This window comes from Cucurbita maxima, unplaced genomic scaffold (assembly GCF_002738345.1).
Source record: "Cucurbita maxima cultivar Rimu unplaced genomic scaffold, Cmax_1.0 Cma_Scf00006, whole genome shotgun sequence".
Classification (NCBI taxonomy): Eukaryota; Viridiplantae; Streptophyta; class Magnoliopsida; order Cucurbitales; family Cucurbitaceae; genus Cucurbita; species Cucurbita maxima.
Genome location: NW_019272022.1, coordinates 6,296,006 through 6,560,282, shown reverse-complemented (window position 1 = coordinate 6,560,282; position 264,277 = coordinate 6,296,006). Strand labels below are relative to the sequence as shown.

The 264,277-nt window shown below is 37.4% G+C and overlaps 51 protein-coding genes, 4 long non-coding RNA genes, 3 other non-coding genes and 1 pseudogene across 102 annotated transcripts in view; 24 read left to right on the top strand and 35 right to left on the bottom strand.

Annotated features, from left to right (window-relative positions):
* LOC111481092 (calcium-dependent protein kinase 29-like) overlaps nt 1-773 on the bottom strand; it is a 3,359-nt gene extending 2,586 nt beyond the window's left edge. The window contains exon 1 of the mRNA XM_023126422.1: nt 1-773. This exon is cut by the window's left edge and continues 28 nt beyond it. Within this exon, the coding sequence (XP_022982190.1) occupies nt 1-612 (612 nt within the window). The 5' untranslated portion in view covers nt 613-773.
* Nucleotides 774-1,625: 852 nt separating this feature from the next.
* LOC111481272 (uncharacterized protein At5g48480) lies at nt 1,626-2,921 on the top strand. Its single transcript, XM_023126685.1, has 2 exons — nt 1,626-2,021; nt 2,493-2,921. The coding sequence occupies exons 1-2, from the start codon at nt 1,756-1,758 to the stop codon at nt 2,710-2,712; spliced, it is 486 nt and encodes a 161-aa protein (XP_022982453.1). The 5' UTR covers nt 1,626-1,755; the 3' UTR covers nt 2,713-2,921.
* A 1,834-nt stretch (nt 2,922-4,755) lies between these two features.
* Nucleotides 4,756-8,069, top strand: LOC111481000 (ribonuclease P protein subunit p25-like protein). 5 transcript variants are annotated; one of them, XM_023126260.1, is made up of 10 exons: nt 4,756-4,914; nt 5,178-5,300; nt 6,048-6,128; nt 6,216-6,304; nt 6,464-6,538; nt 6,884-6,945; nt 7,032-7,109; nt 7,319-7,519; nt 7,718-7,811; nt 7,942-8,069. In XM_023126260.1, exons 2-9 carry the CDS (start codon nt 5,178-5,180, stop codon nt 7,798-7,800), a joined length of 792 nt encoding a protein of 263 aa, XP_022982028.1. In that variant the 5' UTR covers nt 4,756-4,914; the 3' UTR covers nt 7,801-7,811; nt 7,942-8,069. The 5 variants fall into 5 exon arrangements, with proteins under 5 accessions (XP_022982028.1, XP_022982024.1, XP_022982025.1 ...); XM_023126256.1 differs by having other exon boundaries at nt 7,718-8,069; XM_023126257.1 differs by having other exon boundaries at nt 4,808-4,914; nt 5,119-5,300; nt 7,718-8,069.
* A 1,154-nt stretch (nt 8,070-9,223) lies between these two features.
* Nucleotides 9,224-19,353, bottom strand: LOC111481304 (probable cinnamyl alcohol dehydrogenase 6). Its single transcript, XM_023126733.1, has 7 exons — nt 19,319-19,353; nt 11,145-11,263; nt 10,931-11,044; nt 10,278-10,505; nt 9,898-10,186; nt 9,632-9,785; nt 9,224-9,527 (listed from the first exon to the last, which is right to left on the bottom strand). Exons 2-7 carry the CDS (start codon nt 11,237-11,239, stop codon nt 9,325-9,327), a joined length of 1,083 nt encoding a protein of 360 aa, XP_022982501.1. The 5' UTR covers nt 11,240-11,263; nt 19,319-19,353; the 3' UTR covers nt 9,224-9,324.
* On the top strand, nt 13,731-18,279 carry LOC111481303 (la-related protein 1B-like). The gene is made up of 6 exons (XM_023126732.1): nt 13,731-14,256; nt 14,343-14,895; nt 14,981-15,116; nt 15,211-15,301; nt 17,348-17,419; nt 17,670-18,279. The coding sequence occupies exons 1-6, from the start codon at nt 13,948-13,950 to the stop codon at nt 17,952-17,954; spliced, it is 1,446 nt and encodes a 481-aa protein (XP_022982500.1). The 5' UTR covers nt 13,731-13,947; the 3' UTR covers nt 17,955-18,279.
* Nucleotides 19,157-23,858, bottom strand: LOC111481302 (protein FREE1-like). The gene is made up of 10 exons (XM_023126731.1): nt 22,763-23,858; nt 21,685-21,771; nt 21,452-21,583; nt 20,772-20,903; nt 20,613-20,678; nt 20,414-20,524; nt 20,163-20,255; nt 20,040-20,070; nt 19,798-19,880; nt 19,157-19,543 (listed from the first exon to the last, which is right to left on the bottom strand). Exons 1-10 carry the CDS (start codon nt 23,726-23,728, stop codon nt 19,466-19,468), a joined length of 1,779 nt encoding a protein of 592 aa, XP_022982499.1. The 5' UTR covers nt 23,729-23,858; the 3' UTR covers nt 19,157-19,465.
* Nucleotides 23,859-24,519: 661 nt separating this feature from the next.
* LOC111481301 (vacuolar protein sorting-associated protein 35B-like) lies at nt 24,520-33,520 on the bottom strand. Its single transcript, XM_023126730.1, has 22 exons — nt 33,298-33,520; nt 33,097-33,193; nt 32,882-33,005; nt 32,487-32,672; nt 32,033-32,120; nt 31,789-31,845; nt 31,620-31,709; nt 31,360-31,482; nt 30,635-30,709; nt 30,500-30,559; nt 29,997-30,113; nt 28,783-29,022; nt 28,637-28,702; nt 28,260-28,349; nt 27,841-27,930; nt 27,437-27,556; nt 26,792-26,860; nt 26,114-26,194; nt 25,792-25,899; nt 25,585-25,688; nt 25,355-25,468; nt 24,520-24,975 (listed from the first exon to the last, which is right to left on the bottom strand). The coding sequence occupies exons 1-22, from the start codon at nt 33,388-33,390 to the stop codon at nt 24,765-24,767; spliced, it is 2,403 nt and encodes an 800-aa protein (XP_022982498.1). The 5' UTR covers nt 33,391-33,520; the 3' UTR covers nt 24,520-24,764.
* Nucleotides 33,521-38,046: 4,526 nt separating this feature from the next.
* Nucleotides 38,047-41,738, top strand: LOC111480959 (receptor protein kinase CLAVATA1-like). Its single transcript, XM_023126198.1, has 2 exons — nt 38,047-40,766; nt 41,143-41,738. The coding sequence occupies exons 1-2, from the start codon at nt 38,204-38,206 to the stop codon at nt 41,493-41,495; spliced, it is 2,916 nt and encodes a 971-aa protein (XP_022981966.1). The 5' UTR covers nt 38,047-38,203; the 3' UTR covers nt 41,496-41,738.
* Nucleotides 41,739-43,097: 1,359 nt separating this feature from the next.
* On the top strand, nt 43,098-48,643 carry LOC111480475. 4 transcript variants are annotated; one of them, XM_023125534.1, is made up of 2 exons: nt 43,098-43,373; nt 44,961-48,643. In XM_023125534.1, the coding sequence occupies exon 2, from the start codon at nt 45,044-45,046 to the stop codon at nt 48,155-48,157; it is 3,114 nt and encodes a 1,037-aa protein (XP_022981302.1). In that variant the 5' UTR covers nt 43,098-43,373; nt 44,961-45,043; the 3' UTR covers nt 48,158-48,643. The 4 variants fall into 4 exon arrangements, with proteins under 4 accessions (XP_022981302.1, XP_022981303.1, XP_022981305.1 ...); XM_023125535.1 differs by having other exon boundaries at nt 44,958-48,643; XM_023125537.1 differs by lacking the exon at nt 43,098-43,373 and adding an exon at nt 43,623-43,835.
* Nucleotides 48,644-49,318: 675 nt separating this feature from the next.
* On the bottom strand, nt 49,319-51,407 carry LOC111480477 (thaumatin-like protein 1). Its single transcript, XM_023125538.1, has 3 exons — nt 51,260-51,407; nt 50,468-51,161; nt 49,319-49,948 (listed from the first exon to the last, which is right to left on the bottom strand). Exons 1-3 carry the CDS (start codon nt 51,315-51,317, stop codon nt 49,771-49,773), a joined length of 930 nt encoding a protein of 309 aa, XP_022981306.1. The 5' UTR covers nt 51,318-51,407; the 3' UTR covers nt 49,319-49,770.
* A 2,873-nt stretch (nt 51,408-54,280) lies between these two features.
* Nucleotides 54,281-55,509, top strand: LOC111480832. Its single transcript, XR_002717931.1, has 2 exons — nt 54,281-55,236; nt 55,317-55,509. It is a non-coding gene; the product is annotated as an uncharacterized LOC111480832 (long non-coding RNA).
* A 1,905-nt stretch (nt 55,510-57,414) lies between these two features.
* On the bottom strand, nt 57,415-57,485 carry LOC111481326. The gene has a single exon (XR_002718040.1). It is a non-coding gene; the product is annotated as a small nucleolar RNA Z105 (small nucleolar RNA).
* A 156-nt stretch (nt 57,486-57,641) lies between these two features.
* On the bottom strand, nt 57,642-57,741 carry LOC111481333. The gene has a single exon (XR_002718047.1). It is a non-coding gene; the product is annotated as a small nucleolar RNA Z161/Z228 (small nucleolar RNA).
* A 371-nt stretch (nt 57,742-58,112) lies between these two features.
* On the top strand, nt 58,113-62,933 carry LOC111480831 (BRISC and BRCA1-A complex member 2-like). Of its 2 annotated transcripts, XM_023126021.1 has the most exons (13): nt 58,113-58,380; nt 58,607-58,697; nt 58,815-59,007; nt 59,104-59,194; nt 59,589-59,624; nt 59,741-59,839; nt 59,906-60,036; nt 60,135-60,183; nt 60,292-60,381; nt 60,509-60,562; nt 61,809-61,874; nt 62,333-62,430; nt 62,519-62,914. In XM_023126021.1, exons 1-13 carry the CDS (start codon nt 58,303-58,305, stop codon nt 62,580-62,582), a joined length of 1,140 nt encoding a protein of 379 aa, XP_022981789.1. In that variant the 5' UTR covers nt 58,113-58,302; the 3' UTR covers nt 62,583-62,914. The 2 variants fall into 2 exon arrangements, with proteins under 2 accessions (XP_022981789.1, XP_022981790.1); XM_023126022.1 differs by lacking the exon at nt 58,607-58,697 and having other exon boundaries at nt 58,297-58,380; nt 58,759-59,007; nt 62,519-62,933.
* Nucleotides 62,934-63,190: 257 nt separating this feature from the next.
* On the bottom strand, nt 63,191-65,934 carry LOC111481191 (protein PXR1-like). Its single transcript, XM_023126556.1, has 4 exons — nt 65,449-65,934; nt 65,057-65,191; nt 64,902-64,972; nt 63,191-63,622 (listed from the first exon to the last, which is right to left on the bottom strand). The coding sequence occupies exons 1-4, from the start codon at nt 65,755-65,757 to the stop codon at nt 63,304-63,306; spliced, it is 834 nt and encodes a 277-aa protein (XP_022982324.1). The 5' UTR covers nt 65,758-65,934; the 3' UTR covers nt 63,191-63,303.
* Nucleotides 65,935-66,732: 798 nt separating this feature from the next.
* On the bottom strand, nt 66,733-70,115 carry LOC111481094. 2 transcript variants are annotated; one of them, XM_023126427.1, is made up of 6 exons: nt 69,748-70,115; nt 69,516-69,627; nt 68,533-68,609; nt 68,306-68,454; nt 67,852-68,272; nt 66,733-67,689 (listed from the first exon to the last, which is right to left on the bottom strand). In XM_023126427.1, the coding sequence occupies exons 1-6, from the start codon at nt 69,949-69,951 to the stop codon at nt 67,582-67,584; spliced, it is 1,071 nt and encodes a 356-aa protein (XP_022982195.1). In that variant the 5' UTR covers nt 69,952-70,115; the 3' UTR covers nt 66,733-67,581. The 2 variants fall into 2 exon arrangements, with proteins under 2 accessions (XP_022982195.1, XP_022982194.1); XM_023126426.1 differs by having other exon boundaries at nt 67,852-68,454.
* Nucleotides 70,116-73,574: 3,459 nt separating this feature from the next.
* Nucleotides 73,575-76,293, top strand: LOC111481008 (putative ER lumen protein-retaining receptor C28H8.4). The gene is made up of 6 exons (XM_023126272.1): nt 73,575-73,919; nt 74,346-74,545; nt 75,334-75,474; nt 75,622-75,702; nt 75,804-75,928; nt 76,020-76,293. Exons 1-6 carry the CDS (start codon nt 73,697-73,699, stop codon nt 76,066-76,068), a joined length of 819 nt encoding a protein of 272 aa, XP_022982040.1. The 5' UTR covers nt 73,575-73,696; the 3' UTR covers nt 76,069-76,293.
* A 1,343-nt stretch (nt 76,294-77,636) lies between these two features.
* LOC111481179 (gibberellin-regulated protein 1-like) lies at nt 77,637-78,507 on the top strand. Its single transcript, XM_023126537.1, has 3 exons — nt 77,637-77,781; nt 77,868-77,919; nt 78,089-78,507. The coding sequence occupies exons 1-3, from the start codon at nt 77,695-77,697 to the stop codon at nt 78,268-78,270; spliced, it is 321 nt and encodes a 106-aa protein (XP_022982305.1). The 5' UTR covers nt 77,637-77,694; the 3' UTR covers nt 78,271-78,507.
* A 2,795-nt stretch (nt 78,508-81,302) lies between these two features.
* On the top strand, nt 81,303-82,582 carry LOC111481264 (WEB family protein At1g75720-like). Its single transcript, XM_023126667.1, has 2 exons — nt 81,303-81,652; nt 81,981-82,582. The coding sequence occupies exons 1-2, from the start codon at nt 81,512-81,514 to the stop codon at nt 82,410-82,412; spliced, it is 573 nt and encodes a 190-aa protein (XP_022982435.1). The 5' UTR covers nt 81,303-81,511; the 3' UTR covers nt 82,413-82,582.
* Nucleotides 82,583-84,163: 1,581 nt separating this feature from the next.
* LOC111481067 lies at nt 84,164-86,332 on the bottom strand. Its single transcript, XM_023126377.1, has 4 exons — nt 86,022-86,332; nt 85,484-85,821; nt 85,265-85,365; nt 84,164-84,965 (listed from the first exon to the last, which is right to left on the bottom strand). The coding sequence occupies exons 1-4, from the start codon at nt 86,190-86,192 to the stop codon at nt 84,313-84,315; spliced, it is 1,263 nt and encodes a 420-aa protein (XP_022982145.1). The 5' UTR covers nt 86,193-86,332; the 3' UTR covers nt 84,164-84,312.
* Nucleotides 86,333-87,847: 1,515 nt separating this feature from the next.
* LOC111480216 (HVA22-like protein i) lies at nt 87,848-91,157 on the bottom strand. The gene is made up of 7 exons (XM_023125133.1): nt 90,829-91,157; nt 89,873-89,913; nt 89,685-89,783; nt 89,544-89,600; nt 89,329-89,392; nt 89,009-89,218; nt 87,848-88,640 (listed from the first exon to the last, which is right to left on the bottom strand). The coding sequence occupies exons 2-7, from the start codon at nt 89,902-89,904 to the stop codon at nt 88,152-88,154; spliced, it is 951 nt and encodes a 316-aa protein (XP_022980901.1). The 5' UTR covers nt 89,905-89,913; nt 90,829-91,157; the 3' UTR covers nt 87,848-88,151.
* A 1,516-nt stretch (nt 91,158-92,673) lies between these two features.
* Nucleotides 92,674-95,959, top strand: LOC111480214 (endoglucanase 10-like). The gene is made up of 6 exons (XM_023125131.1): nt 92,674-93,251; nt 93,505-93,788; nt 93,902-94,339; nt 94,837-94,972; nt 95,103-95,269; nt 95,360-95,959. The coding sequence occupies exons 1-6, from the start codon at nt 93,038-93,040 to the stop codon at nt 95,690-95,692; spliced, it is 1,572 nt and encodes a 523-aa protein (XP_022980899.1). The 5' UTR covers nt 92,674-93,037; the 3' UTR covers nt 95,693-95,959.
* A 748-nt stretch (nt 95,960-96,707) lies between these two features.
* On the bottom strand, nt 96,708-98,169 carry LOC111480218 (cytokinin riboside 5'-monophosphate phosphoribohydrolase LOG3-like). Its single transcript, XM_023125134.1, has 7 exons — nt 98,037-98,169; nt 97,854-97,951; nt 97,732-97,762; nt 97,545-97,644; nt 97,385-97,455; nt 97,144-97,287; nt 96,708-97,024 (listed from the first exon to the last, which is right to left on the bottom strand). The coding sequence occupies exons 1-7, from the start codon at nt 98,160-98,162 to the stop codon at nt 96,977-96,979; spliced, it is 618 nt and encodes a 205-aa protein (XP_022980902.1). The 5' UTR covers nt 98,163-98,169; the 3' UTR covers nt 96,708-96,976.
* Nucleotides 98,170-99,854: 1,685 nt separating this feature from the next.
* Nucleotides 99,855-102,684, top strand: LOC111480215 (ATP sulfurylase 2). The gene is made up of 5 exons (XM_023125132.1): nt 99,855-100,689; nt 101,239-101,644; nt 101,785-102,045; nt 102,127-102,213; nt 102,303-102,684. The coding sequence occupies exons 1-5, from the start codon at nt 100,127-100,129 to the stop codon at nt 102,438-102,440; spliced, it is 1,455 nt and encodes a 484-aa protein (XP_022980900.1). The 5' UTR covers nt 99,855-100,126; the 3' UTR covers nt 102,441-102,684.
* Nucleotides 102,685-104,492: 1,808 nt separating this feature from the next.
* LOC111480219 (auxin-responsive protein SAUR50-like) lies at nt 104,493-105,239 on the top strand. The gene has a single exon (XM_023125135.1). The coding sequence runs from the start codon at nt 104,690-104,692 to the stop codon at nt 105,005-105,007; it is 318 nt and encodes a 105-aa protein (XP_022980903.1). The 5' UTR covers nt 104,493-104,689; the 3' UTR covers nt 105,008-105,239.
* A 3,432-nt stretch (nt 105,240-108,671) lies between these two features.
* On the bottom strand, nt 108,672-114,515 carry LOC111480813 (filament-like plant protein 4). 4 transcript variants are annotated; one of them, XM_023125990.1, is made up of 6 exons: nt 114,210-114,515; nt 112,880-112,984; nt 112,448-112,667; nt 109,906-112,327; nt 109,648-109,705; nt 108,672-109,417 (listed from the first exon to the last, which is right to left on the bottom strand). In XM_023125990.1, the coding sequence occupies exons 2-6, from the start codon at nt 112,976-112,978 to the stop codon at nt 108,986-108,988; spliced, it is 3,231 nt and encodes a 1,076-aa protein (XP_022981758.1). In that variant the 5' UTR covers nt 112,979-112,984; nt 114,210-114,515; the 3' UTR covers nt 108,672-108,985. The 4 variants fall into 4 exon arrangements, with proteins under 4 accessions (XP_022981758.1, XP_022981760.1, XP_022981761.1 ...); XM_023125992.1 differs by lacking the exon at nt 114,210-114,515 and adding an exon at nt 113,592-113,693; XM_023125993.1 differs by lacking the exon at nt 114,210-114,515 and adding an exon at nt 113,453-113,585.
* A 4,962-nt stretch (nt 114,516-119,477) lies between these two features.
* Nucleotides 119,478-120,369, bottom strand: LOC111481278 (auxin-induced protein 6B-like). Its single transcript, XM_023126697.1, has one exon. It carries the CDS (start codon nt 120,306-120,308, stop codon nt 119,856-119,858), a length of 453 nt encoding a protein of 150 aa, XP_022982465.1. The 5' UTR covers nt 120,309-120,369; the 3' UTR covers nt 119,478-119,855.
* A 3,841-nt stretch (nt 120,370-124,210) lies between these two features.
* Nucleotides 124,211-126,691, bottom strand: LOC111481277. Of its 4 annotated transcripts, none has more exons than XM_023126694.1 (7): nt 126,515-126,688; nt 125,909-126,060; nt 125,569-125,678; nt 125,370-125,455; nt 125,051-125,155; nt 124,779-124,957; nt 124,211-124,610 (listed from the first exon to the last, which is right to left on the bottom strand). In XM_023126694.1, exons 1-6 carry the CDS (start codon nt 126,622-126,624, stop codon nt 124,834-124,836), a joined length of 687 nt encoding a protein of 228 aa, XP_022982462.1. In that variant the 5' UTR covers nt 126,625-126,688; the 3' UTR covers nt 124,211-124,610; nt 124,779-124,833. The 4 variants fall into 4 exon arrangements, with proteins under 4 accessions (XP_022982462.1, XP_022982463.1, XP_022982461.1 ...); XM_023126695.1 differs by having other exon boundaries at nt 124,232-124,658; nt 124,779-124,960; nt 125,057-125,155; nt 126,515-126,690; XM_023126693.1 differs by having other exon boundaries at nt 124,232-124,658; nt 126,515-126,687.
* Nucleotides 126,692-128,053: 1,362 nt separating this feature from the next.
* On the top strand, nt 128,054-133,076 carry LOC111481275 (auxin response factor 5-like). Of its 3 annotated transcripts, none has more exons than XM_023126687.1 (14): nt 128,054-128,909; nt 129,001-129,113; nt 129,211-129,309; nt 129,414-129,470; nt 129,563-129,715; nt 129,799-129,883; nt 129,999-130,089; nt 130,177-130,341; nt 130,454-130,576; nt 130,657-130,732; nt 130,803-130,938; nt 131,027-132,297; nt 132,385-132,575; nt 132,665-133,076. In XM_023126687.1, the coding sequence occupies exons 1-14, from the start codon at nt 128,798-128,800 to the stop codon at nt 132,804-132,806; spliced, it is 2,814 nt and encodes a 937-aa protein (XP_022982455.1). In that variant the 5' UTR covers nt 128,054-128,797; the 3' UTR covers nt 132,807-133,076. The 3 variants fall into 3 exon arrangements, with proteins under 3 accessions (XP_022982455.1, XP_022982457.1, XP_022982456.1); XM_023126689.1 differs by having other exon boundaries at nt 128,061-128,909; nt 130,803-130,926; nt 131,030-132,297; XM_023126688.1 differs by having other exon boundaries at nt 128,061-128,909; nt 131,030-132,297.
* Nucleotides 133,077-133,520: 444 nt separating this feature from the next.
* Nucleotides 133,521-135,022, bottom strand: LOC111481280. The gene is made up of 3 exons (XR_002718025.1): nt 134,815-135,022; nt 134,424-134,489; nt 133,521-133,863 (listed from the first exon to the last, which is right to left on the bottom strand). It is a non-coding gene; the product is annotated as an uncharacterized LOC111481280 (long non-coding RNA).
* A 228-nt stretch (nt 135,023-135,250) lies between these two features.
* On the top strand, nt 135,251-140,881 carry LOC111481276. 2 transcript variants are annotated; one of them, XM_023126692.1, is made up of 8 exons: nt 135,251-135,580; nt 137,261-137,487; nt 137,857-138,468; nt 139,259-139,446; nt 139,575-139,813; nt 139,899-140,098; nt 140,279-140,404; nt 140,498-140,881. In XM_023126692.1, exons 2-8 carry the CDS (start codon nt 137,332-137,334, stop codon nt 140,594-140,596), a joined length of 1,620 nt encoding a protein of 539 aa, XP_022982460.1. In that variant the 5' UTR covers nt 135,251-135,580; nt 137,261-137,331; the 3' UTR covers nt 140,597-140,881. The 2 variants fall into 2 exon arrangements, with proteins under 2 accessions (XP_022982460.1, XP_022982458.1); XM_023126690.1 differs by having other exon boundaries at nt 135,254-135,580; nt 137,317-137,487.
* Nucleotides 140,882-141,054: 173 nt separating this feature from the next.
* Nucleotides 141,055-143,228, bottom strand: LOC111481279. The gene is made up of 2 exons (XM_023126698.1): nt 142,790-143,228; nt 141,055-141,351 (listed from the first exon to the last, which is right to left on the bottom strand). The coding sequence occupies exons 1-2, from the start codon at nt 143,144-143,146 to the stop codon at nt 141,325-141,327; spliced, it is 384 nt and encodes a 127-aa protein (XP_022982466.1). The 5' UTR covers nt 143,147-143,228; the 3' UTR covers nt 141,055-141,324.
* Nucleotides 143,229-143,564: 336 nt separating this feature from the next.
* Nucleotides 143,565-147,401, bottom strand: LOC111480916 (protein IQ-DOMAIN 32-like). 3 transcript variants are annotated; one of them, XM_023126151.1, is made up of 7 exons: nt 147,097-147,394; nt 146,415-146,735; nt 146,129-146,329; nt 145,896-145,973; nt 144,527-145,802; nt 144,170-144,457; nt 143,565-143,986 (listed from the first exon to the last, which is right to left on the bottom strand). In XM_023126151.1, exons 1-7 carry the CDS (start codon nt 147,175-147,177, stop codon nt 143,967-143,969), a joined length of 2,265 nt encoding a protein of 754 aa, XP_022981919.1. In that variant the 5' UTR covers nt 147,178-147,394; the 3' UTR covers nt 143,565-143,966. The 3 variants fall into 3 exon arrangements, with proteins under 3 accessions (XP_022981919.1, XP_022981918.1, XP_022981920.1); XM_023126150.1 differs by having other exon boundaries at nt 144,170-145,802; nt 147,097-147,401; XM_023126152.1 differs by lacking the exon at nt 143,565-143,986 and having other exon boundaries at nt 144,363-144,452.
* A 2,427-nt stretch (nt 147,402-149,828) lies between these two features.
* LOC111480919 (protein RCC2 homolog) lies at nt 149,829-154,644 on the bottom strand. The gene is made up of 16 exons (XM_023126155.1): nt 154,446-154,644; nt 154,214-154,275; nt 154,059-154,126; nt 153,846-153,967; nt 153,525-153,630; nt 153,385-153,436; nt 152,662-152,779; nt 152,519-152,549; nt 152,396-152,419; nt 152,106-152,230; nt 151,839-151,920; nt 151,297-151,419; nt 151,155-151,208; nt 150,995-151,064; nt 150,629-150,662; nt 149,829-150,488 (listed from the first exon to the last, which is right to left on the bottom strand). The coding sequence occupies exons 1-16, from the start codon at nt 154,642-154,644 to the stop codon at nt 150,118-150,120; spliced, it is 1,641 nt and encodes a 546-aa protein (XP_022981923.1). The 3' UTR covers nt 149,829-150,117.
* Nucleotides 154,645-155,918: 1,274 nt separating this feature from the next.
* On the bottom strand, nt 155,919-157,838 carry LOC111480917 (aldehyde oxidase GLOX-like). Its single transcript, XM_023126153.1, has one exon. It carries the CDS (start codon nt 157,812-157,814, stop codon nt 156,138-156,140), a length of 1,677 nt encoding a protein of 558 aa, XP_022981921.1. The 5' UTR covers nt 157,815-157,838; the 3' UTR covers nt 155,919-156,137.
* Nucleotides 157,839-160,490: 2,652 nt separating this feature from the next.
* LOC111480918 (aldehyde oxidase GLOX1-like) lies at nt 160,491-162,359 on the bottom strand. The gene has a single exon (XM_023126154.1). The coding sequence runs from the start codon at nt 162,238-162,240 to the stop codon at nt 160,570-160,572; it is 1,671 nt and encodes a 556-aa protein (XP_022981922.1). The 5' UTR covers nt 162,241-162,359; the 3' UTR covers nt 160,491-160,569.
* A 108-nt stretch (nt 162,360-162,467) lies between these two features.
* Nucleotides 162,468-167,512, bottom strand: LOC111480922 (protein DECREASED SIZE EXCLUSION LIMIT 1). Its single transcript, XM_023126157.1, has 13 exons — nt 167,260-167,512; nt 167,087-167,149; nt 166,932-167,003; nt 166,749-166,805; nt 166,241-166,443; nt 166,025-166,071; nt 165,839-165,932; nt 165,434-165,500; nt 164,535-164,617; nt 164,365-164,456; nt 163,696-163,802; nt 163,238-163,301; nt 162,468-162,780 (listed from the first exon to the last, which is right to left on the bottom strand). The coding sequence occupies exons 1-13, from the start codon at nt 167,361-167,363 to the stop codon at nt 162,682-162,684; spliced, it is 1,152 nt and encodes a 383-aa protein (XP_022981925.1). The 5' UTR covers nt 167,364-167,512; the 3' UTR covers nt 162,468-162,681.
* Nucleotides 167,513-168,347: 835 nt separating this feature from the next.
* On the top strand, nt 168,348-171,169 carry LOC111480915 (uncharacterized TPR repeat-containing protein At1g05150-like). Its single transcript, XM_023126149.1, has one exon. The coding sequence runs from the start codon at nt 168,602-168,604 to the stop codon at nt 170,996-170,998; it is 2,397 nt and encodes a 798-aa protein (XP_022981917.1). The 5' UTR covers nt 168,348-168,601; the 3' UTR covers nt 170,999-171,169.
* A 1,737-nt stretch (nt 171,170-172,906) lies between these two features.
* LOC111480921 (protein LTV1 homolog) lies at nt 172,907-177,284 on the bottom strand. The gene is made up of 5 exons (XM_023126156.1): nt 176,724-177,284; nt 176,068-176,475; nt 174,128-174,748; nt 173,791-173,918; nt 172,907-173,316 (listed from the first exon to the last, which is right to left on the bottom strand). The coding sequence occupies exons 1-5, from the start codon at nt 177,183-177,185 to the stop codon at nt 173,313-173,315; spliced, it is 1,623 nt and encodes a 540-aa protein (XP_022981924.1). The 5' UTR covers nt 177,186-177,284; the 3' UTR covers nt 172,907-173,312.
* A 1,876-nt stretch (nt 177,285-179,160) lies between these two features.
* Nucleotides 179,161-180,361, bottom strand: LOC111480878 (B-box zinc finger protein 21-like). Of its 3 annotated transcripts, none has more exons than XM_023126091.1 (3): nt 180,143-180,361; nt 179,683-180,069; nt 179,161-179,589 (listed from the first exon to the last, which is right to left on the bottom strand). In XM_023126091.1, the coding sequence occupies exons 1-3, from the start codon at nt 180,326-180,328 to the stop codon at nt 179,305-179,307; spliced, it is 858 nt and encodes a 285-aa protein (XP_022981859.1). In that variant the 5' UTR covers nt 180,329-180,361; the 3' UTR covers nt 179,161-179,304. The 3 variants fall into 3 exon arrangements, with proteins under 3 accessions (XP_022981859.1, XP_022981860.1, XP_022981861.1); XM_023126092.1 differs by having other exon boundaries at nt 179,161-179,583; XM_023126093.1 differs by having other exon boundaries at nt 179,161-179,534; nt 179,688-180,069.
* Nucleotides 180,362-182,421: 2,060 nt separating this feature from the next.
* Nucleotides 182,422-189,869, bottom strand: LOC111480451. 6 transcript variants are annotated; one of them, XR_002717844.1, is made up of 9 exons: nt 189,464-189,869; nt 187,086-188,825; nt 186,815-186,982; nt 186,668-186,722; nt 185,002-185,150; nt 184,507-184,593; nt 184,210-184,338; nt 183,548-183,967; nt 182,422-183,034 (listed from the first exon to the last, which is right to left on the bottom strand). XR_002717844.1 is itself a non-coding variant. In XM_023125494.1 (8 exons), exons 1-8 carry the CDS (start codon nt 189,530-189,532, stop codon nt 183,866-183,868), a joined length of 2,499 nt encoding a protein of 832 aa, XP_022981262.1. In that variant the 5' UTR covers nt 189,533-189,869; the 3' UTR covers nt 183,082-183,865. The 6 variants fall into 6 exon arrangements, 1 of the variants encoding a protein (XP_022981262.1); XR_002717845.1 differs by having other exon boundaries at nt 183,784-183,967; XR_002717843.1 differs by lacking the exon at nt 182,422-183,034 and adding an exon at nt 183,082-183,471.
* Nucleotides 189,870-190,410: 541 nt separating this feature from the next.
* On the bottom strand, nt 190,411-191,911 carry LOC111480452 (floral homeotic protein DEFICIENS-like). The gene is made up of 7 exons (XM_023125497.1): nt 191,592-191,911; nt 191,459-191,525; nt 191,329-191,390; nt 191,167-191,266; nt 191,052-191,093; nt 190,936-190,980; nt 190,411-190,854 (listed from the first exon to the last, which is right to left on the bottom strand). The coding sequence occupies exons 1-7, from the start codon at nt 191,777-191,779 to the stop codon at nt 190,663-190,665; spliced, it is 696 nt and encodes a 231-aa protein (XP_022981265.1). The 5' UTR covers nt 191,780-191,911; the 3' UTR covers nt 190,411-190,662.
* Nucleotides 191,912-192,404: 493 nt separating this feature from the next.
* Nucleotides 192,405-193,678, bottom strand: LOC111480799 (S-type anion channel SLAH4-like). The gene is made up of 2 exons (XM_023125964.1): nt 193,280-193,678; nt 192,405-193,159 (listed from the first exon to the last, which is right to left on the bottom strand). The coding sequence occupies exons 1-2, from the start codon at nt 193,676-193,678 to the stop codon at nt 192,446-192,448; spliced, it is 1,113 nt and encodes a 370-aa protein (XP_022981732.1). The 3' UTR covers nt 192,405-192,445.
* A 1,110-nt stretch (nt 193,679-194,788) lies between these two features.
* LOC111480884 (protein SHI RELATED SEQUENCE 1-like) lies at nt 194,789-196,204 on the top strand. Of its 2 annotated transcripts, none has more exons than XM_023126105.1 (3): nt 194,789-194,955; nt 195,044-195,625; nt 195,714-196,204. In XM_023126105.1, the coding sequence occupies exons 2-3, from the start codon at nt 195,103-195,105 to the stop codon at nt 196,082-196,084; spliced, it is 894 nt and encodes a 297-aa protein (XP_022981873.1). In that variant the 5' UTR covers nt 194,789-194,955; nt 195,044-195,102; the 3' UTR covers nt 196,085-196,204. The 2 variants fall into 2 exon arrangements, with proteins under 2 accessions (XP_022981873.1, XP_022981874.1); XM_023126106.1 differs by having other exon boundaries at nt 195,033-195,625.
* A 4,090-nt stretch (nt 196,205-200,294) lies between these two features.
* On the top strand, nt 200,295-201,058 carry LOC111480798 (protein WALLS ARE THIN 1-like). The gene is made up of 4 exons (XM_023125963.1): nt 200,295-200,571; nt 200,651-200,713; nt 200,785-200,863; nt 200,990-201,058. The coding sequence occupies exons 1-4, from the start codon at nt 200,342-200,344 to the stop codon at nt 201,056-201,058; spliced, it is 441 nt and encodes a 146-aa protein (XP_022981731.1). The 5' UTR covers nt 200,295-200,341.
* Nucleotides 201,059-202,349: 1,291 nt separating this feature from the next.
* LOC111480905 (dehydration-responsive element-binding protein 2D-like) lies at nt 202,350-203,140 on the bottom strand. The gene has a single exon (XM_023126138.1). The coding sequence runs from the start codon at nt 203,066-203,068 to the stop codon at nt 202,562-202,564; it is 507 nt and encodes a 168-aa protein (XP_022981906.1). The 5' UTR covers nt 203,069-203,140; the 3' UTR covers nt 202,350-202,561.
* A 1,687-nt stretch (nt 203,141-204,827) lies between these two features.
* Nucleotides 204,828-207,674, bottom strand: LOC111480883 (glucose-induced degradation protein 8 homolog). 3 transcript variants are annotated; one of them, XM_023126102.1, is made up of 8 exons: nt 207,467-207,674; nt 206,743-206,884; nt 206,190-206,337; nt 205,988-206,063; nt 205,727-205,838; nt 205,490-205,581; nt 205,186-205,244; nt 204,828-205,138 (listed from the first exon to the last, which is right to left on the bottom strand). In XM_023126102.1, exons 1-7 carry the CDS (start codon nt 207,497-207,499, stop codon nt 205,200-205,202), a joined length of 648 nt encoding a protein of 215 aa, XP_022981870.1. In that variant the 5' UTR covers nt 207,500-207,674; the 3' UTR covers nt 204,828-205,138; nt 205,186-205,199. The 3 variants fall into 3 exon arrangements, with proteins under 3 accessions (XP_022981870.1, XP_022981869.1, XP_022981871.1); XM_023126101.1 differs by having other exon boundaries at nt 204,828-205,244; XM_023126103.1 differs by having other exon boundaries at nt 204,828-205,244; nt 206,739-206,884; nt 207,467-207,631.
* A 1,456-nt stretch (nt 207,675-209,130) lies between these two features.
* LOC111480882 (lon protease 2-like) lies at nt 209,131-210,745 on the bottom strand. The gene is made up of 2 exons (XM_023126100.1): nt 209,479-210,745; nt 209,131-209,257 (listed from the first exon to the last, which is right to left on the bottom strand). Exon 1 carries the CDS (start codon nt 210,424-210,426, stop codon nt 209,560-209,562), a length of 867 nt encoding a protein of 288 aa, XP_022981868.1. The 5' UTR covers nt 210,427-210,745; the 3' UTR covers nt 209,131-209,257; nt 209,479-209,559.
* Nucleotides 210,746-210,973: 228 nt separating this feature from the next.
* On the top strand, nt 210,974-212,079 carry LOC111481260 (thioredoxin H1-like). 2 transcript variants are annotated; one of them, XM_023126663.1, is made up of 4 exons: nt 210,974-211,217; nt 211,307-211,400; nt 211,496-211,618; nt 211,710-212,079. In XM_023126663.1, the coding sequence occupies exons 2-4, from the start codon at nt 211,314-211,316 to the stop codon at nt 211,836-211,838; spliced, it is 339 nt and encodes a 112-aa protein (XP_022982431.1). In that variant the 5' UTR covers nt 210,974-211,217; nt 211,307-211,313; the 3' UTR covers nt 211,839-212,079. The 2 variants fall into 2 exon arrangements, with proteins under 2 accessions (XP_022982431.1, XP_022982430.1); XM_023126662.1 differs by lacking the exon at nt 210,974-211,217 and having other exon boundaries at nt 211,224-211,400.
* Nucleotides 212,080-212,487: 408 nt separating this feature from the next.
* Nucleotides 212,488-218,030, bottom strand: LOC111480851 (beta-galactosidase 5-like). Its single transcript, XM_023126048.1, has 19 exons — nt 217,542-218,030; nt 217,370-217,465; nt 217,179-217,291; nt 216,936-217,002; nt 216,733-216,825; nt 216,458-216,601; nt 216,275-216,363; nt 216,097-216,202; nt 215,914-216,001; nt 215,633-215,751; nt 215,389-215,553; nt 215,102-215,277; nt 214,833-214,942; nt 214,608-214,717; nt 213,930-214,040; nt 213,726-213,839; nt 213,443-213,645; nt 213,044-213,365; nt 212,488-212,951 (listed from the first exon to the last, which is right to left on the bottom strand). Exons 1-19 carry the CDS (start codon nt 217,710-217,712, stop codon nt 212,814-212,816), a joined length of 2,535 nt encoding a protein of 844 aa, XP_022981816.1. The 5' UTR covers nt 217,713-218,030; the 3' UTR covers nt 212,488-212,813.
* Nucleotides 218,031-220,728: 2,698 nt separating this feature from the next.
* LOC111480859 lies at nt 220,729-224,926 on the top strand. Of its 5 annotated transcripts, none has more exons than XR_002717936.1 (5): nt 220,729-221,127; nt 221,640-221,734; nt 221,838-221,955; nt 222,777-222,845; nt 224,737-224,926. It is a non-coding gene; the product is annotated as an uncharacterized LOC111480859 (long non-coding RNA). The 5 variants fall into 5 exon arrangements; XR_002717937.1 differs by lacking the exon at nt 224,737-224,926 and adding an exon at nt 224,435-224,729; XR_002717938.1 differs by lacking the exon at nt 224,737-224,926 and adding an exon at nt 223,541-223,636.
* Nucleotides 224,927-226,111: 1,185 nt separating this feature from the next.
* Nucleotides 226,112-232,964, bottom strand: LOC111480861. Its single transcript, XR_002717940.1, has 3 exons — nt 232,894-232,964; nt 232,758-232,760; nt 226,112-226,122 (listed from the first exon to the last, which is right to left on the bottom strand). It is a non-coding gene; the product is annotated as an uncharacterized LOC111480861 (long non-coding RNA).
* Nucleotides 227,680-228,985, bottom strand: LOC111480858 (bZIP transcription factor 11-like). The gene is made up of 2 exons (XM_023126064.1): nt 228,532-228,985; nt 227,680-228,499 (listed from the first exon to the last, which is right to left on the bottom strand). The coding sequence occupies exon 2, from the start codon at nt 228,453-228,455 to the stop codon at nt 227,913-227,915; it is 543 nt and encodes a 180-aa protein (XP_022981832.1). The 5' UTR covers nt 228,456-228,499; nt 228,532-228,985; the 3' UTR covers nt 227,680-227,912.
* On the top strand, nt 232,898-239,752 carry LOC111480852 (AP-4 complex subunit mu-like). Of its 2 annotated transcripts, XM_023126050.1 has the most exons (14): nt 232,898-233,068; nt 233,355-233,449; nt 234,083-234,286; nt 234,449-234,565; nt 234,652-234,780; nt 235,645-235,771; nt 236,537-236,640; nt 236,718-236,822; nt 236,897-236,991; nt 237,165-237,252; nt 237,912-237,972; nt 238,052-238,125; nt 238,205-238,305; nt 239,316-239,752. In XM_023126050.1, exons 1-13 carry the CDS (start codon nt 233,011-233,013, stop codon nt 238,301-238,303), a joined length of 1,356 nt encoding a protein of 451 aa, XP_022981818.1. In that variant the 5' UTR covers nt 232,898-233,010; the 3' UTR covers nt 238,304-238,305; nt 239,316-239,752. The 2 variants fall into 2 exon arrangements, with proteins under 2 accessions (XP_022981818.1, XP_022981817.1); XM_023126049.1 differs by lacking the exon at nt 239,316-239,752 and having other exon boundaries at nt 232,899-233,068; nt 238,205-238,649.
* On the top strand, nt 236,354-236,476 carry LOC111481334. Its single transcript, XR_002718048.1, has one exon. It is a non-coding gene; the product is annotated as a U6atac minor spliceosomal RNA (small nuclear RNA).
* A 4,786-nt stretch (nt 239,753-244,538) lies between the features above and the next one.
* LOC111480855 (transcription factor bHLH110-like) lies at nt 244,539-247,508 on the top strand. Of its 4 annotated transcripts, none has more exons than XM_023126054.1 (7): nt 244,539-244,920; nt 245,193-245,792; nt 246,004-246,141; nt 246,234-246,299; nt 246,820-246,885; nt 246,974-247,033; nt 247,124-247,508. In XM_023126054.1, the coding sequence occupies exons 1-7, from the start codon at nt 244,768-244,770 to the stop codon at nt 247,274-247,276; spliced, it is 1,236 nt and encodes a 411-aa protein (XP_022981822.1). In that variant the 5' UTR covers nt 244,539-244,767; the 3' UTR covers nt 247,277-247,508. The 4 variants fall into 4 exon arrangements, with proteins under 4 accessions (XP_022981822.1, XP_022981825.1, XP_022981827.1 ...); XM_023126057.1 differs by having other exon boundaries at nt 244,540-244,920; nt 245,199-245,792; XM_023126059.1 differs by having other exon boundaries at nt 244,545-244,919; nt 245,263-245,792.
* Nucleotides 247,509-248,416: 908 nt separating this feature from the next.
* On the top strand, nt 248,417-251,894 carry LOC111480857 (bifunctional nuclease 1-like). Of its 4 annotated transcripts, none has more exons than XM_023126062.1 (12): nt 248,418-248,562; nt 248,688-248,825; nt 249,043-249,351; nt 249,481-249,651; nt 249,888-249,937; nt 250,043-250,099; nt 250,191-250,256; nt 250,336-250,410; nt 250,628-250,746; nt 250,871-250,962; nt 251,235-251,290; nt 251,621-251,894. In XM_023126062.1, exons 3-11 carry the CDS (start codon nt 249,051-249,053, stop codon nt 251,285-251,287), a joined length of 984 nt encoding a protein of 327 aa, XP_022981830.1. In that variant the 5' UTR covers nt 248,418-248,562; nt 248,688-248,825; nt 249,043-249,050; the 3' UTR covers nt 251,288-251,290; nt 251,621-251,894. The 4 variants fall into 4 exon arrangements, with proteins under 4 accessions (XP_022981831.1, XP_022981830.1, XP_022981828.1 ...); XM_023126060.1 differs by having other exon boundaries at nt 248,418-248,576; XM_023126061.1 differs by having other exon boundaries at nt 248,418-248,576; nt 248,655-248,825.
* An 808-nt stretch (nt 251,895-252,702) lies between these two features.
* Nucleotides 252,703-254,800, bottom strand: LOC111480797 (annotated as a pseudogene).
* Nucleotides 254,801-258,722: 3,922 nt separating this feature from the next.
* On the bottom strand, nt 258,723-263,323 carry LOC111480854 (inositol-pentakisphosphate 2-kinase-like). Of its 3 annotated transcripts, none has more exons than XM_023126052.1 (9): nt 263,063-263,323; nt 262,850-262,971; nt 262,276-262,485; nt 261,854-262,001; nt 261,059-261,096; nt 260,835-260,945; nt 259,984-260,583; nt 259,324-259,523; nt 258,723-259,111 (listed from the first exon to the last, which is right to left on the bottom strand). In XM_023126052.1, exons 2-8 carry the CDS (start codon nt 262,949-262,951, stop codon nt 259,380-259,382), a joined length of 1,353 nt encoding a protein of 450 aa, XP_022981820.1. In that variant the 5' UTR covers nt 262,952-262,971; nt 263,063-263,323; the 3' UTR covers nt 258,723-259,111; nt 259,324-259,379. The 3 variants fall into 3 exon arrangements, with proteins under 3 accessions (XP_022981820.1, XP_022981821.1, XP_022981819.1); XM_023126053.1 differs by having other exon boundaries at nt 258,847-259,133; nt 262,846-262,971; XM_023126051.1 differs by having other exon boundaries at nt 258,847-259,133.
* Between the last annotated feature and the right edge of the window lie 954 nt (nt 263,324-264,277).

The window sequence follows — 264,277 nt, the reverse complement described above, 5'->3', positions numbered from 1 at the left end:
ATCCGTAGCCTTAATGGGCGAATCGTCGTCTTCACTGACCATGAGGAAGTTCTCAGGCTTCAAATCTCTGTGCATAACCCCCATAAAATGACACGCATGAACCACATTCAATATCTGTTTACAAATGGACGCCGCTTCCCTCTCCGAGTAACTGTCTTTCTTGATGATCCGATCGAAAAGCTCTCCGCCGGAACACAGCTCCATGATGAGATGCAAATTTTCCTCATCTTCATACGCGCCCTTGAACTCCACGATGTTGGGCTGGCCAGTCAAATGCTGAAGAATCAAGATCTCCCTTCTCACATCCTCTATATCATCGGGATTCACCATTTTCCTTCTGGAAATCGACTTGCAAGCATATTTGCGCCCAGTGGCCCGCTCGGTGCAGAGATAAGTAGTCCCGAACTGGCCTCGACCGAGCTCCTTGTGGAGGTCGTAGATTGTGGTTATGTTGATGTAGGGGCGGCCGGTGATGGGTCCAATCTGCGACGGCGGAACGGACTTGTAAGAGGGAATTGATTGCGGCTTTTGAGGGCTTTGGGGTGTCGAGTCGGAGCCGTAGTTGAAGGAGGCGATTGGAATGTCGCGGATTCTGGTGAACCAGAGGCCCATGGCGGAAAGGGAAGAAAGAAATGCAGAAATCTTTTGGTTGTTGTTGATGTTCTTCTGGGTATGAAGATTTTATGAACGGAGGTTGGAAGCGAGCAAAATGATTATTACCTTCTTTGCCGCCGTGGGTTCTTTATTCTGTGCTTTGCTTTGGCCTCTGGGTTGCTCTTCAGCATCATTCCGTCTGTAGTGTAATCTATATTTGTTTAATTTAATAGTTGCTTATGGCCGCAGGACAAGTATCCCAATGGCATGCCCGTTGCCCGTTCCATTTGAAGTCTTGTTCACTAAAATCATATATTTAAAGGTTAAAATGTCAAATAAATGTGGAGATATAACTAGTTATATGCTATTGTTTGGTGCAATTCTTCCCATCATTTTCAGAAGTGTTTCCTCCTCACGTATTCTAAACATTTTCTTACAAAGTGTGATTCGCCGGTAACATTTAAATTTCTCAAGATTGACTTGTTAGCTTGGTTAGAACAAGTGTCTTAGTGGAAAACGAACCCAATTTAAAAAAAAAAATGACTTGCGGCCCAACAATCTGGAGACCATCGTATTGGGCCTTTAAGAACGCAGGTTGGCATGGGCCTTCTAGACCATTGAAGCTGGGCCATGGAATATAAATGGGCTTCAATTCCGTATAACTTCGACCCCAAATTTTGGATTTATTCGAATTATTTTCATTTTGTTATTTTCAAAAATTAATTTAATAATCTGACCTGATAAAAATAAAATAGATTAAGTACATGTAATTATCTTAAATATAATGGATAAAAGTAAAGCTGCTTAAAGAAGGAATGAAATATATATTATATTTTCTCCTAAAAAATATATGTACAGAGATGAAAACAAGTTCTTACAACGATTTGTACAGCGGTCATATCAAGAGCAGTAGGACAGGGGTACAAATCGTAAATTACATGAAATAAAGGGACTTTTTGAAACGAAACTCCTCGATTTTGCCCATTCCATCCAGTTCCCGCTTTAACTTTTTTTTCCTCTATAAATGCAGCGTCTCAGTAACCGATTGTAGTCCCTCACGCCATTACTGTCTTCTCTTTTTGTTTTCTCTCTCAGGGTTTTCTTCCATTCCTCTTCCTTCATTCTTTGGCTGTTTCTCTTGTTCTTCAATCTTCCGTTTCAATGGCGCAATCCGAGTCTCAGAATGGAGGAGGAGCTGAGAAGACCTTGAGTTTCAAGGCTCTTAAGCCGCAGCTTCTCGTGGAGGTGCCGAAGGCCGCTGATGCTGTCGTGTTTTACAAGGCTGCATTCGGCGCGGAAGAGGTTAGTCGTACTGTGCATCCGAAACGCAAGGCTGAGCAAGAAGCTCCAGCTATCCTTTCCGCCGAGCTCAGCCTTTCTAACTTCTCGTTCCTCGTCTCTGATGTTCCTGACGCTTCTGCTCCTGAGTGAGTCTCTCTCGTTTTCTCCCGCCTTCTTTCTCTGTTCGTTTATGCTTTTCTTTGATAGAACTGATCAACCAGTCTGTATTGCATTTGTTTGTTGTTTTTGTTTGCTTTCCCCACTTCTGAGTTGTGTTTTTTTTTTTTTTTTTTTTTTTTTTTTTTTTTTTTTTTTTTTTTTTTTTTTTTTTTTTTTTTTTTTTTTTTTTTTTTTTTTTTTTTTTTTTTTTTTGTCTACTCTTCAATGGTCCCTTTGAAAGATCTGCTCAAGCTCATTGAGCTCTGTTTTTTCCTCGAGTTTATCTGATGCTTAAGCGACATTTCATACGTTTGCTTCGGTATCTGTATGTCTCTTATTCTGCGTCATCTAGCAGCTTGTTCGTCGTTTTCTTTGCATGGCGTCTCGTTCGATTCTGTGATATTCCGATCCTTGCATACCTATCGTTTATGATTTTTTTTCTTTAATTGTGTTTTCAGCGAAAAATTATTAGAATCAAGAGTTGTGCTGTTCTTGGAAACGGAGGATATTACAGCCGCTGTATCCAAGGCCGTGAGTGCTGGAGCTGTTGAAGAGTCTGAGATTTCAGAAGGCGATGGCTCATACGTCGGCCGTCGCGTTGCTAAGCTGAAGGATCCATTCGGATTCAACTGGTTCATCGCTACACCAGCGAAAGAAAGCGCTGTCGTGGAAGCCTAACTTTCTGCGTCTTGCCTAACTTAACCCGCAGTTTTTTCTTTCGATCTCGCAACATTGCTTGTAGGCTCTTAGAATTCGCGAGGCTTTTTAGTTAGGATGTTTTGAATACGTAGCTAAAGACTGTTGCCTTTCTGTTTGGCATTCTGTGAACGCTTGTGGACGTTTTGGTTATGCTTTTCTTAGTGGCAGGCTTCCCCTTGTTTTTGACAGTTCCTTCTCTAAGCATTTAGCCGCTACACATTTCATTTCACTTATTTTGCTTGCAATTTTCGAATAGCAAACTTTGCGGCCTAACCGAGTCTGCGAATTGTGCCTTTTAATGGATAATGTCGTTAATCCGAGCATGCTTTTTGTTTACACATTCTTCAAGAATGTTTATATTTTTAAAATTAAAATGCTCCATTCTGTGTCAGGAACGAACGGAGGATTTCAAATTGCATCCCGCTTGAAGTTACTTTCTGCTGTTCACAGTAATTGGTGATTGATGAGGTTGAAATCGCACACTTGTCCTTGCGGCAGTTTCTTTTGTGGTCCAACAAAAAGGGGCTAGTACGGGATCCTTGACTTATCGTAATCCGCTGCACTGCGTGCCTGAGATTTTCAGTGGCTTCTCCTACGGAAGGCTATGGACTGATGGTCACTCACTGGAGGCCATTGTTTTATAGCCCACTATTCGTCTACTGTGCAATGTTTGGTGAATGGTTTTTATGATAATTTAATTTTGCCGTATTTCTTTTTAGGTTGTGAAATTATTCATGTGATTTGGATTTGTTCTTTGTTCTTTGTTTCAATTTCACAAATTCCATGTCGGTTTCATCCATTTGGATTCACTTTTTATTTATTTCTTCCCAGTTTTATATTAAAATGTTCGAAGGAAAAAACATTTTATAATTTTAATCCAATTACGGCCTTAAACTAATAAGATACCAAATTTTAGTTGTCTTCATTATTGGCACCCTCGGCTCGGTATTCAGGCCTTGATGGGCGTGCTTTGCTTTCTTGGAATTCATGGGCCTTATTTAGGTTTAGGGGGCTAGCCTGTGGGCCGAAGGTAGGAATTGGCCCATGAATGGGAACTTTTAAAATCGAAATCAGATTAAAACTTAGTCTATATTTTAATTTACTTTTGTAGCCCTACGAGAAAATTCAATTGATTTCAAAGGTTCTTTCTATAAACAAAAGCAAAAAAATTCAAATATTTAGATTTTTTTTTTTTTTGAAAAAATATAGTTCTTTTTTCTTAAAAAAAATATATTTGATTTTTCCATAGACTATTTTGTTTTTCTAACCATTCTGTAGACTTTTAGCATAGCCTCAATCCCATGCCTAAGAAACACGCCTCAAATGATTAGAGGGTCGAGCCTATGAATGTGGCTAACTTTTTAGTTTTTTAGTCTATCGATTATTTTTCTAACTTTACTCAGATTATTCAGTTAAATATTCATCGCACTTACTTTTTGTAGGTCTTATGTGATAACATGATCGAATCGACCAAATTCACACGTGACAAAAACAATAGATTAAATTAACTTAATAGTTATACCCTAATATCCAAATGGTTTAAAAATAAAAATAAAAAACGTCCTATGGATAAGGAGAAGAGTACAAATATTTGCTTTATGGTTATTAATATTATATATTCCCCAGTTTCATTATGTAAATTCAAATAAATAAATAAAAATAGAACAAATTATGAAATTTAGTTAAAATTTAGCTATCACATGTAGCAGCTCAATAACTATTCAATGCATAATTAAATTACAGATTTTAATTTCTATCTAACAAATTTAATATCTATAAGTGAATTTGAATAAATTAATTGATTAAAACATTATTTTAATTTAAAATAGGGTGAACTCAAAAATTCAAAATTCAAAAGTTTATTATAAATTTTAATTATTATTTCAATTGTCATTATGGTAACTCAATTAATATAAATTATGAACTTGACGAAAGACGAGGTTTGAAATTTATTATATATTTAAATAAATATTTTGGAAAATAAAAAGGAATATTAGAAGAGAAAATCAGCGAGAACTTGATAGGACCGGGTGAAGTAGTCGGTTAGGGTAGTTTTCGCAATAGTGCCGCTACTATATAAAGGGCGAAACACCAGTGCTGGCGATTTAGGGCGTAACAGAAGAAACAAGCCGTAGAAGAGGGCTCTCGTTTGTGGAGCGGATAATCCTACTTTCAATCGCTGTAAGTCCTCAGATCGAACCTCATAGCTTCAAGTATGCTTCATTTTGCTTGTTTTTGGAGACGACTGTCATCGCACTCTGCACTCTCTCTTTCGTTTTCTGTATTTTACTTCTCTTTCTGGTTCGTAGCTTTTCATTCTATACTCTAGGATGTTTCGATGCTGTTCAATGTTCGTCTCTTTGTTTGTTTTGTGGGTTGGAGCAGTGGGAGATTACTGATTTTGTTTGCATCTGTAAAATCGGATAACTGTCTTGGCTGCGCAGATGGATCGGTACCACAGAGTTGAGAAGCCAAGGGCTGAGACTCCAATTGACGAGAATGAGATTCGGATTACAAGCCAGGGAAGGATGCGCAACTATATCACATATGCCATGACCCTACTTCAGGTTTCTCTCCATATGTTTGGCTTAATTGCTGGGGTTAATTGTCTGTCTAAATCTCTTAATACGTGCTTTGAGTTTTTTTTACTGTAAAATGTCGTCTTACCATGGAATTAACATATTGTGGGTTCTGCATATAATTCGTAGTGTTAATAATAATAAATTGTGTTGGCATCATCAACGAGCTGTTTTGGCACAAAGAAGTGTCATCTTATTTTCACTGTCTTATGTGCAAAATTATGAGTCTCTGTAGTATATGCCCTCCCCTTCTCTCATTGATTGGCGCTAGCTAGTGGAACAAATTGGAAAGTTCATTGTCACGAATCATGCGATATGGCTATTAGTTTTATCAAAATTCATAGTGCTTTCATTTTATGTATAGCTCTAGGAGTTGCTGACCTAAAATATCAAATTCTGTGTTTCTAATCAGTAGTGTTGTTGGTTATCTTTTGCACGATTCAATGGCAGTAGGTCTTTTAGGCATTTAGGTCATAAATCTTTAATTGCTGTTCTGTTTTTTTTAATGCTTGGGTAGACATAATAAAGGATAAATTGCAAATTTTTGTTGTATTTGTACTACGTGCAAGTCAATTTTATTTTCTGAAGAGAGAATGAGACTATGGCATACTCCTTGTTTTAAAGGAAATGCATGGTATTATGTGTATTATATTACATTTATTGATGATAAGAATTTTCATTAATTTGACATTTGACCCATTGCATATATCATACCCTTTTCCGTATATTTTGCAGGAAAAGGGTTCCAATGAAATTGTTTTCAAGGCTATGGGAAGGGCTATAAACAAGACTGTGACCATCGTGGAACTAATCAAGGTTTGCTGTAATAGTTTGAGTTGCTGATGCTGAACCACTTGATACTTTTGAGATTGGGCCTGATAGTGTTTCTGTTGATAAATGCAGAGGCGAATTGTAGGTCTTCATCAGAATACCTCAATTGGCTCCACAGACATCACTGATACATGGGAGCCCTTGGAGGAAGGCCTTCTTCCGTAAGATAATTTTAAACACTAGTCATGCGAAGATTATTCAAACTAGCCTCTTACTTTATAATACCATATTCATTATTTCAATGACATGAGTCTTTCAACATGTGGAAAATTTTCTTGCTTTGAGCTTTGTTTCATAGAGTTATTTGATTGTTGTTACAGATTGGAAACAACAAGGCATGTCTCGATGATTGTGATAACACTTTCAAAGAAAGAATTAAATACATCTTCTGTGGGGTGAGTCCTTACTTGCTATTAAGGTGTCTCATTTTAAATAAATTTGAGACTGTTGAACTTATATGAAGATATTCTCATTTTATTTATTATCTGAAAGTCTATGGCATTAAACATGAACAAGACCTTAAGTTCAATTTCTCTCACAGATTCATTTATTATAATTTGTCAGATATGCAGGGTTTTGCTTACGTAGGGTCTGTGGATTGAATGATTATTACTAATAATTTAAAAATTTTCTGAAGACTTTATTTAAGATTCTTCAGATTTGTTAGTCTTCTACATCTCATAATTGTTAAATGCTTTTCGACAAATAAACAATTTTCTCACACGTAACTATTACCTCAGGTACCAGCCTCCGCTTCCTGCTGAGCTGGTGAAAACATATGTGGAGTACGACTACGAGGGAGGTACTGACATGTCTTATCATATTATTATTTTTTATTATTGGATTATTGTATTGCATATTTGACACCGTTGTTTTTGTATACTGCAGAAGGTTCACCTCATGATCTGGGTCCAGGACGAGGTAGAGAACGGGGCCGTAATGGCAGAGGAAGAGCCCGGGGTAGAGGTGTGTAGCATTTGATTTCATTTCAGTCTTTCTTTAGCCCTTTGTCATGTTATTGTGTATGGAAGATAATGGGTTTTATGGTTAGTGACAGACTTGCAGTGCCAAATATAGGAATTGGAATTTTGTTATTCATTCAGTTTCTTGCATGAAGGAGAGTGAATATGCCCCCGTAACAGTTTGTTTTTATTGTTAAATTGTACTTGTTTTAGGACCCCCAGGCAATGGCTATGTGACAAATGAATATGATGATGGAGATTGGGACCGTAATAGGGGCGGAAATGTAAGAGGGAGGGGTCGAGGGAGGAGTGGTGGTAATTTCCGTGGCCGTGGAAGAGGAGGATACAACGGTCCTCAGTATGATTTACAGCAAGATGGAGGATACAACCAAGACTTACCAGCTCAAGGCCGTGGTATTTTCTTATTTCCTTCTTTCAGTATGGCTTATATTTAATTGATCTTTGATTGGGCTATTTAGCTGGGATATGCAGGTTTTGGTCAATACTTTTTGTATTGAATTAAAGCCGCGAAGGGTTTTAATTCAGCCTTATATTTCAACTATTGCCTTTCTTTTGAGCTTGTGTTCACTTTGGAATTGTTTACATTTTCAGGGCGTGGACGTGGAAGGGGGGGTTTTCGTGGAAGGGGCCGTGGTTTCAGGACTAGTGGAGGACCGATCCAAGCTGCCGCATGAAGTGGTTAAAGGTTAAAATCTTAATTATATGCAATATTATCATTAGGATCCTCTCTTCCTTTAGTTGCTAGTTGCAAGGGACGACCATATTAACAGAGTAGGGATTTGACTTCTTTTATTTTTGCCCTTTGGAGGTGGTAGTTAGATGGAAGAAGTGTTTGAAAGAGCCGCCATGTGAGGGTGGCGACTCGTTTTCTTGTAGACTTAGGTGAGCGGCTGCTTTGACGTTTGTATTTTAGTATTTTTTAAAAAAGAAACTCTTGGCCACATTTTGAGTTCTCTATTACAGTTTCTTTTTTCACCTCTGGTTCCCTCTGATAATATTCTAACCGTTCGCTGTTTTTCAATGCATTTCGAAGTCTACTCTGTTTTTTTAATAGAAGAAATGTTAGGACCACTGGTGGACCAGTGCATTTTGTTTGGCCTATTATCGTGATATTGATTAGAATGGATTGCAAAAGTGTGTTGATAATATTCGAAAGTCGAATGCTCCACCTAAACCTAACCCTTCTATTTAATAAATATTATGATAATATGAGGTGTCACAATAACTCTCTTATGGCAACCGCTGGATATACATAAAAAAAAAAATAATAATAATAAAAAGAAGAAATTGTATGATTTTTAATGATTACGGGATGCAAGTCTAAACTTTTCGTGACGTTGTAAGAAAAGTAATTAGACAAGAAAACAAGCTTACAATAAATGACCATCTTAATTATTGTAGTGCAACAATATATTAAAACACCATCATTATTTAAAACACAAAGCTCACAACATTTTATCTCACTTTCAGTTTGGCTAATAATAAATTTTCAAACCTAACACACTTTTTTATTTTGATTTTGAGATTTGAATTTAGTTTTTTATTTGATTCTTCATATTTTTCTTCAATTTTGAAATTGATTTTTTAAATATGAAATTGGTTTCTATTTAATTTGATTTTAAAAAAATGCACATAATTAAAGTCTAGTTTGCTTATATTAATTATCACGCTATTATTCAACTAAATCAATTAAAGATTAGTGTGTTTAATTTTATACCTTGCGAATTCGAATTCAAATTTCAAATACACGGTAGAGTATAAACCCACTTTCCTCATCCTCATAAATACAGATGGAGATTCATAACTAAAAAAAAAAGTATGAATAGTCATTTTCTAAATGTTTTTTTCTTTCTAAAAATACTGTAACATTAAAATCGTCTAACCCCATCACCATTATATTATCTTATTATATTATTTAAGATGTTTTAAGTTGAACTACCAAACATTCTCAAATGGAAGAACCAGAACCAATCGCCAAACAACTTTTCCCCTCCTACCAATTCCGAACTTATACAATCTTGACAAATCTTGACAAAATAAAATAAATTTATTCATTAAAAGTGGAATAATTTAAACATTCAAAAACCACATAATATATGTATAGATAAGAAGCAGTTGGATCCACCATTCCCAACTATCAATTATATAATCGTGCAATAAGCGGTCATAAACTTACATTATTCAATAAGTTGTGTATATTACAACTTAGTATTATTTTGGGCAATGTCAATGACGAATCGATATCGAACATCGTTCTTAGTGAGACGTTCCATAGCATGGTTGATGTCGTCGGGCTTTACCACCTCAATATCACTAGTGATGTTGTACTTCCCACACAAATCCATCATTTCCTGAGTTTCTTGTATTCCACCTATAATGCTTCCTTTCACAGTCCTTTTTCCTATCAAGTTCAAAGTTCAAGGAATATTTAGTAGACGTAATCAACAAGTTGTATGAATATTTTTGAGCTAAAATTTGTGTTGTGCGTTTAGGGGTTTGGAATACCAAAGATTAAAGGGAAGGAGGGCAGTTGAATGGGCTTGTCTGGGGCCCCCACAATGGACAATGTCCCATTCACTTTTAGCAGTTCCAAGATTGGTCCAATACAATGCTCTGCCGACACAGTGTCCAATACAAAATCCAACGTCCTCCTGTGCCTCTGCAACCCAACAAAAGAGTAAATAAGCCTACGGTTGTTCTTACCACATTTGAATTCACTTTTGATAATTATTTGATGGGGAATTTTTTTTTTTCTGCATATTGTAAGTCACCTGCATTTGTTGAGGATCTTTACTGACTATGAACTCGTCGGCGCCAAGGCGTTCTTTAGCTTCTTTCTCCTTGGAAGCGGAGGTGCTGATGACAGTCACATGGTGGCCAAACGCCTTCCCAAATTTGACAGCTATGTGGCCAAGCCCACCAAGACCCACCACTCCCACCTTCTTCCTCGGTGAGTGGATCAGATCCATGTCTTTCATGGGCGTGAACACTGTAATCCCAGCGCACAGCAACGGCGCCGCAGCGTCCATCGGCAGGCTCTCCGGGATGTGCACCACGTACCTATATACATGTTTTCCTTCTCATTCAGATATTTTCACAAACACCTCGCAGATTTTGGCCATATGTGAAAAAAAAAAAAAAAAAAACTCACCTCTGATCTGAAACAAACATTTTGGAGTATCCGCCATAAGTTATGCTCCCATCCCAGAAGATTCCATTGTATGTAAACTGCAATTTTTCACAGTAATTCTCTTGTGAATCTTGGCAGAACTCACAGCTCAAACACGAAGCGGCTATACATCCCACTCCTACTCTATCCCCTATTTTGAACTTCTTCACGTTGCTTCCCACCTTCGAAATCACACCTGTCATTTCGTGCCTGAAGAATAAGAACAGAGAGATCAGAATTTAAGTTAGTTTCATTTCTTTAAGATTTTGAATTACCATTCAACTCAAAAGCTTGATGTATATGTTATGGTTAGTTTAAGATTTTAAAGTTGTTATCTAATGTTTCAAACATATATATAAAGCTTGTTGGATGAAGAAATGAAATTACTTATAATTAGATACATAATTTTAAATCTTAAACTAATGGCTTAGCATAAATTTAATGGATTGTTATATGATTGCAACTTCAAAGTAGCAGACAAGGTGTTTGAGCAAATGACAGATGAGAGGATATATTGATTCGGTGAATGTAATCGTTTTTAATTCATTTAATTCATTGCATGGATGCAATTTCAAAGAAGTAGACAAAGTGTATGAGAAAATGTCCGAGAAGAGAAACAGAGGCTGTTACAGTACCCGGGAACTACAGGATACATGGTGATGCCCCACTCGTTTTTGGCATAGTGAAGATCGGTATGGCATATTCCACAGTACAAAATATCTATCGTCACATCGTCTGGACCATTCTCCCTGCAGAAATCAGTGGCGGTTACCGTCATCCCTTCCGATCAGTTCGCCGGAAAAAACAAAAACCGAGATAAGAAAAAGGAGAAGGCTCTGTGTTACGCACCTGCGTTTGAAAGTGTACGGTGTGAGCTTGCCGGAAGAATCGTGAGCTGCCCAACCGGAGACCGTCTGTGTGTGATTCGGCGTCGTTTGCGCCATGACAGTGAACGAGAGAGAGAGAGAAAATTGTTATGTGGACGATGATGAAGAGTAAGGCGAAGAGCACAAGTTCCTTCATTTTATAGGCGTCCAATGAGATGAAGAACCGGTAAATTTGTTAGAAATTAAGTGTGAAACTTACCTTAATTTTAAATAAATAATGCTCTATTTTCTCTTTCTTGTCTCATTGTTTACTTACCATGACATTAAAATATCCATAAATATAAACACACAATATCCAAATTATAAAACACAAAAATATTTTGAATTAAATTAGAAGTTTACATCTTTAGTTTGAAATATTTTGTAAAAATAAATAAATAAATAAATATGTTTTCTAATAAGTGAATATTTTTATTATTAATATAATATCTAGTAAACTAATTTTAAAATTATAAAGAAGTGAAGGTATAGACGTGCATTAAAGAATATAATAATATGAACCTAAAAATGGTGGAGCTTCCTAATTTTTTTTGTTAGGTTGAAATATTTCTCAAATATTTGTGGTATCGATGTTGACTAAAGACTTACTTCACATGTCAAGGTCTGAGCAAATTTCAAGATATCCTTTTCTTTAATAAAATTCAAATATATATTACATTATATATATAATAAATGAACTAAAATACTCTCCTCCTCTAATTTTTATGAAATAATAATGGAAGCTGGAACCAAAATTTCTTTACGGGAATTAATTATGTCGAATTCAATAATATATATATATATATATATATTTGATCTTGTAATCTTTTTAAACTAATTCATTCTATAATTACAAGATTAGTAAATAAGACTATTGGGGGCATTTTAGTCATTTCATATCTAACAAAAATATCCCCAGTAAATTGCTGTGCATTTACCAGAAATTGAGAGGCAACGGATGCAAAGGTCAATTCACGTGTTCTTGACAAAATATGAATGGACCGGAATTTTCTAACAGATTTCGTTCGTTATTTCACTAAATATTAAAAAAAAAAAAAAACGACATTTTGAATGGTGTTTTGGTGTTTTTTAAAATATTATATATTCAAATTTTCTATAACTCAAAACTAATATTTGGATTTTAATAGTGGGCCTATGACCCGAACGAATCTTCTTAATTTTGAATGGTTTTCAACATCTGTCTTCGATTATTAATAAATAATAAATTGGTTTCATTCATTTCAAACATTCTACCAAACAAAACATTTAAATATTATATGTATTTTTATTTTTTAAGTGGATAACCCTTGAGAAATAGTGGCAATATCAATATTTACAACAAAATTTTTAATGAAAAAAATATATAAATTTATAAAACACATGCATTAAATTTTGTTACCCCATTCAAGATTTGTTTGAAGATTTACTTTTTATATTTTATATAAGTTATGATAATATAATACGATTAACTAATCACCTATTGTCTTGTCTAATTGGTTTCATCTACGATAATAGCTCCGAGTTAAGGTGGAATAGTCATTTGTTGGGTGCAGTCGTCCCATGTGAGCAAGAATTGATCTCACCAGTCAGCCAGTCTCTGTCGTCGTTGCAACCAGGAAGCAGACTTGAAATTGTGGAAAATATTATTAATTTCTTTAATATTTTGTAATATAATAGTCTTTAAAAAAAATAATTATAAAATATAAATTTGAGAATTATGTTATGAATGTTGAAGATTATGGTTAATGTTAAAATTTAGATAATATTTTAAAATTTGAAATATGATTTATTTATAATCTAAAATTTTAAATAATAATATTTTTAAATATATGATTAATGATTTAATTTATAAAATAATAAAAAATAACAAAAATAAAAAAAAATAAATTTAATTAAGTTAAAAAAAATAAAATAGGAAATAGGTACAAAAAGTATTTAAAATATAATTTGACCACATTTAAAATTTATGATAAATATCTAATTATATAAGTTAAAATATTTTTAGTATTATCTCATAAAATTATATATAATAAATTAATATTTTGGATCCACCAATAAATCGAATCTCGTACTTGAAAGTTTGTGAATCTAATAAATATGATTAAACTTTAAACAATTTAACCTGACTCAATCTTTTACGACTAGATTAATAAATTATAAAATATTTTGAAATTTTAAATTTAAATATAAATTATAACGTTAAAATATAGACACAATTTTTTCTTCACCTCATTGAAAATCATGTTATTAAAAAAACAATAAATAATTTTTTTATAATTATATATATATAGAGAGAGAAAAACTGTTATATCATAAAGTATTATTGATATGATAAAATATAATATAGAATTAAAAATTAAATAAATACAAATTTAAAATTTTATTTATGTAAAACAACATTGATATGTATATTGCTAATTTTTGTTGGGACAGGAATAGTTGTTACTCGAACATTGTAATAATATAATTAATTAAGAAAATGCAGAATATTTGTAATTGATGATAATACAATTAAATTTCAGTTAAAAAACTATTTTGTTATTTCGTTGGTTTTAACAAAAATCTGAAAATATAAATATAATAGGTTGAGCGAATTGGGAGACGGGAGAGCAGAGCCGACGCGTGATTTGATCGGGCTAGATCTATTCAAACCCTAATTTTATTGTTTTGTTTTTGTTGGGTTGAAATCATGTTTTTCGAATTGATTTTTCAATTGATCATCTGTTCAAGTTGTTCTTCTCATCAATCTCGGTTCGTTCCGATCTAGCGGTAGGTTTTGGATCGGAATGGCGACGGTTAATCACCGTTCGCCTAGTCCAACTAGTTTCAAGGGCGATAATACCTACGAGTTCCCGCCGAAGAATCATCTGTGTGCTTGGGCTGCAGTCGTCCGAGGCGAGCCGGAATTGATCTCTCAGTCTCCTTTATCTTCGTCATCATCTTTCTCTACAGTTTCTGCTCCAGAAACACCAGAAACCCCAGCTCCTGCTCCGACGTCTGATTTCTTTGCATCTTCTGAAGAGGGTGGTCCTGTAATGGGGGCAGACTCTTGGCCCGATCTTGCAGAGTCCGCGAAGGCTTCTCCTAAATTAGCAGTTGATTCTCCTTCTAAGTCTGTTTTTAGAAGTATCAGTCCTCCCTTCTTGTGCATGATGTAGTTTATCTTGTGTTTTTTGAGCAGGGACCTACCATTGTACCCCCTCAGCGGCAAGCTACAAATAATGCCAAATCGGACCCCAGTCTGAAACATCCAGTTGTTGCTCGACAAAGATCCTCGAGGCGGTCTGGAGGTGGTGGCAGCTCAATGGGAGGGCCTGCACGAGGCTTTTATCGCCCTCCACCGCCACCGCCACCACCTTTTCCTGTGTTTCAAATTCCATGTAGTATGATGCCGGCAATTCCTGATCCTTCTCATGGAGAACCATTATTCAGGAGCAATAATCGGCATCCACGGGCTATTGCAGGCTTTGTTCCTCAGACAAATTTTGTTTCTGATTACCCAAACTTCTTTCCTAGGGGGAATTTAGCTCTCCATCCTCGTGGTAATGGTCACTACCAAAACAATCGTGGGGGAAAGCAGCGTGATCAAGATCGCGGAGTATATTCTAATGCTCGAGATGCTCACTTTCGGCAGCACAGGCCCCCTACTAGAGGCTTGATGCCCCCTACGCCACCTTACACTGCTCAGTTTCCCCAGCCTGTTTTACCTTATGGGAATCCGATGCATCCTCCTGGTGGGTGTTTTTCTAAGGACTAATGATGACAGTAGGTCTATAATTTTCCAATCTGAATGTTAATTTTCATCCTTGTTTTGATCAGAGTTTGTCTATGTCCCTACATGGCCCTTAGAGACTTACAGAGGAATGCCTTTCATGCTACCGCCTTCAGTGTACTATTCTGCTGTTGATCCCACTCTATCTGCATCACTAGTTAAGCAGATTGAATATTATTTCTGGTAATGTGGTTTCCCATGCGATCCATTTGGTTCTGTGTCTCATTTTTCATCATTAATGATTATAACTGTACATTCATGTCCACGCTGTTTGCAGTGACACGAATTTGATAATGGATGGATATCTAAGGTGCCGGATGGATGATCAAGGCTGGGTTCCAATTTCTCTGATAGCCAGTTTTTCTAGGGTAAGTTCTGATAATAATTCGCCAGTTCTTTATGAAAATAAAGAAAGTTAAATATATAGGTTTTAGAGCGGTCGTGAATTTTATTCATAAATAAATTGCTTATTGGGAAGTGCATGAATTTATTTTTATCATATAGCGTGTTCCATCTAATGTTAGTTTATTTCTAACTTTTTACTATATGAGAAACAAAAGAAAAGAGCTCCCTCAAGTGAGTCATATTTCAGACAATCTTCTTTTAGAACTATCCTTTGTCTTTTTCTCGGCAAAGTAGCACTATTCTTCATTTGATCCAATCCTTGAGGATAACTGTTAAAATCGTGATCGGGTTGAAGTCTTTTAGCCCCTCTTGTGAAGCAAGTTGGCTGTTCACCTCACATTCTTTACTCTCCATACTTAAAACCAAATTGCCTTTTAATCCAAATTTTTTATTAACTCAAGAGTTATCCACTCGACAAAAGGACCCTACTTTTCCTTCACATGATGATGGTTCCGATGCTAAATCCAATGTTAGTAGGAACATTGTGCAATCGATTACAAAACTTAACTAGGAGGACGTTGTTCTTGAAGATTCTTGTTTTGAAGCTTTTGGTTCATTATTTCGGAAAGGTGACTGATACTTTTCTTCAATATCTGCTAAATTCACTTTTTTTACTGAAACTTGTGGGTTTGAGATGCGTGAAATTCCCCACTGATTCAAGAAAGGAACTATATTCACTTAGCTCTCATCCTCAACAATTCTTGGTGTTGTAGATTAAAATGAAGACAATTTTTTTTAGTTGGTTACTTGAAGACAACTCGAACAAAATATATTTTGAAGACAACTCAAACAAACCATCCTTCCTTTAATTGGTTTAAAATACCACAGTTTTTTTAACCAGTTGATTACATAGTTTGGGTAGTTTGGGAATGAAAATCTCAAGATGGGTATGTTGCTAGTTGGACTAATCTTTTCGGAGTTTTGAGGCTTTTAGTTGGTTTAAAATACCAGTCTTTTTAACTAGTTGATTTCATAGTTTGAGTAGTTTGGGAATGAAAATCTTAAGATGGGTATGTTGCTAGTTGGACTATAATTTTACCGGAGTTTTGAGGCTTTTAGTTGTCTTAGTTCTTCTTGTATACTCGTACATAATTTCTCATATTTATATATTATTTTTTTCTAAATATTGAAGTCTATATTTGATTTATACTTGATGTCATATGTATTTGTATAGGTCAATATTAACATGTATCCATAATGTTTTCGTCGCACTCATGGCCTTTTTCTTTACCTGGAGCCAACATTTCCTTACTAGTTATGTCATTCAAACAGACTTATCAACAACAAGAGTATGTTAAAGGAAGACTACCTTTTTGCTAGAGAGGTGTTTTGTGTTAAAATTTGGTTTCTCGATCTTGTTTGTGCTCAAATGAGTGAAAACAAAGAGATTGTTGTACTAAAATTTTGTCATTGATCATCATGATGTCTTATCCTCCCTCTCAAATCTCTACCTTTGTTCATTTTTTTCTGGGTGGAGTGCGGACATTTGGTTGTGACCAAGGTTTTATTTGAGCAAATCTGTAGTGTTGGGTTGCATGGCCAATTTGTATATCCCTTGAAGCTGTTAATCACTTTATCTTTTTCCCTACAAATTTTTTATTTCTCTCCCATCTTCGTAGACATAATTTTCTTATATTTTAAGGGGAAAAAAGGTTTCATTACTACTTTTAATGTACTCTGCTAATTAAAGTGTTTTTCCTCGTCCAGTTGTGTATGTATGCTGGTTGTCACTTGTCTATGCATAAATGAGTTTCTATATGGGTAGTATGTGTTTTCTGCTTAAGTTAATTTTGAATGTTTATTTTAATAATACTGGTTTTGTTATGATAATTTTTTCCCCGACTAGTTTTCTTGCATCTTGTTCGACTAAAGCAATAGCTTGTAAATGACTTGTTATTGAAACCAGTGTTATTAAAATAAACATTTAAATGTTTGCTTTACTTTAAAATTACTACCTATGAATGAAAACACTACTGTGGTTGATTGTTGCATTACTTTTGCTTTTGCAGGTAAAGAATTTGACGACCAATATTCAATGGATAATAGAATCCTTGAGAACGTCGACTGTATTGGAAGTGCAGGTTTGTTTTCCAGATCGATTAAACCTATCCAATAATACCACCATCCAACGAATTCTTCGGTTCAGTTGTGAAGTACAATATTACTTGTCTGATGACTGACCCGAATGTGAAATCTATAGTAGTAATCCCATCTTTTGTGAAATTACTGGTTTGTGGGTATAGATATATACCTTTATAGGAAGCAGGAGAGGAGCTGAGTTTCGCTCAAGTTGTCCTGCTGGCCTAATTCTTCTGCCTGATGTTGTTGCAGGATAATAGGATCAGAAAGCGAAATGAGTGGAAGAAATGGATAATAAATTCCAATCAGCTTAGAACTGATTTGACCTCTTCTACTCCAAGTGGATCAGATCATGATAGTCTGGCAACTTCTTTTCAAGGAGTCAGATTGGATGAAGGTATAAACCAAAGTACGCCAAGCGACACCGATCCTCGTAATACCAAGAGTACTACCAAGATACAATCTTCTTCTGAGTCAGCTGATTCTTCACAACTTACTAATGGGGAGGTGAATCAGGATGTTCAGACTGATATCTGATTAATTTTTTCTCCCGGAGGTTTTAGCACTTGCTTATTAGGATCATATACGTCTACTTACATGGTTTTGGCAGTTTAAAAGAGGCTAGTTTTTGGGGGTACGAAGAGTATTTATTTATTATTCCAAATATAAGAAAAGAAGTATAGGTTGGAAGCTCTAATCTTTGAGGTTATCATTTAGTTTTCTGGTGCTTTCTGAGTGACATTAGTGACTCTAGTACATAACATTCATTGAACTAGTTCCTGAATCATCAGTGACCATTTTTTGGAGGGAATGTCCCTTGAATTTTAATGCTTGCAAATTTTGGTTGATTTTGCTTACGATATCTGCGATGTGTTCTTCTCTAGCTTGTATTGTAGAATCAAACCTTTTTTGTTATGTTTGTTCTCCTGTGTTGTTTTGTATTTGTTTGATTATATTCATGGTCAGAATAATTGAATTGTTTTACATGATGGATTTTTTTAGGCTTATCATTAGGATGTGTATTCTCTGATTGTGACAGATGACCTTTGTCTGATATATGATATTTGAAATCAGTGTTTTATTTCATGAAAGTTTTTATTCTTAATCCAAACAAGATTAAGAACCTAATGAAAAATTGACACTTCGATGTAGTCTTTTCATTCAAGGTTGATTGCTTTAACGTACAGTTTGATCACTTCTAAGAGCTTTTCAATCTCATTGACTATTGAGAGAGTTTCACCTCAAAAATTTTATGCAATAGTTGTGTCGTCTCGTTTTTTCTGAATTTTACTCTAACAAATGCATTGTAGTTATTGAGTAATCTAGAGTGATCGTGTTCATATTGAGTAATCGTTTTTTTTGAATTTTGCTCTAACAAACGCATTGTAGTTATTGAGTAATCTAGAGTGATCGTGTTCATATTGAGTCATCTAGAGCGATCTCTAATTGAGTAGTCTAGGGTGATCATGTTCATATTGGTTCTGATCTAGTGGCTCTTTTAACTTTTCAAGAATAAGCTCTCAAATTCAGTGAAAAAACTAACCAACCAGTTCGATTAAGTTTGCAAATTCTACATGCCACTTGCAGTATTCAATGACCTCGTGGTTATCGTTCATCATAATCCCTAATTATCTATTAAATATTAAAATATCCTTGAATAATATGAAGCATTGAACCAATCAAGTTAATTATAGACATCTTTTAGATGCGAAATCAAAGGCTCATTGTACATTCTAGAGTGAAGCGGGAAAGTGGGATTTCATATCATCATAGCAAACCATAATTTCTTTGTACATCAAATAGAACAGTGTTCCAAGAGGACTACTAGACAAACAACTCCATTTACAAAACAATCAATACGGAATCACAACTGACATCAAGTTATTAAAGCTCAAGGCCTTGAGAGAGAGAGAGAGAGTCAGCGATGAACATGTTGAAGTGAAAAAAAAAAAAAAAAACCTCAATTATTTGGAGGTGTAAACAGAGAAAATATCATGATGAACAACAAGTCATTCCATGAAGCCACATTCCTAAAAAAAACGCTGGAGTCAGTGAGCGCTCACAAGGAACGGATGCTGGCAAACCCCACACTCGATCGTCTCAGAACCCGAGCTTGGAACCTGGACCTGCAATATTCATATATTACATACATCAACCCAAAAATTTAACTCCTCTCAAGTTCCGGTGTGTTGTCATTATTATACTTCATAAGATGCTTCACATCAATAATTTCCTTACACAGATACATTTGTTTTTATAAGACGCCTTAAAGGAATGTCTTGGCAATCAGAATGTCCAAGACAATTAAATTACTTAATTGGTAATCATAAACAAAAAAAGAAAAAAAAAAATGATGATGATGATGATCCAAGGATCAAACCTGTAAATGAACAGTACAAGTAGGACATGCAACTTCCTTCATCCGTTTCCCAGATCCGTCAGATTTGGATGCTGTGGCATTCCCTGAAAGTGACAGAAACATCAATATGCTACTATCCTAAATAAGAATATGAATATTCCACAATAACGACCCTAAAATTTGAAGCGCTCGCATCCAAAGTGGATGGAGGTTGCAAAACCAGATGCTTCAATCGGTGTATTAATAGAGGAACAAGAAATTACCTGATGACCAACCGTTTCTCTCCATTTCATCCTACAATATCAGAAAAAATAAAATTAAAATTAGACTGAATCTCTCACAAGCCTTGAGCACGATATGCAGAGAGGCAAGTTACAGAACATTACCTTAAGTTTTTTGGCAAGATCCTCATGACTATGCAATCCTGCAGGCTTACTAGCCAGTTCCTTGGCATTAGTGAGCCTATGAGTCACTTCTGCCTGCAGACATAGAAGAAAAGACATGTTAATTGATCGCAGGTTAATGCAATACATAAACACAGCATTGGAGACACGTTCCATACCACAGCATCTACCCTAAGATTAAAAAAAAAAAAGGAATAATAATGTCAAATAAATCGAAGTTATACATAACATACCATGCATCTGTCACAGACACGAACTGGAGGAGAATTCTCTTCAGCCGTCAGAGCTGTTCTACCTTGCGTGCATTTATCGCAGAAAATGTCTCCACAATTTCTGCAGTGATGCTGAGAAAAAGGTTGAAACAATGAGATTCGTAAAAAAAGAAAAAAATCTTATGAACCGCGTTCCATTATTTATAGAAAACAAATTTACCCTTCGTACAAAAGCCCCAAAGTCTGTTCCACAGGCTGTACATTTTGTGACTGCTTCATCAGGTACCTAAAACGGAAAAAGAAAAATTGCAAATGCATAAATCCCCGGACAATCTTGCAATCAACAAGCTGACAATTAATGATAACTTCGTCAAGATACCCAATGGTCTTTCTCCTCGTTGCCTGGCTTCATCAGAGTCACCCAATCAACCAACCCTTTCTTCTTCTCTGCAGACTGCTCAGGCGCCTTAAAAGATTCAGAAGGCCTACTTCTTCCACCCATTTCCTTGAACTGTGATTTTGAAAGAAAGAACAAACCAATAAAAGAATCATATTAAGTTAACTACCAACATAAAAAATAACTGGGGAAGAACGTACAGAAAAGAGTTCCCAATCTCCATAAAAAAGTGTCAACATTATCATGCATGGAGTATCTAAGATAGGTACTGATCAGTGTGTATCGATGGAATGTGTACACTTACGGGCATTAAACATAAACTAATTTGTGTCCTGAAATTTGTGTAGAATGAAAGGACCTTAAACATAAACTAGAACACTCATCGACCACAACATAATAAGTAATAACTACTCGCAACTAGATTTATACAACAGAGGGGTATGACAAAGTCGGTTCTTTACTGTGCAATAATGTCTTGAAATCACAAATGGCATAGTTAGCAGGGGTAGGAATTCTAAAGACAATGCTTCTAATGTAAATGATCAAGTGTTTATTTTGAAATAACAAGGGGGTTAAAAAACACAAATGAAGGAAAACAATAAATAAACTTCAAATCATTTTCTGCACTTAAAAACCAGAGGGAAATGGGAAAGGATTATTGCCTGTACAGTTGCAGCAGTCACCGTGTCCAGAAGTGTGTTGGTAGTGTACTTGTTTGACTGCAATCTAATACGCCGTGGCTCAATATCCACAGAGCTCTTCGACCAGAAAACCAGGGTAGATGAATCATATACCTTGAAAAATATATATAAAAAATCCATATGGTAAGTCCATGGCTGATAAATCCAAGGGAACAACAACAACAAAAAAATAAGAATCCATTATCCCAACTTACTTCACATCTAGTGATGGTCTCAAGAGGATATATCCTTAATGTACGACTAGAATTTGGATCAAGCATACGAATACCATCCAGACCAACCTGGAAATGATTACAAAAAAGAGTAAATAACCGAGGCCAACTTTGTGCTCAAACAACTTATAACAATTACATTAGTCGAAGCAAAGAAAACATATACAGATAAAAAAATAATAATAATGAGAAGGTAAAACAATGACTAAAAAACTCCAACGGGTAAGCATAAAAAACCAAGTGAACAGGATTTAGATTAGAGTTACAATAATTGAATAAAAACACAGTTGAAATAAATTAGTTCACAATTCAAGTTCTACTCAAACCTCGTTTCTAAAGGGAACATAACAAAAAAAAAAAAAAAAAAAAAAAAAAAAAAAAAAAAAAAAAAAAAAAAAAAAAAAAAAAAAAAAAAAAAAAAAAAAAAAATGCAGAAGGTAAAATAGTGGTTAAAAACTCCAACGCACAGGCATAAGGATCATACTAAGAATAATTGAACAAATACAAAGGTCACCTTGAGCATATGAACAAGTATACAATTGTAAGTTCAACTCAAACTCAAAACTTGATTCAGTTCGGTAGCCATCAATGTTCACTTAAAGGTAAATTAACACATACTCAGACTTGGAGAAGCCTAAATCTTTGACTTCCAACATAACTTGGCACAAGTTAAATAATCTGCCTACTACTGTTATAATAGGACAAACACCAAAGCAAAATATTACATGCGTGAAAACCCTTCTAAGGAAATCTAAACTCACATGAAACCAAAAACTCAGCAGACGATTTTCATGGCTTTTAGCCTTCATGATTCGATTTTTACAACTATATTCCGCAGTTTGCCTGAAGATTTTTTTGTCCCTTGAGATGAGAAAGAACATACCAATATAGACAAGGCACAATTTTGACAACCAAATCCTATAGGGTTTGGCACTAACGTACGGTCGTATAGAACTAAAAACGAAAAAAAAAAAAAAAAAAAAAGGCAGCAATACGAGATAATTGGATAAAAATGATGAAATCTACGATAAAATGTCGTCCTGTGACTGCATTGACATACCTGACAAAGTACATCCATGGTGCTCTGACCTCCACTTTCAGCCAAGAGCTTCACTCGAAACTTCTGCACCCAATTTTTGACGTCTTCTTGAGCTTCCACCTTAGGGATCGCCCTAACTACTTTCAGTGAACTCGTCGGTGGGTCTTTCTTCGAAGGAATATTTATCGGCCTCCCATAATCATCAAAAGCAGGCCCTGTTGACCACGTCGAAGACTTAGGAGCTGTACCGCGAGCCCCGTAAGGCTCAACTTTGCCACCTTGGTAAGCATATACGCCTTCGCCAAAACCGTCATCGTAGCCAGAGTCGAAGCGCGATGCCGCATCCTCCGGCCGCTTACCGTACAAGTCCGGACCCAAATCAGACCGACTTCGACCATAACCTCCATATCTATCATCAGCGTATCCGCCTCCCTGATCAAATTTCACCGAACTTTCATATGGGTTTTCATACGCGGGCTGGGCCAAAGAGCCAAAAGGAGCCGAATAAACGGATGAGAAATGAGAATTAGGACTGGGGGTTGAATTAGAGCCCTGATTCGAGGGAATTGAGGACGGTGGAGGGGGAGCATAATTGGGAGCCGTTTGATGGTGATCGTACGTTGAATTATACGATTGCGGCTGAGAAGGAGATTGATAAGGCACATGAGACTCAAATGGAGGGAAAGCAGGTGGCTGCGAAGTGGGATTGAATATCTGGAGATTAGGATTCGATGACTGAGGGTTGTAAAGAGGCGCAGTCGGAGAGGCAGGGACGGGATCGGAATTCTGGGAGTAGGGGGGATAATTGGGGGCATAACCAGGGTAATCGGAACCGCCGTAATTGGTGGAGAAGGGCGGCGCCGAGGCGTAAGCGCTCTGGTTACGATCCGGGGGAGGGGAAACTGGATTAGGGCTTGGATTGAGGCTAAGGTTTTGAAGATTTGGGTATTGAAAATATGGAGGTGTACCGTAATCTCCGTTCTGCATCGCTGATCCCGATGAGAAATTGGGTGTTCCGACGTAGCTTCAATTGAGAGATTTGGATCCCGCGTTTCTCACCCTCCGGAGCTTTCTTTTCAACGTTAAAAAGAAGACGACTCACGGAACACAACAAGAGATTACGAATTTATTTATTTATTATTTTAATGAGTTTGTTATTTTGTTATTTTAAATCATTTTTCTCTTTTCGAGGAAGGATGGGAAAACATATGCATTTATAACCGAAGCCCACACGCCCCTTTCCCTTCGCCACGTCATGTGATCCTTGTTAGTAAATTAATGAATTTATAGGTCCTTCTAAATAAATAGTTCAAACTATAGTATAATCGAGCAATAGTTCAATTTTACAAATGATATTGTTTTAATGGGTTTTATGGTATCTGTATTTTTTTATTATTATTATTAAAAATATAATTGAAACCCTGAATTATAATATAAATTGAGATATTTCAATTAATTAATATATTATACCAATAATCGAAAAGTGAAAATTCAAATATTAATTAATTTTTTTAGATTTGAAATTAGAGTTGGGATTATTTTGGAAACTTTTTGTAGGGTGTGTGTATATTTGAATAATTTTTATAAATACCAAAGCATATATTTGGTGGGATGTTATATTTTTCTGCGAGCCTCACGCTTGCAGTAGTACTCACTAAATACTATTTGAGGATACAGAAAGGGTCGATATATTTTTCTCTGATTAACTTTGAATAGAATATTGCGAGTAGTCTTGTAACAGTTAATGAACTACAGAAAATTTGAAACGAGAAGGATCCCACATAAGCTCTTTGCAATTGATTGTACGAGGAAACAGGACGCACATTCGGGAAAAAAAAAGAATCCAATATTTCCAACACAAACTCCCCTTTTCCTGCCAATTACGTTAGAAACAATGATTAACAAGAGGCTATAAACACACAAAATTTTCTTCTTAATTACAAGCTGCTATATATCAGCAGACCAAGCCTGGAACAAATGGATGGCTTTGCCACCGCGAACATTTCAAACTTTTGTGATGAAATCAAACCTTGATAGAGTCATATCTTTCACCCATCACACCGCCTTTCTGTTTCTGGAACTGAATGTACCGAAGTGTGCTGGTAAAGAAAGCATCTGACGGAGGATTGGCACTCGGGGTGTCGGTCAGCAATTCAGTTCTTATTAATTCAATCAACCCTTGAATTGCAGCATTTGTAATCTGCTGGTTTCCTTTCTCGAAATAGTGCAGGTACCTGAATCATATACATGTATTTATCCGTCATAACGCAACAAAACTATCCATATCAAAATTGTTCACAAAATGGGGAGGGTGGGATTACAAATGAGAAAAACAAGCCTTCCTTCTGCGAAGACAATAATTTACAACTTTGGTCATCAATTTAATTTTAGAATGCTCATTTACCTTCATCTAACAGTTTGAGCCACTAATCAATAAGTTATATATGGGCTACTTTACTGGTGGTATTATTGAAAGCGTTCTTTTAAAAGGAAAGATATATGAATGATGGACAAGATCAGCCGTTGGCATTCCAGTCAAGAGAAAGAATTCTTTTTGACGTTTCTAGTTTTTTCAATTATGATAAAGGTGTGCTAAGATTTTAAAATACTAACTTGTTCAGTATTTCAACAAAAAGTGTGATGGGTCCACCGCTACCCCGTGTAACATTAGCCATCTGTTGAGCAGCATTTGCAATTCTTAAGGCACGCTTCAGGCAAAGAAGAACTCTGTTCACGAGAAAGAAAGAGAGAAAAAAAAAAAAAAACTGTTATTTCTTCTAAGGCAACCGAACAATCTGAGAGTCAAGCATGCCAAACAATACTATCAAGCATGAGGGAAGAACCTCTCTCCATCCTTAATGCCTTCTGGATCATCAACCCAAAAGAGATGTGAGCATGCATAAACAGCCTTGCACTGATCAGGTTTCTTTAGGAGCTTTGCAGAGTACTGGTAAAAAGAAAAATAACACTTCAGGATCTAGACCATGAAATTTGTGTGTAAGATGTATTGCAGTAGCATCGAGATTAAGTAATGTAAATGCATTTTTTACCCCAGTAGCTTTGTGTGTCAAAGTATCTCTGTTTTCAATGCCAAACACATTCATCTTCTGGAGAGTCCCAATAATGAGATGTATTGCAGTCACTTGAGCCTTAGAATCCTAAATAAAAAATAAATTATGCAACAGACACAGAGAAATGGAAGCGAAATAAATCGAACTTTTGTTGTCAGAAGGGGAAGAAATCAAGCAAACTGCATTTTATTGCTAGTACTGAAGTGGAAGTAAGAAGAATTTTTCTATAAAGCCCGATTAGATAAACAGCTCTTATTTGCTAAATTTATAAATTTAAAAGACATAGAATATTGATATTTACCGCAATATCCTCTTCATAGATTATAAATGCTTGAGTAAAAAACTCGTATGCAACAGGCTCAAGATCACAGTCATTAGCTGCCTGAACAATAGAATGAATAGAAGTTAGAAGAGAACTCTGACATCTAGAAAGATAAGATCAGATCATTAGAATAATATGATTTGGTGTAGTATACCACCGGAAGGATATGATTCGGGTAGCAAATCTATGAAAACAAAGTACAGACTAGAAAGAGTCTGGTGTAAAGCAGGAACCAAGAAACTGTGGCAGAATTCTTTTTCCTATTTCAGCAGTAAGTATAATGTCTCACCATGGATGAAATTTTTCCTACCAAATGAACAGTTTCTGATGCGCCATTTGCTAATCAAGATTGGAAACACAAAAATAAAAACCTCGTCCTCACTCCTATCATAGATTTTTCTTCGTTAGATTCATGATTTCTCTACTGCAACTCTCAACCCCAAATAAGAAGAAAGTGATATTCCTTCTCATTCCCTTGTTCTCAGGCCTCTACTACAATTTTTTTTTTATCAATTCTTTTCTCTTTACTTTCGTAGCATTTTCTACCTTGACTTAAATTGATTCTCATTCTTAATACCATCAAGCGATATCTGTGGTAATTTATATAATTTCAAGATACTGAGAGAGATCAATATTTCAGATTATTGACTTTCGTACCTCAGCACATTCCAGGTATAACCTCAATGCCAGTTCAGGAGCTGGAACAGAGGAAAGAGCCTCAATAAGCTGGAACCAAAAATAAAGGCACCACAAGTTATTTCTGAAGCAGGCAAGAAATTTCAGAAAATAATAGAATATAACATAATTGAATCTTGACAATTAAAATTGACTTATTCAACAGATAGCATTCAGATGAAGACCACACAACCAGAAACTTTCCAGTGATAAATCCATACCCTTTCCATTTGAACCAGAAAAATAGAACTACAAAGGTATTTCATAAAAGTTTCTACTAAGCAGCTTAGTAGACTGAACTTCTCTGGCTATGTATGAACCAAGCGTTACCAATCTCATAGTCCATTGCTACTCTATTACTGCTAGAAGTATTCTCGAGTTCTCCATAGAACTTTTGGATTTTCTCAATTGAGCCAAAGTGTATGTAGGTCTATGTGCTAATGAATGAGGCATAAATATAATTTATAAATTAAATGAGGTTAGACAGATTAACTATTGTTTGGTGATATTGAGTTGCAGTGTTGCACTATCTAACATTTGAACACGTGTAGTATAATCCTCCAGACAAATTAAAAGCCTTAGTAGAGATATCTGTACCCCAGACGTACATCGATGAATCTTAATTACCTGATTTAAAAGCTGAAATATTTTCTTTGGTGTAGCATGCATTTCTTCTACCACATCCCCAGCTTCGCTTTGCTCTTCTCCCACAACATCCCCATCTTGATTTTGCAACCGTCTAATTAACTGCAAACATGGGAGAATATTATATACAGGTATCTTATATTCACTCTGGTAAATATAATTACTTCAAATGAAATTCTAGAATGAGAAAAAGCATCAGTAGTTGAGAATCCAGGGCAAAGGTCAAAGAAAGATAATTCCGACAAAATCTAAGACTTGAAACACAAGCAAATTATAGGTATAATCAACAGAGTTTTGAAAATCAATTCTCCTACACTAGAATTCTTCAACCACCTGGAACAAACATAAAACAAAGTTTTCTTGCATATCGAACAGGAGAAGCATACACTGAGTGCAGAAAATATCAGGGGAGGAACAGTGAAAGGAAGGCGACTTGGTCCTCCACACAAAATGTGTTTCTTCACAGCATAAATAATCTGAGATTCAAGAGATGAGCTAGTAAACAAGTCTAGCACGGGCCAAGTTACAAATCTGAAAAATCTCAAACACAAAGGAATAGTGAATAGAAAAAGAAAATTCAGTATGATTTATGAGACTGAGAATGTGCCTGAAGAGATAGAAAATGTGTTAATAAATTAAACAAAATTACTGAGTGGCCATCAAAACTATTAAGACTGACTTGAATATGATAGTTTTCTTATTAACAAGAAGTCGGATAATGGATGATGCATGCTACCTTAATTGTCTTATTAACAAGGAGTCTTATTTAATATTAGAAGAAGTAAAAATGTAGACGCAATTTTACCTTTAACATTTCAAGTGGATCATCATTATGTAGCATGTGTAGGAGGCGGGCAACAGAATTTTGCTCTTCCTTGAAATCCTCTTCGTCAAGCTATAATCAGAATAAAGACCAGAAAAACCATTAGCTGAAGACATTTTATTTACTTTTCTGATCCATCAGTACGCTATTTACCAGGATAAGGCAAGAAAACAATAGGGAGTAGGCAGATAGCTCATGCAGTATCATGGCACAAGCATAAGGGAGGTGGAAGATGCAATAAAAGATTGAGATGAGAGAAATACAATGAAAATCATAAGTGAATTTTATCAAGAAAGAAGGAAAACAAAGAGCTCATAGCAACTTAAAGTTGCACAAAGGGAAAAAAAAAATGTATTTACCTCATCAACAGTAATTTCTTCCAAGTCCTTGATAAGCCCTTTTATTAGTTCAAACAAAACGTCAACCTATCATACAATATATTAAATACAATCCAAAAAGTGGAAAGGTTGATGATATCGTAGAATACAAAAGAAGCGAATCAAACCTTATCAGCAGTGGAAATGCAAGAGTTACTATTCATTATACTTTGAATGATGACCATGGCCATAACTTTGTTTGTGGCATTGTCCAGGTGGTCCATGACACGAGGATAATTTGAGAGTGTAAGAGCCGTCACAATATCATTATACTTCTCTAATGGAGCACTGAGAAGTATAACTATTTGTTTTGTCGCTCTAGTATCTTCAAGCTTTGGTTGGCTGGAAAGTGTCTTAACGCATGCTCCCTTTCAAAATTTCAAACGCAACAAAACAATTGAAGTGAATATGGAACGTGTTATGTCCCTGAATTAGGATTTCTACACAAAAAGTACAATAGGTATCTGTTTTAGAGTCAACGTCAAGCAACCACCCATATTGTCAGACAGGATTGGCTTGCTAGGAACCATGGCAACCAAGCACATTCATACCAATAAAAGCATCTTCAAAGATGAAGGTCCGGTCATTTCTCAGCTTTTCAATCTTTTGGCTAAATATCCTCATTTATTAAGCAAGCAAAAATAGAAGTATTTTAGCACTTAAGAAATTAGAACAAATCGGCAAAAGAAAAGGAGAGGGAAAAAAAACTAGCTACTCCACCAGCAGTCTTATTCACCAATTTTCCTTATTACATCCTTGGCAGCAGCAAATACCTGCCCATCTTCCGGTTAGAACTTCAACGTTACCTGAGTTACCACCAGGCTTGCCCCAAACTTCTCAATTCTTTTGTTATTTAAACAGGCAGCAATTACTTTTCCTTCATTTATTAGAATATGAAATATGGAATTTTTTTTGAAGGAAAAGCTCCTCCAATTGTGGCATTTTTTTTTTCCAAAATTTGACGATAAATATTAATCATTCTGATAGAGTTATATAAAATGTCTTCTATTTCTAAATTTCTTCAAACTTCCAATGTAAAATAAAGTTTCAAATTACTGTCATTTGAGATTTCATTCACTACAAACCCTAAGATTATGTTCCAATTGACATATGGTTGTCGATGTCTTGATACTACGTTTCCAACTATGCCAATCAAGAATGTATATTCAAGTCTACCGTGTAATTAATCTAATTCCTTCTTAAATGACCTTGTTTCAAGGAAATGCCTTTACTATACCTCATGCCATGGGGTACACAAGAGGCTTGTCACCTAAGAGTACACTACCATCTGAAAAATACATTTAGAAGGCATTGTGGATTGAAGATAAGGCTAGGAAATTACCAATATTTGGTCCACATAGTCAAGCCGATCTGGATGAACACGAAGGGTAAATGTCAGAAGGGAGACATACAATGTTATAGCGCCAACAATAGGCATGTCAACCTGTGCTTCAATTACCTGTCAAAAAATTATATCTGATTAATCCAAGCCAAGAAACTTGGCAGTTCCAACATAAAGAACATATGCATGAGACATGTTGAAGGCAGAAAGTAAACAGAAGCATGGATTGAACGCTTCAGATGGTACTTGAAAAAAATATTGCAACGTTAGAGAGAAAAAGGGGAAATTGAAGGCCAACTCTCAGTCAAGAGTTGGACCAAACTGATGTCTGTTTGACTGTTTTCAGCTGCTTTTACATTTTTTTTGTATTTAAATCATCTATAAGATTGATATAATATAATTAAACCCTTTGTCTTATTTGCGCTTGTGCCCACTTCATATTATCTTCCGAGTAATATATCATGCATATGGTTGAAGTTAGTTCACAAGAAAAGCTAGCTTACCTTCCCAATGGCATTGCTCAACTTAGCAAAGGCTTCTACATGCAGAAAATCAGGTATTACCTGGCATACATCACAATTCGGAAAAACGTGAAGAAGAAGAGCAAGGAGCGAGAGAAAGAGCAGTTGATAACTTACATCTGCATTTGACGCAGCATAGTTTGATAGTCTATCCATTAATTGAGATAGAACCATCCGGATGTCAACGGTTGCCTATAAATGAAGATTAGATTACAAAGGTGAAGTGAAATAAAAGTGTCATTAAATTATCATCTGGTCTTCTCTTTTGTAAGACATTTCCAAATTTTGATCATAATCTTTAACCAATAAACAAAGAAATAACCTTTAGAGGACCGCCATTACCCAAATGGGATCTTGATGGAAAAAATTATTTGCATGGGAAATGGCCGGCTATATCACGCAACCCCATGGTAGACCCCAAATCACCAAGTTCCACACTCATAGGAAAGGGAGGGAAAGAAGTTCAATGATGTAATAGGTGAAGAATGAGACGGGAGTTATGATGTTTTTTTAGCTGTTTGTATGCTATTATTGTGTGGGCCCGGGAAGATTCGGTTAGCTAGAAATATTTGTGTGCATTGTAGAGGAGACGTTTTACGGTTGTTTTTTTAGTTTTTTCTTGTGAACTCAAATTTTGAGTGTTCTTGGAGAGAGAGCAGCTCTCAAATCCGCCTTGGCTGTAGCCTAAAGTGTTGATAAATAAATTGAGCTATATCACTTTCTTTTATAACAAATCAAACACAATAAACTATCAATCACAAGTTACGAAACAATAACATATATTGATAATAGTAAGAATAAGATCAAAATAAATCTTGCAGAAACTAAGGTAGGTTATCCACCTGAAGCTGCGGGCAAACACCCAACAATGTCTCAAGTGTCTGCAAATGATATTCGTCTGGAAACACCTGAATAATGCAATCCATCAGATAGTACTGAGCTAACTCATCTTTGCAGTTGACCACCTGTTCATGCAACAAGAAGAATGCGGGTAATCAGAAAGCATTGGAATATTCCTATAAACATTTTAGGTAAAGAAAATGTTGGGAGGAAGATAACAAAAGAAAATGAGACAGAACAATTTTGACTACAAATTAGAGACCTGCTCCAAGACTCTAGGTAAAACGGACTGCTTGTACATTTCAAGGTCCACACCCTCTATCTGACTGAGAACATGGAGATTCTTTCCTACCTGGATCAGCAATACAAGAGAAAGGAATAATCTCTTGAAGTAATCTATGCAGAGTTCTCACAATAATCAGAAATATTACAAGATCGCGGAGTTCGGTTCTTTCTTTTTCCTGCTTCTCTCTCAAATGAGCAGGTCCCTGCAGATGAAAAAGTGCAATTGAAGGCCTCAACTCAGGATCGCCAAAGTGTAGGAATGATTTGCACACACCATAAGACCTGCATGGCCAAAAATCATGCCCTCGTGGTTCATTTTACCTCCATGGCATGCAAGCACTTTGGTGTCATGCACATACAAACTCAAACAAGTTCAAATGTTCCACAAACCTGAAGCTGTATTCGCACCCACAGTTTATTCATTTCAGTAAAATTCTGTAGCATGAATTCCACAGCCTCCATGACAGTGTCAGCATCTCTGCAGGAAGCCAAAATTACACGAGATGATGTCATTATTTCAGCTTCATATTTAAAATGCACACTAGAAAATCGAAAGGTTTGTTCTAATGTAATCAATAAGACGCTGTGTTTTCAAGAATCAGAAGAAGCATTCATATTTGTAATACAAAATAATTCTATTTGTCCATTTTTCCATATGGGTGAAATGTGAAGTAACAGCTCAAAGTTGTAGAAATACATTGTCAGCTGTTACTGTTCTCTATAACACACAATTTTTGCCTGAAAATAATTACCGGCAAAAAAGTGAAATACAGCAAACAGATTCTACAATTCAAATCTGTCTTCAAAAAGGAAAGTAAACAGATCAAACTAAGGAATCAATTACCCTTCGCACTCAGAATTGATATCGAGCAATATGTCCCTACTGACTTGGGCTAGATAGTTTCTGAGAAAGAGACCACGTATTGGATGTTGAACCCCACGACACATTTCTACAAGATCTTTGAGGACCTCTTTCGCTGGGACCTCCTTAGTTTTCATGTAAACCGAGCCAACGGTACAGAGGAGATACCTAGATGTACAAAAAGACAAAATGAAAAATCTACTATCTACTGGGGCGAACGGAACGTGGTAAAAACTATTCCTATCCAGAATCAGCATTATAAATAGGGTACTTCCTCCGTGGAATGAGCATGCCATCAAAACATAAAGGAGGACGGCAATGCAATACTAATTAGCTTAAGTTCGACGCCTTAAGGACGTTAGACAGTTTTCACTCACAATCTGGGCAATAGGTTCCCGGCGTGTTGCACGAGTTCATACAGATCAACAACCATTACGCCATGCCTACTTTCATCCTTGAAAAAGATCTCCAACATCCTCAATTCATCAAAGGCTCGCATATCTAAGTCAACGTACAAGGCCAATAGAAATCAAAATGTGCTTTCACAGAATCTATCCACACAAAGGAGAGATTATAATAAAGAGAAATATACAGAGTTCATAATATCTATGCGGTGAAAGCTTCGAAGTTCGAAGCTCCGAAAGCATCTGAGCCGAGTATTTGAGCGCTTCTCTGAGATTGTTCGCGTCCTTGCACGATAAAGTCGATAACAACACAAAAATTAGGCATTTTCCAAAAGAATTGAATCTCCAAATTTGAAGAAAAGAAAGTTAGGTGTGAAAATTGGAGATACCACGGCTTGGTGCATGTAGAAGGCATTGTGTTGAATGCCGGCGATTCCTTCCGCCAGCCATTTCTCTTCGTCTTCAATTCCGATCGATAACATATCCTTTCTCTCTGAGAGATGAGCCAAAGCTGAAAGACAACAGAGCCTCGCCGGCGTTGAGCCCTTCCCACTTTCTGTTGAGAGCAAAATGGTTTTTTGACAGCTAATTCAATTTGGCCCACAAATTTCCCTTTAATTACTGAAAGGGTAGTGGTTAAGATTGGGCGGTAATTAGTAGTTGTACGGCTGCCTATTAGGCCGCCAAAGCGTGGTTTATGGGGCTATCGTTCTTTATTCATACGTAAAATTACCATTTTATTTTTATTTTTTTTATTTTTTTCATTTATAAAATATTTAATAAGCTTCTAAATTTTAAATTTTATATTAACTTTCTAAAACCCGATAAAGGTTGTATGTCAAACCCCAAACTCCATTCTCAACCTCAACCAGATGTCTAACCCAAGACTACGCTCGATCTCTAAAGGGGCACGTGTCATGTATGCTTCCAACAATATAATCCCTTTCATATACATAATTACCTTTAACAAAAAAAAGAAAAAGAAAAAAAAAAAGCCATTTATAGCATTCCTTTGTGCTAACTTAAATAATTTATTTATTATTATTTTGGTCTTAATTTGGAAACAAGACTTTATGCTATTGCTAATGATGAAATAATCCAAACCATTAAAAAAAATAATACTTAGAAATAAGAAATATTTTTATATAATTATTTTAGATGGTTTAATACAGTGGAATAGAGTTTCCAGGAAAAAACGACCCATGAAGAAAACCCATTCCCCAAGTTCCCAACACACGCACAAATCAAACTTGACAAAATAGTTAACCCCAATCACACCAATTCATTAATAACACAAAAACACAGTTTTAATGAAGGTGAAGCCATCGTCGGAGATCGTCAGCAGCGGCGGCTCCGTCGTTGGCTCGACGGCCTACGCATTACAATTGAGCTTCGCCGGCCTCAGACAAAATTTGGGCAACGGCAAGCTGCTGGGCGGCGGAGAAATAACCGCAAACAAACACCCCGACAATTTGTCAAACTCCTCAACTCTAACCACCCTCTTTGCCGCCGCCGGCGAGGAGAAGGTTCTGGAAGGAACCCGCCGATCAACCACCGCCGGCGAGTCTTTGTCTCTTTTGATTGATTTGGATTTCTTAAGAGAGTGGGATGACCGGGGTTGAGAAGAAAGAGTGCGGTGGGGCCGTAGAATCGGCGGCGGTGTGAGAAGAGGCGGTGGTTGTTGTTGTTGTTGTTGTTGTTGGATGAAGGGGAGAAGCTGGTGGCTGTGGATTGATGGAACTGAGAAGAATCGTGGTGGCGTTTGCAAAAGTCCGCCGTGGCTGCCACCGGAGACGGCGGCATTTTGAAGGTGAAACTCGTTTGAAACTCTGGTTGGCTTATAGCCGGAAGTGTTCGTTCGACCTAGAAAATAAGGATCCGCCATATCAGATTACTAATTTACAGAACAAATGGAAAAGGGTCTTAAAATAAAGCAGACGACGGCGTATGAACAAGAACTTGAAGACCCCAGAAAGTGGAAACCCGGCGGGAGGGGTTTGGCTTTGCCTCCTCCCTATATCCTTTTATAGAAAGACGCCTCCCAAAACCTTTTTATTTTATTTTATTTTAAATCAACGAGTTAATTAATTATGTATCTGAATTATTTTAATGACTGTTAATAAGTAAAGTGGTAAATTATTGAAATAAAATAAATAAATAAACCAAAGGGACGATATTGTATTTAAATCTATTATTTGATTACTTTCATAATATCAAAACGTCAACATTAAATGAAAATTCACTGACCATATTATGCCTCGATCTTGGCGCAACCAAGAGGGGGGATTTTGCAGGGGCGGCTGCCGCCTATTTAATATAGACCGTCAGATTTCCTTTTTTGCTTAAAACTGACGCTTGAGCACATATTGACCGTCGATTCATTTTACATGTCACACGCGCCAATTTCTAACCACACGTATTTCGCTTCAATAAATTATTTAATATGCATGTTGGATGTAAATTAAAATCTAAATATTGTAAATTAAATGTAATCAATATCCATAAAAATGTAAATATTTTAATGTTATGAATTTTATTAAAATTGATTTATACAAATAATTGAATCGCGCATTTCAAACAAAAAAAAAAAAAAAAAAAAAAACATAAAAATAAAGCGAGTATTATCTGTGCTTTGTAGGAAACTACTCAGATATCAAAATTGTTTTGAACAAAACATAATTAGCATTAATTTTGTATAGTTTCCGATATTATCGTGACTGGTAGGGATTATTTTTATTTATTTATTTATTTATAAAACCAAATAGGAGCGACTTGTTACTTGTTTGAGAGGGAAAAAGGTTGTCAGTGATTCCTGACATGCAAGGTAACCAATCGCATCCATTTAAAAAGAAAAATGGTCGGCGTTATTTATATTCTTTATTTATTTTCAGCCACATACAATCCCCGTGACCACGTCATTACAAAAGAAAAAAAAAAGAAAAAGAAAAAGAAATCAACTCAAATAGTTACTTATAATAATATAATTCTGATTAATTAAATTACCTCAATTAAAAAAATATCTTCCTATCCATAAACAATAAAATATATTTAATAGAAAGTCTAAATTTTTTTATTTTGTATATAACATATTTATTTTTTTAAGTTTTAATAAATAATAGTAGTTTCTTAATATATTTAACTCTTTTTAAAATTCACAAGTTTGGACAAAATAATTAGTTGAATTTTTTAAATATACAAATAAATATCACATTTTGTATTTTTTTCTAAATTTGACTATGTCTAATATATGATAGGTGTGATATTTGGACAATGGAATCAAAATCACATAAATGGATGACGACTAAGAGTCGAACGAAGGAGCTTTGAACCCAAACGAAGTTGGCGGCCCCAAGAGAAAAGGCTATTGGTGTCAACAAGCTCGAAGGCTTGCCTCGGTCTAAACCAAAACGAGGTTAGCCGGCCCAGCCCAGACAGAGCTAATTGGGGTGTAAAGCGAGCCCAATTGGGACGGGAACGAAGAATGAGGCCCAAGAAGACGAATAAAAGAGAGATTGAAACTGTGATAGGAATCAGAGCAGTGAGTCCACAGAGATCATCATCATAACAATTTCAGAGCTGATGCAATTTGCATTGAAAAACGAAAAGAGACTGAAACTCAGAGTCCTTTTCAACTCGTCATGTCCTTGTCAATCCCTCACCAAGTTTCCAATACCACAGTACAAATTCTAAACCCCCTTTCTCTTCTCTCTGCTGCTGCGTCTCCCTCAGATTTCTGACCGTTTAATATGCACGTGAACCCCCTACTCTTTTAAGTTACTGTGAGCTAATTATAAATAAGAAATACTCTTTTCATTAGTACAAGATATTTGATCATTCTCTTGTTAAAAAACTAGTACACGAATTCAAAACAAATACGATGTTCTAGAAAGATTTGAATAAAAGTGGACTGGGGAATGTTTGGCAGGAAGTTGTTTATTTTTAAAGGCCAATGGCAGCAACTTATTATTCCGACAGCTAGAAGGAATGGTTTGATAGAAAAGCAATAGCATTTATTCGTGAAACCATGCCCTTAGGACTCTATGAATTTGAAAAGGTGAAGTTTAAATAAATTCTTCACTACTAATGGTGAGAATTGGAATATGTGCTTCCAACTACTAGTGGATTAAAACCATATTTGCAAAGGAATTTATGCTACACCCAATTTTGTACGCCTCCCAAACGATACCCACTATTGCATTTGCAGTCTCATGTGCCAGTGGGTATCCAGGCATGGACCCCACTGCTTCGTTGACTTTGAATCAAATAATTTAGTTTGAATTAAAAGGATTAAAAAGGGAGGGAGCAGGGGGGTTAGGGTGAGATGGGGAGGAGAGGATAAAATCCAAGGGCCCAATGGGAAGAGGAAGAAGAAGGGAGATTGTGGGCCCAGTAGAAGATATAGAGTGGACTTTGCGCTGAAAGACGAAAGTGAGAGTCAGAGAGGAGGGGGAAAAAGTGTCAGTTTGGAAAAAGACAGAAACAGCCTTTGATTGGGCCCCCAGCAATCCAACAAAAGCCCATTCCGTATTCTGTCTTAGTAAACACAGCATCTTCATTCATGTTTGATTCTGACCGCTGCCCGTACCCCCGCCCTGCCCCTTTCCATATATTTATTTCTGTATTTTACCTTTACTTTTATTACTCCACCACTTCCACGTCGGATAAAACAACTGGACTGGCGAAGAACGACACGACGCACGAGATGACTTACCAGAAACTGAGTGGGTCCCGCGGTCGCGCCTAACATTTCAAACCGCCAGATTACACGTCATCAACTACACGTGTCAGACAATTTCCATCTAACTTTCAAAACCATTGCAATTTTCAAAATAATTTTGTGATTACTCATTTCAAGTGAAGATCATTACGAAAAATCAAATTTAAAACATAATTTATTTTGAACAAAAATGATATAAAATATTTGAAGCGCCGTTGGATTATAATCGTCCAGGTGGAAGGGAAGGCTACCGAAACGTCGGTCGCTGTCTAATCTAATGGCTCGTACATGCTGTAGGGCCCAGATATGTAGCAGTGGTAGAGCTTAGGGTAAGTCGGCCTCACCTGATTGCTACTCTCTAATCTACTGCACAGCCTTTTTCTTCCTCGCATTCGTATTGGACGTTTGGGATTAATTTATTTTTCCATGTTTTACCGCCACCGCCTATTAGAGCTGCGAATTTTTGCTTAATTCGATGCCATCGCCATTTGCATACAACTAACGCTAATTCCAATTCTCCATAGTTTCTTCTATTCCTTTTCACTGTGTTCCGACGAAGAAGACGAAACGAAGACGGGATGAGGAAAACATCGTTCAATCTTCTTGTTTGCAACTTCTTCATGTTCTGTTTACTTCTTTTCTCTGCCCGTTTTTGCTTCGCCAATCGGGATATGGAGGCGCTGTTGAAAATGAAGAGTGCCTTGATTGCACCAGGGAGATCGGGGCTTACTGATTGGCAACCGTCGTCTTCGCCTTCTGCTCATTGCGCCTTCTCTGGAGTTTTGTGCGATGTCGATTCTAGAGTTGTTGCGCTTAACGTCTCGAATTTCCGTCTGTTTGGCAGGATTTCGCCGGCGATTGGGATGTTGGAAAAGCTTGTTAACTTGACGTTAGTGAATGACAATCTCACAGGAGTGATTCCTTTCGAAATGGCGAAACTCACGTCGCTTAAGACTCTGAACCTCTCTAATAACTTATTCCGGGATAGGTTGCCGGCGGAAATCACGCTCGGGATGATGGAACTCGAGGTTTTCGATGTCTATAACAACAATTTCTCTGGTATGCTTCCGGTGGAGTTCGTCAAGCTGAAGAAGCTTAAGTATCTAGATCTCGGCGGTAACTTCTTTACCGGTCAGATTCCGGAGGCTTACTCTGAGATGGAGATGCTCGAGTTTTTGAGCTTGAGGGGAAATGCGCTTTCCGGGAGACTTCCGGCGAGTTTGGCGCGTTTGAAGAATCTTACGCATCTTTACGCTGGATATTATAACCATTACGACGGCGGGATTCCGGCTGTGTTTGGAACGTTGAGTGCTCTCGAGCTTCTCGATTTAGGGAACTGTAATCTCTCCGGTGAAATTCCACCGAGTTTGGGGAATTTGAAGGTCTTGCACTCTCTATTTCTACAAGTAAACAATCTAACGGGTCGGATTCCTCCCGAACTTTCCGGTTTAGTTAGTCTCAAATCGCTGGACCTCTCGCTGAACGAACTCACCGGCGAGATACCGGCGGGTTTCGTGGCACTGCAGAAAATTACACTCCTCAATTTATTCGGCAACAAGCTCCACGGTCCAATTCCTGGTTTCGTCGGTGATTTTCCGCATCTCGAAGTGCTTCAGTTGTGGAATAACAACTTCACGCTCGAGCTTCCAGCGAATCTGGGGCGTAATGGTAAACTATTTCTGCTTGACGTGGCTACAAATCATCTAACTGGACTCATACCTCCGGATTTATGTAATGGTAGATTGAAGACTTTGATTCTGTTGGATAATTACTTCTTTGGGCCCATCCCTGAGGAATTAGGACGGTGTGATTCGCTTAAGAAAATAAGAATTGCTGGAAATTTCTTCAATGGAACCGTTCCGGCAGGGTTCTTCAACTTTCCGGCATTGGAACTACTCGATATTAGTAACAATTACTTCTCTGGCGCTCTTCCGTCGCGAATGTCGGGCGAGTTTCTTGGAAGTCTGCAGCTCAGTAACAACCATATCACAGGGGAAATTCCGGCGGCGATTAAGAATTTAAAAAACTTGCAGGTTCTTTCCCTGGAACATAACGAATTCACCGGAAATTTACCTGTGGAAATATTTGAATTGAATAAGTTGCTTAGAATCAACACCAGCTTCAACAACATTAGCGGCAAAATTCCGCATTCGCTCGTTCAGTGCACGTCTTTAACATCAATTGATCTCAGTGAAAACTACCTTGTTGGCCAAATTCCCAAAGAAATTTCGGATCTGAAAATCTTGAGCGTTCTCAATTTGTCAAGTAATCAACTGACGGGCCAAATTCCGAATGAAATTCGGTCGATGATGAGTCTTACAACTCTTGATTTGTCCTACAACAATTTCATAGGTAGAATTCCCACCGGCGGTCAGTTTTCAGTATTCAACGGCAGCGCATTCGCCGGAAATCCAAACCTCTGTTCCCCTAACGATGGCCCTTGCGCATCGCTACACAGTAACACGAAATCCATAAAGCTAATCCTCCCAATCGTTGCGGTATTCATCGTTTTGTTATGCGTACTCGCCGGAGTTTACATCAGGAAGAGAAAGAGGATTCAGAAATCAAAGGCATGGAAACTCACGGCGTTCCAACGCCTCGATTTCAAAGCGGAAGACGTCCTAGAATGCTTGAAGGAGGAAAATATCATCGGCAAAGGTGGTGCCGGGGTCGTCTACCGTGGATCTATGCCGGACGGCTCCATCGTGGCGATCAAACTGTTGCTAGGAAGTGGCCGGAACGACTATGGTTTCTCTGCAGAAATTCAGACCTTGGGGCGGATCAAGCACCGGAATATCGTCAGGCTTTTGGGGTACGTGTCGAACAAAGACACGAATCTGCTGCTGTACGAGTACATGCCAAATGGGAGCTTGGACCAAAGGCTGCATGGAGCGAAGGGCGGGCACTTTCACTGGGACTTGCGGTACAAGATCGCGATGGAAGCCGCCAAGGGGCTCTGTTACCTGCACCATGATTGTACGCCGCTGATCATTCACAGAGACGTGAAGTCCAATAATATACTGCTGGATAAGTTCTTCGAGGCACATGTCTCTGACTTTGGGCTCGCCAAGTTCTTGCAGAACGGCGGCGCCTCCGAGTGTATGTCCTCCATTGCCGGCTCCTATGGCTACATCGCTCCAGGTTTGTTCTACCATCTGCTTCATCTTCATTAATTATTCTAAAAATGTTCGGTTCTTTAATTAATTTGTATTAAATTAAGATTATTAGTTATTAACTTAGCAATATTATTGGAAGAAATGAATTTGACATCTCCTCAATCGAACGGCATGAGACTTTTCTTTCTACTTATATTATTTTTATTTAAAATTAGGTTAGAAACCCCAACTAATACCAACGCTTCCATTTGGGCCAACGACTTGAGTTGGGCCTACGGAGCCCATTTAATGATGTGGGCTTCTTTGTTTGAAGCCCAACTTCTGAATGACGTGGAGATAGATCAGATTGATTTTCTTTTTTCTTTTTTCTTTTTTCTTTTTTCTATGTAACCGTACAACAGAATACGCCTACACGCTGAAAGTGGACGAGAAGAGCGACGTGTACAGTTTCGGCGTGGTGCTGTTAGAGCTGATAGCCGGGAGGAAGCCAGTGGGAGATTTTGGCGAAGGCGTGGACATAGTAAGGTGGGTCCAGAAAACCATATCAGAACTGTCTCAGCCGTCGGATGCAGCGTCAGTGTTAGCCGTGGTGGACTCGCGGCTGACCGAATACCCTCTCCAAGGCGTAATCCACCTCTTCAAAATAGCGATGATGTGCGTCGAAGAAGACAGCTCCGCAAGGCCTACCATGAGGGAAGTGGTCAAAATGCTCTCGAATCCGCCAAGGTCTGCCCCTACTCTCATCAACCTCTAATATTTCAACCCTTTTATGTGAATAATATGAAGCTGCCAAACCTCTCCTAAGCTTATCCCTAAAAAATGAAATGTTTAGAGTATGATATTATGATATTTAGTGGAATCTATGTGTAATTAATTAGTGTTGTGAGATGGTTAATGGTTGCTTACTGTTGCCTAGTTTGTTGATTAGTGTTTGTGAACTTTTGTTACATAAAAATGTTAATATTATTAATAATATATGGATTGGTGTGTTCATGGAGAAGGGTGTCATTAATGTTGCTTTCATATATATATAGGTCAAAAATTGCAGACGTGATGTTACTAAATAATACTACCTGATGTTGTCATATTAATGTTTGGTCTTATTCTTAACTTGCGCTTAAAACTTCTAATTTTTACATTTGGATGCTAACTATCTTTCGCTTTGAGTTATTCATGAATGACCTCTGAGCTTCTAGTTGTATTCGATAAATAAGTTTTTATGTGACTCTTTCTTTCTTCTTTCTTTTCTTTTTCTACTTTCTTTTTGTTAAAGTTTCACAAATTTTTTATTTGGTTCTCCTAAGGCCTAGGACGTGTGAACCAACCGAATCCATCCTAACTCATTGTTCAATTTGATGTTTAAGTTCAATCAACCAACTTTTTTATTTCCCTCTACAAATAAGGATAACTATTATTATCAAATTTTGGACATATGACAACAACATTGAAATTTATTTGACTCATATGCTTAAGTCAGCAACAATAATTTAAGTATAACTAGGAAGGTTAGAATGAGAAATTTTTTATGTTCACAAGGTTAATAGGGTATTTATTCAATAATCCTTAAAGCGTTATTACGTCTCCTTTATGAATTAGGTTAAATACAAACAATACTAAATTTAAAAATTTGTTCTATTTTTGTCTTATGGCAGGTTGGTTCTTCCGTGTTTGCCCAAATCTATCTTTGAGTAGAGATTTTTCCAATTAATTTGGATTCTTTTTTTTTTTTTCTTTATATTTTGAATTTGTTCTTGTGATATAAAAAAATTTGTGAATATTTATAGACATTTGCATAAAATTGAGACAACAACATTTAAGTCAACAGGGAGACCTCCATTCTTATAGTTAATAAATTAAAGTTACTTGCTCCCCACCAAACACCTTTGAAAGTAGTTAAATTTGAATGTGATCAAGTGACCCACAACTAAAAAACACAGACAAATTCAATTAAAATCTCATTTGTATAATTAGTCTAAAGAGCCATGGTCTCCTAACATAGTGCATTGTTTTTTAGGGCAAAAAAAGAACTTTTAATTATAAAAAATAGAACACATTTTTAAGAAAAAGAGTCGGTAAAAGCCCTTAAGACAAATTGGTTCAAAGTCCAAATCCTTTTAGGCTGCAATTATTTCCTTCCAAATTAATAATTAAAAAGCCTACAAAAAGGCATTCCGTATGCCAGAAAGTGACAGTTTTTGGATTTGTTCATGCCGGTCCGGACATTTCCAGTTCATTATCAAACCCGGTTCGAACCGTCTCAAGATTCGTCTTCCCATCGTATACAAAGACCAAAATTTTGAATAACAAGAGAGCGAAAAAAATAAAGAAAAAGAGGAAGAAAAAAAAAAAAAAAGAGCACATAAAAATCACGATTGGAGCGAAAGGAGAGAGAAAAAAAAGCAACGTTTTCGTTTTTTCTCTCTCGCTCGCCCGATGTGGGAGAAGTTTCACAGACGACAAAACGAGGGTTTTGTGAAAACGGAAAAGAGAGAAGGAAAGCCTTAGTTTTAGAGAGAGAAAATCTTCGTTCATCAACCAGAGGAGAGAGAAATTCAGAGCAGGAGGGAAGAGTCTTTGGGAGCTCCTATTGCTCGCCGATTCTGAAGCTAGGGTTTCGAGTTCTGTTGTTTAGGCAAGACACTCGTACTGTTTCGTCCTTGCATTTTATTTACTCAATCTTATTTATTATCATTATTTTTTTCCATTTTGTATCGTAATCAGTATCTACACATTAATTCCTACAATCACCTACTGAAATTTGCATTTCATTTTCGTCCACGCCGTTTTTCGTTTTTAAAGACGGTAAAGCAGGGTGACCTCATTTGATAATTTCCATTTTCTATGCTCTAACCTATCATCTGATGCTGGGATACGTACACAGGTGCTAGTTTCTAAATCTCGTTTGGCTTTTTCGGGGAATATGCATGAACTGCTTACTTAGCTCTGGCTGTTGTTTAGAATTATTGTCGTCTAGCCATCGGGTTGTATTGGTAGCGGGATGGTTTTTCAATTTCATTATTCAGTGGATAATAATCATCATTTTCCCTCCTCAGTTGGTCTTCTGAAGTAGCTTCTGCGTTTGATTTTAGCACTGGTAATGCTTTAAATTTTGTATTTCATTGATAGTTGGGCTCTCCATTACAGTAGCGGGTTGTTTTCCGAACCATGATTCATTGGCACATCGTGTTTAATTTTGCTTTTTAGAAAGTTGAACTCGGTTGAACGTCTTGCTATTGCTAGTGATCGACCATTCTTTTGGTGAATATTGAAAATTCCTACGATAGTCAAATAGGTTTTCTTACTGTTATAATCTGTATCGATAAACTAATGTGTTTTTAGAGTAATATGGATTGAATTTGTCCTTCTTTTGTAATTTTTTGGTACAGTTCTCAGGGTTTCTAATCAATAAGAGCATTACTTGTTGGAATACTAGACTGAGAAGCCTTGCTTTTGGTTTCCTCGATAAAACAGTGCTCGTTATTTGCTGAATACTCTTGAAGTTCTAGCATTGAAACAATTATGGTGCAAGATCAATCAAGGACATTATAATTTTTTAATTCTTACAATGATTTTGATGTTCATTTATCGATAATTTTTAATTTCTAACTTATTAGTATAGCCATAGCCTATAGGATTGAGATGATTACTTTATTTTTATTTTTTTGCTTTATTTTGATTAATAATTTTGGCTTATAATATTTAGTTTTGTTATGGTTTTCATGTTTCATGTCAGGTCTTCTGTGAATTGAATGTATATATATATTGGATTGATCATCTACCACTCTCTTTTTAAGTTTCCATATGTTTGATGTACAAGACTTCAAAGACTTTTCTTCATATAATTGATCTCAAGTGGATTGATAACGGATTTTGACTAATGAATTGAGCTGGATGCTTGTGTCACAATCAGGGTTTAATGTCAGGCATTTTATAATTGATATAGTGAATTTTTGTTGTGAAGAACAATAGAAGATTTATCAGCTACCTGCTTGGATCTTCATATAATTTGTGGTCCATTTTTTCAAATACTTTTCTTATGCAATTACATATTTGTTTTTCTCTGCTTCTTATGCTCGGTGTAAGTTTGTAAAATTATCTCCTTGTAACACATACTTGATGACAAATATGCAACAATATCAGTTTAAAGTTTCATGCATATTTTCCCTAGTTTTAGGAATCTCTCTTTATTAACAAAGATATATTTTTTTATTTGCAGTGTTGTTTTATAATTTTAACCCAGTAATCTGCTAGATGGATGAGAAGGTTCTCTCATTTCATGCTCGCAAGGATGGTATATGAAGCATGATGACACTTGAAGACTTCTTCACCTTGACTGAAATTAAAAATGGGCTTACAGCCCCATGTAGAGTTGAAGAGTTGATTAATGTTATGCAAAAGGAGAAAGATTGTTTTGTGAAGAATGTTAGCGATGCAACCAGGCACTGGGCTGCAGTTGCTGGTGCTATTACTGCTACGGAGAATAAAGATTGTCTTGATCTTTTTATCCAATTAGATGGACTGAGCTTTATTCAAAGATGGCTTAAGGATGCTCAAAAGTTCAGGAACGATACAAATGATAGCACTGTGGAAGAGTCTATCATTGTTTTGTTGCAAGCACTTAAAAAGCTTCATATAACTGCTGAGAAATCTATTTCTTCTGGGATTTTATTTACTGTCAAGGGTCTTTATGAAAATAGTGACCATGGAAAGTCTAGGTTCGGGAAAGAATTAAGTGTACTCCTTGACAGGTGGATGCAGGAGATAAATGATAAAGATTTGCTCCATGATGCAGAAAATGTTAGTGTACATTTTGATGATGCCTCAAATCTTTCTCACGGTGCAGGAAGGTCATCTGCTTCGGGAGGATCTGTTCCAAGAGAATTATCCAGTGATGGAAAACTAGCAATAGAACCTGTTAGAGGCAAAATATTATCCTCAGAGAGCTCTGATGCTCTTCACCCAGATAAGAGTAAAGATTCAGCTGTCCAATCTCCAAGAAACGAGCTTGACTCTCATTCAATTTCTGGAAATTCTGTTGTGAAAGATAGATCTCCAGATTTAACAACAAACGCAGCTGTCGTGTCAGTTCCAATGGAGGATGTTTCAAAGAAGGAAGAAACATCTCTATGTTCTGTTGGTGGAGGAACCTCGGCTGCTATGGCTTGTAGCTTTCCAGTTGCAAGGGAAGGCGGTGATAATGAACAGTTAGATGTCTCAAAGAAGTTGAATGAGTTGCCAGAGCTTGACAGCCAAGTGCACAAGATTGATGGCTCCTCTGGTAAGTCATGTGTGACAGAAAAATCAGATAACTCTACCCATTCTCCCATGCAGGATCTGGGATCTGTCACGGAAGGTTTTGATGCTGCAAATGGTGAAGAGTCTGCTAAAGAAGCTTCAGCTCAGCAAGATAATGATGGTCTTGACAATGCTGGTGTTTCTCGACATAGTTCTAGTCTAGATAGTGAGAGAGTTACCACATTGGATTCTGAAAATGGGAAATCAGATAAAAAGACAAATTATTCTAGCATGCCTGTGTTCAAATCTGCAGGCCTAGATGTTGAGCACTATCGAAATACTCTGCGGGATTTGTCTATGAGTGGCAGTCGAATAGGAAAACATGAAGATCGTGGGGCTTCTTTTTCGAGGATGGAAGACTTTGGTCAAGTTAATGGCGAAAGACAGCCTCGGAGAAAGGAAGATGATGATGTAATGACTGATTCTGAATTCTCCAAACCGAAATTAAATCCCAAAACTTCAAATATAAAGAATAATCAGTCAGACATGGAACTTGAGTATGGTATAGTAGATGCTCTGGAGGTTGCTCGGCAAGTAGCTCAAGAAGTTGAAAGAGAAGTGGTGGAATATAGAGAGCCATCCTGCAGCTCGTCTTCTGATAAAATTTCTGATGGTGGAATCAGGCAGCTGGGTAAACTAGACACCATTGCAGAAAAACAGGACCTTCCAGCTGATCACCAGGGAACGGAGGTCCAATCTGCAAAAAGTCATGTTGCTGAATCATATTCTGATGCGGAGACATGTTTGACGCATCCAGATAATGTAGATACTCAACCTGAAAATTTAAATGAAATGGAATCCTCCCTGGTCACTGAAGCAGCTCAAGGGGCAGATACAAGTACAGAAAAAGGATTTTGTGAATTTGATCTAAACCAAGACGCATTTAATGATGATGCAGAGCAGTTAGTAACTCCGGTGTCTTTACCGGTATCTGTTATCTCTGTTTCTAGACCAGCTGCTCCTTCTGGATTGCCTCTAACACCTTTGCAGTTTGAAGGGGCACTTGGATGGAGAGGCTCTGCAGCCACTAGTGCTTTCCGCCCTGCTTCCCCGCGTAAAGTTCCTGATAGTGATAGGACTCTTTCTAGTGGGGGAAATTCTGATAGTTCAAAGCAGAGGCCGGACTTTCTTGACATTGATTTGAATGTGGCTGAGACTGGAGATGAAGCCAGGAAACAAAACCAGGGATCATCTTTCCCACAATCCAGAGAGTTTTTGGTTGAAAGTGGACAAAGAAGATCTGGGGGACTAAAGCTGGACCTTAACTGTGTTGGTGAGGATGTTGATGCTCCAGCATCAGATTTGAGGGTGGAGGGACACTTTAACAACCAGAATAGCTACAGTGCCTCTCCTGCCTGCTCTTCTTCATCGCTGCAACCTTTGGTAAGAAATATTGATTTGAATGATAGGCCGTTTGTTCAAGGTGACGCTTCAGATCAAGGTCCGGGTAAGTACTGTCAAAATATAAGTGCTTATGGAGGGTCTAATAAAGATGCTTCTGTCATTTCCATTATGGGTACAAGGGTTGAAGTTGGTGGAAAAGATTTTGCTCTTCGTGCTTCATCTTTGCCAAACGGCAGAACTGTTGAGCCTGCTGGAATAGGTGCTACTTTGGCAAGAACAGGAGATATATTAGGGATGGGTTCGACAGTTTCTTACCACCAGACTCCTTTTATTGGTTACAATGGATTGACACCACGGCCAACCATTTCTTTCTCAACCATGTATGAACCTAGTGGCTCAATTCCCTACATGGTGGATTCAAGAGGAGCTGCTGTTATGCCTCAAATTATGGGTCCTATGTCAGCTGTTCCGCCTTCCTCCTACTCTCACACTCCATTTTTCATGGGCATGACAGATTCACAGCTGACCCCCAATGGCGTTGCTCATTCACGTCCTAAATTTGATCTGAATTCTGGATTGAGTGATTCTGGGGGTTTAAAGCAGTTTCTTTTCCCAGGTCATCTCCGATCCATGGAAGAGCAGTCGAGACAACCTTCAAGTTCTGGAGTTGGTGCAAAAAGGAAAGAACCAGATTGCCCTGATGGTGGCTGGGAAGGGTATGGAAACAGTAATCCTTCCTCACAAGATCCTGTTCTCCGTTTCAGACCTTTTCGTTAATCCACAGAAGTATACTGATGATCACTGCCAGAAAATGATTCATACAAGGAGGCTGAACCCATTAGCCTTAGTGTGGGAGTGGGTTTAATTTATGCCTAAATAAAGCTAGGTAACTTGTGCTGTTATATGATTCACGAGTTAATTGTTGAGGAAAAAATTAGGGGCGTCCTTTGTTTTTTTTTTTTTTGGGTCTCATATTTTCTTTTCTTTTTGTTCCTTTTTATCTAATGGTGTTTTCATAGAAAGGCCATTGCAAAAAAAAAAAAAAAAAAAAAAAAAAAAAGGCGGCGGCTTTGGTAGATGTAGCTGTGTATTCTGTTCCATCCAACATATCACAGAAGTTTAGCATTAGGGTCTTCACATTTTAGCTTAAAGGGTGTATGAATGGGATAGAGTTTAGCAATGAGTGAAATCCCAAGTGGTGCTATTGCAATTTAAGATATAAGAGCCAAAATATTCATACTATATTATTACAACTTTGACATAGGCCCTCCCATCTTTACTCTGACATTACTCATTGACTGACTACCTGTTTCTTCTACTTACTAATTCTACTATGTTTCCTCTTCTGTCTTAGTTTACTTAATCAAGTGGCTTCTATTTTGCATTTCTTGGCCTTTCCGGGCCTCTACACTTCTTTAGGCAGCTCATTCCGTGCTCTTGGACACTTTTGCAAAGGTACACATCACCAACCAACTTGTCTTTCTTTTCTATTTTAAAATGTACATTAATGCTACCTAAGCAAGAAAAAGATCATAATTTTGTCTTCTAAATTGCGATACTTTTAATAAATATATATCCCTACTATCATTGGCTTGCTTGCTTGCTACTGCAATTGCTTTGACACGTCTTCAACTTTTTTTCTTTTGGTCAAGTTGGCCAATTTTGATATCTTTCTCAGTGTCTGAGACCCATAGAATATGAAATGGACAGCTATAGATTGATAAACTACTGGTACGACACTCTTATTTTATTTGTATTTGAATTAAGATCTTACCTTTATGTATGAATAATTAATTTTATTTTGTTAATCTGTGTGTCGTTTTGTTTTCAAATGGGACGATTAAATTATATCTAACACTGCCATCCGCATCTCACACCTTTGTTTAATATATAGCACACTATTATAATGTGATACAGATGTAATCAAACAATTGAATCGTGAGGAGAAGAATTATATTTAACAATATTGAATTGTCCCCCATTACAAATAAATGAATCCTCCAAATATCATTATTTTGTTTCTTCTTCATCTAATTATAAAGAATTGAAGTAAAATAATCCTTGGAAAGAATTCCTAAAAAATATTTAAAATCTTTTTCTATGTCAGCTTTCGCCATTGAAGGTGTTGGTGGATTGGTTGGCTTCCCTCATTTAACGTATGCGGATGAGCCTTTTCATTCATGACTCGCATCCACATCATTTGGGTCCCCTAAATATGGGCCCGGCCCACACACTTGGCCCATCATGCCTTTTAACGAACGAAACTGAAAACCGTGGTGGGCTCCAAACGTGACACGATTCCTTCCAGGCAAAAATGGGCTGAAAAGTTCTGTAAAAGGTAATGGGTCTGCTACTACTACTACCTATGAAATATCGTGAGAATCGGTCGGTCAAAAGAGTTGCCACATTTGCAGGACTGCCACCGCGGCAACAACTACGCCTAGAATATGGCGGAGCGTTGTTCTCGACGCGCTGCTTAGATCAAATGCAGCCCCTTCGTAAACCATTGTGCCATTGCCGCCATTGATCACTGGCGTGTTTGTGTTGTGAGTTTCCGTTGATTTCTGACTGCAACCACAAAAAGAAACAAAACTTGTCAGTTTAACATATTCGGAAAACTAAGGAACACGTGTCAGAATTTGAGTGGACCGTTATGCAGTATTTTTTTTTTTACCGTTGCGTTAGCTAGGACACTCCACGTTTTACGCGAGTTAAACCCGTTGAACTAACATGGAAACAAATACCACGTGAAAAATTCTCTATTCCCTCCAGACGCTTAGATTTATTAAACCGACTCGCCGATTTCCCGGCAAGGGCGTTGGTGGCGTAGCCGTCCCATGATCCACCGAGAGACATGTCGGCTAAAGAGTCGGTCGATGTAGATTAAATTACTTAAATACCCCTCTAAATCCTATTTGGGACAGCATTGATGCACGAGATTCCCTCTGTGCAGAAATCATAATGCTTCCCATTAACGTTCATATTCCATGGTTTTTGTTAACTCCTGGCGGACGAAAATAGCCTCTAACGTTAAAATGATAAAGCGTGAGTAAAGAAAGTTAAAGGGGGAGAATTATGTAAATTTACCTAGTGTTGGGCGAGGGGCAAAATGTGATGATATAGTCGGCGTTGAGACATGTAAACGTGCTGGTTAAATCGTCGTAAGCGTAGCTGTAAGCGCGTGGGCACGCGTTTTTAAACGCTTGCGAATACGGAGAGGGATTGCAAGTATCGGGAGTGGCGTACGCGCCACTACAACAGAATTGTGGTTGGTTAAAAGCTTCACACGCGCTTTTACAAGCGATGCTCTTTCCGTCGTCCACGCTCGTAAGCTTGAGCTCTGAAGGACACGCGCCATTCAAATCCACCACACATCCCGTGCTCGCGCACTTCTCGCCGGTACCGCCCTGTGGGACCACGAGCATAGGGATGTTGTAACCGTCAACCAAACTCACGTCGAAGAAATCCAGCCCGCCGGCGCCGTCAAGGGTGAACTCCGCCAGAGTTGCCGGCGGCTTTGCACCGTTTCCACTGCACTCAACCTTGTCAGAGCCACAGTCTCCAGTGAGGCAAGAGAATTTTCCGGTGGAGTCTTGGGAGCAGTGAGTTCGGCCCCAGAACCGACCGCCCCAAGACGCGGGAGCGGAGATAGTTTGAGACTCGCCGGCGGCGAGGACGAAGCCGGTTGTCGGAAGGGGTGAAACTCCGGCGTTTGAGAGAATTCCCGGCCAAACTGTGTAATCACATTTATTTACGATGCTGAAAGTGGTGGACAATACACCTGTAGTTCAAAAATTAAGAAGAAAATTCAGAACATGAACATTAAAATGTTGATTAACAAGGAAAGTGAAAAGTGTAATGAAACAGGGGGAGGGTTACCTGAGATTAAAATATGGAAAGTTAGGAGACATAATGTGAATGAAATTAGGGTAGCCATCAATGAAGAAGAGACGAGATGAGAAGAGCAAAGAAGACGGTGTTTGGGGAAGAGAGCGAGGGATTGGGAATGAGGGTTCAAATGGAGGCCGCAATGGATCACTTATTTATGGATAGTCCAAGGCCCATGGACCTTTCTAGCTACTTGCTTGGTGGGCCCACCCATTGTATTTTTTTAATTAATGATTTTTTTTTAAAAGGATTAAATTGGCAATATCTTTAAAAAATGGGCAACTGTATGGTGTAGTTCCTAATATTCAAAGCATTTTTTTAAAAAAATATTCCTTATTAATGTAACATGTTTCAAATATACCCCTTTCATTAATAAATATTTAAATTTGCTAATAATAAACTTATATGGCATGATATTAAATGAGTTGATATATTTTTTTATAAAAAATTAGGAACTAATTTATAAATTTTTACCATCTTACAGTGTCATGCAATTCGAACAATTACCGACATGAAGAATAAAATATAAAAAAATATTTAAAATAAAGTAGAGACGTCGGAACCTGAGAGATTATTAATTTAAGCTATGCCCATGTCCAGTCCAAGTGGCATGAAAATTTGACCAAGGCAGCCACGACCAAGCCACTCAACGCACTTACAGATTTATTCCAATTTTGTCTTTACTAATAAATAATTAGTAGTCAAATTGATCATGCTGCAAAATCGAGAATATTATTCTGATTTGAAATTTGTTGAACATTTTATATATTATAACAAAAAAAACGAGAAAAACTCTATAAATATGCTAAGATGAGTCACGTTATCCATTACAAAAGGCTATATTTTCATGCAAGTTAATATTATTTTATTATGAACCAATGAGCGAATATTTTATTTCTTTGGTCCAATTATAAATATTTGTATTTGTGTGCTTTTTTTTATATGCGTCAAATTTTGACCTAAAATTGAATTAAAAATTTTGAAAAATGAATTAGTTCATTAGATTAGAATAAGTTTTTTTTTTGTTTTAATTTATTATCCAAAATTTATGGACGTGTTGATGTGATAATTGTAGGTGGGATATTAATTTGGGAGTGCATCCATTTCAGACTCTAACAAATAAATTAATATCTTTGATACTCAACAAATATCTACAAATATCTCTGCACAAGTTGTAATGCAACTTTAATTTATAATAGGACAAATATTTGGGGCTTTTTTAAGTCTACAAATTATTTTGTTAGGAACCTACAAAAACACATTCAATTTAGATGAATTAAAAGAATAGTAGAGAAAATGTAAAATAAAAAATATTGGTTAGAAATTTATATTGAAAATTTATATATAATAATCGAGAAATAAAAAGTACAATTTTTAAAATTATATATTTACTAAATATACGTTTACCCGGTTAAAAATCATAAATAAGTTTTAATCTTAGTTGAATAAAAGATAATTAAGTTTTTATAGAAAATATTTATTAATTTTAACTATTGACCAATAATAATAATAATAATAATAAATAAATAAATAATAAACTAATAAAAACAAAATAATCTAGCATCTAAAAAAGTTTTGTAAGATCTCATATCAGTTAAACAGGTAATAAAATATTTTTTATAAGAGTATATGAATATTGGGACGTATTTTAAAATCGTGAGGCTAATAGTGATATCTAACGGGTTAAAGCAGACAATATTGTTATAGAAGGTATCCCAAACAAGAATGGATAACGAAAATGAAATAAGAAGTGCTAATTTTATTTGATTAAATTTAATTAAATGGTTCCTTTGCTAAAAGATTTTATCCTCATAAAAAGAACCCGCCAATAAAGTAATAAAGAGCACTTAAGGATAGATATGGCAAAAGTAAAAAAGGGATGCATAGTCAGAAAGCCGCAGCAGCCTCTTTGTTTAAGGTTAAAAAAAAAACAAAGGCCGTTCTTTCTTTGTTTCTGGTTTTACTGTTTTCATACCACAAATTTCAAACTAGTCCAACTTCGTAGACCGTAATTAAGAAAATGAATTTAATTGGTGGATCCGTTGACTATGGTTCCACGTAGCTGGCCACCTGGGACTTTGCCGTTTGTCTCTTCAATTTGCTTACCAAAATTGACATTTTTTTTTATTATCAAGCAATTTAATCCTCTCAATCAGCGGGAAACGTTCCAATTTTCAATGCCTAGTCACGATATTAAAATCCACGTCAAACTTTAAAAATTGTTTTTTTTTATATAATTATTATTCAAATTTTGTCGGAGTTTAACGTTGAAAGTGCGCGGGCAGTAGATGTATCGAAGAAGAAGCTGAATCAGAGGCGGCAGAGGAAAGTCGAAGGAAATAGACAGCACAAATATTGTCCATGCTTTTTTCTTTTTTGAGATATTAATCCTTTATCTGCAAAGAATTTTATTTAATTATTTGTATAGGGAGGACCACTATAAGAAATTAAGTAATATTATGAGCTTATTATAGATAAGCTGTTCAACAGCTGGCTTGCTCTGTATTAAAAGGAAAGAGACATATCTAAATACGCTTTCATTTTTGTGGGGCAATTACCAAATATCAGCCTGTCCGTACAAAACATCGTGTCATTTACAGCATTTTCCCCATTCTAAAATGCATCGATTGGCTAATAGTTAATTTCACTTTGGGCCGACAAGATTCAAACACTCTAGTTGTTGACCGAATAAGAGAGTTTAACTTGTGAGCTCACGTTTTACCTCAATTGAAAGGAGGTGAGATCTCACAATGAATATCATACGTGTTTTAAAAATTATAAGACTGACGGTGATATATAACAGGTAAAAAACGGACAAGATCTACTAGCGGTGGAATAAAACTATTATTACAAATGGTATCCGAATAAGATATCACTAAAGAGGTAGGTTGTGAGATAGTTGGAGAGAGAAATAAAATACTCCCAGTAAAAATTCGAAAATAAATTTTTTAGAATAAAAAAAAACAATATCTACTTGAGTCGGTTAAATCTTTTATTAAATTCCAACAAAAGTCATTATGTTCAGACTTCACTTACCCATTTGTCCAGATGGAGTTAACTGTAGGCGGCGGATTTCCTGTCAAGAGGGCTGCATAGGCCGAAAATATTGAAGTTTGTGACATGAAAAATTGAAAGAGGTCTAGGTTCGTGTGATTGACGTGGGAGCCTGCGTCAGCTTCTATCATTGTTCTATCTGCTTCGAAATACCACTCAAAGAAATGGCGTCATTTCAACACGAATCTTCCATCATAGACCAGAAATTGAATACTAAATGCAAAACTTTTGTTGGCTTATGCAACCTTTAATTGGAATGGGGTGATGCAGAAAAGGCCAAGAGGGGGTTTTAAACAATATCACCACTTTCAATTATGCTTTCCAGATGCATCATCAATAGGCCAAAACCTCGCCCTCAGCGTTCATCTTCTTGACCCCTCCCTTCTAGTTATGGCCTCTATAACAAATTCCCCCACTACTAAAAGCCATTCCTACAGATGTGCCCAATACTAACAACCGAATTTGAAGCTTATAAGCACCACCCGGGGAAGTGGATACGACTAACCACAAAATTCAAGCTTATAAGCACCACCTTCACAACCATTATTGCATCGCAGACATCATTATAAGGAGACAAAATAATGTAGCTAGGGTGCAACCGCAGTGCAAGATGGGCCATTGCCGGAGAGCCCGAACCATATGGCACCTGGTTGACGTGCATCTGTCCACGGCTTTGGGAGCGGTAAATTTCCCGCCAAAAGCAGGGAGTTTTAGGCATTTGGAGAATTTGAAGACGAGGAAACAGTTGGAATTAGGATGTCGATAGGTCCAATGCTTCTTAAACCAAAACACCCTTTTCATAATCACTAAACGACGATCCCAATTCATTATCCAGTTCTCCGTGTGCAAATAGATTGGGGAGTGATTCTCACGACTATGAATTTGCTCCAATGGAGAAAAGTTCAACTTCAGAGGTCAGTTCACTGCCACTAATGAATGCTTGTTTCTGAAACTATTTGTTGCCGATAATTTCGCTCTATGTAATCGTTTGCAGTTGTATCTCTGTCATTGTTTTAGTCGAACTATGTCCTAATCCGTCGTAATCACTCTCTCTATCTTTGTGTTGTTCGTTAAGTAGTCCAGGATCAACTTCAATTGGAGGTCAGTTCATTGCGTCAGATGTATGATTGTTTCTCAGACTAATATTCGTTGATATTTTCGCTCTATGTAATTGTAGCAGTTATATATCTGCTCGGTCATTGTTTGAGCAGAATAATGTCAATTTAAATCCGTCGTAGACTGTGCGGCTTGTAACGTCGTAAGATTTTGATCGCCTGATTCGACTTGATAGTTGGTAGATCTAGTAATAGCGTGTGAAGTATAGCATGTAGGTTGGTTAAAGAAATATGTCTTCCTACATTTTAGATTCCTTCCGTATAGTTTCTCAGCAACCGAAGAAACAGCAATTAGAATCAGTGATTTTACGTCTTAGGGATTTACAGTAACCAATAGAGAACTGTGCCGGAGGATAGCTGATGGTCATAGGATTGCAATGGACCAAAACGACATTGTGGGGTGGGTTATTGGTTGCCAACATTGGTGATTACACCCGAGGTCGTCTGGACAATAAAGCAGAGAAACGTAAATAAAGAGCAGTGAGCACTGCAAAAGATGGAAAGAATGACAAAGAAGAAAGATGAACGTCAATTTACTCTCTTTCTGAGCTTCTTGGTGTAGATCCTGATTTTGATCGACTAGCTTCTTTACTGCCGTGTGAGTTGTCAGTGGCATCATTTCTTCTGTACCTGCTAAGGACTACTTTTACTCGTTTGTCAACTCTTCCAACTGTCCGGAGGAGAAAATACTGCCAAAATTTGTTTCGAAAACTTTCCCGGTTGCTGAATATTTAGTTGATCTCGAAGAACTGGAAATTAATGGAAGATCAATCAACAAACTGTGAGAAAGGACATGTGAGAAGCTCAATGGTGATCAATTATATAATGCATAGGGAAAGAGTTATGTTAACAAAGTGGGTCTGGTTGGGATGCAAAACGTACCATTGATATAATAGTGATTAATGAGCTGAAAATAAAATAAGAGATACCTTACCTACCACTAAACGCTTGCCGATTAGACAGATTTGGAGCTGCATTAAAGTAGGTTAAAAAGAAGGTTATAATAGGGAGAATATCCTGTTTATCTATACGGGCGGGTTTCGAACAGTCACTCGAATGGGAACATGAAGTTGGGAATCAATGTAAAAAGGATAGAGGTAGTTCATATCACGCAAAAGATCGCATATCTTTGTGCCTTCCGGTTAGGATACAGTAGTTCATTAGATACATCATTTCTGTTAACCCTAAGTTTAATATATCTAATGCACATACCATGATAGTGCCTCTTTCCAATGTCGCACGATGGTCAATTTGTCAAGCCGCGTTACTACATTTACATTCCAAAGAGAGTGATAAACAGCGATAAATTTTAACAGCAACTTATAATCTCATTTTGACCGACCAACGTCGCATGTTTTTTTCACTCAAAGAATGGATTTGAGGTGTATGTGGCACTGATAGGACAACTAATCATACAAGGGAAACAATTTAGACAGTAACTTTCAAAATATATAAATGGCAAACATATTTAGATCACTTTAGTGGAATTATTAACGATCGATACATCATTGGACAAAATTTGGAAATCATGGTAATATCATTGTAATTTTTATCTAGTATACCTATAAATCATTTGGAAATCGAAGAAAGAATTTAAAATTGATCGTATAAAGAACGAAAGAATTTTACAGTCAGAATAAACACGAAAAGTTTATTAAGCTGCCAGATTAGTAAGAACTCAGGATGAAAGGACACACTGAAGGAAAAGGAAAAGGACTTGTTAAGCTGCTTAAATTAGGGCACTCAGAATGAAAAGGACTTTATAATATGTGCTTCAAATTCACTGATCCTTGAATCTCATGCTGAATACAAGTGAATCCTCATGGTGCCATAGTAAACAAAAAAAAAAATCTGAAAAACGAAAGAGACAAACGGAATAAAAAATCAAAAACAGGAAAACAAAAACGACCAAATCACGGAAAATGAGATCTAAAATGAGTAAACATTAGAAGGCGTAGCTTTAAAATAGGCAAGCATTCAGTATGAGTAGGAGGTTGTTATTCCAGTCATTAAATTGATCGGACAGGTTTGAATTATCATCACTATGCTTGCACCAATCAGAAAAGCAACAGAATAGCCTTCATCGCATAGAAAACGCATATTGAAAACGCATTCAGAAAAAGAAATCAGAATCAGAATTCGTTTGCAGGAGAAAAAGGCGTTCTATAAAAGAGAATTTTCTCAGAGGTAAAGAATAAAAACTAGACCATCAGAAGAAATGGATCATTGCATCAATATCGACACGTAAAGCGTCGTCTCAGACGACCGTCGTGAGAATTTGAATCCAAAGTCATCATCTGGTTCTAAATTAAGCACAGACAAACAAACGCCATTACATGAACAAGAAACCATCTAAACGAGAAGCGGACGAGAGGAGTCATCGTGCAGAGAGCGCAGCTTAGTGCCCTAAAATCGAAAGAGAGAGTTGGAGAAAAGAGTGAAGAAGCTGTGTACTATTTAAAGGAGAATGGGCAAGTCATTTTAGGGTTTCCTCCTCCGCTACCCATTGACGATTTTGCCCCTGCTTTTTTGGGCCAGAATTTCTCCTCATGGACCCATAACGTGAGACTTCAGTAAAAGGCCCAAGCTCGGCAATCGAGCCCATTGGCCCATTTTGAGACTTGAATTTACTAAAGTCGCAGTCTAGATTTGTGGTTCGGTAAAGTCGTGGAAGAAGGCAGCGGTCAAGAATTTTGAGCTGTTCGTGGATCGAAAATAGAGGCCTCTTCGCGGTAAGAGGGTTGTGGTGTGATTTTCCTGCGCTGATTCGGAAGGTGTTCATTGCTGTTTCAGCTGAGTGGCTCTCCAGATCGATTGCCGGCGATAAACCGAGTAATTTCATTGTTTAGCTTAGCTGCTAAGGCCATGTCTTCCGATACTGTACCTCCTCTCATTGCTGCTCAAATCAATTACCTGCGCAATCACTTTCCTCTCCCCTTAATGGTAAACATTTCCGCTTACTATCTCTTCCTTGAAAATTCAGGGATAACAAACATTTCCGCTTACTATCTCTTCCTTGATCGGAAATGGATGATATTTGGAGTTCTTTCTTTCTTTTTTCCCTCCATTTTCCCACCCCGATGATAGTATTTAGTGTCGCTATAATATGGCGATAGAAAGCGAACGGTTTTTTGAACAGATCACTTATTCTTACTGTTTTGATATTCAGATTGAGAACATGTGGTCTGGCAGTAGACACTACCCTGGAATCATCGATAGGTTCACCTTAGTCATACCTTACTGCCTTGAATTCGTCAAATGTAAGACCTGTTTTCCATTGTTGTTATCATAATATCCTTTCAATTCTTTTCTCTTTCCCTGTAAATGGTTGACAGATTCACCGTACCTAGCTGTTTGATAGCTGTTACCTGTTGTAGGGGACATCATGTATGATGCTGAATCGCCATTTTCTGCACCTGATATTGTGTTTGGACCAGAAGATGAAAATTTCCATCCATTCACAAGTAAGGTTGATGAAGGAGAAGGATATCATGATTCCTTACAAAACAGTCTACGTGACTGGAACAGCAAAGATCCATCTCGGCTCACTAGCCTCCTTCAAGAACTGAGGTTCTTCAGGGCTTTCCTTTGATTGAGCCTTCTTCTGTTTCTAATGTTTTGGGTATAATTCAGCTTGAATTCAAAGGCAACTTTACTTTTTTTAAGGGATCGATATGCATCATACCAAAGGAAACGGGTTGAAGGAGTTGAGGATGAAAGATTGAAGTTTGAACTCTGTACTATGTTATCTAGGGAGGTAACGTTCTTCATTATATGTTTATTACACTGTCCTAACTCTGTTTTGATAATCAATTGCATGAGTTTAGGAATTTAAGGGGTCGGGTATTGGACTTGGTTTCTTGATAATACATTCTTGCTGGATGCCTGTAGAAATGTATAAAACTTTATAATTTAGTTTTCATGCTTGGAAACTGAATGAGAGAACTGCTGCTAGTTAATTATTCCAGATTTTTCATGCTTGAATTATAGTAGTGTAGAAGTTAAACCATCCCTATAATGTTTTTTTTTTTTTTGCTTATAACCATGTATTCCTTTAGTTGGGCAAGCTGCTCCTTATACAGATATCTGTGTTCTTTCCTTAAGGTTCTTTTATTTTCAATGGTAACTTAACCAAAACTACCTTTCTGCAGGGAATTGAAATGCATTTGAGTTCAGGTGTTGAGAAGGTAGTATTTTAAAGTATGTGGTTGTACTTTCCTTGAATAGTAAAGAGCTGATACTGAGAATTCTATTCTCTTTATTCTCATATGTGTGGCTTCTATGCCTTTGAATTTTAGTATAGCCAGAGGATGTCAAATTTGCAGTGCCATTAGTAGACATTAATATTAATAAGATGATACCTGGATGCCCATGGAGGCACCCACAGAAGATATTTTTGCAGGTTTCCTTTCTGAACTTCTGGTTTTCCTGTTCCTCTATTATTTCCCATTCTCATCATTGTTTATAGGTTTTATATCCTGTGGTGAGAAAATATGCGTCTACTCCTGCTGCACCTCGTCTGAAATTGGTCTCCACGTCTGAGTTGAAGGCTCTATTATCCATCGAGGACATCAAACTTCCTTCATGGATAGATGGAATGTAGGATACTCTCTCTCTTGTATCTCATTTCTATTTCTGCAGCGGTCAAGATTACATGGTAAAATTGATATCATTTTTTTTTTTTAACTGGCTTCAAGGTGCATGGCTGAATATCTTCCCCATCTAGAAGAGAGTCTTGAGAAACAGGTTGGTTAGATTTTTTTTTTTTTTTAACTCTCTGGGTTGATTAACTTGGTCTTTAGTTTTGGAAGTTGCCTAAAGTTGAAATTTTGTACTTTTATCATTCTGATGAAGGTACTGGATGCAGTTTCGTTGATCAATGTTAGGAGACGTTTTATAGAGGCGTTGAACTCTTTCTTTGGAAGGCCTCTAGAAGCTGATCCGGTGGGATTCTTACAAATTTATTTACATCCGTCGTCTTCATTTGTTGAAAATCATCATCCAATTCTTAATTTAAGTGGTGGGGGGTCGTCAAATTTTACTGATGATATGATTTTTTTTTTTTTTTTAGGTGTTCTGTCGAACGGCTACAGTTATCGCTGCCTCCGGCGTGTTCACATTCCTGGTATTGGCTTCACTATCCTTAATATGTAGTATCCCATCACTATGTGGATTTTTTTTTCGATTATTTACTATGAAAAAGAATATTGTTCACGTAATGGTTAGTTAATTCTGGCGATTGATAGGTTTCTTTAACTCACGATCATGTTTTCAAAATCTGCGGATGTTAGGATTAGCACCCTGGTCTGTAGATCTTCAGATAGCATAATATTGACTAGATGATCACCACCCAAAATATTTGGTACAATATTCTGGGGTCCAGTGCTGACAAAGATAGCCTTCAAATTTTCATTTTTCAGAGAGAAGCCCGAAATAAAGGATCCCTAACAACAAAAACAAAACAGTGAATAATTTTATAAAAGGGGAAAAGAAAGAGAATAAAATTTGTAGAGAACATCCAAACATAGGCATTAAAGAAAGCGACACTCACTCTAAACTTCCTTACAACACCTTTCTACATTCTTGAAGGAATGAACGTCTGCTTGAGAAACTGACAAACTCTGACATACCCCAACAACCCGTACTTGGATTATTAGCTCTCACCACTGAGAAATGTCCTCAAATCTTTACAACAAAGTGGCATCTCCATAAAACATAATCTAATTCTTCCAATGCCCTTCCGCATAAAATACACCACTGAGACCCACAACCGAAGATGAATGTTTGACCAGTTCATGATGTCAAATTTGATTATTTTGACTATGCGTAGGTCAAATATTGACCTTGCTAACTGATTTCTACTTTTTATTTTTTTGCTGAAGAAATGCGTTATCTCATTGAATTGGATGATAGCCAAAACATTTTGCAACTATTTATCCTTTCAAATGGTTTCTCTATTCCGTCCAGTTTCTATGAGACATTTTCGTGACACAGTTTCACACAAATCTTTCTTTTGATATCATATGTATAATAATTTGGAACAGAAGGTATGCTAGACTTGCAAATCTCTTGATGGTTAATGATTTGCTGATCGCACTAAGGATACTGGATCGGTGGTAAATGCTTTAAAAATTCTTTTGGTTTTAAATTAAACAACGATAGTGTGTATTGATCTGGTAAGATGGGGCATGGAATGCAGTTAATGTTTATTGATTGACAAAATAGTTGAGTTTGTTTTTTTTTTTTTTTTTTTTTTTTTTTTTTTTTTTTTTTTTTTTTTTTTTTTTTTATATATATATATATAATAAGAGACAACATAGGAATTTATTTTCCTTTCCCTTGTTTTTCTGGGAATTTTTTGTTAATGCTAGGTCCATTTCCTCATGTCAACCCAATTTCCAAAGAAACAACCCTCTCTTGTGCTGCAAAGTTCTCAGGTAATGTAAATTTGTCTTTAATCTTGAAATTCTTGTGCATTCCAACTTTGCTTACTAGTACATATGACAAAGGCCATGAATATATGCTTCTATGTTTTTCATCAACATGCTCCTGTGGTCGTCCAAACTCTCCTTTATTTGGACTCCGTTATCATTTGTATTTTTCTAAAAAATCTGTACATTGTGACTAATGATCGTAAATATGTTAATAGGGAATATTTGGTTAATCAATTTTTATGAGGACGCATGTCTTGAAGTGATTAAATGACATGATAGGTGCAATCTGTATAACTCTAGTTTCCAAGGATGTTTCTGTTCATTGTGAATCGGACTGGCATCATTAAGATGGCTTCTTATTTTTATCAATATTTGATGGGCCTACTAGGTTTTATAAAGATCCCTTCTTGGATTATTGGTTTAGTACCCTCTTTTTCTAATTATGTCCATATATTGTTCAGCATTTCAACTCTCAAGGTGCACCCATAAAGTCGCAGCTTATCACCGACTATCCTTGGAGTCCTAGGTGGGAGCCATTGCAAATGGCTGAGCGGGTTTTGTAAGTTGTTTATCTATCTCTCATTTTCTCATTTGCATATACATTCACTTATCAATCGGGTTAATACCGTTTGGTTCGATTTTAACAGCGAGTTTCTGGCTGATGAGGCTTTGAGCTTCAAGAGGTATTGCAACGAGGCTCAACTTCAATGATTGGATTATGAAAACTCTGGTCAATCTGCCCTAACATGTAACAGTCCAATACCAGTTATGTATAGTTGGTTTGTTGAGTACTTTTAAATCTTGGCATTTTTAGATTGATTTTTGTCACCTCTTTGGGGCTGTCTCTCTCCTCAATGAGGATGATTCGAAGGTACATTTTATCAAGAACCGGATATGAGCTTTCAAATATAGAGAATCCGTATCTGTTATAAAAGTCGAATCCAGAAACAAAAGACTGACCCTCAACCGACCCTCAACGGGGCTGACCATGATTGTTGTATTACATTTTTTTTCTGTTGAACAGAACAAAATCAACTGACCAATTATGCGTGTTGCTTAAAATGCTCTCTTTGTAGGATCGGACTTAATTGAGAGTGGTTTCAAAATAAGGTCTTCATGAATTTTGTCCCTTCGTTTTTAAAACATTTCAATATCAATAATTCAGCATGCATCAATGGAGTTAGACAAGCTTGCCTGTGGTCGGGACTAATTTTAAATTTGTTAAAATGATTTTTGATCTCTCACTGTCTTTCAGGCTTGAAAATTTAAGTCAAAAGAACTGAAATAGCATAAACATGAGCACATCGCACACAAGGGAGAAACGACCAAAGGAGTATCAATCTCATTATAACATTGATGCAATGTTTTGGAACAACTAATCAGAGATTTAAATCAGTTTCTGAATAGAAGGATTTGTCCATTTACACCTGAATTAGGCTGCTCTTGGTTTCTTTTTCATGCTTCGACTGATTATGAAGTCATCGTCTGATTCATCTTCGGAGCTTTCGTCTTTCAAATTGCGCTTCGTTGACTGTTTTGCCACAACTTTGGAGCCCACTGTCATCGTCTTCTTATTTGAAGAAACTGGAGGAGATTGGACAGTTTTCTTGACAATGGTGGTCTTCGTGACGCTCTTTACTGCAGTCACAGTCTTCCCTGGGGAACTCAACTTTTGCAGTGGTGCCTTCTTCTGCTTCTTGTCAAAAACTTTCTTTGCTTCTTCTTTGGATAGTAAACCAGACTCCATCATCCTGCAGACCAAACTCCACAATATTAAGTAGTGATGAACAACAAACTCAATCTCATTCCATTACTACCTTTTAGAAAACGAAAATTTGAAACATGATTAACTTATGCTCGTACATAGTAACAACTCAAACTCACCGCTAGCAGATATTGTCCTCTTTGGACTTTCCCTTTTGGACTTCCCTCAAGGTTTTAGTCTACTAGGGAAAGGTTTCCACACTCTTATAAAGAATGCTTTGTTCTACTCTACAACCAATGTGGAATCTCAAAATCCAACCTCATTGAGGGCCCAACGTCCTCACTGACACTCCGCCTAGTGGAAGGTTTTCACACCTTTATAAGGAATGTTTCGTTCTCTCCTCCAACCAATATGGGATCTCACAATCCACACTTCTTGAGGGCCCAGCGTCCTCACAGGCACTATGTCTCCTGTCTAATTCTGGTACCATTAGTAATAGCCCAAGCCCTCATGTCTAATTTTGGTACCATTTGTAATAGTCGAAGCTCACCGCTAGCAAATTGTCTACTAGGGAGAGGTTTTCACACCCTTATAAAGGAATGATTCGTTCTTCTCTCCAACCAATGTGGAATCTCACATACACAAGATGATCAGATGCTGCAAAGTATAAATGCAGGGAGATCGTGGACTCATTAAAGATGTAACAAATGAAATAGCAAATTAGAGAGTAATTGCCCCACTTTTCTAGTTGTTCTCAGTTCATGCAGAACACCACAAGAAAACTTCCAAGGAGGATGAGGTAGAATGGACTGCAGACTGCACATTGAGTTGTGTCATGCTTATGGCATCTTAATCTAGTCTTTATTCCTGTCTAACACGTTTGTGCACTTCCCCATTTATGAGATGGTTATGTACAAACAATAAACATCTCCTGAATTAGTCACTCCTCCATTCTAACACTGCTAAATCCCTGTTGATAAACGTCTCCTGAGTGTCTACTTTGCAGTATACAGAATGTTAAAGATCTTATGTCGGGCAACATAACAGACATCATTCAACCATCTGAATCAAACGCGGAATTCGACATATGAGTTTCTCCAATGTAACTAGTTGTGTTCATGGCATGAAGTAACATGAACACAACTAGTTATGTTCCATACTGACTAGCCATCGGCATGAAAATGGAAACCAGTAAACACGTTCTACTAGAGAGTTCTCAGAAAACTTAGCCCATACATAAACATCTTTGTTAACATAACGTCTTCAAGGTATCAAAACTACTCTTGATAATACTAAAGAAATAACAATTAGAGCAGTTTTCTTACCAAAACTCTGCCATTTCACTGTGGGGAACTTGCTTGTGGAGCGTTTCGTAAAAGATCCTCAGCGGGTCTCTCTGAATAACCAAGAGCAAATGAAGATCATCAGCTAAAGAACTCCCAAACATAAAACTGATACCTATCAAATCATTCTTTAATACCTCTTCTGGGGGATCTCGCTTCTGACCGGGCAAATCATATACCTTCTTCTCCTTCTTCTCTTTTTTCTGGCTCTCCAGCTCCCCCTTGGCGCTTTTGCTCTTCTCCTCGTTCACTTTCTTCTTCTTCTTCAGTTCCTATCTCCCCAGCCCATTCAGAAAACACATATGTTAACAGCTTTCAGTGTATATGAAGAAGAGATTATCACATTAAGAACCCAAAATTCTGCACTAAAAACCTTGTAGCTTCCACGCTAGAGTAACACATTTCTTACAACCACCAGGGATATTCTACTCCCTTACATTGTCCTAAATCGATTACTCTACTTTCAGTCGCTCATTAATCGAAACAGTTGAAGAAAATCGGAGCATAGAACACAGAAAGATATACGAACCATATCACGTTTTGCTGCAGAGCTCTTTTTGGCTGGCTTCTCGTCAAAATCATCATCAACAGAGTTGAAACGCTCTTCTTTTTTAACCTTGGTGCCCTTAGAAGCAGACCTACAATTTATATTTGGGGATTTTCCCACTCCATCTTCTCCCTGAACTTCTTCCTTCTTCGGCTTTGAGATAGATTTAGGACCCACATTTAGGAGTTTCTTCCTTTTTTCTTGCAAAAGGGTACCCAGGCTTATTCCGTCGTCCGCATCGTCTACCTCCACTTTGGTTTTCTTAATCAGCTTTTGATCCTCGGAAGACATTCTACCAACTGAAGCAGTTTGGGCGAAGAGTACTGGTGGATTCTCACTCTTCTGGGGTTGGGACTTAGAAGAACGATAGGAAAGTGATGAGTTTTCAAAATTTCGGATGAAAACAAGACGGGAAAACTATTTCAAATCCTGCGGGGTATCCGACTTTGATTTTGGGGGAATTAGCGCCCTACTGGAGACTTAGTTTGGACCAGCCAATTATATATGTTTTCTTTTTTTTTTAACAACTAAATTATAAATATATTTAAATTATAAAATAAACGTTTTACCCTCGAAATAAACCACTTTTATTTTTGATTTTGGGTGTAGAAATCTTCTCTCGCTAATAGATGCATTTTAAAATCATGAAGATGACGGTGATATGTAATGGATCAAAGCGAACAATATTTACTTGCGGTGGGTTTGGGCTATAACAAATGGTATTAGACTCAGACACCGATTACCAATGGTTAGTGAAAAGAGTGAATGATTGAATGGTTAATGAGAAGATCGTATTATGAAGAGCAAGAATGCTATCTAGATACATCATGTATTAAACAAATAAAATTAAAATTAAATCAAATCAAAACTAAATCTAACTCCTAACTAATGAAAACGGTAGGTTCATATGAGTGGATTGGAACGAAACATTCCTTTATAAAGGTGTGTGAACCTCTTCTTAATAGACGCGTTTTAAAATCGTAAAGCTAACAATGATACATAACGAGCCAAAATCGACAATACAGACCGAAGCGGATAATATCTATTAATGGTAAGCTTATGCATGTCGATTTTAGAGACCTGTTAAGAAAAAAATTGAAAGTATAAAACTTATACAAACGGACAAAATAGGTTTTTTCTTTGTGTTAATGGTAAATAAATGATCATAGCCAAAAAATGATAGATATGATCATCCCTGTGGGATTTTCTAAGGTCCATTGCATGGCCTCCAAGTGCCCATTTCTGAATGCAAAAGAACAAGACAACAAAACAGACCTAACCGCCGCCTTATCATATTTTATCCATAGCTGTCTGAAACATATCATATCAAATCTTCCAAGGTCTCTGGTTAAGGAAAGAGGTCGGTTGGGAATTTACTTATAAAGAAGCATTCTGTGTTTGTTTTGCAGATTGTTACACCAAAACAGTAAGAGAAAAGGTTGTAACCTGAAGACACCATGAGTTGGGCAGAGGNAGAAAGAGTTCCAGAGTGGAAGTATGGATGGGCAGAGAGAACAATGGCTTCCATGTCTCTCCCGCCTATGCCTCTTCTCGCCTTTCTCGGCGTCGTCCTTCTTTTGCTTTCGTTGCAGTCCCAGGAGATGGCATTCGACTTCAAGCTCTCCCTACTAGCTTTGCCATTTTTGCTCATCTTTATTGCAAATTCCCTTCTTGTGTCTGGTTCGGTTGGGTCGACTGCCATGAGAACCAAGAACGGGTCAGCTCAGGAGGCCGAAAAGACCTCACCTTGGGGCGCAGCGGTGTTGCTGTTTCTGCTGCTGATATTGCTGTGGAACCGCCGTTAATTCCTCTCCAAGTGGTCACCTGCATCTTAACTATGACATAGATGCATCATAGAATAGCATAGGATAGTAACAAGTACTTTGATGTAAAATATATTGTCGATATCCCCACAATATCTTTACAATTCTGCGTCAAAAGCCTCCTGAAACAGAGATTTCTAAATTCTAAATCAGATAGATTACATTGGATAAGTAATGGGTGACACTAATATTTTCAGGTACAACAATAATACACTAATATTAACACACAGCTGAAAGAAAATACAACAATCAAGAGCCAAACCCAATTGAGGCCACAAACATTCTAGGCAATCTACAACTTGATTTCATTCTTCAGTTTGGGTACTTTGAAATTAGAGGTAAACAACCTTGGAGTCTCAGGATCTGAATTAGCATCACCTCTTCTTCTCTTTTGGTTTCCCTGACCACCGCAAAAAGTTGAATATGTGCTTCAGTTTCAGAATTCTAAACTAAACTACAGCCTAAATCGACTTATCCACGATACACGATTTAAACTCGAAAAATCAACCATAAATAGTAAAAATGTTCGAAATCAGAACACATATTATCATAGTATACTTACTGAATGAGAAGGTTGCGCCGAAAGCATGACTTTGTTGACAATGACGTTACTTCTGTTCTTTGTGCCGTTTTTACCTCCCGAGCCAAATGCCTTAGTTCCTGCCTTGTTGCATGGGTTCAGCACGGGTGTAGCATTAGCATTAAAAGACTTCCTTTGCAGTTCTAAGTCACGGGAGAGTCGGGAAATTTCGTGTTTTAGTTTACTCGAGTCAGTTTCCATCTTCCCCACTTGGGTTTGTAACATTGCAATAATGCCATCCTTCTCGTTGCTTGAACTTTGTAATTCTTCCAATGAGGCTAGAAGTTTCTCTATCTTTTGGTTTGCAAGTTCAAGTTCTGACTGCTTGCTCTTCAATTTTCTTGTGCAATCATTTTCCATAATATTATATTGGTTCCATAAGAATTTCTTCTCAGTTACTAGCGCAGTCACCTCAGACCTCTTTTCTGAGGCAAGTTTTTCGTACTCACTCCTCAACCTCTTTACTTCACCTTCCAATGCCTTAGAACGTCTTTCTTCATCAGTATTTCCATATGCTGACAACAAAACACCTTCTATTCTGCCCTTTGCCACGCCTGTTTCTGATGAACTTCTCAAAGAAGTTTCCTGCAGCCAGAGCCAGAAGATTAGAACATGTCCTGATACCTAACCAAAATCATGCAGAATTCCAGGAATCATACTTACTTGTGGACTGGAGTTTTTATGATAGAGGAGATCATCAAAAAAAGATTTGAAATCGTCCAACTCAGCTTCTGAATGTTCTGCATTTGGTAAACATAAGCCAGTACAGTATTTGTCAGATCAGAGAGTCCCAATTTTGCCAAGCATATCAAGATTTACATCATCTTAGTCCTATAGTAAAACACATATCAACAAAAATTTATGAAGCTATTATAAATCATAATCCAATCTGCTAGGAATCACGACTCTCACAATAGTAATAAAGGTGTCCCATGATCAACCCCTTAATTAGTTGATGTGGGACACCTTTCCCAACAATCCTCAACAATCCTCCCCTCGAACAAAGTACACCATAGAGTCTCCCCTAAGTCCTATGGAGACCTCAAACAGTCTCCCCTTAATCAAGGCTCGACTCTTTTCTCTGGAGCCCTCGAACAAAGCACACTTTTTATTCGACACTTGAGAGTCATTATTGACTACACTTTCGAGACTCACAACTTCTTTGTTCGACATTTGAGGATTCTATTGACATGGCTAAATTAAGAGCATGACCTTGATACGATGTTAGGAACCACGACTCTCCACAATGATATGATATTGTCCACTTTGAGCATAAACTCTCATGACTTTGCTTTTGGTTTCCCCAAAAGGCTTCATACCAATGGCGATGTTCTCTTTAATTATAAACCATGATCAACCCCTTAATTAGCTGACGTGGGACTCCTCTCCCAACAATTCGTATCGTGAAAATGAACCCCACTCCCCATTCAATGGCCGAATCATTGTCACCGTAACTTTATCGCTATCGTACTAGTGTAAACAAGAGTGCTCGAAAATGAAGTAAAGACCCGAGGGAAAGGAACATTGCCGAACGTGACATATTATGTAAGAATGCCTACCCTATGAGGCATCATGAATTTCCCTCTTCGAATGCTAATTGATTATTCATGACTTGAAAAGATTTAAGGGGGGAAGAAAACAAAAACCTATTTTCAGTCGGTAGAGATAGACCTCCATCTGCTTCAATCCAGTGAGCAGATCTGATTTCGAAGCTTGAAGTGCGCGTTCCATATCTTGCACAAACAAATCGTTCTTCATCTGCACAAGAAAAAATTTCCGAAGTTCATTAGAAACCCTAGAATTCAGAGGAGAGGGGAAAGTTCCAAATCCATAATTAAACTGAAAAATCCACAAAATCGCAGAGGTAAAACAAATCACCTGAGAGATATGGTCGTCGTAAAGACGAATATCAGCGACCCATCGTTCGTGCTGCATTTTAACACGATCTTCAAGAAGTTTTCGCTCCTTGACGAGTGTTTCGAGCTGATTTTGCTGGGTCTGTAGCATTTGGGTAAGAGCATTGAAGATTTTGCCCCAATTTCGTCGTTCATTCGAAACTTGTGATCCATTGCTCTTTCCCATTCCGATCCACTGAACAGGAAACAAGAAAACAAGTGACAATGTTCGATGAAGAACAAAATGACCGTTGAATGAAGATTGGCAACGGTCGACTTTTGGGACGAATGGTTGAAAAATGAGAACTTGAAAATTGAATTCGGAAGGGAAAAGGAATGTTTCTTGAAAGACGCCCTATAAAATAACATGGGCCTATTAAAACCCAAATTAAATTGGAACTGAAACTGACTTATTGGGCCATCTCCCGTGAAAATGGAGAAGCCCAATAGCCTCCCTATAAAATAAATCTGAATTATTAGGCCATTTCCCGTGAAGATGTTGAAGCCCAATGGGCTCCCTTAAAATAAGATGGGCCTATTAAAAACCCAAATTAGATTGAAACTGAAACTGACTTATTGGGCCATCTCCCGTGAAAATGGAGAAGCCCAATAGGCTCCCTAGAAAAGAACATGGGCCTATTGAAAACCCAAATTATAATGGAACTGAATCTCACTTATTGAGCCATTTCCAGTGAAGATGGAGAAGCCCAATGGGCTCCCCATAAAATACCTTGGGCCTATTCCAAACCAAATTATATTGGAACTGAATCTGACTTGTTGGGACATTTCCCGTGAAGATGGAAAAGCCCAATGGGCTCCATATAAAATAACATGGGCCAATTCAAAACCCAAAATAGATTGGAACTGAAACTGACCTTTTGGGCCATGTCCCGTAAAGATGGTGAAGCCCAATGGGCTCCCTTAAAATAAAATGAGCCTATTCAAACCAAATTATATCGGCGCTGAAACTAACTTATTGGGCCACTTCCCGTGAAGATGGTGAAGCCCAATGGGCTCCCTGTAAAATAACATGGGCCTATTCAAAACCCAAATTATAATAAAATTGAATCTGACTTATTGAGCCAGTTCCCGTGAAGACGTTGAAGCCCATTGGGCTCCCGATACAATAACATGGGCCTATTCAAAACCAAATTATATTGGAACTGAATCGGACTTATTGGGCCATTTCCCAGAAGATGTTTAAGCCCAATGGGCTTCCTGTCAAATAACGTGGGCCTATTCAAAATCCAAATAAAAATGGAACTGAAACTGGTTTTTTGGGCCATTTCCCGTGAATATGGAGAAGCCCAATGGGCTCCCGATAAAATAACATGGGCCTATTTAAAACCCAAATTAGATTGAAACTGAAACTGACTTATTAGACCATCTCACGTGAAAATGGAGAAGCCTAATAGGCCCTATAAAATAAATCTGAATTATTGGGCATTTCCCGTGAAGATGTTGAAGCCCAATGGGCTCCCATAAATAACATGGGCCTATTCAAAACCCAAATTAGATTGGCACTAAAACTGACTTTTGGGCCATTTGCCGTGAAGATGTTGTAGCCCAATGGGCTCCATGTAAAATAACATGGGCCTATTGAAAACCCAAATTATAATGGAACTAAATCTCACTTATTGGGCCATTTCCCGTGAAGATGGAGAAGCCCAATGTGCTCCCTATAAAATAACACGGCCTATTCCAAACCAAATTATATTGGAACTGAATCTGACTTGTTGGGCCATTTCTCGTGAAGATGGTAAAGCCCAATGGGCTCCGTATAAAATAACATGGGCCTATTCAAAACCCAAATTAATTGGAAATGAAACGGACCTTTTTGAGCCATGTCCCGTAAAGATGGTGAAGCCCAATGGGCTTCCTTATAATAACATGGGCCTATTCAAAACTCAAATTATATTGGAACTGAAACTAACTTAGTGGACCATTTCCCGTGAAGATGGTGAAGCCCAATGGGCTCCCTGTAAAATAACATGGGCCTATTTAAAACCCAAATTATAATGGAACTGAATCTAACTTATTGGGCCATTTCCCGTGAAGATATTGAAGCCCAATGGGCTCCCGATAAAATAACATGGGCCTATTCAAAACCAAATTATATTGGAACTGAATCTAACTTATTGGGTAATTTACCAGAAGATGGTGAAGCCCAATGGCATTTGTCCTATATGTGCAAATCCAAATCTGGCATATCTTTACTCGGGAGTAGAGCATAAACCTAAAAGAATTGAAGAAGTTCATTCGGGAACAAGAAAATGACATCGCAATTGCAATTTGATCTCGATGAAACAACAAATTATCTTTATTTATTTTCATAGCAGATTTGAACCGGTAATAGGAAGATTTTGAGTCCTCTACTCTACTAATTGAGCTATACTAACCATTTCCTTTCTGACACATTAGACGTGTTTCTGGCCCAATGATCTTCTATATATTTTTCCAGTAGTAATTCTAGGTACTATTGCATGTAACGTGGGTTTAGCGGTTCTAGAACCATCAGTGATGAACTTGGGCTTCTTTTGTTGACATCAAAGCATCCCTTTCCTCGATCATGTTTTCAAAAAATCAAAGTATCTTGATCCTATCGCATGAGTTAATCTAAAAGTAGATTGATTATAAAAATTATGATCAATTATTGACTCATATGGTATCTAAATATATAATTCATTTACAAATTTTCTCGATCGAAAATTGGATAGAAGGGCCGAGGCCTTTGGTTTCCTCTCCAGTCAAGAATTGGGGTCTCACAATCACTAGACAATATGTTTTTCTCTCATGCCTTTCTTCGTTCATGGTTCGATATTCTGGTGTCCTAGGCGTAGAGGAACCACACCAATCCATCCCAAACTTGGTGGTTAAACTCTACTGCGGTGACAATACTATAGGGGAGGTCCTGCGGAAAAATAACTCGACGCCAAGATGATAAAAAACTTAACAACTCTAATTCTTATTACTTTTCAATATTCGATTTTTTACCAACAACTCTTTATCCCATATTGAAATTTATGGATAATTAGTAGATTCTTTTTGCTCTTGGGAAGGATCATAATTCAATAAAAAAAAAAAATTATAGAATTACCCCTACAACTTTAGTGAAATCAGCAATTGTTCTCTTCATTTTGATCCTACTACATTATTACTCGATTGAAATATTTCTTATGTTTTATTGATTCAATTTGAATATCAAAGTCGGAATTTTTAATAATTATTTCGTGCAATTCCTTTGTTGAGGGATCATTTTCTCAAATTAAAAAATGGGGCTAACATGGGCCTATTCAAAACCCAAATTAGAATGGAACTGAAACTGATTTTTTGGCATTTCCCGTGAAGATGGAGAAGCCCAATGGGCTCCTGATAAACTTATATGGGCCTATTCGAAACCAAAATATACTGGAACTGAATCTGACTTATTGGGCCATTTCCCAGAAGATGATGAAGCCCAATGGGCTCCCTGTAAAATAACATGGGCCTATTCAAAACCCAAATTAGATTGGAACTCAAACGGTCCTTTTGGGCCATTTCCCGTGAAGATGGTGAAGCCCAATGGGCTCCCTATAAAATAACATGGGCCTATTTAGAATGATTTTAATAAAAATATTAAATGATAAATTATAAAGTAATAAAAGTATAAAAACTAATCTGTAATGGAATTAAAATTAAAAAGGAAAAAAGAAAAACCAGTGACCTAACTTTTTAAAGGGGCAACCACAATCAAATGCAGCTCACCAAAATCACACGTGGTCACACGAAATGAGACGGATCCTGATGGGCCATGAGACGGATCTTGGGTCTACTTTTCGGATCTATAATCAATCCTCCATTCCATCCTCAATCCCAAAGGCGCAGAACACAACGCTATTCTCTTCTACCCCCCTTCGCCGCGCGTACACAGAGAGAACGCAGTGAACCTCGTAATGAAGGCAACCAAGAGGCCCATTCAGGCCATCGCCACATGGGTTCGCCGGCAACCCCCCAAGATCAAGGCCTTTTTGGCCGTCGTCTCTGGAATGGCTGCTCTTGTTTTCTTGCGCTTTGTTGTTCATGATCACGACAATCTTTTCGTCGCCGCAGAGGCAGTTCACGCCATCGGAATCTCCGTCCTCATTTACAAACTCATGAAGGAGAGGACCTGCGCAGGTATGAACCGTTCAATTTTGTCTATTTTGGTTCATTCATCGTCGTTTGACTCTTTTGTTGATCCTTTTGAAATGCAGAATTGGCCTTAGGGTTTTGTGCATTTGGGTTTCATCTTTGAATTTTGTTGTCATTTATCGTATTACGCAGCCCCCATCGTTGTTTGTTTTTTCTTTCAAGTAAAAAACAGTTGTTTCGTTAAATTCGTCTTAGCTGTTCATCGAATCTTGCAAATTGAGTGTGGTCTTCTTGTTTGGAAGGTTTGAATGATTTCTTTTTCTCTGGGGATACCATTGACAAATGGAATTTTAGATTTTTTTTGGTCTCCTCGTTCTAATCTATTTCATTTCTTATTTACATTTTTGTGGGTCTCACCATGTTTATGACTGGTCTTGTTTGTAATGGTTCTTGTCGTCATCATCTTTGCAGGACTTTCACTAAAATCGCAGGAGCTAACAGCAATTTTTCTAGCTGTTAGACTCTATTGCAGTTTTGTCATGGAATATGATATACATACTCTACTGGATTCCGCTACTTTGGTAACGACGCTCTGGGTTATTTATATGATTCGATTTAAGCTTAGATCCAGCTACATGGACGACAAAGATAATTTCCCTATTTACTATGTGGTGAGTTTCCTGCGTACTTATGTCTTGGAAATTAATTCCTGGATCAGTTATTCGTACTTGCAAACATGAACTCAAAAATATGGAATATGCTTTGTGGAGGTTGAGTTTAAACCCATGATTTGATCAACATTGACCTTTCTACCTAATATTGTTTGAGCTTTCTCGAAAGTTGGCGATGTGTGAGACCTGAGAACTGTTCTGCTATTGGATAACCAAACATTAATGATATTTGATAAACTTGATGCTTGTTATTTGAGTTTTCTTGGAAGGCAACGTGCCACCGCTCTGTCCTTCAATTGGATGAAATGCAACTTAAAGTTGCACCTTGAGATTCTAATTAATGCTTTAATTAATGTGAAATATGTTGGCTAAGATTTGAGGAGAAAGTTTGACTTTTTTCCCCCCTTCATTTTTGGCTGGATGAATGTACATTGGCATATTCATCATCATAATCAAGTTCACTTCATATTCACGTTAGATGTCCATTATTTTACTTTAACAAAAGTTGACTCCATCTAAATTAGCTCTGCAAGAGTAAATTCCTTTTGGCTGGATGAACGACTCAATGTGCATTTTTGCACCTTTCAATTATTCAGATCTAACGCTGGCAGATTGGAACTAAAAGTGGTAATGTTCAATATGGTCATGAACTATATAACAGAATGTTTGAATATTTGGATAGGGAGCATTACTTAATCTGTTTATGATTCAAAATCATTATTTGAGAAATTTAGTTTTGGAATTTTCAGGTTGTGTAACCAATTTATTCTTCTTATTTCTTGATTTAGGTGATACCTTGTGCTGTTCTATCTTTTGTGATCCATCCAACTACTGTGCATAACATAATAAATAGAATAGCCTGGGCATTTTGTGTTTATCTTGAAGCTGTTTCAGTACTACCTCAGCTCCGGGTCATGCAAAATACCAAGGTATGGAAAACTCCTTCACCAAATCTAATATTGTAGACTGTGTTCTGCAGGTTGCCTTGTTCTGAAATAATTATCCCCATGTTTTCCTCTCTAATACTTCTCAAAAGCCTTCGATTACTAGTTTTCTCTGTTTATTCTGTTGCCTAGATTGTTGAGCCATTTACCGCACATTATGTATTTGCCTTGGGAGTTGCGAGGTTCTTGAGTTGTGCCCATTGGGTCCTACAGGTTAGTTAGTTTAACCCGAGATTCATCTTATACTTTGATTAATACATCTTCACGTTTTTTATTTAATAGCTGGCATCCATGTGTTTCTTTGATTGTTTCAGGTCTTGGATACTCGTGGACGTTTGTTAACAGCATTGGGTTATGGATTATGGCCATCCATGGTTCTTCTATCAGAGATTGTTCAGACTTTCATTCTTGCAGATTTCTGCTATTATTATGTCAAGAGGTGGGTAATAGCATGTGTATTGGTTTTGGAATCTTAATTTTTCTAGACAACTCCCTGACAAGCTTAATATAACACCACCTTCTGGTTGCAGCCTCGTCGGTGGACAGCTTGTTCTACGCCTGCCTTCAGGGGTGGTGTAACTTCAACAAAACTGCTTATGCCACAAAGGGAAATGAGAGAGGTTGTGTTGCTTGTCTTGGGCTCTATTTGGGAAGGTAGGAGGAGGGTCTCAGTTGTTGAACTAATGCTTATTCATGAAATGTGAATGATGCATAAGTTTTTAAGAGACACATAGTAGATGTTTTTCCCTTTTTAACATGATCTTATTTACTCTACATATCTATCCCCACCATCTTCTCTCAAAAGCTCTGATTTTGCCACGAAAATAATATCTATCACGGGCTTTTGTTGCTGCCTGTTTAAGCTGAAACAATAGATAAACCTAACCTCCACGTCTTGTCTATTTATGCACTTAAGAAGTTGCCTTCGGGAAATATATATATCTTCAACGAACGGTTCTCTAGGCTTCAGATCCCAACTCTTATTCTCTTTCCTTTGTTTTTATTTGGCAGTGTACCTTTTTCGTTTTAAAAACCACCACCATTCAAACAATATGAAATCGAATACCTTTATACATTAAGGCTGCATAGAACTTACTCGGGTAACAAAATCAAGTATGATTGTGGATTCCTGTAACAGTCCAAGTTCAACACAATCTGTTAGCGGTGGGCTTGAGCCATTACAAAATCTGTTTTTTTTTATCTTCACTACTCTCCACGTCTGGATATGAATAGTTGGTATTCATATTATAATCTAGTTGTTAGTAATCAAAACTAGGCTAAAAAAAGCGATCAAAATGGAGAACAGGAGATGTCATTGTTCTCATCCATCTTAAACGGACAGGTGGACCAACAGCTCCGTCCTCATGGCGACCTCCAGCAGCAAGGGCTACATGGAAACCCAGTTCAGATGCCACGTGGAGTCCAATCGACAGATGGGAGGTTTGGTCGGATGGGTTCTTGGTGATCATCTTGGATGTTGTTGTCAAAATTATATTATGTTATCTTACACTAAGCCACCAGTAATCATTGATCGAGAGTTGGCATAGTGAATAGATTATGAATACACTTTATTCAATCTTAGTTTAAGCTAACTTTGCTTTACTCTAAATGATCAATTGTACAGCTGGAGAGCAGTTTACATGTCCCTTTATACTTCAATTTCCAGCTCAACTAAAGTTCTTCCGCCTCATTAATAATTGATTCGAACTTTAAATTCAAAAAAAATAAAACTATAATTAATTTGACCAAAATTTAAAATTGGGCATAAAATTAATTAAAGGTTTAGAACGTTAAAGACAATAATAGCATCATGGAATCTATGAACCTAAGTTTTGATAGACAAAACATGAACTTAAGTTCCGATAGACTAAACTTGTGATTTAACCTAATTTACGTGGACAAATAATGGAAATAGGGTGTTATTTTGAAGTGGAAATGTATGCGTGGAGAAGATCACACCCTGCATTTGAAAGAAAGAGACGAAAACGAACAGATTCATTTATTTTAATGCTTTTTATAATTCAGTTTCCTCCACCACAAGAATGGATATTCCATTCCGCGTGAAAATTTTCGAGAAATTTCTGTACTTAGCCACTCACCTAACGCTACTCTCCACCACCTTGTTTTCATCTATAAATACGAACCATTTCCTTTCTCATTCATATCACGTACCAAACATTTTAACAATCCTCTGCTTCGTCTCCCATGGCCATCTCTGGTCTTTCCAAAGCTTTGGTCACCTGTGTTCTCATGTCCCTTCTCGTCGTTCATTTGGTTGGAGCTGATGAAAAGGTATAGCTTTGAACCAACTTCCGCCCTCCTAATTTATCACAAACCTCAAATGTTCTTACGCCCAATATATATGGGTTACGTTGCAGGTGAACTCAATTCATGGCGTTGCGGCTCACCCTGCTAATATGCAAAGCATTGGTAAAATATATATATATATATATTATAATCCACTTTATATTCCGTATATCAGTCCATTAATATATTTTATATTTTATATACGTAAAAAAAATAATGAAATATTGAGTGTATTAGTTATGATATACCAAATTTAATAGGTCAAAATTTAACATTTATTGCGTGTGATCAGATTGTGGGGGAGCTTGTGCGTCGAGGTGCAAATTATCTTCAAGGCCACACCTTTGCAAGAGGGCATGCGGCACGTGCTGTGCGCGTTGCAACTGCGTGCCGCCGGGCACTTCCGGCGGCTACGAAACCTGCCCTTGCTACGCCAGCATGACCACTCACGGCGGCCGGAGAAAGTGTCCCTAAATAAAGAATTATTCAAAGTTCTCTGCATATATTATTTGTGCATGCAAAGTGTCTGCTACTTAAATCGAATCATGGTTATGTTGGAGTTTGATTAATGATTAAAAGTTTCAAGCGTGTTTGAATTATGAAATTAATGTAAAATAAATGGAATCTGAGAAAACCGGATTCTTGTGTCTCTGTCTCTTCTGTCTGTTTGGCCTACTATATGAATATAAGAGGTATGAATTATTTTGTACGTTTCTTGGACTTAGAAGAAAAGTGGGTCTGTTTTCAATTCTGTGTTAAAGCTAAAATTAATGGATCAACTGCTTTCTGAGGCGACCATGTTAAGTTTGGCATTAGCTTTGACAAACAATGCAGCTATCTTCATTATTCTTTAAAGTTGGACACATAATTTTACAATCTTACAGATTTTGGTTCTTCACTTAACCTTGAAAGAAAGGAATGGTTGAAATGGACTTGTGGTCTGGAATTTTATATCGAGAGAGAAACGAATCATTCCTTATAAGTGTGTGGAAATTGCTCCCTAGCAAACGCGTTTTAAAATGGTGTGACTGATGACGATACATAACGAGCCAAAACGAACAATATCGGCTAGCGGTGGAGTTGAGTTGTTACAAATGGTATCAAAGTTAGACACTGGGCGACGCTGGACCCTCAAGTGGGTGGATTATGAGATCCCATATCGGTTAGAGAGAAGAACGAAACATTCCTTATAAGGGTGCATAAACCTCTACCTAACAAACGCGTTTTAAAATCGTGTGACTGACGGCGATACGTAACGGGTTAAAACGGACAATATAAACTAGTAATGGGTTTAGGCTGTTACAAATGGTATCAAAGTCAGACACCGAGCAGTGTGTCAACGAGGATGCTGGACCCTCAAGGGGGTGGATTGATAGACCCCACAACGATTAGAGAGGAGAACGAAATATTTTTTTATAAGAGTGTGGAAACCTCTCTATTATAACAAACGTGTTTTAAAATCGGGAGACTGACGACGATACGTAACAAGTCAAAATGGACAATATTTAAAATAGAAATATCTCGAATCAGGCAGATTTTTGAATGTATATGCAACAGCGATCAAACAAGTAATTTTCAATCAAAGTAAGTTCACTTTCTGATTTATGTACCCAATGAATATGCTTTGAGATGTTAGTGGGTGAATTGTGATAGGGAAACTGACAGATTATGCAATGAACCAACCACGTATTGGTGCTACAATTATCTTTTGTACAAAGCGAAACTTCTACAAGGAAAGCAACAAACACTATTAAAGATTGAAAATATGTGTTGAATCTAAAGAACAAAGAGTTGATTACGAAATGTTGGAGTAGGGCCTCTCAAACAATCCTCTAATAATTGAGAGTAAAGAAGGGTTTAGATAACTGGACCTTCACTTGCATTCTCCATCGAGACGAGCTTAAAGTGGGCTCTCATGTACTCTTGTCAACACTTCTGAATGTGCAATGTTTTGAACCACACATGAGATGGTGACAAAACATATCTATCCTCAAATTGCTCAAAGCTGCGTTATGAGAACAGAGGCAATGTCTTCATATCAACCAATTATAATCTAAGCTAAGAGCCCATCTACCACATATCTACCCATGCAACAGTATAGATATCCATCTCAACCTGAAAGATTTACCTAACTTTCCCGGCTACTTTACTTTATTCCCTTCCTAAAATTTTCCCCCTATAAACAGACACCTCTTGCATATGAAACATGGAGATATCAGTCGAGGCAGCAGCTGTAATAACTCAATAGGTAGTTGAATCTTGTGTATGTTGTGGAGAGAAACACACTTTTGACCAATGTCCAAGTAATCCAGTGTCAAATCTCATATCGGTTGGAAAAGGAAACGAAACATTGCTTGTAAGAGTGTGGAAACCTCTCCCTAGAAGATGCATTTTAAAACCACGAGACTCACGGTGATACGTAACATGCCAAAACGAACAATATCTGCTAGTGGTGGGCTTGAAATGTTACAAATAATATTAGAGCTAGAGACCAGGCGGTGTGCCAACGAGGATGTTGGCTTCCATGGGAGTGGATTGTGAGATCCCACATTGGTGGGAGAGGGAAACGAAACATTCCTTATAAAGGTGTGAAAATCTCTCTCTAGTTGATGTGTTTTAAAACCGTGAGCTTGATGGCGATATGTAACGAGTCAAAACAGACAATCTCTATTAGCAGTGGGCTCTTGAGCGGTTACAAATGGCATTAGAGCTGTTACAAATGTTAGTGACCGAAATACGAGTCTCCTAGAGATAGCGAGGAAGCTTGTGATCCGTGGTGCCAATTATCGTCGAGGTAGCAAATCTGCAAGAGGGAATGCAGAACCTGCTGAGCTCACTGTTTGTAACGGCCCAGACTCACCGCTAGCAGATGTTGTCCTTTTAGACTTTCCCTTTTCCTCTCAAAGTTTTTAAAACGCGTCTGCTAGGGAAAGGTTTTCACACCCTTATAAAAGGTGTTTCGTTCTCTTCTCCAACTGAGGTGGGATCTCACATGGTCAATGCGTTCTAGTTCCAGTGGGCACAGTAGAAAACTACTATGTTTGTCCCTGCTATGCTAATATGAGCACACATGGTGGCAGGCACAAGTGTCCCTAGACAGTGTTGTTGGTTCTATGATGATGATGTTACGCTTCACATGATATAGATACCCAAATATAGGCTTCACAACAAGACCACCCCAACAAATCTACATTGGGGAAACAGATTCAACAACACAATAAATAGGAATAGATGAGAAGGTTTTAAGGAGAGTGGTAAGGAAATGTTGATTAAAGTGAGTACATAGCAGTAGCTTACTAAGTTCAAAAGGGGAAGGAATAGGCCCCCACCACCTCTGACTTCAATTACAAGCAATTTTGGTATACATATAAAGTATAGTTTGGATATTATGTATAACTGTTCAACTGTCACTCTCTTTTACCTCAAAATTTAACACAATTCCACAAACTTGGAAGCCAAGAAACGAAGCTTTGGTAGTACTTGCTACTGCCTAAATAATAATGATAATAATAATAATAATATAAACTCCCATATTTCTTCTTCTCTGTTTTTCTTCCTCCATTACCCAATTCTTCAATCCTCTTTCTCTTCGGAAGTGGGAACAAAATTAAAGGCTGTTTCTTTGTTTTGTTTTGTTTTGTTTCAAATTTGTAGATCAGAAACCCCTTTAGTTAATTGGGTGGTTTTTTGTTTGTTTGTCTGTTTCCATTTGAACATGGAAAATGGCGGCGTGAGAGTGAAAAGGGCAGAGATCGATACACGAAAGCCATTTGGTTCTGTCAAAGAAGCTGTTACTTTGTTCGGTGACAAAGTTTTGGGCGGAGAACTGATCTATACCACCAAAAACCTTAAACAGGTCTTCTCTTCTTACCCTTTATTTTCTACTGCTCCAATTACTTCTTAGTTTTTGCAGTAATAAACTGATGTGAAAAATTTACATCTCTCTTGATTTTCAAAGTTTTTATCTTTTCTTATCTTGAATTGTCCGAAAATTCCTTACTTACCCAATAATTTGGTGATAGAATATTGAAATTTGGTACTGGGATGATGTGACAAAATGATTTTTTTTTTTTTTTTATATGGTTTGCTTTGAATTGAAGGAAGATATATATCCTAAATGAAGGTAAATTTTTGGGTTAGAAAGTAGTGAATTTGATTATAAAGGTTGGGTTTTTAATGCAAAGATGAATGGGGGAGAGCATAGAGAAATGATGAAGGGGCAGTTGAAGCTAGGGAGTGTTGCAGCTGAACTAGAAGAAACAAAGCAAAGCCTGGAGAAGGCCAAAGAAGAAAGCATGGCAATGGCTCATTGCCTCTCATCCCTCCAAGAAGAGCTTGAGGACACTAAAAAACAGCTTCAACTTTTAAAGCAACGACAATTTGAAGAAGTCCAAGATGTAGAAGTTGTAGGGGCCGATTCAATGGAATTTCAAAACAAACGCTATGTCACTTTTGCCAACCCGCCGGCCGCCGTTGCCCGGGTTGACATTCCGCCGACCGCCGGCGTCGAGAAGTTTGAGAGGCTCTCGTCTCTTAAAAGAGAGAAGAAGAATAAGATGAAGAACACATTAATCCCTCTCATTTCCGGCATGTTTTCCAAGAAAAAAGGAAATTAAACTCATCATGAAATTACAACAGTTAGATATGAGTCTCCTTATAAGAAAATAAGTGAAAAATTTTCAGACAGACAGGATTGTAACCGAACAGTTCGACGTTGAATTTCTTAACTTGGTCTTGTAATGAGAAATTCCATGCATATAAATTTACGCCTTGTTTTTTCTTCTTATTTTCGTTTCCTTCTAAAAATTACTTGTATAGTCTAAGTGGGTCGTGTTGACCAACCCAAAAATTATTTGGAGTTCGAGTTGGGCTTAGCCTCAAGTCTCAACTCGTTCTCGTTCTTTCTTTTTTTCTTAATGTAATCGGGTTGGCTTACCCCTCTGCATTTGGTAAACACTCCAAACCAAATCAGGTCCTAAAAACAACCCAAAATGTTATTTAACTTAATCCAATCCTCACAATTTGGGTTGGATTAGTTTCAGTTCTTAAATTGTCGGAGTTCAACCTACGCCCCTTCTTTTGCTCAATAAAAAAACAAAAAGACACATATTATTGTGGAACCAATTTTTTTTGTCAAACATTATAACAAACAAACAAATATCTCTTGGTATTTCAACATTGGAGAGAGATATTATTTTGCATCCTCAACCTATCATACAAAAGAATTTGATTTTTGAGTTTCAAAAACTCCATCTTGGGACGACTGGTTGAAAAACTCGATACAATCAGCAATAGCCTCATCATAGTGAGAATGGGAAGAGTAATAGGAACTGCATGATGTTTTGGGTGGATCAAATGACCTGTCGTAGCTTGATCTCCGTTTCGACGACGACGATGACGACACACGAGACGGAAATGAGAACACGAATCGCACGAGTATCTTACGGATGTGATGAAAGAGGTTCATGGAAGAGAAGTTTGGAGATTTGGAAGAAGCAGCAATTAGAGTAAGTTGAGAGGATTTGGACCTTTGCATATTGTGTAAATCCGGTGACCAAGAGGGGTTCCTGCTGGATGTGGTTTGGTGATTTATATAATACATAGATTTGTATAGATATTTAGAACAAGGGGTTTGTATGGGCCAAGCTTTGCAGAGCATAATCAGAGCAAGAAAAGATGCTGCCCCAACTCTCCATGTGCTCAAATCATTTCCCTTTAAAACAAATTCATCAAAACCAGCTTTAAAAGATAATTTTCTTTAATCTTCTCACTAATTATAGTATTTCTGAATGTACGATAAGAATATATATGGGTTCCATTCAATGAAGCATTCCAAATTGAGCAACAAATAAAAGCTTTTTAACCAAAATATTCCAAGAATGATAAATTTGTGACCCATTTCACAATTTTGATAAAACTAAGTGCTAGGGAGGGCAACTTTCGGGTGCAATGCTTTGATGTTCGAGACCTTTTGTGTGGAGCCCATATTCGCAATTTAAACCTATAAGAAAGGGATGGTTTCACAAGTAGACTTCAACCACAAATGTAGTACTACATTTCTTGAGTAGACACGGGTCTATTAATAATAGAAATGGTCAACTTAATTCTATTGAGTGAGAGTTGAGAGAGGAAGAAATCTTAGAGCTATTCACTTTCGTTATTGAATCAGTATGACTCTACACTAAAAAAATTAATATCTTTAATTGCAGTCTAACGAGCTAGAATTGAGTCAACCCAACCTTAAAATACCTAAGTTCTCAAACTAACCTTTAAATTTGACTTATTAAATCAAAATTAGAGTCAAACATGAAAGGATTGATTCCATATTAGTGAAGCAGCTAAAATTATATCATACTACATAAGCTTACTGTAACCCACATCTAATATCCACCAACAAAAATTATTTTAAATTTAAAGACTAAAAAAAAACGCTAACTAAACCATATAGATATCCTAAACTGTCTGACGTAATAAAACTAACAAAAAGAAAACGAACTAATTAAACGACGTCGTTAATTAGGTTTGGAGGGCTTCGTAGATCACAACGAAACAAGGAAGGATAGCCTTTGGATTGAAAATGATCAACTCCTCGAGATTCGAATACACCCCTGACTGTCGTGAAACGGAATCGTAAGAGGCCGCTGCCGCCGACAAATTCTCCTCCTCCACCGCTGCGGCCGACAAATCCTCCGCGATCCGCTTCACTCTTCCAGCGATGACACGACACACCAACATCGCCCGCCGCCGTCCATCGCCGCATTCGAACGAATCATGGGCCCTACCGCTACTGGCCGTGGTTCGTACGCCAGCGGGTTCACCGGGCTTGCACTGGAATCCATGACGGATAACGCTGCAGACACGGCAGCCGGGAATCGAGCCACACAGGCCGGTTGAGCCACGTGAGCCGAGGTCACACAACAACTCGCTACAATGGAACCGCAACAGCTCATTACCGTCAGCCGCACACCGCGGGTTTTTTCTAGTGCTTGCGAGCGCACGTGTCTTCACTGCATCGCGGCAGTCTTCAAACCGTTGGATGGTGCGTTGGGTATTGTGGACCTTTAATATCCGTTCGATCTTGCAAATTGGACGGTCTATTTTTAGCCAGCTTGATTTGAAAATGATCTCCACGATGTTTCGACCCGAATCGTCAGGACCCAACTCCGAAACTAAAAAGACAAATAAACAAACAAAATTAATGGATTTGATTTGACACACACATTTTCGTGTCGGTCGAGTCAACGGTCGTGCAGGTTTATACACCAAGTAAGACTCTTAACACAAAGAATCAAAACATGCCACGTCATCCGTGAAGAACCCAGCTGTAAATGGAATATTAAAGAGCATTTACACGTCGTCAGCAGTGGTGTATGAGTGAAGGCAAAACCCCATGGCCACGAAAGCGATTTTTTATACAATTTTCTATTTACCCTTTTAAAATAACCCACACAAAGAATTTGGAAAATACCAGCGTGGCGAACCGCTTGGTGAAGCTCTAAGCTTTCCATCTTGGAGAACATCTCTCCACATTGAGGACAGGGGCAAATAGAACTCCTCGGAATCGGGTACCTGAAATTCAACTCCAATTTTAACTCTCTTTTTTATTTTTTTATTTATAATTAAATAATAATGAGAAAGCGACAATATCCAACTAGTGTTGTGCTTGGGCGGAGCGGTTACAAAATACCTGCTAGGGTCAACGATGGCGTGGCATTCGTAACACCCAGAAAGCTTTCGTAATTGTAATACTCTAGAAGAGGAGGAGTATGAAGCAGAAGCACCGTTTTTGGTTCTGGTCGGAGCTGTCAAAGAACGAGACGATGAACCGTTTGTAGCTTTTGTAGTGAGTAACCTAGTTTCCTGTCCGAGGGAGCTGGTTTCCGGTGAGTTGTCGGGTCTGTGAACAATTTTGGCGTTGCCATGGACCACGTCTCTAAACCTACAAATGGAGCTGTAAGAAGAACCCAACTTCGAATTCGCCGCCGGCGGGCGTTTTTCCGGCTCGTGAACTCTCGTAGCCTCCACCTAATAAGAACGAAAATAAAAAGATTAAGTTTAGTACTCTATATACTTTTAATTAAACTTAAAATTAGTTTAATATTTTCAGACAATAAAACACATAAAATGAACACATTTCTAATTGAAGAAAAAAAGAAATAAAAGGCAAAAGAATATGAATCTGTAATTTATGAAATGTAGGGGTAAGCTTTGAAATTTAGACGCACCTGCTTGCAAGTGATGAGGTTCTTGATTTGGTCCCATGAAGATTGGGCAGAGGGCGGCGGCGGCGGTTGGGAGGGAGGTGGGTTTTGGTGCTTTTTTCTGCGTTCGGTGTTGATGGGTTTCGTTTTTCTGCTTTTCTCTGCGTTTATTGCTAAGGAAGTTGAGTGTGCCATGAAAATAATGAAAGTTTCCCTTTTTTCTCGGAGAGAGAGAGAGAGAGAGAGAGAGTTATAGAAGGTGTGAAATGAAATGGAGAGGGAGAGATCCAAGAATGTAATAAGGGAGTGTGGGGCTTCCTTCTTTTTTCTCTCTCTCTCTCTATATATATAAAGTCCATTGGTGAATGAACAAACATGAGTATGAGTTTAATATCATAGTGTCGGATCCACGGGGATGTAGAGGAGAACGAAATATTTTTATATAAGGGTGTGAAAAGAGTCATATACTAGACGGTGTGCAAGCGAAGACACTGACCCCAAGAGGTGAATTGTGATATCTTACATCATTTGGAGAGAAACAAAGCATTTCTTATAAAAGTGTGGAAACCGATATTTACTACACGCGTTTTAACGTATGGAAAAGTAGGATTCTTCCCGAGTTGGAAGAAACATATTCGAATTTGAATAATATAATAAGATGAAAAATATGGAAAGGGGTATGGGCTTATGAATTTGAGATACATTTGTTATAACTTGATTCACCGGATAAAAGCCTAATTTCTGAAGTGAATAAGGGTAAACAGACAACATATAAAAACAACTAGAAGACATGAAACGAAGTGCCCAATATTGCGCAGATGTTGTCCCCATGCTGTTTGGTTTTATTAAGATTCTTCATGTTCTGCTCTCATGTCATGATCTCAGCTTTTTTGTGTCATTAATCCAAATTAATATCCTAATTATATAAAGTTTAAAATACAATATTAATTTCCTGATTCTCATTAATTTTACAAATTGGTCTCATTATTATATGAGTCAGTGTCCACACAGACACCGATTAAATTTCAATCACCAAACCCATCATTAATTAAATAAATGTAGATGACAGATAAGCTGGCAAAGCAATAAAGGTTTGTGAAAGCCAGGTGGAGGGTAAGAGAAGCTTTATTTATTTATTTATTTTATTATTTATTAGATGAATGCTAATAAATTGAAATGCCCATGAATCTCAAATTTTGGAAATTGTTCCATTATGCCTAAGCATGTCACGTGTGTCTAATTTGAAATCATATATTTTAGCAAGGGCCTGGTGTTCAATCTTTTCTAACAAAAAAATATGTGTTAAATTCAAGTAATCCTTAAAATTGATATATTCAAAAAGGTATTTAAAGCCCAAATTCACCCTGAAACAGGGGGCCTTCTAGCAGGATGTCCAAAAATATTTGGGCCTAACCCAAATTCACTTTATTGCTTTCATTTACACTCTCTTACAATCAAGTAGAAACAGATTGGTTAAGTAAAGAATTATGTGTCGAGTCATGATTCAAGGTTCATATGTGTGGTCTCTGCATCAACATGATAAAAATATTATTAGAACCAAGAAAAGTATAAAATTATGTAGATGGTAAGAACTTAAAGCACGTGTTCACAACGTTGTTAAGATCAATACTGATGCAAGTGCATTGCGTACAAAAAGGCTAACAACACTAGTAATTGAAAAGATGCCTGAATGTATTAAACATCTTTTCAATTACTTTTCATTAAGTTTATAGCCCTTCATCAAAATACCTTTTCTTTATCCATTTATCAAGGAATAATTAAGACTCCATTCAAAGGAGAGTAAAAAAGGAAACTTGTCAATAGAATCCAATTTAACTGATCGAAGGAAAAGATTTAACCCAAACCATCTGTTGTGCAAAAAGCATTTCCGACGGAAGTCCTGAATTCAACTATAGCCAAGTAAAGATTTATGCGAACATTGAAATTATACCATGGAATTTTGACAAGAACCGCACCATATGCTAACTCTAGACCACCCACCGGCCACCGTCCAGAAAAATAAAGAGAAAATAAAATTGGAATAGAAACAACAAATTTACATGAATGCCGGGATCGGCGAATCAGTACTCATTGTTCCATTCTGCTTTTTAAGAGGGGAAACTGAGATTCAGAAACATTGCTCCCATTCCCTTTTCAACGGTTAGCAGCAGCACTTGAACGGGTTTTTCTCAAGCGTGGGCGAGTTACTTTTGTGGGTTCTTCTATGACGGTCTCTTTTGGGGGAGGATTTTCATTCTCGTCCACTGAAGCTGGCGGTTGTTCAATCAGCAGCATTGGCTCCGGTTCAGATTGGCTGCTGCTACTGGCTGGTTCAGATGGTACTGCAGCTGCTTTCGGAGTGTTAGGAACGTTGACTGAGGTTGATGGTTTCAAGCCTTTTGGAGTATGAGGAACTTCAACTGTGTTTTTTGACGGTTTTGACACTTTCGGACTACTAGGAACTTCAAATGTGGTTTTCAGTTTTGAAACTTGTGAAACACCCACCTCTTCAGCTACATCTTTTTGTTGACTTGAAGATGGGGATGACGACGAATCAATTAGCACTTGATTAGTAGTGGCACCAGTGCTTTTTGATGTCACATTGTCTGGTAAAACCTTCGCCTTCGCCACCGCGGGCTGTTTCTGCAATTTAAGAGAAATAAGTAGATATAGGTATTTCCAGAACCGCCACAACTATTTTCTAATGCAAGTTCGATTGTACCACATGCACTAGATAAACAAATATCAGATACGCATGTAATGAGAGCGATGCGTAAAGAAATGTAAAGCTGCTTCTTTACATAACATAAAATCATTTCACATTGCACAATCCTGGCCTGAAGAATAAGATACAAATCATTACACGCAGCAAGAAACCAGGTCATTATAACAGACAACAGAATAGCAGTACTCATTTTTTTTTCCATATCACTCAATAAAACACCAATTTAGGACTAAAATATGAACGACAATAAGACGATTTTTATCTAATTAAATTTATCTGCAAATACCTGAGCCTTGTGAGGCTTAGCTGTTGATTGTGCAGCAACATATTGCAAGATCTCGTATACCCTTGTCTGGCCATAGCTTGCAGCTCTCTGCCAATAGATAACAGCAATATCACCAGCTCTGGTCCTCAGTTCCAATAAATTTTGGTCAATATCTGTCTCATGCTTTGCTACATATGGTCTAAAGAAGGAATCATATACATAAGTTGTTCCCTGACAAATGAAAAGTTATTAGGAAGAAGATAAGTGATTTCAGAAAGAAGGTGGCCCAGGAGTGAGCACAAGAAAGAGAAAAGCCTAAATTCCAGATTCTGATTCCTTACTTTTGTTTTGGGGTACCAGAGATATATGTAGAAAGCCAATTTAGCTTCACTATACATAGGAACCCTGCACAAGTGAAAATAATAATAATATTATTAAAAATTTATAATTCACAAGTAAAGGCCAACTAACTATGAGGAATCAACGGAGTCCTAGACCAAACAACTAAATAAAAAAGAAGGGCATCGTATCAACAATATCTTCATCCAATTCCTACCATGAAATGAATGCATCTCCAATCCTCTCACAAACAGTCAAAACAGCCACTAAAATCCTGAAACCAAAAGGAAAGCCAATCAATGTTGATGCTCAGAATTTTATTGCAGACAATTGATGCAAAATAAATATTATCGCATACCAGTATTGGCACCAAAAGCGAAGTTGCTCAATTTCTGGCTTGTTCATTTCAACAGTTTTATAGCACTCATATGCAGGATAAGCATAGCCAAAAATCATCCTGTCAACAGATTGACAAAATATATATTAATACCACAGGATAATCTGTATTATTACCGATGCAAGCAAATTATTATTAACTAGACTTACACGAGACCTCTAGTAAGAAAGGAGCCAATCATCTTGAATGCCTAACAAAATTTAGACATTAGTTATGGTTAAATTAGAAGGGTCATAGATAGATTTTAGTAAAGCTAATAGTGAAGTATGTTAAATAATGAGAGAAAACTGTACAATCAAATAGAAAGTAGATCACAAGGAGTAACAAGGAATCAAAAAATTGAAGAGTTCCAGACAAATAATATCTGTTTGTTGAACTATGAACAATTGATGTATGTTCTTACGCTTCTATAGAAACCAATAAAATCAGTTAATTAAACAAAATTCCAAATTATACCACAAAGACCAAAAAGATAGAAAGACACCAAAACATTCCTCGTTCAGAATCTCATAAAAGTTCCAGCAAACTGCGATGCATCCTTCACGCACAATCTTTTAAAAATGCTTATCGCTTCATAGAAGGCGGCTAAGAATGTGAATAATGAAACAAATAAACAATCAATAAAGCTCAAAATGAGAAGAAAAATTCAGTCCATTCAGTGCGTAAAATGCTGTATGCCCTTGCCATTAGCAGGCCATTCAAACCAAACGCAGCGTTTCTACCTTTCTGCACAATGAAGTCGCAACTTAACTTCATCAAAGGCCATCGCACAATAAATTTTAGGACTACAATGCTCGGAACTTGAAATTTAGGGGATAACAAAGCGTCATGAGCATCTGCCGAACAACCACAAGAAAACAGTATCCAAATTCCAAAGAATAAAGTAAATCCCCGAACATTATCAGTCTAGGACCAGAAACACCTAGAAATAAGAATAAGATAACTACGGAGACCTAATAAAACAAAACATCAAGCACCTCAACTGAACATTCTGAGGTCTAAACAAATCTCGAAGGCAGAAATAAAGGAAAACATAACAAAACCTTAGGTTCAAGAGACAAAATGAGAACGAAAGAGAAAGAGATTAGTAGCTAGTGATTATTACCTTGAGACAAAATCAAAGAATCGACGAATACGAGAAAAATCAAAAGTCCGCAAAAGCTGGCTCAGAGGCAGTGGATAGAGGAGAATCGTAGAGTGAGAGTGGGAGATCGACGGCGGAGAGACAAATCAGCGATCGGCACCGCCAAAATGCCTCGGCGGACCGTTGGAAAAGCAGAGGAAGTGATAAAGATGGAGCGAGAGAGCGAGAGAGAGCGAGAGAGAGCGAGAAAGCGAGAGAGCGCGTTTGAAATTCTTGCACCAATCGGATATTTGGTTCTGCGAATTTCATTTCGCTAATAAAACCCGCTTTGATTTCCATAAAAATCGTATTATTATGGAAGGACGCTTTGGAATGTGTGTTTACAAGGACAATAATGGTATAAACTTCATCCCTTAATCACCGTTCATTTCGAATCAAACGGCTCTCTAATTAGTCATTTCTGCATTTCTGGTATAACGGAGCCGGAGGGAGCGTACGCTCCTTTTTATTTTTTTTTATTTTTTTTTTCTCTACTTTATTACGTGGAAAACGATATCAACAACAGCCACAACCACACCCGCAGGGTATGCAGCGGCGTCAACCTCACGGCAACCTTACCGTTTAGCCGCCGTTTTCACAATTCTATTAACCTAAAAATAAATTTCTATTTTAATGTCATAAGTTAATTGGTAAGTAAGTGGGTGAACATTGTTGTACCAAATACCACAAGAACTAAAATCAATCACACTTACACACCCACCCACAAAATAAATAAATAAATAAAATTTAAGGAGATTGAAGATGAACCAAATTAATCCAATAGATTCATGAATCAAAGTGAGGAATGTACCAAACATATTCCTGAATCTAAGAGAGTGATGAACACAATTTTGATGAAAATTTTAAGCAAATGTGACCGACAAGCGTCAGCATAGAGGGATAGGAATGATATTAGTAGGAGCGAAGGGAAGGACGAGGTGGCAAATTATTGAGGGTTAAAAAAAGTAAATTGAAAACACTTTGGACCCTCTCATTAAAAATAATTAACATTTAGGGACCCAGAAAAAAAGACAATATTTTTTCATCTTTTCCGTTGTTCCTACTCTCCCGGGAGGCGTACAATAAAAAATGTATGTCCCATGAGTTGAAACAAAGATAAGAATCTAATAAGAAGAGAGCACGTGAGAAGGAGGGTGTATGGGCCCATTACATGACCCTAGCCTTTGCTCTCTTTTTCATTAGTCTATGGCTTTAACAAATACATTGATTGAATAAAAATTAAGATTCCCACGAGAATTTATTCGTCCTCAGTCACACACACACAGCTCTAGTAATGGGCCTGCTGCGATCCAGTAAGTTAAAGCAAAAGGAGGGAGTGGGGGGACCTTTCCCTTCAGGATAGCTTGCGTTCAAAGTGAGAGGAGAGGCACGTGGTGGTGGGGTGGGCTCCATTACCCTTCAATTTTACGCTCTGTCACTCTCACTTTCTCAGTCGGGACCCCCCACATTGGGCCAGAACAATCCAGACTGGGCTTTTGGGCCATATGGGCTGAGAAAGGACGGCCCATTTAACGGATATCCAACTGGCAGGCAGGCAGGCAGTTGATGAGTGGTGGGTCTGTAGCAGGATATCCAAAACCACAGGAAGCAGCCACTTGGGCCATAGAAAACAGTTTTGGTGTACAGTCTGGCCTACCATTTTAATAGGGAGCCCCCCATAACCGACGGAGCGTGTGTTTCACGCTCATCAATCTGTCCGTCCGTCGACATTGTCTGTAATGAAAAAGGCTGATAGCGATACAGCCAACAACCAATAATCTACAATTTTATAAATGGTGAAATCTGGTTTTGTCCCGCGTCGAAACAAATTTGTCGGTGACAGGCACCTTTCTTGCACAATAAATTCATCTCTACAATACGATTCCATTCCTTTTTCTTCTTCCTCAGGCCCAGATCCAACATCCCCGATTTCTTTAATTAGGCTTTGTTCATTGAACTTCCAATCTTAGCCAATCATTTCCTTAATCACAGTTCCACTAGTTAATCAAGGCAAAAAGCGGACAGATCTTGACTGATAGGCTCTATTCAGCTGTAGAGTTTTGGGTCTTTTTCTACCCTGGTGACCTATTACGAAGTTCCCCATCGTCACAATGTCTTGTCCTTGAGCTGGATCTTGGTTATTTGACTCATCTGAGCGTTGCATTTACGAGGCTGCTTTGTACTGCGCGAAATGGGAGAGAAATCGAGGTCTAGAGGATTTTGTGGATGGTTTCTGGTGTTGGTGATTCTTGGTCTGATCGCTGGTGCTATAGTATTTGCTGTCAAGAAGAAGTCGAGTCACTCTGATGATGAGCCTGCTCCAGTTCCGGGCCCCCCTGGCGCAATCGTGAAGAAATATTCCGATGCTCTCAAAATAGCCATGAAGTTTTTCGATGTGCAGAAGTGTAATATCTCATTTTCATTTCTGATTGATATTTTGTGTTTCTGTTTTCTGGATTCAAATGCTAAGCACCTAGAAATCTTTAAGAGTAAATGTCTGGCAACTATTCAATTTACAATGTGGACTGTAGTGCCTTGGACCTTGGCAAGGACTGGAGATAGTATGGAAAAGTGCCTACACATGAGATTTCATTTTTGTCGCAATGTTTTGTTTGTTAGTTACATGAATTTAGTACAAACTTATTGGTCTATTTGCAGCTGGGAAGTTGGTAGATAACACAATTTCTTGGAGAGGGGATTCGGGGTTGAAAGATGGAACTGAAGCGAAATTGGATCTATCTAAGGGGATGTATGACGCTGGGGATCATATCAAGTTTGGTTTCCCAATGGCTTTTACTGCAACAGTGTTATCTTGGTCTATCCTCGAGTATGGAGATCAGATGGACGTAGTGGGTCAATTGGATCCTGCCAAAGATTCTCTAAAGTGGATTACTGACTATCTTATCAATGCTCATCCTTCAGAAAACGTGCTTTACATTCAGGTAATGACGCTTGTTTACTCACATTATCGCTTTTGTGTGCTTGAATCTCTTCAATTGTTTTGTGAGTTGTGCATTAAATAACAATCATATAATCTATTGGTGATACTTTGCAGGTCGGGGATCCTGATATAGACCATGCCTGTTGGGATAGGCCTGAAACCATGACTGGGAAGAGGCCACTCACGATGATCAATGCCTCTTTTCCAGGAACAGATGTAGCAGCAGAAACCGCTGCAGCTATGGCTTCAGCATCTCTTGTGTACAAGAAAACTGATCCTACCTATTCAGACTTGCTTCTTAAGCATGCTGAAGAATTGTTTTCTTTTGCCGATGAGCATCGAGGTTTGTACAGTATCAGCATTCCTAAAGTCCAAACCTACTACAATTCAACAGGATATGGAGATGAACTTCTATGGGCTGCGAGCTGGCTGTATCATGCAACAGAGGATGAAACCTACCTTAATTATGTGTCTGGAGACAATGGGAAATTGTATGCAAAATGGGGAAGCCCCACCTGGTTTAGTTGGGATGACAAGCATGCAGCAACCCAAGTATGTAATCTCTTTTAACTTGGCGATAGATTCCTATCTATGTGGTCAAATGTGAAATTTTATAAATTTCAGTTGCCACCAAAAAGAAATATTGATGAGATTAGCTAAAGTTTGAGCTAAACAAAAGCTTTTTGCTTCAACATTCTTTCCATTTGATATGTTTCTTCTCAAATCATTGTAGCTGTATACGGTTTACAGCCTAACTGAACCCCAGTTCCCATTGTATCTAAAAGCTATTAGTGAAGAATATAACAAAGGGGAATAGGAACGTCTATTGGTTGAACCTTGATGAGAGGCAAAAGTTTAGATCGTTGTTTTAACTCAAGTCATATGCTGTAGGCTTAGACATAGCAAGCTGTCAATTTCCTGCCTAACCATATTATCTCGTTATTATTACCATCTACTGCTTAACAGGGGATTTCCTTGCGTTTGTAACTCCGTTTGGAACCAAGTCAATAACATCTTAACCTTGTCACTACTCTGCAATGTCTATGCAGGTTTTATTGTCTCGCTTAAACTTCTTTGGCTCCCAAGGTGTTTCAAAGTCAGTTCAAGTTTACAAGAAAACAGCCGAAGCTGTCATGTGTGGCCTAATCCCAGAGTCTCCAACCGCAACAAGCAGCAGAACAGATGGTAAGTAGTTTCTTCAACTGTGTAACGACTTCATAACATGAGATTTCATGTCACCCCTCGAATTAGCAAGATTGTAGCTAGTATTGTCCTCCTGAACTTCTTAATTGATTCAAGGACGTTTCTGGTACAGATGGTCTCATATGGGTCAGTGAATGGAACGCTCTGCAGCATCCTGTGTCTTCAGCATTCTTAGCTTCCCTTTACAGTGATTACATGCTTACCTCCAGAACTGCAAAATTTTCTTGCAGCGGGGAGACCTACACACCAGCAGATCTAAGAAATTTTGCCAAATCTCAGGTAAGCTAACTCTTTATTTAGCACAAGCAACATATGCTTCTCGAGTGAAAGTAGTCCTATTGATTTTAAGTTGGACACATCTATTTCCAGGCTGATTATGTGTTGGGCAACAATCCTATGAAAATGAGCTATCTGGTGGGATATGGTGGCAAATTTCCACAGTATGTCCACCACAGAGGTGCGTCAATCCCAGTTGATGCCACAACCAATTGTAAAGATGGGTTTAAGTGGCTCCTCTCTACCAAACCAAACCCAAATATAGCTTATGGAGCTCTTGTAGGCGGGCCCTTCCTTAATGAGTCATATGTGGACTCACGAAACAATTCCATGCAAGGGGAACCAAGCACATACAACAGCGCTCTGGTCGTGGGCCTGCTATCGAGTTTAGTGACCACCTCCTCAGCATTGCAATCCTTCACCTAATGCAGCTGGTATATATTTATATTCTATTATCCAAATTTGTGATCGTTTTATGTTTTGTAGCTTGCCATTTATTTGTGCTGAGAGTGTTAGTACCTCTTGCGAGTGAGCGTTTGCCTATCCTCTAACAAAAGTGAAGCCGCATAGTAAAATTAACCGTGTATCTGATGTGTGAAGTGAACCGAGCTGTTTTGGCACCTTTCCCGAACAATTATGAGTAATTTTTTATTGGAGATATATATATTGGAATTTGTTGTTGCCTTGTCTGTTCGGTTCATTGTTGCTGACAAGATGAGTTGATTTGGTATGAAAGGTTCCAAATGGCTATTGACAAAGTTGATGTCTGATGTCTCAGCTTGCCTATTATTTCAACTTTACAGATGTCAATGGCGACTTAGGGTGGCTCTTAAAACGTTCATTCTTTATGCATCCTTATCCTCGACATTGGGAGGGCTAATAATTTTGTATTTCAAAAGTTTTAAAGTCGAGTCCATTGATGCTGCTCTCATAGTGGCAGGCTAAAAAGATGCGAGTTTTTGGATGGACTTGGCAAAATTCTTCCGTCCACTCCAAATTTGGACTTAGTGGTCGCAACCACCCCGTTTCTTTTTAATTGATTCCAAATTAAAAGGCGTATGAGATGATGCCACTTATAAAATAGGTACTTTCCATCAAAATCAGTACTTTAATCATAAAGGCCACTCCGAATATAGTATGAGCGAATTCCCTTCAATTATAGATCATTTTGTTCCACCATTTACAGACATATTTACAAATTAATCTCATCTCATTTACCCAGCTAAAGTGAGTTGAACAGATCTAACAATTGAGAAAACATCAGGATTGTTATCTAGTTCAAGCTCTTCACAAAGACTAACTTCAGTGTTAGGTGATGGGTAGCATTGATTTTTGGAACATAGGACATTCTCGGTGATGGGTTGATATCAAATTCCTTATTCGCCACTTTGCATTCATGACGGGCATGACCTTATGCAATGCGTGTGGAACTTAGATATTAAAAAATCAACGATTTCTTGCTAATGATCCATACATACATAGTCGATCCAATCAAAACACGATTCAAGAAGTTTTGATTGATAAGACATATTTCTACACAAATCCTAATACAGCCAACTAGAAACAACTACTCTGGTGTCAAAAGCACAAAGCACAAACAGAATTTTGTTTCTTTCTTTTTATTTTTTTATTCTTTCGAGTGTCGAAATAAATGAGACTAAGTCAGCTGGCAATATCCCATTTTGATATGAAACCCATTTGTTTGTCCATCTATCGATCATACCAGCCGGCAACTCCGCAGTGCTTTGGTTTGTAATCCTTAGTCCAAGTCAAACAAAAAAAGAAGACCAATCTCAGTTCCATTTGGACTAGGCTAATTCCTGTGGGGGACCCAAGTAGTAGATCCTCCCCACGTGCAGGGGATATAGGAAATGTACCTCAAGCTTGCACATGAGTTCGTGGGCAGTCTGGGCGGAAACAATAATGTTACGGGCAGCTGGGGTGATAAAACCTTCTGCCACGGCTTTGTCAATGAACGAAAGAAGCGCATTGTAATAGCCATCCACGTTCAACAGCCCCACCTATATCATACAATACAATCAAATTGAGCGTCCACTGATTGAACTTAAAGTAACTTTAAAAGGGGAAAAAAAAAAACAAAAGTGTTGGTTATCATACGGGTTTGTGGTGGATTCCAAGTTGAGCCCAAGTTATGACCTCCAGAAGCTCCTCTAAAGTGCCATACCCACCTGCCAAGCACACATCATAATACCACTAAACTCTGTAATAGAGGGACACTCGACAGATTCAAGGATGAGGATATCATAAGGAAAGCGACCTGGTAGGGCAATGAATGCGTCCGCTTGCTTAGCCATCTCTGCTTTTCGTTGGTGCATGCCCGACACAGGCCTCACTTCTCCCACAGTTTCTCCGGTCAGCTGAAAATATTACTTCTTATATATTCATACTCCACAACCTTAAAATCTCAGAACTATCCTATCCATATTCTTCAATAAGTAATTTACCTCTCTTAACATCAGCGTCCTTGGAATCACACTGAAACCAAACCCAAATCATCGCCTCTGTTTTGTTAATCTCAGTATCTTGATAAAACCATAAATTGATGTCCAGTGTAAAGAAAAGTTACCCTAACACGTGGCAACCGCCATCATGCACAGCTTGGGAGACTAAACCCATCAGGCCGATGCTGCCTCCTCCATAAACCAAGTCAATGTTTCTTTCCACCTGTACTTTCATTAATACTTCTCTAAGTTTATCATAATCTATCAACTTAAGAACTTAAGTTAAAGCGACCACGACGACGACGTACCAGTTGTTGAGCTAGTTGAAGAGCGCCGAGTTGATAGCTCGGGTTCTTGCCGGGGCTGCTACCACAGAACACACAAATTCGTTTAAATCTGGACTTTGTGTTTGTTTCGAACACTTGAGTTTCCATCGTTTGAGAATAAAAGAAGAGGGCTCCCCATTTAATTTATACCCCAATAATAATTCAACACCCCCGACATATCACATCTCTTAAAATATATAATATTTATTTCTGCTGTCGTGTAAAAAATAATAATATTTATAAACAACGAAATTCACGTTGAAATTGTCTGCAAAGCAGTGTCCTAAAACGACATCACTCCGCTCCAACACGCCTTTTATCTTGATGGGTCCTCCAGCTTCATTTTAATACCCATTTCCCCCATTTCCTTATAATTAAATTAAATTTTGTGTTCACCCATGAGTCACCGAATCCAAGTCTTATCATTACACAAGATTCCTTTAATTATTTTTTTAATATAATGTATAAGCTCCACCGTGCGTCACATTATAAACTATGATCTAATCCGTATCTTCCAATGTGATATTAAAATAATAAAAAAGGGAAAATAAATATTATATATGGCCATTAGAATCGAGTATATGAACAGTTGAGTGATTGTAACCCAACCGAAGGCAGTCTCCTAACGACCCTATAATGTTTCTTAAATACCCATTATAATTGGATAAGTATACGTGTAAAAGTGTGGCAGTGGTGCCAAAAAGCGATTTTTAATTTATATATATATATATATATATAAAAAGATAAGATAAAATATGAAGCATTGTTACATTGTTACGTTAGTGGATTGTCGGGTGTGAGCTGCACACGTGGCGTTCCAGCTCAAATTCGACCAAATTCATCCGTCAAATAATTGATGTGTCCATGCCTAGTCAGCTCAATCAAAAATCAAATAAAAAGTGTATTATTGAATGCCCCAGATTTGAATCTTTGGCCCATCATCTTCACTGCATCACCTTTTCTTTTTTAAATTATAAGAAATTATTGACTTTCTGGATTAGGCAACACACGTGGACACAATGAATTGATTAATTAGTTTCAATTATCGCAATTATTAAAAGATTTTGTTGCAATAATGTCAATTATTTGTCAATATCAAATCATAAAATCCATACGATCTTTATACACATAGCCCGCTCCTTGTTATTTTTGGGCCCATGACCCGGCCCAAGACCAAAAACTAGTTGGTCCATCAGCCCAAAGTTATAGCCCATTCGTGTCCCTCTTTTTGGGCCAGGAATTTAATGACGTTCATATTTTGAAGTGTCACATCACGAGTTTTTTTGTTTTTTTATTTTTATTTTTTAAATTTAACTTTATTCTGAAAAGGCTGATGTTTCATAAAATAATCTTGCTTTTTTCTTGAGAAAAAAATAATACTTATTATTCGCTTCGAATTTTGTGCTGACTAATTAGCTTGCAAGCATCCAAGAAAATACTTTCCCTTTTAGTTCCCCCATAATTTAATTATTTTTTTTATTAAACTAGTTTTTTAAAAAGAAGAAAATAAAATAAATTACTTTTGAAGGAAAAAAAGAAAAGAAAAGAAAATACTCCTATAATATTTATATTAATGCAAAAAGTTGAAAAGATTTAGGGTATAAATCGTCTTTGAATCAGGTCTTGTGGGTGATAAAAATGGGTAAAAGGAATAGATTTAGAAGCAATGGATGTAAGCGTATGAGAATACTTTGGAGCCAATCGCGTGGGGCCGCTCAAAAACATTCGTAAAGGAGAATCGTTCTGCGCGTTGCTGTCGAAGAAGAATCGTTGGTGGGGTTTGGGACTATCATCACAGCCACAAGCAGCAGTGTTTTCAAACCGCAGGGAGAGACGATTAGCCACAACCAAAGCCACCCTCCCTATGCGCAAAGGGCCACAAACAAACGTGTGGATCTGTGGAGACGAGCCAGTTATCTTGGTTGCCTTTTCCCTTCCCTTTCCCCTTCCGCCATGTTTTTGTTCTCACTTCTTGTAGATTCAGCCACCGCATTTCTCCATTTTCGTCGGACCTTCAATACTATTTTGGCAATTTCAAAACCCATCTCCGGAATTTTCCCTTTCAACCGAAGATGTCTCTAGTCGCTAAGCTCCACCTCGCCACTTCTCCCCAAATCAGCCTCAATACCCTCCAAACTACAATAAAAAGAACACCTGTACCCATTGCCACTTACTATACCAAGATTAAATCCAAACCCATTTACGTTTCTGAGTCTTTGGGGTTTAGACCCGCAATGCAGGGCTATTCGCCTCGTTCTCTGCGCTCTTCGATCAAGTGCTCGCTGATCGAGCCTGATGGTGGGGCTGTTGTCGAGTTGATTGTGCCCGAGAGTGAAAGGGCTTCGAGGGTTTTGGAGGCCGAATCGTTGCCGAAGGTGAAATTGACCCGAATTGATCTCGAGTGGGTTCATGTCATTAGTGAAGGATGGGCGAGCCCATTGAAAGGGTTCATGCGAGAGGAGGAGTATTTGCAGAGTTTGCATTTCAATTGCTTGAAAATAAAAGATGGGTCTCTTGTTAACATGTCGCTTCCCATTGTTCTTGCCATCGGCGACGATGTTAAGGAACAAATTGGGTCCTCACCCAATGTGGGGTTGCTCGGTCCCAATGGAGATTTGGTCGGCATTCTTCGCAGGTTAGTTTTGTTTATTTAATCCCATTCCATCTTCGAGGTCACTGTTGATGGAAATGGCGTTTTGTGGATTTTTCTTTGATGTTTTGATCTGCAAAAAAGAGTTGTTTTCTTTTCCACCCTTCGTTTGGGCCTTCTTTTAGTTGGCCACCAACAATTCAAGCGATCAATTCCTCTTTTGGAATAGCGAATATGATATGACAAAATCCTAATTATTTAAATCCCGAGATATGTTCTTATACAATATTAATAGTCATACTCTTCCACTTGCTCGCAGCAACTGGGTTGATCATGAGGGATAATATTTTATTATGCTCTGCAATCTCGTTTATAACAAAATTTCTGGTTATTTGAACTCCCAAACAAAGCTGACCATCGTGATGATCTTAGATTGCGGAGTTTACAAATTCATACGCCTAATGTTGTTCATGTTCTGATTCATATATTTATGCCTTTATGGAGTCTTCTGGAAACTTTCTTTTATTTGAACACTGAGGCCAATATGTATTGAACTATGTGATCAAATTGAAGCCAAATTGTGTGGTTTTTCAGCATTGAGATATTCAAGCATAACAAGGAAGAGAGAATAGCTAGAACTTGGGGAACAACTGCACCAGGGCTGCCATATGTTGATGAAGTCATTACAAATGCTGGAAACTGGCTCATTGGTGGAGATCTTGAGGTAATAAACCCCATCAAATACAACGATGGACTTGATCATTATAGGCTCTCTCCGAAACAGCTACGACAAGAGTTCGATAGGCGTGAGGCTGATGCTGTTTTCGCCTTCCAGTTGAGGAACCCTGTGCACAATGGACATGCTTTGTTAATGAACGATACACGAAAGCGACTTCTCGACATGGGTTACAAGAATCCAATTCTATTGCTTCATCCGTTGGGAGGTTTTACAAAAGCAGATGATGTGCCATTGGATGTTCGAATGGAGCAACATAGCAAGGTTTGTTTTTCATATCAATAGTTTTCCAATAACATGATTCAGTTTACAAGAATGCTCCATTTTGTACATTCAAAAAGTAAGATCATTGCTATTCTGGCCTGCTTAGTTTATGTTACTTAAGAGACTTTCTATGTGTTTAGGTTTTAGAAGATGGAGTCCTTGATCCCGAAACAACCATCGTGTCCATTTTCCCGTCACCGATGCATTATGCGGGTCCTACCGAAGTACAATGGCATGCTAAAGCAAGGATCAATGCAGGTGCAAATTTCTACATTGTTGGTCGAGACCCTGCTGGAATGGGGCACCCAACAGAGAAGAGAGATCTATATGATCCAGACCATGGCAAGAAGGTCTTAAGTATGGCCCCTGGGCTTGAGAAGCTAAACATATTGCCCTTCAAGGTCAGTATCTCAGTGACCTTCCCTTCTCCTTTTCACACTTTTCCACCGTCCCCCTGCGTTTTAACACCCCCTTGACCGCAGGTGGCTGCATATGATACCATGGCAAAGGAGATGGCGTTCTTCAACCCTTCACGAGCAAAAGATTTCCTCTTCATCTCTGGAACAAAGGTAAGAGCAGAGTTCTGTTTGGACAGGATGTCATCATGACATACAGTATCTGAGTTGTTTGAACCTTTTGTCCATATGTGGTACTTTAGATGCGAACTTTCGCAAGGACCGGCGAAAACCCTCCCGACGGTTTCATGTGCCCCGGCGGATGGAAGGTGTTGGTGAACTACTACAAGAGCTTGCAGGCCGAAGATGCGTCGTCGCAGCAACCAGCATTGTCAGTTTAGGAAGATAGTACGAGTTGAAATGAATTAGTTTGAGGAAGCGGCCGGGGATTGAGTAGAGGAACACAATGCAACTTCAATTGTGGATAAACAAAGCTTTGTTCTATTCTCGGTTCTTTTATGCTGGTTTGGAATCCTTATCCTTTGTAATGTCTTTAAGATATTAAGATATGCTTGTAACAGTGAATTATTTCTTCACTTGTGAGATGATACAATCGTTTAAATTAAGTTGTTATTATTGCCAATATGAACATAGGTGAACGAATGGTGGAGTAAGATATGTAAATGAAGGGAGAGAAGAGGAGGGGTTATTTAGGGAGGGGTTTCTGAATAAAGAAAGAAAGAAGGGAAGGAAAAGGAAAAGGAAAAAGGAAAAGGGAGTGATTTTAGGTACATCCGGAAAGTACCTTTAGTGAGGGAGAAAGGAGAAATTGTTAGGGGTTTGAAGGAGAAAGGGAAGTGCAAATCCTGGGAGTGATCGGCATCAGCTTTTCGAGCAATTTGAGATGTGTCCCTTTTACATTCAATCACCAATCGTGTTTAAGCTTCACTCCAAAAAGTGCTTCAGAAAACTTCCCCCAAAATCCACTAGCAGGAAGGAACCCCATGAAAACCAGGGACAAACCTAACGTGGAGCTCATGTGATTACCATTACCAAAATCCTGTCACTTTCTCCTGTTTACACACATACAAAATGGCTTCCCGAGCGCCTGCCTTTCGGTGTCATAATGATACACCCCATTACCATTGTTGCTCTGTTTTTATGTTCCCTCTAAGCTAAATGCCAAACCCAATTTCCTTCACACAACGTGGAGGGGAAGGCCGAGGCCGAGGCCAACCCCAGTAGTTTCTTCAATCATTGACCTTTTCTTCCCAATATTTTCCCAATTCAAGTCAGCCAATTTGACCTTCCCCAGCCCCGGCTATATCTAATCAGCTTTCTGATGATGATGATGTTGGAATCTGTGTGTTTAATGACAAGACTTGATTTAGTATTGAGTTTGTTAGACAACAAAAGACAAATTCTTCATTTCATTTCATTTCATTTCTTTTCATGCAGCTTGTTTATCACACTAATTAATTTCTCTCCTAAGCTCCGGCCTTATTGAAGATAAGGATGATCATTAATCCGCCAAGTCAGCCTTGAATTATAAAAAAGAAAACACACAAGACCCACTTGAAAACAAACCAGGTGTTGGAATTGAACATAAATAACAGTTTGTGTTTGAATGTTGTGAAGTTGAAAGACAGAGAGGACATGGAGGAGGGTACTTCCTAAACACATACACTTTATTATTAATGTATTTTTCTTCTTTCCGTATCAAAATCTTGTACAACCTGGTCCTGTAACAATAATTATAAACACCACTATACTATATACTATATACTATTTATGTCAATCATTTCTTCCATAACAAATATTAATATTTTATTATTATTATTATTATTATTTTCCAGAAGTCAAACCATTTCCCCTGAAACTGACTTGTGTTCTCTTTATTTCTCTGTTTGCTTTATTTTATGATTGAAGCTTTTGGTGTCTCTAATGAAATTTCAATATCAAATCATGATTTTGTTGTAAATGGTGTGTGGGGGGAAGAAGATGTGGATATAAAATGTATTAAAAGCAAAGGAAGGAAATATCTGGATTAAGATTTGGGCAAAGGTATGGATGGATGTAATTCAATATTGTTTTCGGTTTAAAGAGGCTTCACTGGAATGACAGAACTAGAAAAGCATCGAAAAACCAATTTCTATTAAAAAGGTAGGTACTAGCTTGAAAGTCTTGAGCTACTCTTGGACTCACGTTACAGAGTCAATTGCAAAAGGTACTAATTTAAAAGTCTGGTAGGAAACTCGACCAAGGTCTCATTTTTTTTTGGTAGCAGTAGAAGGGTATTAAAAAAACGATCTCGTACACATCCCTTGCCAAGCGATCGAGTTTAGTCAAAATTTGGAGCGGGAGGCAGGTAAGTTGTGGAAAAGGAGTGGAGAAAGAGTAGGAAAATGAAAGGGGGGTTAGGGTGGGCCGTTTGGGGTGCAAACATGAGATTCACTTCTCCCAAAACACCCGTGCTCTGTCATTTACCCCACACTAAATCACTAACCATTATAACCATTATAACCATTAACCCTTTCTTTCTCTGTTTCCTCTGTTTCTCTCCCTCCATAAATACCCCAAAACATCCCATCTTCTTTCCCACCTCCACTTTCCTCTCTTCTTTGTTATTTTTTGTTTCTCTCCAACCAAAATGGCCATCAGAAAGTCCACCAAAATGCCACAAACCGCAGTGCTGAAGCAGATGCTGAAGCGCTGCTCCAGCTTGGGGAAGAAGCAGCAGCAGTACGACGAACAGGGCCTCCCTTTGGACGTCCCCAAGGGCCATTTCGTGGTGTACGTAGGAGAAAATCGAAGCAGACACATTGTCCCCATCACATATTTGAATCACCCACAGTTCCAAATCTTGCTCCAACAAGCAGCTGATGAATTTGGGTTCGATCATGACATGGGCCTCACCATTCCCTGCGATGAACACTTCTTTCAGTCCCTAACTTCCACCCTTCGATGAACTCGTATTATATTTCTCCTTTTTCTTTTTCATTTCTCCTTTTTAGGCCGGCCAAAATGATGAAGCTGCTTCTCTGCTTCTCTGCCATATAATATTGTTATGTTCTTCTCCATTTTTCTTCATTTTATTTCATAGTTGATGAAGAAATCCGAAGGGAAGAAGAACCCACGATTCCGTATGACTCAAAATGTAAGTAAAATTAGTTTGGGGAAATGGGAATTTGAGTCGATCACAGTGAGTGGCGATCTGGGCTCGTTTTTTGTCCCCTTTTGGTTAGTCGCTGATTTTAAGGGTTTTGTCCGTTGGGCTTGTGTTTAAATTTTCCATGTCGCCGACGTTTGCCCAAATCTCGATTAACTCAACCGTTTTTTGCCGTTAAAACTGAACGACATGGAATGTTCTGTCACGGGCCAACGTTTTCTCCTTTCCCTAACTCGCTCTCTCTCTCTCTCTCTCTCTCTCTCTCTCTCTCTATATATATATATATAATTAAAAATAAAAAAGAAATTTTTTAATTAAAGTAATAATAATGATTATTAAAGTCCAAATCTTTTTCCTAAATATTATATAAAGTATTTGAAAGGAGAGAAGCCAACCCGATTAGAAATGAAAAAATGTATGTATTTTTTGTGGTAATTTATGGGTGATTAATTTATTGGAAATTTGTAAATAATTTGAAAGTTGGGGAAATAGAGTTTCTGGAAGCCCATGTGGGTGGGGCCCACAAATCAGAGTACACATTTCTTGAAAAAGTAAAAAACTTTATAACGATTTAATGATCGGACGGTTAGGAATTAAGATGTGGAGGCGCGTGTCAAAATGGTAGCCAAGGGAGGGCGTCCTGCGTAGGACATCAGACTTCACCAATTAAATAATAAATATGGAAATTAGTTCAACAAAAGTTGCACCTTTTATTTTCATTTATTTTTTAATTTTATTTTTCTTTATGACCAGTCAAAATACTGAATGACTAATTCTAATATTATAACCAATTAATCATTTGCAAAAGCGTTGACTAATCAATGACTTATATAATATCCTCAAAATATTTCTATATTAAGCTAACTATGCTGATTGACTTTCAAATAGTGAATGCCTATTATCAATCATTACAAAAGTGGTTGACTTTTCAAAACATAAAAACAACCATTCATCGTTATAAATTCAAATTACAAACAATACCACATAATTCAATTTTACTGTATTTTCAAATAAGAATATAAATGGAATGATTTAAAGTAACTTAAGACCTAATTCTAAATTCACATTAACATTATTATTCTATCGACATCAAGTGGACATTTATCATTTATGCCGACGATGATTATTTTATTTTATTTTATTTTATTTTACAAATTCCATATGTTAGATGTCATTTTCACATGTTTGCAATAATATTATTAAAAAAAAGAGTGATAATATTTAATGTAATTCAAAGATTTGAAGAAGAAAATAATTGAAAATTTGAATGTATGGTCCCCTTCTCATTGTAGGGATGCAAATTAGTGTATGGGGCTTCAAATAACCACATGCCCAAAAACAACTAAATTAATATATTAGATATGACATAAGATTCTACCATAGTGTAAAATTTTAATGTTAAAAGATACTAATTATAACTAGGTAAATGTCGACCAATAACATTGAGAGAGTAGATAACTACTATGGATGAGACTAAAACGAGATTACGCGTGAAGAGTGAAAATGAAATTAATAAGAAAAGACAAGACCAACCTTAAAAGTTTTGTACATGTCTTTGAATGTTTGATTAATCCATAGTGTGAAAGTTATCTTATTTATAATCAAATAAATTACAAGGATATGGAAATAATAATATTTGCCTTATAATAAAATATCAAATATAATATATATGGTAAACTATAATTTATTACTGAATATCTTTAATCATGTCAGAATTTAATTTTTTAAAAAAATCATGGTTTCTCCTTTTATTTATTTATTTTTTTTTTGTCATTATTTTCATAATTTGTTGAATTTTATATGTGATATTTTTTTTTTATATAAGTTTTTCAAAACAAGGTGGTGGGTAAATGTTAATTATTTTCATAATTTGTTTGTACCAATTAAATGAAGGTATCTAATTTTATCTAATTATTTATTGTTTTTTTGAAAAAAAATAATAATAAAGCAATTGGGATTATCATCAACAACAGTCCAACGCTCGTGATAGCATCAAATCAAGTAGCTCCAGATTTACTAATTTAATTAATTTTTTTAATCCAACTTTTTTTCCACATTATAAATTAAATTTTAGACGCGTAAAAACAAAACCATATTAATTAGGAAAAGAAGGGAATATTATATTCATAATTTAAGCTTTCATATGAATGGAGCGAGATGAGAAAGAGATTGGTTTGCGATTGCATCTCACTCGATTCTTTTTCTTTGCTTTTGGTATATGCATTGTACTAATGTGGACCGGTCGGATCGAATTGAGTCATGTCAACTGTGTAAAGGAGATTCGAGCAAATGTTTTGGTCTTTAAGTGGAAGAAGTAGGGGTAGGAATATGAAAAGTCTAAAATGTGGGGAAGTTGGGTGAGTTGTAGGGTATCCATGTTGGATATATATATATATATATATATTTCTCATTACCCTAAATTCTTCTCTAGTTCCACATGGATTCTAATAGAATATGTGATGTGAGATACCTATTTATCGGCATATCTCAATTTCTATTTGCATAGTGAGTAATATTAAAAGTAGATTAATTTCAGTTGTTAAAATCGAGAGATTCAAATCTTCCATCTTTTGATTAAAAATATACTATTTAAATCATTAAATTTAAGGACAAAGTAAACAACATGTTGAGTTTAAGATGTATGGATCAAATTATAATATTTTAACCCGTTTTTAAAACAATGTTATAGTCCAACATCGTAAGTTGATATCTACAAATGGGTCATTATGTCCCACTCTTCCAACAGTCTTAATATATACATAAAGTAAAGATATGAAGCAATAAAAATGCAAAAAAGTACAACAATTTTACTTCGAGTGCGCCAAGTAGTGGAAGTGGGACATACAAAATAATGAGAAAAATGTAAATTTGGTACGTTATGAAAATCTTGAAAATGGATAAATCTCAATGGTGGACGGATCTTGGGCTGCATCAATAACAATGATAATCATAGTCTTTAGGGAACATTATAATTTCCAGATTTCAATACCCCATTATTTATTAGCAAGCTTTGCTTCATATTTACTGCTTTGTCTCTTCATCCCAAACACAAACGTATTCAAATAATGCATTTCAGTTCATATCTAGTTGGGCAAAACTTGATAAAAAAATATTGAAATTTATCTGATAGTGATGGAGTGATCAAAGCAAGGAGCTTGTAATTAGTCGGTGGGAGTTATTAACAATTATTGGGATCGAAGAACTGTATAATACGGTGTACTAGTTTATAGAGCACAGTCCAACTTCAACTATGGACCAACAGTTTTAGCTGTCATTGATTTGGTTGGATCAGTAATTGAAGTGAGGACCATGTGATTGAATAACCCCACATGGAGCCCCTCATTTCAATTCATAAATACGCCCTATGCTCCTATAGCTCATGTGCCTTGCTTATCCCTGCAATCTCCCACCACTACATACCCTTTGTGATATGTGTATCTATTCAAAATGTGGGGTCCGAAAATCAAATAAAAGCCACACCAATTGGTCACAAAGTCCAGTCCAGATGTCAAGGGAAAGCCAAGCCTTCAAGAAAGGAAAAGAAAAGAAGAAAAATTAACAGATGTGAATATGATAATAATGTACAAATGTTAAAAGATACGTTTGTAAGCATAATTCTTTGTGCTGACTTTCACGACATAGACCTCCCAAAACTGATTCCCATCTAAAATCTTAGATGTCTATGTTTGTTTGGTTTTCTTTTTATCTATTTATCTTATTGAGTGAAGTATTTTAACAGAATCGCATTATCATCATGCAAGAGAGTAGCATGGATGCCTAATGACTGTTCTTTCCTTTCGAGGAGAAGAATCTACTGAATCCTCGAGCATGTTTCTCTGGAGTTGGAGCGGAAGAGGAGGAAGAGGAGCTTGACTTGGTTGGTCTGTGCTTTGGATGTTTTGAATTGCTAGGCGACATCAAGAAGCTTCCTCCTTCACTGTCAGAAACACTGCAAGGGGATTCTGCATCGATTATGGGTGCCATTGCAGAAGCGGCGGTATCCAATTCAGACTGATCCAGGTCCACCAGATTGGTGCCACTTTTAGATGGTTCATCCTCGTTAAACTCTTCGCCTCTTTGACTTCTCTCGCTGAATGGAGATCCACCAAAGTCCGGTTGGGGGCGCAGAGATTTCAGCTGCTTGCTAAGAAGAAAAATCGTTTCTTGACATTCTGCCAACTTCTCTGCCGCCGCAGTCAACTCTATCTCCTATTGTAACAAAAGAAATACCAATACCAAGTTCAATAATAGAAGGCACAACAAATTATTTCATTACCCCTCAATTAAAACAACCTAATCCTTAGCCATATTTGTAGATTTGAATAAGTTAGTGCTTTTCTTTCACGCTCATTCGTTCCTGAATATATTATTGTGATGGTAATTCTAGAGCGTTTATGGGGCAAAGCAATTTCAAAAAAGGAAAAGGTATTCAACTTCACCTGGCTCTTCTGGGGATCATCATTAATTGCTGAAGAACAAGTAGCGCAGGCCTCATTCCTGTGACACAAGAAACAAAGGATATGAAATTTGATTTGGTGATGCATTAAAACGAAAACAGATAAAGATCTAATAAAATCAGGCAATAACGGGGGAAATTGGATAAAATTTAGGACAGACATTGATGTCCATCACCTAAAGTTTTCCATACATAGGCGTCCTTATACTGCTCATGCAACAGAGGAAGGTACAAGACTAACCTCTGTAGTTGTTCTTGAAGCTCCTTGCACTTGGACAAAGCTTCGTGATGATTCCTCTTTTCATCTTGAAGTTCATTATCCAATGCTTCAGATTTTGCTCGCAAAAGATTTTGCTCAGTTTCCAAATCTTCTGATCGTGCTTCAAGTGACCTGTAAGACTCTACCATACATTTCAGCTGTGTTTCTGATAGGCTGTTCGATTTCTGAGCCAATGCCAGCTGCGACCTAGATTCGGCTAGCAGCTGCTCTGTTTCCTGCAGTTTATGCTTTGTTGCCTCAAGGTCCTCTGTAGACCTTGCTAAATCCTTTGACAGGTTCTCATTGGCTAATTTTAACTCTTCAATGTCCTCTGCTGAGAGTTTGGGTAATCTGGAATTTGATTCATAGCTGGAGACTAGATTTCCATCACAAGGAACTTCAAGATCAGAAGTTGGACTAGAAATATGGGAACAACCGCTTGTATATCTTTCTTCCAGTGGATCGTTTTGGACAACCTTGTGCTCTGGTAAAGCTACCTTGTCTATGCAATCAGGACTATTAGTATCTCCATCAGTATCCTTGCATTCAATGAAACTAAATCTAAGCTCACTGGCTTCAGATAGAACATGAGAAAGAACAATCACAAAGTCCACCAAAGTTGTGTTCGCATACACAAATTTATTGAAGGTGGCAGAGAATTCCTCAATCCTTTGACCCAGACCATGCCCATCTGGAGATACTGTATCATGAACTCTCGAGGCTTCTTTCCCAAGGAGCAGCACAAATTCATGAACTTGAGAGATGGCAGCTTCCAGGTCTGGCCTCATGGGCTGATTGGGTGTAGCAGACTGGGATAACGCAATTTCTCTTTCTACTCCTAAACCAGCATCATCAGGATTGGCTTGCCTATCGCATGTCAGGTCAGGGCATTGCACTTCTTTAGAAGCACAGCTCAAACTGACAGAAGGTTGCTGAAGTGCATCATGAGCATCTTGCACAATGCATTTAATATCCTCCAAAATTTTGCCAGTATCTGCATCCTTTGAAATACACTCAAAAATCGTAGATATTCTTGATCGGAGTTTCATCAAAGGCAGTCCATCGGAATCAGCACAATCTGTTGACAAATCAACAGTAGAAGATGCAGCATTTGTAGATGGACTTGAATCCAGTTGATGTTCCAACTGGATACCATTCGAATACTGGTGTACAACTTCAGAGGCCTTATTGTTTGAATCATCTGAAGCAAGGATGGCACCATTTGACTCATTCGATAGGCATGCCAATTTCTCCATTTCCAGAAAGTCATCCATGAGCCCCAAGTGACTTCCACTTTCAGTTTTACTTAATTTCTCACTTCTCATCTCTCTAAATTGGGAAATGTCAGAGGTCGCCACTATGGATAGAGAATCTGCACAACTCTGGCCATCCTCATTTCCATCTTCAGACATAGAGGTCAAGCTGGGAGGATGAGTTGTGCTTTGGCATGAAAATCCTTCAACAGTGTACTGAACCACAGATTTTGGGGAGCTCCTTTGGTGATTACCATTTTGAAGCTGCATCTCCAAACTTTGAAGTTTACTAGCCGTCTTGGCACACAAACTTCTGGAAGTCTGCAATTCACTGTTGCGCTTTGCCAAAGCCTCTTTCAGCATCTTAGTTTCCTCCTCCATGGCTAACAATCGTTCTGTAAGGAACTCATTCTCCTTTTGGAATTTCTGTGAATTATCAAGGGAAAATTCTGGCACAGATAATATATGTGGAGTTGGAGGCCTACTAGGTGACTTCCTTACTCGGGTGTCTCCATATTCCCGGCCTAAACTTTCAACCTCTAGTTTCATTTGAGCCAGTGCAGCAGGACCAGGCAATTTCTTCCGCACAAGTCCACGTAATCTTTGACATTCTGCTTCCATCTTAGTTATTTTCTTAACAACTTCCATGTGTTGCTTGTTAGCTGCTTCAGCAGACCTCATGCTCATATTCTTCTCTTCATTGCGAATTTCTAACTCCTTAGATACTATGTGTAGTTCATATTTAAGTGAATTTATTTCTCTTTCACATGATTCAATATTGCCCTTCAACATCTCAATGTCGGCCTCAGCTTGTGACTTCTCTTCACTTATTTTAATCAGCATGTTGGAACGTTCTTGTAATGACCTTGAAAGTGCAGCATTCTCAGCAGCAGATCTAAGAAGTTCTTGGTCTAAGTCTGCCATCTTCGATTCAAACTCAAGTTTAATTTTGTCCCACTGCTTGGTCTTGGTGAACATAACTTCTTGCAATTTAAGTTCATGTTCTTCTTTCAGGCTTCTTATCTGCCTCATGCATTCCTTCAGAGCACCATCCAAATGTGATGCTCGATCTTCAGCAGTGAGCTTCGACAGTGTCACGGTTTCTAGATGATTTTTTAATGCAAGAGCTTCTGCTTCAGCTTTCTCCCAACCTGTTGTCAAGGCATTGGTTTGCAACAAAGCATCCAGAATAAGCAAAAAATTCAAATCACCTTAATTTTACAATTTCAGATTTATCTCTCTAATATAACCGCAAAAACATAGAACAATACCTGAGACAGCTTCTTCAGCAACTTTAGCATGCTGTTTGACTAGGTTGTCCTTAGTAGTCATCTCGGACTGGGCCGCTGATAGTTTCTCATTCAGATCTTTGATCTCACCCTCCAGTGTCTGGATTTGTTCATCACGAATTTTTACTTGATCCTCCAAACCGGTAAGCTGTGAATAAGTCTCCACAGAAATTTGTACATAACTTGGTTTTTTGTAACCATCCTGTATGAGGAAAGGAGATACGGTAAGAAAACATCGTTTCAGTAAATAAATATAAAATGTGATTATAAATTCAAATCCCACCACCATCGGCTCACTTCTAAGAGAAGAAATTCTTGAAGGTGAAGGAAGAGAGATATTGTAAGAACAGTATTACTGAGAAACCTCAGTGAACAGTTAAGATTTGTTGGGGTGGATAAGTTTTCACTAATTACCTGATCACCCTGGCTTCCTGCCGACTCTGACGTAGTATTGGTCTTGTCGGATGTTTTCTCAGATGATTTCTTCTTCCAGGGCCAACTTCGTCGATCCATTTCAGGCTGCATAAATTGCAATAACATATGTTAAATTAATGAGTTATGCAAGGAAAATAATAGACTTTAAGATCTAAACCAAGATTCAGACAAAAATTAAAGTCCCAAACTTCTAATAGCATCATCATTTAGTGGTCACTGCCTGAGGAATTACTTAGTTCTGATTTTTTCTTAAGTGGTGCTTAAAACTTTCCATGACACATCGTATCCATGGCGCATGGGATGTGAAAGAAATTTTTTAAGAAAGAAAAGCCTCATGGTTTCCAGAAAATGAAAAAACCAACTCAACGAAGTCAAATAAGGGTAGTAGTCACAGATTAAGGGAAGTAACTGCGCAACTCCTTGCACGTATAGAGTAATGAAAGTATAAGGTTCCAAAAATGGAAATCCATTTCTTCAAGCCCACATTTTTTGCAACAAAACAGACCACATCCAAACGCTGTGTAAAGGCTATTTATTAGACACAAACAGCACCAGGATAAAAAGTAGCTACACCGAAACACCAGAAGGGGAAGAAATTTAAAGGATGGCAGTTAGCAATTCCACCGCTCATCTCCCGATTGGAACAATTCAGAAATAAGTTCGATGAAAAAAATGACTCAGATAGACATGCATGTGAACGATGTCATCACTATCTGTTTAAGAAAGGAAGCACCGAGATCTAAGCAGAGAACTACTGCTAGACGAAGATCATTGACCCTAGAAGCCAATCGGTGCCTGTTGGGATAATGTAGAATTCTTTTAATAAAAAAAGTAAAGAAAATAGTAGACATAATCTACCCACACAAGAAAGAATCAACGATGTTCATAGGTAAAGCGAGATCCAAATTAATTAGTAAATGGTCCAAAATAGTTATAGATTAAAATTTAAATACGGCGAAAAAATGCACTGATACCACACCACGAAAAAGACAGTTATCAAAATTCCAGTTAGAAATTAAAATCCCTAAACACTTGAAACAAATTTAATCAGAAGAAAAAGTGGAAGCAATTACCGACAAAAGAAGATATTTCCATTGAAGCAAAAATTCAGAATCAAAATCAAATTAGGGAAAGAAACAAAAACTCAAAACTCCGAAATGAAAAAACTCGCGATTGCGAGAACAGAACAATTTATTAGTCAAACAGACGCTCCCTCGTCCGAATTCGAAACCAGAAACAAACACAAGCAAGAGCTCGAGAAGAAGGCAGTAGTAGGAGATAAACGCAAAGGAACTCAAAATCGACTAACCGATAGGAATGCAGCCTGGAGGAAGAACAATCAGATGGAAAAGAGAAACACTCGGGTAACAGAAGGAACAGTGAAACTGTGAGAGTAAAGAAAACCAATCAGTTGAAATTCCGGCAATGAAGATCCAAAGGGATGATTCGCTAATCGTGGCCACGGCTTCGGAGGAAGAGGCTCGGCGGAAACGGCGACGGCGACGGCAGAGGTGGAGCGGGAGGTGGAGGGTGAGTGCGGGAGAGGTGAAAATGAAAATATTCGGACACAGTGCGTCCACTAAAAAAAAGCTAGGACGTTGGAAAAGCTCCAAAACCATCTCCTTTTTAAATTTTTTTCTCTACTTAATTTGAAATTATAATTTACTTTTTATATGAAATAAATCAATATTATTTTATCCGAATTTTTAATTATATATAATGAGAGTCAAGAGGAAAAGAAAGATAAAAAAAAAGCAGGGGCTTCTGTTAAGACGAATTTGCCCACGAAACAAAGCATAATGACGGAAAAGTCCCTCCCCCCCCNGCCTGTTTTGCTGAAGAAGCTAAGCTGAGCTGTATCCGATAGTTTAGCTGAGCTAATGTTAGTATTTACATTACGCTGCCACTATGGACCACCGTCACTCTCTCTCTCTCTCTACAGCTCATTTCTTTTGGCTACAATCAGCTACGCCGCTTTTACCCTGAGCCCCACCATCACAGCCGTCCAGTCAACCCCCAACCGTAATTTGTTCCCCTTGGTGCGGATGGCCCACTGGAAAACATGAAATTTGTGCTCTTCGATCTCTTCTTAACTTATGTACGGCTGTGATTAAAAGCTGTGGGAACCGTAATGTGTATCGTATATTATGCATCTAATCCAGAATATTAATTAACGCCCTCCTGCGTTTTGCATAGTTGTAATGATTAATGTGGGTTGATTAAGCAACTTAATTTATATAAAGAAAGAGATTAGGGGGAAAATTAATGTTTTTTTTTCCATAACTGGATTTGGAATTTGAGGAGGGGGTGATAATTGTGCAAATTTTTTTAAATTTAATCCTTGTCCATATTTACTGTTAATTTTTTTTTATTATTATTTCTTATTTAACTTAAACTAATAAAAAACAATAAAAGTATTTTCTTGTGTTATGGCAATTTCCGAATTTTACATATAATGTTTTAAAATATTTAATGCAATTCTTTGTAATTAAGTAACTTTATTTTTCCGTCAAGATTGTATCATGGTTGAGAGTTGAAATTATGTGACATTAATAACCAATTAAGTATATTAGAAATAGTTGATGGTTTAATTAATGAATTAGACACATAAAGCACACTCAAAGTTGACATGATTTGATTTGATTTGATTTGTAATGATATTCCAACATGATTTAGTCACGGTTAGTTGTTTCTTTTTTACATTCTTATTGTTGAAAATTATATTTTTCATGTGAATAAATAATTTATAAAATTAGAGGTTCACGTGTTGGCTCCTTGGGTTGTACTAATTGTCATTTTTGTTAAGACATTGGGAAGCTTTTAATAGCTGCCACAAAAATCAATTTCATTTTATTTGCCAAACTGCTGGACTCAGTCTTTGGGAAATGGAGATGCATTGTTCTAAACAGCTCATAAAATAAAAAAGTGGGGAAAGGGATGAACTTGTGAGAGACGCAATTGAATGTTTGGAAGAACTTGCGTTGCACTCCACCTTATCGCCCACGTGCCTCTTCTTCTTCTGATTCTGCTTCTTGGTCGTCGTCGTCGTCGTCGCTCTTTGGTGTTGTTTGAGGCCCCAATGGGCAGTGGAAATGACAGCGTTTGAAGCAAGGAATCCATATCTATATCTATATATGTATATAATTCATACCCACAAGCCCACAACTCAACCTCTTTCCTTTTCTGTATACACATTTGGTGCCATGTAGTTACTTCTTCTTTCTTTTGCTTCTCTTTCACTCCAGGCCACTTCACTTCTTACCCTTCTTTAAACAAAACAAAACTTTCATCAACTTAAATATAGTTCAACTAAATTAAACGTTTGAAAACCGAGAACAGAGTCAGAAATTTGGGAAGGGGATCCACAGGGAATCCAAGACAACGTAAAAGCTCTGTCGTTTTCCCAGTTTTTATGAACCCCAGATTGATTTTACTTAATTTGGTCAAACATCCGATTTATTGGGGGGCTGAATCGAGATTCAATTTCATGAAACTTTTTAAAAATTTTAGTCTAATAATATGTTCATCACCTGGTGACGGCTTGGATTGGAACCGTCATTTTTTTCCAGATGAATACGGCGGCGCCTTAGCCACTGTTTGGTGACGCAGTGTGGATTGAAGGGACTCGACAATCAAGACATCTGCTTCGTTTGCACAACATGACTATTCCTTACCTCTATTTATTATTATATTTCCTTCAATCTATCAATTATAAACCCTCCACTTCACAATTCATTTTTTATCTTTTATTTATTATTAGCTTAGGGGTAGCAATTTTGATAAGGTATTTAGGTAAAATTGATAAATATGTGTGTGTGAAAGAGAGTAATAAATGTGTTGTCGGAGGAGGTGAATGTGATTTATGAATGATGGGAACTAAATAGAACATGGTCAGTTTGAATGGACAACTCGGCCTATAACAACCTCGAGAACTCGATGGTTGTTGTTCATTTAACTACTAAAAGATTAGGAGATTTTATTTTTATTTTATATAAGGTGTTATTATTTCTTATGGGGGGTGTGGGGACCACATTGTCTCTCTCTCTCTCTCTCTCTCTAATTTACCTGGACCAAATGGGTAAGAGATTTGCCACGTGTGCATTTTGTGAAACCCCAGATGAGCTTGCTTTGCCGTTTTATTAATCGAAGTTGACGGCGTCGGCATCCCCTCACCAACGCTTCTAAACGCACCGTTTAACCTCTCGCTACATCACCATCCAATGAGAAAAGCAATTGAAAAGATAGCACCAACACTGTAGTACCCAAATGAAGCAACAAACCAATCCAACCACCAAAACCCAATAATGGAGGATTAATTAACTTAATTTCATTCATTAACTCACTAACAAAAACTAAACTCTCAATTCATATAATATAATATATTCCCCACTTGATGCTGTCTGTTCTATTCTTGTCACCAGCTCATCTTGCCTCTCTCATTTCAACTACCTTAACATAACAATCACATAAAAACATATCTAACTAACAATCTCATCACTGTTTCTCGCTTTCTTATTATATTAGTGGGGGAGAAAAACGAAGCATTCACTCTTTTTAGGTAGTGCGATTTAAAAACTTTCGAGATAAGCTCGAAAATTGGACTTAAAACTTTCCTCTTTAATTAATTAATATATAATATATAAGTTGGTTGGTGAGTGACGCTTAAATATAAAACTTGCTACAAAAATCCACCCTAGCTTACGTTAAATGAACAGGGTCTACTTTGAGTGGTTGTGAACGCTTAATTATTTAAACCTCAAGTCTTTTATAAAGAGTTGGAATTGTTAATTAAGTCAATGCCTATACGCGTGATAAATTGACATAAAAACTACTTATTAAATAATTTTGAGAATTTGAATGATGGTTGATTAGGGTTGGAAAGAATTTCAAAGCTACGAAGGGTATTTGCGGTAGAGAGGTTAGGGCAAATTATTGTTTACTAATGATAATTGAAAAATGAGGGAAAATGAAATGAAAAAACAAGACATTCAGTACCCAAGGTCAACTCCCCTTGTCACCTATCCACAATATGAGCAAAAGCAAAACTACTTTATTTTGGTCATGCAATTAAAAAAAACACCAACTTTCTTTTTACCATTTAAAAAACATCATGGAAATTACTATTTTAGGATAGATATAAGAATTAATTAGGTAACTAAGGTGGTCCATAAAATGTAGTTCAAGAGATTAAAATTAGTTAATGTAGAGATGATAAGTATGGCTGTAAAATTAGGCAAAAGCTTAATCGCAAAGGGTATTATTCAATAATAGTTATGGAATAATTAAGGGAGTGAAGAAAAAGAGTAAGTTGGCGGCACATGTAATAAATATATATATATATATATATATATGTAATATGGTATGAAAAGACGTGCTTCGTAAATAATATTATTAGGAAAATATAAAAGGGGGTTTGAAAAGTAATAGAATATATTAAGCTTGTGACTTGAAACCTAAGAATGAATTGGCATTGCTTTAAGGATAAGTGAGAGACATGAGTGAGTTTTGGAACCCAAAAACTTATTGTTCTTTATTTTAATACACATTAAATTATTGTTCTTTTTTCTTTTTATTTTTTTAATGAAGGGCTTTACTTTATTCAGAAGTAAGTAAGAAATTTTCATTTAATGGGTTTTATATCTATGAAATTATAGGATTTGAGGGACCCACGCGTTTACTTGAGACAGCTTGAATCCACAATCCATTTTTGCCCCACAAACAAATGCTCTTTCCATCCAATGTTTTTTTTTTTTTTCCTTTCTTTTATTTGTAATATTATCATTGGATTCCATTTGTTTGCCTTTGGAAATTGGAACTTCTTTAATCCCATTCCACTTTTTTTCGTCTCTCTTTTCCTATAAGAGATCTCGGTATTATTATTTTTATTTTTAAAATAACGGACTAAAGTGAATAATATTATATATTCCAATAAGGTTGAAATCGAATTATAAAATTAAAAAAAAAAAAAAAAAGAGTTTGTCGGTGGGTAAAAATTGCCTTTTTTTTGTTCTTTTGGAGGAATTGTGTTTCTGTCTTCGGCTAGGCTTTACACAAGAAAAAACCCAAACTTGAGTGAACTGGGCCATTGGGTTTTCATGGGCTTTTTATTATTTTGTTGAGGCTTTATGTGGGCTCCCATATAAGGTTCTCACAAACAAAATGGCACGGCCCATTAATGGTACGGCCCATTTAAATGGGGCCCAATTATGAGGCTCCCCATAAATTATGCATTTTGTTTTATTTAGGGTGGTTAGTGGATAGTACATAATTATGGTACCAAACAGTAATACGGGGTTGCGATAACCTACTCGAGATTAATTATGGACATCACGCCATCATGTTTATTTTATTTTATACTAAGATTCCTTCTATTTTGTTTTACATTTCTTCTTCTTCATTATTAATTTTTAAATGGAACCCAGATGCTTGTTTATATATGAATAATGTTTTAGCAAATAAAAATTGGGAGTTAATTAGGGGAAGGTAGGCCTGAAAACATTACAGGACAGGAGATTATAGTATGAGACAAGGACATGTCGTGTAATAAGAACTGAATACCCAAATTTTAAACATAAGTAAATAAATATTAACTATAATTGACCAGTAGAGAGAAACTGGAATTTCAAATTTGGCATTGGATAATTTGTTCAAATAAATCAATTAATTTACAAAAGTAGCCCTCCCTCTCCCTGAATAACCAATATTTGCTGTCGTTGTTCTTCCTTGTTCCGATTTGGGTTCGGGACGACGACGGTGGAATCATGTCTCCGCCAGTTTTGCCATCTCCACAGCCCTTCTCCGGAGCTCAAATTATTACATTACACTGTTTTTCTTTTTGTTCTTCCGGAAAACCCCTCCTTAATCCTCTTGCTACGTTTATGTGGCAAGTGGGATGTGGGGGCAAAAAATGGAAAAAAAAAAACCTCACATTATATTTGATTCAGACGGATTTTTTTTACCAGATGGATTTCTCGGCCAATCCATGAAGCAAAGGCCGAGATTCCGGCCACATATCGACTCTGCTTCTGATTCCGATGTGGCAGTAACTCTGATAATCGTCCAATTTCACGAACCGCCCCGAGTTGGGTGGCTCGGATCTAGAGATGAACCGGATCACTTCTTCGAAAACCGATTCGTCGCAAGGGATTGCCAAGGGGCCTGAATTGCTAAACCCGAATTCCTCTTCTGCTTCGACTAAAAGCTTCTTGAAAACCGGGTGGTTCAAGTAAGTTGCCCGGACGACGAACCGTCGACAGCTCGTTCCAACGCAGACGGCCACGTGTCCGGCGGGTACGTCTGAGGGGATACGATTGGCGGACATTCGTGCCTTGTTGCGCCACCGTCGGAGCATTTGTCGGAGCCTGACAATGTGCCGGATTTTGCTGCATTTTCCGAGTCCAGCCGTCATTTCTTGATCGGAGAGAAATGGAAGTGCACGTTGAAGTTGAAGGTAAGATTTGTAGGATGTGTTTGGGAGTCGGGGAGTCTTGGAAATGGCGATGGCGGAAGTTTATATAGACATCCGCTTGACAAAAATACCCCCGCTTTTCTTTTTTAATTACTCCGGCCCCACACACACACACACATATATATATTTATTTATTTATTTATACGTAGTACGTATTTTTTTGTGTCGAGTTGAGCCTCCTCGTCGTGTATATTCCATACATAAATAAATAACGGACCAAGTGAAAATATTCGGAAAAAAAAAAAAAAAAACATCAATTTTGGGCACTCTTCGCAGTAAATAATTTTAAATAAAATAAGATATATTTTTGGAAATTTCCCCATTTTAAGCAAATTATAAATTCATTTTGGAATAATATGCCCTATTTAATAATTTCAGGTCTAATAAGGTATTGGTATACTTATTTGATCGACTCATAACCGGATTTATATCTCCGACATTTGATGTATCTTTTGTGACCTAATAATATCGAGTTGATTGAATTTTTTCTTTGAAGTGAGAGGTGGTTGGGGAATGAAACGGTGAAAGAGTTTTGTGAAATGTGCGTGCATTTTTGTTTTGGTTTGGGCGCACGAAGTGAAAATGGTTATTATTGAAACCTACCACATGCCTTCCTCCCTTCGTTTTTAGTCACATCTTTTCTTCGTCATTTTCTTTAGATTCCAAATAAAGGAGTTTTTAAACAAGAAAATAAAGGCTTCATTATTCATTGATTTATAGAGAAGTGGTTGGCTGGGTTTGGGGTTGTCCTTATGAATATTTCTTTTTAATTTCCAAATAAACAAATAAAGCGATGGTGATATAATATTTTATTGGTCAAAAAAGCAATTAAATAATTTAGTACTCTCCTAATTTCTGACACTCCCCATGTGCAGCTATGCCCCATCTCAAAGTAAATACCCATTTAGCCCCTACCCATTTGAATAAATTCCACAATTCTGCTTATATAAGATGGAAACTAAGAAGGTCAGTAGATGTCAAAAAGTGGTGGCCCCACACCCACGTTCATTCAGCTTCCCATTCCCCCACGGTGCATCCCCCCCCCCCCCCCCCAGAAAATAAAATCATAAAAATTAAGATTTTTCACTCCTTATTTTAAATTTTGTTGTTGTAACAAATTTTATGATCTTTATTTCTGTTCTTATTACGACATTGATGCTGAGATTAAGATTTTGGAGAATATTTGCAAGATTTAAGGAAGAGTAACATTTTAATTATTCATTTTTATTTATCATCTTTTTTGTAGCATTCCCCAATCATTTCTTCATTTAATCAATAATTAAGTCATTAAAATAACTTACTTTTCCTAAGAATATTATTATTCTCTCTCTCTCTGGATAAGATTTTTTTTTTCTTTTTTTAATAAACTTTATCTATATTCTTATTAATATTTAATTTCATTTTGTTTTGATATTAAACAAATTTCCAAATATATAACCTAAATCATAATTACCTTTTTTACCCAACTTTTCATATGAATAAATTAAGATTCATCCAAATTTAGTTTCTGTTTTGAGCACACAAATTCGATCGATGTCTCATTTGACTGCGAAAGTGATGTTATTATAAGGACGTGAACAGATGAGTAGCTATCACAATACACAATATGTTTCATGTGTAGTGTCTATAAATGGGACCTCTTTCTTATGGGTCCAAACAATGTAATTTGAATTTGAGATTCGAATCAAATTTTTATAAATTAAAGTTATTGAATTTGGAGTTGATTTAATAGAATGATGTGAAATTTAACCAATAATTATCATTAATTTGTTTGGACTTAGTAAATGGAATAATAAATATGAGAATGACCGTAGTTTTGCGGCATCTCCTCCGTATACGGATTACGGCCCACTTCTTGGTGATAATGACAGATATATCTATAAATAAATAAATATATATATATGACGTGGCAACGAAATTGAAAAGTTTTAAGGCACAAAAAAAAAAAATATATATATATATATATTACGTCATCAGGTGTTGTAGCTGAGATTATTGGAATAAAAGGTAAGTAAATAAAAATAAAAATAAATATTCCGACACGTCGTTTGGGTGTACGTAGTTATAGAGTTGAGAGTAGAATTGGTTTGGTTGTTGTCGTAAAGGCATCTAATCAACCCTTTTTCATCCACTACCAATACCATCATTTTATATTTATTATTATATATTTAAATATTCCCACCTCACTGTAATATTCCCCTAGGCTGGCACATGCATTATAATACATCAAAACCCTGTCGTTTTCCTTCCATTTACGTGCGGTTTTTTTCTTTTTAAATATTTTCATTTTAACTTCAGCGGCTAAGGGCCTCAGATCGTCTGGACAGTTTATCTTCATAGAGTATTATAAATAGAAAGGTAAATATAATATATTATAGTCAAATTTGATAGTAAACCATAACTATATATATATATCTTTAACCCAAGTAGAGATAATAAATGTGTGCATCTCTGTTTCTACGACTACTTTGATCTGTCAGCGCATATGGCAAATTGCGAGTTGGTGATTTCCAAGGAATCCGCAGTTGCAGAGAGAGGCCATAACATGAATGGATGGTTCCGAATTTCGAGCCTTCCATCCAGAATACGCCGCCCCATTTCACCCAATCATCCACCCTTGTTCCCTTTCATTTGGAGTACTTTTAGCTTCTTCTTCAAGGTAATACGACAAGCAGCTACAAATTTGTTAAAATAAACTACACCACGTTATGTGGCCGGCATCGCTACCTGTTATGCCACACCTCATCATCCTTCTATCTCTCTCTGTTCGCCACTTGTCTTATGAATCAAAGCTCAAACTTGATTATCAAGATTGCCAAACACTGCTCCATGTATGCATATATCTTTTTCAATCATGGACTTACAGAAATCACCCAGGAATGAAGATTGGGGTTGGTTGTGGATTCAGTCAATTCCATAATTATTTTAGCAACCATATCATTAGCTTTTGAAAGGGCATCATATGATTGATAATGATTGGGAAGGTAGTCCATTAGATTTGGATGCTTGGAGTTTATTCAACTTTATAATTAGCCACTCAAATAGAACCCAGCCAGCCAGTATAGAAAGAAGGGCACCAACTATAAGATTTCCATAACCGACCTCATAATATCTTTCAATAAGACTTAGTCTTCTTAAGCCCCATTTCAATCATTTAAGCTTTTATGCTATACGACTTCCAGTTCAGGTGATTTTTTTATTGCTTCTAGCATTATGAAATCAGGCATTGAATAATATCGAAAGTTGAGACTCACTTTGTAGGTTCCATAAATGAGAAATCTCATTTAAGAACGTGCACAACTTCTGTTCAATCATTTATGGAATTGAATTTATTAATATATCTTCACTTTGAAGATCCTAGAAAGAGACATCAGAGCAGAGCAGGGGTCAAAATTCTGAAATCCGAACACAGATTCCACCTCCACAGGCGGTCAAATGTAACATTAAACGATGTAAAGAGGAAAAGACACTAATTTTTTGAACTGAAGCTTGATTGGATTCAAGGGTTTTTGTGCTTCCTAGTTCATAGTTTTCATAATACCATGCTACAAATCCGGTTCTCATCCCCAAAAAAAGAGAGAGAAAAAAAAAAGAAAAAAACTGTCATATGGCTGTCTTTAGATCTATACAATTAAACTACAAACATAGATCACACATTCACATGGGAGTTGAACCCGGTTCACCCATTTCTGAGACTCGATTCCCTTCTTCTGATTCATACCATTAGCAGCGGGTTGGATTGGACAGGGCACCCCATACCTTATAACGATGAATTATATTTGCAGCTTTATATATATAAAAATCCCATAATGGAGATGAGTGATATAGTGGCAATCATATGAGTCAACGGTGCAAATAGAATGTACTTGCAAAACCCAAATCATATCCTCATTATAATGATTGACAAACAAACGGTCTGGCTGTAGTGTTGTTTTGTGTGGCGTGTGTGATTCTGAATGAAACTAAGAAATATAATATCAAAATCTCACAGTTTTTTAGGGAAGTCTAGGTTGATAACATCTGTCCTCCCCCTATCCTTACCTAATGCACATTGGGGACAAAACAAAAATCATTTGCTCACTAATGTCTACTAGAGCTAAGCCCATAAAACAAGGATTTGGGCTACTTCGAAGACAATTACAAAGATGGGAAACTGCATTTATCTACACCCTGATATGATATAATGTGATGTGTCACGTCAGATGTTTCCAAGTGAAAGGTGCATCTCTTTCCCAAGCATATCTTGCAATAGGAAAACAAGGAGGATCTCTGATTTGAATCATCATCACCCTAAATGCAATCGAATTCAAATATGCTCTTCAGGTAAATTTCTGGCTAATGTAGCTTCTTTTAGGCATGGAATAAGAGCAAGCGATTAATTGTCTGTCATACTGAGATAGAAAAAATTACCTGATACAAATACGATCTATGTTGTATGACAATTAGCAGTCTTCAAGATATTCTGCTAGTTTTTTTGTTTTTTGGTTTTAGATTGATGGTCATTGTTCAAGAGAAGTGCATTTACATCAGTGGCAACACTATCTTGCAACAATGATTCTCTGTCGTTATCTCTCATCTTCTTTCTACTCCTACAAAATTTAGTCACAAGAATCAGAAACATCATTAGATTTTGGGATTAATTTGAGGTCAAAATCTCCCGGAATTCAGCATCTACCATTTACCTATTAGTTACTGAACCTTCAACTGAATTTTTCTCCAAGCAATGGATGCTCCCTGTGTGAGATGGAACTAGAGATCCAGATATGTGCAATATTTCCTCATCAAAACTGCAAGAATTAGTCCTTCGTTATGTTACATCATCAAGATATTTAGATTACTGAAGAACAACAAAAAGAATCAGCAAATATGAATGAGAATGGCAGGCTATCCATCAGATATGAGCTTGGTGTTCCGGCCCTGATTATTTGGATTTAAAGCTCCAAAGAATAACCTTAAACTAAAATGCTACAGCACAAGTGTATTTATAGGGATAAATCTTACCTCTTCACCAAAAATCGTACCATCGTCCCAACCTTTATCACATGGTGCTTGTGAGCTCTGCTGACAAACATTTCTTCTCCATGTTTCTATATCAAAATCAATGCATAATACAATCAGGGCAAGAAAATAGAAACTTCCTTCTGATATAAAAAAACATACCGAAAGGTATAAATGCTCAAGTATAATGCACAAAACGTACTGTTCTATGCTTGAATTCATTGCGAATGTCTTCATCGGTTATTACAGCAGAAGCAAAACCTAAGACAATAACATGGATTGATTCTTGCCTAAGCTTCACCACCTTTCCCTCTGAAGCAATAACAAAACTATCAGTAAAGCATCGTGATGAAGATTAAAAAAATTGCCTCCAGTTAGAAATTTAATATGTCTACCATCATAATGCAATGAAAGATTCAAATGAAAGCTTGTTGATCAACAACTTTATTATAGATGTGTTCTTTTCCTAGTGGAAGCAGTGAAGAAACTTTAAATTGCAATCGATACTCCTCCACATACTATGAGGGTCATAGAAAACAAACCTAAAAGCATGTTCGGCTTCGGAGAGAAAAGTAATAGCTTTGCCTTGATTGTCACACCAAAATACGGATGCACTCCAGATAGAATCTTCGCACTTTTATCAATAATATTGGCCTCATAAGCCAGTAGGACACCTTCAAACCTTTCGTCAAATCTGCCAAAAAAAAAAAAAAAAAAATGCAGTTAACGATACAAGTTCATAGATATGTAACACACAAATGAAGTTGAATGCTAACTAAATGGAGCAAAATAAGCATCAATTACAATTACGAGAATGTTAAACTACGTGGCTTGAGTTCAAAAAGAATGAAAAACATCCAATATTCCCGAATAAATAATCTGTTTCCTAAAATCTAAAAAGTCACAGAATTTAAAACTAGAAGAACTTACATTAGGAGTTCGCAACACAGAATAGCACGCGAACAAGTAAAAAACGCGGGGGAATGAAATCAACCTCTGTAGTTCCAAGTTAAATCGAGGGTAAAATCAAGTTTGTACTAGTCTAACTCTACCATGATCAGATATTAATACCAACAAAGTAAGAGTATCAGTAACTGGAAAATATGGTGACTTCAATTCGTTGAGAGGCTGAAATAAGTTGGACTTACTTCAGAAGCATAGCGCCGAGGTCTCGAAGCACCGCTTGCGAAACCTTCTTACTTTTGGATGGGTGAACGTAAATAACCAAATTGGCGTCGGAAACCTTAAGCCCCTCCATTGAAACGGCGAGCGAAACAAAGGAGGAGGAGAGGAATTAGCTGGAAGCAAGGTAAAAGCAAGGTAAAAGCAAGGAGTGTGCGTATGTCACCCCCCATGAAGCCCTAGTCCATAACATAATGGACGACGAAGAAAAGGGCCGAGTTTAATGGGCTCCGTAATTTAGGCCTGACGGCGTGTTTAGAATCGGCCCAAGATGGAGTGGTGGGAGGGAGAAATGATTGAGGAGGAGGAATATAAAAGAATAAAAAATTGCATGCTTATAGATTTTGTGAATGGATTGGATTGGCAATCGAGTATATGCGTAAATAAAGAGGCTTTTTTCTTTTTCTTTTTCCTTTTCTTTTTCTTTTTCTTTTTTGAAATTTCAATATATTTAATTCCACGTCACCAAAAACCAAATCCAAATATTTATTATTTGTCAACTTGTGCACTTCACTCAACAGACAAAAATCCATCATCTTTTTGACCAATTCACAACCCTGAAAAAAGAAGAATCATTTTAAATTGTACTGGGAAACAAAATAAATAAATAAATAAATAAATAAATAAATAAATAAATAAAGGTAAAGAGGAATGATGGTGGGCTTGCTTTCAATCAGTGGAAAGAGAGATGCCTTTTTTATATATATGTTAATTGAGAATAAGAAAAAAATTAACAAAAGAAAAAAGAAAAAAAAAGGAGGTGTGTTTTGATTGTCCCCTGGAAGGCCTACACACTTCACTGCTTCATTTCTTTGCTTTCTATTCCTTTTGACTCCTCAATTCTTTACGACACTCCAGCCTATTCGTTGTCTCATTCTAACTGGAATTTAGATCCGGGTCTATTTTTCACGTTGGTCGAGTTGACCCGATCAAATAAATGTTCATTATGGGTCAAATTTATGATGCGTCTTCTCTGAAGGAAAACACAGTGGAGAAACCGTGCTTCCTGAATACATCATGGCTTATCATATACATGGCATGACCCATCAATTATGGAAACTCCCTTTCAAAACACACAATTTCACACCCCCAATATTATTATTATTATTATTAGTCTTCTTCTTGTCAACATAATTAGTTGGTTTACATATGAATTAATTTTACAAATCATTTTTATTAAAAAAAAGAAAAAGAAAAAGAATGATGAGATGGAGGAGTGGGGTAGGGTCGGATGGACACACAAGCTGCAGAATTAAACAGTGTGGGAAAAGCAGAAGCAAGGAGACAGTCCATTCACGAAAAGCCACGTGTCGCTTTCATCACCCCCTGCACCTCCTGCTATTTTGTCGCCAGTGGCACGCGCGAGGAAGCTTAAAAAAAAGTCAAGCTTTACCCGCCTCCAATTAAATTCTACTTTCTTTACTTTCTCATTCTCCTTCCATTCCTTTTCTGTTTGTTTTGTAATTAGAAATAAATTACTTTAAATTAAGCTAAATGGAGGGAGGAAGACGAAAATCCAAAGGGTTTTCCAAATCCTGGCAATCCACGTGGCTAAAGTGCGCCTCTCTTACATTCTTCCTCTCCACCAATCAGATTCTCGTTTTTTTCCCAAAGGACAATCTTCCTTCCCGATACCCTTTCTCTCTACTGTTTTCGTGTTCTCATAGCCTTTCTCTGCTCTCTCTTTATTTTTTCCTTCTTTTTTCCCCTTTCCATTTGCTTCTCATCACAGTTTAAAGCTGCAAAGGAATGCCCTTTTACGGGTGTGAGCCCAGGATTAGGATTTCAACCCATTACTCTAAATAAGAGTTGTTTACAAGTTTTGGGTTAATTTAATAGTCCATGAATAGTTTGTTGGTAGTGTGAAGTGTGGGGAAGAGGAAGCAGAGGTTTCCATCGAAAGGTCGGTGTCTGTTCAACGTAAAAACAAGCACACCCAGTTGATAATACGCCTCAATCCATGCTCTTCGATTCCCGTGCTTTTGATTCCAACACACCCCTTTCAGCTCAACAAGCCCCCACCTACCAGATTTTGCAGACACTACCATTTTTCAGTTTTTGTTCCTTCCTCTTCTTGCTTTTTTGACTCATGCCTTCTCTCTTGTTTTCTTCTTCTTCTTCTCTGTCACTGTCCTAGTCATGGACTCCACCAATATGCGCCACCCTCAATTCTTCACATTTCTTCCATCATCAACTGGGTTTTCTTCTCTTTACTGAGGATGTGACCAATCCACGCTTCGTTCTTCGTTATGGGCTCTGTGGATGAGAAGCTCAAAACAATAGGGGGGTTCATTACTAACGCCCCACAGACTAACCTTCTCGACGACATGAAACTGTTGAAAGAAATGCAAGATCAAACTGGTTCGTTTCTTCTTCCTTTCCTAATGGAATTGTTTTCTATTCCGGCCATGCATTTTTTAATTCAAAAATTCTCCATTTGTTTGGGTTGCAGGGGCCCGGAAGGCTATAAACTCCGAGCTATGGCACGCTTGTGCTGGTCCGCTTGTTTCCTTGCCCCATATGGGCAGTCTTGTTTATTACTTTCCTCAGGGACATAGTGAACAGGTACCTACCAATTCTTTCCCTTTTTCGTTCTTCATCTTCTTATGCGAATCCCTTTTCAGCTTGCCATGAACATACTGCATTTGTTTTGTTATAACAGGTGGCAGTTTCTACCAAGAGAACAGCAACCTCACAGATTCCAAATTATCCCAATCTTCCCTCTCAGTTGATGTGCCAAGTTCATAATGTTACCTTACATGTATGTGCCTTTGTTCATATTTGCACTGCCTTTTGGATCATCCTTCGTAATATTATGTATATTCTGAAGAATGCATTGTTTTCCCCTTTCTTCATACTTTTCAGGCCGATAAAGATTCAGATGAAATCTATGCTCAGATGAGTCTTCAACCGGTGAACTCTGTAAGAATATGTTTACTTAGTTTTGCTCTTCTGGGTCATCTCTGAATTTGTATTATTGTTTATACCAACATCTTTTTTTCACATTCAAATAGGAAAAAGATGTCTTCATAGTTCCGGACTTCGGACTACGGCCGAGTAAACATCCAAACGAGTTCTTCTGTAAAACTTTGACTGCCAGTGACACCAGCACACATGGTGGGTTTTCAGTGCCACGCAGAGCTGCTGAAAAGCTCTTTCCTCCATTGGTAAGGATTCAAGTCCATGCCATTTCTTGTTAATACTTACTTCCATTTTCTTAAGATTACCTTTCTGGTTAATCTTGAAACAGGATTACACAATGCAGCCACCAACTCAGGAACTCGTTGTCCGTGATTTGCACGACAATACCTGGACTTTTCGCCACATATACCGTGGTGCGTATTGTTCGATATCATTATTGTCTCTGGTTTTTTGAACTATGATCTACCATTCATAATGTGAATGAGGATTATGTTGTTTCCCTGATGGGGGTTTGGTATGTTTCTATAGGGCAGCCGAAGCGACACCTTCTCACAACCGGATGGAGTCTATTCGTCGGGGCCAAGAGGCTTAGAGCTGGCGATTCTGTCCTTTTTATCAGGTAAGATATCCTCTTTTTGACACATTTTTTTTTTTTTTTTGGCAATGCTACGAAGTTTGAATCATTTGTCTTGTGACAATGATGTAGGGATGAAAAGTCACAGTTGCTCGTTGGAGTGAGGCGTGCCAACCGGCAACAATCAACGTTGCCATCATCGGTTCTATCTGCTGATAGTATGCACATAGGGGTTCTTGCTGCTGCAGCTCATGCTGCTGCTAATCGGAGTCCATTCACAATCTTCTACAACCCCAGGTTCTATTATCTTTCAAATGGTTCACCTTTAGATTCTCCCAACTTTTTGGTCACCTTTGACATACTTTCTACGCTTTTTTTTTTTTTTTTTTTTTTTTTTTTTTTCCCGTAGAGCATGTCCTTCAGAGTTTGTTATTCCCTTAGCCAAGTATCGCAAATGTGTATACGGAACTCAGCTTTCTGCAGGCATGAGGTTTGGGATGATGTTTGAAACAGAAGAGTCCGGTAAACGCCGGTGAGTTTAATTACAAGTTCATAAATTTTGTCAAAATATATGATCTGGGATTTTCTTACCATATTGTATTCTTGGCGCAGATACATGGGAACAATTGTTGGAATTAGCGACTTAGATCCACTTAGGTGGCCAGGTTCCAAGTGGCGAAATCTCCAGGTGAGCTATTACTGATTACCAGTATTCACTGGCATGTTTCGCCGCCGCCACTCTGATAATTCTGTCACAGGTGGAGTGGGATGAGCCAGGGTGCTGCGACAAGCAGAACAGGGTTAGTTCATGGGACATAGAAACCCCAGAAAGTCTCTTCATTTTTCCTTCTCTGACTTCGGGTCTTAAACGCCCATTACACGGTGGGTTCTTGGGTAAGATTTGATCCTTTCTGCGGCTTCCACTAAACATACTAGTTCTCAGAATTACATGTTTTTTAAAAATGGGGTTCTTTCATGTTAGCAGGAGAAACTGATTGGGGAAGTCTGGTGAAGAGACCAATGCTTCGTGTTCCTGAAAATGTTTCATATGCGCCAACTTTATGCTCCGAACCACTGATGAAGATGCTACTGAGGCCTCAACTGGTTAACCTTCACGGCACCACTTTACAGCAGGACATGATGGGGGGTATGCAGCCAGTAACCAATCCCAAAATGCAGCAGCAGCAGGTTACATTGTCGTCTCCTCGGCATCAAAATCATCATCAGCCAGCTCCTTCGCCATCTACTGATCCCATTAACTCAAATTCATCACCTAAAGCAAATGAACCAGGAAAAGTACAGGATTCGGCGGCCATTGAAAGTGAAGCTCCAACTGGAGCTGAGGTAGATAAGTCCAAATATGAACGTGAACATTCAACCTGTCAGTCTAATCCATTGCCGCCGGTTGATTGTGGGGAGGATAAACTCACTGGTAATGAAGTGAATATGCAGACGCTTGTAAACCAGCTTTCATTTGTGAACCAGAATCAGATCCCCATGCAGTTGCAATCCGTATCATCCTGGCCCTTGCAGCCTCAGCTGGAATCACTAATCCAACATCCCCAACCAATTGACATGCCTCAGCCTGAATTTCCCAATTCAAATGGTTTGATTTCATCCATGGATGGCGATGGATGCTTGATTAACCCTACTTGTCTACCTCTTTCTGGTGTAATGAGATCACCAGGGAATCTCTCTATGTTGGGATTGCAAGACTCCTCAACAGTGTTCTCTGAGGCTCTTAATTTTCCTATACCCTCTACAGGTCAAGAGATGTGGGATCCTCTTAGTAATATAAGGTTCTCTTCTCAAAACAATCACCTCGTCTCGTTCTCCCATCCCGATGCATCTAACCTGAACTGCATGGCTAATGCAAATGTTACGAGAGATGTTTCCGATGAGAGCAACAACCAGAGTGGGATATATTGTTGTTCTAACCTTGAAATCAGTAATGCTGGAAATACTTTGGTTGATCCTGCTGTTTCGAGTACCATTCTTGATGATTATTGCACACTCAAAGATGCTGACTTCCCACATCCTTCAGATTGCTTGGCTGGGAACTTCAGTTCGAGCCAAGATGTTCAGTCTCAGATCACCTCTGCCAGTTTGGGAGATTCTCAGGCTTTCTCCAGGCAAGAGTTCCATGATAATTCGGGTGGTACATCCTCTTGCAATGTGGATTTTGATGAAGGCAATCTTCTGCAGAATGGCTCGTGGAAACAAGTGGTACCGCCCATGAGGACTTACACCAAGGTAGGAATCTGTGGGTTTTCTGCTAATTATTTTCCCTACTGTATGGTATGGATATCAACCCAATGACTAGCTGCTATGTGATTACAGGTCCAGAAGGCGGGATCAGTTGGTAGGTCTATTGATGTGACAAGTTTTAAGAACTACGAAGAACTGTGCTCTGCTATAGAGTGTATGTTTGGACTTGAAGGGTTGCTTAATGACCCAAGAGGCTCAGGATGGAAACTGGTTTATGTGGATTATGAGAACGACGTGCTGCTTATTGGCGATGATCCCTGGGAGTAAGTTCTGTTCTTTTGTTACTTTAAGCCCCATGTTTGTTTCCTGAATTGCATGTGAAGCAACCAAAGTGATGGGGATTTTTCTGCAGGGAATTTGTTAGCTGCGTACGGTGCATCAGAATCTTGTCACCTTCAGAAGTTCAGCAAATGAGTGAAGAGGGAATGAAGCTTCTCAACAGTGCTATGATGCAAGGCATGAATTGCTCCATATCAGAAGGTGGCCGAGCTTAAAACTTGGTTCAGTTGAACCAGTCGTCGAAGAAGGTCGATTCTTCTGCTTTGTTAGTTGAGAATCAAGTTTATTATAATTGCTGACACAGGCTAAAGCAGTAAGGATAATTGTTAGCATAAAGCTTTCACCTTGTTGCAAGTGTGATTGTTAGTTGCCTATATTTATCATTAAGGGACATTTGCCAAGCGCTCTAGTTGAAGTAGATTCAGTTCCTGCGAAATTGTACTCTTTCTGAACTCGGTAGACCCAAAAAAAAAAAAAAAAAAAAAGACGAAGCCTTTCTAATCTTCAACAATTTAGCTCTTCTGCAGCCACTAGCCATGGCCCCGCCCCAAATTTAGAATGATACCCATATGACTTTCAACTGGGTATCCATATCTTTATTGCCTGTCTTTCATTTGCATATTTCCATTGTCTAGAGACTTTATAGTAGATATTATATCTAGAGTTTTTTCCTCATACACTGCCTAGTTTTTCCAAGCTTGAACTCCTAGTTTAATTATGATCCTCTTTAAACTAAATGCTCAACTTTATGTTAGATTAGGAATTGAACATAGGCCAGCCACATTCTAGTTTCTCCCTAGCCAAATATCTATTTTCGAGAACCTATGAGCATGTTTGCAAACCTTTCTTAGAACACGACCCTTGAGAAAAGAGAGATCAAATCCATTCATAAGTTGAAACTTGAAAGTGAAAGTAGAGTGATATTGAGATAGCCAAATCTCAAACGAGTCTATTTATCAGGATGATGTATGACTTTTATTTCAAGAACATCCATCTCATTGGCAGATTTGCCATTCGAACTGAACAATTAAACATACACCATGCATCATTTGCAATACCAACATCGTTTAAACAAAAAAAATTATTTTCTTCCAGCAGTAAAAACCAGAATCTAATATATATCAAGCCAAAAATCACATTTCTCCAATCAACGATCAGAATCTCTGCCTATGCTGTAATTTCCATCTCTTCCATTGCTACAAGCTACATTAGTAAATGCGTTCATCAATGATGGGCTTTGGCTGCAGCTTTCGCATGAGACTTGGCCTTTGCCTGGCAAGGGCACAAGAATACAACCAAAAGATACGTTCTTAGACAATTGCATTCATATTCTATACAGATAACTGAATAAGGGACATAAGACGGTCTATGATTCATGAGCATGCGTGCCTAATTTTTGTCTTAACCAAAACAAATAACATAGCACGGTAGTTGGCGAAACCAGAACCAATGTTCTTAGCTAAATGTTTCTAACTACACAACCAATGTTCTTAAAAAAAAAAAAATTCTTTTCAAATTTGGGTCGTGATTTCCAGCAAGACTTCTTAAACTAGAAATGCCGACGGAAATCATGGCAGCGAAGAAATCTGTTCTCCAAAAGAAAACAAGTTAAAAACCATCAAATAAACAGATTACATGAAATCTGGTGATAACGTTGAATTCATATGAATGAACGAGTGAAAGGGTCACAATAATATTTACAAACTTGCAATAAACATGGAATTGATTCCTAGACAGAGACACCAAACAATCAAACCCATGCACAACAAAAATAACCATTTCAATGAATTTACAAACAGGAAAGGCTGGAAAAACAGTTGATTCCAATTTACCTTCAGAACCTTGAGTTTAATGCTTCCGTAAACCAAACCAAAGGTGAATGTTGATGCACGAGCTACCTGTGTAAATCAATACCCAAAAAAATTGGCACATAAAAAAAAAGTTTTAGAATCTAAAATGAACCGACCCAAGAAAGGACTTAAAAATGATAATGAAGAAATACAACGAAGAACATAAAAAAGTTCAATCGCAGATATCCACTCGCACCAATTATCACACGATAGAGAATTCTAAACGAACAAATCTAAATGCATTCAATTATCGCTGTAACTTCCGAGAAAAAGGGTGGATACAGCACATGAGAGGGATCGAAGTAAATACAAATCGGAAATAAGAAATAACGTAGTTAAGCAGATGATTATAGGCTAAAGAAAAGGCATATACCAGTGCGAGAGTGCTGGTGCCGGAGTAAGGGCCAGGAGGGGGCGCCATTAGATGTAAATGATGATATCAATCTCAACGCAGAAATGCTCGGATTCGTCTCCTTCGAGTGCCACGAGTTCCTCTTTCCCACCTGGATCATAAAAAGCCCTAATTTCCTCTGCAATTTCGGATCCGTAGCACCTGTCAAGGCTGACGTGTACCCGAATATCGAGCTCAAATTAATGGAGGGTAATTTTGTTAAATAACCTCCCTACATGGGCTAAAGTTGTAATATTATCATATCTATTATTCTAATATATATTAAATAAATCATCAATTTACATTTTATGGCTTAAAAAAGGGTACATTTGGCATTTAAATCATAATCCTTATTATTTTTTTTAATCACAAAAAGTAATATTACAATTATGTCCTATTGTTGTTGAATCGAACCTAATCAAAGAAAACGAAAGGAAAATAATAGTTTTTTTTCGTTCAATCCCAATGTCTTTCCCTTGTTACAGTGCACGTAGAATCCAGAAGCCTTACGCGGTGCCACGTCTTACATCGATTCCAGTTTACCGGTAATTGATAAAGAAATGAATCGAAGGAAGGAACAAGACGCTAAGGTGGATCAGTGAACGGTGCCTTTTCGTCAGATGAAGAAGCCATCGCTCTCAAGTCCTTGATGGTGCACTCAACTTACAGCATTTCATTAGATTGAAGGATACTTGCGTCCACGGCAGCAGAGATAAGATTCGCATACTGCTCAATTTCTCCCCGTCAGGTTTACTCCTCTGACTTATCTAATCCTCCTTTCTTCCTTCCGAGTCTTTTATCATTTGTATCATATTACTCTTGCATCTCTTCTCGCTTTGAGTTTCTGAAATGTGTTGCTCGGTTGAAGTTAAATTCTCATAGTTCATTAGTTTTCTTCGTATGAGCTCTTTTTGTTGTTAATTGAATCGTGGCGGTCGTTTCTTTCTTCAGGAGGAAGATGACAGATTCATCCGATTCCAAATCTTTCTCTCTTTGCTTTTCTAAATTTGGCTACATATCTGAAGCGCGAGTACCTTTCTTGTTTTATTATTATTTTTTTTATTTTTCAATTGACGGCTGTAATGGCTGGTATCACGTTCTGTGGTATAATCACTCTGCTATTGGACCTTAAAGCATTCTAACACTAAGAGAAATGGAAAAACCTTTATGTCATTGAAGCTAAAAAGGAAACGAAAACATTCTTTATCATTTTTTAGTGAAGATTAAAGAACTCTAGCTTGATCCATCTCCATCCGCGCTATACTTAACTTTATTTCGATCTCCTATTTTTGAACTCTTTTGGATCCAATTGTGAAATGGACAGTCTGATTGTATCGAATTGGAGCATATATTTTTCTTTTTATACTCTACTTTATTTCGATCTCCTGTTTTTGTACTTTTTTTTATTTTTGACATCTCTATTCTTTTAATTCCTATGACTACTTAGTATTTGCGATGTTGGTTTATTAATTTGTATTTATTATGTCTCTTAGTGATTGGCTGTAATTTCTTCTGGTGTTAACATGAACATCTTGGGAAAAAATTGGTCTATTTTTTATATTTTTAATTAATTTATCTTCCTTGTCATGTTTAAAGTACAGTGTCTGATATTGTAACTTCTGATGATACATTTAGGATTTTTTAACTGTGAGTTCCAAAGAAGTATCTGTAATTATCAAACTAATTAAGGATATTTGTGAGTTGTGACAGTATTTTATATTCTTACGACTGCATTAGTATTCTTCTAGCAGTGACTTGACATCATGTGATTGGTTGTAGCAGAAATCCTTTCTATCCACTACTAATCATTGGCTTTGTGTGGCAAAGATGCAACTTGACTACTTCCAATCTCGTACTTCATATCACATATTTATCGCGTTAACATGCTTGTCCCATTTAGTGGATTTTTTAGTCTTCACTCTTCTCTTGATTCAGTTAATTTAGCATAGAGATGTTGCTTTTATCAAGGAAATGCTGCCCTTCGGAATTTTAGCATTTAACTCCCAAATTATCTTCCTTGTAGTTTTTCCAATATTTGCAGGTTTATTACTTTTCTTGATAATGTTGAGGTGTATAAACATTTTTTTTCCTCTTCTTGTTGCAGAAGTCATAATGAGATTTTTATGAAGCTTGTTTTTCTGTAAGATGTTTATACTCGTTGAATATCAAAATGAAATGGACATTGGTTTGCCTTCTTAATATTCTTCTCTTGGACTTATAATTTTGCATCCATGGCCTTAAATCATCCATATTTTATTCAATTTATCACTATCTAGAAAACATGTTTTTTGTTTCGTTATTGTCAATATTGTCTTACTTTAAATTGCTGCTACTTTATTTACAATCACTCATGAGATAGGTTTATGATTAAATTCTTGATATCGTACAGAAAAATAAGCAGGTACACAGTTGACTCTTTCTATGTCAGGTACATACAGTGGTTAAATAGACAATAACTGGATATTATATTTGTTCAATCCCCAGTATTATTGATCAACAATGGGCGCATCAACCTCAACAGAGAAATGGGTTCCTGATGACCAAAAAGAGGCTGAAGCCCTAGCAGCTTCAACGGGAGCTCTTCCTCAGCTTCAGAGTGCATTCTCTAAACTGGCGGATCTCCAAACAAGTGCAATTCCTTTCGAATCCTTACAGGCAATATTCTAAACTATATTGGATGACCTGTAAAAGTAAAAGTAAAAGTATTGTATTGTAGATTTGAAATCACTGTTCATAATTTCAATGGTTTGAGGAGGGAGACAATTTCAATTATTCTATTGCGAAAGTTTTCTAAACATATTTTTTTTTCACAGAAATCTGCTTCCACCAACTAGAAAACTGTTTTCCACAAACAATTCCGACAAACTACCCCTAGATTTTAGACCCCTTAATTCCCTTCCTCCCTCCAGATCTTAGAACATGTCGAGCATGAACAATGGCCGCATTGGTTGAGACTTGATTTTTTTAATTATTTGTTCATTCTTCATGTTTGCAATTTTCTTTTGACGTGTAGTTTGGTTTCAGAAATGCTTCTTTTTAGGTTATAAAAACCGAACCCAAGAAACTTCTGTGGTGCCTGAATCCTTTCCAGCCATCCTAGACTGTATAGGCTCAACGATAGCTGAACTATTGTTCATTCCAGAGGAAGGAGGAGTTACCTGGGTTGAATTTCTCAAGGGCTACAACAAATGTTGTGGAAATATATCTGCATCTGTGTTGCTTAATACATTAATTAGGGTATTTGATGCTACGATGGTAAAGGCAGGACTCCCTTCAAAATTGGAGGTTACTTCCCTGGAGGATGAATTTAAGATCAGTGGCTTCCTTCTTTCCAGTGATATTCTTATGCTTCTTTGGTTGTGTTGGACCATGTCTTGGGATTCTAGTACTTTCAAAGTCTTTGGTTCAAATTCAAATTTGTTTTTGCCGGATATTAATAATCTGGTGCTGTCATCGGTGTCATCATGTGCTGAAGCTGGCAATACTGTAAGCATTTGGGACTGCGATATCTTAGGTTTGGCAGTTGAAGTACCTGTTGGAAAATTTCTTCCTTGGGCAGTGAAAACTGTTCCTAGTCTTCCAGATGGATTTTCACATTTTGTACATGCAAGAATTCTTCAAGCTCCTACTCAAGAGGTAACTGATTCCTTTCTTAAGTCAAATGGCTTTAAATCCATAGGCTGACACTTCAAGGTATTACATTTCTTTACTAGGTTGAAATATGGTTTCTGATAAAGTGCCTTTAGAATCTGTTATATCTCTGCAGACTTATCTGCAGAGGTGCTCTGGTATTGAGCGAGTTGTAAACTTATTAACGAAGGAAGAGGCAATCAACTGTATTATATATCATTCAATCAATAATAATACTAAAAAAGAGATCAATGTCCTTCAATATAGAGATGTGTTCATCCACCGATTATTATTAATTGCATTAAAATTATTGAATATTTCTATGATGTCTTGTTTTACAATTTACAATGCAGCTCCTGGCTGATTAGCGCTACTTCTACCTTCTTGTTCTGGTGACTTTAAATTCAGTTTGTTATTGTTCTTTCATTGATATTAGCACATATTTGAGGTTATAATCTAGGTCTAATCTCTCTTGAATGAACTTCGGTGTTATTCTCTATATTCCAGAGACCTGTTTTTAGTCCTTCCAAATTAGATGTGATGCTCATTCATAGGACATATTATGATGTATTGTTCTTTAAAATTAGATGCGATTACTGTTCCTAGGTTATATATTATTACTTATTAGCACATGAATTTAGGCTAATATTTCATGCTGAGTTGTAGAACGTAAATATTTTCCACTTCAAGATTGGTATTTTGAGAAAGGATATTGTTAAATCTTGTGTCTTGAAAATAAATTGTTTTCTATGGAGGACACTAGTTGACCTTCCCTTTTCTGGTTGGTCAATGATAGGTCGGAGTGGAGTCATCAAGTTCATTAGCTGCAGATATTGCCTCACCTGAGACATCAAGTTCCTATGTTCTCACCCGTGGAACAGCATGGGCAGTTTCCCTTTCACAAAGAGGTTGTATAAGGGAAGAGATATCAAAAATATGTTTTGTAACCAGTGGCGATGGAAATTATGAACACCTCCTTTATAGGTATGAATTCGAGTCTTCCCTGGATTGTTGTTTGTTGAAACACTCTTTCCCATCGACAGTTTCAGAATGCATGTCAGATATGCATGATGCAATTTAAGGATGTATTTGTATTCTTCTATTTATTGTAGGTCGTCACTTCATGGAAGAGGCTTAAATAGATTCTGGTCAAACATCGAAGGCTACCATGGCCCTTTGTTTGTGGTTGTTCATGCTGAATCTGTAGACACTCGTGACGATAGCACCAATGAATTGAAATGGACTGTTGGTGTACTGACATTCCAAGGTTTTGAAAATAAGGATCAGTTCTATGGAGGAGGAGGAAATATCTATGCTCTTAGCCCTGTTTTTCATGTCTATTCACCTACTGGTAGGATGATGTGGTGGTGAGGTTCTTCCAGGTTCTCTTGTTTGCCAAATATTTTTTTGGACTGACTTCAAATAATTATTTACAGGGAAGGAAAAGAACTTTGTCTATAGCCACTTGCATCCCTCTGCAAAGGTTTATGAGCCACATCCGAAGCCCGTTGGAATTGCATTTGGGGGAACTACTGGAAATGAAAGAATATTTATTGATGAAGACTTTGCCAGGGTTACTGTTCGCCATCACGTGGTCGACAAGACTTACCAGCCTGGTCCTCTCTTCCCGGATCAGGTAGGAATAATATTCTATCCTAAATGTGAATCATTGAGTGTGAGCCTGAGATATTCTTATTTGTGATGGTTTATCCTCAGATAGATAGTTCAAAGATGAGAGAATATATCGACTAGATGTCTATTCCTTAGTCAAGCATGCTACTTACCAATTTTCAATTATGATTCAAATAAAACCCAGGGGTTCCTGCCTGTTGAAGCCTCCATTTTAGAAGTGGAAGCTTGGGGATTTGGCGGCTCTGCGGCCAAGGAAATCCAAAATTCGTATAAAAGGAGAGAGGAACTTTTCACTGAGCAGAGAAGAAGGGTAATGACTATTTGATTTAATCGAAATATTCAATTGTTTTAACGAGCAGAATATTGAAGTTAGCATCCATTTGGTTCCTTGAAATCTTTGCAGGTTGATTTAAAAACATTTGCGAGTTGGGAAGATTCACCGGAGAAGATGATGTTAGACATGATGTCGGACCCAAATGCAGTTCGACGAGAAGACCGTTAAAACAAGGATGAGTTGTTTTTGTTCATTATCATTGCTTGATGATCTCTACATTTGTCAGTAGCTTGATGGTGGCTGTACAGAAATCAATAAACTGCAAAACTATATGTAGTGTAATGTTTATGTGCCTATTTTCTCGGCGAAGCTGTCACATGCTTTGCCGTGAGATGGCATTATGGTCTCTGGCTTGTATCCATTACTATGCTTACACCATAATATTGAGAGGGACTGGAAGACTTTGAGAACAGTGTTTGCCATGATTATCAATGTTTTCAGGTGTTTCTTAAATCCTTGTGCAACTTCGTGAACTTGAAAAGAGATTTTAATCTTGCATTTCTATTCCTTCAAAATCGTAGAAACTCTTCCATCTTGGTGTTTGATATTCCAGAATCGGGCACCTACTGTGAACATTGTTCAATTTTCGACAACTTTGCACTGTTTATAAAAGCGTGAGATTTGGGTATCAGGAAACTTGTCACAAAGCATGTATTAGCAACAAGTTGTTATATGAATAAATAGCTCATGAAAAACAACACAGCATCCATGTTTAGAACTTGGTGCGGAAGGAGAAAACAATAGTAAACATCCGTAGGAAAAAACCTAGAACGAACAACCTCTCAGAGCCAGCAGCACATGTACTACTTGACGGAAATTGATAACTTGGTGCGAGGACAGAATGCACTCCCTCTTCTTTCAGGTACATCCGTAAGTTGATCAATTAAGACAAAGTGTTACTGCTTGTCTTCCGCTTTTCTTGGCTGCAACAGGAAGCACACGGTGTTAGGATTACATGAAATTCAAATGCAGGAACACATGCGAATGAAAGAACCTAAAAGATCAACTTACAAGCTCAGGAAAACAGATTTGTCACCCAACTTGGGTGTGTAAAAGTACACATGATACAGAGAGGAACTAACTAAAAGCTTGTAAATAGCCCAAAAGCACAAGCATACCATATAATCACATTCTGGATTTATTTGAACTTTTTTACCACCAATTCCAGAAAGGCATAAGAAACGAATAAGAAACGAGTATATATTGCAGATTTCAATGATTTCAAGAGAAATCTGCAACATGTGCTCGCTTTGTAAGTAAGAATTAGTGCCCTAGTGAGATTTTGCAGAATGGGAATACCAAATCAACATCAAGTTGTAGAACATCTGTTGCGTCCTTTGTATTTGAAGCAGCAGTTATTCGAATTCCTTATGATATGCAACCGAAACTTCTTGCGAATGGAAAAAGGGGCGGTTTGAATGTGGGGATGTTCTTATTTTACCCGAAGGGATTGAATTAGCAATACAACCGGTATTAAAGAAAAGATGGACCATCTGTCTTTTCAGAGCTATTGTCCCACTAAAACACCATAGCAAAAGGTTAACTAACTGTCCTCTTTTGCCTTTGTGCTTGATTGGTTCAAGGGTGAATTATGCGGATTCATTCAACAAACAGTCTCTTGAAACTATGACAGAAGCAGAGCCACAGCTGGAAGACTATATATTAGCACTTTAAACAAATAACAAGAAAATGGTTGCCGTTAACACAAATGGAGCTTTTAGACAAACACCTAATACAGAAGATCATCAGGGAAAAAGAGGAAAGAAGCAATTCCCACAGATTTGGATCACTTAGATTAACTTACTACGTGAGGCCTAGGAGAAAAACTTAGATTAACTGTACAACTCAAGGTGCGTAAAGACGAGAGATTTTCCAATGGGTCAGAAAAGTCAGTAAAACGAGAATACTAATCATCTGTAAGTTACTAGTAGAGTGTAGTTCATATCAATACACATGTTGTAACACTGTATGTTCTAGCGCAAAGGTAATTAGGGCAAACATTCGAGTCAAATGAATACCAAAACGCTAGCGCACTGCATAGGACAAGTGCCAATAAACATATCATCAATTTAAGTCCTTCTCAAATGCTAGTGCGGTTCACAAAATAATGCCAAACTCCACAACTCTTGAAAAGCAGAAGCGAAGCATTGGGTATTCTTCCAGGAAATTCAGTAGACAAGTACATGAAATGGTAAATATAAATGTTTGTAGTTGCAAAAACTTCATTCTAAAAAAAGAAAATCCATCAAACTCTTGGTGCACATAAGTTGTTCGACAAAATGCCACATGTAGTACCAAAATGAAACTCAAGCAGAAGAGGACAAAGAAATTTTCCCAGCAAGGGAGAACAAAAGCACGAACCTTGATACTGGGAGGAGGGTGATTAAGCTCCTCATCGGGAATAATAACCGGCCAAGTTTCTCCAGCTTCTCGAAACATTTGCTCGGTCTCAAGGAGTTGGCCCTTTTCAAGAATCCTAGTCCTGATTGTTTGAGCAGGAGTAGAGGTAGCGTCGAAAACCTCTTCGACTCCATTGACGAAGGTGACGGCGATCTGGGGCGGGTGGTCGTCGGTTCGGCGCTTGACGATCAACTGGCAAGCCGGGTTCGATTCCTTGGCCTTGCGAGCATTACACTGCGCCAAGAATTCCATGCAAGATGCCAAGCGTGGATCTAAGGCATTGAATTCGATTTTCACTTTGGAGAGGAACTTCAACATCGCGGCTTATTCCTTTCGCCTCAACCTTCCAACAAAAGTGATTGGGGCGAGCAAGAAGAAGGCTATGGAGGGGGGAGTAAGTTGGGGTTTATGACCGAAACGGAGAGTTTCTTGAGAAAAATTAATTGAAAATGTAATTCTTTTTCTTCCTCTCTTCACACCTTTAATTAAGTTTTGTGCTTAATTTTCTTTTTTCTGTTTATTAATCTCTATAATTTTAAATAATTTTCCACTTTTAAATTAATAATTGATAATTTTATTTATTGAGCTATATATATATATATATAATTAAAAGTTATTTTTTTTAAAAAAAAAAGATACACAACAAACCAGTGGAGGAAAATAGAAAAATTAATAGAAGGTTAAGAAGGAAATTGGATTTTGTTTAAAAGCCATTAAAAATATGATTTGAAGGTGCGATAGGGATAATATAACAGCTTCTATATAAGAATATAACAATAGTGATGAACATCAATGGATCATCAATCACAATGTACACAAACTTCTACAACAAACATTACAAATTGCAGTAATTTAAGGAACATGAATCATATATTCTGTAAAATGTTGGTGTTTGTAGACCCTTTTTCAGCTTACCTAAGTCCACGCATATACCCCAAATGCTCACCAACTCTATATGAGAATAATACCATGGTGACATTACTTGGGGCGGCGCAGCTTCAGAGTTGAGGAACAAAACAATGTTGGTCGCTAACAAGAACCAAATTCCACCATTCAGATTTAATGCAGTCATCATGTTGTCGGTTGCTGAGGTTGTGATTACTTCAAAAAATGTTGACCACAAAGCAGCCCCGATGATCTATCTTTGCCACTTCCTCTCTGAAAATTAGGATACCAACAATAGCCAGTAAGTCTCTATCCTCTTGTTTTTGCCTAATCTTTAACTTAGTGCAACCAATATTACATATTACAAGCAAAATAAATGTATAAATGTGTTTGTATGTGATTTTGAAAACTTCCTGATAAACCAACAACAACAAAAATCTTAAGAAGAAGGTTTACCATTTCCCTTTCCGCTCTTTTGTGCTTGAGACGTTGTTCGTTGGATTCGTGGTGACCCCTGCCTTCCATTGGCAACAGGAAAGGAATGCCGCTTCTTGATGTAGATTTCTTCATCTTGGACATCTGGACTGGATCTTGGAGAATTATTTAACTGCACCTTAGCTCTAGCAGATTCCGTAGCTCGCATGAAATGAGGGAGAGATTGATTGGAACTGCTTTCTCTCGACTCTTCTTCAATATGATCAGGTCTTGCTGAACTAAAGGAATTGCGCCTCTTTTCAATCTTATCTTTAGGAAAAGGTTCCGAGTTATTGGGCGAGTCAACGTTGCAATGAAGATTCGAGGGTGATTTCTTACCAGCAGTGAGGGACTTGCGCTTCGGATTGCTTCTGCTCATATCTATTTTTCTCTTATTAGATTTTGTAGAGACCTGACTTGAAGGTGTTCCTTGGGATTCCAGAATAGTAATATGGCTTCTTGGAGAGGCTGATGGGGATAGCCTACAATTGCCTGTTTCAATATCCTGTTCTCCCTGCAGAACTGATGCATTTACATCTGGCTTAACTTCTTTTTTAGCAGAGTCCACAGTTATTTTATCGATGGATTCGACAACACCAGGCTTTTCTGGAGACCCCAACAAAACAGGTTGAAATAAGTTTGACACTTGACTGGAGGGAGCACTACCCACGTCAATTTCTGTGCTCTTATTGCTGCTCTGATCATGGACACATATCTCTGTTACATTGGTTTCATGCTCATATTCAAAGGCACCAGCTTCAGATAAATCAGGTGAATCAAGAGTAGAGGTAATAGAAAGCTCGGTCCCACATTCAGAGCCACCAGCTCGAATAGTCCTGGGTCCATTTGTGATGAAGTCCTCTGTAGTGGACACCTCCTCCGTCTTTAGAGAAGTAGCTGATGCAGATGAGATAGCACCAATACAAGACTCGGCCCCGGTTTCTTGATATGATGAACTGATTGATCTACCTGAAGTTTCCATCGAACTCAGCTCTTGAAATTTGGATTGGGCAGCAATGAATGCTGGGTTACTTGCCCTTCTTGAACCAAAGATAGTTTTTTTCTCCTTCAGCTCTAGTTGATCTGAGGAAAACGTCCCAGTCGATGTTTTGTTTTGCTGGAATTCGGTTCCAAGATCCTCTTTATGAGGGTTATACTGTAACTGAGAATCTGCCACCAATCGCATCCTCTGATCTGGGAGAGAATTTGCTTCCATCAAGGTTTCTTTCACATTTGAGACACCTGCGTCCTCAAACCATGTCTTCTCCAACATGGAAGAGGTAACCTGACATGGCTGAAACTCTGTATTGTCCATATCATAAGTAATCAAGTTATCTTCACTTTCAGAATGCACTACTGATTCCTCATTGCTGGATCTTGAATCAGCTGACTTGCAAAGAACATTAGAGTCAATCTCAGCACTAGCTTCAGATGCGTGAACGTTTTCTTCCTTCTCTTTTCCTTGTTCTCCTGTCATGAACTCTGCTTCCTTTAACTCCAGAACATCGACCGATGAGATAGATGTCCATCTCTCCAACCATTTCCAAGTAGTCTCAGATTTAGAACAACAGTAACTAACGTTGATAGGTCTCGTGGTCGGTGTAGACTCAAGCAGCTTCAAATAAAGTACACATCAGTTTTATCGAATGTAAGTATGTAATGTTTACATGGTGCTTACTCAACAAATCGCAGTTACATAGAAGAATACCTGCCGAACGAAGCTATTGCTAAGTAGTTTCTCAATTGAAACGTAAGTCCCACTTGATTTTCTCAACTTTTCCTTCTCCTGAAACACGAGATACAAAATAAAGATGAGGCAGCATGAGTATTCTTTCGTTATCGATGCCTTCATCCAAAATAGATTTATAAGATAATGTGAAGCCAAGAACGGTCTGCATATTTTTGAAAGTCAAAAATCAAATCTGAGTAAAGTTGGGTTACCAAGGTCTTATAACTATGGCTATCCTTCGTATGTGATCGTTCAACTGCCGAACGGGCACAACATGCACGCACAAGAGCTTGCATTTTGATAATGGCCTGAATACAACGAAGAGTTTCAATGGCATGTTTCCTAACCAAGTGCCCTCGGATAGCAGCTTGCAACTTAACCACATTCTTCAGCATCAGAAGCTTTCTTCGGGCCTGCAAGAGAAGTTAATAAGTATAGGGACAAGGACAGAGAAGGGTTATAATATCTAATCTAAAACATAAGAAAAATATAACCCACCAACAGCCCTCTAATAACACTCTGGATGATAATAGCGCTGCGTTCCTCCAGCTCAATATCAACTTTACTCTCCTTTTGAATGACATCAACAGCTTCAGATTCCTTAAGATTTTCAGTACTCGGTATTTGAGGTTTCTCGGTTGCGCACTGCAAACCAGCATCTTTTTCTAATGTACAACCATTGGTTGGTTGCTGGAAGTTATTAAAGCTCTCTCTATTTCCAGGAGAAGGGATCTCAGCTATCACAGTGTTACTCAGCACTCGTTGCCGGCTCGATCTCTTTCGAAAACTCCAGCCTTGCTTGTCATTCAAACGCTTACTCTGCATAAATACAAACCAAGTCCATATCACCTAAAATACAAATGCTACATGATAAAATGACCAACCATACATGATCCAAGGTCATATCGCAAGAAATGAACAAAAGAGATGAGCAAGCACAATACTCAATCCCTAAACCCCTAATTGCATTGCAAATCTCCACTGAAATTCCTTTTTCAATTCCAATGATGAGAGAAACAAACTCGATCATGAAGTTACCAAAACTAATGCAGTAGAACACAAATTCTCAGTAAACTCGATGAGAATAAGCACATTGTCCATTTCTACTAAGTATACCAAACTTAGAGCATTAAGTCGAACTACAGAGATACGAAAGTTCAGAAAGCAATGAGATGAATACCTCAGAAATATGATTATCATCTTTCTCCCTAGAATCGCCACCGCACGCGATTATCTTAAAGCAAGAAGTAGACTTCCCCATAGCTTCTCACACTACCAAGCTTTCCCCGATTCTCTCACGGATCTAGGACACCAAAAACAGAACCTCCAACACCGCGCTAGACTAGAATCGAGAGCAGGAAGAAAGAGGAATCCGGAACTCAAAAGCCACTCCAATTCGACAAAATTCAGCCTTTTGAAGTCCGCGGAAGTCGTATTGCAGAAGGACGAGAGTGAGGAAGCCGAGGGAAGAAAGGCCACTGCACCCTTTCAAATATTGCAGATAAAATTATTTTAAAAAAACTCAACTCTCCAATATCTCGACAATTACTCGCGAGATATTTAGTTTACCAAGTCAATATCGTTTCCATTAATTTTATTGAGATATCACGTGGTTAAAATACGAGCCACCGCCAATGCTTCCCCCAATATATATATATATATATATATACTCCCATAGTTTCAATTATATGATAAAATTATTGGGTCTATAATATGAGCAATAATAAATCAAATAATGAATTGAATTAAATAATACGGGGAAGCTATAGAAATGAAAAGATATTAGATGGGACGGGAAATCTCTATATTAATGTCATTAATTTTGTATCATATTCAGATGGAGAAAAATAAAACTAAAAATAAATAGTTAAATATTAAAGGGAAATAGTAAAAAAAAAATAATAATAATGGAAATTAATATTGAGATTGAGACCAATCATTTAGTGCCACATGTGCGAGATGAGAAGATTGGAAATGCAGGAGACAGGAAATGTGTGACAGGATAATACGGACAACAAACACTGGCAGACATAGACGAGTAATTCATATTGGAGGCTCTGGCTGTAGCTCTACTCGGAGACCAATTATTGTTTTTTCGTCCATTTTTTAAAAATTCATTTAAAACTCTAATATACATTTAATTATAAAAACTAAATTATAATTTAAAGATGGAAAGTTTTGAAATAAATGAGTTGTCCCTATATATATATATATTTTCCATCAAATTAGAATTATGTGGGTGTGGTAGGGAACCTCTTCCTACTACTCACCAGCCAGTAGCCGGTAATAACGCCAATTAATCACCCACGACTCCACAAACCGCATCCACACACATACATGTGTGTGACATTAATGGTCATAATATACGAATCTAACCATAATGTCTCTTGTCACATCAAAAAAAAAAAAATTGTACAAATATCCAAAATCAGTAATAGTCCAACTCTACTAGTAGATATTGTCTTAGTTGGGCTTGGACTTTCCCTTTCGAGTTTTTTTCTCAAAATTTTTAAAATGCGTACTCTTATGAACAATGTTTCTTTCTCCATCCATGTAAGATCTTACAATTCACCCCCTTCGAATCCCAGCGTCTTCGCTGACACTCGTTATCTTCCTTAACCAATGTGGGACCCTCCAATCTACCCCCCTTCGAACTCCAGCGTCCTTGCTGGCACTCGTTCTCATCCCCAACTGATGTGGGATCTCACAATACACCCTCTTTGGACCCCAACGTCCTCATTGACACTTGTTTCCTACTCCAATCCACCTCCCCCTTCAGATCCCAGCATCCTTACTAACACACTACTCCTACGAGGCTCACCCTCGTTAGCACATCATCCGGTGTCTGGCTCTGATACCATTAGTAATAGTCCAAGCTCACCGCTAGTAAATATTATCTTTTTTGGGTTTTCCTTTCCGAGCTTCCCATCAAGATTTTAAAAACGTATTTGTTAGAGAGAGAGATTTACAAACCTTTATAAGAAATGTTTCGTTGTTCTCCTCACAGATTGATATGGATCTCACATTATAAATTTTAGTAAATTATTTAATGAAGCAAAATGGGGGATTTAATAAAGGATTTGGAGTTGAAATGAAGCAAAATGGTGGTGACAAGAGAGACAATAATTGTTTTAGCGAAGAATGTTTGAAGAACCAACAAGAGCATATGACAGAGCAAAGGACCTCACCACCATGGGATGTCTGGTGGAGCCACACTCACATGGGTTGATTGCCAAGAATCATGTGAATCCTTCAAACTGTAGAGTGTACTAAAACTGGCCTTGATTTTGAAATTACTACGCCCACAAGGAACCATCGTATGTCCCTGTTTAAGCCACTTCGTTCCCACAAGGCCCAGGGGCTTCCTCTCGAGAGATACTGCGGTCGGAGGATCTGAGCCATCTTACAAAAACACAAAAACAAATGTTAAAACTTTGAATTTGAATGCCGTGGAAGCTCTTTTTATACACTCCAAACCCAGTTGCCATACTGGTTTGTTGTGTAGCGTGTTAAGTTTTTGGTTCCTTTTTGAGAGAATGTGACAGTGTTGCCAGTATGGCAAACATAAAACGTTACTCTGAACGTTGGCTTTATGATCTGGAAAGATGATAGAAAAGACAAGAGAGAATAATATTATGCACAAACTCTGTAATACAAGAGGGGGTTGAGACGTTAGGATCCTTCAAGATGGGTCCTCCTCCACATCTCATGCCGTTCTCCAGTAAAGCTCAGTTAGTAGGAGTGAATGAAGAAATCGAGAACGAACCACCCGACACGCTCTCTTCCGTTCCTTGCATTAGAAGCAAACTTGGATTGTTCAGATTGGTCCCAGCACAAACTTCCTCCAGTTTTACAACCAAGATGATAGGTACTGAGAGTGCTGCTCTGTTCTGTGAGGTAACTTAATGGCAATGACATGAAAGAGAAGCTTTCCATTTAACTCTAAGAATGTTGTAATGTTTTTACACTCAGATATACCTTCATAGCTCAAAAAAAACTAGGTGAAGTTCTGAATCATCAATGTCATTAGGTAAGTAAGTGACATCATCTCTGGATAAGCATATCATTGAAAACAAATGGTGGTGAAATAATCTCAAAATTGCAGGAATAGTCTGGTGTAACAGAGTTGCTGATTTCACTTGAATTGAAGTAAGGATCACCAATAAAAACCTACACTATTTGAAGGGTAGATGTCTTGTCCTCATGTCTTTCGAGGTCTACCTCTCTTACCTGCTCCCGCTTTTCCTTGAGAAGGCGTTGATTTCTTGTTTGACGGGGGGCGTCCCCGTCCACGGCCACTGCCTTTTCCTCCGCCAGATGAGTTTTTACCACCCTTTGGTCTTCCTCTACCCTTACTTTTGCTCCCATATTGTTCACTTGAATCCGACAGCCCATTCGCCTCATCTTCATCGCTGCTGCTGCCATCTTCATTTTCCTCCTCTTCCTCCTCTGACTCAGATGAATCTTTAGCCTTTTTCCTCTTCTTCGCGTTCTGCGACGCTTTAGCAGCCTTCGGGGTTTGCTTGACCGCCGAACCTTTATTCTGTGGTACTGCATTCGATGCTGCATTCTCTGCATCAAGAATAGTAACTTAATCTCTAGAATTCCCACCATAATCCTCCTTAATCTCAACTTTTCACAGGCCAAGGCTCTCTTGATTATCCTTAACAACCATTTTTCTTGTTTATTAGTTAAACTCGAACATACCATACCTTCATCAAAAGCTTTGCCATCGTGTACATCAAGCTGTCATCAAAGCCATTAAAAGTTAGAAGTAACCTTTTACCCAAGTAAAAATGAAATGTGTACACAACAAAAAACAAGAAAGAGTGACGATAGGATGGCAACAATGCTAACAGTATCCCTTTGTCCAGGAATGTCATTGCAGAATACAGCAGTTTCAAACACACTGCACTTCAGAAAATGGCTAAGAGAAGCAAGGAAAGGCAGGTTCAACTGTTTATGGGGATTTTCGGGACTATTCTTACGAGGTTTTATTCAACTATAAGGGCAAAATTCTAACTTCAAAGTCGTTAAATGTGGAGGACAATGATGAATGAATACTTTAAAATTCTTACCTGATCAAGTCGGTCAGCCATATTAGCTCTATCAACGATAACCATCGAGTGTCCAACACCACATGCAACACTAAAGCAAAAGCAAAAACAAAAAATCTATCACGTCCTAAAATATTCAAGGAAAGGCTCTATATATATGCATATAAAAATAATGATCTACCTTACGACATGCATGTTCTCCAGGATGTCGACTTTCTTGGGTACAGCAGAAGACCTGAACAATAGAGATTAGCATAAGAAAACATTCGAGAGAAAAACAATTAGAGAGGCAAGAAGCATTTTGGATAGTGAAAGGATCATACTTCTGCCCTGTTGGGCCATATCCCAGCTCTCCATATTGTGCATGGCCCCAACTTATGCACGAGTTATCGGCACCCACAAAATGGTGCATGCCGCCCGAATCCATGCACCTTATATTCCAACCACTGAGTGCAAAAAAAAAAAAAAAAAAAAAAAAAAAAAAAAAAAAAAGAAGCAAACTAGCTTGAAAAAGAAATATATGAAATAATTAGAGACAGAAAAGCCATAACAGGAGAAATACAAACGAGTGTCAGAGATTGGGGGGTCCCACATCGATTAGAGAAGGAAACGAGTGCCAGCGAGGACGCTGGGCCCCGAAAGGGAGTGGGATTGTGAGATCCCACATCAGTTGGGGAGAAGAACGAAACATTCTTTATAAGGGTGTGGAAACCTCTCCCTAGAAGACGTGTTTTAAAAACCTTGAGGGGAAGTCCGAAAGAGAAAGCCCAAAGAGGACAATATCTGCTAGTGGTGAGCTTGAGCCGTTACAAATAATAAGGGGACAAAAACACTATATAAAGTAACAAATAGCAAGGGCCAAAACCTTAAATCCATGAGAGGTTTGGGATACATCCAGTCATCTCCTGCATTTTTTATTTTCCCCCACATATATAGCTGCCCCCCACCTGAAAGAAGGAAAGAAAATACCAATATCTAAAAGAGTTCTTGCTATAAAAAGAAAAAGGACAAAGGAACTCAAAAGTAACATATAGATGAGTGGAGGGTTGTGAAAGTTAATTAAAAACTGTAGAATAATCTGGAGAACAGTTGAAAATAGAGCAACAGAAGCCCTCATGTTATGAAGTGGTACCTGCAGTACAAGAAGAGTTAACAGACCCTGCTGAAACAATAGCATCAGGAGGAAGCGTGTTTTTCCTCTGGAATACATCAACGCGTCGAGGGGCCCATTCATCCTTCTGCTCTCTATGCCCAAGTCTGCAAATTAACACATCCAAAAAGTTCGATAAACAAAAAGCGAGAATTTGGAAGAAGAGGGCGGAAGTGGAGACCGAAAACAAGATAAAGAGGAGAAGAGCCAGAAAATTTATTCCATTTGTGGAATTGCAGGAATTCAAATCCGAGCCGGTCCATATCACTGACCTTCCATAACCACCAAAGCCCCACCTAAGAGTGAAAGTAAACATGAACAAGACAAATCCATTAGAATCCACGATGCGACAAAACAAAGTTAAAATCCAGAAAGTAGCCTAAGACAATACTCACGTGTAAACAAAGCCATTACGATCCACGGCCACTGCATTTCATTAAGCAAAAAACAAACAGAAAATGGAAGTATTAACAACAACAAGCATGTCCAACAGGCTTCAAAAGTGGCTGATCCCATAGAGGAAGATATATTGCTAAACCTGTATGATTTGTTCCACAAGCAACTTTAACAATTTCTTCTCCAGCAAGAGAAGCAATAGCTCTGGGGCGTGGTTGGGCTTCATAAGCAAGTCTGACTGAGCTATCCTTTGTGTTGTACTGTAATCACATTTCCAGAAATGTAAAGCTTCATACCAAATTAAGTCTTAGCATACCGTATCGTGATGAGTATAACAAAGCCTATTGTATTAGGCAAGCATCGCAAATAAGGATGCACGTGCGTAAAATTACATCAAATCTCTCAGATTATTACTACAAAACGAAAGTTCAAAATTCAGTCACATTTCGAGAACATGAGTTGCAGCAAGACCACTGAAAACATTTCACTAATTACGTTACAACACTGCACAAAAATGCTGGAGAAAACATGCATTTCAACTCATACGCTACTGTATTCACCATTGATAAGCATGGAATAGATGAAAAACTAGAAAATCAGTAAACTTCGAGGTAAGTTGATAGTAGATCAGTGCATTTTCAACAATCACAACCAATACTTGAGAACATACACTGAGGTTGTATATGTATTTAAATCACAAAAACAAGATTTCACATTGAACAACAATTTTGAAAATACTATCTCACACTTGGTAATCCCATACCGGACTGCAATGCTTCTTACGATAAACAGCACAAGATTCTTCATTTGTTCAATTCAAACTAAAAAGCATAGAATAAAAAGTAGTAAAACCACTGCATAGTACCTCATTATCCGTTCCATGACCAAGCTGTCCATACTGTGGAAGACCTGCAGTACTGAGAAACCAAAAAGCCGAGTAACTATTGATATCTACGAACAAGAAGAACGAAGAAAACAGAATCTAAACATATCCACAAACCATACAGTATGGAAGCTCCTTCAATAGAAGATAACCACACAGTGAAATCGCCGCCACAAGCAGTATGTTTCACTTCAGATACAAGACAACGTACAGGAGACGACTCAATCTCTAAATAACAAAACAAGGAAAAGAAACAAAGATCAAGTACATGAAAGATTGTGCGTTAGAAAAGGAATTTAAACATGAAATATGAAGAAGCAGTGACATCGAATTGCCATATCCACTGCTGTATGGCACAAGTCATATTTTCTCATAACTAGTTAACAATGCAGCATAAAAAGTAACATTTACCTTAATTTAAAACTCTATTTCATTCAACTCACCATTTTTCACTGAACCTGAACCCAATTGGCCATGTTTGTTCCAACCAAAAGATAGAGAACTTCCATCCTCAATAACCACAACTGTGTGGCTTCTCCCTGCTCCAGCTTTAACCACCTTATACCTAACAACGTACATAATCATCAAGTCTTAGAAAAACATACCAAACCTAAAGTATCCAACCGATTAAACCTCCGGCGAACATAGTAACATACTTCGAAAGGTCAGATACTATTGTAGGCCTATCTCGCTGAATCAAATCTCCATGACCCAATTGACCTTTCTGAACACAAATTACTTCACACGTCAAACATAAATAAATAATAATCTATATATACATTTTAAAAGACGCTTTTTGAGATTCACATGCCTCATTGCGTCCCCAGGTATAGCAACGCCCTTCCACGTCCAATGCCACACAATGACACGATGCTACGCCAACATTAACATTCAAAACGTCAAAAACCACATCACTGCAATGCAGGATCAGAGTTGAATACTCCATAAAATACATCAACCAACCTCTCTGTCTAGTTTAGAACTAAAAAAACAACGCAAAAACAACAAAATCTGTAGCGCTGAACAGAAAAGCAAAAACTTACTGCAACCAGAAGCAACAAAACGAATGTCAACTCCGACGAGAGGGCGGAGGCGAGTGGGAGAACTCAAGTTGCCTTCCACAGAGCCTTTTTTCCGACCAATGATATCCCAGCAGGTAGCACCACAGAACAAAAGCTCCCCTGCCTTGTCTTCCTTGTCCTTAACCTCCTCGACCTTGGAACCGGCGTCGAGCGAAGACATTTTACCCGGAAGCCCAGAGAGAGCAAGGGTCAAAAGAAGTTCAAAGGACGCCGGCAACAAAAACCGAGAGGAGGAAGAGAAAAGGGAAAGGGGGTGAAAAATAAAAGAAAGGAAATGGGTAAAGAACAGGTAAAATTGGCGGGAAATGAGAAGTGTAACGGCTAGTAGAAGAGATCGGGAAGGTATCAGCTTTTTTCACTCCAGGACGAAGAAGGTGAAGCAACAAGAAACCCTAATCCAAATGGGAAGCTCCGCAAATATATAAATGTTTTTAATAATAATAAAGAAACCAAAAACCAAAAGTGGTGGGTAGGGGGAGGATTTGGTTTTTGGGCATTCCGAGAATTATGATTTTTCAATTCACAAACAAAATAAATTCATCTCTTTTAAAAATTTAAGGTGGTCTCCTCTTCTTCGTAAATCTCGACCGTTCCTTCTCCTCCTCCTGCATTTAAAAATATTATTTTTCTTTTCAAACTAAAAAAAGACTGCAACTGCAAAAACCCCGTGAGTAACCGAACCGTACAAGAAAAGGCGAAGGAGAGAGTTTGAATACTCTCCGATTCGGAAATTGGAACGGTCGGACGACGTTGTCTCCATCCCGTGACCCGATTAACTGTTCCTCGCGATTATCAATCTTGTCGCGGATAAACGGTACACCATGGGCCCGGTCCAACTAAGTAAAAAGGCCTGAATGGGCCTGGCCTACTTATCTCATGGGCCTGGTTCAGGCTCAGTTCGGGCATCCACAGTCTGACCCGAAAACAACAACCGCTCCTGATTCTCCCCGACAGACATTCCGGCTTTGGCTTCTATTCTCTGAACCCGGTCCCATTATTTTAATGTAATTGTTTAATCATTAATTCTGACTATCCCAAAACCAAAAATAATAAGCATGTGGATTTTAATTTGATGTGTATGCACATTCTTTTATATAATAAGGTCGGCAGAAGAATATATCAAGTAGTATGACCTGGCATTTGTAATTACTTTTACCATTTAAAAAAAATGATAATCATTATGGTACACTCAACTCAACATTAATTTCTATTGCAAAGTAGAAGTTTCCAACAAATCCGATTCCTTAAAAATAGTTATATGCTTATGTTACCATTAATTAAACCATTACGAATCAAATCAAGAATATTCCATCTCGAAAGCCATGACAACCAAAACATCTAATTTTGGACAAACTTTTAATGTCATTCATTTATTAAACCATGCATTCATATCATTTTTACCTTCGCATTTAACAGTCAACTGAACACCAATCATAATTTAAGCTATTATTATTCAAAATATTTACTTCCGACCAAATTTACAAATCCACGCCCCCTCCTATGATGATCTGTGAAACAAACGACCTTTATTTACTTGAGAAACAAGTCAATTTCTCCTTGTGTATATTAAGTATTGACAATTAAAAATCAGAGCACAAAAGAAAATATATTTGAACCAAAACACGAAGCACACGGATTTGATGTCAGTTTAGGTCAAGCAATTTGCACCCAGATTCCCTCGCTCGGAATTTCCTGATGAACGACGTATAACATATAATACCCCGACGGTGCAACGATAAGTGATCCCGGAATTGTTACTTCAACTTCATATTTCGAACTCCCTCTAAGTCTAAACGCCCTGCTCCCCAGATTCAACAGCCTCTGGTTCATGGAGAACGAATGAGTGTTGAACGCCGGCGACAGAATCGTCACCGACACCTTTGTCGGGGCGACTCTTCCGGGGACTGTGAAACCCACCTTCAATGCTTGTCCATGGCGGACCTTCGCCGGGGAAATTGGGTATTGGATTGCTGGTCGGAAAGATGAAAATTCAGGATCTAAATACGATGGGGAAAATGCTTCTAAGCTTAATTCAGTAGGAAACAGCACGCCGGTGAAATTGTATAGCGAATTCGGATTACTGCCGCCAACCAGAACACGACCGTCGCGGAGTAGAATCGCTGTCGAGTGGTACATTCGGGGAATCGTTGTCGGATTTTGCAATTCGAATCTCCGACCGAGAGGGTTGTTTGTGTGGTACAGAACCGGGTTCAAAACCGGTTTACGGCCGAGTTCCCACCCGGCGGTACCGGCGGAGCCTCCGTTAATGAGCAAAACGTTGCCGTTTGGAAGCAACAACATATCAACCATCACTCTGGGTTGCGGCATTGTTTCCATGACCCACTTGGGATTCCGGTCTGTAATTTTGATTCTGGCACAAGTTTTCAATGCCTCAACGAAAACCCCTCGATTGGCCTTAGTATAAGACCCTTTCGGAGCTCCGCCGCACACCAATACCTCAACTTCGATGGATTTAGCATCCAATTTCAACGGCAGCATCACGGCGGAGCCAGTACTCGGGTAACACCTAGGCTCGCCGTCGGGAATTGCCGGAAATGTCCTGACGACTCTGTTTTTGGTGTAATCGAATAAAATCGCACGATTGTTGGCAAATATGAATAGATTCCCATCGGGTTGAAGAAAAACAAATGGGTATAAATTGTTTTCGATATTATTGTCGTTGGTCTCAGCCAAGAAGGGCAAATCGAACAGTTTTTGAGTTGCTGCGGTTTTCGGGTAGAATTCGTAATTGAACTGTCTCCGGCCGCCGATGATGATCTGTCTGCCGTCGGGGAGAATATGGTTAGTAGCATACCACCGCCTGGCTAATAATCCCAACTGAATCTCCTTCCAGTCGCAGGTGGAACAGGGCTCAAACGTTCTGACTCTCCGTTCGCCGGAATTAAAGCCGCCAGTTTGAACGAGAGTGCCGTCGGTGAAAACAGAGCCGGAGGAACACCAAACGTCGGATTGGACCATGAGTGGTCGGAAAGTGTTGGCGACGACATTATACTCGATTGAGTGGGCCGTACAGTCGACTTTTACGACGGCTTTAGGGTCTCTAAGGCATTTTCCTCCTGGCAAAGAAAGATTAGAAGGACCAAAATCGGTGCGATCGAACATCACAACGCGGTCGTTTCGAAGTAGCTGCATGTGCATGGCGGCAATGCCGACGCTTTTCTGCAGCATCCGCCACCTCCCGCCGGCCGCCTCCGTGAGAGGCAGGGCGGAGAAGAGTATGAGGGCAAAGAAGAGTGATAAAATTATGCAAGGATTATACATAATGGCAGCTTTGGGAGTGCTTTGGATCTGCTTTTGAAGGGTATGCATGGCTTGGTCTTATGGGGCGGTGGCTTGTTTATTTATACATGTTTTGGGCTCGCACGAATAACAAAATGAGTAAATGAATGAATTCAGATGAATGAATTTTCAATTAATAAGTAGTATCGAAGGGGTGCTTTTATTTTATATTACTTAAATAATATTTTCAAAAGAATTTAGGGTGTAGCTTTGAAAAGACGTGAGGTTATTTGAATTTTTGTATTTTTTGTCGTATTTAATACAAATGAGTAAATGAATTAAGATAAAAACAAGGGTAAATAAATATAATAGAACATTAAATAAATTAATGTTGTCTCATATGCCCTTGTCTTGTTCAGTTAGCTGCTTCATAAATGCTACTCGTTGCCAATATTTTTATTTTTGTTTTTTTTAAATCACCCGATTATGTCGATCCATTGGGAAGGCTGACCCGCATTATTTTTTGTGTTAATACAACCCGTATTGTTCTGTTTTTAATCCTTAACTAATTTAATTTTATACCAAAGTGTCCAATTTTAAATCAATTATAAAAGTTTTGATTAGCGGATAGAATCAATCCCATTTAAGAGTGGTTTAATTATTTAATTATGTTTTTTTTTTTTTAGTTTGTAAGGGTTTAAATATTTAATCTTTTAATAAAAAATAAAAGGTTATGTTCATGTTAGACTGTAATATTCTGTCTTCNTTTTTTTTTTTTTTTTAATTATCAATTTGTATCTATTATTGTAAGAATCTTTAACTAACATTAATATAAGAACTAAAACTTACAAGACGCATATATGCCTAAAACACCCCTACGATGTGGAAGTTGAATTTATAATATTACTGATAACACATCTTGTTTCAACATTGGATTAGTACGGTAATTTGACATTAAAATTGTATGTATGAGAAATTATTTTGATGGTGAATCGTGTGTGTTTAGTGTCACTATTACATTATAGATAACGATTTAGACGTATGATTAAGCTTCGGGTCACGTTTGAGATAAAGTGTTTTTGAAAGTGTAGGCGAGAAAATGAGTCGAAAATAATTTGTAAAAAACAATATTACAGGCTAAAAGCATATAAACAACAACCACAACTTTGATAGAATATAACTCGATTATTGACTAGTCACATTTCATACCTTCTCACCGAACGCTACGTATAGAATATTAATATAATGTATATAAAATTTAAAAAGGAACCGAAGTGTGACGTGCTGGAGACTTAGTCATGAAATATTATTTAATATGATCTTATGTGATACGGCAAAGCTCTTAGCAATGGTTTATTTTTTTTTATTTTTTTTTTTCAAACCAATTATTGATTTCTCATTAATTTATTTATTTTCAACGCTTCCAGCTATTGATTATTTCTTAGAATTTTCTGATGTAGACCTGATAAGGGTAGTATTGTAATATTCATGTTTAATTTTTAATTAGGTCATACTAAGAAATACATCTCTCAACATTCCAAACATAAATATAATTTAATTCATGTCTTTTCACTCAATAAATTAAATACATAAATAAAAACTTATGATATGGATAATAAAAATTAGATTTTCTCCCTAATTATTAGAAAATAGAAAAATATATATTTAATAATTTTTTTTTAGAGAGATAGACAAATAAGTATTCATTTTATAATATTAAATTACCATATATTCGGGATTTTCTTATCCGTTTCGTTTCACATAGAATTTATGTATATATTTCTTGTAAAAAGAAAAAAAATTATACAAAGTATTAGAAAATAAAATATCCATTCAAACACGGATGAGATATAGCGATAACGATGGTTGCAATGAAGTCGATAAACTTGTTTATGGTTTGAAACTTGAACAAGCCAACCTTTGATTATTCTCTTTATATCTATGTTTTGTTTTTTATTTAATAGAAAAAAATAATATCATAAATAAAACAGAAAGCAATAATACTATATATGTAGCATGCAATATATGTTTATACTTAAAAAGATTTTAACCTCTAACATTTAATTTATTATAAATATCAATTAAAAACCCCATTAGTTAACGAAAACTTTACCAGGCTTCTTCACACTCTTATCAACAATGTTTCGTTCCTCTCTCCAACTTATGTAAGATCTTACCATTCACCTCCCTTCAGGGTCCAGTGTTCACCTCCCTTCGGTGCTCAACGTCCTCGCTAGCACACTGCCTGATCTTCACTCTATTTGGGGCTCAATGTCTTCGCTGGCACATCACATGGTGTTTGTCTTTGATACCAAACCCACCACTGGCAGATATTGTTCTCTTTAGACTTTTCTTTTCAAGCTTTCCCTTAATGTTTTTGTACATGAACATAACTCGCATATGTTTTTGTTTTTGTAGAAAATATTAATACTAAAAATTTGGAAACTAATATAGATGAAAAGGAATAGAAATTCATATATTGATAACATAAAAATTATTTAATGATATGAAATATAATATGAAAAAAGAAACGCGGAAGTTGGAATTTAAGAGTCAGTTTTGGTTGGTGGGTTGATACCATCGTGGCCAACGCAATTGACATACATTTTATGGGTCCGTAGATTACAATATTTTAACTAACAAATTCAAAATTTATACAAAAGCATGTTGTTGGCATTATACATGGATTTCTACGTTTCATCTTATTCATAGGTGGTTTTAAATTGTTAAACCTTAATTATTCATATACACTATGATTCAAAATAGGAAGGCAAATTACAATGAATAACCAATATGAACAAAAACAGTAATCCACTTCGGAAAAGAACTGGAACAGCGAAATCAATTATCCAAGTATTTGAATCCAAATGCCTTCACTGGGAATGCACTGATGAACAACAAATAATAGATAAAACCCAGGCGGTGCGATATTACTGCCAACAGGAGCGCTAACCTCCACTTCATACTTCAGATCCGGCCATATGTTCGTCGTCACATTGCCCACGCCGAGCACCAACAGCCTCTGGTTCATTGAGAACGAATGGGTATTGAACGGCGGAGCCAACATGGTTACCGACACTGCCGTCGGGTCTAATTCGTCGATCACCGTAAACTCCACCTTGAAAGTTTGTCCGTGGAGAAGCATCATTTGAGACCATGGTGTTAGTATTGTGGGACGTAAGGCCAAGAATTGAGGGTCAAGATATGAAGGATGAAATGCTTCTATGCTAAGTTCCGTTGGAAAAAGTGCGCCGGAAAAATTATAAACCGGATGCGGGTTGCTCCCACCGACGAGAATACGGCCATCACGAAGCAAGATCGCCGTCGAGTGGTACATACGGGGGATTTTACTCGGGGCGTTCATTTCGAATCTTGCACCGGGTGGTTTGTTGGGTCGGTACAGAACCGGGTTCAGTACCGGTTTCCGGCCAAGTTCCCAGCCGGCGGTGCCGAAGGACCCGCCGTTGATAAGCAAAACGTTGCCGTTTGGAAGCAACAACATGTCGCCCATAACCCTGGGAAGTGGCATAATCTCGATAAGCCATTTGGGGTTTGGACTGGTAATTTTGATTCTTGCACAAGTTTTGAGTGCTTTGACGAAAACTCCATTGCGAGCTTTAATATGAGCTCCTTTTGGAGCTCCACCGCAGATCATCACCTCCACTTCAATGGATTTCGCCTGCAAATCCAACGGAAGCATCACAGCCGATCCAGTACTCGGGTAATTCCTCGGATTGCCGCCACGAATTTCCGGGAAGGCTTTAAGAACCCTGTTCTTGGAGTAGTCAAATAAGATGGCTCGATTATTAGCGAATATGAATAAACTCCCATCGATATGAAGAAACACAAATGGGTACAAATTGTTTTCGGTTTCGCCATCGTTGGTTTGCACCAAGAACGGCAAACTATATGCCTTGGCTGCGGATTTAGTCTCCGCCAAATGCCAATAAAACGATGCAGGTTTAGGAAAGAATTCATAGCTGAAGCTGTTCCGGCCGCCGACTATGATCTGGCTGCCATCGGGGAGAATGTGGTTGGTGGCATACCACCGGCGGGTGAGCAACCCCATCGGAATCTCTTCCCAGTCACATCCTCGGCACGGTTTTAAGATCCTGACGGTCCGGTCGCCAGCTTTGAAACCACCAGTTTGAACCAGAGCGCCATAGTGCACAGCTCCACCCGACGAGCACCACATACTTGACTGAATAGCGAGTGGCCTGAATGAGTTGGTGGCGACGTCGTACTCGACAGAATGAGTAGTACAATCGAACCCGATTCGACGTCCATTGTAGATTCTTGAGCACTTTGCTTTGGGGAACGACACGTTCGATGGGCCAAGGTCGGTGCCATCGAACATGACGACACGGTCGTTGTGGAGTAGCTGCATGTGCATGGCTGAAATGCCCATGGCGTCCTGCAAAAGTGTCCAGTAGCCGGTGCAGGTGGAATGGGAAAAAGACATTCCGGCGAGGAGCAACACATGGCAGAAGAACAGAACCACCGACTGCTTATTCATATCTTTTAAAAGAACGATCTTGAGGAGGCGATGAAACTAAAGAACAAGAAAGAACCAAGAAGATTCAATTGGGCAAGCCAAAATTAACCGGCATCTATCATGCAGAACCTAACGCTCAATCAAGATTAGCTTCTTGAAGAGTTCAAGAAGAAACATGAACAACAATTAACGTAACCTATAATATCAGTCTCCAACTATAGAACACTGAGAGCCCCAACAAAGTCTCATTCCGTGAAGTGAAGAGATGCTACAGATGCGAAAAGTTGGGAGGGTGCTTTTTACCTTTTATCAGTAAATGTACCACAGTGAAATAAATTACAAAAAGATTAAAAAGATTAAAAAGAAAGAAAATAATAGTAATAAATAAAGGTACATCAGGGCATGGTAAGTCAGATGCCTATACCCTCCTCCCAAGCGAGAAACAACGGCAGCCATTTGAATTCAAGTTCGAGGAGGATAGAGTTCCCAGAGTGCCACTGTTCTGTCTTCTGACGCAGATGCCATTAATTTACAGTTGTCCGAGTATGATACAGCATTACACTGCAAGTATGGAAAGCAATACGCTTAAAAGCCAAAAAAAAACTACTGAACAATGAGAAGCAGGAAGAAGATTCTGCAATATAAGATGGACTAATAACGAGTTTGTAGCCATAGCCACTTCAAATTCATCATGGGTAGATGTGAAATCCTTTTGCTATATTTTCCAGGCTCTAAACGAACATGAAGAGAATAAAATGACCCAATGACAAAGGAAAGCTAGTTTCAAAACTGTTGAGAAAATAAAAAGTTGTTTGATAATTTGTTCCGTTCCAAGGAATGCCAGAATCATCACCTCATCAAGAATCTAGATCCACGGAAAACTAGAAACGAGGTCGGTGAACACATAGTATGAAGAGAAAAAAGAAGAAAAAATAACCATGGTCCCCGTGTTTTATCATCCAACAAAAATGATAAATGTAAAACGTTTGGTACTATTGCCATATAAAGAAAGTCATACCAAGGCCTGATGATACTTCAATATAGCAAGGGGGCTTCCTTTCCGATAATTATATATCCGTACTCTGCCACAGGGAGAAAGAAAAAAAATTAAGCAAGAGATCATCTTTCGGATCATGTTTCACATATTTCACAGTATCATGCAGCATAAACAATCAAACATCAGTCACGTGAAACATTAAAGATCTCATGCTGAAAGGTTCATTTTCACTTGAACAGAAAGCAGTTGTATATAAGAGTTCAACAGTAATCTCATAGAAGATCTTTTGAAAGACTAGTTTGACTGGGACAGCTAGACAATATAAGACAGGGATACACGTCTCTCCATTGGCTCAGCACTACTTCATTCACCATCTTCCTTTGAGATTGAATATCTTCGTTTTGGGGCACATTTACAGGCACAGCAGATATATATAAAACACAGCACACCACACAATTTCCAAGCATAGCATTGCTAACCTGTGATCCCAACCAGCAGTTGAAGCAATCTTGTCATCTGGTCGAATAGAGACTTTTGCTATGCCAGGCCGTTCCAAAGTAATTTCTTTCTTCACTAGACATGTACCCTTTATAACATAAGAGAACCAAAATAAATTTCACATATAAAAGCGCAAAATGGCAGTTGCATCTATACTAGTAATGGACCATGAAATAAACGTAATTTTTATAGAGAGTAAACCATGAAATAAAGCCATCTCAATCTACAGACATTTCAACAACTAAAGGGACCATCAGAAATCTTCTATTATTATCATATGAAAACTTCATAGCATAGAGAAACACGCACAAACACCTTTTACTATCATATTAAAACTTCTCCTTGGGAAGAATGCAAGATTCAAAATATTCTCACAGATTCATGAAAGGCATTTGAAGAGCATGATGAACATCCCCTCCACCAAACAATTATTCAGCTGAATATTAGGATAGTCATTCACCCACCCCTCATATTGTCAAAAAAAATATAATATTAGAACAAGTCAACAAAAGCTATTAGCCTATTTACTACATAAGGAAGGTTTAAGTTATGTAATTTTTTACTAGCCGAATATTTCATTATTACGGAACTAATATATCATATTTAAGTAGCGTCATTTTTTAAAGTAAATTTTTGTACACTTTAAATACCATGGAATGATCCAAACTAAAAGTCACAATTTTGTCGTCTGCAGCTCCTGAGATACCACCATTGCAAGATCCATCAACACAAATGCTTAGAACTGCAAACAAGATAATCAAAATCGTGGCTTTTCACTGAGGAAAGAATACATAGAAGTCCAGAATATTCAGACAAGCACCTGGCTCTGAATGACACTTCACTGATGTTACTGGAACACCCGGATTCCTTAGATCCCACCAAAGCATGGAACCATCCTCGTATCTAAATAATGAAAAGAAATTTAAACTTGCATTCTAGAGGATTAGACAGTGAAATTGATTAAGCCTATGAACTGTAATGCAAGAACCAAAGATGGCATGATCAGAATACATGTTCATTAAATAAGATTGTGATAAACTATTAAGTATAACTGTGGTCACAATTTTTGGACGGTAGATGATGTGATAATAGGCAATGATCAACTCAAGAAGTTATGGGCAATGTGACGAGACTAAGAGAAAGATACACATGAGCATCTTTGTTCTATTTGAGTATTTTTAACTAATACATAATTGGCTAAATTATAAAGCACACTCTTGAACTTTGTCATTTGGTTACAAAATACCCCTACTCTTTCAAAAGCTGCAATATTACCCTTAACCTTTCATATATGTTGCAATATTACCCTTAACCTTTCATATATGTTTCAAGAATACTGCAATATTACCCTTAACCTTTCATATATGTTTCAAGAATACTGCAATATTACCCTTAACCTTTCATATATGTTTCAAAACTATTCTTGAAGTAAAGATGTGTTAGATTATGGGACAAAATATTGGTTTCGGTGACTAGGACGCTTGCATGAATTAAGTAAGAAAGAACAGTAGTTAAACACGTCGGCTTTTTGTCCAACATTACAACGATTTTTTTTACTCCAAGGGTATTTTTGAAACGTCCATGAAAGGTCAAAGATAATATTATAACTTTTGAAAGAATACGACATTCTTGAAACATAGGGCAACGGATATTTATTATAATTTAGCTTACATCATTTTGTATAAGTGAAGAGAAAGAAGAATGAAGGTAAAGAAGTACCCAGACAAGACATTTAAGAATCCCTGAGATTTAGACGGTAAAAAGGCTTGGACTGCCATGCACAATCCTGCCAGAGACAATTTTTTAAGATTTCATAGTCGGCATGAAAATTAGAAAAGAAAAACCAAAATTGAACATGTAACTAAAGGCTATGTTTGATTGTACAGATGGAATAGAATCACAAAAGATATTAGAGACAAGTACTCGTTTGGTCACAAATAGGATAAGTCAATTCATCAATTCATTTGATTAAGTAATGAATGGTAACTATGCAAGTAAAAATTAATAAATAATAATAATACTACAGTTATTTTAATTGTCATTTTGTTAAAGCTATTCTTTAATGATATTAAAAACATTATTGTAAGAAATACTTAATGGTTTAAGCAAACCAATGAAACCAACCTCTCTCCTTCGTAGAGATATTTGGGCAATCCCCTTCACAGTTTGGAGGAAGTCGTAGCAACCTTTCCCCAGAATTCAGATCCCAAATTTCAACCTTTCATCACACACCGTAGAGAATAAGAAATCAAGGCCTCGGTACTCAATGGTATGTGGGTAAATATAGACAAGAATAATCTTCATACAAACCTCTGAAGATTGCTCCCCGGCAACAGCCACATACTTAAGTCCGTCCGCTGGTTTATCAGCAGAAGTCAGGAAAAACACCATTTTAATTAGCATCATCACAACAATGTTAGAAGATGTACCATTATTCAACAATGGATAATGCGAAGACATTAGGCATATATAATCAAACATGCATTAGAAAAAAAAAAATTACATGAACCATCGACTTGAAAGAACCTTCTGATATGCATGCCTGCTCAGTAGAATTTTCTTGAGTCTTTTCTCCACTGCAGCTCAAAGTTTCGACCTCGACGGGGTTCTGGTCTATATCATTACTACACTTAGGACCACCATCATGCCTTGAAAAATCAGAAGGCTGCTTCACCAAGGAGAGTTTGCAAAAGTGATAGGCATTTGTGTTGATTGTTACAGAGGGAACTCTGTTGTGCATAAAAATTACCAACAACGTATGTGAATTACCAAAAACAAAGAATGACACCAAAAATTGTCCGAGTAAGATTAGAAATTTTGAAAGACGGGCCTCACGTAAAATCCGAATGTTCAAGGTGAACAAACAGTTCAGACGATAATTTCATGTAAGGTTCAATAGAATTTTGTTCGTAAAAACATAGATTCTGCAGAGTGCAACAGCGTTCTTAAAATGGTCTAAAGTTAGGGACATGCGTGGCCGGAAAAAAACAAAAAGAAAATTCTAGTGAACAAAGCATCGTAAACCAGCAAATACCTGGACAGAGCCCTATCATCAATATCCCAGCACTTCACAGTTCCATCCCTACCCTGGCTACACACAGAGGAGTTAAACTATAAGCATACACAACTCGCAAACCATTCAAGCAATGAATTAAAATTCCGTACTGGATAAGAAGATATAAAAGATGAACAGATACAAGCGCTTGAAGAAGAGCACCTGACAACTCTATTTGTCCCAATTGAACGACTACAAGCAATACTAATAATTCCGTGTGCCGCACTATGCACCCTGATATCAGTTATCCCAATCACAAATGAGATACAACACACAGAAGGAGCAAAAACTAAAAGCAACGAAGCAATAGTCAATACCATGCTGATGATACCGTTCTATGCTGAGCCGTGTCCCAAATACGCAACTCACCATCTGCAGAGCTAATATGAATCGCAATTACAACACTTACTACCCGGCAGAATATTTCAAATAAATAACAGAAGCAAAAGGCTCAAAGAGGAAACAAGGAGTGATCGGAGCTAATGGATACCCCGAAAAGAGAAGAGGTTCAGACGGATGAAAAGAAACGTCGGTGACAGAGGCCCGATGACCTCGGAGCACGGCCACAGGGTCCGGCGGTGGCCTCTTACTCATTCTCGCTCCAACGTCGCGTTTCCTTCTTTTCTAATTCTCCTCTTCACCAGGAAATTTGTAGTGCCGGTAAACCAACCGCGGGAGTTGGACGGCGTTTCTGAATTTCACCGCCAAAAGGCGACTGACTTGTAAAGACAGTCGGAGGGGCGATGGTCATATTCTCCTAGACCTCCAATCGGAGACGGCGTAACTACAATTGGGAAGTTTCTCTTGTGGGCCGCATTTTCTGTAAATTGGCCCAGGCCCAATAGCGAAAAACTAAAGCCCACTCCTCCCATCAATTACTCCCGCCGACAATACCATCGTATTAGTCCTCTCCTGCCATTTAAAAGATAACCAACCGTGAAAAAAGAAGATAAATAAATTAGAATTAAATTAAAAAGTAATCCAGAGATAATATTAGATAATACGAAATTCAGAGTCGTAAGTAATGATTTGATGACTAATTTAAAACCCAATAAATCTGACTTGATATCGATTTTGTGTGCTTTTAAATTATGCCAGTTCACTCAAATTCGTTCTGGCAATCTAATATTGAAAACCGGTTTTATAAAGTAATTACTATTCATTTTTTAAATCTCAAGGATTTCAAAGTGGGTTTTGAAAAGAAAAAAAACGCATAAAGAATTCAATTACTAATTTGTAAAAACAAAAAAAAAAAAGAAAAAAGAATTGGGAGTAAAATGTTTTGGAATCAATTATTTGAGGTGATTAACTTTTGGGCGTACTGAAAGTGATTGGGTGTTTAAAGGGGAGGAGGCCGCGATTGAAGCAAATTATCAAACACTTGATATGCAATAATTATAAGAACAAAGGAAGACGGGAAATGGAAGGGAAGCCCAGAAGAGAGAGTATTGTATTTTTATATTAACTCATCTATCAAACCCAGTTGGCGCAACAAAGCTGGTTCTTTTTTTTTTTTTTTTATTGAAAGGAATGTAATGAAGATTAAATTTATAAAAAATCCATTAATTTTATGGAATAATTAGATAAAGGAAAGAAGAGGGGCGAGGGAATGGAAGAGATAATAAAGATAGGGCGGAGTCTGTCCCTTCTTTGTTTCTCTCCCTCGGGTTTCTTCCAGATCCAATCAAACTAAGAACGTGAGAAATCATCTCATGCTCGTATCCAAAATTAAAACCACCCTAATGGATTCTTTGATTTTTCTGCCTTTCTGATTTCTTTGTTTCTCCACTGCTTTTGTTTCCTTCTTTTCCTCTGCTTCCCCCTTTCCGGCAATGTCGACGAGAGGGAGCAGATCGGAGAAGGTGAAGAGGATCTTTCAGAAATTCGATGTTAGCCATGATGGGGGTCTCAATAGGGACGAAATGGCGGCGCTTGTTGTGGCGGTTAACCCTAGGGTGAAGTTTAGCGAGGAACAGATCAATGCTATTCTCGATGAGGTGTTTCGGACGTATGGGGATTTCATTCAGGGCGATAAGGGCTTAACTTTTGAGGGGTTGTTGAGGACTTATGATGATGGTGCTGGAGATGTGGACCGTGACTTCGACGCGCTTGAATTGGAACTCAATCAGGATGATAACAAGGGAATTTTGGTGACTTCCGAGGCTTCTTCTTCTTCAATTGCCGATGAACGTGCTTTGGAGTCGCAGAAGAAGCAGAGGACTGCGGCGTGGGCGTTGTCGCCGAATCATGGTATTGTCTTCGATGATACTTGGAAGATCGTGGATGATTTGGAGGTTTTGATTAAGAGGTTAAAGACAAAGCAGGCTAAGGATGGGAAATTGAAGGCGGACAATTTCGATGCCTATTCTGATGCAGGCTGGTCGAGAGAATTGGGGCCGTCTTCGGAGCTTTCTGAGAAGAGGGTTTTCTGGGAAGAGTCCGGCCATGACTATGCTTCGTTTCTCAAGGAATTAGGGGTTTTGAGAACCCGAGCAGATCGAGCGCGGTCCAGAGAGGAGGCTTTTGATGGGCATATGGCAATTGGTAGGGTTTTATATGAGCACCAGCTTTTCAAGGAGGCTCTTGTTAGCTTCACGAGGGCTTGTGAGTTGCAACCTACTGACGTGAGGCCGCATTTTAGAGCTGGGAACTGCTTGTATGTTCTTGGAAAATACAAGGAGGCAAAGGAAGAGTTTCTGTTGGCATTGGAGGCGGCGGAGGCTGGGGGAAATCAATGGGGATATTTGCTTCCACAAATTTATGTGAATCTCGGCATTGCACTTGAAGGTGAAGGTATGGTTTTAAGTGCTTGCGAATACTATAGAGAAGCTGCTATTCTTTGTCCTACACATTTTAGAGCTTTGAAACTGCTGGGGAGTGCTTTATTTGGAGTTGGGGAATATAGGGCTGCCGTTAAGGCCTTGGAAGAGGCCATATTCATGAAGCCAGATTATGCGGATGCTCACTGTGATTTGGCCTCCGCTTTGCATGCGATGGGGGAAGATGAGCGTGCAATTGAGGTGTTTCAGAAGGCAATCGACTTGAAGCCTGGCCATGTAGATGCTTTGTATAACTTGGGTGGACTTTACATGGACTTGGGTAGGTTCCAGAGAGCTTCAGAAATGTACACGAGGGTTTTAGCTGTGTGGCCTAACCATTGGCGGGCTCAGCTGAACAAAGCTGTGTCCTTGTTGGGTGCTGGGGAAGCTGAGGACGCTAAGAAGGCCTTAAAGGAAGCCTTGAAAATGACGAACAGGGTGGAGTTACATGATGCAATATCGCATTTGAAACAGTTGCAGAAGAAGAAGTTGAAAGGCAATGGCAGTGCAAATGGTGAAGGGGCTTTTATAGTTGTGGAAGCCTCGAAATTTAAGACCATTGGAGAGAAGACTGTTTTGAGATCAGAACTGTCAAGTGCTCTCAAAATTAGATCTTTTCAGAAGATTACCAGATTGAATCGTTGTGATGTGGAACTTATTAAGAAGGAAATCAGTGAACATGATGTGCCAGTGTCTTATTCAGGTGGTGGCGTGCCTGAGAAGTCCATACGCAAGCCTAGCTTGGAAGAAATTCTTCGTAGATTATTGAATTTCTTGAAGCCAGAAACGTTCCAAGGAGCTGTCAAAGCCATTAACGAGAGGATACTCTCTGTCCTGGACGAGACAGGCTCAGGAAGGGTGGACTTGGGGCTGTTTTTCGCCATTCTTGCTCCCATTTGCACAGGTCCCCCTGAAAAGAGAAAGCGGGTGGCATACGATGCCCTTGTATGGCGACCTGTGAACGACGGTGGCACTCAGATCAGAAAATTTGATGCAGTCAGGTATATCAAACTGTTGAGGGCCATATATGTTCCTAGTCAAGGATCTAGTGAGATGATGGAAGTCCATGGGCAGACAGACAATTCTGTGGTGTCCTTCACAGAGTTTCTTGTCATGTTCAATGACCAAGATTGGGGTTTTGGTATTATGTCCACCCTGTTGAAGCTAGAAAGCGGAGACAGAAATCGACATGGGAATCACGTATGCTCCGTTTGCTGCTACCCTATCATCGGATCTCGATTCAAGGAGATGAAATCACATTTTAGCTTGTGTAATCAATGTTATAGCGAGGGGAAGGTGCCTCCATCAAGCAAGCAAGAAGAGTACAGATTTAAAGAGTACGGGAGTGAGGGTGAAGCAGTGAAAGACAAGTGCTTGTGTTTTACAATGCAATCCCATGATGATTCTTAGATAGGTTTGTCTCTTAATCCGTGTTGTCATGGTTGGTTTTAGGTGTTCAGTGTCAATTATATAACTTCGAATGTGTGCAGTGGGAGATTTGCCCTTTGTATAATAATTCGGTTCTATGAAGCCCTCTGATATATTTGTTTGATTATCATTGCCCAACTAGAAATTTCATCCTTTTAAATCTGTTCATTCTGTGATGGAAACGGTTGATTCTAGATTCCTCTGTTATATACACCGCGGATTGCGTTCAATGCCCACTGACAAGTCAAGTTCAACATAATGCCAGCCAAAGTCTTTGTGTAGGGCCCAGTTTTTGTTTACTTTTTGTTATTTTATCACAAATTTTAATCTGATCTCTGCTGTACTTGAAGGTCAAATGAACGAATCCAATGATTGATGATGATGCCAAATAATTGACGAGGAATACCGTACAAGCACTAATATCTGTTCCCCATTGCAGCAATGTTCACAAAATCCCTTTCTGATGCATCATTTTAAGTGGGTCTTCTCTTCTTTGCTTTTCTCTTCATCTTATTGCTTTTTTTCCCTTCTCAGCTCTCCCTCAATTCCTCTGTTTTCACAGTATTTTTCGTTCTTAATTTCTAAGGCAACTCAAGATTGAAGATTGAAGAGAACCACAAATACATGTGTAGTTCGAGATAGTATAGTGGTGTGATTATGTGAGATCCCACATCGGTTACATTGTTTATAAGAGTGTGGAAATCTCTTCCCAGCAGACTGTTATAAAATCTTTGAGAGAAAACTCGAAAGGAAAACTCCAAAGAGGACAATATTTGTTAGTGGTGGACTTGGACCGTTACAAATGTTATAAGAGCTAGACACTAGGCGATATGTCAGCGAGGAGGCTAAGCCCTAAAAGGGGTGGACTCGAGACGGTGTGCCAGCAAGGATGCTAGGCCCGAAGGGAGGTGGATTGGGGGTCCCCATCAATTGGAGAAGGGAACGAGTGGCAGCGAGGACACTGGGTCCGAAAGGAGTGAATTGTGAGATCCCACATCGATTAGAAGAGAACGAATCAATGGTAGTCTCATCTAAGTGGATTCTCGTTTTACAAATTTCCATTTTAATAAAACACCACATGCATGAAAGAAACATGACATGTCATCCACCTCGCATGACAGGAAAATTCAATTTAGTTCAAACACTGCTTATGCTTTGATCCAACCCTCAACTAAGTCCCACGCCTCATAAATTAGGACACTTCATTGCCTTTGAAACTTGGGACAATCTTGAATTGCAGGGAGTTAGATACCACACAGATATAGCATGGCAGGAGTGACACTTACTTCCTTTGTTTACTCTTTATTCTTCGGTGTAATGACGTTCACTATAATAACAGCATCATCCAAAACAGCTGCAGGATCACGTTTGTTGTCGCCATTATCAGCGGCACCCTTGACAACCCCTCATGGCATCCATGAATCTGAGGTGAAGGGAGATCAAAGTCGTTTCAAGGTTCAGTCAGAAATTGTAGCAGACTACGGGTACTGGAACCCAACCCCTGTGTTTGGAGGAGGATATGCAGACCCCATTCCCCATGAAGTCGAAGAAAGACCCTGAATCATCGAGTTGTTCTGGTGTGGTGATGCTATCGTAATACACTTGCCCTTCATATGACGCTAACTATATATACTTTCATTGTATCATCCTTTACAAATGGTGCCACACAAGGTTTACAATACTATTAAATTGCTAAGAGAAGATAGAAATGTATTCAGAGAGTAATCCGAAGATATAAGAAATGAACTTTTCATAGTTTTGATTTGGACTGTTACCTGTCTGAGAGCTTCTCCTTCCCTCTAGATTCGATTCGTTGGTCCAATCGTCGAGGACCTGGAAAAAGAGGATGGTTCATTTTGAATAAACATATAAAGAACACTGAATAGATTCATTCAAGAAGAATTGTCATCACTTTAAACTTAAATTGCCATAGGAGTAAACAAAAATACATGATTATCTTGACGAATCGTAAACTCTGACTATTTATGGTCCGTGCGAAAGTACAAGTTGAAGCAACTGACTTTAGTTTTAAATAAATATGCTTTGATTGGAACATCTCAAGATGAGTTACAGAAGCTCTCTCTAAACTTAAACATATAAAGAATGGGTCCGTGGTGGACACCAAGGAATCATTGAACAGATTGTCCCATTTCTTGTCTTCTCTCCCTTCTCCAAGCATATAGATCATGGGCTGTACTTCGTTCCATATAGAATTGTTTCAAGAACTTCTCCCCAGTACTTCCATCTTTGTCACAATGAAAATATGTCCAATTATGTAGCATCAAGAAGCTCTCCCTCACCTGAAAAAAAGTATTCACGATAATTATGGAAAAACAGTGATGTTTGTAGTTAACATTAGCCAATTGAAGTTTATAGTTCGTTTGAAGCAAAATCAGCTTTGCACCAGATAAGTGGTTTTTTTAATAAATTTACATAGAATGTAAGTGAACAGCTATTACAATCTCACCATTATTCAATAAAAATAATAAATATACGAAAATATCTCTTATAAATTGTGGCTTGTGAAGGTCTACAATTAGATAGCACCACCTCATTTTATTCGAAGACTAAGAGTAGTCTACAATTTCACAAGAAAATATTATGGATAATGAGTAAAGAGAACAAAATTGCTTTGATCAGCTATTGGTTTTTCATGTTTTCCTTTCACAACAACAAGCAGCAAAAACAAATATATAATCAAAGAGAGAGATATTCCATAGCATCTTAGACATACCAACAAAAAATTCTGAACAATTTTTGGTTGGTATACTTACATAAGATGAATAGATGCTGGACCAGAAACAGCAACTACTTTCTGAGCACGATGAGTTTCCCCCGTGTAAAGTTCCTTCAATTCTTTTTTTGTGCGCCGTGCTTCACGTCGTGCTTCCTTGACAGCAGCCTGCATGCATGGATTAAGAGGCCATCATAAAAGAACAATAAAGGATAGGCTAATTTTAAATGAACAAGCCACTTATATCTACAATTTAGGCTTTCTAAAAGTAGAACAAAGATTTCTACTTAAATACTAAGCAAATATCTCTAAACCATTAAAGACTCCGTGGATGAACTAAAACATAACACTAAGCGGAAGAACGTAAACCTAGTTACCTTCCTCTCCTTCTTCTCTTCCTTGGACTCCTGACCGTGCAGCTTTCTCTTCTGTTGTTCAGTTTTCAAGCTGCCATTATCTTTCACTTTGTCAACAACTTTTCGACCATGAGGTAGAAAGTCCACTGGTAGCTTCTCTTTCCCCTTGAGAGTTATCATAGAATTTTTAGAATTAAGGGCTCCAGAGACAGTTTCAGCCAACTTCTTCCTTCTGGTTATTTCAGGAGCTACAATCTTTCCAGGATGGTTATTGAGATTAGAACATGTAGAAACAATAGTTTCACAGTCCCAAACTTCTGATTCATCACTGCTCTCCTCAAATGTGTATTCATCTTCAATGTCATCATCTTCATTTTGATATTTCTCAGCGTACTCCATACATCGGTGAATTACATCACTGGCAGACTGCAAAAGCTCTTGATCTGCTGATCCTTCTTTACCACTCAATATATCCGCAGGAGCTTTATATCCTTGGTCAAGGTCCAAGTCATCCTTACTATGATCACCAAGGGCATGCTTGAGCTTCTGAGCAAGGGACTCATGTTCTTCAGCTACCCAATCATCATGCTCATCACAATCAATGCCACCGTCGTCACCAGATGCATAGTCCCGGCTTAAGAGCTGCATCCATCATAAATAGTGAGGTAAATATAAAATTACCACAGAAAAATGTTGGAACGAGAGAAAATAAATATCTCGAGCACATAAAGAAAAGGGAATTCTAGTTCCCATCCCTTAGTGGCTCAAAATCATTAGACGGAAAAATGGTAAGAAAGGGATACTCCTGAAAGCATTCAAGAGGCTTCCAACCCTCCCTAACCAAAACCGTTTATAGAGAAAAAAAAAAAAAAAATTATAGCTGGATCCTACACTGTCCTATTGCCTCAGGTACTTCATTACCCGCTAGCCCAATAAATGACTGGCATACAACAGGATCTTATACCAAGAACTCAGGTAATTGATTCACCAAGAGATCTCTCGGACAGTAATTCTAGTTCTAAACAGAATTTAAGGCAAAAATCTGATTAAGACCTAACCTAGATGGTAACATTGTTCTAGGTAGGATATCAAGGAATAAACATAGATAAATAATTACACAAACTTACTGATATGCTTATATTTACTTTCCATCCAATTAAATCACAAAACTAAGGGGAAATTTGAAGTACGTGTACTGAGATCAGAAATCTAGTACAAATGAATATAATTCAGCGGAGACACAACCATTTGCAATGACGTTCCAGGTATTGTAATTCAACATTTATATGTCCTGAAAAGAAGGAATTATTCTTTTTCTTAGTCAGTAAATTGGAGGCTCTACTCCTTGCATTATGTTTGTAGCCCACTATATAATCCTCGAGAGGGATTTGCCCACTGCAGGACTACCTCCAACAAGGTTGCTCAGTTATTAAATTAGCAGCCTGTGGCCTTCAACCATGAAATTGGAGGGTACTTCCAAATTTCACAAGCCCTAACCACAGAGGCACCTCTTGGCAGGAACAAAAGAAAATGGAGAAACCATTTATAATACCCATGAAGCAAAAAGAACCGAGGCAAACTACTGAAGTTTAGGTGAATTTCTTGGGTGAATATTTTTTACATTAATTTCCTACATTATTAATGCAGAATTCCCGCCATTCACAATTGAAATTAAAATTCACTAATCCACTAATAAGAATCTACTGGGTGAATACTTTTGGTAAGCACAGACAATCAAACCACCATCTGGAAAGGCAAGGCCTTATTCAATTTTATGGTAATCGAAACTCTGAACCAACACAGAAAAGTACTGAAGTCTAACATTACAGCATTACTAGAATTTTCAATATAATACCAAATTAGATATAAACTCCCTACCTACAGGAACAAGTCAATAATCATAAAAGTATGCGTAAGAAAAACTACAGAACTGCAATGCATAAGAAGTATTGGGGACTCACGGTGTCAAATTGATCATCCAAAAGCCGACGCGTTCGTGGCTTATCAACATCATCTTCCACATGGTCAACGTCTGCATCCTCAAAAATGTTGTCACCAAAAGATTTGTTATTAATAATATTCTGGCTTCCTGTCGCTCTCTCAGAATCCTCAGCCACACTAAACTTATTAACCGTTGAACCAGCCTCCCCTTCTTCACATAAATTTGCCTGAACTACGAAATCCTCCTCCAAATCCTCAACATCAGAACCAAATCGCGATAAATCATCGTCATCAAGCAGTGCAGCTATTTCTGGGTCAATAGCATTTTGAACCTTGACTCCAACAGTCTTGGATGCAACTTTGTACATGATGTTCTCACCGGCATCACTGGTTCCTTGAGAAACAATCACTCCGGTGGCATCATACGCCTACAATACAATCAAAGAAACATGGAACGGAAAAAGGTAAAAACTTTGATCCAGAGGGGGGAAAAAAAAAAGCTTTATAAACCATTGCTTATTTTCAGAAATATCTTAGCGTTGTAGAATGGTGGATACGCTCACTCGTGTCTATTATCCATATCATGAACCGTTATAAATTCGGTTAAAATCCCACTCCATAGTTCATACTTCAATGCGGGAAAACATTAAAAAAATAAATAAATAAAACAACCAACCTTCTCATCGCGTGGAAGCTGATTCAGCTTGGCCTTGGGGTTATTATAAAACGCCGAACCACCACCAGTATTCTTAATATCCCGAAGATGCAGCAAATAATTATAACCATCGTCAGGAAAACCCAGCTCGAGAATTTCCCTTCTAACATTTTCCGGTAACGACGCAGGTCCACCAAGTTCCCCACGAGACCGCCTGGAAGCTCCAAAACCTCCGTTCTCTTCATCGTCGTAATCGTCAGGAGCATCGGCAAAGATCGAGTTAGGGTTTTCCTCAAAGGAGGCAGAACCGGAAGCATCGACAGGACCATCGTCGAAGACAGGGAGAGTATAAGAGTGGTTGTCGACACGAACAAAAACACGGTCGGTGGCGGCAGTTCCATCGTAATTGGGATCGGATGAGTCACGCGCAAGTAATTGGAAAGTTGCGGATTTCTTCTTGTCGAAGAACTTCTTCTTCCCCATTGCGAATCGAAGAATACCAGTAGACTCTGCGCTGCGGATTTGTGAGATAAACCCTCTGTTCCAAAACCCTAGACTTGACCCAGAGACGGAAGGTAAATTGTTAATTTTATCAAGATTTTATTAAATATAAAAGCATAAAAATTATTAAAGATTTTTTTCAGTTAAAAATTCAAATAAACACAAAATTAAATAGTAAATTGCATATAAATTATTATTAAACTTCTGCTTTAAAAAAATTTAGTTGTATTTAACCAACTAGACTATCACAAATAAACTATTCCTTAAAAAAAAAAAAAAAAAAAAAAAAAAAAAAAAAAAAAAAAAAAAAAAAAAAAAAAAAAAAAAAAAAAAAAACTCTTAAATTAATAATATTAAATAATAGAAAAGCAACTGATTATTTATGCTTATCGTTGATTTTTATATAATTAAACGATTATTATAATTCACTTTATATTACTAAATTGGGTTAAAAAATTAAGATAGGAAATCAAATTATACATTAATCTAAAGTAATCAAGGGTAATTAGAGCAAAGGGTGATCTTTTAAATTATAAATTTTTTATTCTTTTGGGTGAAGTTGGCGGTTCCTTGTGCACGGGACAACCAACAAAGCCGCCCACCGCCCACCACCGCTTGGTCGCATTGATGACACTCGCAAAAGAAGTCGATTTGGTGAATGTGGGCAACAGTGCTTTAGTTAAGCGGTATGGCGTTGTTGATTTTGCAATGCAAGTGGGGGGACAGAACAAAAGTAGGATTCAAGCCATCCCATCTGTACTGCACGTTGGTTGGGTTGGGTTGGGTTCGTGGGGTTTCTTCAAGAAAAAGAAGAACGTCCTATATATGGGCTTTCAAACAGTACAACCAATGCAAGAAATGGGTTTGGAAAATGGAATGATGTTCTGTGGTTTGTTAGTGTTTTTTGGAGTAGCGGTTTATGGGTCGAGAGCTGAGGGTTTGAAAAATGGCACTTTCTTAACATTCTCCGAGCTGCCACGGGGAAATGCAGGGGAGGGGAGAAACAGTTCTGGTAATACTACTACGGTTGAGGTTAGCAAGCAGAACAGGGGAGGAGGCGGTGGGTATGGGTGGGGATGGGGCGGAGGTGGTGGAGGTGGAGGGGGTGGAGGAGGAGGTGGTGGTGGTGGTGGATGGGGATGGGGAGGAGGCGGAGGTGGGTGGTGGAAATGGGGTTGTGGTGGACAGCCAAAATATGGCAGACGCGGCGGTGGGAGAAGGAAAAATGTAGACAGGAAGAGAATATACAATGAGGAAGATTATAGTATGGGAGAATTTGCGGAATGTATGGTGAAAGGAAGATGCAGAGGCATGAGATTGGACTGTCCGCTTCACTGCGGCGGGCCTTGCTTTTACGACTGTCGATACATGTGCAAGGCTCACTGCCGACGCCGACGCCTGTAATTTGGGAGCCACAACTTCCATAATTTGGTTTTTTTTGTAAGGTTGTTATTGATTGCTGGACTCGGATTCCATGACTTGGTTGATTTGATTGGGCGCTGTGGTTGGGCCTGGGCCCGCCAAAAGTGGTCTCTCTTTAGCTTAGGTGAATTTGCTAAAGCAGCTTCCTTTCCTTTCCTTTCCTTTCCTTTTCTTTTCCTTTTTATTTTTTGCTTTTCCATCGATTGGTTTGATCTTTATGCTTTAGTGTTGTGTTGAGTGCCATTGCTCATCATAGAATTTCAAGGTTGTTGGCTAATGAAGTTGAATGACTGAATAAACTATATTTAGCGCCACCCATTGATAATGACCCACACATAATGACCCACACATGACTCACAATTTCATTAAGCTCACTTTTTGGTAAGTGTTGACGTGTGGTTATACAAGATCTTACATCAGCTGGTTAGTTGTTTAGATTTTTTATAATGAGAATGGTGTCTTAGATTTAATCCAATATTTAAATATATTTTTACTTAAAAATGTGTATGAAAGATTAAATGAAAGAATAGAATTATTTAAGAAAGATGTGACAAAATTAATGGATATATTCTTTTAGAATTTAGCCAAAAAAAGAAACCATGCACTTCTGATTATGGAGTTAGCCGCAACATCCAAAATGCATGTACGTATACACAAAATCACGACCTCAAAACGCAAATCAAGAGAATCTGAATCTTCTCGGCCGGAGATCAACCTCCGGCACCGAAATCCCACCGTCACCGCCACCACCACCTCCTCCTCCTCTGGTTTTCTCTTTCAAGGTTCTACCTTTCTTCCCTTCCTCCATCTCAATCTCTGAACAAAACAGAGGTACGGCAGCCTCCTCCTCAGGGCTCCAAATTCCCCAATCCTCCGACGAGAAAGAATCCGCGCTCGTTTCTAATTCAACTAAATCATCAACAAATAGAAAAACCCAATCACCATCAACCTCATCGCTCTGCAGCTGGGTTAATTAATTCAAATTAAGTCAAATTTTCAGATCCACCGCCCCAATAAAAAGAACAGAAAAAACATCCATAAATGCAGAGTTGCAGACCTTACAGAAACCAAAAGGAGGAGCATCGGTAGAGGAAGAATCAAGAAATTCATCAAAATGCCACCCAGAAATCGCGTCAATAAAATACTCCACACCATTCATCGCCTCACAACCATCGGTGGACGCACCCACTGTCTGGGCGTTAGAAGTTGAACTCTCGGCAATTGAAGGCGAATTCGAAACAGGGGCAGAAGAAGCATTAGCCATCTTCTCGGACATAGAGGAAGACGACGGCACATTCCCGGAAGACTCACAAGAGAGCTTCACGCCGGTAAGAAGGAACCGATCGTGCTTCTGGGTAAGCTCATTTACCGAATGGATTGGAAGGTCGCAGTCTTTGCACAGAATCGCCCGGTCCTGCTGACAGAATAGGAACGCTCGTCTCTCCTGTAAATTGGAAATCATGAACCGAAAGGTTCTAGAAGCCATGAAAATGGAAGAAGTGAAACAGAGGAGGGACCTGGCAGATGTCGCAGAGTGGGAAATTGTTGTTGTTGGGATGGAGGAGGGGGAAGCGGAGGTGCTTGGAGGCGAGGACGTTGGCGTGGTGGACGCGGTGGTCGCAGGTGGAGCAGAGGGCGGCGTCGTCGGCGGTGCAGAAAAGCAGCGCCTCGTCTTTGCTGCAGACGTCGCACTGAATCTTCATCTCCGAAACTTTCCGAATCTAAGGGGGGGAACCGGGCGAAGGGTGTACGGTTATAAATGCACTTAATAAAAATAGTTTTTTTTTTTTTAAATAAAAATAATTATTGGATAAAAGTCATTTAGTTACAGTTTAAAATCTAAATATAAAAATTTAAAAATTGAGAGAATTTTAGTAAAATAAAATAATGAAAAAATTATAAAAGAAGACAAAATATTAAAATTTGAGAATTTATTTAAAATAAAAATTAGTTGGAGTTGGAATAGGGTGGGAAAAAAGTGGATGAAATACCATACCTTAACTGGAAAGCCCATATGAAAAAAAGATGGGATTTTTAAGCTCCCCATACCTACCGAATCTATTTAATTAAAATCCTCAAAACCGCTTTTGCCGGGAAGTGCTTTCCACGCGCCCTGCCGGCCGGGACCACCCCGGCCATCCTGGTGGCCTTTAAACCTTTCACATTTTCTTTTGAACAACATTGACTTTCACTTTCTAAATTGGTTTAAATATGTTAATGTGAGTACCGACTTGAGTTCATATGACCATTAATGGTAAACGTTGTGATATACAGGGATATCAATACTTTTCCTTGATCGTTATAAAATGATATCATAAATTTCCCGCTGTATTTATCACGCCTCAAAGTTTTAAAATGGTTTTGTTAGGAGAGATTTTCTTGTTCGTTCTTCAAGCTCACTGCTGGTAGATATTGTTCTAAACTTCTCTTCAAGATTTTAAAATACATATGTTATGAAGAGGTTTCCACACCTTTATTGTTCGTTCCTCAAGCCCACTACTAGTAAATATTGTTCTCTTTAAACTTTTACATACGTATGTTATAACATATCTGCTACCCGGAATGTTTTGTTCAACTTTGTCACAATCCACATCCTTATGGGCCCAGCATCTTCGCTTACATACCGCTCAATGACTGATTTTGATATCATTTATAACAATTCAAGTCCATATTGTTCTCTCTATGCTTCCACTTCCGAGCTTCTCCTCCTCTCTTCAACTAATGTAGGGTTTAGAATCCCATATGAATTTGGGGAATAAAGCATATGGGGATGAAGGGGTTGCTATTGGGTGCAATAAATGAATAGTTATGATGCCCTCCAAAATAAAATGAAAAGAATGAATAAATGTCACACAATGAATGACCATTAATGCTCCATCTACATCCTTTATGCCAAACCCTTATCAATATCTTCCCACCACGCCACCATATCAACAAACCTATAATTCAACTCATTTCATCATTAGTTAACCAAAATATATAGTTATAAATAATGATCTTTTAGGTTTCAAAAATGCTACTCATTGGATTGGTATGAGTCCTTGTCAACTAACTTTATATGATCTTTTATAGAATAGACAAGAGGGTAAGATCCTAAATCTGAAGTAAATGGAGAGAAAATGTATGAGATTCTTGTAAAAGTAGAATAACAACAATAATCAAAAGGGTGGAAATGCGTATTTAGAAAGAGGTTTGATGAAATTGGTGAGGGGAGAGAGAAGGAAGGGGCACTGAAAACTGAAAGGGAAGTGTAAACTAAAAGTAAAGACAGAAGGCAAGGAAGGGTATGGTAACCCATAATGCAAGCAAGGCTGCTGCTATCTCTCCCCCATTGCCATCTTCAACTTTCATATCCATTCACCATTCTCACCTTTATTACACTTGCAAGGACCATTACAAAAGATCATATATTATAAATGTGTAGAAATCTCTTACGGGAAGACGCATTTTAAAACTTGAAGTTAATAGTGATACATATCAGCCCAAACCAAATACCGAATAGTGTGTCAGTAAGGACAGAACTAGACATCAGACAGTGCGTTAGTAAAAACACTTGACCTGAATTGTGACATCACATATCGATCGGAGGTATTTAGAATGAGCAATTTTAGAAACATGACTCAAATTTGAGTTTGTATGAGTTGTAAATTTGATGGATATAGATTTTAATAGCCCCTGAATTCATCTTTATTGTATTACTAAGAATGGTTGAAAAAAGTTGGGAACTTAGCAAGAACAATTACAGAAATTATAGATAGAATTATGAAGAGGCAAGCCTTAGAGTTGGAGTGAATAATTCATGGAGACAGCACTATTATTACATGGCCATTCATCTCTTTGTCCAGACAAGATCGTTTAGATCTGCCTACAAACTCCAGGAGGACCCACTCTAAGGAACGAGAACCATCACCCTAGCCACAATTATAATATATTCCGAACAACTTATATCTTCTATTCATTCAATAATTTCTTACATATAGAGATATAAATTAATTGATAAAATGTCAGTAGTAAGAGAATGACAAATCAAAATAAGTGGCTACCAACTTGGAAGAGCAGAAAATCAAAACAGCGCAGGTACCAAGAAGATTCATCCCCTTTCTCGACAACAACAAAGTATTGCAATAAATTCCCGATTTCAGTTCAGAATCAGATGGATAAGGCTTTTATCAGTTTGGACAGGTCGGTGAGTCTCTCAATCCAACACATCAGACATCAGCCACTGCCTCGTTTTGTAGCTGTCCTGAGTTGAAATCGTGATTAGATTGTCCCAACCTGCAGTTTCTTTTGTATTGAATTTGTCAGATATCCTTCACTCTACTGTTCTTTCCCCTTCTCACTACGCCTCTAGATGAAATTGGCTGTCAAATGTTGCAACCTCAACTCCCTCTACAAATACATCACCTAGGCTGTTCAAAGGGTTAGAGGCACATTTTTGAGAAGGCAAGGTCTTGTATTACAAGATATTCGCAATAGATAGCATTGAAGATTATCAACAGAGCTCACACAACTTGTCAGCAAAGGTTATGATTAATTTCTTGTAATTGTAAGTTCCATATGTACACGATATTGTTAAATAATGTAAGAGTTAATGCTAGCACAGCAGAAAAGACCTCCTTTGAAGGTATCCCTTTCGACCCAAGCCAAATTGTTACACTTTCTAGATAGGTATGGAATTGGCCAAGCTGGTTACTAGGGATGGGCAGAGCAAGGAGCCCAGATTCGATTTCAGGGATCATTACCTTCATTTTGACCTGAAGCTATATCCCAAAAAGATAGCAACTTCAGTTGGTGGGGCTCCAAAGTGCAAAGATGGGAAGCATCAGTGAAGAAACTTGTGGGATGCCTATAACCCACTTGGATGTCTCAGGGAGTAACCAGAATGCGTGGCTGGGTTGGGTAGATAACGAGTACAAATTTACCTATATCTTCGCAATTTGGTTGGACAACTCCTCGCTGATGTTACTTCTCGAAATAATCTTTCCACAAACGTGTTGTTGCTATTGTTTCCCATCTTTAGCAATCCAATAAAACCTCATTGAGAAGTAAAACGTTGAATCACAAAGCAATTTACGAAATAACTACTGGAATTACTGAAACTAATAGAATTTACATTTCTAATCGCATGCTAGATAACAACTTAACACAGCAAGCATACCTAAAGAACCAGAAGAAAGTGCAGAAACATGAGCACCTTCCGACTGTACAACAGTCCATGCCAGCTACGTTGCCATCTATCATTATGATTGATACTCCTGTTTGTGAGATGTCTTGCCTACGTTATCTACATACTGCTTCATACGAACTGGGTTTGACTCAAATATAAATGCCATTCCCCTAATCTGCAAATGCTCACACAGATGAAAACGGTAAAACATTCAAATTCTTGAGCATAGACGTACAATGCAACATGATCACTTCCAAAAATCCAGAGTTCCAACCATTCTAAGGCTACAGCCCCATGAAGAATAGTAATTAACAGATAAAATATGAAACTGCTGCATCTTCTAAACATAATTTTAAGCACAACGTCTAGGTTTCAAAACATAAGCATTGTTCCGTTCTAGTAACAAGAGAAACATACCTCAATCAAGCAACCAGAATTAAGTCGCAGGCAGTGACCAGGGGCCACATCCTTGTTATTTATGGAGATTGAGCACTTGCCAAGATTCTTCAGGGAGAAAAATCCATCCTGATCTATTTTTATAATTGCCTGAAAAGAGAATAATCAAGATTCATCCATCTCCATAAGAACACTATATGAACAGAAGATAAATATAACAAGAGAATAGTTGTACCCAGCTAAAAAGGTAGACAAAACTCTCACAACCACATTCTCGATATGGATACAATTTGGAAAAAAAGATTGAATCAACTCTACCTGCCGTCGAGATATTTTGTTACCGCTTCCCTCACTTCCCAAGTCAATGTCTACAATGAATTCTGCAGTTGCTCTACCCAGCAGAACCTGCATATAAATGATGCTTAATAAGCCAAGCCAGATTATTTTCCTTCAGAACAAATCCACTCGGCAGTGCGTTCTTAGGTTGCTTCAGTGAATTTAACTTGTGGCTTAACAATCTACATCACCATCGAAGCTATCATAATGAACTCAACTACATCCTTATCAGTGAATATGTCCATCTATGACTTTAAGATAATCATTTAGTACAGGGAAGGGAACTCAAAAGAGAACAAAATGCCAAAGGAAACCAATCTAATACTCAATACACTTATCAATGTCCTGGACGGTGACAAACAAACATCTTAATTTGATCCAACTGAAGTCATCACAAGACCTCATAAACTACCTCAAACAAGAGCTCAGTGATCATCGATAGATTGGCTTACTTCAAAATATAAATCAATAAAGTACCTCTGATTTCTTAATGTAATGCTTCGAATGTCGGCCACAAAGAACTGCTAATGCCCCATGAGAGGCAATAGATCTTTGCATACAAGCATTAATCCCTTGCTCCAGTCTGATGATTCTCTTCCTGGTGTCTATATGTTGATATTTTAAGACTACAAATAAACAAGAACATAAGAATATTGCATGGCCAATGGCATATTATTTTGACCAAAAGAATATTGAAAATATGATGTAAGCATTTACATACAAAAAGGATGATAATAGAAAATATACAATGTTATTCAAGGGAGAAAGAACTGATAATTTATAAATAAAGAAAAGCTAAAGTTGGATCTCAACAACGTGTAAGATCTCCAACATAATGGTATAGTAATGTGAAACGAATATGCAGGGACTTGTACACACTACGGCTGACAGAAGATAAACAGCAAGGTTGAATGCATTAAGAATAATTACCAGCTGTCAAAAGCCAGCTATAGTTTGAGATTCAAAAGCAATACTAAACATGGAACTTTTACTTCTTACAAATACCAAGTTTGGAATATATAGGAAGCAGGATTGTACAGAGAATATCAATTTCCAGTAAAATATCTTTTCATATTGTTAAAATTTATAGTTTCTTTTTCGTTGGTATGAAACCATGCTTTCATTGAGAAAGATGAAAAAATATATAAGGGTAATAAAAAAAGAAACCCAACAAAAAAGACATCTCAGAAAAGCTAAAAAGTGGACCCCTTTTCCAAGAAAACCAAGCCAAGACTGATTACGAAAAGGCCTAGTAATTGACACCCATCGGTAGGCATTAAACCTAACCATCTCCCAAAGCTTGTCGCAAGATTGGTCCACGTCTCTAAAAGTCCTATGGTTCCTCTCAATCCAAACCACCCATAAAATAGCAAAGAAACTAGCATGCGACAACCCCTCTACCGAATATTAGTTAGTTCCCACATTATACTGAATCTCAGACAGCGAACTTGGTATAGCAAAGAATACATTGCCCGCTTCCATAAATTTTAATTCAAGCATGTGTATACTATACATTTCTAAATTCATTTCTTACCAAGCATTTAAGAGCCGATAACTGAAACAGCTCAATGATGCACTCCATTGATGGCAGAGCACCAACCAATTAAGAATCATGAAAGTACAAGAAATTATTTGACTTTTTTTATTTTATTTTTAATCCAGATGAGAAAAGAATTAGGAATAATGCAATTGAACTTTTCTCTAGACGTTTACTAAAAATGTTCAGAAATAGCATGTACACTTTGATTATAACATGCGAATGAAAAATTAAAATATCATGATTTCAACACGTAATTCACACTCGAACTGTGCAAAATCTAAAGATTTCAATTTGGAAAACTTTAAACCAGAAATAGAACTAAGGATCACTTTGATTTCAACTTTCTAATATAAATGATTTAAAACAAAAGTGTTTCAAACCTATACTATGATATCAAACCTTCTAAAGTCCCATGAAAGCAAATTAAACATAACACACGCCAACACAGAGGTAAATAATAATCTATTGTTAGTTCATCCTCACACGATAAGGAAAATAGGATATGCAGTTAGCAAGACAGCAACATATTTAAAAACTGATTTAAACAGAAATTACGTTGATGAAAATTAACAATTTAAAAACTAATAGACATCTATACGTTACCTTCTTCATTTGGATACAGATCTTGATCTTCTGGATCCAAGTCCATATCAAGTATCTGAAAGAAATAAATTAAAGATGTTATAACAGACTTATCGAGCCATAGATACCGAACCATCTTACACTCACTATTTATCATAAAAATCTTACCATAGCCTCAATATCTGAAAAATGAGGTAAATCATCTTCACTATCAATAAATAACTCTTCATGATCAGATGTCGAATACATTCCATCTTGTTCTACACCGAAAACACCTTGAACACCCACTTCTCGTGATAATCGATGATCTTTCACTGAAGTCGATGTATTTGGTTCCTGAAATGCCACAAGTAGCACTTTATGGATATCTTCTAACATTGTCAGAATCAAAGCCAGACTTCTCTAAATGAGTATTAAAATTTTGGCCAAGATGATTTACCAGGGAAATTTCATTGTTCTCTTCCATGAGAGTGACAGGTAGGATGGTATCGTCATTTACATTTATGGAGCTGGTTTTATTTGCAGATGGCACGTGTATGGAGTTGCTATGGGATAATTTTAAATTAACACCATCTCCACTAATCAGATGTTTTTCACCTCTTTCAGGCAAACAATGCAATCCCATTGATATGGTTGAAACATGAGGTTGTCCATCATGATTTTTCCTCTCCCTTTGCACAAGGTTTTGAGTCATTTCACCAGAGTTTTCTTTACAAGAGAAATCACTAGTAGATGAAAAAGTAGGACCCATGCAATCATTAAAATGGTATCCCATAGTAGCAATTGTTGACAATGGAGGTAGAAAAACATCGTCATTGCTAGGGATTTCTGGATCTTCTGTGTTCAAAGTACAGAAAAGAGGTTCATCAATTTTTCCAGGACATTGACTGTTCAAAGATGTAGATGGTGATGGATGAGCTTCTGAACTACAATCCAAATGTCCATCGCTACAGTGGGATCCCTTTTCATACAACTCTCCAGAACATGCAGAGGGGGGATCTAACATTGTATCCGTTGGTAACACTGTTTCTGAATAAATTGCATTGCCTGTTTGATCGTGATTGACTTCATTTGGTGAACTCAACAAAAGTGACAGCCCATCAACATCCATGAAAAACAGTTCATCCTCATTGCTCGTGTTCAAAACAGTATTGGACAGTTCCACTAAATAACAACCTTCAGCAGTGGCATTTGGACTTTTCAAATGATCATGCTGCACTTCAATCTTCAACTTTGAGTTAGAGTGAGCCTCATAGCCCGCTAATCTTGCATTTTGAATGTTGTTGTTCCCATCATCATCAGGGAGTTCAAAAGAGTCTCCTGTAGGCACATCCTTATCTGCAAAGCCAACATCAATTGGCAAGGCTGACGAAGCATCTCTCCATATTGGCATGCCAGGAAGAGGAGATGAGTACTCGACATTATGAAAAGATGCACCAGAATCAGAAACAGGAGAATTGAAGACATCGTTGTCTTCTGGTTCAGAGCCCATCACTCTCTGATCAGTGCTCAGTTGCCCAAACGTAGAAGGTCCCGCCTCCAAATCATTTTCAAAGAGGTTATGGACTGGAAAGCTAGCTGATGGAGCCAATTCCTTAGCATGAGATTCATTGGCGAAAGGCAGATTATCTACCATAACGTGAGAAATTCCCTCATGTCCATTATCCAGGTTCTGAGGAAAATGCTCAACAGTATGTTGACATCCAGAATGAAAAGTGTGCTCAGTATCGTCATTATTCATCGCATTTTGGGAAAAATTACAGGGCAAGGTGCCCAGCTCTGAGCTCTGAAGACCAAAATCATCTGATGTTGGAGGGATGCAATTTCCTGACATAGGCTCTTCAGTGACATAGTCACTATCACCAACAAGATAACTCGGGCCCATAGGATTAAAGGGTTCATTGCAAATTCTTTTACGCAAAGCATAATAGCAATGCCGCACACTGCCAGATTTCCTCTTCCCACCAATACATTTATTTTCTTTTGAATTCCCAAACTTGTTGAACTTTGATGGAAGAATGGAAGAAGAACGCTCAACATCAATCATGGACATAGATGCATCTTCAGATACAATTGGATCATAAAGTAAAGAATGCCATCGTTCTTGCAATTCTCTTACTGTGTATCTTCGAGAAAACTGCACAGCACCTTTGGCAAGGGCCTCCAAGGAAGCACTCGCCTGGAAGATTAAAAAATTAAAATGTATCTCAAAAAGCATCAGCACACTAGTTTTCTTGACGCCAAATGGGCATAAAATTGCATTCCAAAATAACTGAAGCACATAATGGTCTACTAAACTGTGGCTCAAGAAGAAGAAGAGGGCTCTCCACTTATGAATCAATGTGCAAGAATCAAATCCTTAACTGTTTCTGCTTTTACATCCTTTACATCCTTGCCTCGAGACAATGAAAAACATAAAATATATGATTCCTTTAGAGTGCTTTAAAATAATAGACCTATGTTCCATACTTAAATAACCATTGTCGAATTAAAACTTCAGACAGATAAGGTAATTAAATTCTTTCTAGTTATTAAAAATGAAAGTTCAAACATATCTTAATTTAACTTTCAACAGTAACATATCTTAACTTGGCGTGATAGTGACCATACTGTCAAGGAGAATGCCCCGCAGTTTTACACAGATTTGCCGCAACAAGAACAGTACGGTTTCACACACACACACACACACACGCACGCACACAGACTATACGAGAAGGAAAATAAACGTTCAACAGTAAGGAGCAAAATGGTACTCGATATACAACAGCCGTAAGAGATTTAACTCCGCAGTTGAGACAAGAAGGGAGAGAAGTTTACCTCGACGGCGTTCTTGAGCAGAATATCATCTTCAGGGCTCCAAGGCGCGATAGGGGCAAGTGCTCCCATCTCCGTAATGCAATAATTCCTTACCAGTCCCCGTATAGAAAGAGTGTAATGTTGACACTAACCGTAGCGGCGAGGGTGTGCGGGAGAAGGGTTGAGAGAAGGAAGACGAAGGATATGGCGTCGGGCGGGTTTAAGAGAAACCCTAGAGAAGGAAATTTGGGGAGAAAGGAAAGCGGCGTTTCTCCAAACGCGGCGAGGCAAATCGGAATTTCTGTGAACTCCCGATGCAAACACGACACGTGCGAACTTCCTTCTTTTCTGTGACCGTCACCTGCTGCCTTCTTGAGGTTTTCTCAACTTTGTTTGCCCGTCGTCCGATCCTCTGCGCATATCCGGTCCCACCCCCTAGTTGCAGCATATCTCTAAGGATAGAAACTCTCTACTCTTTTTTTTTTTTTTTTTTTTTTTTTTACCAAAATTAACCTCAGCATGGATTTTGATTTTTTACCCATTCTTCTTAAGTATACTCGATTTTGATATTTTTTACTTTGTTCTAGGTTAATCTCTATGTTTTTATAGAAGGAAAAAAAAAACATCAGTTGGCTTAAAATAATAGCAAATCTTATATAAAATTGAAAAAAATAATGATGGTTAGTAACCAAGATTACAATGACTATGGTTCATTGTGCATGCCTTGAGGCCTTCACCGGAAGGTATTAGTCTATTTTATTTGAGAATATACACATTTATCCTTCAAATTATGTCACTAGTATTAAAACAATCATATCTTAGCGTTACAATTGCATTCAAAATTTATGAAAACGAAAAAAATTAATTATATTAAGAATCACAAACCTCGAAGATGGTTACTATTTCCGTTGAATATGAGGTCTAAGTAAACCTTAGATAGCATTAACCCTACCTGGTTAAACTCAGTAGGAACAAATCTAAACTATTTAATCCCATTTTCTTCGGTGAACAACAAAAACGTGCCACTTTAACGGTGAATCGAGCCAAAAAAACGAATGAGAATGAGAAAAAGGGGGAAAAGAAGACTTAGATAGCTAACCCATATGGGTTGTTGTCACGAGTTTGTGCAGTCACTAGTGAAACACAGTGATTGGTTCCACAAATTATGAGCCAAAAGCAAAGAAAGTGAAAATGCTAATGCCTTAACATATGGAATTGGACTACTCAAGAAGCGGATAAGTAGTGAGATCCGAAGGGTGGGCGTGGTGAATATTAGGATGGTTGGGGTGGAGCCGCAGTGCAAAAATGCGAGGTCCTCCGCCGCCTGAGTATCTCATCACTGAATCGTAGTCCCCTCCTACTCCTTCATTGTCTACCAACCCATAGTGTGGTTCTTCCCCTGTTGCAATGTCCTATACCGAATCACGTAAACAAATCTTCAACATAACATTAAATTAGATGAAGTTCTTAGAAGATAAGGATTACAAACTTACAAACTCCTGGAGAAGAGCCTTGTGAATTTCTCCAACACTCTTCAACTGCATACCAAAAAGTAGAGAATAAAACAAGGCATTGTTTCTAAAAAGGACTCCAGTTCATTCGAACTTACCTTCTTCTTGTGCGTTTCAATCTGGTTTGATATCACCCGGTACTGTTCAACAAAGTTTCAAATCATTTACTCTCATAAGTATGCATTTTAAAGCATTCAAGTTAGTCTATCGAACCTTGCGTTCCCTAATGATCCTCACAGCATTATCCATATCTTGCTCTAAACAACGCAGCTCCTCAAAGCTCAGATCATTCATATATTCCCCCATCCTCTGCCTATTAGTTGATTCATATCATCAAATAAAACCAAATCTGTTCCAGAAAATGTAGATTAATACCTAATTTGTCTGCGGAGATTTCGATTCACGTCTTTGAGCTTCTTCAGATTCTCTTGCATTCTCTGCACAGAGCGAAATTAATAAGACGTATACAAGAATCACGAGATAAGAAGTAGGGGAAATCAGAGACCTGGAAGTGAGAGATCCATAGATCGACGCCTAAAGTCTTCTGGTAGTGATCGAAAAGCTCCTTGGTCCTGGAAGGATCGAAATGAATTAAAAGAAAAAGAAGGAATTAGGGTTTGAGAGAGAGAGATACTTACGAGGTGGAAGGGCTGATATACTCATGGAGTTTTCCGGTACTCGAGAACATGATGATGGACACTCTGGCATCGCAGAGCACGGTGAGCTCGTTGGCCTTTTTGAAGAGGCCGTTGCGTCGCTTCGAGTAGGTGACCTGCCTGTTGGTAGGATTCTCGATTCGCTTGATCTGGATCTTCCCTCGCGCCATGGATGTAACGATCGCCTAGGGTTTTGAAATCAGGAGAGGATTGATCGTAATAAGAGGAAGAAGTGGAAGAGGAAATGAATCGGGCATTGCCGGAAATGGAAAGAATGGGTCCTATTGGGTGAAAGTGATACCAGGTTTTACGATAAACATCGTAATGTCTTCGTTTACTTTGTATGGGGAGTCGGGACCATTACTTTCCGTCTCTCTAAAAAACATTGCTTCAAATTCAAACATGTTCTTAATAATTTCATCCAATCTAGCTCTCTGTTCGTTGAAATCCGTGAACAAACACACAGCCAACGTAACCTATGCTAGCTCGGCTGTAACACGAGTAGTAGACCAATGCCTTTAACGTTGTTGAACTCCGAAGTAATGTCATTTCAAATAAATAAAAACGTCTTTCACGTCCAATCAAAACCCCCCCTTCTTGAATTCCACGCCCACAAAAAAAAAAAAAAATACCTATCTATGTAAATTGAAATGAATTACATAAAATATTAAATAGTTAAATAGGATACACAATAATAATGAAAACCAAATATCATCCATCATAAACCATATTTGGGCTATAATAAATGTATGTTCGACTAAATATACTCGATAACCTCAATTTGGTTTATCTATACTCTGATTAGGATATTTGTTTGATGGGTTTTTGGCTCAGATTCAGTTGATGCTCTTGGAGGTTGGAGTTTTTTTAAGAGATGAATCCAAATGGTTGCTGGGGAGATTGTAAAGGGTGTCATCGTCCAATAAGAGCAGGTCGGAGTTAAGCAACGTAATGAGGAAGAGGAGGAGGGCGACGAGAACCGAAAGGGCAAGAAGAAGAAGCATTAGAAGCTTGGCAGGGAGAGTTTGGATGTGGCGATGGTATTCAACGGAGGCAAGAGCAAGCGCAGAGAGTGGAAAGGAGAAGGCCCACCACGCTATATTGAATCTCTTCATTGCTCTCCTGAATAGAAAAGGTCTACAAGCCAGTGCCATGAATATAAACAGTGACAGAAAAAATAGCATTTTTGACGTCATATCAAAACCCCCGTTTATGGATTCCCATGCCACGCTCGCCACGCTTGGCGCTGCTATGTGAAGAAAGAACACCGGCCGGAGCATGGACGGCAGCCGATTGGCGCCGGAGAATCGTTGATAAAGTGTCACAAACAGCACCAAGTAATGAACAATGCCCAGTGAAAAAAAACACAGGGCGCTCTCCTTCCATCCCATTTTGGCCGCCGCCTGAGCGCCCACCAAATTTCCGATTACCGACAGCTGGCTTGTCGGATTCGCAACGATGCATAGGAACCGCCTTCCTTCGGTGAACCACTGCCCGTAGATTTTCACGTCCAGAATCACAACTGGGACTGCAAAAACCCACCACAAAATCTGTGGAGAATATGAATAAAATTATTTCATTAACAAATTTTGGATTACCTTATAATTTAATTGTTTAGGAAATGCATTTTATAATAACAATAATAATAATTAATGGGCTGAAATACGAACCGTGTAGACAAAGTTTTGTGTGTCCAGAAAGGGCGTGGACTGGAGCAAGAGGAACCAGGAAATCCAGGGGGCAAATAGGTAATTAACCCCAACATGATGAAAGAATTCGCACTGAACCAACGGGAAGTGAAAGAGGCATCTGAAGAGGTAAAGGAAAGAGAGAAGAAAAAGAATAAAGAAAGCGAGGGACCACAGAACAAGGAGAACCGTTCGATGAATCGGACCGTGGTTCTCTTCCGCCAGCATCGCCCATAGCAAAGCTTGCCCGCATATAGACATTCCGATCCGAAAATACCCCGCGTGGAATTTCCTTAGCATCGCCTCCAACGCCGGCGAAATAACCGGTGGTCTCCGCCCGCCGTCGTTGTTTTGTGCCTCCATTTCAGACGGAGATTCCATGGATCGGATTAACACGAATGAATCTTGACCGGAGATTTTTATTTGGATATTTCGTGTTTTTCTGAGTTGTAGTATTTTAATTAAGCCGCCTTTTTTTAGATTACCGACAGGTCGTTAACCGCCAGAATATAATTCATTTGGGAATTTAAGTTCATTTTTATAAATAAATTAGGCTGGGCCTCTGGGCCATGACAAGAATCGGGCTCATTACTCATGGGAATAATAAGCCCACGAGCTAATTGGGCCTTAAGAATCAAATCTATCTCATTTATGTTATTGCGTCCCCTTTTCCCCCCTAAACACCATTATTTTTTATTTATTTATGTTTTTAATTAATTAGATAATGCAATTATTAATTCTCAATTATTATGAAAAGTGGGGGAGATTTTGTGGTAGAGCATTAAATTAAAGGGAGAAAAAAAAAAAAAAAAAAAACAGAACGCGCTTATTACCCGGGAATTTTGCAAACACTTGGCGTTAGATTTGACCAACTAATCTCCATCCATAAGCAATTGCTTGGTTTGAAAGTCACATGTCCAAGTTGCGCCGCTTAATCATTAATTAATCCCAACAAAAACATCTTTTATGTGCCTCCCAAAATGGAAATATAATAATAAATAAATAAACCTCTAAAACTATACCTATTATTTTGTTTTATTTCAAAAACATATAATTCAAGAAACAAATCCACCAAACATAGCTTTTAAAATCAAATACAAACCCGTAATTTTTCTGGGGTTCTTCTTCCAAATAGAGTAGACCTCGTTTTTACAGTTGCCTATGTTTCATGGATCTAGAGTTACAGAATTCCACGGTTCACGATCCATGCTGACGTGGACAACAATTCACCCGAAGATTAAAAAAATAAAACAAGGCGCGTACTATTTATTTGGAGGAGTTGGTTAAAAAGACGGTGTTATTTATGGGATGGAAAAGTATCTGCGGGTTTTCCGCAACAAGGACGGTCGGTTAAAGCTGATGTTCATACGTGGACAATCCTCCACCGTCCATTCTCCATGCAGAAATTCTTGAATCATCGACAGTCGATAGGATTCATTGAACTGAATATTTCTACAGTAGTGAACTGCGTAGCGACACATTAAATCCCTCTCCCCCCTCTCTCTCTAAAAACCCAACACAAAGAGAGACAGAGAGAGTGTTTTGTTTTAGTTGTCTTAAATGATCAGAGCGATCGATCTCTGTACTTAACACGACGGCGTTTTGCAGGCCACCTTCCAAATTCCACTCCATTATTGCATATCCAACAAATTAAACCGGTACCCTCTTTATCTTTCTTCCTTATCTTTCACTTTTGCCCTAGTTTTTTTTTTTACAATTTAACCAAAAACCCTAGAAAATTTGCAGGCCCTTTTGTATACATGGCCGGAATTTGAGAAGGTAAGGAACATTGGGTTGGTGAAATTATGACGGGGTTGTTATATTTAGGTGGTAAACAAGAGGATGATCAAGAACAAAGAGGAAGAGAGCAGCAATTGTTTTTGTACAATAGTAGAAACAACGAGGAGATCTACTCCAAGGGGTTGGAGATATGGCCACAATATGGGCAGCAGCATCAAGCGGTGGAGAATTACATTTCCTTTGGAGTGGGGCCGAGTAGGATGAACTTGATGATCAACGCCTCTGATCATGAGTTTACGATGATGAGACAAGGAGCTGCTACTGGCGGCGGTGGAGGTGGGATTAATTGCCAAGATTGTGGGAATCAAGCTAAGAAAGACTGCTCCCATTTGAGATGTCGGACTTGTTGTAAGAGCCGAGGGTTTCAGTGTCAAACCCATGTTAAGAGTACTTGGGTTCCGGCTGCCAAGCGTCGGGAACGACAACAACAACGACAACAACAATTTCGACCAGATCAGTTTGATCAAACCACTCACAAATGCCATCGAGAAACTCAACCTTCTATTCCCCCTGCCACGGTCACCTCAGGTCATTACTTTCAATTTGATATCATAGGTTAACTTTTAATGTTCAAATGTAATGACAATGGGAAACCATTTTTTTGGTTGTGAATTAGGGTTAGAACTTGCACATTTTCCAGCTGAATTCAACTCCCCAGCTGTTTTCCGCTGTGTCAAAGTCAGTGCCATTGACAATGTAGAAGAGCAATTAGCATATCAAACAGCTGTGAACATTGGTGGCCATATGTTCAAAGGCATTCTCTACGACCACGGTCCCGAAACCAGCCAGAATTTAAGCACCGGTGGTGAGAGCTCGTATAGCCATGGCGGGGATGACGACGGGCAAGGCTTGGATCTGGTGATCGGAGCGTCCAACAGCTTCGGGAGAGTTAACCCATCCGCCTCATTCGTGGAGTCTTCACTATATCCTATCCCGATCAACACGTTCACCCCGGGTATGCAAAATTTCCCTTCCTCAAGAACATAAACAATGTGTTCGAGCTGATTCCGTTCAATTCATAATAACGAATCCTTGATTCTATAATGTGTTGGATTAAGACATTAAGACATTGGAATGTATACCAACCTAAGGTAATTCTATTTTAATTTAATCCATAAATGTATGAATATGAGGATGATTTTAATTAATCTCGCTTAATTAGTTGAATAATTATGACAATAGGCATATAAAGTAGAAAAAGGAGAATGTTTTGGATTTGAGTGCTGTTTGTGCGGCTGAAGCGGCGCTATAAAAAGGGAAAATAAATAATAAATAGGGAGAGAGAAGAGTTCAAATTTTGTGGGTGTGGAACTCGAAGTTGCTTTACGCAGTTTTATCGGCCAGGGTTGCCGGGGGAGAACCAAACAGGGCCAGTTAGCTTACGTATTGGGTCACCCTCTCCAAAAAAAAAATGCTTGTTTCTGAACTCTGCTGCCTGCGACACTGTGTTTGTGCACGTGCTAATTAATGAGCTAATATTAGAGCACGTGAAAAATAAAACAGAAGAGGAAGAAGAAGAGGGTTTGTAAGGATCGAATGTGAAGTGTCGTGGGGGTTTGTTGCACAGCTAACGTTGGTGGGTTGTGGAGTCAAAAGCGGCGGCAGTTGCGGTGTGTTTACTGCTTGTGAATTGTGAATTAGCTGTAGTGTATTGAGGCACAGTTTGTTGTTATTCCGCCGCTTGTCCCCTAAGCTTAGGCCTTCTGTTTTGTCCAATAATCCACCAAATAACCCACCAATTATTGAACCTCACTGTTTCGTAGTTACTCTCGGCTGCTGCCATTGAACTTTGCTTTCATGGTTTGTTGATTAATTAGATGTCGAGCTTCAGCTAACTGGGCCGCTCTCACTGACGTCCACGAAGTGATAAGAAATAGGCCTCTTTGAACTCATCGATGGTATGAGAAATGGGCCGCTATGATACTTTTTTCTCAAAGGACAGAGAAATGAATCTTTCTCCTTCCCAAGTTCTTTCGGGCCGATGTTTGTTCTTTTAGAACAAGAAAGGGACAGATTTTATCGTACTATGCAATTCCTAAACATATAATAACTATACTAAAGAGAATGAGATGGTGTTCCTCAGTGACCTTACCCATAATTAGTTAATGTGGGTGGGTGTAACCTTCCGTAGATTCTACGTTAGTTGGAGATGGTAATTAAGCATGTGTGGAAACGAACAATATTTGTTAGCGGTGAGCTTGGACTGTCACAAATGAATATTGGTGATGTGATAGAGAGGACGTTAGACTCCCGAACGGAGTGGGAACAAAGTTTTTAAAATTGTGAGGCTGAAAACTATACATACCTGGTCAAAGCAGACAATATTTACGACGAGCTCGAGCCGATACAAACGGTATCAAAGGCAAATATGGGTAATGTGTGAGCAAAGATGTTGGGCCCCCAAGGAGGGATTATGAGATCTCTATCAGTTGCAGAGGGGAATGAATCGCCCCTTAAGGGTGTAGAAACCTCCCCTAAGAGTGCATTTTAAAGGCTTGAGGGAAAGTCTGAAGAGGGGAACTAAACACTCCTTTTATAAGGGTGTGGAAACCTCCTCTAACAAATGAGTTTTAAAGCCTTGAGAGGAAGCACGAAAAGGAGAACGAAACACCTTTTTTATAAAAGGGTTTGGAAACCTCCCCTAACAGACGATGCTTTAAAGCCTTGAGGAAAAGCGCTAAATGGCTCAAAGAGCACCATGTATGCTAACGACGGGCTTGAGTTGTTACAATGAGACTACTCCTCCCTCCCCTGAAGTCTTCTTCTCTTGGAGTCCTTGAACAAAAGGTACTGTATCTCTTACTTGAGGATTCTATTGATATGACTAAATTAAGAACAAGACTCTGATATCATATTAGTAACCACGCACCTCTACGTTAGTACGATCTTTTCTACTTATGAGTTTGATTCATATTAAGTTCTCAAGGAGAACCAACTTACTAATCAATGTTTAGTGATCTAACCCACAAAAATAAAATGATTAAGAAAAAGTTAAGGGGATTGATGGGTGGAATAAGTTTATATCCCACGTCTTCCAAACAAAAGCTATAAAATAATCCCAAGTGGGTTTATGAGCAAGCGAGTGAAAACTCAAAAACAGCCAACAAAATGAAGCTTCAAAGATCCAGCCAAAAAAAATGATGGAGTAGGGATGAACACATGGGCTCATGGCTTGTATGTTTAGCATCAATGTGCGTTTCAATTGAGGAGATTCTGATTCTTGTTTTGAGTTGATATCTATGCGAAGGGAAAGGATTTGTTGTGCAATGAAACTCCATGAACAGTTGAAGCATCATTTCTCCCGTCAAATGGCCAGCCCTACAATCACAATGTATCTTATCAAAATATTTCCTTTGATAGAGATCTTCTTGCTTTTTTATATTGAATGATTAAAGTGAGTATAGAGGGTACCCACCCACCCACCCACACACACACACACACACACACAAAGTTCAGTTGATCTGTGGCCGAGAAGTTTGACCATTATCCAATAATAAACTCAGTTGGCAGTTCATACAAACCTCATACTCAAATCAAACCATATGATTCTTTGGTTAAGACAACGGGACCCATACAGAGAACCTGAATGCGACCCATCAAAGCAACCACCAATTTGTGATATCCCAACACCCTCCTCTTTGCAACTCATTTTGTTTCGTAAGTTTTGCACAATAAACAATGAACTATGCTTGTAACGATCTTGATTCGCTAGCAGATATTGTTTCCTTTGGGTTTTTCCTTTCGGGCTTCCCCTCAAAGCTTTAAAACACGTTTATTAGGAGAAGGTGTGAATGTTTGATTAATCCACCACACCTAAATGGTGTGAAAGTTATCTTATTTATAATCAAATGAATGTGAATGTTTGATTAATCCACCACACCTAAATGGTGTGAAAGTTATCTTATTTATAATCAAATGAATTACAAGGATATGGAAATAGTAATAAATGGAAATAAAATAAATAGAAAGATACTATAATAAGGCAAATATCTAATATTTGCCTTATAATAAAATATCAAATATAATATATATGGTAAACAATAATTTATTATTAAATATCCTTAACACCCCACCGCAAGCTAAGCGTCGGATTTAAACGAACGTGAAGCTTGAATCTGAAAAATTCAAAGAGGTTGAGAAACACTTTTCATGAAGATGCTAACAACCCGATTCTTGGTCATCAAAAATTGCAGAGGGATCGCCGCTCAGCGGCGATGCTGCCTTGGCTTCGGCGAGAATATGTTAACCCATGAAGAGGGATTGTCGCTTAGCGACGATGCTGCCTTGGCTCTGGTGAGAATATTTCTAACCCCAAGAAGTAGAAGGGGAAACCTAGAGCAAGGGACAAAGAAAATGTTGAAGCTGGAAGAGTCGCCACATTGGGCGAAGGAGCCAATTTTGGCGAGAAGGGCAGTCGGAAGAGTCGCCTCATCGGGCGAAGAAGCCAATTTTGGCAGGAAGGGCGGCGGCAACTTGGTTGGCGAATAGGCCAGTGCGGCACCCAGATTCCGAAGGTAAATCTCTGCAAAAGGTTGATAGGTTTAGGTTAGGGTTTATGTGAAGGATGAATTGGGAAGAAAATGAGAGAGACTATATTGGTCAAGGGTAAAACCAATTTGATTGGAAAGGTGAGGTTGTATGTACAGAGTATGACGAAAGGTGATTTGGAGGTCAATAGGGTGGAGCCGAAGAGTAATCAATCGGCTCCGACTACGGCAGCCATGAAGACTGCCCCTGCAGCGTCAAAACCAGCAGGGGTGGTGGAGAAGAAGATTAGAGAATTCAAAAGCCATTGAAAAGAAAGGATCGGGGTTGTTAAACCGAGAGGGCTCTGATACCATGTGAATGTTTGATTAATCCACCACACCTAAATGGTGTGAAAGTTATCTTATTTATAATCAAATGAATTACAAGGATATGGAAATAGTAATAAATGGAAATAAAATAAATAGAAAGATACTATAATAAGGCAAATATCTAATATTTGCCTTATAATAAAATATCAAATATAATATATATGGTAAACAATAATTTATTATTAAATATCCTTAACAGAAGGTTTTCACACTTTTATAAATAGTGTTTTGTTCTCCTCCCAACCCATGTAAGACATCACATGACACGACTTTCTTTTCCCCTTCCAATTCTATATTTATACCTCCAATCTCTTCACAACAATACACCCAAGAACAACCCTCTTTTCTTCTCCTCCTCCTTATAAATCTCTTAATAATCACAACAACAATGGCCGATGGAAGCTCAGACCCTTCTTCTGGGAGTAGAACAAGGTGGTGCTCAATTCCCGAGAAGCTTCAACTGCATGGCGCCATGTTGGCCTTGCAATTTGGCTACGCCGGCTTCCACGTTGTCTCAAGGGCAGCCCTTAATATGGGCATTACTAAACTCGTGTTCCTTGTTTACAGGAACATCATTGCCTTTCTCATCCTCCTTCCCTTCGCATATTTCATTGAAAAGTACATTAAAAAATCCCTTTCACTAATCACATTATTTTATATCTTAAATTTGATTGCTTTCTTTTCTCCTTTTAATCAGGAAGGAGCGGCCTCCCTTTAATCTCAATTTTCTGCTCCAATTCTTCCTTCTTGCACTTGTTGGGTATGTCCAAGAAAAAAAAAAAAAAAAACCAAATCTTTTAAGCGTCATTAATCTTTTTCTATGCAATGCAGAATCACAGCAAACCAAGGGTTTTACTTGCTAGGTTTGGAGAACACGTCGCCGACATTCGCATCGGCGATACAAAACTCGGTACCGGCGATTACGTTCCTCATGGCCGTGTTGCTTCGGCAAGTCATCAATTTCAATGCCCTTTTTTTTTCCACAAAATGTGGAAGAAATTTGGTGATTATATTTAGATTGTTTCTATGATTGCAGAATAGAAGAAGTGAGGCTAAACAGAAATCGAGATGTAGTGCGATCCTAACGAAAGAGGTTTGTTTTTAACAAAAATGTCAGCTTTGAATGTGAAGGAAGGTATACTTTTACTTAGCTTTGTTAGACGAACACGACTCTCCACAATGGTATGATATTGTCCACTTTGAGTTTAAGCTCTCATGACTTTGCTTTGGGCTTCCCAAAAGGCCTAATGCCAATGGAGAGTGTATTCTTAGATTATAAACCCATGACCATTTCCTAAATTAACCGATGTGGGACTTTCATCATCCAACAAGCTTTAGAGTTGTTAGGGGAAAAGGGTAAAAGGAGAGACAGAAAAAAGAACAGGCGGCCCTGCTCTCCTCATCTGTTGCTGTCTCTCTAGTGGAAATGTCGTTTCGAGAAAGCAAGGAAAAAGAAATCCAACGCATCGTATGGAATAATTATATAATGGCTGCAAAAGCCCCCCCTTTTTTTTTATGAATAAAATAACAGTACATGGGCCGCCACTTTGGATGACATTGATTTTTGGGCCCAGTTGTGGTGGTCTCTGGCATTGAAAGTTTCGGCCCAGAGCCCAGGAGTATTGGACCACCTTAATTTATGGTAAATTAATTACAAGTAAATTCTATAATTACGTTGATTAGACTCTCTTTATACAATTTATGTCCTTATCTTTATACAATCACCTCACACTATTGTCAATAATAAGAACACGGAGACAATATCTGCTCAAAATCATAACGATTGCACGTGAGAAGAGATACCTATTCATTTATTGCATAAGTTCTCTGACCACAAGATAAAATCAAACTTGGTAGGAATGGTTGATGGGAGACATTCCAACATGACAAATAATAATATGACAAATAAGAATATGATATTGTCTACTTTGAGCATAAACTCTCGTGACTTTGCTCGCTACGATAGTAATTCATCCCTCGGTATCGCACTCAAAATATAAAATGTAACGTAACTTGAGACCACCATTAAAAGCAGCAGCAGCTCAACAATATCCAACTTGGGTGGGATTTAGCTGTCTCTCACAATATCTATCGTCTTTGTCCTACAAATCCAACATCAATACAAGCCACGTATCATAACAAAACAGCCAACAAATAATCAACATATAATGTATGAACTCACCAAACCAATTGACATTTGGTAGCCTACGCGTGAATTAATAACAATTTCAACTCAGCATTCAGTACAACAATACCCTAAATTTACGGACACATTAAAAGCTTTTCAATTTCATTTCATATGCATGCACCTTAATAACAACCAAAAATAACCCTTTGGATAAAAACAGCCAAATGAAAACCTAGGAACAAGGTTTTTTCTTTTTTATTTTTTTTACTCATCTCTAGAGTAGTATATACATACATACATACATACATACATACATGCCCACAATAACCTAATAATCACTAACCCAATGTTTTAATTATATGTATACACACGCACTCAAACACTGCATGTGTTTATATATAATTATTTATAAAAAGCAAGGTATATATATATATATATATTTACACACACATGATTATCTACGTATAATATTGAATCGCATCACATGCACCACTGCATAGCGTCCCGACCTCCCACCCCATCGAAATAAAACCCTTCATCATCACCAATCATAGGAAAATCCAAAGACATCACCGCCTCTCTCCATATCGACTCATCAAAATTCACATCCTCACTTCCCCATAGCCCTCCGATTGGCTCCATCTCCGCCACCGGTGGAGAGGGCGACGGCATTGCAGCGGTGGGTGCAGACTGTTGAGGCTCTGACGCAGTTTGAGGGAGGTTGAGCTTAGCATCAGACCCATAGAGCTTACGAGCGGCAGCATCGTAAGCCACGGCAGCTTCATGGGCGGTGTCGAACGTGCCGAGCCAGAGACGAGCGCCGCGATTTGGCTCGCGAATTTCAGCGACCCATTTGCCCCAAGTCCGCTGGCGGACGCCTTTGAATGTGCAAGAGGCGTTGTCGGGTCCGCCTTTGCCTCTCATGCAGCCCTTGCGGGAGCTGGCTTGAGCGACGTTGGTGGTGGGTTTTCTGGGCTTTGTTTCCATTGTTGTTATTGTTGAAGGTGAGACATATGAAAGACATAGAATAACGCAAATAATGGTCTAAGAGGTTTGAGCCAGAAGTGAATATATATATAGAAAAGGGGAGGGAGAGACGTGGGCAGATATGCGGGAAGTCCACTACCTGGGGATGACGAATCGGTGGGATCGTGGCACCAATTGGACGCTGTGGTGGTCTCTCAATCATACACTTGGCTTCTTCCTTTGCTTAATTTCATACACTAAGCCCCAACAATATCCAAATTCTTCTTTTTCTCTTCTTCCTTCTCTACCACCCTTCAAACCCACAATTAGGGCTACCTTCAATCTTATGATTTTTTGGGTTTTTGTGTATTTTTGTTTATAGTGTGTTTTAATTCTTTGTATTTTGCATAAAATTAATGAGTTTTTAGTATTTTTTTTAGTTCAATCTCAAATCTCAAATTAATAAAGAATACAGATCAGTTATCGTTGACTTGTCTCACTTTAGTGATTTTTTTCAGACTATTATGGTTTGTTGGTATCTATATAATATAATATAACTGGAAGGACTAAAATGCAAAATTTCATCTTTACCACATGTATTAATTGTTTTCAATTAAAATTTCTAGGCTTAGTTCAAAGGACTAAAATTCAATTGACTAATTGGTTTTTTCTCCGGTGGGAGGGGTTTTGGATGATAAGGCAGAGAATAAGATCTAGTCAAAGGTTGAATAGATAAGACGACGTGGCGTCCACAGGAAGAGAATGTGGGGCCCATGATGATAGGGATTTTGGCAACCGGATTTTATCTCTTAATCCGATTTTGTCGCGACTTTCAGGGATCTTCACACGTGTGAAAGGCGTTAAGCTGCTCTCTACATATCCTCCACCTAAATTATTTCGTGGAATTTCTTTTCTATTTTTTTTATTTTTAGAAAAGCAGAATACAATTCTCAAAGACGTTTGGTGGATCCAATTTTATTTTACTTGGATGACCAATTGTGTGTGTATATATATGTAAAAATTTAATTGTGTGTAATGTTTGTTTGGTGTCAAATAAAAATAATTTTTCTTAAGAAAAATTAATTTTAAAACGTTTTTAAAGCAACAATTGAAGGTTCAATTATTCAAACAATTTTTCTTAATGCTTGAATTAACACCGGGCCAAGGCCAAGTCATTCAACTCGACTTCTTCTCTCGTCTTGTTATCTTGGTTCTCAATTGGCATGGCTCATGTCTTGATGTCATCCCAAGTCACATGATGTGTAATCGGTCATCACAGCTAACTTAGTCATGCCATCGACAACAAACTCACTTGTCGTTGTAACAACAAAACATCTCAAACATTCATCCATTCAGACTCTATTGAGGCATTGACCCTTTCATTGTCTATGACATGTCATTTATGGATATAGGTACTTAAATTAAATAATCTACCTACTACGGGCAGAACCGAACCACATCTCCTATTAACTTGCTTCAAAAAATGCCATTTTCCAGCCGGTTGCATGATAGAAGGGGCGGCATGGCACAAACGGCGACCATGTCTCCCACATATAAACTAATGTGCTAAGATGGGATTAAACATGAGCTTTTAGCAGTAGAAAATTAGTTGAAGTCCCGGCCAGTGTGTACTTAAAACTCAGAGCAGTGGGTCATTCATAATCTTAGAAGAATGAAATTCTTAAAATTCTAGCTTTCTACAATAAAAGGTCCAGCACTTTCTTACTTACAAATTAGACAATCCAATAAATGAGAACTCGATCGACTCATTTGATGATGCATGATAAACGAAGCTGGCATTTGATGGCATCGCAAAACACAACAAAGCAGAGTTCTTCCCATGTTCCTCCTTGTCAAAACCGGACTGTGACTATGAGACACAATAATGCGAGCCAATATCTCACAATTGTAAGCTTTGAAAAATGAAAGAAGATGAGTAAAAAAGAGCACGCAGCAAAACTAGAGACAGCATGTACAAGTACAATCACAATACATCAGAGACAGCATGCACTTTTGCTCAGGGGACCAGATGACTGTTTTTGGCCTACATGGCACCTCAAGCACATGAAGAGAGGATCAAACTTCCAAACCACACCCCAACCATAAGTGGCAGCGAGATCTGAAGCTGGATGCATCTCGTTAACTCCTTCAATTAGCTTTTCAGAAAATCCCTCAAGGAAAATGGTGATGGCCCATCCTGCAAATCCAGAGATATAAACAGCTATGTAAACGTTTAGTTACCAACATGTCTCCTAACATGGATGTGTATTGAGTAATCATCTTTTATTAAACATCTAGTAATTGAAACAAGCAGCAAGTAACACTCATGACTTCAGATGACCATTTTCTATACTCGTAACCTAAAAGGAACCGATTCAAAATTTCAGAAATAATTCAAAGCTTCAACAAGCCAGCACATATAATTTAGAATGAGCAGATTACCTTGCCCAGCTCTTGGCTTAAGGACTGCCTAACTACAGTCGCCTGCTTTATCAGCCTTTCCATTGCTGTATAGCTCGGCAAGTTTGCATGTGCTGGTATCAACCAAGACAACAGGAATAAGGAGTTGATCACACAAAATATAGAGTTCAGATTTAAAATCTGTACGCATGGAAGAAACTCTCTTATAGTATTATGGGAAATGTAAAATAAAGTCATGAAAAGAAAAATGGAACAAACCAAGAATTTCTCGATTTAGATTTTCTGCTACTCTTTGCCGGTAATCCATGCTAAGCAGATGAAACATTGGAGACTTCTCTGGTTCTTCATAAGCAAGCAGGGCCATGGAATCCTACAATGACATAAGGATCAGTATTTGGAGCTATTCAACATATTTATGTAAGCTGGTTCAGCGTGATGAACAAAGGATTGAAAGAAAGAAAAAAAAAGACAATAAAATGACAGAAAATATGGTGGACATTCTAGGTCAGGGTTACGCACTTCAAGTTTTTCCACATATTTATGCAACTTGCCAAAAGGGGCAAGCTTGACCTGAGCAAATTCCAGGGCCTCTGTGCTGCCATGTAAACGAACAAAAATGAGTATCAAAAGTTATCAGCTCTTATAAGACCAACCCTGCTGACCATCAGGGACTGAGTATTAAGGTTAACGTATAAAATAACAATGATGGTGGGAGGCTCACCATTTTCTAGAACAAACAAGTTCAACAAAATGAAGGCTCAAAAGATCAAAATGCAGGCCCTCATTCTTCTCGAGTAAACCATGTGCTACCTCTTCTGTTAACTCAATGGCCTTAAGTGCATTCCCTTCTACTGCAAAATCATAAATCCCTGAAAACACAAAAGGTTGCCTTCAGATTTAAAAAAATTAGATCAAATTTTGAGGAAATATAAAAGCAGATTTAGTGTACACAAACACATTTAAATCGACACTAAGCTCAAAGATTATTACTTTTAAATGCATATCATTCAGATTGTTTGAGAGAATTCAGTATCCAGGCTGAATTGTCTTGCAGTGAATTTGTTCCTAAACTCAAGGGTCACTTAAGACATTGGAAGAAATAGATTGTTATTCCTTACTACAGATTTCTAAAATAAGCCATCACAGCTCACACCAGAAGAGTCTACCTATAAACAGGTAAACGACTAAACCCATATCATTCAGATTGTTAATGGGAGGGGATCAGGCAATTGGATGTACACTTATATTGCGCAAGAGAGGGAAATTTCACCAACGTTTTCTTTTCTCCATGCCAACAAGACAATCAGTCTGCTGTTTAAGCTCAGTAGAGGCAGTGAACGACTCTGCAGTTTCTTTATAACAATTATGAACAAGATACGACAAAACAATGTTCTGAACATCACCGTCGTTGATAGCCTGACATGAAATGTCAAAAGAATGAAATTCATAGAATCTACAACAGGTAAACGATTTAACAAGAATCAAACTGGGGAAAGCCAATGCAGTAACCAATATTAATATCAATTTCTTATCCACCTAAAATGAATTTTCAGAGGGTGATCGCAAAAGGAAAAGGGGAATTAGAAGTTAAATATTATTCTTCACCCGAAAAAACCCGACATATAAACTTCTGACATAGAAGCAACCGACCTTGTGCCGTCCGAGCTCAATAGCACACTTCCCACCATATAATCAAGTTATCAACACATTACTAAAGCGTTGGGCACTAGTATAACCTCATCATTCCCCCAGACCAGCATCCAATTGACTATAATAGAAGCTTTCCCAAGTAAGAAGAAATGAAGTAAAAATGTATTTTCGATATCAAGAGAAAAAAAACATGACGAACAGCTAGGGTCCAACTAAAACTTCACAGATTGACCAAGAGACAGAGAGAAAGTAATCGAGCAATGGCGACTAAACAGAACAAAAATAAGAAAGTAAGCAGTGAAGTTAGATAAATATCGTCATCAGAGATTGAGAGGAAATGAAACTAACGATGTGGTCGTAGTGACGAGGATCGACGTCCATGATTATCCGTCGGCCGGAGAAAAATGAAGCAGTTGAATGATTGGAAGGCTAAGTTAACAGAGCGGCGGCGCAGGAGAGGACAAAGATTTGTGAGTCGCCTTTGCGATATGGAGAAAAATGTTTCATGGAGCTCGATCTCCCGAATCGCCCTCTTCGTGTTGGACTTGAGCGGTACGAAAATGAAATTGATCCGACTCTGTATCGGAAATTTTTTCACCCCGAAATTCAGTTTTCTTACCGCATGTTTTGTCCACGCGCTTCGGGAAAAACTACCGGATAAGACTGGAAGTTACGGCGTCAACCAATTACTTTCGTTTTTAATTTTACCTTTGACCAATTTACTTTCACGAGAATTTAATCTCTACAATTTATTTTTTTCCATAAAACTTTATAAATTTGATAAAACTGTAGCCATTCTTCACAATTCTTTAAGAAAATAATTGAATATTAAAAAACTATATGTCAAAACACATTGTATTGGACAAAGTCTATCAGTTGGATCCTTTTTTGCTTGGTATTTATTAGCAAATGTGTTCCTTGTCATTCCTTTCTGAAATGGAGAGAGTTGCATATAGTGTTAAAACAGTAGAAATTGATCCACCTTAGCAAGTTATATGATAGGGTTTACATGTAAATGTTCAATTCTTGTGGGAAATAAATGAAAACGTCGACCTCATTTCCATCGTTCTAGTCATAATTACCCTACTTTATTCATTGTTTAAACTACATCATGTATATTGGGGTCACAAATCCGACAATTTTTTAGAGTACCTTAAGGAACATATCCAATAGAGACAGGGTGGGGTTTGTGGCTCAGAGGAACAGATCTAGTGGAGACAATGTGGGGCATGTAGCTCAGAGGATTAGTGCACGTATAAACTCAAGGGCAGGTTTGAATATCCATTTCAAAAACTCTTAAGCTGCAACTGCAGCAAGATAGAGGAAGAATTGCACAGGGCAATACAGTACATGACATTGTTCAACTTAAGCAAGAACTTGAAAAGAGGGAGAGGCAGAGTTTTCCACAACTTAGAATTGACGCCTGGCTTGCCCAAGTGAGCTCATTTACAGGCTCCCAGGTCCCCCATTATAGAGAAACGCTAATTATTCACATCTCGGTGCATTTTTATGGCTCACCTTGTAGGATCTTCAATACCAGAATACAGATAAACGAGCATAAAATCTGAAACTCCAAGCATGAAGAACTCAAGCAAAGCTGGACACACAACAACGCCCACATCCAAACAGTGATGAAACTAGAAACGGATGAATTTTGATCTGATAGAAACATGATAAATCATCAACTCTTGGTTGATGTTTTCTTGCTTGAAGCTTCATATTTGGTCATAACCAAAAATGAACACAACAGACCGTACGATGAAGAAAACGATAGACATTCAGACATTCAGCTACCAAACCAAACAGACTCATCCCTTTTCTTGACCTCCATAAATAAGAATATACTTCAATCAAATGCCAAATTCAAGTTCTTTATGAACTTGCTTGAAAAAGTATGTTTGCTATGTAAATAAACTAATAGAACAATACCCATCATCACAAAACAGACCATACGGGAAATTTGACCATCCAACATTCCAACACAAAGCAATATTTCACTCCATCCTGACATTACCCAACAAAAGAAGGCTAATTTAGCTATCACAAGCATAACAAATCCTTCCATACATTCGAAGAATAAGATCTGAATCTGATCTTAGTGGGAATATTTTGAGATGTTTAGCTTTGAGAGCCATAGACCTCTCAACAAACATCCAAGTGAACGCTTCAAAAGAAGGAAAGCCAAGAACTCAAATAGTTCACCTGAACCCTTCAGATCATGTGCAATTTCTATATCAAATATGTACGCATTGGTACACCAGATGAAGCGAATTCAATTATATATCAAAATTTACAGCTTTAACAACATCCGTCCTTTGTATAAAATACGTGTAAAGGCAAGCAAAATTAAGCATTAGTACCTTCAACTTGCTTCCTTGTACTTCAACAATATAGCTTCATCTCGTTCCAGTTTCCACAGACATTTCTCAGAGACTTGCTTTTTAACTGTTGGACGGGAACACATCCTTAACAGCAGAAGCGGCAGTCAAGTAATTAAGAGTGTTTCTCAATGTCTCCTTCTCCCTTTTCAACCTCGCCGCCGTATCCTCCAATTCGAGCAACGCCTGCTGCTCTCTCGGCGCACCTTCGAAAGTACTTCCGACGAAGAACGAGAAAGGAGTCGGGAATAAATTCCTTCTCAAATCCTGAACCTCTTTCTCCGGCTTCCCACTCAGCCGGTTCGACAATCGAATCACGTCCTTCATATACGATTCCACCTCGTTTGCCAAGGCATCCAAATCCTCTTCTCCACTGCTGGACGGGCGGTCCTCGAGCCACGTAACTTCGGCGACGAGGTACGGTTTGGTCCGAACAAGATTAGTAACTCTGAACCGCTCTTGCCCCTTACAGATAAGGAAGAATCGATCGTCAACGAGTCGCTCATGTTTGACAACCTCACCAACGCATCCAACATCCGTCGTTCCGGAAACAGCATCCGTATAAATAACTCCGAATCGAAGATCGGTTTGGAGCAGAGTGTGCATCATCATCCGGTAGCGAAACTCAAAGATCTGCAAAGGAAGAATAGCTCCAGGGAAGAGAACAAGAGGAAGAGGAAATAGCGGAAGCTCGACGACATCATCAGATTTCGGAGAGCCAGTGTGATGTTTTTCCGGGAAAGACGAAGCAGAACACTTGAGCGTATTGGACTTGTGGCGGCGGTGGCGAAGGGCTACAGCCGGAGAAAAGAATCTAGGGCTGGAGCTTAAGGTAGAGGAAATGGTATTGGGGTTTAAAATGGGTTTATGGGATAGAGACGAAGAAGAAGAAGAACACGAAGAAGACGGAATGAGCTGAAGAAGAGCCATTGAATTTGAAGTGCTGGCAGTGTTCAAGTGTTTCAGATAGACAACCAAATGGTTTCCTTGCTTGTACGGATACTCTGTTCTGCGCTCTCTGCCTCACAAAAATCAAAATCCTTCAGAAAATTAAAATATATTACTTAATTTCCATCCCTCCCTTTCGCTCTCCAATGATCCAATCAACAAAAATCTGGTAGTTTTAAGGAGAGGCCAAATCGAATTGAGATTGTGGATAATATAGAGAGAGAGAGAGAGAGAGAGAGAGAGAGAGGGAGAGTAGAGAGAGAAAATTCTTGAGAAAATGTGGATTCAGATTCTTCCGCATACCCGAAACTCTTCTAATCCGCTCTAACAATACCATTTTAGTGGGCCCATTATTGGCTGATAAGCCCATTACCAAGCCCAGACGTACATATTTGGAGGCCCAATATTTTTTGCGCAAGATCAAATTTTGCGGCCCATTTTGTTTCTTTCAAAATATTACAATATTACCTATAAGAAAAATAAGAATATTTTTAATATATAGTTGCGTACCGCGTTGTGTAAACCGCAAAAATTCGATGCTCTTCCTCTTTCCGATTATGCCTTGGTTGTATTTGATCTGTCGAAACGCACTCCCATCGTCGAGCGTTGGAAGGAAATTTGTTCAGATTCTTGAAGATGAGAAAGCGGAGCGCTCGTAGGCTTCCGGATGGTTCGATTTTCATATGCGCCGCAAATGGGGTTTTGCTGTTTGCACGTTCATTTCCTTGTCTTCTTTTTCTACTACTTCTACTACTATAAATTGAGACGATCGGGTTTGTATTATTCAATTTCATCATTTGGCAACGATCTTACAGAGAGGAAGCTCTTAAAACTTAAGATTCTATCTGCTTTTGTTTTTAAGATCGATAATGGCGGGAAAGGGCGAAGTGATTGCGTGCCATACCGTTGGATCATGGAAGCAGCAGCTCCTCAAAGGAAAACAATCCAATAAACTGGTACTGTTTGATCTGAAATCTATTAGTTTCGTGTTGTTCTTCCTCTTCCTTATAAGCGTTTGTCTTCCTCTTTCTAAACAATTTTGATTCTGCAGATTGTTGTGGACTTCACTGCCGCATGGTGCGGTCCGTGCCGTGCCATGGCTCCAGTTTTTGCAGAGTTGGCTAAGAAGATTAGTAATGTCATATTCTTGAAAGTCGATGTTGATGAATTGATGGTAAGTTGATTCAAGCCTTGCCTTGCAAAACTTTGATACTGTTAATTGAGAGATTGTTTAGACGTAAAACCAAACGAATTCTTTTCTGCAGGCTGTTGCGGCGGAATGGGGAGTGAGTGCACTCCCTTGCTTCATGTTCTTGAAGAATGGGAAGGTGGTGGACAGGTTTGTAGGCGCAAGAAAAGATCAGTTGCAGAAGATTGTATTACAGCATGCCTAATGGAAACTCTACGTTGGGGAGATTCCCTCATCTGTTCTTTGGATTTCATTGGAAGAGAGAAAATTTTATGCAACTTTTGTGAGTTGCTATTAGTTGATGCTTTTAGTTTGAACAATTTTTTTCTTATTGTGTTGGATTGTTTTTCAATCAGTTTACCATTACGAGGCTATGTAATCAATGAACATCTATTCTTTTGTTGAATAAAAATGAGTTGCTGAATACATCATCAGCAGTTTCTCTATCTGCTTGTTTCATTGAATCATATCATGCTTGAACCATTCAACTTGCAGCTACAGATTCAGCTAAGACACTAATGAAAATAATGGTAAGAGATTTGTTCTCTTAATCTATGTGGAATCTCAGAATCCATCCCTCTTGAAGGCCCAGTGTCCTCACTGGTAACCGTCGGTGTCTGGCTCTGATACCATTTGTAACAGCCCAACCCCATTTTTAGCAAATATTGTCAGCTTTGGCCAGTTATGTATCGTTGTCAGCCTCACGGTTTTAAAATGCGTCTATTAGGGAGAAGTTTTCACACTTTTATAAGAAATGCTTCGTTCTCCTGTTCTCCTCTCCCGATGTGGGATCTCACGATAATAGTCTAAATGAGGAGAGACTCTGAAACAGGAATTCATCAAGAGAATGAATATGATGACAATTGAGATACTCCTTTATAACTTATACTCATCCCATTTGATTAATACAAGACCTAGGAAACAGGGATTTTGAGGGAAATGCCTACCACTATATTTCAATAAAACAATGTAATGAGCTCCATCCAACTCATTCACAGGCCTTATGAGTTCCACCAATAATAACTTGCACAAATCTATCATATAAAATATGCAATGCAACATATGATCAATGAAATTTATCTTCAAACCTGTAAGTTAAATCTCCTTGGCTTCACAATATGGAACAGTAATCTGGTAAGGAGCAAGGATGCTGGGAGTGAAAATTTACTTGTGAGCTTTCTTATGAACTGTCTCCGTTGATATCTGCTATGGCACAATCGACTTCAACTAATAATTGTTTCAATTCATTAGGACATGGGTCTCCTCCAAAGTTACCTCTGGTTGCTGACACCAAGCAACTCTCCCGCCCAAGGCATTTCTGCAGAAATATTTCAAAATTGTCACGGTTAGTCTTAAAAATAGCCTTCAAAGCTTCAATCTGATCTTATTTGATAGAAGATGTGAAAGAACCTCCTCTAATATGGCATGAGAATCTGGTGCGTGGCAAATTCCCTTTTGGTAACTTCCACAAGTTCCAGAAGGAGTTCCAAAACTTGCAAATTTTATGGCTGATATGACATGCCCTGGATTACATTGCAGGTGTAAAGAATCTGATTCCCCATTGCTTTCAATGATGTAGCTTGCATTTTTAACATGGTGTTCAACTGCCTCCGCACAAGCACCAGTCACAGACCTCCTCAAAAATGATATTTTGGATGCATCACCACCAAGTTCTTCAAACAACACCAATACATTGTTGGTTGGCTTTAACCAGGATCGAGGAACGTGATACCTGGAAGAACATAAATGAAACGTAAGGAATCAGCTTGTCGAAACCAATGAATCTTCTGATTAATGATAGTGATGTACCATCGTTGGGTTGGCTGCCCACAACCGTCTTCACATTTGGCAGGTCTGTATGTCCCAGCATAACTACACCTATTACAGCTACCTTTTGCATAAGCCATCCAATATCGTCCAATACTCTGTCCATTAATCCATGCTTGCCCCTTGCCCATGCTTCTTAAGTCCAACGCTAATGGCTCGTTCCCCCCTGGCGCATTGAAACTAGCCTGCAAGTCCCAGCTCAAATCCATCATCTGAGTCGCTGATTCAGTTTGGATATTTTTCCACTTTTTATGAGGGATTTTACCTTGTACCAAGTCAATGGTCGCAGACCCTGTGAAGCAAGAGATCCTTTTACCCAATCAACAGATGTAGCTTCGGTTGGAGAGACCAGATTCATTGCCTCTCCTTTTAAGCCTACCTATTGCCAGTAAAGGATATTAGATAGAGTCAATTGAATTTGAAAGGGAAACCATATCCATCCAAATGATATACATTTCAGTCTTTTTACCTGGTAGTTCCATTTCTGCCAAGTCAAATCTCTCTTTCCCCCATTAAGCCCACTAATCGAAATTGGACCGAGGATACCCGTTTGCCATGTCTCATAATGAAACCCGACATTCTAACAACAAAAATGAAAATCAGTAACCAGTTAGCTTATTAAATCAGAACACTATGGGGTTTTTTTTTTTTAGGATAGGATCAGTCCAGTATGGTTAAAAATCTAATCTCCTAAGCACACCTAAGACTATAGTCATCGCAAAGACAAGTACTTTCTACGTAGCTTGTAACAGCCCAAGCCACCACTAGCAAATATTATCCGTTTTAGTTTATTACGTATCGTCGTCAGCCTCACGGTTTTAAAACGCGTCTGCTGATGAGAGGTTTCCACACTCTTCTAAGGAAAGTTTTGTTCCCCTCTCCAACCGATGTGGGATCTTGTATCCACCTCCTTTGGGCATCCAGCGTCCTCGCTAGCACACTGCCCAATGTCTGGTTTTGATACGGTTTGTAACAGCCCAGCCCATTATGTATTGTCATCAGCCTCACGATTTTAAAACACGTTTGCTAGTGAGAGGTTTCCACACTCTTCGAAGGAATGTTTCGTTCACCTCTCCAACCGATATGGAATCTAACATAGATGCTTGCTTTAAAAATTTAAAAGTGGATTTAGGGGGAGGGAGTTTACCGGTAAGCCGACTGCTACGCTTAGTAGAGCAATTTTATTCATTCCAGCGCGTAAGTTGATAGGACCCGTAAATGTAAGTTCTCGATGCTCCATACTTCCAAAAGCCGAACCTGTATTATGTGTTACAATTCAACTTCTCTGAACTGTAATTTAGTTGGACTTTGCAAGTGAAAGGTGCGCTACTTCTAAAATTGAAGACCAAAATCTGAAGGGTTGAAGGCTGACCTGAAAACTGTCCATTGATAAAAACATGGAGAGCAGGGCCAGCTGATTTCACAGATAAAGTGGGCTTTTGTCCTCCTCGAAGAAATGCTTCTGATGAACTGATGCCAACACTGAATATAATGCAAAAGGATGTCATACAATAATCTAAATGAACAAGTTTTCTATATGTGTTTCCTTCTAAGGACAATCACGAGCACTTCATTCTCTACAATGCTATATATAATATTATAAACAAAATAGCTGAAAACACCACATAATTCCAGGCTCACCTTGTCGTGTACCAAAGATAGTCACTGGTATCTCTTGTGACATTTATCTGCTCCAAGAGTCCAGAAAACGTCATTCTTGAACTGCCTCCTAGAGAAAATGTGTCTTCATTATAGGTTTCCCATGACAACTTGGAAACTGTTGGCAACATTTGAGTGCGTGCAATATGAACTCCGACCTTGATGAGCATAGAACCATCTTAATTTTTAAAACATAGGGGAGGAAAATGGACATGAAAACATGTCCTAAAGTCCCAGATGATTTCAAACGATGAACTATATATCTATACCGTTGCTGTGTTGAACACAACACCCTTACAGTCCGGAAGGATGCTTATCGACCAAGGAGGCAAAACATAACGCATCTTGTTGAACACCACTGTAGCTGCAGAATTTGAATGGAAATTTGAAAGAAAAGCAGCACACCTTCCATGTCCCGAAGTGAAAACGTGAGCCTGTGGAATTACCACAGTTGAGCTCAGAAACATCATTACAATTTATGAAGAAAATCATTGAATAAACAAAAAGGCCAACCTGCTCATAGGCTCCTAGTGAGGTAACAGTAGGATCTGAAGAAACTAAAGCAGGCTCACATAACTTAATGGCCCTATGGAGGTTCTTCAGATGGCCATATTTTGGTTCCCTGATCATACCTAAAAGTAATTAAGTAGTTAGCTTTGTCTGCCAGTAACAGAAATAGAACTGCAGTTTATTTGTCTGCATTTTTTTGTGAGACACATTGGAATCCAACATATTCGCTAAATAGTTTCTCAACAACTCGAAAGACATTTTAATGAAATGTTTTGTGTTCTCACCATATTCATCGAGTGGAGCATCATAGTCATAACTAGTTGTAATGAATGGGCCTCCAGCAGTGCGTCCAAAGTTGGTTCCTCCATGGTACTTTCATTCATCACAAACAAACAAAGTGGATTTAGTTTTATGTCAGGCATCCCAAGTCCTAAAAGCAGCGGATTGAGTTATGCAAGCCAACCAACCATATAGTAGTTGAAAAGTGAGCCACCCTTTAGTATGAATCGAGCCACTGCAAATGCCAAATCTTCAACAGGTCGACGATAAACAGGACCGCCAAACTCTGTAAACCTTTCATTACAGGGTACGTTGTTAAGATGGAAGGATTAGAATAGTAATTCCATTGGTATATTAGATATGTACCAGCCAGTCCAAGCCTCTGTCCATAATGTAGGCTTGTAAGGCTTATTAGGCGAGAAGTAATCACAATAAAAACCATTGCACGAATTTATCTGTCACCGAAAAATGAAGAATATATACTCAGAATTTTCCAATAAGGTTTAAAGATAGATTTCTGCGCCAATAAACAAAAAAGAGATGGCTTACCACAGGATCGGGAGCATCATCTTGCTTGCACATCACCCAAGGCACTCCTGTATTCAGTCCAACAGCCATCTTTGCCGCCCAATTAGTGTATGCATGACCAGCAGCTCCCAGGGCTCTACCTTGCGGCCCATACTCGTTTTCAATCTAAGAAAACAAAATTCAAATGAAAATTTTAGTCGGTTCTTTTCTCAAACAACTTTATCCCACAAGTTTACACTCACTTATAAACAATATTCATATCATTGATTATAATCTCCCAAGCTTCTCAACCTTACCTGGGAAAGGATAATGGGGCCACCTTGGGAAGCAAATAGCTTTTCATTCTTCATCATTTGTACAATTTTCTGGGTGAACCCTTGCATTGCCATCTGGAGAGCAAGAAACCAGAAAAACTACTGACTGTAAACTTCCTTAGCTGCTAGTGAAAGTCCCAAGTAATTTCTATTAACAGAGTTCTAAGAAGTGGAGAAAAATTAACCTTGAAAGGCTTATTATCAGTTCTAAAGCTGATTCCAGGGACAAATTTTAACCATACGGGAAATCCACTGTACAATAAAATACGGAATGAAAGTAGTCAAGAGTAATCAATAATGAACACTATGTCAGAGTTATTTACCGCGAAGAGAAATAGCAGAGAGAAAGAAAATAAGACTGCTCCTGATTTCAATCATGTACTCCAAAAAACTGACAATTAACGAGTAAGGGGGAAAGTTTTGGGTACCCAAAATTCCACTCTGCACAAACATAAGGTCCAATGCGAAGATGAACATAAAGACCCACTCTCTGCACTGTCTTTATGAACCGTACCAGATCGTATCTCCCCTCAAAATCATACTGAGACAAGTGAAATCGAACAAATTAAGCTCAAATCACACCAAAATTTCAATTCATAAATGATTTCTAAGATAGTACATTGCCAGGGGAAGGTTCGTGAACATTCCAGAAGACATAAGTATCGATTACATCCAATCCCCCATCCTTCGCCTTCTGAATAAGATCCTCCCACATCTAAACACAGAAACAAATGTGAGTAAAACTCTCAAACGATTGCTACGATAAATTCAACAATACAAGAACTACATACTTCAGGAGTGCTTCTAGGGTAGTGAATGGAGCCAGAAATGAGAATTCGCCGTTGGCCATTGATGAGGATAGCCTTCCTATCATAAGTCACACTACAATGTGTGGATCGAAAACCACCAAATGCAGCTATGAAAATGAAGAACAGCAACCTGGAAACCGAGAAAGCTTCCATGAGCTTGATTTTCTCTTCAACCTCCAAGCTCTGTAGAAGCTGAATCGGAATATTGATCTTTACTCCACTGGTTTATTTTAGCTACTAATTGAAATCCACAAAAAGGAGAAGATTCAATAATTGAGTTGTGAGCGTAAGCCTGAAGTGATCGTTCCACCAAATAATCAGACTAGCAATTCACAACCACACCTATGAACTGAAAAAAGCTTTGGCTATCGCTATGGTGTGAATATAAATGAAAATGATGAGCAGTAGCAATGTAGCATTATCGGTTTCATCATCTCATCTGAGCCTTTTTCCAGATTAAATAAAAATAGTTTAATTTTGTTTAATTAGATTAAGCAACTGTTAATTAAGGCAGATGCTGCCAAACAGAGCTCGGAAGGACTGTTCTTATTTAGTGGAAGATCACTGACAAATCTCACCAAATTCATTATTTAATTTATAAAGGTAAAACCATACTTAATTTAAATGATTAAATGTGGATTGACGTTTTGGTGCATAAACTTATTTTTTCTTTCAAATATTATATTTTTTATTTACCATTTTAGTTTCTAATTATTTTCATGCAAACTTATTTTAGTATTTTTGTCTTTAATGTTCATCTCATAATTCAACCAAAAATTTAAATTAATGTTGAATATAACATCTTACCTAATACACATGGCTACATGTTATCCAAGCATGTGCCTGTCAAATAAATAGCCAAATATGTGCCAATGATTATGTTTTTATTAGATAAATGACAACAATATATATATATATATATCAATCATCAGAAATTGAATTAATATTAAATTAAAGATTTAATTAAAAATATAAGGATGTTAATTTGGTATTGTCACGTGCAATGGAACAAGGTTCTTCGGTTGCACGTGGTCAGTTCCCCGACCTTTCGCCTTTTCATCCTCCGACTGTCACGCTTGTTGGATAACCCACTCCCAAGTTCTAATCCAGCTGCCTTAAATTTGTTAAATTATTAACTTCCCCTTGTTTCTTTACATGCAAATTAATTACAAAGTTTTGAAATTTACTTTTTGCCCCTCCAATTTTTACATTTTACGGTTTTGGAATCAAATGTCCTTTGTGCCTTGATTTTATTAGCTACGTGGCAAGACTGTTATGGACTGTTACGGAAAACGGTTGAATGGCAGGTAATAATAGAAAATAAATAAATAAGAAGATGACAAAAACAAAACATAAAAAACTGCTACGAAAAAAAGGTGAAATTGACTTGTTCTAATGTTATTATCTATGGTTATAAATATTCAAATTTATTAAGAAAATATTTTGAATTTTAAACTTTATAAACTAAATTGGAACTTAATCACCAAAAAATTATTTTAAGTTAATAATGTGATAAATTGTACTTAAGTCTACTTTTATTTGCTTCCAAAATATCATCAGCCATTGATAATTTTTAAAAATAGAAATTAAATGCCACATGATTTCCTTTCCAGGAAGGACCAGCTTGGGCTGTCATCGTCCTCCAGCCTGTGATTTTCTTATTATTGGTTCTTTAATGGTGATCAAACCTCTTTTCAAAATTCACGTTCGTTTGTCAAAATGACGTCTATTCGAGAATTATTGAAAATAATTACATGCAATAGTGTCAGCTCTCTGTTACCCATGAACCATGTAGCTTAAGCAAACTATTGTGGCATATGTGTGTGTCGAGTATTTAGAGACGAATGTTTGAAGCAGGACTACACGAGTGTAAAAATATAAAATAATATTTTGAAGCAGACCAATTAATTGTAGGTTGGTGGGCATGTGGCTCATTAATATTTGGAGGCAGGATTATTGAAATTTGAACAGCGTGGACGTGGGGTCGAACCAGGATTGAGTGAGTTTCTTCGACATTAGTTCTTTGCTTAGAGAGGAAACAAGAAATGTGTAGGGTGGACGCCGTTCTTGCGCCGTTTGTTTCTTCAGATGTGTTGGTGTGACTGCGAGCATCGAGAGTAAGCGACCTTGGCTAGATTTCCGTTTCGTTTACGTCCTCGAAAATGAAAAATAAAAGATGGATCCCTTTTCATCTGGGGCAGGTCATTTTGATTCTCCGAGGAAGACAGGTTGCCATGCCGGACGAAACACAAATAAATTTATAATTATTTAAAAATAAATAAATTTGTCAACCAGACAACTACAAACAACTCATTAGTTACACTAAAATATAACCATAAATCTAATAAAAATGATGAGTTTAACCCTCTAAAAATAAAAATAATGGACATTGAAATATATTTAAATGAAATTGGAGGACCCTAAATTATAATATATATATATATATATATATATATATATATATATATATATATATATATATAAATTGGGATATAATAATGTTGTATAATAGAGATAATAAATATATTAAATTTTAAAATTACTTGTGCCAATTTTATAACTAAAATTTCAAATCTATTAAAATTAATTTTTTTTATCCCTAAATAACTTATCATAAATCATATTTTTTTCAAATTAAAACAAATTTAAAATATAAAAAATTGACTAAATAAAATAATATAAAAAAAATCAAAAAAATAAAGTAACAACAATAAAAATATAAAAGAAACTCACCAAATAATAAAAAGATGAATTTGGAGGTTAGTGAAGTAGCTTTATGACATACCCACAAATATGCTAAATTTTTAATGTATTGGTAAGTTTTGTTTTGGGTCGGGTTAATTTAAGGTTTTTGTCCTATAAACTCGAAATCAAACCTGAAATACTAATCCAATTGAATGCGTACAATTCAAGTTAGATTAATCGAAGTTGTGGGGGTTCGATGTTACATCTTTACTAAATACTTAAACTACAAATTTAATTTTTACAAGGTTGAATTTATTAGATATAAAATTAATTTTTATTTCTAAAAAAAATTATTATTATTCATAATTTTGGTGAATTTAGAACAAAATTTGAACTCATGCCAGCCTCGGTGGCATTTTATTTTATTGTTATCTTTAATTTAAAGATTTGGTAATTTTTTTAATGAAAACTCTTTCGAAAGCAAACAAGACGTCAGGATAGATTAAAGGCCCATTTTAATGAACTAACATCCACAAGAGGTCTAAATTAATCGGTATATCTTTCGAAAGCGTCGGCCATTCTTTCCCGCCACACGGCGGACGGGGGGAAGAGTTTTTCCTTATGCGACTCTATGGGCCCAACGCGGAAGAGATTTTCAACGGAGGCCTACGGTTGTGTCCTCTGATAATCTCCCTCTCCATGGATCTTTTGTAAAGCCCAATCAGGAAGTAGGAGGAGCCGAAGAAGTTGACGAGCTTATCGATGGCGTCTCGAGCACTGAACCAGAGCCTAAATCGTAGTTATGGTGTAGGGTTAATAAGAAAGAAGGTACAAGAAGATGGGGACAGCCTTGAGAGTGTTTAAGCTGCGAAATGGAAGGGAGGTATGATTCTTTAAGCCTTCCTTTCCTCCTCTGAACAGTACTGTTATTGTTAATTCTTCTTGTTCCATTCGAACTGTAGAATCAATTAGGATACCAGGATTCTTACGCCGCATATTTCGATGTTTTCTTTTATCTATGCTTATTCTTCCAACTGCCCTACATGATTTAGCGTAAAATAGGATGCTTCATATTGATGTTTGGAATTTGGATGGTTTAGCTAAACAATCAGAGCATCTTTCTATTTCAGCTTCTATTGGTTGGAATCAAACTTATGCTGGAAAATCCTTTTGAGCCTTTACATTCCTAATGTTCCAATATCCGGAGCTTTCCGTTTCTAGTCTGTAATTATTAGTGAATGTATCTTAAATTTTCACATAGGACTTATATGTGTTCCAGCCAACTTTCTCATGATAAGGATATTCTGGTTATGTATGATATGCTATGTTCAGAAGGTCATTCTTTGGCTTATTTGTTTAAAGTAAGTCTGAATTGAAATTCATATCCTTTGCTAGATTGGTGTTCTCCGGAAGGAATTAGAGTCTGTCTGGATGCATCGAAAACAGTACAGAAGCTGACGCTTGCTGTACCTGTACCAGTAGTTTCTCTGGTAAGCGAATTCATGTGAGCATGAATTTTCATTACTTTCTACTTTTGTGTATGTGAGGGTACTTCTTGTTGCCAACATATTAGTGCCTTCAATGATGTTTTAGGATGGGTATACAAATGCTGGGAAGAGTACGCTCTTGAATCGGTTGGCTGGAGTGGAAGTCCTTTGCAGAGGATTGATTGTTTGCAACCACCTTTGATCCAGCTGCAAGAAGGGTTCAGGTACGTTCAGCTAGACTTAATCTTGCAGCGTTATCATATTCATGAATCATCGTTGGCATTAGAGTAATACAATTGTAGAACATAAGATTTTGTGGTTTTACTTTTGGTTTTCCTAAAATGTCTCATACCAATGGAGACGTATTTCTTACTTTAAACCCATGATCAACCCCCTTAATTAACCGAGGTGTGACTCATCTCTCAACAATCCTCAACAGGAGAAGAGATGGTTTTCCGATCCTCAAAATCATAGGATTTTCTTCTTTTTAAATCTCCTAGAAGATAGACCTTAATAAATTGGTTGAGAGAATTTTCTTCTTTTTAAATCTCCTAGAAGATAGACCTTAATAAATTGGTTGAGAGAAACTTGGCTCGTCTTTGAAAGAGTGACCATAGACTAGTTAAAGAAGTCCGCACGTATTTAGGAGGCCACAATGAGAATTTGAAGGTTCAAAGAAGTTTCTTCTAGAGAATTTAAGCAGAAGTGCATTGAGCAGATTAATTGCTCGCTGTATTTGCCGGCCGTCTGACTAAAGAATACACCAACGAGAGTAAATTAGGTGCTGGACTTTTTCTGAATTTATTGAAGGTGTTAATGTTCGTATGCAGCAAATGCTGTTTACTTCTAATCAACATATTAGGTGGTTTCCTGATATTGTGATTGATATGTCACAGTTACATGATCTATGAAATAATGGAGCCTTTCTTGACTATATAATATCTTCTGCCTGGCTTTTATTTTAGACCAACTTATGATCCTCCTGGAAGTACTGTGGTTTTTAATTCATTTTGTTCACTTTATATGCTTGTTTCACACTCTCCAGATGAAAAATGGAAACGAGTTTCTACTTGCCGAAACTGTTGGTTTCATCCAAAAGTTACCAACTATGCTGGTGAGATTTGCAGCCACAAGATAAACATCATATTCATCTAGCATTTCGTTTTGAATCTGTGTAACAACTCAAGCCTACCGCTAGCAGATATTGTTTGCTTTGGATCGTTACGTATTGTCGTCAACCCCATAGTTTTCAAAAACGCGTCTTTTTGGGAGAGGTTTCCACACCCTTATAAGGAATGATTCGTTCCCCCTCCAACCGATGTGAGATCTCATGATCCACCCCCTTTGGGGCCCAACGTCTTCGTTAACACACTGCAATGTCTGGCTTTGATACCATTTGTAACAACCCAAACCCACTGCTAGCAGATATTGTCCGTTTTGACCTGTTACATATTGCCTTCAGCCTCATGGTTTTTAAAACGTGTCTACTAGAGAGAGGTTTTCACACCTTTATAAGAAATGTTTTGTTCCCCTATCCAACTGATATGAGATCTCACAATTTGCCCGTACCATAAATCTCTCTTTTTTTTTCATTTGTCTTTCTGAAGAGTGTAGTAGTAGTAAAATCCCCAGATAGCTGTATTGTTATTCTGGTTAAGTCCTACAGGTTGCTGCATTCAGAGCAACATTAGAGGAGATATCAGAATTATTATTGCTGGTTCAACTGGTGGACCTCGGGTGATTGGTTAGTCAATTGATGTTTCTCATCACCTTAAACTATTTTCTGATTGGATATTTCATCAATTTCAGCCATCCGCTGGCTGAGCAACAGATAGAGGCTGTGGATAAAGTTCTTTCAGAATTGGAAGTGTCATCGATTCCGAGGTTGATGGTTTGGAACAAGATTGGGGGGGGGGGGGGGGGGGGGGGGGGGGGGGGGGGGGGGGGGGGGGGGGGGGGGGGGGGGGGGGGGGGGGGGGGGGGGGGGGGGGGGGGGGGGGGGGGGGGGGGGGGGGGGGGGGGGGGGGGGGGGGGGGGGGGGGGGGGGGGGGGAGAATCTTATGGAATACGATCCTTTACCCACCCCCCACCACAAGGAAAATAAAAGGAAAGAGAGAAGACTACTTGAGATTTTTATCTGTGCTTATTATAGATTTCTTTGTCCTTTTGTCATTGGCTATGCTTGTATGGATTTGCTTTACTGGAATCTCTTTATAGTTTATTCTCTCTTTTATTCTTCAGAAGATAGATGGGACAATAAACAGTTCTTTTTTTAAAAATATAAAATTCTCTTAAGTACGTTAAACTAAAAACGGATTTTCCAATGGGTTTCTGTTTTTCTCGTAGCTTAATCTTTTAGCTAATGTTACTCTCTGCCTTTATAGCCATTATGTGGAATAGAGAAAGAGAGATATTGGGAGAGGTTTGGTCCTTAGTTAGGTTCTAGACCTCTCTTTGGTGTTGGTGTCTAAAGTGTTCTGTATTTATCCTTAGTTTCTTATTCTTAACGGACAGATGGAGCCCCTTGTAGTTTTGTTTGGCATTGTCCCCTTTTGGTTTCATTTGCTCCATGGAAGTTTGGTGTCTAATTTTAAAGAAAATCCTGTAGCTTATGTAAAGGATCCTTGTTTGTAATTCTGTGGACAAATTCAAGTTTCTTCTCTAATTCCTATGTGCGTCTAACTACAAATTGTCAAAGGGCAGGTTGACAAGGTTAGTGATCCTCAAAATATTGGAGGGGATGTTATTTGTGTACCAGTGAGATCCCACGTAGCATTGTTTATAAATGTGTGAAAACCTCTCCTTAGCAGACGCATTTCAAAACTGTGAGGCTGACAGTGATACGTGATAGGCCTAAGCGGATAATATTTGCACCGAGTGATGATGGTTTGGATGAATTCGGCTATTTACTCTGTAGTCCTCTCTATTCTTTGTTAGCAGCAGGTGGCACTGCTTTTAACCTAAATATGAAGACAAGAAATGAAATAATTTTTTTGAATGGGCAGGACTCAATGGTCTGGGTAGAAGCCTTGATTCAGTTTGATAGAGGCGAGTTCTTGAGCACTGTGTATCAGGTTGGAGTGGTAGAGAAAATTGTAAGTAAATCCTCCATCCTTTCTGATTTCCATTTAGTTTTTTTGTTATGCACATTTGGAAGATTTTTAAATATCTTGAGAGTGCATTTGGTTGAAGCAATTTGTTAGTGTGGAAGAGTAGCCTTTTTAAAAAATGTGTAGCTCATAAAGCTCGACACTGTCCTAGATGACAAGAAATGAAAAATAATGATGGTGGAGGACTCATCTTGTAACAATTCAAGCCCACTATTATTAAATATTGTCCGTTTTGACTCGTTACATATTGTCGTTAACCTCATAGTTTTAAAATGCATCTGTTAGAGAGAAATTTCTATACTTGTCTAAGAAATGTTTTGTTTCACTCTCTAACTAACTAACTAACGGGGATCTCATTACAAGATTATGGAAAAAAAAACCTTTACACTACAAATTATTTGGTACTTGGTCAGATTTTTTGGGTCACGCATCACTATCAGGTGTCATTGTCCTGAAGTCACGAGTAAAAAAATGGATTGGGTTGGGTCGGCATCTACCCTTATGCAGGACCAGAATCTGAGCCATAATTAGAACATTTATATATAGAAACCATTGGGGGGTTGAGTAAATTTTTGGGTTCAACCAATATTTGAAGTCATTGTATGGCTCACCATCTCTTTCTCTCTCTCTCTCTCTCATGGCCTAATGAGCCCTCTTTTTGCCGAATAAAGCCATTCATTTATAATGCAAGGCTCCACTAAGCTCATAAAGAGTAAAATGACAGAATATGTTACAAAAATTGGAAAGATATTAAACCTTAATCAATACATGCTATATGTTAATGGGTTACTTCTTTAGTTGCAAGTTTCTGCATATAAGTTGGTGACATTTTTATTTTTAACTGCAGGCTACACTAATTAATAGATCCTAATAAAATTTTCTATTTTAATAAATGGAAGATGTACAAGTATTTGTAGATTTCTACTTACCTTAACAGATTCCACCTTAGAAATTGGTTAGAGAGGGAAACAAAACAATCATTTTAAAGTATGGAAATCTCTCATTAATAGAGACGTTTTAAAATCTTAAGGTTGACGACAATACGTAATGGATTAGAATGGATAATATCTATTAGCAGTAGCCGAGACGTTACAAGTTACAAATAGTATTACAGCTAGTCACTAGGCGATACGTTAACGTTAACGAGGATGTAATGGATTGTGAGATCCACAAAACTAAATCTCTAAAAAAAGATAATAAGGAGAAAAGTTTGATGGTTTATCCTTTCACTTTTCATTTATTGCTTCTTGTAGTTTCATTAAAATTGACAGCAGAGTAGATCTCAGTAAAAACATTTACTTTATTAATTCGAAGATGAATTATTATTTCTAAATTTCATCAAATCTATTTGCAATACTTCTGGTTAATTATAATTATTATTGTACTATTGTTTCAATAATCGACCATTAACGAATGATGTTATACCACAAAAAAAAAAAAAAAAAAAAAGATTGATTTGATTTGATGTGAATAAAATAAATTTTAAGAGGGAGACACACACAAATTAATGTGTGTGGTAATGGGCAGTGATGGTCATAGAAGAACGTGGAAATATGCGAATCAGATAGGACAAACCTTAATGTTTCAAATATTTATTTAAGGTTTTGTTTGTGTTTGGTTACTGCTGCCATGTGAGACGTAAGGGTAGTTCATGGATTTCCCATTATTATACTCTTTCTTAATAGTGCTTTTGCTTTATGTAGAGTGTACTTTACTCCCATTTATTTGTATTATTAACCGCGAGAATTCACCTCGGTATAAGGAAATCGTTTTATAAATATGTGGAAATCTCTATTAGCGGTGAGCTTAGGTCATTACAAATGATATCAAAACCAAGTCACCTAACTGATGCATTTTTAAAAATTGCTATACATATCGGGTCAAAGTGGACAACATCTATAAACTTTTTTCATTTTATTATATAAAAAAAGATCATAAAATAATTTGTTTACCCTAGAATAGAATCAAAAGATCCTGTTGCTAGTAAAAAAAAAAAAAATTATGATGTCTTTTCTACAATGTTAGAAGCTCGAGTATTTCATCCGTTGTTGAACTAAAATTTTTTTTAATAGGATTTTGCTCGTTCTCTTGACAACTTGCCTCTCCGAGCATTGCCTAGTAAATTTTTCCTCTGCTATGTTAAGATACTATTTATATCAACTCCTCTTTTTAAAAACATAATATCTATATCGAAATAATTTATGTTTACCCTTTTTTCTCGAGTTCTCCGAATGAAAATCTCTATTTTTTGGGGGGTATCCAGATTAATATTATCAATTAGAATAATTTATGGTTTTCTCGGTTGTACTAATAAAATGAAGTAAGTCCAAATACATCGAACCATTGCAATATTTAATGTATTTGTCCAGTGTACGTATTTGAATATAATCAAATATTATAAAAGTAGATGTCTTTATAAATTCTTCTGACTCGTTTTTAAAATTAATATAGTTTTTTTTTTTTTATAATTTTATAAGTATTGGTTATGATAAGAGTATTTGCGAATAAAGTGAGTGACCGAAAGACACAAAGCTTCGTTCTCTTATCTTCATCTTATTATTTTAATCATATCTTAATTAAGATTAGGTCCATAATTAAATCAAACCATTTAAAATATTATAAAATTGAAAAGAAATGATAGGACTAAAATAATTATATTTTCCATGCCGTAGGGAAAAGGAGAGAAAAAGGAAATATTTATTATATTATATGATGAGTATTATAATAACAAAGGAGGAGGGGGGGGGGGGGCCTTGAAATGCATCAAAAGCCCCATTACATCATACTGAAAACGACCCATTCCCCAATGGAAACAAAATCCAAGAAACCAGTTTACGCTTTTTTTGGTTGCTTTTCCCCAACTTTCAAAATGTGTTCTTCAATCATATTGATTTTCTTCCACCAGCGTCACGATCATATTAATAACAAAACTAATATCTATATATATATATATATAAATATATTACAATTTTAATTCCTGATTAACCGATCTAATCCCATCCACCAACACAGAGCGCAAACGAGATTAGATTAGGATTAAACTAAAACCCTTCCCTAAATCAATGATGAGTTCAGCAGTGAAGCACGTGATGATCAGCAGAAGCCACAATGGGGGGTTGCTGGCTTAGAAACGAGTTGAGGAATGATGGGTTACGATCAAAATCAAAATCAAAATCATAATTATAATCATAATCATCAAAGTTTTGAAGAAAAATATGTTGTTCTTCATCTTTGTCGTTGTCGTTGTCGTTGTCGTTGTTGTTGATGTGAGATAAGATCCGGTTTAGGGAGTCTAATCTATGAGTAAGTTCCAGAATCTGAGCTCTCAAAACAGAGTTTTCAGCTTCAACGTTGAGAAAAAGATGGTTTGTGAGATTAATTCTGGAAATCATTTGGCTTTTATTTTCCCTCAATTGGCCCACCTGCGCCATCAGCCCGTCCAAGTGCTGCTGTTTTCGCATCCTCGACCGCCGCGCCGATTCCCGGTTCGATTGCATTCTCCTTCTTTTTCTTTGGTCCATCAATTGCCTCAGCTCCTCTTCCGAACCAGAGCTCTGGTTCTGAACCCCAATCTGAGATATCGAACCTGAAGAATTCCCACTACAACACCCCATAATATAAATAACTATTATATATATATATATATATATATATATATATATATATATAGAGAGAGAGAGAGAGAGAGAGAGAGAGAGAGAGAGAGGGGGGGGTGTTCTATATTTACAGTTGATAGACCCAGAAGCGAAATTCAGGGAGATTTTGATTTTTTTTTTTTTTTTTTGAGGGAATATATATATATATATATATTAGAGTGGGAGTGAGGGGAAACGGTTCATGAGAAGACGTAGAACCAGTGGAGGAATACAACGGAGAAAGACTGAACTAAGTGGGTGCGCCGGCGGAGAGACGAGCTTATGGTGAAACCGGAACGGAGGATTTCACTGAGAACCGGAGACATCAATCTCAAGCGTTAACGACACGGTTTCTAGCATCTATATTAAGAGATATGGAACAGATTAAATCTCTCGGGGACGGCGGAGAGGGAGAGGGAGAGGGAGAGAGAGAGTACGGGAGACGGCGGAGAGATGGAGGGAGGAGAGGGGAGAAGGAAGAAGGGAAGGGATTTTGAGAGTGGCGAGAAGGCAATATATAGAATAATGAAGGGGTGGAAAAGAGAAGGAAAGGAAAAATGAAGGGTGGAAATGAAAAGGTGAAAGTGAGAGGGGGCATCGGAATCGAAGCAAGAGTAGTACAGATGGATCGCTCACAACCGTCCAATTCCAGCTGGGGGTGCACCCCACTCGCTTTCTACCTCAATCCATCAATAAAATTAAAAATATTACCATTTTTGTCTATTTAATTTATAAAATATTATAATTTATTTAAAACATTTTAACTACTTCAATAATTAATAATAATAATAATAATAATAATAATTTGATGCGCAAGTTGATGCCATGCATTTTAAACTATAAATTTTAGCCTTCCAATCTATATTTTGTTCGAATATTCTACTTTATTGAGTTAATTGTCCTCATCCCAGACGTTAAAACATAAAGATACCATGATTTTAATTTTTTAAATATAATTATTGACATTATTTTTTTAAATAAAAAATTATTTAAGTTATGGGTAAATTATAGTTTCGGTTTTTACCGCACCGGCGAGCCCGAAAACTTTACGCCGGGAGCCTGATTGCTCTTTAGTTGCGATGCCGACACGTGGCACCCAAAAGCAGGGCGAGGGAATGGTTGAAGGGTACTATCGTCTTTTTAAACTAAATTCCACTTTTGTCCTTAACAGTTAGTCCGCCTCAGCCTATCACATTCCGCTACTTCAATTATGGCGTTGTTTATTTTTTATTTTTTGAAAATCTTCGGGCATTAAACTTGGAAGGCAAATATTTGACACGTGTCCAAATCTTCCACAATTAACATTAAAATATAATCCAAGAATTTAAAAGTTTTCTATTTTAGTGTTTGATTAGAAATTTTAAACTAATAATTTTATGAATTCAAATTCTAAATTTTGATAAATAAAATTCTTCATTACTTTCAATTGATTTCATTATTATATAAAGAAATTATTACCTAATTTATAAGAAAGATAAAAAATGATGATAATATCTACTAGCGCTGTATAGTTCGACTATTACAAACATTCTAACCATTCAATCTATAAGAAAAAATAAAACATCTAACTACCAATAACATCAATATCAGACTATTGCTTAGGTTGACAAATCGTTTTCATTATTAATAGAACGTTCGGTACCTAAAATCTTTTCTTGGCTGGTTTGGGATTACATATTTTTACACTTAAAATCGCAAAAAGGCCAAAAATATTAATGGTGGTGTAATTAATCTCATTAGGAGCTTAAAATGGGAACAAATCATAGTGAGGGAAAATAAAAAGAACGTGTAAAATGACTAGCCATGATTCAATAAAAGAGCAAAAGCTAAACATCAAAACACCAAAACAATATCACTAAACAAGGTTGATGTCTTTAATGCTTTTTGATTTGGACGAAAGACCTAATTCCTTTTAACTTATTAGTGCATTTATTCATTTATTTCCCATTCACTTGCATAAGAAACCATCTCAAAATAGTAAGCTAAAAGTGTGTGATTTCGGTCCGTTGGAGAGAATAATAGACGCATTTTAAACTCGTGAGGCTAATGACGATACATAACGGGCTAAAACAAACAATATCAACTAGAGAAAGACATGGACTGTTAATGTGAGGATGACGACGATATATAACGAGCAAAAGCGGACAATATCTGGAGTGTTGTAAAACTAATGAATATTGGGTGCGTCACGGAAACATCATTTTAGGAATCGAAAGAATTCAATTTTTGTGAAACTTGGAAGTAGGCATAGGCTTCACCACATAAACAACAAAACCCTAAAAAGATGAAAAGAGGGAAAAGAGGAATGCAATAGCTTTCGGCATTCACCAACTTGCACTCCCTCCCATCAAACTTTGATGTCTTTGGTGCCGCTTAGCAACAAATGGGTCCTAAGCTTAAAGGTTGATGGACAATAAAAGAGTACCAGAGGCTGTGTTATTCATCCATTTTTGGGGAGAGAAAATGAAAGGAGCAAAGTTTTGAAAGTGCATATGGATGAAGAGCATTATTGCATTAAAATTTTAGCCCTAAGAGGTAAAAGGAAAACCCATATCTTTCTTGATTTAGACACAATTCTGAAGTGGTATAAAAAAACAAATAATAAAGGGTTTTACATACATTTCTTCATACATTTAATATGGGTTTCCAAAACACACAAACCTTGCCTCAATTATTGCAATGGGATGCTGAAAGTTTAGGTGGTGGTTGCATCTTTTCTTCAAATTTGATTATTGAATCACTGCAACAACTCTTAAAAAAGAGGGGGTTTCCCCACTATCTATATCACCAAATGTGGGTAACAAGTATGCATTTGTTGTATATAAAAGCTAAAAAGATAGTGGTAGAGGACAAGGCAAAGGGGTCACAGGCTTTAAAACTTGTTTCTCTTATGGGACACTGACCCAACCTTAATCACTCTCCACTCTCCACTGCCATAAACAACTCGACAAATCTCCCTACATACCTCACCCCTCCTCTTTTTGCTTATGTTGAGTATCAACATTATCCGAGCTTGATTGAACTGTTGTAAATGATATTAGAGTCACACCCAGAGCGTCAGTGAAAACACTAAAATCAATCACGTAAAGGAGGTGCAGATTGAATTTGGCATGGTAGCAATCCCAAGGGTGGAAGCTGCCGGTGGAATTGTAATTTTTAGAGACCGTGCAAAGGGATTGAGAAGGACGCAGATATTTGAGTTAATTAACGAGGATCTTATTTGTAGCTGTAAAAAAGTATATTCTTCTTTTACTGCTTAAAATTAACCCCGTTGAAGTAAAAAATAATTTAACAACTAAGGAGAGTTGGGTGGCCCGCCGATATTCCTCGACGATTTGGCCTTGTTCTCTTCTGCTTTGTTGTTTTTCACTTAACTCGTCACCTTCCACCCGATGGCTCTGTTATTCTTAGTACTCTACTCTCCTCCCTCTTGCACCATACACGTGTCATTCACTTATTTTACTTTTTTTTTCCTTTTTTTTTTTTAAATTTAGAATCCAAAAAATGAATGGGTAACATGATAATCCATCTAAATATAGATTAATATAATTAAATATTACATTTTTTAAAAAAAGAAACCAGTGGAATTCACCCATGCATTTTGCAAGCCCAAGCCCAGCTATGGCAAAAAGAAAGCTGGGCGTCCATGTGGGTCAAAACGTACAGTACCTTAGAAAGGAAGCAAAATATCCACCGAGGTACACTTCCAAGAATGTGCTCTCACCTCATGCTTTTGCAAAAGTCGGTCACTGTGCCGTCCAACCAACAATCTCACCATCCCATCTCTCTTCGACACCTAACTTTGACGCTAGCACACCCGTTGATGTCTAGTTTTGATATTATTTGTAACCGTTTCAACTCAAGATAAATTTCTACGCTCTTATAAAAAAAAATATTTTGTTATTCTCTAACCGACGTGTATTTTAAATTTATATGCTTTCAAGATTTGTTCCCCGGAATCCAAAATTTGCTTTGCAACTTGTTTTATTTTTGGTTCAAAAGGAGTTTGACATTCCCATTTTCAATCAATAATTTAAAATTTATTTATTATTAATTAAAAAAAAAAAAAAAAGACCCTACATGATATCCCTTTCTCATTGGGTTGTAGGATGCTAAAAAGGTCCAAAATAGTCAAATATATATATATTTTTTTTCTTCTAGTGGGGCGGTAGATTTGAGTATTATATTGCAATATTATTATTTTAAATATAAACGGCACCGTTTTGGCAAACTTTCCATGGTAAGTTTGGGGGTTGTACTTCTACCAACGGTTCAGTTCACGGGCTCACGGTTCAAAATGGGCCAGGAAGATGGGGCTTAAAATTGTCAGCCCAATTTTGTGTTTTCACTCACGTGATTGTCTCGTGATGTATACCGACGTGGCAAACAGCTAGCAGGTCTGAGTTTACTTTCTTACCGAGGGAGTTCTTTGGGGAGTCTCCCATCCGATTGAGTTCCTTCGCGCGCTGTTGTGTCTGCTAATCGGAGACGATACTGATTTTTATAAGCTTGATACGGTTGCTCAGGTCTGGCAATGATTTCGCAGTTCTTCGTGCTCTCGCAGAGAGGCGACAACATTGTATTCCGAGATTGTAATTTTCTTTCCAGATCTGATGTGTTTTTGTTGTCTTCCCTTTCCGTTCTCTGAATTGCATCGGTTCTCGTTTCAATTTTCGTACTGTTTTCTTTCACGTAATCTATTCTGAATCAGAATGGCGTGACGGCTTAGGAAACATAAAACTTGTAATTTGCTGTATTGAACTGTCGTAGCAATCGGAAATTAGTGCTACTTCAGCTTATGAGCATGAAATTAGTCTCCAATTTGATACGACGAATAAAATTCTTCCATATGTCGTGGTTATTGTTAAATGTATGCAGATCGTGGCGAAGTACCGAAAGGAAGTGCTGAGATCTTTTTCCGAAAAGTAAAATTCTGGAAGGAAGACGGAGAAGGAGATGCGCCGCCTGTCTTTGTAGGTATTTTCATGTGTTGACTGCGTGGTAGTCTACTGGCATATTGTCTTCTGCATGCTCACTGGATTGTTAGAATTTCGACTGCAGATCCAAATTAAAAGCGATTTTTAGACTTATTTTTATGAGTTCTTCAATAGGCAGTCGTGTTCCCTACTTTCTGCATCGTAGTTAGTATGCAATCTACGGTATCTTCGTGCATTTGTTCCCTGCATTCCACCAGGTTTTGTTATAGGCTATTCGCCGTGTCTCTCAGATGAGGCATTAATTACGATTTATGCTAAAATGATTCTTTGATACCATTTTAGGATTTTTTTTCTTTTAATATGCAGTAATGTCCTTTACCTACTGTTTATGGCGATTTCAAAAGTATGATATCTTTTCATCTTTCCTGCATTCCATCAGCTTGTGCAGGACACAGGCTTTGTGTGTCGGAATAGGAAAATGAGTGCAATGTATGCTGAAATAATTGTTATAACAAACGCAATAGTTTTATGCATGACAATATTGGATTATGTGTTAATCGGTGTCATTTTTTGATTTCTCTTCTCAACGAGAGATTTTGATCATATGGTTTCTTTCTCATATATTTTAATTTTTACATTTCTTTTGGTGTCATTTTCCCTTGGCTGCAGAATTTGGATGGCGTAAACTACTTTCACGTGAAGGTTGTAGGACTCTTATTTGTTGCGACAACAAGGATTAATGCATCACCTTCTCTTGTTCTTGAACTTCTTCAAAGAATTGCACGTGTTATCAAAGATTACCTTGGGGTTCTCAATGAAGATTCCCTCAGGAAAAACTTTGTTCTTGTGTATGAGTTGCTGGATGAAGTTATTGTAAGTTTGTTATTCTTTCCCTATCCCTTTTCAGGATTTAATGAATCAACTGCTCGATTTGCTCTACCTTATTGTGCCGCAAATCATATATTTTAAGCCTAGTGGTTAAGTTTTTCTTTTAAAAGCCTCATGATCTGTTATATGGTTTTCAATTGGAATTAGGATTTTGGTTATGTACAAACAACATCAACTGAGGTTCTGAAGTCATATGTATTTAATGAGCCAATTGTGGTTGATGCTGCACGTTTGCCTCCCCTTGGTCCGGCTTCCATTTTTGTGGTATTTCCTTTACAATGCAACAATCCTTTTCAAATTTTATGCTTTAAATGTTTCTTGAGTGGACTTTCTTTACTTGTCTCTTGAAGCAAGGGAGCAAACGGATGCCAGGTACGGCTGTCACCAAGTCTGTGGTTGGAAATGAGCCTGGAGGTAGAAATAGAGAGGAGATTTTTGTTGACATAATCGAGAAGATTAGTGTTACATTCAGCTCAAGTGTGAGTATTTTTTTTGTTATTTCTGTACATCTCCAGTCATTCTTCTTTGTTATCTTCAATTCGGTTAAATTTATCAGAGAATTCACATGAAATTTTTTAATGTGCATAACGCGGAGCTGTTGACTGGTATTTAAAATTTTTTATGCATCAGCTTTTGATGCCTGCTTAGTTTTGACTTCTGGAATTGGAATGAGCAAGGAGACTTTTTTCATGTGGTTTTCTCTATCTCATGTACAAAGTAAATATTAGAAAGACAATCCTTCATTTTTCTCGACTATTCATTGCCTTCTCCAAATTTTTGGGTGAATAAAAGATACACCCTTCATAATAACTGAGTACATCTTTGGTGGCCCCTGCTTGGACTTAAATGATTTGGTTTGCATGGAGGAGTAAGTCAGTAGTTGGTTAGTTTACCTTGATAGAGCAGTTGTCAGCACAAGGTGTCAGTGATTGAGGCAGACTATTATTACTTTTTAAAACTTAGGTGTGGGAGTCGATAGAAACGCATTGGGAGAATTCAAGAATTCCATGATTTCATTGTAAACTTTCTGAACTAATAGAAATGTTTTGTGAGCCTTATTGTTTTACTCATTCATTGATGAGATGAGAACTACATGTTTGGAGAAAATGAGAGAGAAGACAACTTCTGAGAATTGATATTCCTTAACTTGAATTTGGTGACTACAATCTTCTTTGATGCATCTTGTTAGATGGTATCATGCTTTTAGCTTATAATTCTACAATTGGCAAGCATCTCATCATATTAGGATAAGGGAAATTATCTAACAACTATAACTCATGCTAAATGTATATATATTTTTTGGGTCGATGTTTTCATAATGAATCATTTTATGTTGACTACAGGGTTATATACTTACTTCAGAGATTGATGGTACCATTCAAATGAAGAGCTATCTTACCGGTAACCCAGAAATTCGACTTGCTCTTAATGAGGACTTGAGCATTGGAAGAGGTGGAAGGTCAATCTACGGTAAGGTTCTGCATATTTATTGATTCTGTATTCTGTTAGGGCATATTTATTGGTTCTGCATATTTATTGATTATTGGTTCTGTAAGGTTCTCAGGAGCTAGAAAAAACAAATGGTTGAATTATTTTTTTTTTATTGTGAAAGTTCTATACCCTTTGTTTGTTAATAATAAAGGTAAATTCTATCATCTTCTATGGGTTTTCTTTATTGTTTGTGCTTCTATATGTGTATATGGTTTTGTGTGTGAGTTTTTAATATGATTTGCTCTCCCGTCATTGTATTCTATCTACACAAAGATATATGATGGATGATTATAAGAGTTGTATAAATTACCGTCTCCATATGTGTATATGGTTTTATGTGTGTGTTTTTAATATGATTTGCTCTCCTGTCATCGTATTCTATCTACACAAAGATATATGATGGATGATTATAGGAGTTGTATAAATTACCGTCTCCATATTTCAATTTAAGACTTCTTTTAGTTATTGATATTTTAAGTGACTGATGCCTATTTGCACCAAAACTTTATAATTTTCTTCTATAGAAATAGCAAATTAAGTCGATAAAGGCTTTTTATCTTTGTGTTCAATTAAAGGAGACATGGTTGGTATCTCCCCTGACGGGGTTGGGAACTGTCCTTCCCTTCTAACACACACAGATAAAGTTTATATCTATTTTGTATATTTATTTTGTTTGATTGTTTTCTATTTTCTCAACCTATTACATTTCCCTTGGACTCATCCAGCTTCAACCTCTGGTGACAGATTATAGCAGTTCATCTGGTGGAGGGACAGTCATCCTTGATGATTGTAATTTTCATGAATCTGTGCATCTTGATAATTTTGATTCGGACAGAACTTTGGTCTTGGTTAGTAAAAAAGGACGCAAGTTATTTGCTTGAGTTTTCTTGTGAATTGTGACTCATTCTTGATTCTATTTTAAAAGGTACCACCAGAAGGTGAATTTCCTGTCATGAATTATAGAATGACTCAGGAATTCAAGCCTCCCTTTCGTATTAATGCCTTAATTGAAGAAGCAGGCCCCCTTAAGGTTGAAATAACTTCCTTCCTGTATGTTAACATTCTTTTTGAATTTTGTTATTGAAAGGACTGTTTAATTTTCAGGCTGAAGTAATTCTTAAAGTTCGTGCTGAATTTGCCTCAAGCATCACAGCAAACACGGTTATGGTTCAGATGCCACTGCCAACTTTCACGACAAGGTGTGTGTAGTGTAGCATAGAAAAAGGTCATTCGTAAATGGTTGTCATTTTTGGGTTGGGTTGGGTTTGGTTTGGTTTGGTTTGGTTTGGTTTGGCTTGAACTCATTTCTTAGAGCTTAGTCGTATAATCTCCTCCGTTGCTTTAATCATTCTTCTATTTATGACATTTTCAGAGTCAGCTTTGAGTTGGAACCTGGAGCAGTAGGAAATACAACTGATTTTAAAGAAGCGACCAAGAGGCTTGAATGGGGTTTGAAGAAGGCAAGACACTTCCTATAAACTTCCTCTTAAATGAGCTCTGTTTATCAATAATTTTCAAGAGCATGAGTGGCAAGTTACTCTGTGCATATGATTTGTCTCTTTACTTCCTTTACTTAATTAAGGAATTATCATTTTATACACTAGTCAACTAAGACTTTGTAAGTTAGCTCCTTTCCTAGAATTACTTATTTTTATGGCTTGTCTAATGCATGTGCCGATTGTAGAGCCTTTACATAACCCTTTTGGAATACTAGGGTATTTCCCTCTTCCTTTTCATTAATTCAAAAAAATTATTGTTTCCTTTAAAAAAAAATGTTTTAACTGAAGGTGTTAGGTATCAAGTCTACATTATTTGGTTATCGACAAGCCAAAGAGAGCTATGAGCTCAATTACGCTCACTAGGCTAATTTGGAAGGATCACCTTCTCTCCCTTTTCAAAAACCCTCACAATTTCTCCTTGCCTCACTCGTGCATCACTTCCCCCATACCAAATACCCTGGAGAATCCAACATAACTAACTTCCCTTTCTTTTACCCTTTTCACTATTACTCTCATTTTCTCCCTAACTATTGGGAGCATTACAGAATGCCAATCTCGTGTTGTCTTGTCATTAGATGTCTGCATTAATCTTATTGTTACTAATAGGCGTTACATGGCAGATTGTTGGTGGATCTGAACATACTTTGCGTGCAAGGCTCACATTTTCACAAGAATCACATGGTAAATTTTGTACATTGACGAACAAGATATTTTTCTTAGGAAATAAATATATGAATTAAAAATATATTTTCTATGGCAGGAAACATCGTGAAAGAATCTGGACCTGTTAGTATGACCTTCACAATTCCAATGTACAACGCTTCAAAGCTCCAGGCATGTTATCTGAACAGAATCGAGCTATCTCCTTTGATAATCGATTATAAGATGCTAACATCTTCCCTTTTACTTGCAGGTTAAGTACTTGCAGATTGCAAAGAAGTCTAACACCTATAATCCGTATAGGTGGGTGAGATATGTGACACAGGCAAATTCATACGTCGCTCGATTGTGAATGTAAACTTCCTCGATCTTCATTCTCTTATTTACTATTTTGACCTGCACTGTCAGTAAATACTTGTCGTGAATTTGGTTATCTGAGGCTGTGTTAGTGCATATGCGAACCCTTTTTTTTTATTTTTTTTTATCCTTTTGTAGAGTATGAGTATGAATACTCACACCCATCAAATGCATCTCAGGATAACTGTAGTTACAATGTTCATAGTGGAATGCTTAAAGTTATCAATACTGCACTGTAAAATAATACATTAAGCCTGAGTGGCTCCATATTCTGAGTAGTAGGACATGTCGGTGCTCTGGAATTTACTTTGATATATTTGATTTGAACTTTTGAACTTGCTGATGATCAAGTATTAGAATATTAAGTTTTGAGTTTCCAGTTTTATAGTTCTCGACTTCAAAGTCTATTTGCTTGATTTATGCAAATATTTGAGTTCATACGTGGGAGTTTGTTGAGAATATGTTAAATATATTGAATGGAGTTTTAATTATTGGTTCAACTTTAATAGTAAGAAGCAATTGAAGAAGATATTAGAATAGTGAAAGGAATAGTGGCAAATTAAGAGCTTGTTTGGATTGTCTTTTAGTTTAAGCGTTTTTCAAAAAGATATTTTTTTAAGCATTTCTTATATAAAATTTAGGTGCTCGTATGTTTAGAAATATTCAACATTTTTTTCATAAACACGAGTCTTCAATTTGTTCCATAACTAAAGTGTTTTTGCTTATGTTATGAATTAGTTCATATTTGTACGAAGGGAATTAAATGTCTATACCATTTGGTTAGCGTATGAATGGAAGAACGTATCTCGGGGTTAGTACCATATAAGAAAATATTGAATGATGGTGCATTTTGAATAGAGCCCATGATTTTATCTTTTATTTCCTCTGATAAGGCAATTCACTTTGAATAAATGTCGATTAGAAATGATATAAAGGATATGCAATTGGTGAAGTGATGCGGAATGTTGTATGCTTTGTCTTAAATTTTGTGTTGTAAATTTGGACAGGAACACACCTGATATTCATATTACAACAAGGTAAAACTTGTTTGAAAGAACAAGAACGTGGTCTACAAGAAAAATCTGCAGACATCTGTTGCTTGCCACAATAGATTATGATACTTAGCGACAGTTTAGAAATTTGAAAATTCCCAAGTTTTAGATTCAGTCGTACTTGCGTAGAGTGTTTGTATAACCTTTTAATTAGAGTTTTCTCGATTACTTTTTGGATTAGGATAAAAGATGATCAAAATTAAATTAGACCAGGATAACAAGGATCAAGACTCGTTCGGTTTGTGCCTCCAACAAAGAAACGTAGGCCTTGACCCAAGTTTCCTTCTCTCCTTTGTTTAGTGGTTTAGTTTCCTTCATGCTTCAATCAGCTTTATTTCGTGATGGATGTTTTTTATCCTTATTTGATCCTCCTCGACTTTTTGTGTTGGATATTTTATCCTTATTTGATCCGGTCTTTTATATTTGTCCTCATAGTCTAATTTCACCTCTACCATTTCTCCCTTTCTCTGCTTAAGGATGCATGGTTTGATCTTTAATATTATAAACTAATTGCATGGGATCCAATTTAAGAGTAATCTTATCAATTTTAGTTAAAGAGACATTTTTATTTGGTTTTATGATATTCTTGTCTAGAAAGATAAAAAGATCAAACTTTTTTAGAGTTAAATATGATATTCTAAGGTAATCCTTGAATTATTTCTAGGATTGTCATCCAAGGATGATTATGGTCTGATTTAGAATCTCTTATAAATTTGTAAACTTATCACTTTTCTAAAGAAAATTTCAAGGCTCCACGGTGGTCGTTAGACTATCCTTGATATCAAACCCCATAGGGGCAATCCTAGTCTTCTAGGGTGTGCACTTTTGCTTTAGATTTGTGAATTTACAGAAAAGGCTACTCCTTAAGGACTTTTTGCCCAATTTATCTTTTCCTTCGGCCCTAATACATCCCTAGATTAGGTATTAACCTAGTTTCTCTTCATTTTCAGCTAGGAATGTGCTTATATGAAAATTTTCTTAAGAGTATACTGTGTCGTTCTTGGATTTGGACTTTGAAATGGAAAATCAATCATTGCATCAAGAGAACTTGTCCGATTAAGAAACAGCGCTTTGTTAGTGTTGGGCCCTAGACGTGATCTAGAATCGGCCTTTCGGCCCACAAATGAAGAAAACAGGCTTTGTTTTATTATAGGCCCAAAAATAAATAAACTCATACATAAATGGTCATGTCAGTGGATGGAACGTGCAAGTGTACGCCTCTTTGCCAAGGATTGTTTTCAAAGCGTATGAAGGTCTGCAATTCTATCAACATAAGGGTAACCATTATATCATTAAAAAAAAAAAAAAACTACGAAATATGACAAAAATATCACCCAAATATCAATAAAAATTTTCATAAAATTGAAACAACACCAAGAACCTTCCTCACAGTATTTATATTTTCACTAGAAACTTTCTCACGCAATTATTTATTTAATTATTAGTATGTGCTTCGAGTATGATCTTAGAAATTGAAATATAACTTGCTAATAATTGCAGTCGTGAAATTAAGGAGTTTGTTCTTTGGAAGATATCTAGTAATTGGTGATTCAAAAGGTACGAATTTCATAATAACCTTTTCCCCTGTATGTAGTAAAGAAAACCTAAAAGGGTACCTAATATCTTTAATAGGTATTTCATTTAGAATTTCAAAGATCCTTCTTCTTAACCTATAGAAATAATTAATTGAAAATGAAAAGACAGTTGGGAGGGAATCTTGAGAAGTGGTAATCTTTTTGGGTAAAAAAATAAGGTTGAGAGAGTTTTATATTTCAATCCCTGTATAAATATCGCATTCACCTTGTTCTATTTGCAAAATTTGAGTGAAATTGAGATACCCAATTAAAAGAAGCAATCTTATCTTTGAAGGAAAAATTGCCCAACTTGATTGTAATGATCAATTAAACCCAAACCGACCTTATCTTTAAAGTTTGTCTATTAATGCACATAAAGATAAGTTGGAGAAGAGAATTGGATCCAACCATTTTTATTTAGGAAAAAAAGACAAATGAATGAACCAAAAATTTAAAAGGTCAACTTGTTTAATATATAAATGGAAAAATGGGAAAACAATATAATTTAATGTATGTATTTATTTATTTTTTAATAATTAAGGTTGGAAAAAAGACAAAGCTTGTGTTCATAGATGCGCCCTTTATTCTCTATATATGTCTGTTGGGGTGTACCGCACCATTGGAGATTTGTTTTTTAAGAACCACTATTTCTTTTAACTCTTCTGCCATTAATTATTTAAATTATTATTATTATTATTATTATTATTATTATTATTATTATTATTATTATTCATCTATTTGATATTTGTGTAATGTATAGCTCAAAAATAATATATTGTTTGTTTGGATCTATAAAATAGTGTAAAAAGAAGGGAAGAGGAGGGTATGGGTATGGCCCCTAAGCATTTAAATATTTATTTAGAAAGCAAATATTCTCTTGTTCCAATGTTTTGTCTTCTTCTAAAAAAACCCACCTTTAAATCTCTTACTTTAAACCCTTCTTTTAAGGGTTGTGCCCCAAAAACACTGAAAAACCACATCTTTATTTTTTTTTTTTTATTACATTCTAATTGGAACATTATTAATTAGCTACCTAGCCTTGTCAACGACTTAACCATTATTAACTCCCAACTTATTAGTTAATTAAATCATTTTCCTTTCAATTTCTTTCTTTAGATCCTTCAACTTTTAATTACTTTTTTTCTTCTCCCAATTTTAACATTTTAAACTCAAACAATCTAATCATTATCTCTTAACTGGTTCATAATCTCAAACCCACCTTTACCTTTAATAAATATTGTCTCATTTGATTCGTTACGTGTCATTGTTAATCTTAAAATGTGTATGTTAAAAGATAAATACTTTGTTCTCTACTCTAATCTAATATGAGATCTTGCGCTTATAAAAAAAAAGAAAGAGGTATCTAAAAGCTGGGCGGGAGAGAAAGGTTAATGAGTAAAAAGAGAGAGAGGTAGAGATTTGTTGGGAGGGAAAAGTTACCATTTTCAAAACCCTAAAATGCAAAGTTACTTTTTACTGTTACTTTACTGCTTTGAGAGGGATTCAAATGACATGTTTTTTTTACTCAAAATTGACTATTTTTACCTCTTTGATCAATTTTATTGGACAACAGTTTGATCCATTATGTTGGCATTAAACCACCATTATTTTGAGGGGAGGAATCTTTCCAGTACATCAGATCTCAAAGTTTTTAATGCTTATTTAATTACGTTAATATATGTCTACAAATACATCAAACTTTAGTGCTAAGATATAAGAAAAAGGGCAAAAAAGTAAAAAAGATGTCTATAAAAAGAAGAAAAGCTTTAAAGAATAAAAAGTTATATAAAAAATAATATTATTATAATGAATTTAAGAGTATTAATGTACAAAATGTGGAGATATATACATATATATTTATATTTATATATATTTATAGAGAGAGAGAGAGAGAGAGGAGTTGCCCATACTCTGATCCATCAACTTTTTAGTCTGATTTGATTCTTAGTGGGCCTATCAAATTATTATGCCTCTTTTTCTTTCCTTCTTAATTAAATTATTTATCCTTTAATTATTAAACACCTTTTGCTAAGCTATTCTTATGATAGAAGTTGAATTTTGGGCATAAATAAATATAAATACGGTAACACTCGAGTAAATGAATGGTACATTAATAAATTGGGATCATATTTAAATGAAAGCAATTTTGATGTTAGGACGTGTAATGACCCAGATCCACCACTAGCAAATATTGTCCTTTTTGGACTTTCCCATTCGGGCTTCCCCTCAAGGCTTTAAAACGCGTCTACTAGGGGGAGGTTTCCACACCCTTAGGGTAATTTGTTCTCCTCCCCAATCAATGTGGGACATCACAATCCACCTCCCTTTGGATCCAGCCTCCTTGCTGGCACTAATTCCTTTCTCCAATCGATGTGGGACTACCACCAAATCCACTCCCCTTTAGGACCCAACATCCTTACTAGCACACCGCCTCGTGTCTACCCCTTTTTGGGGAACAGCGAAAAGACTGGCTCTGATACCATTTGTAACGGCCCAAATCCACCGCTAGCAGATATCATGTGAATGGAGATACCTTTCCTAGATTAATCGGAAATAATTTAATTCAAAGTGATCTATTTTTATGAATATGTTACACACTAAATTAAAGACAAATAATATATCGCTTATTTTATGCCATATATATAATAATATATTGTTGGAGGATAGAAAGTACTCAAATATGCTGCTTCCCACTTAGGTGGAATGGCATAACATCATAATCAAAGTTTTGAAGCCGAAGAGGGTCTTTGTCCATGGCCCTCATACCCCCACCAACTCAAATACCTTACATTTCTTATATATATATATAGATATAAATAAATAATATTAATGAAGAAATTTGCTCTCCTCTCTCGTCTTTATATGAGTAGAGATTAGGGTTTAGGAGGCATGTTGGTATTATACCGAGTTGGGATTGATATTACCCCTAGGTTGGACCCTTGGCCATAATAGACTTGGTCGGCTTTGGCCCAATGATAGTGTTGGTCCCTTGCTAAGATTGCTTTTGGAAGGACCTCGATTCTAAGCTTAACTTTATTTATAACCATATATATTGTTTATGTGTTCAATTATAAAACTAAAAAAAGTTAACGCTTCTCTTAATTACTCAAATTAAAGTTAAAAATATGGTTATATGAGAATTTGTTTTTAAGATATTTATTTTGGGCCTTCAAGACTAGACTTTGCACGTGGTGGAGGGTTGGTGGTAGAGAACCACTTTTAATGCATGCTACTAACAATCATGACCATGGGACACTCTCTACAGACCTTTATGGATGATTAAATTATGTCACATAATTCCCAATCTTCAACTTCGAAGGTCCACAATTTTTATGATTGAAATATGATAATTATATAATCTCAAGCCCTTCAATTATATTTTTTTAAAAAAAAATTAAGTTAAATTTAGAAGTGATATCAAAGGAAGTAACGAATTAGAAAAGCCTTGGGATCGAAGGAAGCAGGTGGGCTTGTTAATGATATCAGAGAGGAAGTAATGATGGTGGTGTAATTGTAGATATATAATTTGAAAAAGTGGTAATAAAAATAAAGAGAGAAAGAAAGAAAGAAAGAGAGAGGGAAAAAGAATAAATAATTAAAGAGAGTCAGAGGGGTATGGGGATGAATAACCCCACGCTCTCTTCTTTCTTTCTTTCTTTCTTTCTTTCTTTTCAAGGCGGTCGGGAGCAAACTTAAAAGGAGGAAACAAAGGCAATTTGGACAAAAGTGAGGGGTCAAAATGCAAAATATGATGCTTTGGTTGTGTTACCTGGGAATGTGGCTCACTAGTTAGAACAAATATTTATTACTCATCAACTTCACTCCTTGTGTTTATGGAGTCTACGGCTGACCTCCATCAGCTTCAAGACCAGCTTCTTGTTCCTCCTCCTCCTCCCTCGTCGCCACTGTCGTCGCCTTCTTCGCCCATCGTTCCATCTTGTTTTTCCCTTCCAAGCACCCATGGCTGGACTCCCCATATCTCTTTGTAAGTTCTCTCTCGAATATTATATAGAGAGCTAAACTATGCTCGAATTGGATTTAGTTATATGTTATGAATTTAATTTGGGTGAGGCCCCTTTAAAGTTTAAGGGCTAGGGATTGATTTACTTATATGGTTTTTAATATCAATAATTGAGACATTTGGGACATACCCAAGACCCCATTTGATTGCTATAATTATGGAAGTAAATTAGGGTTTGTAATTTGGAAGATTTTGGTGTTGTGTTGTGGCAGGAATAATAATAATAATAATAATAATAATAATAATAATAATAATAGTTGCAACTACAACTCAAGAATATTCAATGGATTGAGTTGTTCAGTTCCAGTAAGATCAGATTGTGGGGTGAAAAATACGAACAGTTCAATGCTTCTTCAAGATTTGGGGTTTGAATGGAATGGCGTGAGTTCTTCAGGGAGCTTCTTCTCTCAGTTTCTCCATGCTGGTGGAAAGATCAAAGAAGAAATGTTGAACACTCCTTCTACAAATCAAGATTTCCATCCTTTTCCTTCTACAAATCACGTCAAGAATAATGATTCCGATCTGAATGATCCCAGCCACAAGCTCTTCATCAAAACCCTGATTTCATCCGGCTCTCAAATCAACGGCGGTGATCATATCCAACCTGGACAATTCTTCAACATGATTTACCCAAGTATTAATGTCTCTGATTGGAACCTCTCATCTCCTCCGCCGCTGCCCTTCTCAAATTCCTTAGATTTGAACTTACAAACGCCGCCAGATTTGTTCCACTCACAAGATAGCTTCGCTATGTTTAAACAAACTCTCTCTGATTTTCACGATCAGATCCATCCGCCGGCGGCGGCGGCGGCGATTCTCCCATGCAGTTCAAGTAAGGTGAGTTTTTTTTGTTTTTTTTATAATTATTTTTTTGAGAGGTGTCTTTATGCAGATGGAAGGTACTTTCAGCTTTATACATTTGTAATTGTAAATGCATCTGCTTTCTCAGTCAACACAACTTTTTTTTTTCTTTTTTTCTTTTCCAACTTTGTTTTCCATCTCCCTTAAACACCGATTCCTCTTCCCTCTACTTTTTGGATTCTTAAAGATGACAACACCCTTCAGCGCTGAACTAACTGAACCAGAACGACCTTGTACCTGCATCCAACCAACGCTCAATCAACCATCTCCTCCTCCTCTTAAGAAATCGCGATTGGACTCACGCGCTTCTTGCCCTCCATTCAAGGTTTTGTTTCAACCCTTCGTTTACTATTATTATTAACTTCATTTAAAGTATATTCAGTATTTTCAGTGCTTGGCTTTTCTTTTTCTTCGCAGGTTAGAAAAGAGAAACTAGGTGATAGAATTGCTGCCCTCCAACAATTGGTCGCACCCTTTGGCAAGGTAACTCTAAAGTTCCCCACTTTTATAACTTTTTTTCCGTCCCTTTATGAAATAAATCCACAAATTAAGACATATATCACCGTATAATAAAAAAATGTTTGCCAAGTTTGAACCCATAATTTGAATTCTAATAAATGATATAATATTGGAGAAATTATGAGTTAATGCCGACCTTATCTATTAGGGGTGAACTTCTGATATTACAAATGGTATTAGAGCACAACACTCCATATCCATGCCAACAAGAATGCTAGGTCCCGTAACAGATGCCTTCTATTCTAAAAATAGTAAGACTGATGGGTAGAGAATTGGAGTATGTTAGACAATTAAAAGTTTAATAATATTAAGAATAAGTCTGAATGATTTGACCCATTGGGATTTCTGGAAGACCACCCCTAGATACGTTGTAGTAGAGTTGTAGTTAGCTCTTTTTAGGGTTGGATGCCTGTTTTGTTTGTTTGTTTGTTGTTCCTTAAAGAACATAGGTTTTAGAATGACGTGTAATGCTGATGTGTTGCAGACAGACACAGCATCTGTGTTAATGGAGGCCATTGGATACATAAAATTCCTTCAAAATCAAGTCGAGGTACTTCTTTTTCCCCTCCTTTTACTTCCTAATTTCCTGCCCGTTTGAATCATGTCGTTTCAAAGAAACTAACCCTTTAAAACTGCAGACGTTGAGCGTTCCATACATGAAGCCCTCCTGCAACAGAACCACTAGGCCGACATATCGGGTAAAAATAAAGAAATAAACACTAAAAATATGATTTTCTTTTCTCTGAATTTAATTTGTGTATTATTATTATTATTCTTATATATTTCAGAGTTCGGTGGAAGGTGGACATGAAGGGCAGCTAGATCGAGATCTCAGAAGTAGAGGGCTGTGCTTGGTTCCATTGGGATGCTTGTCTTACGTGACCGGCGACGGCGGCGGAATTTGGACGCCACCGGGTTTTAATGGAGGAACTTCTAGATAAACATAATTAAAGATATTAATTCGAATGAGTTTAAGAATGGTTCTCTAATTAAGGACTAAGTTTATATGAATTAATGGAGCAAATTTGGTCAGTCTGTTTAAACCAATGGAGAGATACAGAAATGGACCAAGTTTGATCCATTAATATTAATCATTTCATGTACTGTTAATCATCCCTGGGATCCAGCTTCACATTCTTGTTTAACCCTTAATTTACCTTCTTTTTGTGCCTATAAAATTTCTTCAAAATTTAATTTAATTGGATAGTAAAATTTGAAGTTATTAACATTAATGTCAAGATTTTATATTAATAATGAGGTGTTTAATTTTTATAAAATAATAAATAAATTGATTAAAATAGTTGTCTTGATTTAATAAATAAATATATATATGTTTATTGTAATTATGTAAGAATTGTGAAGATCTAGAAATTGAAACGTGATACATAATATGTAAGTTGATATTTAAATTAAGACCACCTTTTAAAATATATATTTAGCTTGTAATATAAATAATATCAAGTAATTTTCAAAATTAGTATATAATATCCTCGACATATATGCGGAGGGGATGATTTATCCCAACCGTCAATTCTTAAATGTCACACCCACTGAGGTGTCATGGCGGAAGTCTTTGAGACTAGATATTTTATGGGGAAATGGAATATAGAACTGATATTTTCACCCCGATGGCCTTATCCAATGACGTTTCAGGACGATTGTAAGACACGTGGCGCTGATCAGAACCCTTTGATCTGTTCCGCCGCCATCGACAATAAAGAGTATTTTATTTATGATGGAAGCTGAATGCTGGGTGACGATCACAGACCCAATTTTTATCCGTCTCCTTTCAAAATGTCACAAACACCCTCCAACATATACTCTAATTTATTTGCCTTCTCGGATTATTTTATTATTTTAAATAAATTTAGGTTGATTAACAAATTTAATCTAATCTTGAGCATTTATCAAACGATTAATACAAAACCACCTTATTTTCATAATGTATTTCCTTTTGTTTTTTATTTTTAATAATTTAACTACCTAAAATTTATTATTTCAAAAAATAAATGATTGCTGTCGAGAATATTCGATATGTTTATGATCCTTTTAAACTCCGTCATTGATGCTCCGAGGGCCAGAATGGTAATTTAGAATACCTATGAATTTATGAATAATTAAGCGATGGCGTGTGTTACGAGCAAAAGTCTTCATTCACAATCCTTCCTCTCTGAAGAATCCATTTATCTTCTTGCTCGTCTACGGTTCCTCCTTATCCTTTCATCTTGTCGGTCTTTACAAGTACTTTCTCTCTTTTTATTTTTCTGTCAAATTTCATCTTCGATCTGTATTGTCGATAATTTGTGAACTTAAATTTAGCCATCGATTCCGTGCTTGAAATTCATACATTAGATTCTAGAATTCCGGGATTGAAAATCTGGCGGGAATTTTACCGGATCGAGGTGTGATCGCCGAGTTTTAGCGAACTATTCGGAGACTTCTGTGACGAATTTCGGTCGTGATTCGGCCTAATTTTGGTATCTATAAAAGGTAATGGATCTTTAAGCACCTACCGAGTTGTTAAGACTGATGATCTTGCTATTCCGTCGCCAGGGGACTAATACTTGAATTTTTCAAACTGATGACTAAGTGATGACTTTAAGCTTCTAGTGTCCACAAATTACATGCGTCTTTGTATTTTTTTGGTTGAAATTGGGAGTTGTGCTTGTTAACTTTATCTGATCATTTTCATTTGGGTGAACTGAAGGACACGAGATGGGGTCTTTGCAAGGACCAGTTGTTTGCCCTACTTTTCGTGCGAAGCAAGCAGGGTTTTGTTCTCTGCCAATTAAGCGTCCTTTGATGGCTTTTAGTTTTCGAAGAGGTGAATTTTGGGGATTCACAGGGATCAACGGTTTGAATGCTAAGTTTCCAGCTATGTCTCGCAAAGGTTGTGCTAGAAAATGCACGACAGTGCGTTGCAGCTTCAGTTCATCATCTGACGACAATGGAAGTACAGCAGAGAACTTCAACGATAAGGACGAAGAGTACGTTGAATCGAGTGTGGTTGAGGCTGGTATGCTAAGCTGATGCCTAGATCATATGATTACGTTTTTTTTTTTTTTTTTTTTTTCATTGAAGATTATATGATTACACAGAAACATTAAGTTCCAGAATTTCTCCAATATTTGTTTGTTCTGTGCAGTTGAGGTGAAAAGTGGTGCGGATGGTTTCATGATTAAAATGAGGGATGGTAGGCACTTAAGGTGTGTTCACAACAACCCTCACGGTGGGCATCTGCCTGATTATGCTCCACATCCCGCAATTGTGTTGAAGATGGAAGATGGAACTGGTCTTCTTCTTCCCATAATCGTGTGTAAGTATTCGTGGACGAAAGTTTCTAACATGAGCTGTGAGATCTCACATCGGTTGGAGAGTGAAACGAAACATTTCTTATAAAAGTGTGGAAACTTCTCTCTAGCATATGAGTTTTAAAACCTTGAGGGAAATCCCGAAAAGGAATGTCCAAAAGGACAATATCTGCTAGTAGTGGGTTTGAGCCGTTACGTGACTTTGTTTTTGTGTTCCCTGTCAATTCTTCATCTTTTGCAGTGGAAATGCCAAGCGTTCTGCTCATGGCTGCTGTGCGCAATGTTCCAATTGTATGTTTTCTTTGTCTTCTCTTGTGATCAGATATAATTCAAATTTCTCTTGAATTTGAATTATATTCATTGAAAGGGACTTTCTAACATATTATCTGTTTCCAGGCCAGACCAACCATGTATCAAGTGGTGAAAGAGATGATTGACAAGATGGGTTATGAAGTATGTTTTGCATTATTTCTCCATCTTTCCACCTTGTTTTTTGTAAGCTTAAATGGGATGTGGGCTCTTTCTAATGTTAATTACGAAGCAGGTCAAACTTGTAAGGGTTACCAAGAGAGTGCATGAGGCATATTTTGCCCAGTTATACCTCTCAAAGGCATGTTTTAGTTTCTCTCTTTGGATTCTTTACCCTTCTCTTAGGTAAGTTTAAGAGATTGAAATTTTATACGTTTCAGATTGGTTGTGAGAATGACTGCCTCAGCTTTGATCTTCGACCTTCAGATGCAATAAACATTGCAGTCCGATGCAAGGTAACTTAAATTTTTCGTGCTTAGTAGAGACTTCGGTCAAGTGCCTCTTTAAGTGGCCAAAGTATTGTTGAAATATGGGCTTTTGGAGAATTTGTTCATTTGCTATTGGTTATAGAATGTCTGGTAGTCATTTGTGTAAAGCTGTATTTGGATGTTTTTCATATTTTGGGCATGTGCTGTGTGTGCTGAATCATGTTACTTTTTGCAATTGTTGCAGGTCCCAATTCAAGTGAACAAGTACCTTGCATACAGCGACGGTATGCGAGTTGTTGAAACTGGGAAGTTGTCAACCCAGACCCCTGCTACGGACGGTTTACTATTCACCGAACTGGATAGGTAATAAGATATTTTTAGTGTATATTCGAGGAATAGGGGGAACGTTGATCTTTCAACAGCCATTTGAAACTTCTGCTTCATTTGATGAGAGGAAAGGGATAATTGATTTTTTTTTTGTTTTCAGGCCCAGTGGTCAGCCTTGTGTGGAAGCCAAAGAGTTTGATCTGGTGAGGAATATGCTGATTGCTGCTGTTGAAGAGCGCTACAGAGATGCTGGTATGGATTTCGTTGCTCAATTAACATTTTTCAATTCTGAATGTTCCAAATCAATTTTATTTCTCTGATTTAGAACAGAAACTTGCGTACTTAAGAATACCAAGAATAATTAATTGCTAATATGGGATGACCTTGTGGTGTTATGGATAGTTCTAAAAGTTCTTCCAAAGAATCCCTCTGTTTAGGACAAAAAATAAGCCCCATTTTCCCTTTTTGGTTATTCAATGTTTGAGCTACTTACGTTTAGTTATCATGGTTGGTCTCTATTTCAGCTCAGTGGAGGGACAAGCTCAATCTGCTTAGGGCTAGGAAGAATTTGGCGTAAGAGGTACTCAAAACTTGTTATTCTACTGTATTAACTGAGATGGTGTGACGTCGTTGTTTTTTTCTCTGCATGGATTTGATTTTTAACGTTTGAATTCTTAGCCAAATTTCAAAAATAAGAACAAGTTTTTATTACTCTACTTTTTCGTTTCGAAATTTGGCTTGGTTTTTTAAAACATACTTGAAAAGTAGATAACAAAATAAGGAAGCTCATTGGTGAAACTAGTATTTTTAAGCTTAATTTTCAAAATCAAACGGGGCATCAACATTTCTATTTTACATTCTTTTTGTGTGTGGAAACGAGTGAATGGAGATTGAAGAATACTTGTTTCAGTTAGCTCCTGGAGAACGCATACCTGTACATAGAACGAAATTGTTCGTGGCCGAGGCCTGGCTTGCGTCGGGAATCTATTGCGTCTTGCCTCTTCTACTTGCATTATGTATTTAGCAACTCTGTGAATATAGATAGGACATGGTGGAGTCGGGTCGTCAGATGTGTTCTTGGTGAAATGCATGACATAACCAATTCCTTTGATGCTTCACAATCACAATGATAAATTTAGCAGTGAACAACATTGGCGCTGCTTATATCTTGCTGGCTTATGGTCCTTTGATGATCTTTCTCGCTCTATATATATACACACACATATTAATGAATATATATACATATATTAATGAATAATTTCGTTGGGAGTCATTTTTCCAGAAAAAATAATAAATGGATATTGAATTATTATAGCTATTTTGATTCCTGAAACTTGAATACAACATTTGCATGCTAACTTGCTTTCAAATTAGTACTCATAGCAATAAGAAATGTTTATTTGTCATCTTATAACTATTTTCTTAGTTCAAACAAACATATTAATCACCCGACGGTAATATTAATAGCTTTCTTTTTACTTATTATTTTTTGTCATTGAGGTAGCATCAAGTTTTTTGTCCATAAATGAACTAAAATAAAAGTCTCCATACATGTTGGAGGCGTCATTTTTGAGTATTTGAGGAGATTACTTTATGCGAAAGTGATATTTTAGGAGGAGAAATTAATACGAGAATAAGATATTAATATTGATAAAATATGATTATTGATGCAAATTTGGAAGATGGAATCCCACATCGAGTACTTTCTAGAACAGGGTGGCTTAGCTCCACTGACATAGTATAAATAGCGAACGACTACGAAGCCGCGCGATTGCATCACCAATACGCAAAAAAAGAAAACCCGATCTGGATGTGTAGTTCTCGGCCTCGCTTTCAGTACATGAAAGGTCTGTACGATTCTTTTTACGATGCTCGTTTCTTGCCCCGCACGAGAAACAGAAATTTTGTTTACCGGGTGTAGAATCTTGATCTGAGGACAATTTTCTTTCAAATCCAATCGTACCACTCGGCTTCTCAACTGATGTAAGTATGAACATGTTTTTCCTCTGTTCTTCTGCAACTGCGTGTAAATATCTGCGAGTCTGGTTGATTTAGGTTCCGATTATGCCTGTTTTCTTGATATAGAATTTTCTGTACTGCTGCCAAGTTGATCATAGTATTATATTCTGTCTCATGGATTATGATGATCAAGCTTTCTTGTTCCTTGAACTTGATAAATTACCGCAAGGATATATCATCAAAATAAGAAAACCTTCCTTCCGGACTAAGTCAGGTTCTCGCTTTACTACTATAATTTAGAGGAGCAAAACGAAAGAAAAGAACGGTTGATACCGAACAAAACTGGTTGGACTGTAATGGACTATGCGGAGATGTTTTCAATGATTGGAACAGGCGAACAAAAGTTATAGGAGTGAATAGCTTCGAGAACTAAGAACTCGAAGCAGCAGAGAAGGACGGGGAATTTCGTAGGAGCTGCAAGTGCATGAATCTCGACAACCGGTGCTCTCTCTTATGAAATATATTAGGCTTGTTGATACATCTGCCTTTCTATAGTATCTTTCTTTCTTTACTACTCTTAGTGGCCGATGTCTATTTTAGAGCAAAAACTCTGGAACCTCCATTCATGATCTAAGATGGTACATAGAAATCGATTCCCGAGATGCCTGTAGTATTTTGCAAGTGCAGAGGCACATCATGCACAGACTGAATACCGAGTAGAATGAATTTATTGCACCCGTACTATAAAAATAATTCAGTGCGAGTACTGCTTTTGGATAAAACGAGAGAAACATCCATTAGGAGAAGGTATGAAAGCAGAGAGAGAGAGAGAGAGAATCTTAATCGAAAACTTAGTAGCAAAATCATTTGTAAGCAAATTTTTTTTTGATCTTAAGGGGGATAACAGAATAGTAGTCTCTTGCTAAGATTTTCCTGCATCTATTCGGCGGTCTGGCGCTCGACTCGTCTCTCTCTTTCCGTGGAGGAATTGAATAAGGCCTTGAAGTGAACTTGTAACGTTGTCAGTCTTCATTAGCTCTCCAGCTAATTCAGTAGGTGTTGCCTGAACTTTATTTAATAGCTCTTCAATTTCTTTAAAGTGGGAGCTTTCCTGAATTAATAGGTAACTATAGGCCAGTATCTTGGAACCACTGAAGTCGAAGCTACTTACATTCTCTGCAATTTAGTTCGATATTCTGAATCGCTCAATAGAGCAATCAATGTCTTCATTTCCTAATATTGAACGACTTCCAGAGCCAATCAATAATCTTCTTAACTCTGAATGTATTGGACTTCCCTAAGATCCACATATCCTAAATGTCAAACTTCAGATAGTTAGCCATGGGAGCAACCAAGCTTGACTTCCCTGTACCTCTTGGTTCATAAAACAAATGCTCACGTTTCCAACCCTTTCCTACTCTTTTATAGTACTCTTTCCTCCCAACAAACTTATTGAGATAGCCGGTTAGTGCCTTCTAAGTTTCTGGGTCCACGGGTGTGTCAAATGTTGCAGGATGATTAAGATCGATTGAACCCCAATAATCTGCCACTGTAATCTAATGTATGGAGCTTCACGGCCTTCTTTTAGTCTCTTATGGCATGTTCTCGCAGAATATTTGGAAGGTGATAGTGGGTAAAAAATTCCAGGTTTTCTACCTAATGAATAACCAGATTACACGAATATCTATACACAAAATCATCCTATTAACAGCCTAACAAAATATTACATCCACACTGTTACAGCTCCAACAAACTAACCATATGAACAATCTGAAGACGTACACCACTACAATAACAATTGATCACAAGTCAGCCATTAGAAGGTAGAATCCCGGTGCCATATCCTTGTTTCTTGTCAAAGCTTAGCTCGAAGTGTTTAACATCTGACCACTCATGCGCATAACCATCACGGTTCTTATTTGAAATTGGCCTTTCAATACGCGAAGAAAACAAAACCCACTTGAATTTGACGCCTTCGAATATGTCAACCAGTTCTTGATTCCTGTCTATGGTCACGGCCAATCATTGCTCTTTCTCTGGTTCGGAGGAGAGCTACCGAGACGGTGAGTGATGCCACCACCGATAGAATGGTCATGGACGAAGACAAGCTCTCCTGAGGACTCGACATCATTTTGGAGTAGTTAATGAGGGCCGAAAGGTAATCGATATTATTATTCATGCAAGGCCAAACAAGCAGAGAAGTAACTGCTAGGTTTCAGTGTGTGTGTGTGTGGTGTTGACGCCACAAGAGGACTGAGCCTCTCGTATGAATTGGCAGCGAAAATATCCCACAAATGAATGAAAGCTTTAGAAATTTGGAGTGCAGTGGAACCTTTGACATGATTTTGGAAAAAAATGAGCCTTGTATCAAAGGAAGATACGCTTGGATCTTATATTGCTGAATGTAAATTCTACTAACAATCCTTTGCCGACTACTTTGGCGTACAATTCATTTTTCTGTGCAGGACAGAAATAAAAGCTGGATCGAAAATTAAACCCGGTGACAGTTAAATTCCAACACTGTTATTCATGAAGAATGTTTGCACACCTGAACTTGGTCAATGGAGCGACACATAAAAGGTACATATATCTAACATTAGTTCTCTTTTTTTCTTTCGTAGAAACAATTTTACTGACAGCGCATCACTAGAGAACTTAATGTCCCTTTTCTTATATAGTCTACTTTTAAAATTAATTTACAGTTTAAAATTGTGAAATTTTAAATTTATTTTATTTTTGTTTCTAACTATCCAAAAAAATATATTTTTTTTTCTTAAAACGTTTTGAAGGTCTATTCCATTTCCTTACGGCCATTTTATTCCTCCTTATTGGGTTATTGAATATTTTTGACTTACTGACCTTAACTCATGCTAGTATGTATACTTGAAGTTTGGTCATTAATTTTAAATGAAGACAACAGTTATAATTATTTTATTATTATTATTTATTATTTTTTTAAGAATAGAGATGTAGATGGGGTGAGATGGGAAGCCTTTTTCGTCTTCATCTCTACCACATATTTCATTCTCGATCCTTCGTGAAGTTCTCTATTTATTTTTGCGGGGATCGAGGTAGGGATTCCTGATAGAAAATTTGCGAGTAGAGTTTCTTCCAAGTAATTTTTATCCGTATGTTATTCCTTAAAAAAAATAGTTATTTTAAAGTTTTCATTTTTCAATATAATATTTTTTTAAGAATTCGTAATTCATATGAAAATTAGGATTCAGACATTTTTTACTCTTATTTGAAAATTTGTACATTTAATACTCTTATTTGAAAATTTGTACATTTAATAGTAGTAGTGTGTACATACTACTATGTAAGTATTGTTACCTTAGATTTTTTTTTTGTCTTTTTGAATTGGTCGATAATCTAACATTTTTTTTATGATTGGTAGACTTAATAGACCCAAGTTCAAATTTCTATTTAAGATGTTGATTTGATAATTCAATCATTATATATAGAAGTTAAATTACAAAAATATTTTAGCACATGCACTTTTAAGTTTATGAATTTTAAAAACTAAGTTCTAATTGTATCTAATAATTCTTTTAAAACTAATAATTTTTTTAAAAAATTTGTGTGACGTTCAAACATTTTTTAAAATTAAGATTATTTTTTTTTTCTTGTTGTCTAACAAAACTATAAACCTTTTAGCCAACTAAGTTGGTAAGATTTAAGAAAAAGAAAATTAAGGGAAATTGCAATTAATTTGGATATTTTTTATTTGTATTTTAATATATATTTTGTTATAATAGAAAACAGTTCTCCACATAGCATATGAAGCTTTTTCTTTTTAAATCACTTTTTTACACTATTTTTCTCCTAAAATATATTCTCACCATCCTATTCTCAAAGATTTAAGTTCCAAAAATACTCTCTAATTGTAACTTTTCTTTTTGTCTCTTTACCGTACCTCTCTCTCCCTCTCTAATACTTCATCTCTCTCATTTTTCTCTTTCTATAATTTCTCTCTACCACTTTTCTTCCTCAGTCACATCTTTGTCTTTCAATTTTTCCTCAAACACATCATCTCCTAATTTAAGTATTTCTATGATCTCTATTTTTTAAAATTAAGCATATAAATACCTTAAGTTTTATCTACATTCTTCTTTTCCAAATATTTTCAAGATTCCAACTAAAATGTATATATATATATATATGATCGACATATTTTTATTTATGGAATAAAGCAAACTTTTTTTTCCAAATATTTTCAAGATTCCAACTAAATTGATCAGGAATAAAGCAAAGAGTAAACACCCTTTTCTTGATACGCATCTTTGATACATCTAATTTGCAAACATATTTTTCTTTTATAAATTATACTTTATTTGTGTTTTTTTTTTAATTTTTATTTTTTTAATTTTTATTTTGATGTGTAATAAATTTTAGCATGTTTGACTCATTTTAGTAAATGACTCTAGGTTGACATTTTAGTTGATTCGATAGCTTGAATCTTAGTTGATTCGATTTTGGTCGATTTTGGTGTGATAACTTGAACCTTTAGTTGATTCAACTTTGGTGTGATAGCCCTTTCTTCTTAGTTTCAATTTTTCGAAAAGTGTTTTAAGATTAGTATAACTATTTTTAGCTAAATTTTTTGGTCAAGTTTAAAGTATTTATGCATAATTAGGATTGTGAGTTTAAATTTGTAGTAAGTTTAAATTATTTTATACTAAATTAGATGACTCAAATTTCTTTATGATCGAGAACTACATTGACTCAAATTTCTGAGAACTACATTAAGCTAGCATCAATGAACGGTAGTAGTTTTGACCTAAGGCCAACTAAACAAGTGATCTTATTTTCAATTCGGTTGGAAGACTTAGTTTTATGTATGACGACGTGTGTCTAGTGGCCTTTGGATGTGTCATTTATACTTTATATTATATGATGATGTGACTATGTTATATGATGATGAGACTACGATATATGATAATAGTAACTACGTTACATGATGATGAGACTACGATATATGATAATAGGATAATAGTGACTACGTTATATGATGATGAGACTGATATATGATAATAGTAACTATATTATATAATATGATATATGATAGTAGTGATTGTTATATGATGATGTTATACGATGATATTGTACGATGATGTTGTATGATGATGTTATACGATGATGTATGATGATGATGCAAGATGTATGATAATGAGATGACTTAATATGACATTATTCTATATTAAGACGAGGTACATATATTAAATGTTATGATATATTATGACAATGATTTTTCTAAGACACGAACTATATAGGATTGTAAAAATAGAGATCTCATGCATTGTGTGTACATATATATTAGGTTGTTTATCCATTTATGATGATAAGTATACATGTGTACATTATGATGATGATCATCAACCTGCCTCACATGAGGACTATGAAAGGTGCAAACTATCTGTGTATGGGTTGTGGATAGAAAAATACTACCTATCCAATTTTGTCCAAATGGGAGGCCACCCTATGATAGTATTACCGGTCCGTAGATGGGTTGCATGTGTTAATCTTCCTTGAGGGGATAACTTAGCTAAATATTTCTTAAAATAACTTGACTAGTGGCATCACTAAATATTTCTTAAAATACTAAATTTAAAGTTTTGTGCTACTTCTATTTCAGGTAGAGGTAAAAGGCAAAGCACTCCTATACCAGGACATCAAGTAGAGACCATAACTCTGCATGGGATAGTTGTATTTGGTATTTTATTTTCTTAGTCCAGGTTAATATAATTTATGAGACAGGCGTGTAAAAGGAAGCCAGTAAAAGTCTGAGTATAAAGACAAACTGTGAGATTTGAAACAAACGTTCCATGCAAAAGTATCAATCAATTTCCCCTTTGGAAAACCTTTTTTTGTCTTTGCAGCTCTATGTTGTGTCTAAAGATCAATATTTTCGAAAATACTTGTATTCACTCAAAGTAGCAAAATCAACGGCCTTTTCAGAAATTCATCTAAAAAAAGTAATAAAACAGATGATCCAAATCAAAGTATGAACACGTATTCAGACCCCTAATATAATAAAACCTTTTCAAAATCCATAGAAAAAACGAACCGTAATAGTGCTCTCCTTGAAGTGATTGCCGAATCATTCTATTCGTCCTTTTCTCCTGCAATAGTGGAATTTTCCACCTCTAACCAAAATATATACTACATATTTATGAATTTCAAAACTAGAAGCCATTGTGGAATTTTCCTTTCTTTCTCTTATTTCTGGGCAAAAGAGTTAGGTGGATTCTAACTAACGCACATTAATTAAAATTTATTTCTTTTTAGGAAATAAAAGAAGTTTTTTTTATCAGATGGTACATACCCCAACTATTGTCCGCAGACATAGACCACGTATGAACTCCATCGATGCTTTTATTTGTCGTTTAAGTTTGGGATATACGAACAAAGCTTGAGGACTTGGTATAACAGCAGACTAAATCTGGGAAAGAAAGTATCCAGCTCTGCATTAGAGTATCAAAAACATATAAGAAGCGATGCAGGAATGTTAGCTACCCGAGGATCTTCTCGACAAAAACTCAACGAGCAGATAGTTGAATTGATGACAAAAAAATATTGCTAAAAACAGCATAATAACAAGAATAAAAACAATGAATCTCTAGTACACCAAGTAAACGTCCAATTTGTGCTTACCGGATTTGAAGTACGGTAACAAACTTCAGCATGTATTCTCTCAATGCACTGTAAGTTCACACCTCTTCAGGCCTATAGTAATCGTCTGCCTCTAGCTCTGTCACAAACATCTTGGTGTAGCTTCGAACTATTTTATCGTCTTGTTCATAGTATTCTTCCATCTTCCTTAAAGGCTTTAGATCCAGGTCTATGAAATTAACCTAAAAACACGAGAAATCACCATTATCAAAAGGTTGACGGCAATGAGTAAGTGCGTGGATTCAAAATGAACCTCCAATTAAACTGGGAAAATGGTCATTAGTTTCCCAAGACCAACGAAAAGGAAGACTCAAGAACTTATACATTAACAATACAAATTTTCCACTTATGATTCAAGCTATAGCTATTCTCGCAGATTGGACATCAGACCTTTTACGAAGTATAGAAAATAATGGATTAATAAAGTACCAAAAAAGTCAATACATACTGTACCGGCAATTGGAAATTTAGTGGAAATAATGCAATCTTCCATGGATTTTATTGATTTTAAATGATAAGAAAAATTGTCTTACAAAACGTTTACACATGCATGCAAACAGTTCAAATAAACAAGAAGTTTTCAATTACTTTAAACTTTTAAGATCAACAAAGACAATAGAATGAATTTTCCGAGGGACATACCTTGTAGTCAAAAGTTTGGTTGGTTGATTCAACGAATATGCTGTTATATGCAGAGCCAGGACACTCAACGTGCCAGGGTCTAAAAGTAATCATCAAACTACAGTCTTTAGCGGTTGCAGCTATTAAAAAGTTCCTCACAATCTCCAAGCTTTGATCAAGATGGGCAGAATGTAAAGTGCCACATATGTTCAACAATTCCTCATCATCCATATGTCTACAAACCTGGCAGGGCTTTGAAATAATGTCATAGTACGCATGAATAGCCCCTTCTATGTCAAAACTGTCAAGCTGTTGAACCGCAAGAAGACGATTCAGACATCCAGATTTATATACAGCCTCAGCAACAAGCTGTAGGAAAGTCATTGCTCGAGATCCCTTTTCTCTCTGGATGACAGATTGCAGAGCGTCTTCAAATGCTTCCTCAATCACCAAATTAGTGTCATCAGCATAGCCACCCGATGCCCCAAGTATTAGGGAACCGTTTAAGAAGACACGGAAATTATTCTGAGGGGTAGAGAAAAGATCTTGGATTGCTTTATATATCTGATCCAGGGATCCAGAGAATAAATCTAACGGATTGTAATCACTTAACTCAGATGTCTGTTCCGCAAATTGGATGCAATCAAGTTAAAACTTAAAAAATTCAGAAGAGAAGTCGATTAATAACATAGAGGCAAAGTAACTAAAGGCCAAATAGAGGCTCATTTTTTTTGTGGTAGGCAGAAGATCAGACACACTGAAGGTGTAGAATCAGATCTGACACTTAAAATCACATTTTAAGTAATATAGAAACATAATTGATGTGCAAGAATGATTGATACCATGGAGACAAGAAAAAGGAGCAAAATTACCTCGCCTTTCTGCAACTTCAATGCTTGGTGCATCCTAAAACGAGTCACATTTTTCTTAATGGCATTTTTTTTGGATATGAATCTTGAAGTTGGAAGACATCCCCATTTTGGCTGATTTGGGAAAAAAAGTTAAAACATATATCAAATTGAAAAATTACTTTCAGAGGAATAAAAAGACCAATAGGGGGAGGGGCGATGGAAAGATGAAAACCATTAAGGAGCACCTTTATCTCGACAGATATGCAAAATTCATCTTCACCACCTAAAAACAAAGAAAGGTATACTGGTGATACTCTATTTAATAGAATAGAGTCTTCAGAAGACACTTCCAGATAAGTTTCATCAATGAACATTGTTGAAACAGTCAATATGAAGAATAATTTTGGCCAACAAGTTTTCTTTATAAAAATGATTTCTTTAAAAAAAATAATAAATAAAAAATAAAAAAAGAAAAGAAGAAAATAATTATTGTTAGTTCTTGACAGTTGACTCAGTTGCCCTTCCAATTACAAATATGAAATTTTAAGTGTAAATCACATTCAAAGGTAATAGAAAATTTTCCTACCTCTTTTCCTCTTCTTTTTTCTATTTTCCAACTTTTTACTCATGTTGTTCAATGTTTTTATCTCAAACTTATCTATAAACAAGCAACATTACATGATCTATTTGGAGTTTTCTTCCTTGCTCCTAAGGAGTCTATCAGTTATCAAAAAACAGTTAGACAACAGAGCAAGCTTCATACAAATAGAAGTATACATTCACTCATAAATATCATTGCTTGAGATAAACAGTGTATGAGTCCATGGAAACTGACAAATGAGCAAGCCTCCACAAACTATGTCGATAGATTGAAGATGTCTTAACTTTTTAGTTCATTCAGCAGTTATCTAGAGAAACTTCTTGTAATGAGAAGGTTTACCGTGTTACAAAAAATTTAAGTATATAATATATGCAAATCTTTTAACGTGTTTAACATCAACAGAAGGATAATAGCTAAAGAGAGCTTGAAGAAACTCTACCTTGAGAAAAAATAGCATGATCAGATTGAAGGAGGACAGAATCACGATGTATATTAATTCGTCCTGCATTAACCCTCCAAGCAGGACGCTGACCAAGAATGTTCTTCTCAATAGTCTCTAGGAACTCTCTCGTTACAAGGACGTGGACCTTCCAATATTGGTAAGAATATACTGTCAGAATTATTGATTTCGTTTTCTTAGAAACACTTTGTTCGTTCTACAATGAGGATTTAATCATTCTTGAGTTATCATTTTTGTAGGTTGAACATGAACTATCATTAACTCAAAAGTGTAGATCTGTTAACTTAGCCTAGTTATTATCACGATTACATTTTCACAAATATAATTCGGTTCGTTCTACAGAGTTATTAGCAGACCTTAAATTCAAGAAAGATAGGCATGAAATGAATACAGTAACATACCCCAGCATCAACATGTTTGAAATCCAACAACGGAGTCATTACATGCTGCACATAGATTTGACATGCAACATCGTGATACGTGCACGACACAATGTCTCCTACATCTCTCCACAGAAGGCGCTCATGCGCGGACAAAGCCTTCAGGTTCCGAACGCTCCCGCAGTGTGATCCATTTCTCGGAGCCTTCAGTATCCGTAAAACTTTCCCAAACTACGAAAGAAATTAGCACAGTCATAAGCAGCGGCCACCCGTAGATCGAAGCAAGAACAATTTCCATACGGATAGAAAATTTACATAGATAATCCTTTTGAGTTACTCAAACACAAAAACAATCAATCAATTTCTAGAAATCTACCAACGAGAAAATATCTTGGCAGAGTACTAAGCGATATTATGAAAGAAAAAAAAAAAAAAGAACTAAAATTAGAATAGTGCTAATCGTACTTTAAAGCGAAACAGAATACCGATGGACACTGTTCAGAAAATTCTTTCACGACACCTTAGAGAGAAAAAAAGCATGAAGAAAAGGAGTCAAAGCGCATCTTAGACATCAACAATTTCATGGCAGACATACAAAAAGAGGAGAAGATCCAGTGTACGCAAGGACAAGGTTGACAGCTCCTTCGCCTCTGTAAGTCCAATCAGCAGCATCCTTCTTCTCTAGAACGATTTCCATTCAGCAGATCTCCTTGTAGTCTAAAATTCAAACAATCGAGAGTTAAAATCATGAGAAATGAACAGAAAAGGAGAGAAAATGAATTTGCAAGCTCCATGCAACTGATCGGACCTTTGATAAGAATGCTTCAAGTAGAATCGAGGTCCGATTCAATTAAAACCCTAACAACTGAGAAGACTAACACTGATCAGCCACTCAGCGTTGAAAAGACGCACTTCCGAGGCGAACTTCAGGAGAAGACCTTCACCGGAAAAGAGAGCTTTACACCGCCAATAGAATCGCCCGGGAGACGAGGTCGGACTTCGAAATGACAGTAATATTACTACTTCCGCAGACTCGAGCATTCATAATTTTACTCTACGAGAAAACTTGAAGACTCGTCCACCACAACAAACGTGGAAAGCTTTCCAAATAACAACGTATCTGTTTTCGTGGGCCCCACACTTATTTTCTTTCTTTATTAAATTTTAAGTCGTCAGTTTTTAATAATTATAATTATACGACGGTTTCGTTGTAGTTTTAGCACAAAATTTGTATTTAATTTGTCCGTATGCATTCAAAATTTAAATAATAATATTATCGCATTAAGGTAACCCTAAATTTAATAAGTATCTAAAAAAATCTTAAAAAGTTATATCTAATTGGTCCTATATATTTAAAATATCAAATAGATTTATAAACCTAAAATTTTGTATTAATAAATCAAACATAAAATTAAATTGTGTGTTTAATATATCAATTATTTATTTGAGACGAATATTAAAATTAAATTCATCAATTAATTTTAACTTTTTTAGTTAATTTTGAACTTTGACGTTAATTTATAAAAATAATGTGTGAATTTAAAAGGTTGAATTATTATTTATTATTATTAATATTAATGAAATAAAGTTTTTATAAAAATAATGTGTGAATTTCAAAAGTTGGATTATTATTTATTACTATTATTACGTATTGATAGACGGTCTAATTTTGCTAAATATCAATCCTTCAAATTTTGCTAATAAATATATAAGGTATTTGTAATAAGTTTTATTAATAAAACAATATTTTAGTTATTTATGAAAGAAAATTTCAAAATATTAGACTAAAGACTAACAGGTCACTTGTAGGTATACGGTATACGTGATAGTTAATTAATTCATGCGTACATTTTTATTTACACGGATTAGATTAAATGAATTATATTTAATTAGGTGTCTAATATTTTGATTTATACATAGATCGTCCACAATTTTTTAATACAATTTTTTTTAGCAATTTAAATAATATAAAAAATTATTTATATTTATTAATAAATCTATTAATTTCCCCATTATTAAATAC

Bases quoted from the DNA above. Each gene is read 5' to 3' on its own strand.
- LOC111481264 (XM_023126667.1), top strand. From the start codon at position 81,512: ATGGAAAATGGCGGCGTGAGAGTGAAAAGGGCAGAGATCGATACACGA. The intron at 81,653-81,980 runs GTCTTCTCTTCT...TTTAATGCAAAG, and splicing joins CCACCAAAAACCTTAAACAG to ATGAATGGGGGAGAGCATAG.
- LOC111480475 (XM_023125534.1), top strand. From the start codon at position 45,044: ATGATGACACTTGAAGACTTCTTCACCTTGACTGAAATTAAAAATGGG.
- LOC111480799 (XM_023125964.1), bottom strand. From the start codon at position 193,678: ATGGAATCTCCGTCTGAAATGGAGGCACAAAACAACGACGGCGGGCGG. The intron at 193,160-193,279 runs GTTCGTATTTCA...TATTCTCCACAG, and splicing joins CACAAAACTTTGTCTACACG to ATTTTGTGGTGGGTTTTTGC.
- LOC111481279 (XM_023126698.1), bottom strand. From the start codon at position 143,146: ATGTTGAAGTTCCTCTCCAAAGTGAAAATCGAATTCAATGCCTTAGAT. The intron at 141,352-142,789 runs GTTCGTGCTTTT...TTCCTGTTGCAG, and splicing joins ACCCTCCTCCCAGTATCAAG to CCAAGAAAAGCGGAAGACAA.
- LOC111481179 (XM_023126537.1), top strand. From the start codon at position 77,695: ATGGCCATCTCTGGTCTTTCCAAAGCTTTGGTCACCTGTGTTCTCATG. The intron at 77,782-77,867 runs GTATAGCTTTGA...GTTACGTTGCAG, and splicing joins TGGTTGGAGCTGATGAAAAG to GTGAACTCAATTCATGGCGT. The intron at 77,920-78,088 runs GTAAAATATATA...GCGTGTGATCAG, and splicing joins TGCTAATATGCAAAGCATTG to ATTGTGGGGGAGCTTGTGCG.
- LOC111480878 (XM_023126091.1), bottom strand. From the start codon at position 180,328: ATGAAGATTCAGTGCGACGTCTGCAGCAAAGACGAGGCGCTGCTTTTC. The intron at 180,070-180,142 runs GTCCCTCCTCTG...TCCAATTTACAG, and splicing joins CACTCTGCGACATCTGCCAG to GAGAGACGAGCGTTCCTATT. The intron at 179,590-179,682 runs GTCTGCAACTCT...TAATTAACCCAG, and splicing joins CTCCTTTTGGTTTCTGTAAG to CTGCAGAGCGATGAGGTTGA.
- LOC111480959 (XM_023126198.1), top strand. From the start codon at position 38,204: ATGAGGAAAACATCGTTCAATCTTCTTGTTTGCAACTTCTTCATGTTC. The intron at 40,767-41,142 runs GTTTGTTCTACC...ACCGTACAACAG, and splicing joins CTATGGCTACATCGCTCCAG to AATACGCCTACACGCTGAAA.
- LOC111481067 (XM_023126377.1), bottom strand. From the start codon at position 86,192: ATGGCACACTCAACTTCCTTAGCAATAAACGCAGAGAAAAGCAGAAAA. The intron at 85,366-85,483 runs GTATTTTGTAAC...GTTGAATTTCAG, and splicing joins GCCATCGTTGACCCTAGCAG to GTACCCGATTCCGAGGAGTT. The intron at 84,966-85,264 runs GTATTTTCCAAA...TTGTCTTTTTAG, and splicing joins CCAAGCGGTTCGCCACGCTG to TTTCGGAGTTGGGTCCTGAC.
- LOC111480477 (XM_023125538.1), bottom strand. From the start codon at position 51,317: ATGGCTACCCTAATTTCATTCACATTATGTCTCCTAACTTTCCATATT. The intron at 51,162-51,259 runs GTAACCCTCCCC...TTTGAACTACAG, and splicing joins TTTCCATATTTTAATCTCAG to GTGTATTGTCCACCACTTTC. The intron at 49,949-50,467 runs GTAAATTTACAT...TTGTGGTTGCAG, and splicing joins TGCCCCTCGCCCAACACTAG to TCAGAAATCAACGGAAACTC.
- LOC111481277 (XM_023126694.1), bottom strand. From the start codon at position 126,624: ATGGAGGGGCTTAAGGTTTCCGACGCCAATTTGGTTATTTACGTTCAC. The intron at 125,679-125,908 runs GTTTGTTTTCTA...TTATTGCTTCAG, and splicing joins GAAGCCGAACATGCTTTTAG to AGGGAAAGGTGGTGAAGCTT. The intron at 125,156-125,369 runs GTAAGATTTATC...TAATTCTTGCAG, and splicing joins GTACGATTTTTGGTGAAGAG to TTTTGATGAGGAAATATTGC.
- LOC111480918 (XM_023126154.1), bottom strand. From the start codon at position 162,240: ATGAATAAGCAGTCGGTGGTTCTGTTCTTCTGCCATGTGTTGCTCCTC.
- LOC111480214 (XM_023125131.1), top strand. From the start codon at position 93,038: ATGGGAGAGAAATCGAGGTCTAGAGGATTTTGTGGATGGTTTCTGGTG. The intron at 94,973-95,102 runs GTAAGTAGTTTC...TTTCTGGTACAG, and splicing joins AACAAGCAGCAGAACAGATG to ATGGTCTCATATGGGTCAGT. The intron at 95,270-95,359 runs GTAAGCTAACTC...ATCTATTTCCAG, and splicing joins GAAATTTTGCCAAATCTCAG to GCTGATTATGTGTTGGGCAA.
- LOC111480852 (XM_023126050.1), top strand. From the start codon at position 233,011: ATGATTTCGCAGTTCTTCGTGCTCTCGCAGAGAGGCGACAACATTGTA. The intron at 234,287-234,448 runs GTAAGTTTGTTA...AATTGGAATTAG, and splicing joins AGTTGCTGGATGAAGTTATT to GATTTTGGTTATGTACAAAC. The intron at 236,992-237,164 runs GTGTGTGTAGTG...TGACATTTTCAG, and splicing joins CTGCCAACTTTCACGACAAG to AGTCAGCTTTGAGTTGGAAC.
- LOC111480451 (XM_023125494.1), bottom strand. From the start codon at position 189,532: ATGGGAGCACTTGCCCCTATCGCGCCTTGGAGCCCTGAAGATGATATT. The intron at 188,826-189,463 runs GTAAACTTCTCT...TTAATCTTCCAG, and splicing joins TGCTCAAGAACGCCGTCGAG to GCGAGTGCTTCCTTGGAGGC. The intron at 186,723-186,814 runs GTAAGATTTTTA...TATTTCTTTCAG, and splicing joins TTTCAGATATTGAGGCTATG to ATACTTGATATGGACTTGGA.
- LOC111481272 (XM_023126685.1), top strand. From the start codon at position 1,756: ATGGCGCAATCCGAGTCTCAGAATGGAGGAGGAGCTGAGAAGACCTTG. The intron at 2,022-2,492 runs GTGAGTCTCTCT...TTGTGTTTTCAG, and splicing joins CCTGACGCTTCTGCTCCTGA to CGAAAAATTATTAGAATCAA.
- LOC111480216 (XM_023125133.1), bottom strand. From the start codon at position 89,904: ATGATTGGCTCCTTTCTTACTAGAGGTCTCGT. The intron at 89,784-89,872 runs GTAAGTCTAGTT...ATCTGTTGACAG, and splicing joins TTTCTTACTAGAGGTCTCGT to GATGATTTTTGGCTATGCTT. The intron at 88,641-89,008 runs GTATTTGCAGAT...CTTAAATTGCAG, and splicing joins CTAAGCCTCACAAGGCTCAG to AAACAGCCCGCGGTGGCGAA.
- LOC111481191 (XM_023126556.1), bottom strand. From the start codon at position 65,757: ATGTCTTCCGAGGATCAAAAGCTGATTAAGAAAACCAAAGTGGAGGTA. The intron at 65,192-65,448 runs GTTCGTATATCT...CTGGGGAGATAG, and splicing joins CTGCAGCAAAACGTGATATG to GAACTGAAGAAGAAGAAGAA. The intron at 64,973-65,056 runs GTATTAAAGAAT...TTGGTTATTCAG, and splicing joins AGCGAGATCCCCCAGAAGAG to AGAGACCCGCTGAGGATCTT.
- LOC111480854 (XM_023126052.1), bottom strand. From the start codon at position 262,951: ATGGAAATCGTTCTAGAGAAGAAGGATGCTGCTGATTGGACTTACAGA. The intron at 262,486-262,849 runs GTATGTCTGCCA...TTTCTTTCGTAG, and splicing joins CTGGATCTTCTCCTCTTTTT to TTTGGGAAAGTTTTACGGAT. The intron at 259,524-259,983 runs GTATGTCCCTCG...TCGTGTTTTTAG, and splicing joins ACCAAACTTTTGACTACAAG to GTTAATTTCATAGACCTGGA.
- LOC111480798 (XM_023125963.1), top strand. From the start codon at position 200,342: ATGGCCGATGGAAGCTCAGACCCTTCTTCTGGGAGTAGAACAAGGTGG. The intron at 200,714-200,784 runs GTATGTCCAAGA...TATGCAATGCAG, and splicing joins TTCCTTCTTGCACTTGTTGG to AATCACAGCAAACCAAGGGT. The intron at 200,864-200,989 runs GTACCGGCGATT...CTATGATTGCAG, and splicing joins CATCGGCGATACAAAACTCG to AATAGAAGAAGTGAGGCTAA.
- LOC111480921 (XM_023126156.1), bottom strand. From the start codon at position 177,185: ATGGGGAAGAAGAAGTTCTTCGACAAGAAGAAATCCGCAACTTTCCAA. The intron at 176,476-176,723 runs GTTGGTTGTTTT...ATTGTATTGTAG, and splicing joins AGCTTCCACGCGATGAGAAG to GCGTATGATGCCACCGGAGT. The intron at 173,919-174,127 runs GTAACTAGGTTT...CCATGCATGCAG, and splicing joins AAGAGAAGAAGGAGAGGAAG to GCTGCTGTCAAGGAAGCACG.
- LOC111480919 (XM_023126155.1), bottom strand. From the start codon at position 154,644: ATGTCTTCGCTCGACGCCGGTTCCAAGGTCGAGGAGGTTAAGGACAAG. The intron at 152,231-152,395 runs GTCAGTGATATG...GTTAATTTGCAG, and splicing joins GGCTTTGGTGGTTATGGAAG to ACTTGGGCATAGAGAGCAGA. The intron at 150,663-150,994 runs GTAAGAATTTTA...CTTTGATGACAG, and splicing joins TGGCTGACCGACTTGATCAG to CTTGATGTACACGATGGCAA.
- LOC111481000 (XM_023126260.1), top strand. From the start codon at position 5,178: ATGGATCGGTACCACAGAGTTGAGAAGCCAAGGGCTGAGACTCCAATT. The intron at 5,301-6,047 runs GTTTCTCTCCAT...TATATTTTGCAG, and splicing joins ATGCCATGACCCTACTTCAG to GAAAAGGGTTCCAATGAAAT. The intron at 7,110-7,318 runs GTGTGTAGCATT...TACTTGTTTTAG, and splicing joins AGGAAGAGCCCGGGGTAGAG to GACCCCCAGGCAATGGCTAT.
- LOC111480922 (XM_023126157.1), bottom strand. From the start codon at position 167,363: ATGAGTAAGAGGCCACCGCCGGACCCTGTGGCCGTGCTCCGAGGTCAT. The intron at 163,803-164,364 runs GTATTTAAAGTG...TATGTTATAAAG, and splicing joins TTAGTTTGGATCATTCCATG to GGTACATGTCTAGTGAAGAA. The intron at 163,302-163,695 runs GTTAGCAATGCT...TCCCTGTGGCAG, and splicing joins ACTGCTGGTTGGGATCACAG to AGTACGGATATATAATTATC.
- LOC111481301 (XM_023126730.1), bottom strand. From the start codon at position 33,390: ATGTTATCGATCGGAATTGAAGACGAAGAGAAATGGCTGGCGGAAGGA. The intron at 31,483-31,619 runs GTCTCTAATTTG...TTGCATGAACAG, and splicing joins TACCTAGAGTCTTGGAGCAG to GTGGTCAACTGCAAAGATGA. The intron at 30,560-30,634 runs GTAAGTTATCAA...GATGTATGCCAG, and splicing joins ATGCTGCGTCAAATGCAGAT to GTAATACCTGATTTTCTGCA.
- LOC111481304 (XM_023126733.1), bottom strand. From the start codon at position 11,239: ATGGCGCAAACGACGCCGAATCACACACAGACGGTCTCCGGTTGGGCA. The intron at 10,187-10,277 runs GTGAGTTTTTTT...ACATGTATATAG, and splicing joins ATGTTTGTTTCAGATCAGAG to GTACGTGGTGCACATCCCGG. The intron at 9,786-9,897 runs GTGACTTACAAT...GTTGGGTTGCAG, and splicing joins AAGATCCTCAACAAATGCAG to AGGCACAGGAGGACGTTGGA.
- LOC111480851 (XM_023126048.1), bottom strand. From the start codon at position 217,712: ATGGAAGCTTTCTCGGTTTCCAGGTTGCTGTTCTTCATTTTCATAGCT. The intron at 215,278-215,388 runs GTATAGATATAT...ATGCTCATCAAG, and splicing joins TTGTGTTCAACACAGCAACG to GTCGGAGTTCATATTGCACG. The intron at 214,041-214,607 runs GTAAACTCCCTC...TTTTGTTGTTAG, and splicing joins GCGTAGCAGTCGGCTTACCG to AATGTCGGGTTTCATTATGA.
- LOC111481302 (XM_023126731.1), bottom strand. From the start codon at position 23,728: ATGCAGAACGGAGATTACGGTACACCTCCATATTTTCAATACCCAAAT. The intron at 20,679-20,771 runs GTATCTTGACGA...TTTCCGTTTTAG, and splicing joins ACGAGGAGAAAGACCATTGG to GTACCTGATGAAGCAGTCAC. The intron at 19,544-19,797 runs GTTTGATCCTTG...TGAATATTGCAG, and splicing joins CTTGTACTGTTCATTTACAG to GTCCAGGTTCCAAGCTCGGG.
- LOC111480218 (XM_023125134.1), bottom strand. From the start codon at position 98,162: ATGGAAACTCAAGTGTTCGAAACAAACACAAAGTCCAGATTTAAACGA. The intron at 97,763-97,853 runs GTAACTTTTCTT...GTTTGGTTTCAG, and splicing joins GGCGGTTGCCACGTGTTAGG to TGTGATTCCAAGGACGCTGA. The intron at 97,456-97,544 runs GTCGCTTTCCTT...TGTGCTTGGCAG, and splicing joins CGCATTCATTGCCCTACCAG to GTGGGTATGGCACTTTAGAG.
- LOC111480857 (XM_023126063.1), top strand. From the start codon at position 249,051: ATGGGGTCTTTGCAAGGACCAGTTGTTTGCCCTACTTTTCGTGCGAAG. The intron at 249,352-249,480 runs GTATGCTAAGCT...TGTTCTGTGCAG, and splicing joins ATCGAGTGTGGTTGAGGCTG to TTGAGGTGAAAAGTGGTGCG. The intron at 250,257-250,335 runs GCATGTTTTAGT...TATACGTTTCAG, and splicing joins CCCAGTTATACCTCTCAAAG to ATTGGTTGTGAGAATGACTG.
- LOC111480905 (XM_023126138.1), bottom strand. From the start codon at position 203,068: ATGGAAACAAAGCCCAGAAAACCCACCACCAACGTCGCTCAAGCCAGC.
- LOC111480884 (XM_023126105.1), top strand. From the start codon at position 195,103: ATGACGGGGTTGTTATATTTAGGTGGTAAACAAGAGGATGATCAAGAA. The intron at 195,626-195,713 runs GTCATTACTTTC...GTTGTGAATTAG, and splicing joins CCCTGCCACGGTCACCTCAG to GGTTAGAACTTGCACATTTT.
- LOC111481278 (XM_023126697.1), bottom strand. From the start codon at position 120,308: ATGACGGCTGGACTCGGAAAATGCAGCAAAATCCGGCACATTGTCAGG.
- LOC111480883 (XM_023126101.1), bottom strand. From the start codon at position 207,499: ATGGACGTCGATCCTCGTCACTACGACCACATC. The intron at 206,885-207,466 runs GTTAGTTTCATT...ATTTCATGTCAG, and splicing joins CTCGTCACTACGACCACATC to GCTATCAACGACGGTGATGT. The intron at 205,839-205,987 runs GTGCGTAACCCT...ATGTCATTGTAG, and splicing joins AATATGTGGAAAAACTTGAA to GATTCCATGGCCCTGCTTGC.
- LOC111481260 (XM_023126663.1), top strand. From the start codon at position 211,314: ATGGCGGGAAAGGGCGAAGTGATTGCGTGCCATACCGTTGGATCATGG. The intron at 211,401-211,495 runs GTACTGTTTGAT...TTGATTCTGCAG, and splicing joins GAAAACAATCCAATAAACTG to ATTGTTGTGGACTTCACTGC. The intron at 211,619-211,709 runs GTAAGTTGATTC...TCTTTTCTGCAG, and splicing joins TCGATGTTGATGAATTGATG to GCTGTTGCGGCGGAATGGGG.
- LOC111480915 (XM_023126149.1), top strand. From the start codon at position 168,602: ATGTCGACGAGAGGGAGCAGATCGGAGAAGGTGAAGAGGATCTTTCAG.
- LOC111481008 (XM_023126272.1), top strand. From the start codon at position 73,697: ATGAAGGCAACCAAGAGGCCCATTCAGGCCATCGCCACATGGGTTCGC. The intron at 73,920-74,345 runs GTATGAACCGTT...TCATCTTTGCAG, and splicing joins GAAGGAGAGGACCTGCGCAG to GACTTTCACTAAAATCGCAG. The intron at 74,546-75,333 runs GTGAGTTTCCTG...TTCTTGATTTAG, and splicing joins ATTTCCCTATTTACTATGTG to GTGATACCTTGTGCTGTTCT.
- LOC111480916 (XM_023126150.1), bottom strand. From the start codon at position 147,177: ATGGGGAAGTCTACTTCTTGCTTTAAGATAATCGCGTGCGGTGGCGAT. The intron at 145,974-146,128 runs GTAACCCAACTT...CTCGTGTTTCAG, and splicing joins GCCATAGTTATAAGACCTTG to GAGAAGGAAAAGTTGAGAAA. The intron at 143,987-144,169 runs GTAAACCTTCTT...CCTAATTTTCAG, and splicing joins AAAGAGCGGAAAGGGAAATG to AGAGGAAGTGGCAAAGATAG.
- LOC111480917 (XM_023126153.1), bottom strand. From the start codon at position 157,814: ATGCATACCCTTCAAAAGCAGATCCAAAGCACTCCCAAAGCTGCCATT.
- LOC111480882 (XM_023126100.1), bottom strand. From the start codon at position 210,426: ATGGCTCTTCTTCAGCTCATTCCGTCTTCTTCGTGTTCTTCTTCTTCT.
- LOC111481275 (XM_023126687.1), top strand. From the start codon at position 128,798: ATGGGCTCTGTGGATGAGAAGCTCAAAACAATAGGGGGGTTCATTACT. The intron at 129,884-129,998 runs GTGCGTATTGTT...ATGTTTCTATAG, and splicing joins TTTTCGCCACATATACCGTG to GGCAGCCGAAGCGACACCTT. The intron at 130,733-130,802 runs GTGAGCTATTAC...ATTCTGTCACAG, and splicing joins CCAAGTGGCGAAATCTCCAG to GTGGAGTGGGATGAGCCAGG.
- LOC111480452 (XM_023125497.1), bottom strand. From the start codon at position 191,779: ATGGCGCGAGGGAAGATCCAGATCAAGCGAATCGAGAATCCTACCAAC. The intron at 190,981-191,051 runs GTAAGTTCGAAT...TTTGGTATGCAG, and splicing joins TTGAAACGCACAAGAAGAAG to TTGAAGAGTGTTGGAGAAAT. The intron at 190,855-190,935 runs GTAAGTTTGTAA...GATTCGGTATAG, and splicing joins AGGCTCTTCTCCAGGAGTTT to GACATTGCAACAGGGGAAGA.
- LOC111480813 (XM_023125990.1), bottom strand. From the start codon at position 112,978: ATGGATCGACGAAGTTGGCCCTGGAAGAAGAAATCATCTGAGAAAACA. The intron at 112,668-112,879 runs GTAATTAGTGAA...TTCCTCATACAG, and splicing joins CAGGAAGCCAGGGTGATCAG to GATGGTTACAAAAAACCAAG. The intron at 112,328-112,447 runs GTATTGTTCTAT...CCTTGACAACAG, and splicing joins TGCTGAAGAAGCTGTCTCAG to GTTGGGAGAAAGCTGAAGCA.
- LOC111481094 (XM_023126426.1), bottom strand. From the start codon at position 69,951: ATGGGAAAGAGCAATGGATCACAAGTTTCGAATGAACGACGAAATTGG. The intron at 69,628-69,747 runs GTGATTTGTTTT...TTTCTTGTGCAG, and splicing joins ACGACGACCATATCTCTCAG to ATGAAGAACGATTTGTTTGT. The intron at 68,610-69,515 runs GTTTTTGTTTTC...TACCAAATGCAG, and splicing joins TCTCTACCGACTGAAAATAG to AACATTCAGAAGCTGAGTTG.
- LOC111481303 (XM_023126732.1), top strand. From the start codon at position 13,948: ATGGCGACGGTTAATCACCGTTCGCCTAGTCCAACTAGTTTCAAGGGC. The intron at 14,257-14,342 runs GTTGATTCTCCT...TTTTTTGAGCAG, and splicing joins AGGCTTCTCCTAAATTAGCA to GGACCTACCATTGTACCCCC. The intron at 15,302-17,347 runs GTAAGTTCTGAT...TTGCTTTTGCAG, and splicing joins TGATAGCCAGTTTTTCTAGG to GTAAAGAATTTGACGACCAA.
- LOC111480858 (XM_023126064.1), bottom strand. From the start codon at position 228,455: ATGGGGTGTTGTAGTGGGAATTCTTCAGGTTCGATATCTCAGATTGGG.
- LOC111480215 (XM_023125132.1), top strand. From the start codon at position 100,127: ATGTCTCTAGTCGCTAAGCTCCACCTCGCCACTTCTCCCCAAATCAGC. The intron at 101,645-101,784 runs GTTTGTTTTTCA...CTATGTGTTTAG, and splicing joins GAATGGAGCAACATAGCAAG to GTTTTAGAAGATGGAGTCCT. The intron at 102,214-102,302 runs GTAAGAGCAGAG...GTGGTACTTTAG, and splicing joins TCTTCATCTCTGGAACAAAG to ATGCGAACTTTCGCAAGGAC.
- LOC111480831 (XM_023126021.1), top strand. From the start codon at position 58,303: ATGTCTTCCGATACTGTACCTCCTCTCATTGCTGCTCAAATCAATTAC. The intron at 60,563-61,808 runs GTATTGGCTTCA...TGTTAATGCTAG, and splicing joins CCGGCGTGTTCACATTCCTG to GTCCATTTCCTCATGTCAAC. The intron at 61,875-62,332 runs GTAATGTAAATT...TATATTGTTCAG, and splicing joins TTGTGCTGCAAAGTTCTCAG to CATTTCAACTCTCAAGGTGC.
- LOC111480219 (XM_023125135.1), top strand. From the start codon at position 104,690: ATGGCCATCAGAAAGTCCACCAAAATGCCACAAACCGCAGTGCTGAAG.
- LOC111481276 (XM_023126692.1), top strand. From the start codon at position 137,332: ATGGGCGCATCAACCTCAACAGAGAAATGGGTTCCTGATGACCAAAAA. The intron at 139,447-139,574 runs GTATGAATTCGA...TATTTATTGTAG, and splicing joins TATGAACACCTCCTTTATAG to GTCGTCACTTCATGGAAGAG. The intron at 139,814-139,898 runs GTAGGATGATGT...AATTATTTACAG, and splicing joins TCATGTCTATTCACCTACTG to GGAAGGAAAAGAACTTTGTC.
- LOC111480855 (XM_023126054.1), top strand. From the start codon at position 244,768: ATGGAGTCTACGGCTGACCTCCATCAGCTTCAAGACCAGCTTCTTGTT. The intron at 244,921-245,192 runs TAAGTTCTCTCT...AATAATAATAAT, and splicing joins GGACTCCCCATATCTCTTTG to AATAATAATAATAATAATAG. The intron at 247,034-247,123 runs GTAAAAATAAAG...TATATATTTCAG, and splicing joins CCACTAGGCCGACATATCGG to AGTTCGGTGGAAGGTGGACA.